The sequence below is a fragment of the Hemicordylus capensis genome, chromosome 4 (assembly GCF_027244095.1).
Source record: "Hemicordylus capensis ecotype Gifberg chromosome 4, rHemCap1.1.pri, whole genome shotgun sequence".
NCBI classification, from domain to species: Eukaryota; Metazoa; Chordata; class Lepidosauria; order Squamata; family Cordylidae; genus Hemicordylus; species Hemicordylus capensis.
Genome location: NC_069660.1, coordinates 85,479,276 through 85,689,640, shown reverse-complemented (window position 1 = coordinate 85,689,640; position 210,365 = coordinate 85,479,276). Strand labels below are relative to the sequence as shown.

At 43.7% G+C, this 210,365-nt stretch overlaps 1 protein-coding gene across 2 annotated transcripts; it reads left to right on the top strand.

Annotated features, from left to right (window-relative positions):
• The first annotated feature begins 22,994 nt into the window (after positions 1–22,994).
• Positions 22,995–197,152, top strand: EIF2B3 (eukaryotic translation initiation factor 2B subunit gamma). Of its 2 annotated transcripts, none has more exons than XR_008306119.1 (12): positions 22,995–23,150; positions 23,795–23,952; positions 24,541–24,680; positions 44,160–44,319; positions 45,750–45,861; positions 80,683–80,772; positions 124,977–125,107; positions 126,062–126,252; positions 130,161–130,238; positions 133,378–133,526; positions 181,176–181,295; positions 189,517–189,620. XR_008306119.1 is itself a non-coding variant. In XM_053245377.1 (12 exons), the coding sequence occupies exons 2-12, from the start codon at positions 23,805–23,807 to the stop codon at positions 197,002–197,004; spliced, it is 1,356 nt and encodes a 451-aa protein (XP_053101352.1). In that variant the 5' UTR covers positions 22,995–23,150; positions 23,795–23,804; the 3' UTR covers positions 197,005–197,152. The 2 variants fall into 2 exon arrangements, 1 of the variants encoding a protein (XP_053101352.1); XM_053245377.1 differs by lacking the exon at positions 181,176–181,295 and adding an exon at positions 196,952–197,152.
• The last annotated feature ends 13,213 nt before the right edge of the window (positions 197,153–210,365 follow it).

The following is a 210,365-nucleotide window of genomic DNA, read 5'->3' as shown; positions in this document are numbered from 1 at the left end:
TTAATAGTGAAGGCTGTGTGGAACTTCCATGTTCAGAGGCAGTACACCTAAATGCCAGTTGTGGGGGGTGGGCAACAGCAGGAAAGGGCTATTGCCTCCATGCCTTGCTTGTGGATGTTCCAGAGGCATCTGCTTGACTACTATGTGAAACAGATTGCTGGACTTGGTGGATTTCTGGTCTGTTCCAGGAAGGCTTTTTTAATGATCTTATGCAGCAGGCTGAACTAAATTACCTTTGTGATGCACACATATGCATGTGTGTGCATTAGCCTCAGAAGCCACATTGCACATTTACAGGTTCTGGCCAATGAAAGACAAACCGAGTAGCCAGTTTGCAATGGTCTGGACAGAAATACCATATTTGGACCTGCACTGAGGGGAGTCTAGATCTACCCTGTTATTTTTCAGGGGGTTCTCAAGCCCTAACACTCAGCACTGGGGATGACAGAAATGGGGACCTGTTCTTTGTTTTTTTACACCACAGTTACAAGAGCTAAAGACACTTCATGAAATAAACAGCGAACAAGTTTAAGCCAATTTGTTGACTTCATATTTGAAAAAATAAAAATGCACACTTGCACAATTGTTATGAAGATTCTTAGGTAAGTTGGGTGGGTGTTTTTTTTTAAAGGAAGGGCTAACAACACTCATTAAGAAAAGGAATATTAGCAGCCTTTATTTATATTTGAATTTATAGGCTGCTTTTCTGCCCAAAGGCCCCTGCAAAATGGCTTAAAATTACAACCAATTTTAAAAAAACATTTTGCATAATAAAACTCAGTACAATAAAGTTAAATACGCAATAAATAAAAACTTACCAAAAAATCCCTCAGATTAAAAACAAAAACAAAACACCACTATTCAAAGACAATAGCAAATATCTTGGCAGCAATTTAGCAAGGGAAAGGACAACTATTAAATCTCAAGGACCCATCAAAAATAACATACTCTTTACGAGATGATGAAAAGCTGATAGAGAAGTAGCCAGGGACTGCAGCCAGGGACAGCCATTTAAAAATGGAAGGCAGAGTTTACTCATATGTCACATATGCATTGTGACAGTTTTGGCAAAGCATGGAGGTCCACTGTTGGTGCCATCTATCTAGCTTCCTCTTGCTCTCCCTCCAGTCCTGCAATCTCTGCCCAATCCTTTGGCACCTCACTAAAGGTAAAAAGGTAAAGAGTGCCGTCAAGTCGATTTCGACTCCTGGCACCCACAGAGCCCTCTGGTTGTCTTTGGTAGAATACAGGAGGGGTTTAGCATTGCCTTCTCTCCCGCCCTTCCTATATCGTGCACCTCACTATGCAATTTTAATTGGTAAAGGCAGCCAGGAGCCACTGGTTCCCTCATTCTCTCTGCTGCCAGCATGTGCTTTACTAGCAACAGCCATAGAAACTTCTCACTGTAGTGTCCTGCAGTTACCTGCAGGTGGTGCTGCCTGGCCATGTTTTATGTCTGTATTGCTTTCTTTGCCTTGCTTTCTAGTCACATACAGTAGTCCCTCCCACCCCCACCCCGTGGCAGAAGATTAACACAGAAAACTGAACTCGCTCTTATTTGGAAGTTTTCTTAGCCTCATTGTATGCAGGAAATTCTGAATCAAAACTAGAAGGCCGGAGCTGGGAGTTGGCATAGCCCTGAAGGCAACCTGGACGATTATATCTCCCACTAGCTCTTCTTGTCCCATTTTCTTCATCTCCTATTCTTACCTCCTCTCAACAACCACAGGGAAACTATTTCACCTGTTAGAACAAAAAGTGATATAACAGAAAATCTAAGTGAGAACTGAAAGGGTCAATGCTAGATCCAGATTAATTTAGGGCTGTGTACAGGGACCAAGAGGTTGCTGGTATGAATCCCTGCTGGTATGTTTCCCAGACTATGGGAACCACCTATATCGGGCAGTAGCAATATAGGAAGATGCTGAAAGGCATCATCTCATACTGCACAGGAGGAGGCAATGGTAAACCCCTCCTGTAGTCTACCAAAGACAACCACAGGGCTCTGTGGTCGCCAGGAGTTGACACGGACTCAACGGCACAACTTTACCTTTTGCAGATGTGCATACCTTGAGGAGTGAGCCAGCTGTGGATCTCACCCCCTTTTGGCCAGATATAAAACCTTTCTAAAGCAATGAATGAAGCTCAGGATCAGCCAGTTCCTCCTGTTTTTAGCAGAAGCAGGCTCTGCAAAGTTCTGATTGATTGGCCGTTGTGACAATCACAATCACAAAGCCACTCTCCTCCAGCCACACAATTCTGAAGAGTGCTGATTGGCTGGTCCTTGTGGTAATCATGCAACCTCCTGCTCGGAGCAGTGTTCAAAGGAGATTATTAACACAACACTATTGAAAGACTTCTTTATTGTTTAAGAACAAGGCCATGCATACAATGCTTAAATTGATAAAAGATGCTAGGTGCCTGAATTTATTTTAAAGCCAAACACCTGCTCAGAGCATGAGGCATGGGCAAACATACATGCTGGATTTTGGAACTAGGTAGTTTGTGTATCAATAGTAGAACAAAGGTGGTGGAAAGCAGAGCAAACACACACACACACACACACACACACACACACACACGGGTTCCTCAAGGAAGGTACATCTGTATGCACACAGTCCCCAGCAGTGGGAAAACTCAAGGGTCATTTTCTCTTTCTCTTGGAACTGTGGGTTGAGACTGGGTTTACATCCTGATGTTAAAATTCTTCCTCACACCAATACAACTCACTGCACTGAAAGCAAGCATGCTGAATTGCAAACTCAGGTTTGAATTCAAACAGTTGACAAGTCTCAGTTTGGTGGCAAGTAGAACCAGACTTATTTTTCAGCCAACTTCAATTTTATGTAGTGGTTAGAGTGTTGGACTAAGACCAGGGAAACCTGAATTCAAATCCCCATTCAGCCATGGGTGACTCTGGGCCAGTCATGTATCTCTCAGCCTAACCCACCTCACAGGGTTGTTCTGAGGATAAAAATAAGCATGTATTTCTAAGCTGCTCGGAGGAAGAGTGAAAAATAAATTAAATTAAAAAAGTAAAATATTGTGTATAATTGTGCCCTGTCTTTCAGTCAACAGTCCATAACATGATGTTTGCTGGAAGCAGAGAATAATTTGCCACACACGTTTCAAAGTACCATAATTGGCAATTGCTTGTCCATATCATCCCAACCAGGTTCACCAATACTGTACAATAAGAGAGTACCTATTAACAATTTTTATGGGTGGAAGGACTAGAGCAGAGAAAGCACTAAGACTCTCTTCTCCTTCCTTTGCTCCCAAGTACACACACACATGCACGTGAGTACCTTTGCCAACTGATTATCTGAAGGCAGTTAGTGAAAGGAGCTAATGAATGCTACTTCCATTGATACTGTGCTGCCTGCAAATTCAGTCTAGGTACTCTTAGGCAAAGTGAGTAAGTACGGTGGCGGCAGCAGCAGCAGCTCTGCGGGCCATATTGAGAAATGCATTTGGAGTTTATCATTGTGGCTGTGGGCTTCTTCGAGCATTGTGAATAATGTGGCATTATTCACTCTTGTTCCAGATATTTTTACCCCTGCTAACTGGGCAAAGAAGCACCTTTTACCGTGGTGATTCTCTTTATTTAGCAGGGGTAGAGTAACTGGCCCTATCCACCCCCAGCACAGTACCTCCAGTGACTGTTGCTGGTGTCTGTCTTATGGTTCTTTTTAGAATGTGAGCCCTTTGGGGACAGGGTTCCATCTTATTAGTTTGTTATTTCTCTGTGTAAACCGCCCTGAGCCATTTTTGGAAAGGCGGTATAGAAATTATTATTATTATTATTATTATTATTATTATTATTATTATTTCTTGTTTACACAGTCAGACAGGTGTTATTGACTGGTTTGTTTTATCCAGACATCGAGTCCTTCCCTCGATAGCTGAATTTTATTGTCAATTGTTATAGATATCGTCGCAGAATATAGGCTGTTCCCAGTAAAGTTGCTTTTTGTAATTGGCTGGTGGTGATTTCTGTGGCCCCTATGGTGTTGAGGTGCTCTTCAAGGTCTTTTGGAACTGCACCCAGGGTGCCAATTACCACTGGGATTATTTTGGTCTTTTTCTGCCACAGCCTTTCCATTTCAATTTGTAGATCTTTGTATTTGTAGATCTTTGTGTTCTTCTATTCTGCTATCCCCTGGTATTGCTATGTCGATTATTTTGACTTGTTTTTCTTTCTTCTCGACTACAGTGATATCTGGTGTATTGTGTGGCAGATGTTTGTCTGTTTGTAGTCGAAAGTCCCATAACATTTTTACATCTTCATTTTTTTCAACTTTTTCAATTTTATGGTCCCACCAATGTTTGGCTACAGGTAGCTTGTATTTTTTGCAGATGTTCCACTGTATCATCCCTGCTACTTTGTCATGCCTTTGTTTGTAGTCAGTCTGTGCAATCTTTTTACAACAGCTGATTAGGTGGTCCACGGTTTCATCTGCTTCTTTACAAAGGCGGCACTTGCTGTTTGTGGTGGATTTTTCAACTTTTCCTCTTATTGCATTTGTTCTTAGTGCCTGTTCTTGTGCAGCCAGTATTAAACCCTCTGTTTCTTTCTTCAAGTTGCCATTCTTAAGCCATTGCCAGGTCTTGGTGATGTCTGATTTTCCACTTATATTGTGCAAATATTGACCATGCAGTGGCTTATTTTTCCATTTTTCTGCTCGGTTCTTGACTTGTTCTTTCTTGTAGGCCTGCTTTGTTTCATTGGTGTTGAATAGTTTCTCGTTATTATTATTATTATTATTTTACACAGTCAGACAGGTGTTATTGACTGGTTTGTTTTATCCAGACATCGAGTCCTTCCCAAGGACCTGGGATGCCAGAATTTTATTGTCAGTTGTTATAGATATCGTCGCAGAATATAGGCTGTTCCCAGTAAAGCTGCTTTTTGTAATTGGCTGATGGTGATTTCTGTGGCCCCTATGGTGTTGAGGTGCTATTATTATTATTATTATTATTATTAAAGCCTGGCCCTAGGGTTCTTGGCACCCTAGGGCACTTTCCAGATTACACGCTGCAACACTTTCACAACGTGTCCGCTAAGTGTGCTTCCTTATTGCCCGTGTTTTGTCATTGCGATCGCTGTGCTGCCAGCAAGGCGCAGTTCATATTTCCGAAGCCTTGTTTTGGGTTTTATTGCTGCCTTGTAGTCCTATAACATTGTATATGTGTTGCAGGTAAGTAGTTGGTTTTTTTCCATTTTAGGAGGCTTGCTCCATCTTTTACGTGTTGCAGTGTGGTGTGGTGTGGACGGTTCAAATTGCAGTGCAATAATTCAGCCCCTTCTCATCCCGTTCATGAAATTAAAAAAAAAATAAAAATCCCCACTTGGGAGGAAAATTCCCCTTCTTGCATGAAGGTGCAACCTGATTTTCACCTGCTTTTGGCTTTTGATTTCAGTCACATTTGCTTTTGTTTCATCAAACTTATTTTTCGGAAACATTTATGTTTTCATTCTAGTATGCTGTGGATTGGCTGGCTTATTTGGCAGATTGAGGATCTGTTCATATGTAAAGTCACAAATATCTCTCTCTCTCTCTCTCTCTCTCTCTCAAATATATCACTCTGTTTCTTGTGCAAGGCTCAGCTTTTGGCCCTAGTTGCACATCTCCCTGGTGGTGGCTTTGCGTAAAGGCAAAGAGAATTTTTTTTAAAAAAGAGCTTGTCACGTCAGCGGTTCCCGGCCCCCTCTACAACCCCATTGGCATGAAATGGAGGAGGAGGAGGAGGCAGTAAACGTGATCCAGGTGGAATATGGTCACCCCCTGCCTGGAAAGCCTGCTGCAGTGGTGGGCAATATGAACAGCCACAACCCTGTCACATTGCATTGAAAAACACATTTTAAAATGCTGTACTCGCGGTTTCAAGCCACTGCCTCATACCATTGCACTTTGCAACACTTTTACTGGCGCAAAGCTCCTAATCTGGAAAACGCCTAGATGAAGTTTGGCTTTGGCATCCCCTCAGCCAAGAAGTGCAGAGCCCAGTGTGGTGTTTTTGGTTAGCCCATTCCTTGATCCAGGCCAGCTTTTGAATTGTGCTTTAGTTACCTTTATTCCAGTCCTGGAGTAGAGGTGGGGCTAAGACAAACAGCCAGCAACAAGAGCACTGAAAGCAGACTGCACTTGCCTCTCTGTAAATAATATCTATTTCAATAAATCATTAATATTTTTAATTCTACTCCACCGCTTTGTCCTTGCATGGCACAACTCTTTCCTCTGGATTCTCCATCTGGCTTTAACTAAAGCCACACAGGCTGTTCATTCACCAGACTGAATGACTAGCCCACACAAATGACCAGCAGATGACTAGCCTGTGCTGGTTTGAGGGCACAGTGGGAGTTGAAGAGCTCAGAGCCTGCCCAATGCCCACCCTTCCTCTATTGCCACCACCTTTCTCTCCTCAGCAGTGCAGGTTCTGCAGTCCTCAGGCCAAACAAACTCATGGCCTCTCTGAGAGGCAGCTCTTAATGGCACTGCAAGGAGCTTCCCTGCACAACTAACCAGGCCTGATCGCAACCTAGCCAACCATCATGTGTACCACTCACTTTCTGTTTTGGGTCCAGACACTTGAGAAACCAGGGTGGAAGTTCCTGCCTGAGCAGCTGCAGCAGTAACAGAATGGGACAAGGCAGGGAGGGGTAGGGACAGAACATGCTGAGGAGGGGAGGAGGAAAGCAAGCCAGAGACAAGCTAGGAGGCAGGCCCTACCCCCTCAACTTCTGCCCAGGGAGCTGTGGCACACACACCCAACCCGCCCCACAGAATTGGTGCCCTAGGACCTGCCTAGGCCTGCTTAGTGGATAGGCTGGCCCTGGATCTTCTGTGAAAAAGGCTACAACATTTCTTACCAGGAAGCACGTCCTATTGAATTCAATGGGATTTACTTTCTTAATAAACCTGTTTAGGATTAGCCTATGTATTTAATAGTACCTGATCATATATAGATTCTCAACAGGAGGGGACACACGCTGTTCACTTAAATTGTGAAAACTGCCTGCTGATTCTTATCTTCTGATTCTTGTTTTTTAAGCCAGTTGCTATTTTATAAGGAAGGACAACTTTTCTCACATAACTGCTAAGTTTCTTAAGCAATTTTTGGTGTAGGGCTTTGGTAGTAAGCAGTCACAATTTTTGGTAATGTTCAGAAATACTTGAAAACATGATTTGGGCATATGTTCCTCACTTTAAGAGTACCTGCATACAGGGCAGTGTTGCTATTCTATAAGGAAGTGATGTGAATACCGGTTCGTCCCTGGGTCCGCCTTTTAGCCAATCAAACAGTGGGGATCAATTAGAGGCAATTTTATTTGCTGCTGCAGCCAGCAAGGTAAATCAATGGGCTATTGCTCTGCATTGAAATACAAATTGGTTATAGGTGCATCTTACATTTATACAGACAATCTGAATGATGTTGACACTCTAGACATAGTATACTTGGCAACAAAATGGTGGACTAAGAATCTAGTACGCATGCGAAAGATTCATTGTTCATCTGGTGATCACCCCTTATTTGGTTACATCCTGTTTTCCAAACTGTCAGCAAAGAACAGTGAGAATTCATCTGGTGAGAACCAAGTTTCTTTAGATACAATTTAGTGGAGAGAGATAATGATGTTGATCATGTGAGGCCGTGTCCTTGAGCTGGCCTGAGCTGGGCTGGGGTTACTTTAAGTTAGAGTGAGGTATTCTAAGTAAAATGGAGTTACTTTGGTTTTCTAAAACACATCAGAACAACAGCTTTTCTCACATAACTGCTAAGTTTCTTAAGCAGTTTTTGGTGCAGGGCTTTGGTAGTAAGCAGTCACAATAGCTGGTCATGTTCAGAAATACTTGAAAACATGTTTCGGGCATATGTTCCTCACTTTAAGAGTACCTGCATACAGGGCAGTGTTGCTATTCTTTCTAGAACTGCAGGTAATGCCAGGGCATAGAAAGAGATGAACAATGTTATCCATTCTCCACTCACTGACAAAAAAAAATGGTTATGAACAAGGAGCTACAATCCTTGGATTCTTGGTAGCAGTGATTACCAGCAGTGTGGATTGGTGATGGTAGGGTGAGGGCAGGGAATAGGTCACATACTGTCCAAGAAGGCTATTCTGTCTGGAAAAGAACTGCTTGAGCTAACATAGTAAAATAGAATAGAATGTATATAACTCTGTACATTGAGAGGTTTAGGAGATGGGTGCTACATATCCACCAAGTTTATCCACCAGCTATCACTACTTTGTGGCATGGTCCTAATACTCACTGTAAACCCCTATTCTTTCCCTGCAGTCATAGGCTCACATATAGCACAACATTCCATGCATGTTACAACAAATGTGCACTCAGTTGCACAATGGTGCTCTTTGTGCAGACATAAAGTTTTTACTAAAACGTTGTGCAACAGACAGCCATTATTTCCAATAGCTGTCTCAACTCCATCTGTGCACTTTCTGCATTTGTGCAAAGAGCACTACTGTGCAACTGTGTGCATGTTCAGTTGCAACATGCACAAAATGTCGAACCGTAGAAGAGCCTATGACATCCACCATGAGATCCACCATGCCTATCTATCTATCTATCTATCTATCTATCTATCTATCTATCTATCTATCATTCATTCACTACATTTTTATACTGCCCCAACTTAATTATCTCTAGGCAGTTCACAATTTAGCATTACATAAAAGGTATGTTTAGCTAATTGCCCATTCCCTTTTACATATCCAGCGGAATGTTTTTATCCTATTTACAGGGGATTTTTAAAATGTCATTGTGTAAATTTCTACCTTGTGGTGGAAATGTGATTAAAATATGAGCCATTTCAGGAAGGGTGGTAGATCAATCAATCAATCAATCAATCAATCAATCAAACAAACAAACAAACAAATAGCTTCTGAATTCTGAAATAAATAAATAAATAAATAAATAGCTTCTGAATCCTATTTCAACTACTGATAATAGCACCACACAACCTTTTTTGCAGTTTTGATCACTGCACTTCATGCTCCTCTGTTACAGTGGTTAAATAAAAATATTGGTCAAAGAGGGATTTGTGACAAATGATAGTCTTATTTAGCACAGCCTCCCAGGTTGTCAGTGAAAAGTTAATAACTACCATTTACCATCAACAAATTGTCGGTTGGTTTTGCGCCCACCTTAAAGTAATTTGGTCCTACACTTGGGCCACACATGTAGACAGAGCAGCCCTTCCCTGCTCCCCCATAGAGATCAAACAGCTGGCTGAGCCCAAGGATTGCCTGAAGAGACTTGGGGTGGAGTGTGGTGGGTGAGGGGAGTGCTCATCCCCAAGAAGCAGGAGACACAGCATTGTGGAAATCTTTCCTCAGTGCTTTTCCCAAGCTGTTTCTTTTCTCCTGGTCCATCAAGGAAGTGCAAATGTAGGAAGTGTCCTGGGAAAAAGGCAGACTCTTTTTCTTCCAGGTCATTCTCATGCAACTGCCGAAACCTCGTACTAAGTGCACCTAGTGAGCTTTGCAGACTGGTAAGGAAGCAACACAGGTAGAAGTACCTTTTGCAAAGGTGCTGAGAGTCAGAAGTCCATTCATCTGATTCTCTAAACAAGGGAATGTTTACACATGCTTACATGCTGGATCCCCTTGATACAAACTCTGTGCTCCAGAGTTCACGGATGCTGGTGCAATGATGATTCTATAGGAACCCAGGAATTATCAAGCAGGCCGAAACAACTCCATAACCGGGTTCGGACGAAATATGAAACTGGAGGTCCCTTCACCTCCAGTTTTGCTAACCAAACATCCAAACCCAGGGAACTACAGTTAAAGGGGGAAATAGACCTGCGGGTTCCCTCCCCAAACTCCATTTGTCACCTTCAGTTATCTTTAGGTTTTGTTGTTCCAACCTCTGGTTTGCCTGTGACAACTGTATGTTTGGATGCAGCACTGCTGTTAGTCTGCTCCCAAACTGGAGTTGAGGGAAGAAGTTCCTCCTTCGCTCCAGTTGCTATTGGTTGTGTGGGCTGTCCTTCAGGAAAGAAGGAAGCCCACACAGCCAGTTCCCCCACCTCTCCGCAGTCTCGCTGACTGTAAAGAGGCCCCTCTCCCCAATGTCCGAACATGGATGGGAGAGTGGAGGGGGATCCACTGTACCCACGGTTCTGTATGTATGTATGTATGTAATACACTTCTGTACCACCCAAAACGCAAGTTCCCTGGGCAGTTTATGTCTGAACTGAGCCAGTGATTCATTCAACCTACTTTCCTGTCTCAGACAGGGTCAGACACACCATGCCAGGAGGAAAGTGTCATATCCCACAATTGGCAGATAGCGGCATCTCAGTCCTGCACGGTCCAAAAGCCATGCAGGCTGTCCAGTCCAGGAAAGATTCTATTCCTCAACAATTTAGTTGTGTGAATATATGACATATTCTGTTTTATATCATAGAAAGAGTGGGCAACTAAATTTCTTTAGAGAACTAGAATTTTATTCACATGCTGTGCTATGTAACATAGCATTATAGTACTTACATAATGTTTTTCCTAGCAACTTGTATTAATATGTATACACATGAGACTCTCCAGTGATTTTTAGACTTGGGCCCTAAGAATGTTTTATCTGCCCTTTATCTGCCCATCATCCAGGTCCTTTGAATTTCACTAGGTTCTGTCGTTGTTCATGTGTGGGGCAGTGAGTTCCAAAGGCCCTCTAGTCTCAATGAGAAACTGTCTTTCTTTTAATTAGTTTGGAATATTATACCTGCCTTGTGTTTAGTTGGCCACCGAACAGGTAAACATCCATTGTTTACAGTATCCCAAACTATTAATTGCAATGACATGTCTCTTTTGTTCATCTTCATAAAAACGCAGTGTTTGGATTACTTTCTTTCTTCTTTTCTTCTTTTTCTTGTATGTTTATTTTTGTTCCAATCCTTCTCCCTTCTCTCTTTCTCCTCAGTCTTAAACATTTACTTAGGAGCACATCACATTCAACCTAATAGAACTGACTTCCAAAGAAGTGTGCTAAGTGTGCTTACAACCCCTTCGTGCTTCTCTCTCTCTTTCTCCCCAAGCCATTTTTGGTGTTAATTATGTTTTCATGTGAATCCAATAATCTTCTTGGCAAGAAGCAAGGTGGGGGTGGGAACTATACATTAAAGGATCCACAGATCTTGCCAAGACTGGCAAGATTTATAGAAAGTACGATTACGACTCCTGCATGTTGGGACTGCACCCTATTTTGGGTCTGGCTGAGAAATGAGACACACTGGGCATCACAACACACAAACACACAAATCAACGACCCACACACAAAGTCTCACCCAGCAATGGGAGAGAAAGCTATTGTTCTGGTACTTCCAGACAACCACACATAAGAAATCCAGTCTGTCACTGCACCGCTCTGTGCTACTTGGCACAACCAGACATGTCAGCTGCTGATCGGTGATTGATTGATGGCCCCTTGTAGCAATAATTGGGCCTGCTGGAGCAGGGGCAGGCACCAAGCAGCTGGGTGAGTCAGTATATCAGGACGCATCCCCCCCCCCGCCCCCGCCCCGTCATTCTGGAGCTGCTTTGAGAAAGCTGGCGATTATGAGTGCCTTTGGAATTGAATCTTCCTGTGAAGTCCCCCTCCCCACACCCCCACTTGTCTGCAACAGTGAGGCGTTCCCATGATAACCATCTGGCAGACTGGAGCGCTGCTGAGGAAGTCAGCTGGTTTATGGGTGAGGCACCCAGTGCTTCTGGCTCAGCTCACACTTCCAAGTCCTCTGAACAGACAGGGAGTGGTGAGTAAGCAACTACGGAGTGCAGTGTTGGAGGCGAGGTTTGAGGGGGCGGGGAGAACGTGCTCTCCTCTTCCAGGACAAAACCACCCACTGAGTGGCCCCAAGGACCTGTCTGTGTGTGCTGTTTCATGCTTGCATGTGTGCAAAACCACACACACACCCCAATCCAATTCGCACTGTAGGAGGCACACATATGACTATATCCATATTACTAGTACAATATACTCGACGCATGACTTTTCCTGGAGCTGTTTCTAAAGTAATGACTCTGCTGTAATTACAAATGCTCGCAGTGCCAAGGGTAAAACACACAGAATAATAATTAAATGCTTTGCATTAGCTGCTGCTTCTTCAAGGACAAGGGTGTAGCTTTTCTCTCTCATTAACCACACTTTCTTGCTAAGAATGTAGTAAAATCAAGTTAAGAGGATATTATCCTCAGTCTAACTTTTTATATCAATGTACACCTAGGAAGCAATGAGAAAATACATTACACAATACCCCAGTCTTCTCTTTGGGTGCCAGCAGGCTGCACTGAACCAGGGGAGAATAGCATTTGCATCAGCATTTTTAATACATTCATTTTTAATATACTCTTTCTGCTGCTGCTTGGTATTCTTCTTCTTCTTTTTGTCCAGATGCCTGCAAAGCTTCTTCCTCACAAGCAGGTGAGTAAGGGGTGGGGGTGGGAGTTGAAGCCATTCATGCCACTAATTAGCAGCCACTTTTCTTTAGAATGAGGGAAATAGGAATGTTTCCCCCAGCCAACCGGGCCCCAGGAATGAATTGGAGGCAAACAAGCCAAGGGATAAAGGGGTAGGCGGGTGTTTTCCTGCCTCAGTTGGCAACTGTTTCCCTAATAAAAAGAGAAACATACTTGAGGAGGGGGCTGAAGACCCTAATTAGGGGAAAGGGGATTAGAATAGTGAAAAGGGGGCTTCTTTCTCTCTTTGGCCTGTATACAGGATCTCTGAGTTAATGGGAAGAAAGGGCTTTGGGGGATGGAGTCAGCATGAAGGGGGGCGTGCAGCCCCCTTCATGGTGTAACTCAACTGCCACTGCTGCCACCACCACTTGGAGAGAGGATGGTCTCATGTAGGAAAGGGAATTGTCTAGGCCAGTAGAACTGCTTTTGACCCAGCAAAGCAGGAATCGAACGTCAATGATGAGCTTGTGCCTTCTGAAGGGGCCTCTACCTCCCTCACTTGGGGCATGCATTCTTTGATCCTTCAGAACAGAAATGTATGCAATGGAGATTGCAGTAAGTGGGAACCATTCTGGCCATGGAAGGGAGTGGAGAGGATCAAATGCAAGAAAGAAGTAGAACACACTGAACCTGTGAGGGACAACTGTGGACACAGAAATAAGAGATTTGTTAATGAAGCTTGAGGAAGTTCAAAGAGTACTGGAGTCTCAAAGATGAAATATAGTCATCGATCATTCACATATTCTTTAGCGTATAGATGCTGCTGAGGAAGAACAGCAGCTCAATGCTAATTTCTTTGGATCAGGAAAGAAGAACCAACCCGTTAATAAATCTTATTGGATCAATAGAACTCTCTCACATGTGCACTAAATCTCATAACTTTGTTAGCAGGTACAGGTTTGGGTAGCTCTGAAAATGGTAACATTTTTTGAATAAGTGGATGATGGTAATAATAACCTATTAGATCTTATATAGCCCAGGTTCTAAATTTGTATTTCTCTACCCCAAATCAGCACTAAAAGTCAGAGATGTGGCTATTATATACATTATCCCTGTTTCTAACAGCTGTATGTGGTATTGTGAATTTCAAAGAATGAGTCAATTAGTTTAACTTCTTGGTAATCAAGATCTCATATAAATAGCCAAATGTGGTCCCCCTGCCTCGAGAGGTTAAAAATAAACTTTATTTTTTGTCCTATAAAAACTCTTCCAGGGTTCTACCCATATGTCCATACTTATAATAATAAAGTTCTTCCAGAGTTCCACTCTTCTTTCCAGTCCATATACCAAAAGCTCTCTCTCTTCTTACTCTTTGATGTCAATTGGCATCAAGAGAGGAGAGGAAAGAAGAGAAGAGGAGGACGAGAGAGGAAAGCTTGTCTTGTGGTTGCAAGCATGACTCGTCCCCTTAACTAAGCAGGGTCTGCCTCTGCCCAGGTTGCATATGAATGGGAGACTAGTAGTGTGAGCACTGTAAAATATTCCCCTTAGTGGATGGGGCTGCTCTGGGAAGAGCAGAAGGTACCAAGTTTCCTCCCTGGCATCTCCAAGATAGGGCTGAGAGAGATTCCTGCCTGCAACCTTGGAGAAGCTGCTGGCAGTCTGTGTAGACAATACTGAGCTAGATGGACCTATGGTCTAACTAAGTATATGGCAGCTTCCTGTGTTGCTATGTGTTTCTTGATGAATTCTTTCTCAGGCAGCTGGTTAATATTTCGTAGTGTAGTGTCCTAGTGTCAAGACACTCTCCCTGTTGGAAGATGAGGGGATAAGACAGGGTGGGATGGAATACCCTACAGCCCAGACCCTGGGTGAACATGCACCACTGGGACTCTCTACACAAGAGAATCAGGGGAATCAGAGCCAGAACCCACACCATGACCTGAAGACACAGCTCTGCCTTCATCCTTTGAATCATAAAAGTTGCTTGAGAGACCTATCCACCTAAATGGAGTTCCACCAGCACGTAGGAATTGGGCAAGGAGGACTCTTTAAACAATTTAGTCTTCCCCAAGGAAGGGGTGCAGCCAATCTACTCTACTACCCGGGCAGCAGTAATAAAAACTGACAGTTGGCTCCAAGTGTGCATCTTACGCTGTTGTACCCAATCATCTTGCTTGGAGTTATCCAAGCCCTGACCCCTTTTCCTGGTGTGTATCCCACTTGGATCCATTCCTTGTGTCTGAACCAAGGCCACGTGTGCCAGTAGGAGCTCTTAATGGGAGCTGTTAAACAAGCAGGTGCGAACTCAGGGCTTATGTAGCTAGTAAGAGTTGTACCCTTTCCTGGATCTCTACTTCAGAGGAGGCATCTGAGCTGGCCTCCCCTCTCCTGAGTAGGCCAATTGGGAGGAAGGCTCTGAGTGGCCAGGCAAGCACTCTGCCTTTGCAGCTGAAACTCCACTGTGTTCATTTATTTATTTATTATTATTTACATTTTATATCCCGCTCTTCCTCCAAGGATCCCAGAGCGGTGTATTACATACTTGAGTTTCTCTTTCACAGCAACCCTGTGAAGTAGGTTAGGCTGAGAGAGAAGTGACTGGCCCAGAGTCACTTAGCAAGTCTCATGGTTGAATGAGGATTTGAACTCAGGTCTCCCCGGTCCTAGTCCAGCACTCTAGCCACTACACCATGCTAGCTCTGTGGTTACAGTGTTGCCTCTAATCTTGGAGACTTGAGGGCCATGGAGGGGGCTGCAGGTAGTGGCAGGACCCCTGCTGGAGGGCACTGGGTCTACAGTGCTCCAGGGTTGTTCTAAGGGCTTGTTCAGTTGCTCAAACCCTGAAGGATTTAGGGGGCAGTCATTGGGCCCAAGGATCCAGCCTAGGGAGGGCTCCTCCTCCCCTGATGGAGTCTCCTCTGTGTCTGGGCAAAAAGGGATTTACTAGAATTCAAGTAATTATGTTTGATATTAGGGGGCTAACATTTATATATTGAAGAACTGTTGTGTGGGGGAAAGCAGGTGTGATTCTGTGTTCCCCCTGCCCTCCCCAGCCACGCACACAGTGGTCATTTGTATGACCTCACTGTATCAACAAGAACCTGCAGACTCCCAGTTTTTCATTATATAAATATCAGCCCCCTAATATCAAACATAATTACTTGAATTCTAGTAAATCCCACCCCTTTTAAAGACAAGCAATAACTCATTGAATAATTCCAAGGTTACAGAACTACTGCTCTACATATTTGATTAAAACAAGAACTAGTTAGATACAGGACAGATATCTGTGCCACATTGGTAAACTACCGTTCCAAGTGAGATTCCAAGATGAGATTCTCCAAAACAAACTGTTTAGTACATTTTGAAATTCCCTTTTGTATTGTGTCAACAGCACCTTGAAATCTGTGGTAAGAATAGAATATTGAAGGATTTCTTGTGTGGAATTTTGAAAAACACAAGTTTTTCAAAAATGTGTATATTACAACATTTTGAGAGGTCAGATCTTACGTTTTGCAGTTTAGTTGCATTGCTCCACTGCCTTCTAGAATACGCAGGCCTGCAGAGCTGAGAGACCAAAAGGGAGATGGGAGAATAAAACTGAAGTAATCTGGAACTAAAGCTCCCAGAAGACTGTGATAATTCAGAGCAGAACAGAGGATTGGAAATCAAGATTCTGCATTTCTAAAAAAGCAACTTTTAGAAATGTATAAAACCCAAATATCTTTGGACTCAAAAAAGTGTTATGATTCAATATTTTTTCCATCCCATATAGAGATGAAAATGAATTTTGAAACATCAGACTCTCAAGTGGAATGGATATTCCGTCTTTGGCTGTACTCTAGCATAGACATGCTCAGGAGACTTACATTGTTCAGAGAGCTTCCAGATGTGGAGTTGTAGAAGAAGTCTTGAAGAAATGAAGCATTCAACAATAACAGAAAAAGCTCAATCAGGAGGAAAATTGGTTGTGGGCTGCCCTGCCCAACAGTCATTAATTCATCACATTAGAAAGTTCCTTAGTACTGATTTCTACCCAGATAAATAAAGGAGATTATCTTAAATTGCTGGATTTGCAATGAATACAGATCTTACAGTATGGGAAAACGTGTTTGCAAATGTTTGGATTTCTTTGTTTAAACATCCAACTCCATAGTGAAGCTCAAAAGCAATGCAAAAGTTCTCCCACTTTTTTAATTGGACCATTTTGTATAGTAAGACTCTTTTATATAGGCTGCATTCACACAAGCACAGAGATCCTAGTTAAAGAATTAACCAGGATCACTGAGCCCTGTGGAGCTGATTGTGAGACCCCAGAATTTCCAGGGTACCCTAGTTAAACTGTTTAGGTTAAATGCATTTAACCAAACAGATAATCATTTGCCATGATTGTGAGAATGCAGCCATTATGAATTTTGCATATTTTAAATGACTGTCATAGGGAATATATAAGCATTCTGCATTTCCCTCTAGAAGGCACATGATGACCACAGCTCGAAATGATATGGAGGTCGTCAAGGATTAGTCCAAAATGTGATTAAATACTGCATGAACCCATTTATAGCACCGCAGCGAGCCATATTAACAAAAGCCTATGGTGGTTGGAGGGTAAGGGAGGTCACCAGCCAAGATCAATGCCTGAGCTCTTGGCTCCTCCTCCCAGCCACTTCTAACAGCTGCACCAAGGCTTAGGAATGTGGCAAAAGTGGCAAGTCAGGAAGAGGAAAGGGCAGGAGCACCTCTGCCACGGTTTAAAGTTTCTTTACTCTGGGCATGCCAGCAGGAGAAGCAGGCCCAGGAGATGAACACAAGATGGTGGGTATATTGAAGGGGGCTTTATTGCCAAATAGAGAGCAAACTGCCAAAGAAAACATTACTGCACTTTAAAAATAGCTAAATGAACAACTCACCCTCTCTAAAGCCCTGCAGGTTAAAAGGTACTGGGACTATTTTAAAGGACACTTCAGCTATAGCAGAATCCACAATGAATCTATGCCTCATCCCACAAGTTGAAGTGAATTAGTTGCAAATAAACGAGGATGTTCTGTTCCTTAGGATCGTTGACTCGGAAGACAGATCGTGCCAAAATAACCCCAGATTTCATGGGTTAGAAGGATCAGCCCCTTAAAATCAAGTGGCTGGCACAGCTGATGTATTTAGAGGATGGAGTAGCCCAATGACACTGAGGAAGCTCATAGAATGGGACCTGCAACATGCAATCGTAGACCAAGAGACTTATATGCTAAGTTCTTGAATTACAAAACCAAGAAAAAGATCCTGAAAGAGTCTAGAATTTGGGGCACCCTGCCTTGTCAAGACAGCCACATCTACCAAGACAACTCATCAGATATTCTAGGTTATTGCCAGCAACTTAGATCTGTTACCAAAGACTTAATAAAATCAAATATCAAATAATGATAGAGCTTCTCTTTTAAATGAATTGTTTCGCCCAAATGAAATTTATTCACTACAGTTGACAATGCCATGTTTCCCCCATTTCATTTGCTGAGGGGAAAGGTGGGTGGGGCAGAAGCCTGCACCAAGTTTCTTAGCAGCAGCTGCTCCTCTCTTGGTCATCACATGGGTTCTGGCAGGAAGTCTCTTCACCAAGGAGAGGGGAGGATGCAGCAGTGAAAGAAGTATTTTGCACTGCCTCTGTGTTCCCCCACCTACTCCCCACCACCAACAAATGAGAACGTCCCTGGAGGGAGATCCTTGGAGGGAAATGGGAGAAGGCACAGGAGACTTGCAGAACCCCTGCCTCCTCCTGGCACCCTCCCATATGGGCCCTTGGGCCCAAGCTTTCAGCCAGGGCCAAACTTGGCCAACTCCTGATGCCTGTTCTTCTTCCTATGTAAATCTCTCTGAATATGAGATTGCCCCTCAAAATTAGTATCAGCACCAAACATGATCCTTAAAGTGATAGAAATATAGTTTCTCCAGGTAACAACACAGTGTGAAGACAGATACTTCATTAATTTCAAAATCCCCAGCTATAAAAACTTTTAAATTAAACAAGTAGTAGAAAGACAATTTTCTGTGGCACTCTAGAGACCAACTAGTTTAAAGAAGCTTGAGCTTTCTTAGGTTGGCTGGTTATGAGAAAGTTCTGGTGGCAGTGTCTTTTTGCTCTTCATCAGTCATTACTCTCTATATTACTCATCTCCCTTACATCCTATACATATACAAATAACCTTTGTGCATAGCTATACAGGCATAAGCTCCACTTTGTAGCATTTCTTGTTAAAACTCAGTGAGTTCCAAATTATTCTTTGATCTATAGATAATGCCTGTAGCTCTAATAGTGCAAGATTCCCACCCCCCAGTTGAGTACCTGGGGTGGGGGGTGGGGTTTCTATTCTGGCAAATGTTGCAAGCCTGCCTGTGGCTGGGGAGAGGGTCATCAGTGGTTTGGACCCAAAGGGAAATGAGTTGTCTTCTGACACAGAGGTCTTCTCAGTAAACCTAATGCAAACAATCAAAAAGGAATTTGAAAATCTAAGAAGTATTACATATGTAATATCAAAAGTAAATCTACAGCATCTGTGAGAGATCAGAGGAGAGTAACAAAGATAGTGAGGGATCTAGAAACCAAGTCCTATGAGGAATAGTTAAAGGAACAGGATGTGTTTAGCTTGGAGAAGACAGCTGTATGTGAGTCTATGATGCTGAGGGCATGTTGTGCAGCTCCCTTACTGAGGCGATGCATGTTTGGTCAGTGCCTGGATGGGAGATCACCTGGGAACTACATGTGTAACACCTTGGGTTCCACCATGGAAAGAAGGTGGAATATATATGTATTAAACAGATAAATTTAGAAATGTGGGCCACTCTTATTATGACAATATTACTTTAGATTAATTTCCAGCCTACCCTGTACTCGGGGTGGGTCAGGCAACAATCATTTTGAAATGCAAATATGAAATGTGCAACAATATAGATAAAACAATCTCAGCAACCATAAAAATCTCTAGCTATGTAATCTTGTTTCATTTATGGAAGTTTTGTATTATTTCCAGAAAATGTTTAGTAGACCTTCCACAACTGGGAATGAGTCACTGCATCCCTCCCAAGGTGATGTTGTTCTTATATTATGTATAAAGGATATTATTATTAACAGGGTTCCTTTGAATAGTTATAGTGATGTTGATGGTACTTTGGAACCATTCATGCTTCATAGCCGAAAACCAGCATCTTGACTATGTACAGAAAAAAACAACTAATAAAGGAGCTTTGACACCAAGTTGTGATGACAGTCTTCAAAGACAGTTCTACATATAGGATTTGCCTTTCCTACATGAATGGTGCAGTCCATATAGAATGGTTGTCTGATCTCCTACCTTCCAAAGATAACTTGTTGCAGTCCCTTAGATGCCTTGATTTTAATTTCCTCAAAACAAAAGTTGGTTTAACACACATATAAATAAATAATGACTTTCCCAAAGCACATTGCTTACTCTAACTCAGAACAAACTGCACAGCCAGGGCAAGAGTTCATGGTTTTAAAAGTGTCCTTGGAGTGAAATGGAAGGCCAGCAAAGGCCACCATCAGAACAGCACTTTTGTTTCAAGGAAATGTAAATAACACTCGGTCATTGGTTGATGAGAAAGAAGCACAGCTGGATCCTTTTATGAAGAAACAATTCTGCCAAGTCAAGGATATATGTCATTGACACAAAGTTTCAGAACACAGTCAATGTGTAGGCTACCAGAAACATTTATCTACTAGAACAGGCTACTTCCAGGTTTAGAGGTAGGATGCCTTCAAATACAACACCAGTTGTAGAGGAGCAATGGCAGGAGAAAGGGCATGCCCTTCATCTCCTAATAATCAATCACCAAGTGTCTATCCTCCTCCACTCAAAAAAATGTGTGAGGAGCTGCTTCGCAAGCTTTCTTCTGTCTGCACACCTCTGTAAATATCTCAAAATAAAAATATTGCTGAAGGGGTTGGTGGACCGAGGTTGAGACAGTGGCTTACTTAAGGCGATCTAGTAAATTGCGGTTGAGTTACAATTTGAACCAGGAACTTTCTTGTTCTCAGCTCACACTCATACAGTCCAATCTTACTCATAAGTATACCCCACTGTTTTCAATGGTTTTTATTTTCCAATATTAATAGGATTGCAGCCTAAGCCAAAGTAAAAAAAGATAAAGACCGCAGAAAGGAACTTAATAGGGAATTTCAGAAAGCTATTAGAAGAGACAAGGAGCAGTACTACAGTGACATCTGTAAAGACCTTGAGGATGGAAATAGACACAGAAAAACAAGGAATTTCCCCCCCAAAAGATCTCTGAACTCAGAAGGAGGTTCCAACCTCAAATTGGTATGTTAAGGGATGCCAAAGGACAGATAGTAACTGATTCAGAGAAGATCAAACAGAGATGGAAGGAGTATACTGAAAATTTGTACATGAGGGATGTCAACATCCAAGATACTCTAGAAGATATTCCCTACTTGCAAGAACCTCTAGTATGGGAAGATGAAATTAGATCAGCACTCCGGTCATTACTAAGTCAGAAGGCTACAGGAACTGATGGAATAGCTACAGAAATATGGCAGGCAACTGAAGAAGAATCAGTCAAAGCTCTAACCAAACTATGCCAGCAAATTTGGAGAATGACACAGTGGCCAACAGATTGAAAGAGGTCAGTCTACATACCCATGCCAAAGAAAGGAGACTTAACAGATTGCGTAGACCATCACACAATATCCTTAATTTCACAGGCTACCAAATAATGCTCAGGATCATCCAATGCAGATTAGAGCCCTACGTGGAAAGGGAAATGCCGGATGTTCAAGCTGGTTTCAGAAAAGGCTGAGGAACAAGAGACATCATTGCTGATGCACACTGGATAATTGAAAAAGCCAAAGAATACCCCAAAGAAGTCAATATGTGCTTTACTGAGTACAGAAAAGCCTTTGATTGCATCAACCATATCAAGTTGTGGAATATCCTTAGGAAAATGGGCATCCCAGAACATCTAAATGATCTCATGAGAAATCTAAACACAGGACAGAAAGCCACAGTCCAAACGGAACATGTTGAAACCTACTGGTTCCAGATTGGCAAAGGAGTAAGACAAGGCTGTATACTTTCTCCTTATTTATTCAACTCATATGCTGAACATATACTGAGGGAAGCTGGATTGGAAGAAGATGAGAGTGGTTTTAAAGTTGGAGGAAGAAACATCAATAACCTGCGCTATGTTGATGACACCACTCTGACAGCTGAGAATGTGGATGATCTGCAAGCTCTTGTAATGAAAGTAAAGGAGCACAGTGAAAAAATGGGACTACGACTAAATGTAAAGAAGACTAAACTAATGACAATGTGTACAGCAACTAGCCTCAGACAATGAAGACATTCACGTGGTGGATAGCTTCTGCCTTTTAGGATTGACCATCAATACTAAAGGATCCAGCAGTTAAGAAATATGCCACAAACTAGCACTCGGTAGGGTTGCAATGAAGGCCTTGGAAAGGATATTTAGATGCTGTGATGTGTCTGTACCTACAAAGATTAGAATTGTTCGGGCAATGGTTTTTCCTGTGACACTCTATGGATGCGAAAGCTGGACTTTGAAGAAGCAAGACAGAAAAAGTATTGACACTTTTGAACTTTGTGCTGGAGAACGCTTTTGAGGATACCATGGATACAATGGACAGCCGGGAAAACAAACAAGTGGATCACAGAACAAATTAATCCAGAATTTTCACTTGAGGCACAAATGACCAGACTCAAACTATCATACGTCAGACACATTATGCGAAAACCCAGCTCCCTTGAGAAGTCCATAATGCAGGGAAAAGTTGAATGAAAAAGAAGGACAACCAGCAGCAAGGTGGATGGACTTGATTTCGATAGCAATAAGTGCACCACTGAGAGACCTTAAAGGCCAAGTTGAAGACAGATCATGGAAAGAATCTATCTATGCAGTCGCTAAGAGTCGACACCAACTTGATGGCACTTAATCAATCAGTCAGTCAGCCTAAGCCACTATACCACACTATAGTCATTTGTGACAGAACATATATAATGCACCCGTAGTATTATAATTTATGTTCTGATTTTACTTTTTTTTAAAAACTCGAACATCCTGGTTAGTCACAACTTTTTCGGATGATAGGATTTCAGTGCCACCTACCGTTTTGAAATCCAGGTTTAACCAGTCTGTCTTAATTTTTTTAAAAGAAAAATTAAACAAATGATAAATGCCTAAGTTTTTACTCTTGGAAACATGACACAGAAGTACTGCATGCTTAGAAGTATCGCAGGGCATGGTAAGAGGGTAAGGTGCGGGCAATGAACCTCATATACGTCACACGAGTTCTATAGTGGAAGATAGACGGAATATGAAGTAGTAATCGGTAAGTCACTTTCCATCCGTTGCTTCCTTCGAGGGTGGAGAAGCCTCTCCCGACTTCGACGCAGCTTCAGTAACGCTCTAGGTCGATAGATCTAGGCTCAACCCTCTGTCCTGGTTGTGGGTAAATCGATAGCTCGATGTTCTTGCGCCGGCTTTTTCTTCCGAGCAAGTAGTAAGCGTGGATTGGTTGATCGGCGTTCTCAGTCTTTCTGGGGCTGCTCATCGATTCGCTCCGCGAGAAAGCACGCTTCACGGGCGCGCAGGCGTAGAAGCGCCGCTGAGGGATTTCCATCCTCACTGTTTGGTTCTTGTCGCTGTAAAAGGGGAGAAACTGGCAGCCTTTGGGTTTCAGGTAACGCGGCGGGGCCCAGGGGTAGGCGGCGGCGGTAGTAGTAGTAGTAAGATGCGCGTACGTATTGGGAGGCGAAGCCCCTCCCCTGCGTCCCTTCGATGTGTTTCTGCTATTATTGGGCAGAGGAGGAATCAGTCATATTCAGACGTCCAGCGTCATAAGGGGACTTCATCCCCTCCTTCTTTCTAGGTCAGGGGTTCCCAACCTTGGGTCCCCAAATATTGTTGGACTATCATTCCCATCACCCCCAGCCACAATGGTAAAAGCTGGGGATGATGAGAGTTGTAGTTCAACAGTAGCTGGGGACCCAAGATTGGGAATCCCTGCTGTAAAGCAGAGCTGCACAACTTCAATCCTCCAGCTGTTTTTGAACTACATCTCCCATCATCCTCAGCTACAGAGGCCATTAGTAATGGATGATGGAAGCTGTAGTTCAACATCTGCAGAAGGACTGAAGTTGTGTGACCCTGTGGTGTTAAGTAAGTATTATTATCTCCATATTGGAGCTGAGAGTAAGTGACTTGTCTAAGGCCACCTAGTGAGTTCATGGCAGAGTTGAGGTATGAACTGGAGAAGCCTTGATTCACAGCGTCCCTTAGTTTCTATATTACACCAGCTCTCTTTGATCTGTTTCATTTTTCTAGATCTTTTACTATGGAGTTCCAAGCAGTGGTGATGGCAGCTGGTGGTGGATCCCGCATGATGGATCTGACCTCAAGCATCCCTAAGGCTCTCCTGCCTATTGGCAATAAGCCCTTAATATGGTACCCACTCAATCTCTTGGAACAAGTTGGATTTGACGGTGAGCAAAATACATTGTAGAATGTGTATGGTGCAGTGACTCGCAGAGTGAAAAAAATGGTGCATAACACCAGGAAAAAGAGGTGCAAACTACATTGTTGTTTGCAGCAGGCTTAGGAATGAACCATTATTCAATGAATCCCGCAGATTTGGGTCCATAGATGGAGGCTGATCCCAACCAGATTGTCGCAACTGCCTTTTGACGTGTATTGGAGGAAGTGAAGCTGTTTATTTTATTGTTTGGCACCTCCTAAATTTAAGAAATGAATGTATTGCCAGAACTTAGTTTCTCAAAACAGAACATACAGAACTATCTCTTATGTATTATGGTTATGATCCAGAGGGATGCACATCTTTTACCCCCTTCTGTGTTCGGAGATTTGACATCTTCTTAGAAAGATGAAGTGAGGAAAATAACATACATCAATATTTCCTATTTAAAGAGAACGTTAGAAGCTTGAGGAACTTGGTCAAATTGCTGAATCATTCATAAGGGTCCTATTGGAAGTTGGGTGCTTTCGTTCAATGTACAAACAATAGGTTTTTTTGTATAGTTTTACTCATGTCACCTTTTCTTCTGCACCTTTAGAGGTCATTGTGATTACAACAAAAGAAGTTCAGAAAGTGCTAAACTTAGAGACAAAGCTGAAGCTGGATATTGTATGTATTGCTGATGATGCAGATATGGGAACTGCAGACTCATTGCGACATATTCATGAGAAAATAAAGGTATAACTTTATATTTATTGCTTTAAAATATTCATTTCCACAGTATTTTGATTATTGTAATATGAATCATGTGCATAACATTGTAAGAAGAATAAATAATACATTGTGTATAGATGAGTAACAAACCATAAATAACAAATCAAGTAAACAAACCCTAAATAAAAGATTTATATTTGAAATCCTTTAAAGGATTATAACATAGAAAAACAGATTGAAGATACCAGTACTGTCTCTAAAATTTTAGGGTGGACCTCTTTCACAAAATGAGAACCAGGGGTCACCCCATGAGACTGAAGGTCAGGAAATTTAGGACCGACAAGAGGAAGTACTTTTTCACACAGTTCATAATTAATCTATGGAATTCTTTGCCATGGGATGTGGTGATGTCCACCAGCTTGGATGGCTTTACAAGGGGCTTAGACAAATTCATGGAGGACAGATCTATCAATGGCTGGTGGTTGTGGCGCCAGACTATTGCAGCTGGCATTGAGGCTTGATGCCTCTCAATACCAGTTTCAGGGGAGCAACAGCAGAAGAGAGGGTATGCCCTTACCTCTTGCATGTGAGCTCCCCAGAGGCATCTGGTGGGCCACAGTGTAAAACAAGATTCTGGACTAGATAGACCTTGTGCCTGATCCAGCAGGGCTGTTCTTATGTACCTGGTGTGGTGAATGGGGGCTAAGTTTTATTTGCTAACTCTGCCCACCCCAGTCTCCCTCCATTCCTTTAGAACCCTCCATATCGCTGCTACCACTCTTCTATGACAGATACTTCGAAATTGTATCAAAAATTGCCTCAGAACCTCTTAAAGTAGCTTGGAGCCTGAGCAGGCAACATGGGAACACAAAACTCAGCATTTTCCAGCACAGACCACATATAAAGTAACCTAAAACCTACTTTATTCAATTAAGTATAAAAGGAGGGCAAAATAGTCAAAATATACAGTGGGATACCTTATTCTGCCTGCTTGGCCTTAGGCAGGAGGCTCTACAGATCTTAGTTGTTGTTACAGTTCCAAACTAAAAAGCTTGTATCATGGTGAACTCTACACACTCTTGAGAGCCATGCAGCAAGACTCAACTAGGAGTCCTAAACAAAGGTAAAAACTAAACTAATGAAGCAGACATCTCTCTTAAGCCGCAAACCCAAAGAAGAACAACAGATGAAAGTTGATCCTTGCTCTTATAGGAAAGAGTTTGCAAATTCCCAATCTAGCACGAGAAGAAAAGGTAGCTGGGTGAGAATTAAAAATCTTCCTCTTAAATCAAACAGATATCCTAGCAGGATGGGATTCAATGGCTCAGAGCACTAATTTCAAAGACTTAATGTCTTCCCTGATAGTGGTAGGTCCTTAGACAACTGGAAAATGTATTTGGATGATGGTTTGACACTTAGCAGTGGTTATGGGGGCTTCCTGGCACAAGGAAACAGGAAAGAGGCACCTGATTGATAACCATGTGAGACACAGAATATACATAGAGAGGAATGAAAACCACCTCAAAATAGAGTTTTAAACAAAGGAAGCTCTGGAATGTGACTTAAAGGAAGCTTTTCACTACGCCTGGTATGCCAGGCAGATAGCTGCTGCTAAGGCTCATTCTCCTCCTTCCCCTTGCTATTCTGGACCATCGTCCCTGCTTTTTAAAAGGCAGGGAGTAGGAAACAGAGTGACAGAGCAGAGTGTTAGCCTCTTCCTGTGATTTGTTGCCCTTTAGGGGTGTGCATGGAACTGGGTTTGATGGTTCAGTTCGAATTTGAACCAAATTCAAATTGAACTGCCAGTGCGTGGGCCAGTGTGGTCGAACCAACTGGCTTTTTGGTCGAAATGGGCCAACTAACCTGGTCCAGCTGGTCCCAGTCCAGCTTGAACTCGGACTGACCACCTTTTTTTGAGGCTGGTCTGGTTCGAGGTCATACCTTTTCAAAAGGCAGGGAGAGTAGTACCAGCTTAGGAGGAAGATGAGCTGGAGTACCGGCAGCAGCCACTGCCAAATCAGTTAGATGAAGGCCTGGTGAGGCAGCGATGGGATGCTACTGCCATCTCCACCAATCCACTGCCTGAGGCTGCCACCTAACCAGGACTCATTGGTCGAACAGATAGGAGGCCTTACTTCAGATAGCAACTGTGGTGGGGGCAAAGAGTTAAAGCCTTCTCTCCATGCATCATTATTATGGTCTGGATTATGGCCCTTTGCAGCTGCTGTTATCTTAAAAAAACAACAACCCTAAACTTGTTATTAACAAGTGAGTTTTGCCCTCATTCATGTGTTAGCAATGTCCCAGACCTTGTAAAACTGTTCATTTAGAACTGGATTCTTATTATTTCTCCAGTATCTTTCTTTTACAATTGTCACTGCTGTCATAAGAACATACTGTCAGTGGATTTGTTGTTAGTGCTTGTTAATCTCAGAGATAAAATCTTAACATAATCCAGTAAATGAACAAGTGGATTATGTGAGAGATTAATTCTGTTTTCTGATTTTTAAAATAAAACTTGCTCCAAAATCTTGTAATTTCTCTCTCTGTACCTCATTTCCTCTCCTCATTTCCTCTAAAGGTTGTGATTTTATTTTTTTTTGAAAAAACAGAGACAAAAGGTTTGTGTTTTTACAGATTTTTGTCGATTTTCCATAGTGTAAGCTACCAATGGAAACTGTATTGTAAAAAGGGTGCCTTTCAAACTTATACCAGTTGAAAAGCAGAGCCTGAAAGCCAAACTTCTTTTTCCATTTTCTCATAAAATATGTTTTGTTGTATTAAATGTATATTTAAAAAATCTTGTGAACACCCTTGTCATTTACTATCCAGTATTTTCTCAGACAGTTTAATATGTCATACATAATTTTCTAACTACAGGACATCAGCTGACATACCAAACAGAAAACCATAGACTGAAGAGCGAGTGCACATACTGCTGCAAGACACTCTAAAGCAGGGGTTCTCAGTGTTGGGTCCCCAGATGTTATTGGACTTCAACTTTGAGAATCCCTGTTCTAAAGCATGCCTACATTGTTGCATAGGTAGGGCTGCTCTGTACTTACTAAGTATAGCATAATCATAGTTGCAATGCTACTCGCAGTGGGAATGATGGGAGTAATGTCACAGCTGCAATTATGCAGTGCATAGTAGGCATGGAGTAGCCCTGACTCTGCAGCAGCATGGGTGTACTAGAGTGCCTCACAGCAGCACACGGGACTTACTTTTCAATCTGTAGTTCTCTGCGCAGTGTGTCAGCCTTTGGTTCCTGTACTGTTTACTATGAGAAATAAACAATAATTGTGCTGTCTGCCATATGCAGACCACAATTGTTGAGAGTCAGTATGAGGTAGTAATTGGACTCGAATTGGGAAAACCTGGTTTCAGATACAAAGCCTCCTGGGTGACCTTGGCCCAGTTGTTCTCTCTTAGCCTGACTTACCTCAAAGGACTGTCGTGAGGATAAAAGTGGGATGGTGTTGTGGTTCACCTGAACGCTGATTTGGAGGAGACTCAATCAAAGGAAGAGGAGTGGCCCACCCCATCCTGGATCCCTGGTCCCAATAACTGCCCCCCAGGGTCTTTGGAGCTCAAGCAGCCAGAGCTGATCACTCCTTCAGAAGACTCCTGAAGTGGTGCTGGCTTGATAGTGTTAGAGGTTGTTGATTTTTACCCACAATAGGTAAAACAGCAGAGCACTTAGGAATGAGCACGCACTCCAGTTACAGAGTAGGTAGCAGAGGATGGTTTGGATACTGCAGCTGTTTAGAGAAAACACATGGAGATCCTTGTAGAACTAAAATACTAAATATTTATTGGTTAAATACACTTGGATAGGAAAGACCTATATCTAATCTAAAGGACTACATAATGGATAGGTAAGGAGAGAGAGAGAGAGATGTTTCCATCTGCTCTCTAGGAGCAAAGGAAGGATTGTGACTCAGCACAGGAAGTGCTGCAGAGTCAGTTCAGGGGTCATAGAGTAGGGACAAATAGGGAGACGCTTACTCACTGTCTCTACTCTCAGTGCCCCTAGTGGTCATTAGGATAATTGGTTCAAAAGGTCGATGCACTGGAAGTTCATCTCCAACAGATAGCCCCCCACCCCCATTGGGTTCCTGCCTCAGAACTTCTTCCATTGTCCATTAGAAGCAAAGGCAACATCATGCCAGGGAGGAGCTCCAGCTCCAAAGGTGGAGTACTCTCTTGGCTGTTCAGAGCTTCCTAATGGGCCTACTCAAGAGGAGAGGGAGGCTTCCTTTGGAATAGGGTTGAATTGAGGGTCCAGGAAGGTCTGGGGCTCTCACTGGCAACATAAGTTCTCAGCTGGCCCAATCTTTTGCTGGTTTAACAGCTCTTGTTTAGAGCTCCTACCTTGCCTGAACTGGGTTTGGACAGGTGGGGACCATGTTTACCACCTTGAACTCTTTGGAAGAAGGATGGGATCAAAATGAAATAAATTATTGTACATTGCAATATTTGGTAAACTAAGGTTCATGCTGGATAAAATATATTAGCAATGCCATTATGGAGCTGTTTCCAGGTGCTTTGGTGATGGTGGGACCTATACATTATGGTTCTTATCACACACCTTTGGATATTATTCACAAACACATTCATGTAATAATTGATAATAGGAATTACCTTGGGATCCAGAGTTATGCACGATGAATTCAGAATCTACTATCAGAAAGCCCAGCTCTTTTGATTGCAGTCCTATATACATGTGTGCTTATAGAATGTGTACACTTTGTCTTGCTAGCATTATACATTTTTTAAATTTATTTAATTTTGACCAGGTGGTCATATAGAAAAAATAAACTGGAAATATTTCTGGGGATCATAAGGAGGGGCTGGAAGCTGTAGTAAATGCTAACTAGTAGCTGCCGAACTCTAGTTATCTGTCGCTTCAGTCTTCAATAGAAATTGTTTACCTGTTGAAAATGTTTGCTTGTTTTAAAGAATGTTTCTTTAAAATACAATAAAAAGTGAGTTTATGAACCTGTTGGATAGGGCCATCATATTATACTGTACAGGCTTTCTTCCCTGGAGTGCAGTCATGGCCATGCAAATTCCTGGAGTCCCTGACCATTTCGCTACCTCATTGCAAGCTGTTGCTTGCTGCCTCTTCTGTATGGCATATGTAATACAAGTGCAAGGCAGAGGAAGATATATAACTGGCAAGTGTTGTCTGATGCAGTCTGATACAAATAGAGTATAGAGGAGTTGGTGTGAAAAAGCTAAGGAAACAATTGACACTTGTTAGCATATTGGCATTCTGGTTCCAGCTATTGCCCAAACAGGAGAGAAATATCTACTGTATGTTGAAGCTACTTTTCATCACAAATTAATTAGTTGGAGACAAAATAACAAATCTATTACGTAAGGACAAAATACGTTAACTCTCTACTGTTTAAAGCAGTTGAGCTAATGCAACTTACATATCTCTTTACCATACATTTCACACAAAATTTGTTGTTGTTGGATCTTCCCATAGTTACCATGAGCAACACTGGTTATGTAACACTGTGGGGTTAAGATATTACTTCTCAATATGTCTGCGGAGTGCTCTTGAATAGGGAAAATCCCTTTACCATCTCTGTTTTTTGAGGGCATTGCACCATGCTTTCGCTCTGGTCAGGAAGCAGTATGTAAGGGTGTGCATGGACTGAGGCTTGAGCACTGGTTCGGTGCCGCTGGGAGGGGAGCAGGAGCTTTAAGAAATGCTGCTCCATGCAGCTTCCTGCTGGGGTGGCACACAGCGCCAGCACGCACATGGTGTCCATGCATGTGCAGGTGCCATTTGTGTATTCAGCAACACCATGCTGACAATGCAAATGGCACCCGTGCAGACACCATGCGCGTGCTGGCACCACATGCGGGTACTTGGGTTGGGCACCTTGCCAGCAGGAAGCTGCGCAGGGTGATGGAGAGCAGGTAAGGATCTGCTCTCCTCTTTCTTAAGGCTCTCACTCCCTCATGGCACCGAACCAGTGCTTGAACCTTGATTTGTGCACACACTTAGCAGTAGGCGAACCGAGGCAACATCTCATCAACTCACATTTTTCAAGTTTTACCCTTATTTAGGATAACAGGGCACTTCTTGCTCTGTTTCATTGTATTTCTGTTCCACCATTCTTCCATGGTGGAACTTAAGGTAGTATATGTGGGGTTCCCAGTTAATGCCTTATTCAGGCAAGGAACCCCTGCTTAGCTTCAGAAAGTTGGTTTCATCGTGTGCCCTCAGACTGTCCTGGACTTTTGCATTATCTTTGAACATGTACATACATATTTCATATTACATCTGAACACCACTTTTTCCGACCACATATCTGAAGTTTGGTGAAAATTCTACCTCCATGTAGTTTTTTCAGAGTGTATTATTATCTACACTGTATATATCACCGTGTACCTGTATTTACTCAAACAGAAGACAACAATGAATTTAAGACAACCCCTTTAAAAATACAGGTTAAATATAGGTTGTACAGAATTGATCAGAAAGGAAGAGGACTCTTAATTTAAGACGACTCCCTGATGTCTAACATAAAGGAACTTTGCGGGGAAACCTAGTCTTGGATTCAGGTGAATACTGCAATATCCTCAAAACAGGAACATGTCTCAGGCCTTTTGTATCAAAAAACTTAGATGTTTGGACTATTTTGTATGGTACAGGCAGGCTATGCTTTCCCTAGAGTCAACAATTTGAATGTTTGCTTTGGTTATCTGAATTGAGAACAGTAGATTTTCAAGTTCCACACTGAAAAAATGAAGCCATATTATTTCTATCTTTATAGAGTCTGGAGACTATTATTTCGCAATAGTCTTTGATAGCACTGGCAACATACTCCTTATAATGTCAAGCAGTATTCCCTGTAACAGAGTTTCTTACGTGTTATTGACTACACCTCTCACCATCCCCACCCAAAGACCATTGCAGATGGGGATGATGAGAGTTGTAGTTAGCAACATCTGGGAAGCCCTGTTACAGGGAGCATGGATGTCACATTCCCTTCTCTCCTCCCCACCCCTTTTCATTAGTAAGTATGAATATTTTCTAAATGACACATGAGTGGTAACAGCAAAGTAGAATTAAGTGCAGGTGTTGCTTTTGTGGTGTTGAAATTGTGGAATAAAGCACTAGCTAGAATTGGAAGCATTAGTTTTAATGTGACCTTGCTATTCCGGACATCATTATTCATTTGCCAAGTCTTGGCCATGAGATAAATATTGTTGATTTGGATAACTTGAAGAAATGGTGCCTGACAGAATCATGACTTACCCAAAGGGATACAACTCTAGTCTAGTTAGTAGTGGTAACAGTCTTAAGGAGAATTAAAACACCATTGCTTCAGGTGTTGCATGAATAGATGGTGGTGGTGGGAAGTTCCTGGGAAAACTGCAATTGTTGCAGCCTCCTGCAATTTCCCTTGTTGCCTTCATTTTTTAAAATTTCAAATTTCTTTATAGTATAAATAGCTTTTCTAAATAGCAAATAAAATAAATAGAAAATATATTATGCCTATGGGAGTTCTATAAACTCTAGGCATTTGATATAATATTAAATACACTTTTTCTGGTGTTCAGTAAATGAAGATACTTTTTGTACGCAATGTTAAAATTGTTCAAATACTCAGGAGAGGCAAATATTAACTTCCTGGCACATACATATGGCATATAGTCAATGTTGCTATTTCTCTGCCTTGTCTTCCCCCCCCTCCACCCCCCATTTTTTTTCCTTTTAAAAGACCTAAAATGCTTTTCAGGTGTCCACAAATGTTGGCTGGCCTTGGTAGTCAAAACTTGTGGTTTTGGACCCTGTCCTTCCCTCTGACCCTGACCTTGCACTGGCATCTAGTGCACGGGCACCTGAAAAATTAGAAGTTGTGTATGAAAACTATAGAAATATTCAAAATCTAACCTATTCATGAGATAGCAAGGAGTTTAAACTGTAGCTTCCCTATCCCACCCGATCCTTTTCCTGATTCAAAAGGTGAGATTTGTGTGCTTTTATTTTTGCTTCATTAAACTTTATCAAAATTTGCCAGATGGACCTCCATAGTTCTCATAGCAGATTTAAAGGGAAACTTTAAATTCTCATAGCAGATTTAAAGGGAAACTATGAGAACATAGAAAGATAGTGGAAATCAGAGAGCATCCACCCACACAACATCCCAGTTGCCCAAAGATAATCCATCACAGGATGGAAATTGTACTTCTGACATAGGAGCACTTAACATAAGAACAGCCCTGCTGGATCAGGCCCAAGGCCCATCTAGTCCAGCATCCTGTTTCACACAGTGGCCCACCAGATGCCCCTGGAAGCCTACAGGGAGGAATTGAGGGCATGCCCTCTCTCCTGTTGTTACTCCCCTGCAACTGGTACTCAGAGGCATCCTGCCTCTGAGGCTGGAGGTGGCCTATAGCCCTCTGACTAGTAGCCGTTGTTGATAGACTTTTCCTCCATTAAGTTATCCAAACCCTTGAAAAGAGCAAACCACTTGAAAGAGCAAACCACCATTCATAGATCTGACGCACCCTCTCCTTCCAGTGTTAGCTTTAATAGTGAGGGAGCTGTTAGTGTGGATCCTTCCCTTACCACTCAGTAATCTCAGTTCATGAGAGGAGACCATGGCACAGCTGCTCTCCATGTCAGCATTGATTCTCATTATGACAGGAAACTTGGTATGAGCTCCTCCCAGATGACCTCTGACTTCCGCCACACTAGAGTGACGTTCAGGCTACTTCGGGTGTCCTTGGAAGGGTCCTTTTGCTTCATATGATAGAAACGAATCCACAAAGAATGACCAGGAAATAAATTATCTTTGATAAACACAGGATGGCATTCAGTTTTCCTATTTTGTATTTCTTCAGTGACAGATTTAATTAGCTCTTGAAGCCATCCGTGCTCTATGTGCAACTATAATTTGATGGGTAGTTGTTGGACTATGAAGTTAGCACATTAGAGAGTGGTGTATATGTGCTCATACACTGTACTAAACTTTTGTTTTCCTTAAGTACTTTTCATGCTGTTCAGTTCTCCTCTGTCTTGTGTCGCTAGCTATACTCTGGCCAGCTATTAAAATGTAGTATTTTAGCAATGAAACAGCAATTGAACAATTTCACTTTTTCTTTTGACGAGCATTTGGTTGTGCTAATGGAACTCTGAGTAACATACGGTGAACCAATCTTCATGCTTAAGCTACAATTGTTATAACTTTGCATATGAAATAATTATACATCAGGTGATCCACATAGTTTCTCCGAATGCAAAATTCCAAGCAATATACTCTGGCTTCTTCCACAAACAGTGAAGAAAGAGAGAAAAATATAATTTTGCAGAACAGCTAAACAAAGACTGAGATGCCAGATCTTGTTTGGTATGTGCATCTTTTGGAGCCACATTGTGGAAAGTGTGATGTCACAGCGGTGGTCTGTATGCTGCTGAGGGTCACTGATCCGTGTAGTCTTGGACAGAGCGGCTTAGCGCTTCACTTCCTCTGTTGAAAAATCCCCTTTCCAAACACATGATGTAAGAAAGCTCACTGTAACGGCTGGTGGAATCTGAATCCTTTTCGTATGGTTTAAGAGAACTTTGTGACCATGGAAAGAAAACTTCAAGCTCATAATAGAGAGAATGTGAGATTTTTGGGGGGGGGGGGGGTGTGCGCGCGCGTGTTGTGAAATTAATCTACAGTGAGACAAATGGGACCCCTTTCCTTCCCTCACTTCATAGCTCATTTTGAAATAGGTAAACAGAGTGTTTAATTTTCTGTGAAAAGCATTTCACCAGGCTCCCTTAGTGAAGCTGAAATGAGAATATCTGGGTTCTAAGGCTGCAGTGCATTTCTCTCTCTCTCAGAAATACAAATACCCTACCTTTCTTGATGGCTCTAAGGAGACTCCTGTACTTTTGCATATGATGTTCACACACTGTACTGTGAAATAGCGGGGTGGGGGTTCATGCAATTGGCAACGGATTACATACAATTTTAGTTTCAGAAATACCCCAGTTTAAGGCTAGTTATAATAAAGGAACACTTGTAAAATCACACAAAATCATTACATTGGAATACTGTGAAAAAGCGGGATGGGGGTTCATGCAATTGGCAACGGATTACATACCATTTTAGTTTCAGAAATACCCCCATTTAAGGCTAGTTATAATAAAGGAACACTTGTAAAATCACACAAAATCATTACACTGGAATACAAAATCTGCATGCATTTTGCAGGAAATATGCATGATCACAAAGAGGCAGGAATTTAATGATCTCATTTGCATAAGTCACACATTAATTTCTTTTTAAATATTGTGCCCCCCCTTAAAAATAATAATAATTGGAATTGGTCCCTAGTGGTAACCTGTAACTTTCAGTAGCTTTAGAGCCATCTGATGGCTCAGCTGAATGTTGAGGACTAGCTAGCCAAACATTGGCTTGTAGGCTTCATATGGGATCTGTGTAACCTTTTTAAAAAATGTTCATATGTTTGACATTGACTTAAATATTTATATTGTACCTCCTAAATTTCAGATGCCATTCAAAGAACATAAGAAAAATCCCAGTATAAAATTGTAATTAAAAATCTCCATAACACATTAAACAACACAGTTGTAATTATCATCAAAATTGCAGCAACACCAACCTAAAACTATGGCTAATTTAAACAGGTGGGCCTTGTACTTTCCCCAAAAAATTAATAAGAAGCATACTGATGTACCTCTTCCAGCAACTTGTACTGCACCCTTGCAGCTAAGATGGAAAACAGAGCATTACTCCCAGCTGTCCTGATCTTTTTGCTGAAGAAATTCTAGGCAGTGCCCTGTTCATAGATCTTACCATAATAGACAGGATGAGTTTATACATAGAGGCACTCTGTGAGATGTGGAGGTCAGGTTCAAGTGCTGTTAATGCTAATTCAGTTTTCCTGCTTGAATATAACTTTTTATTATGAGCCAATGAAAATAATACAGAAATTCCCAGCTTTGTGCTGGGGGTTCTCAGTTGCTCATCTGTGTGTGGGTCAGTGTGCTTATTTTTGGCTCCTTTTTCTGAGCCACTGGAAGGGAACAGAAGAGGAGCAGAGTAGGGGTGTGTGAGCCAGCTCAGTTTGAGTCGGTCTTGACATTGAACCGGCCTGGTTCGAGTTTGAACTGAACTGAGTCGACTCGGAACTCTACTGGTAAAGGGGAATCCGGTGGCGGGGGGAGGAGGGGTGTGTAAGCCAGCTCAGTTCGAGCCGGGCTCAATGTCGAACCAGCCCAGTTTGACAGGTTTGGGGTCGAACTGGACCAGCCTTGACTGGTCCAAGTTTGAACTGAACTGGGCCCGGTTCAAAACGAGCCAGCTCAGAGCTCTACTGGTAAAGGGGAATCTGGTGAGGGGGCAGGAGTAGGGGTGTGCAAGCCAGCTTGGTTTGACCTGGGCTCAGTGTCAAACTGGTCTGGTTTGACAGGTTTGGGGTCGAACTGGAATGGCGTTCTCTGGTCTGAGTTTGAACTGAACTGGTCTCGGTTCAAACCGAGCCAACTTGGTGCTCTACTGTAAAGGGAGTCAAGGGGCAAGAGGACTTCCCTAAACCTAGAGGGAGCAGGAAGGGAGTAATATAGTAATTGAAAGTGCAGTCCGCAGTGGCGGTGGCTCCCCCCCCCCACCTCTCCCAGAGTAGCCAGGGCCAGTGACAGCCTGGTTTGGGCCTCTGTGCATGCACAGGAGCTATTTTAGTGACCTCTGCACATGTGCAGAGACCATTTGTGGTCATGCAAATGCCTCTGCGTATGCACAGAGCTAACTAAAATGGCCCCAACGTGTGCACAGAAGCCTGAGCTGAGCTGCTGGCCCTGGCTACTCTGGGGTAGGCTGGCAGAGGTGGGTGGGGGAGCTGCTGCCACCCCTGTTGCCCTCCTCGTGGCTGCGCTGCAGCTGCAACTTTCACTTGTAAGTACTAAATTACTCCCCTTCTGCCCCCTCTAGGTTTAGGGAAGCCCCCCTTCCCCTTTACTAGTAAAGGGGAATCTGCACTGGATTCCCCTTTACCAGAAGAGCTCAGAGCTGGTTCAAACCCATTCGGCAGTCAAACCAGACCAGGCCCAGTTCTACCAGTGCCAAAACTGGGGCAGGTTGGTTTTGTGCACATCCCTAGAGCAGAGGGACTGGATCACCCCCTCAGTGTTCTCTCTAATTCTTTCCATCTCTGTGTGGAATGAGTTTTGTTCTGGGCAGCAGTATCAAGGCAGTGTATGTGTATGTGCATTCATAATGGGGCCTTCCTGGTTCAGCCTGAAATTAACTGAGTGAACATCAAACAGTGTGTGAGCACACGCGCACTCCTTAGAGGGAACACTGCACCCCATCATGCCCCTTTATAGAACTGTTCTGTGTGTTTCATAAATATTTCATTGTAGAATTGCAATCATCTTAAGCAAGGAGGAGTGATTCAGGCCAGTCCTGTTTGAAGAGAAGCACAGCTCTTGTTGCTGCTATTGAAGAAGAGAAAGCTGGATGGTTGCTTCTCTTGTGGTTACATGCATTAAGTTTATCCTCAGGATTCCTTTAAAGTGGCATATTCATTTTATAGAATATGAAATTCTATAGTCCTAGCCTATTAAACTAGGTGGTGTGGCATAGATTACGCTGATCAAGACATTTTGCATAGATTCCCATGCATTTTGCATAGGGAAGTTCAAGATATGAAATATAGGTCATAGGATTTTTTATTAAGGTGCTTGCAAAAGGGAAGTAAAAGAACAGTTAAATTTGATTCTGAGAAAGATCTTCTGCTTCTCTTGGGCATGATGTTATTTGTGAATTATTGATCTGATTCTTGAGCATTAAAAATCAGTTGAGAAAAATAAAATAGGATCATTATAGTCAGCATTTGTGCTAAAAAATTAAAATACACACAAAAACCTATTTAAACATTTCAGTCAGCATATCACAGTGTAAAAATGCATTCAGCTAATTTAAGTGGCAGGATTTTTTATGCACAATTTGGTATCTGTGGGTAATTGCAAAGTATGACTTTATTTTGCACATACAAATCCACAAAATCTTCAGTATATATACTGTATAAGATAATAGATAGATTACTCTGTCACAGGACTTAGTTAAAGATCTGAAAGAGTTGAGCATTAAGGTTTTGAGACGAGTGACAACATTTCAGTGGCAAGGTATGTATGAGATGGGTAAGTTATCTCTGCAGAAGGCTGCAGATGGCCAAAAAAACCAGAGTAGCAGCCCACTTCCAGTTTTGTAGAGTAGCAGGACCTAATGTGTAAATTAAGGATGTGATCAAATTTGCACTTAAGGAAAATACATATATCTTGGTAGCAGTGGCTTTGAATATTAAGAGGAACCATATGGAGTTTGTCAAGTCTAGTGAAAAGGATGTTGTTATAACTGAAACATTTTTAATGAGGGTCTCAGTGAGAGTTTTACCTGTCCAGATAGTGTGCAGATTCCAGATCTGTAAGGTGTTTGATGTGGGGGGCGGGATTTATCAGTACCTGGATGGAGGATTTAGGGAAAACGCTGCATTTATGATTATGACGGGCAGTTAATTGGCCAGATTGACAGGGGCCTGTTGGCAGTGACTGAAGAAAGGAGGGAAGTAGAATGACCAAGGTCTTCATAATCTCAAATCTAGTTTTAGCTTTAAAGCTCTCTATAATGCCATCTTATTCTCTGCGCAATGTTTGCTGTACAGTATTTTTCAAGAAGTCCCAAGGAGAACTATATATGTGATTGTGGAGATCATGCATACCTTATTCTAGAGATCTAATTATGTACCATCGCTTCTCAGCCTTTTGGCTAAGATCATGTGTAGAGTGAGTGTGTGTGTGTGTGTGTGTGTGTATAGTTAAGTACCAAGATTACTCTGGATGTCGGCAACAAAAATGGCTTTTTATTCTTGCCCTACCCACCATGTTATAATATATAGCACTTAAGTTTGTGTGCGTATTGACCTAGATGTGAATCTGGACTTGTGTGAGCAGAACAACACATAGGGAGCTTCCCTGTCTTGTGTAAGTAGCCAATTCCAACCCTTCCACCTCCCCAACTGCAGACCTCTCCATGCCACATCCACACCATTTCAAAGGGTCCTGTGACCTGCAAGAACAACTTTGGGAGGGCACAGGTGCCAGCACTGGCAAGGAAAAGGTAGGGAACCTCTCTTGCATGAGAGCTGTTCTGCTTGTACATGTCTGAGTCCAAGCCCAAATTCTCACCCATAATTTCCTGGACCATATTAATACTGTAGAGAAACCTGAAGGGTTTGCACTTCATGTTGAATTATGATGTTTGTGGAGAAAGAAGTTCTGGTTTGAATGCTTAGTCTATTTACTCAAATTCTGACAGTCTTTCACTACTAGTTTTGAACCTCTTTCCTTTCCTCACAAGTTTTGTTAACATCAGGTATCCATCTGTAAACCATTGGATTGGACATAAAATGAAAGGCTTTGGTAATGGAAACGCCGTGTCCCTCCTAGTTATTACTGAAGTGCTGAGAAATAAATAAATAACCTTCATATATATGAGATTCATTTTTCATGAGCTTGAAGATTTTAAAGCCCTAGAATATTTTGAATCTATGCATATAGTCCTGACAACCAGCTAAACATTTTATAGTTGATAATTAAATGTAAATAGCTCTGCAAATTGCCCAAATCTTTTTGAGACTATTGAAGGAACAGTAGTATACTTTTAAGAGCATGAGATTATACCATACAATGAGTGATCAATTATAGCATTAATGTTTCAGCTTTTCATTCATTTAGGAATGTGGACTATACAGTGACTGACATGACTGGTAGCCTTTGTCAAGGTTAGAGACTGCTGTGCATCTTGAAAGGCAGCCACGGTGGGGTAGTACCACATGAGGCTGCTGCTGCAGAACTACTTAAAACTACTTTGGAGAAGTTGCACTTCAGGGCCTGTTGTGCTATACTACTAGGACTGCCTTTCAAGTTGTGCAGCTGCCCTTGCAGGTTCCTAACGTCAGTTAGGGTTGCCTATCATGTCGGCCACTATTGCCTGTTACAGAGCCAGAATGGCTGCAAAAGTAAACAAATATCATCTGTGCTTTGGATTATCTAGATTTAAAATATTAATGTACATTCATCTCAGCTAAGCGTTATCTCTGCAATTGCTCATGTTTCTTATTGCTTCTTTTACACATTCCAGACTGTTACATTTCCCAGTTTTACAACTGGTTGGCAAGCAAGCACAAGGGTTTTCAGTTGTCAACACCCCTCTTTTCCTTTCCTACTATTCTGGTTGTTTTATACTACTGCTACGAGCATGTCAGATTTAAATGGCCAGAGATTCTGGAGGAAAAAAGAGTCTAGTTAAAGATGGGGATTAAGTGCGGTAATCATTATTATTACATTTATATCCCGCTCTTCCTCCAAGGAGCCCAGAGCGGTGTACTACATACTTGAGTTTCTCTTTCACAACAACCCTGTGAAGTAGGTTAGGCTGAGAGAGAAGTGACTGGCCCAGAGTCACCCAGCTAGTATCATGGCTGAATGGGGATTTGAACTCGGGTCTCCCTGGTCCTAGTCCAGCACTCTAACCACTACACCACGCTGGCTCACTATAAACTCCATATAAACTGGAATGTGATTGCATCTCTCCTGTCCTTGCCCCAGCCACATCCCCATTTCAGCTCTCTGCAGACACAACTGTTAGTTTGAAATCCATGCCTTTGCTGGCATGAATAGGTAGGTTTTCCCATTTTGCGATGCATCCTGAACACTACATATTAAGGGTGAAAGGGATATGTATTCAGGGAGTGTTGCAAGTGTTCCCCCAATGTAGTATATACTATCTACAAATGACCAGTTTGGCTGTGGTCAATTTATAGCAAAGAGAATAAAGAGCCACATTGACAACCCAAGAAGGGAGGAGCTTGGGCTTGAAATCAAAGGTTTTAGAACAAGCCTTGATCTTTTACCTTAGGTGGGTGCTCGGAGGTCACTGTGATTGTGAAAGAGAGAGCCAAGCCTCCACAAACTGAGATGTCTAAAGATGTAGCACTTATCTTTACTAAGGCAATGTATAGGCTACATCACATTTATATATTATTTTATAGTGCAGCTGTTCTATTTTTCGCTCATCCTATTTATTCACCAGTTCTAAAATTTACTATTTGATTTGCTGTAATTAGATACAATGTGTTGTGTGTTTCAAGCTAACTAATGGTGCAGTGGGGAAGTAACTTGCCTAGGGAGCAAGAGGTTTCTGGTTTGAATCCCCGCTGGTATGTTTCCCAGATTATGGGAAACACCTATATTGGGCAGCAGCGATATAGGAAGATGCTGAAAGGCATCATCTCATACTGTGTGGGAGATGGCAGTGGTAAACCCCTCCTGTATTCTACCAAAGACAACCCAGGCTCTGTGGTCACCAGGAATCAACACCGACTCGAAAGCACACTTTACTTTATTACGTATTTCATGGGTGGGGGGACTTTATGGTACTCTGCTTTTACAGAGGCAGATGTCTCTCCCACCCCCCTAAAATTTAGTTTTTGTGTGTATCCTGAAGGGCCCTGGAATCAGGAAAGGCACTACTGAGGTTCCGAAGGAAGTAAATTTCCAGCAGTGGAGACCTCTGATGAGTTTGCTTGCATCTCACTGGGCTCAAAGGGCTGATTTGTAGAAGAGAACAAGAGAAAATTCACTCATGTTAAATACATTTGGAGATCTGTAGATCTGATTTGGAATAATGGAAGGTTAGGTGATACAAATGATTTCTGGGGGCTACATTAGCTACATTTGGCCCTTATATACTCATCTTTTTTTAGCTGTAGCTCAATTCAGAAAACAAGTCTTGCATATTCTCTGAATAGGGCTTTTGTCACTTGTTTATGTTTTCATCATGGTTCCCGAATAACCTTCCAGCCTCCTCCCCCTCTTTCCTTTCCTTCCCCCTCCCCTCTCTTTTTAGCCTACTTACCAGTAGGCTTATGAGATCACCCGGCATTCTGTCTGTGTGTCCGTGTGTCCCCTGCTATCAACTTCACAATGCCTGGACCAATATGAAACAAATTGGGTACAGTTGTAGAGACACATAGGGACACCTTAACGGCGTAGTCTGTGATGATGTCATCCACCCCTATTCAATATGGCAGATGTGTGCACTTTTGAGGCGCAAGTGGGCTAACTTGTGAACTGCCTAACCAATTTGAACCAAATTTGCTCTAGCTGTAGGGGTACCCTAACACTGCATGGTTTTTATCTCTGCCTGTGTTGATTAAACCTGTTATATATTTAATAAGCATAGCACATACTTTAAATCAGCTGATGTTGATTCTTACCATGTATCTTTTAAATAACTGTCAGTTGATCTAACTCGTGCAGCATATATGAAAGCAAAGATTTGCTTTTTTGGTATCTTTCAAAATGAATTAAGCAAATCAAGAAGGGCACATGTGGCACATTTTTGCCACATGGGCATGTGCTTTGTGTGTGGATCTGCCTCCTTATCAGAGGCTCATCGTGAAGGTGTACTAGATTTACATACAGACGGTACCATTTATATTCTTTCTACTACACCAGCCATTGAAAGTAAAGGAAAATACACCCTTCTGCAAGGGTGCTAGCCTGGTTTATTTTTTCATTCAGCCATTAGTTTATTCTTTCAGGGGTTCTACACTGGAAAAGGGGCATCCATCAGACAGTAAGAGCTTTATTTATGAGGGTGTTGGTGTTTCAAAGGGGAGGCTGTTGAATCCCAAAAGAGCCTTTCATGGTGTACTCTCAGCGTGCATCTGAGGCCACTGCTCTGCTCATCAGGAGAAGAGGCAGAAATGTGGGCTTTACTTAGCAACCGTATGTTTCACTGGTCCCTGTGCTCTCTGACATTTATTTATATATTGAGAGAGTAAATGGGTAGAACAGATGGCAACCAGACATTTGGTGATTCTGTTCCCTTGCGCTCCTCGGGGGTCTCGCATTCAGCTTTTGCCAAAGTTTGTCCTAAAACGAGAAGCCTGTTCGCAATTATGAAAGCCTTGTTGGCAGTTTACTAGGGTGACAGATTACAGTGCATAGTTAAATAATTACAAGATTGAGTTAACAACTCCAGAAAGTTATTTCTAAAGGTATGTCCATTGACCTGATGTGGTTTTCGTCATTGGTGTGAATGCTTCCCGATTTTGAAATAAAGAGGTTTCCTATGGAGGAGGGAAAGAATAGTCTAGTCTTATGCCATAGCCTTTGTGTCAATGCATCTTCAAGAAATTTTGTGCTGCAAATGAACTTCCCAGCTCCAACATTCACAGTTTTCAGTCTCACCATATGCATTTCACTTTTGTTTAAAACTAGTTTTACTAGACAACATCCATACTAAGTTAATCATGACTACATCCCATTGCAATGAATGGGGCAAGTTAGTCGTTACTGATTTGTCAAATTAATTTCAGTAGTGTTTAGCCATACTGACTAGTTTGAATGTTGCTCACTATTTATAACTGTCAAAATGTTAGTGGCACGTTTTTTGTTTTTTACTTTACGCAAGTTCACAGTTCTCCTTGAGGTATGGTTGTTCCTGAGTGGGCAAATGGTATTTTATCTGTTGGCATTTTTTCTTTAAGAAGAAAACATGGAATGTTGTTGTTTTTAAAGCAGTGTTAGAGGAGGGACATGGATGACATTTTCAACTTTGATAATGTTTCCTGTTTTATCAGTGATCTAATGCATTTTCATTAAAACATCTACCACTAGTTTACTGCTGAGTTGTGGACCATATCTGTGCAGGTTGCACTTTGCCAGTAGTAGTTGCATGTAGAATTATTCCTTTCCTACCCTTTCCCATGAGCTCTTTGAGAGAGATCACATGAATGGGTGATAGCTAAGAGAATGTCTGAACATGAACACTGGAAGGCTATAAACTTGCTTGTATACATTGCTAGTATTCTCCAGTCCTGTTAAGCGGTGGAGAGGAGATTATTAATTGTGCTGTTTCACTGTCCCTTTCTAGATTTTGGAGTTATAATAGAAACATGTTAAATGAAAACAATTATTTAAGCCAAGGTAGGCAATGTGTGGCTCTCTAGCTGTTGCTGAACTACAAGTCCCATCATCCCCAGCTGTAATAAATTGTGGCTGAGGGTGATGGGAATTGTAGTTTAGCAACATCTGAAGATCCACACATTGCCTACCCCTGATTTAAGCTAATGCTGCATGACTCTGGCCCTCCTGCAGATGTTGGATCATAACTCTCATTATCCCAGATTATTAGCCATTGTGGCAAGGGATGGTGGGAGTTGTAGTTGGACAATAGCCAGAGGGCTGAAGTTGTGCAGCCCTGATTTAAGATGTGTGTGTTAGAACAGTGTATATATCGCAGGCATGATGTCTTAGAGAAATGACCAATTGATACCATTGGAAGCTCTTTGATAAAACCACTTGGCAGTGTTTGGGATGTCCTCCCACTCTGGGTTATCATGGATAGTTTACATTTCTGAAGTGTGTATGGTTTTTCCTCTGTTTAATAGACAGATGTGTTGGTGCTGAGTTGCGATCTGATTACAGATGTTGCTCTTCATGAAGTAGTGGACTTATTCCGAGCTCACGATGCCACAGTCTCCATGTTGATGAAGAAAGCTTATGAACCCACCGAGCTTATACCAGGACAGAAAGGGAAGAAAAAACTAGGTAAGTGGATTCTTAAATTTTCACAAGCATGGGCAGTTGTTGCAGAACTTGACAACTGCATAACATTTGGGCAGAATTTATTAACTAGAATAGTATCCCAGATCTTCTCTACTTGTGTCTGCCAATGGGCTCGGTAGTGTCCTTCACTATCCTGATAATGTTCCATGTACAAAAAAAGATAGTTCAAGTTCCATGAACAGCTAAGGAAAATCCTGTACTTAGCCTTGGGTCAGCAACATACAATTCTCTTATTCTTGTACAATATTTTGGAAGCAGATTCTTGGATTTTTGTTGCAGAATGTTGAGGTTATTTTTAGAATCAGTTCAGATGGGTCTGATTTATAGTATTGGGAGAGATAAACTATCAAATGTCAGACTGTGTATGTGTTAGAAGACAAGAGCATCCAATATGGTGGCTTATTTATTAATGCTTATAGACTCAATTCTATTTGGGCTGAGAATAAATGTGGTCTCTCCTGAACTAAGTTGCTGCTGCCCTATTGCTTGTGCTTTCCGGTTTGCTCTCCATAGAGCAGATATGGTTTGCTCTCCATAGAGCAGATATGGTTTGCTCTCCATAGAGCAAATAAAGCCAGTGTGGTGCAGTGGGTAGAGTGGTGGACTAGGCCTGGGGAGACCCGAGTTCAAATCCGCATTCAGCCGTGAAACTCACTGGGTGACTTTGGGCCAGTCATATATCTCTCAGCCTAACGTAGCTCACAGGGTTTTTGTGAGGACAAACAACCATGTACTCTGGGCTCCTTGGAGTAAAAGCAGGATTTAAATATAATAAACAAATAAATAAACTACATATTAAGCTGTAGGGTAGAAGTAGTTGTATACAAGAAGGCTCCCTTTAACCATGATATTGTATTTTATAAAGATAAATGACTTAGTTCTGAAATTTCTTCTGGAAACCTGAGTTTTTGTCCTTATCATGTGCCCAGGATTCTAGCTGCTAATGACTGTTCTAGTATGAAATAGCAAATCTCTCCACATCAGATTATTTTTGGCACATCTATATTGGTTGTTTTTTTAATTGACAAATGAAGAGCAATTTGGTACATCCTCACTATTGCTGATGTTTAATAATGCAGACTTTAAGCAGTAATGCTGACACAGGATAAGAAATCCAAGATCAGTTAAGTTTGAAATTAATCCACTAATTCTAGGCCTTACATTCTTGGCATCTGTTTCTTGCAAATGTAGCTGCATAGTCCACGCACGAAACTTTTGAATGTTTCTTTGGTTCCTCCCTTGAATGGTGTGCGTGCTTGCAAATGTTTTGGAATTCATTCATCTTTGAGTGAACCTTGCTGATGTTTGTATAGATACTGTGTTTCAGGTAGAATATCTGACCAGTCCTATTGACATTCATTTGCATTAAAACAGGGTTGTAAAATGGTTGTGTTTATGATTTTATATTTCAGTGGAGCAACGTGACTTCATTGGAGTGGATGACACAGGAAAAAGGTTGCTCTTCATGGCCAATGAAGCAGATCTGGATGAAGACATTGTCATTAAGAGATCCATCCTTAAGAAGTAAGCATTGGGCTTTACTGCTCATTACACCTGAAGTGGGACATATAATCAAGGCTGCTTAAAACTTGTTACAAAAGTGAAAGGAAAGATCCAGTTGCAAAAAGTGAAGGGTAACCCATGTATATCATGACGGTGATGACGAGTGGAAAACTTTTAAAAACAAAACCTTTTCCACTGTATTTTTCCATGGGAAACTTTCCATTTCCAATAAAGAAATTACTTCTAGAATACAATGCAACTTGACAAATGGATGTCGATGGAGTAGATTAAACCAAATTACACATAATCTAAACCAAAAATCAAGTTTTAAATTTTTCTAATTGGTTTTGATTTGATTTGTATAGACAAAGCTAAAATTTTTATTCCATCTAGGATTGCAAGTGAAAGCAAAACTAAAAGTCTGATTAGTTTTGTTACTCTTTAAGCATGTTCATGTACAGAACAAGGACTCATTTATTTTGCTGTTCTAGGAAGTTTAGAAGTGTTTGTAGAAAACACTCTTGTGTATTGTCTTTAAACTTTAAAAAAAAATTCAGTAAAAATAATTCCCACATTAAACTTTGAATTTGTCAGAGTAGGACAAACTAGCACATTCGTGCTATAGATTCCCCCCACCCACCCATCAAATAAGCATACCAAATCATATTACAATCTGTTTAGGCCATCAGAAACTTTTCCATTAACAAACCTAAGTATGTAGCACACCGCTCTGGGCTCCTTGGAGGAAGAGCGGGATATAAAATGTAAATAAATAAATAAATAATAAAATTTCTGGAAATCATTCCAATTCATAATTTCCTGGGAGAAAGACCCAACATCTCTGGTTGTAGGCTGTGTGTTTACTCTGTGCTTAAAAAAAATAAAAAATTATGCACCCAGTCACCAAAATGCTATTTCACAATCTAAATTTTGTGACCTATATAAATTATGCAATTTGACCCAATTAATTTTGTTTCACTTATCTCCCTGGTTTCTAAGATCTTTGCAGGCAGCATATCTGGAATTTCAGGCCCATGGTTTTAGCCATACAGGCTAGAAACTTGCTTTTAAAAAATTAAATGACAGCTAAGATTCGTATGTGAATTTAGTGTCCATTGCCATACTTTGTACACCTGCAGAATCATATTATTATTATTATTATCTTGTTTACACAGTCAGACATGTATTATTGACTGGTTTGTTTTATCCAGACATCGAGTCCTTCCCTAGGACCTGGGATGGCTGAATTTTATCATCAGTACTGTTGGTTATTATAGATATCGTCGCAAAATATAGGCTGTTCCCAGTAAAGCTGCTTTTTGTAATTGGCTGATGGTGATTTCTGTGGCCCCTATGGTGTTGAGGTGCTCTTCAAGGTCTTTTGGAACTGCACCCAGGGCGCCAATGACCACTGGGATTATTTTGGTCTTTTTCTGCCACAGCCTTTCAATTTCAATTTGTAGATCTTTGTATTTTCTGATTTTTTCTATTTCTTTTTCTTCTATTCTGCTATCCCCTGGTATTGCTATGTCGATTATTTTGACTTGTTTTTCTTTCTTCTCAACTATAGTTATATCTGGTGTATTGTGTGGCAGATGTTTGTCTGTTTGTAGTCGGAAGTCCCATAATATTTTTACATCTTCATTTTTTTCAACTTTTTCAATTTTATGGTCCCACCAATGTTTGGCTACAGGTAGCTTGTATTTTGTGCAGATGTTCCAGTGTATCATCCCTGCTACCTTGTCATGCCTTTGTTTGTAGTCAGTCTGTGCGATCTTCTTACAACAGCTGATGAGGTGGTCCACGGTTTCATCTGCTTCTTTACAAAGGCGGCACTTGCTGTTTGTGGTTGACTTTTCTACTTTTGATCTTATTGCATTTGTTCTTAGTGCCTGTTCTTGTGCAGCCAGTATTAAACCCTCTATTTCTTTCTTCAAGTTGCCATTCTTAAGCCATTGCCAGGTCTTGGTGATGTCTGATTTTCCAGTTATATTGTGCAAATATTGACCATGCAGTGGCTTATTTTTCCATCTTTCTGCTCGGTTCTTGACTTGTTCTTTCTTGTAGGCCTGCTTTGTTTCATTGTCGTTGAATAGTTTCTCGTTCTTGACCATTTTAAGTGCATCTTCTTCACTGTCCTTGATATATTCTTCAAGGCCTCTTTTCTCCTCCTCTACTGTTTGATGGACTTGCAGCATTCCTCTTCCACCTGAGCTGCGAGGGAGGTAGAGCCTATCGACATCACTGCGGGGGTGCAGAGCATGATTGATGGTCATGATTTTCCTGGTCTTACTTCTTCTTATTATTATTATTATTACATTTTATATCCTGCTCTTCCTCCAAGGAGCCCAGAGCGGTGTACTACATACTTAGGTTTCTCCTCACAACAACCCTGTGATGTAGGTTAGGCTGAGAGATACGTGACTGGCCCAGAGTCACCCAGCAAGTATCATGGCTGAATAGGGATTTGAACTCAGGTCTCTCCGGTCCTAGTCCAGCACTCTAACCACTACACCATGCTAGTAGGCATACAGGGCCATAGGGGAGGAGATAATAACTCATTGATAGAGCATATGCTTTGCATGGATGAAGTTCCGGTTTCAATCCCTGAGATTTCCAAGTAGGGTTGGGAAAGAAAATTCCGGAGAGCCTCTGTCAATCAGTGCAGACAATACTGAGCTAGGTGGACCAATGTTCTAACCTGGTATAAGGCAGCAGCTTCATACATTCAGAACCCTAATATCTCCATGGCTGTTATCATGCAGTAATAATGGGATCTGGTGCTTTGAAACAAAGCAAATTTCTGTTTAGACTCATAAATTTACAGTTGAGAGGGGTTCCGTATTGGTGGGTATGAATGAAATGGCCTCAGTGAATGGAAAACCCCTTAAAACCCCTTTAAAAAGCACTCCATAGTCACTGTTTCCAGAGCCTCATTCAGACTTAAAATAATAAAGCACTGCTCATGGTGCCAAAAGTGGGTTGGAAGTCCCATCCCGGACCTGTCACTCAGCTCTTCTCTCTAGCCACTCACGGTTACATTGGTGTTTGTGTGCGCAGGGAAATGCCACAATAGAGATAGCGATCGGTATGATGATGGCCCTCTGCGATTGGTTGGCTGGATTGCACCACACTGAGGACTGCTGTAACTGTGAACAGCTAGAGAGAGGGACTGTGGCAGTGCCAGAGGAGGACTTTCGACCAACTTTTGGCACTGTAGCCATGAGTGGGGTTTATTTTAAAACATCTGAATGGGGGTCATACATCAAACTATTCCTGTATATCAAGTGACATTTCTGTGAAAGCCTGTTTTAGCAGCTTATGGAGAGCAACCATTATCCATGTAGCAAGCTGCTCCACATATGAATAGCATGTGAAGACTACCACTATGAGGAGTTATTTAAAGAAATTTCAATATGGCAATAGTTTTGTAGGCACTGACTTTTAGGGTCTTTCCAGACAGCAATAAACTGTATTGTTCCAAGTGCAAGCTCACTCTCCGTACACATATTTTTGCAGGCTTCTGCATGATTTCCTAGTGTGATTTTACCCTATGTGCACAAGCTGAGGAGGGAACTTGCATTATTTTCATGATCTTGCATTTGGAGAAGAACTCACCCTTTTTCATTACCACATTTGTGGTGACTGGGGAAAGGGTGTGTTCTTCTCAGACTGCAAGAGCTGGATAGTGGGGTGGCTCTGTGAACATTAGTGTGGCAGTACTAATGTTCTATTTCTCGGAATTTCTAGAAATGGTGCAGTTGCAGAATCTGTTTTTCCATTGCATAAGCTTTAACCCCTTTCACTAGGGATGGGTCCGGACCGGTCCAGAGGCCATTGTAAAGGCCTCTGGACTGGTCCGGACCTGGGTAGTCCGGTTCGGGTGGGGGGATAGCTTTAAGAGCGGCGGGAGGGTGCGCGCGCGCAAAGGACTCCTGGGAGTTTTTTAAAGGGACAGCAGGGAAGGGGCGGCAGGGAGGTATCCTGCCGCCCCAATTACTCCTACAATTACAGCACCAGAGCGGGAAAGCGGCGGGAGGGGTAAGTAAACCCTCCCGCCGCTCTTAAAGCTACCCCCCACCCCAGTGCCGGACCGCAATTTGGCGGTTCCGTGCATACCCCTACCTTTCACTATGTTTACAATCTTAGTTTGCATTGTTAAAGAGAAAATGTATAAAACAGAAGCTTGAAAATATGTAGGTAACTTCTGTTTAAAAACTGTTTTAAAGAGGGGTATGCAAGGGTGACTCTCCCATGAGGCCAGGTGAGACAACAGCCTCAGGCAGCGAGTGCACCACAGGGTGGTGAGTGTGGGCACCGTGCCCGCATGCTGCAGGTATCTCCTCACCTCTCTGCTACCCCACCTCAGCTATGTTGTCACCATTCATATACTACTAAGCCAGCAGCGTGTCTGTCTGTCTGTCCGTCTGTCTCTCTCGTGTCTGCCTCTAGCAACAAACTCCATGCTGTCTTGCATGTGCTGTGCAAACAGCCATGGCAAGAGGGGAAAGGGGTGGTGCCTGGTCTGAGAAGGCTGGGGGTGGGACCAGTGAAGCTTGGGGCAAGCAATGGGTGGGATGGTGTCAGCACTGGCTCCTGCCTGGGGTGGAGCCAGTGGGCAGGGGCAAGGTGGCTTGTTGCCATTCACCTTGAGCAGTGAATGACAAGCCAGCACTGGGTGTGTCTTGATGGAACTTCTAGAGGAGCAGTGTGTGAGGACAGCATGTATTTTTGCCATTCCTCTTCAGTGTTTTCTCTGATTTTTTTCAGCTGTGTGCAGAATGAGTTTTGTTCTGGGCGGCAGTATCAAGGCAGTGTGCACACACATGCATTCAAAGTATGACCCTCCCGATTAAACCTGAGCGGGATCTAAAATTAACTGAGCGGACATCAAAAAGAGGATGAGCGCGTGCATGCCTTAGAGGGATCATTGTTCCTCATCCATGCTGCTCTTCAGCTCGCTGCTTGGTAGCCAGTTCGCACAGTGGTGGTGGGCATTCTATGACTTCTCTCCTTGCTCAAATGAGGAGAGAAGACATAAAACCTCTTGGCGCTGGATAAACCAGTTAAGAAATGGAAGGCACACATGCACCCTGATCCTTAATCTGGGCACATGCATACACCCCATTTTGTAGCTGGCTGTACAGTGGTAAGGAGTTCTATAGCTTCTCTCCTTGTTCAAGCAAGGAGGGGACCCCTCCCACAAGGCTGCATGAACCAGTGGGGGGCAGGACATGGCAGGGGCGAGGAGTGGCTGTGGTAGCAGGAAGAGGAGGAGGGGCAGTGGCAGCAGTAGCTAAAAAAAAGTTTAAAGTGTTTGCGGTACAGGGGACCCCCTGTGTTTATTTATTGAACACAGGCCCCAGCTGATCTTACCATGTGCCTGTTGTGAAGCATCTATCTTCTGTCTCTCTCTCTATTTCTCTTAGGTATACCCGCTGCTAATCTCACATGTGGCAGCTCTCGCGAGAATTCGCGAGCAGCTGCCAGATAGTGACGGGGATGGGGGGGAGGGAAGAAAATGGCAGCGGCTGGGTCAAGGGGCCAGCGCGGGGGAAAGGTGGTGGCCAGAGAAAAAGGCAGGGGCGAGTAGAAGAAGATAGTGGAGGCTGGGTGGGAAGAAAACGGCGGTGGGCGGAGAGGGGGCCGGGGGAGGAACGGTGCAGGCAGTTGGAGTGGGTCTTAGGACAAAAAGTTAGGCCCCTCTCCTTCAGGGGCCCAGGGACATTTGTCTCCCACCCACCCCGGGCCGTACTTTGTTCAGTTGCAGCCGAGCCCCTGGTTATGTTAGAAAATTCAGAACCACTACCAATGGAGACTATTTTCAGTGATATTTCACCCACTGTGGAATCTAGAATACACTGCAGAGTGTTGTTGAGCCATGGGCATGTGTCAGCCTTCAATCTTGCAATCAGATCTCTACCTCTTGCAGCTGTTTGAGAAAACCCCAAGATTCATTCTGCCAGGCTACTTGAGCTGAGATCACATGGGTGTTCTCTTTTTTGCTCACCGTGGTGGCCTTCAGTGTTGTCTTTGTACTCATCTCTTTAGAGCCCAAATGATGACAAAATGTTTATCCTGATCATTGTAATGTGATGTGGATAGCAATAGCAATAGCAATAGCACTTACATTTATATACCACTCTATAGCTGGAAGCTCTCTAAGCGGTTTACAATGATTTAGCATATTGCCCCCCAACATTCTGGGTACTCATTTTACCAACCTCGGAAGGATGGAAGGCTGAGTCAACCTTGAGCCCCTGGTCAGGATCGAACTTGCAGCCTTCTGGTTATAGGGCGGCAGTTTTACTACTGCACCACAAGGGGCTCGGATACAGTTGTTTGCTAGATAGTATGCCAAAAGTCACTTCTTATCTAGCCATTCAGTTTGTTGCATTGCTTCTTTATTTGTCTGCCTTTTATCTATGGTGTGGACCTCCCTGCTACAAACATCTTTCTGATTTCTGGAGCAAATAACATCCATTTAAATATAAATATATGGTAATATAGCCAGCTTGTAAGTTTGGCTCAGCTCTAAGAATCAAACTGTTTCATACCTAATTGTCAACAAGGATGGTTCTTCATTTCAGTTTATGCTGCAGAAGGTTCTGTTCAATCTTTTAAAAAATTAATCCATCTTCCAATACACAATTCTCAGGACAGAAGAAGACAAGTAAAACACCATACAATCTAATACTACATTAAAACTATTAAGAGAAGCAGTAACCAACAGCCAATAAAACCAAATATATACATATTCATATTCAATTATTTATTTACCATATTTCTATACTTCCCAAAACTTGTTTTTCTGGGCGGTTTACAATAAAACAGCACAAATAACAGAACAAGTTAAAACGTTAAAACAATCTAAAATTTTAAAACCAATGTTTAAAACTATTAGCATATTATTTATTAAAAGCTTGGGTGAACGGATGCATCTCTAACGACTTTTAAAAAGTTTTCAGATGGGGTGTCTCTTATTTCAGTAGAGAGCGCATTCCAAAGCTTTGGGTCAGCCTGAAGAAGAAAAGAAGGCCCGTCCTTGTGTAGCCACCAGATGAACCGATGGCAGCTGCAGACAAACCTCTCCTGATGATCTCAATGGGTGGTGGGGTTCATAGCAAAGAAGATGTCCTCTTAAATACCCAGGGCCAAAGCCATTTAGGGCTTTATAGGTTATAACCAGCACTTTGTATTTTGCTCAGAAACATATTGGCAGCCAGTGTAGCTCTTTCAGTACAGGAGTCATATAATCTCTCCTTGATGACCCAGAGACCAACCTGGCTGCCTTATTCTGGACCAACTGCAGTTTCTGGACTATATACAAAGGCAGCCCCACATAGAGTGCATTGCAGTAGTCCAGCCTGGAGGTTACCAGCATATGTACCACTGTTCTGAGGTCATTTATCTCAAGAAACGGACGCAGCTGGCGTCTCAGCTGAAGCTGATAGAAGGCACTTCTGGCCATTGTGTCAACCTGAGACACAAGGGAGAGGCTTGGATCCAGAAACACCCCCAGACTGTATACCTATTCCTTCTGGGAAAATGTGACCCCATCCAGAACAGGCAGATTAAACCCATCTCCTGAGTCTCGACCCCGCACAGTGAGTACCTCCATCTAATCTGGATTCAGTCTCGGTATGTTATCCCTCATCCAGCCCATCACCACCTCCAGGAAGGCATTTAGAGAGGTTATGCCTTCTCCCGATGATGTTGGCATGGAGAAATAGATTTGGGTGTCATCAGCATACTGATAGCATCCTGCACCAAATCTCCTGATGATCTCTCCCAGCAGTTTCATGTAGATGTTAAAAAGCATTGGAGACAGTCTGGAGCCCTGAGTGGGACACTATACAAAACTTCAGATTTTGAAGAACAGTATCCAAGGCACAATATCTGGAACCTGCCTGAGAGGCAGTGCCTCCCACTCCCAACCCCCGCAGATGTCCCAGAAGGATACTATGGTCGAGAGTATCGAAAGGCCCAAAAGGACCAACAGAGTCACACTTCCTCTGTTAATTCACAACTGGAAATCATCCATCAGGCTGACCAAGGCAGTCTGATTTGGGACTAGATAATCAGTTTTCTCTAAGACTGTCTGGAGCTGGGAGGCCACCACCCTCTCATTATTATCTTGCCCATAATTATCTTGCCCAGCCATGGAAGGTTGGAGACAGGCCTGTAGTTGCTTAACTCTGAGGGATCCAATGCTGGCTTCTTCTGAAGTGGTCTAATAATTGCCTCCTTAAGGCAAGGGGGCATCCTATCCTTCCTCAGAGAAGCATGTATAATCTCTACCAGGCCTTCTACAACAATTCCCCTGCCAGATAGTATAAGCCATGTCGGGCAAGGGTCAAGAAAACAGGTGGTAGGCCACACCATTCCAAGCAGCTTGTCCACTTCCTCAGGAGTCACAAACTGGAACTGATCCAGCCTAACCACACAAGAGGAGCTGCTGGACACCTCCACATCAAGCACTACTGTAATTGTGGAGACTGAGTAAGACGGCCTGAATAAGAGAGATTTTTCCTGACCTGGCACATTTGGCACAAAAAACACCAAAGACCTGTCCATTTAAACAGGTCTTTAAAGTCTGTTTTAAAAGGACAAGGTCCTAGGTTCTGGTGGACCTCAACATGATTCCATAATCTGGGGGCTGCTGCCACCCTGAAAAGGGATGGAGACCCATCAAGAATCTCTGAACTGGATCTTAAGAAATAGGAAATCCACAATGTCTGAATTTAACTCTGTGCCACTCATGTAATTCAGGTTCTTAAAGCCCTTTCTCACTGAAGACATGACTTTTGCATTACCTCTGCCTCATATTCCCCAACCTTGTATTTCAATGAATCTCTTTTATATCTAGGTGGGAGTTGTTTGAATCCCTAACTATAAAAGGGGTGAAAAACAGCAAAGACTTGGGTCTTGCCCATAAAGATTTCCATTTTGACTCCAGATATGGTATCAGAAAAGACCACTTTACTACAACTGCACACACTTCAGTGTCATGCCTCTTAAAGGGGATATAAAAAAGAATGGGTTGAATTAACAAGAGAACTATGAGGGGCATGTTGCTCGCAAAATGGGGCTTCCTGCCCCTTCATCCTGCAGCCCCCAACCCCCTTCAAAAAGCAGATCCTGCGGGTTGTGGGACCCCCCAAGAATAGTGGGTTGGGGCTGGCAGTGGGGGAGGGTAGTCCATGGAAATCCTGCCCCCACCTTGTGTGAATGGGTGTCATTCACCTCATGCAAACACTTGTTAGGATCAAACCCACTGAGACATTTGTACATCTGAGGTAATGGCAGTTCAAGTATAGTGAACTGGCATTACCTCAGTTTTTACCATGAGTATTGCCTACAGGAACCCTTAGTTTGAAAGAGGAGTGTTTTTTTCTGAAGGACTCCTATTCCAGACTGAGGAATACTGTTGATGATACCCTGTATGTTTACACTGGACATGTTCATTTCCATACTAATTTGCCCCACTTTAAATGTATGCAAGTTCACTGAAATAAAATAGGTCAGTTTACGGACAAGGGATTCGAGTGTTGGGTAATCATGTAATTTGTGCCCAGATAAATATATTAAGGTAGCCTGACTTCGAATTTTTGGAATAAATATTGCAAGTTGGATGTTTGGATCTGAGCATTTGATATGGGCTTTGACTCCTCACTTCACCAAACGCCATCTCCCTAAGCATCTGGCAAGCCATAGAGTTGGAAAAATAATGAGAATTCCATTGGCCTTCCCTCACTCTTCACCCCACCCGCCTCAAAAGTGGGGGCTGATATATTTGTTTTCAAAGAGCAATTACTACGGGCAGGGAATTGTTTGCCTCACCTTTAGACATTTATGGTTGCACAAAGAGAGACAGTAAAAGACACCTGTTGGAGCAGGTCTAAATTTGGAGCATTTCCTTTTAAAATGCTGTGGGTTGTTTGAGGATGAGCCGTCCCTAATAAACCATCCGCCTTCGTGGGTGTTCCATCTGTGCAAATGCAGGTGCAGTGCTGCTTTGAGAGGATATGCTAATAAATCATGTTGACAAGCCGGTCTACTTATTACCTCATACAGAAAGGAATACCTTCTATATAAATGTATGGGGTAGTCTCAAGAATGACTTTGAAGTGGCAGTGCAGTCTTGTTTTGAAAGATCTTACTTTTTATATATATAAAGGGTCTTACTCTAAAGTGCAAATAAAAACTAGACAGGGGGAGTCGAAACATACTTGGTTGCCTAGATTAAGAGTACTTTTTGCTTCAAGCATCATTGAAATGCAAAGAAAATGCAATTTTCTTAAAATAGATTTTTAAAAAGAGTTTAGAAGGTGCTCTGTAGACACTTGCAGCTTTCATTTTTGTTGCCATGTTCTTCGCATGAAAGCTTGACTTCTGTTACACTTTAAAATAGAATTTCATAAGAGTGTAGGACCTTATAAAGTACATATTTCAGCTTAAATTGGGGTTTTATGTCAATGTTGAGGTTTTTATGGTTTCCTCTGAGGCATCATAAATCACCATGATTGGAAAAGGGATATCTAGTGAAAAGGACATGTTAAGCAGCTAAAACTAATTTTATCCTGAGGATATTCAGTTGCAGGTGGGTATTCTTTAGCAGAGTCTAGCTGATTGCCATAAGTGGTATGAGGAAGAAACACTTCTCCATGTCAGACTGGTTACTGATTATACTGGAATGTTTTGCTTTCTGATTTGCTCAGGACAGCTATGATTTCCATATCAACATCCCAGGGAAATAACTGAAACAGTTAAAAAAATTAAATCATTAAACTGTATTGCACACTTGCCTGCATGTGCCTGCTTGCCACTATATTGGAAGAGATAGGGTAGGCTTGGCATAATAGAGTGGGCACGAAGTTTGAAGTGAGCACCTCACCTCATCTAGCTAAGCCTCCCTTTCCTAACCAGGTAGGAATGGTGGTCTGAGGAAGGAGATTGGCTAGAAGAAGGGAGATCAGGGAAGAAGCTTCATTTGTATGCCCCAGGGTTCCTGCAGCATGGAGGTAGAGCACTAGATTTGGATCAATCCTGCATGCCTTGCTTTGGGCTAGGGTTAAAGCCTCTCAAAGGGCTACATTCTTGCCATATGACGAGAGAGAGGGTTGCGGCTACTGCTGACTTAGTTGGTTTATCTTCTCTCATTAATTCTTCTCGGACAAGCAGCCTGCCATGCATCCAGACCAACACACTTGACTTCTTCACAATGCAGTGCTTAATATTTACAGTGTGAGGTGCTGGGATTTAAGCCTGCTGGAAATCCTACTCTCTGTTGTGGCAGTTCTGAACTTATTTTGAACTCTTACTTGTGTGAGAACCAGTTGGTTGCTTGGTAATAAAAGGCACTATGCCTATGCTCTGGGTAACCATCTTTATTATTATTCCACATGTTCCCACTACTTTTTAAAAGTGCTGAATTTCTAACCTTAAAGGTGCCATGGCTCAAGTAATGCCCCTTTTCAGCTGTTCCTGGGGGTCTTTTGTGAGAGAGAGAGAGAGAGAGAGAGAGAGAGAGAGAGAGAGAGAGAGAGAGAGAGAGAGAGTGTGTGTGTGTGTGTGTAATCCTTAGTGGTAGTCAACTGAAATTGTGCAGCATCTCTCTTAGTGGACCATTCCCAAGTCATCTAGACATATAGAATCATTTACTGTTCTGTTGGGGTGGCACAGAAGGGTGAGTCAGAGGTCAGGAAAGTTATCCATGCCTGTTTGAACATGGTCTGAATCTTCCCTGCCACATGTTAGACATATGTTACTCATCAATGGGATACGGAACTCCATGACGCAAAGCAGACTGGAATGCAGAGTCAGTTAACACCCCTATCCTGGTTGGAAATGTATTGACAAATGTAAGGAAGCAGAATAGAGACAAAAATTACATAAAGCACCACAAGAGTTATGAGGCATATGCCTGTTTCTTCCGAAAAGTCTCAATCCTTGAGAGATGCAAGATCTGTAGTATCAAACTCAGTCCAAGCTTTTATTTTTTTTGCAGCTTACTTTACTGTTCCATAAATGTCTAATGTGTGTTAGCACAGCATATTTTGGCTGACTATGGGGAAATACCTATGGGATTTTTGCAAGCTACTATTGATTTGTGTCTCTCCCAGAGATATTGGCAAAGAGTTCTTTCTTAAGGCTTCATCACTTGGTTCACAAATATATTACAGTCTGAAAGAATACACAAACGTGATCTCATTGTTTTCAGAATTAGTGACATTTGGTATTGATTGAACTAACTGGAGTTACATAATGCCAATTTGCTACACTTACTGCACTGGCTGCTGAGTACATGGCCAAGACATTCATGGTGGCACGACACAGCACCAGTAGATTGAAAAAGAAATTTAAATATTGGTTTGAAATATGGTCTGCCATTAGCAGATTGCTTCTGAGGTCATCTAAGGCATTCTGTTGGTACAGATCTTTTCAAAAAACTTTATTTGGAAAAATGTCACTGGATGGTTTTCTGGTTTCTCTTTAGTAACTTTGTACCCACACAGAATTGCTCTGGCGATTTTAAAGTGTTGGAACGGAGGGAGAAAGCTATAATAAGCAGATATTCCTTCCTTCTGTTAAGTGCAATGACAAGCCAGATAGCTAATAAGCAAATGTTTGGAGGTAGACAAAAGGATAAATCATCTCTCTCCACCCTTCTGATGTTGGTTGGTGGTCACCATCTTCACCTCTCATGGAACTTAACTGTTAGAAGCCAAAAGCTACTTGTCTCTAGTTACTGAATACACTTCTGTAAAGTGGAAGTGTTCCACAGGAGTAAGAGGCTGGATATATCACATTAAAGTTCTGGTTTTAGCTAGTCCAGTGAGCATAAATGCTAGAATAAATTTTTTTTTTAAATCCAAGGTCTTTAAATATTAATAATGTATATAGGGAAAAGCATATGCAATCATGTGTACTACAGATTCGTGGCGGGGGGAAGCTAGTAGACACTTGAAGGAAGTTGCTGGTTCATGACCTCTACATGTTTAATCTTTTGGGGGGCAGATCATTTCAACCCCCAACTGCATAACAGGAATGCTAATGTCCATTCTCACAAGATAGTTGTGAGGATGAAACGAAGGAAGGGAAGGACATGTTGAAATAAGACAGAGGAATAAGACTTACTTGTCCCTGAAGAAGAAAAGTAGTTTAAAGTGCTGGGCATATTGAGTTGTGGGGGAATGGGCAAGAAAAAGATAGTAAAGCTTTGTATGTGCTTAAAATTGCTATAGAAATAATTAGTTAATATAATAGTAGCACAAAGACCATCAAATGCTTTGCATGGCATCTGCTCCGTAGGTGTTGCTTATTTTTTAAGTGTCAGAATACCATGCTCATTGGATGCTGCTCTTTGGTATGGTCAAATAATCTGGATATTGTTGAAAATCTTTGAGCTCTCCATTTGATATATTGTGTTTTGGCCAGATAGGACAGTAAAAACAGAACCCAGGCCAGCTGTGCTATAAATTTCAACTAGAACCTAGGTGAAAAATGTCAATTTCTATTTGCACTGTTATTAAAGCTATTTGTGCAGGGAAGGCCTTTCAGCAAGCTTGATTATTTTCGCAGGGGCCCCATTTTCAATTATTGCAATAGAATGGGTTAAGGCTGTGGTTGGAGAATTGCACCCAAAGAGCAGCCACCAGATAGAATGGTTAACCTCCCACCCGCTGAGAACTGGGCCTCTTCAGACTCCTTTTTTCCTGCAGTCTTTGCTTTTAAGAGCACTTGAAAATATTGTTCCTCAGGTAGTGTAGTACTCTGTGCTTGTTCTGTGTGTTAGCATTTCAGTGAACACCTCTTTCCCAGGCGAAGTAGCTATTGATTTTTTTTTTTAAGCTTTTCATGAAGGAAAGTATGTGAACACATATTTAACAGCACCAGACACTATTGAAAGAATAATGGATTCTTCCCACATCCAGCTCCATTCTTAACCTAATGACCACTACTGGAGCTGCAGTTGTGTCAAAATTATTTTTGCTCACTCCCTCAACTCCAAATGTTTCTAATGAGATGTTAACTTCTAGAATTTATATTTTTGTACTGGGCAAACACTTGCAAACTCTTTGGACTGGTCATCATGGTCATTTAAAAAAATTATTTTTCAGTATCTCTCCATGCAGCATCCCTTCAAGTACTGTTCTTGATCCCCTTCCCCATCATTTGTTCAATATACCATTTCCTAAATAATACCATATTTAACTGAATAGAAGATGACACTGAATTTAAGATGATCTTCTATGGAAATATACAGGTGAAATGCAGGTTATATCTATATTTACTCAAAAGAAAAAGGACTCTAAATTTAAGATGGCGCCTCAGTTTCTAACATCAAATAACTGATGAGGGAGAATAAACTGAAGCTGAATCCAGATAAGATGGAGGTATTTATTGTGTGGGGTCAGAACTCTGGAGACAATTTTGATCTACCTGTTCTAGATGGGGTCACACTTCCCCAAAAGGAACAGGTTTGCAGTCTGAGAGTACTTCTGGATCCACACCTCTCCGTGGTTTATCAGGTTGAGGCGATGGCCAGGGGTACTTTCTATCAGCTTTGGCTGATACGGCAGCTGCGCCTGTTTCTCGAGATCAATGACCTCAAAGCAGTGGTACATTTGTTGGTAACCTCCAGACTTTACTTTTGTAATATGCTCTATGTGGGGCTGCCTTTGTACATAGTCCAGAAACTTCAGTTGTTTCAGAATGCAGCAGCCAGGTTGGTCTCTGGGTCATCTCAGAGAGACTACATTACTCCTTTGCTGATGGAGCTTCACTGGCTGCCAATTGGTTTCCGGGCAAAATACAAAGTGCTAGTTATAACTTGATAAAGCCCTAAATGGCTTAGGCCCTGGGTATTTAAGAGAGCATCTTCTTCACTATGAGCCATACCTTGATGCCTCTTTGAATATGGAGGCTCAGATCATGGAGGTCGCTCGAAAGGCCTTTTTTCAGTTACGCCAAATATGGTGGCTAGCCCCTTATCTGTCCCCTCCGGATTTGGCCACTGTGATCCATGTGATGGTCACTTCTAGGTTAGATTATTGCAACTCGCTTTATGTGAGGTTGCCACTGCACCTAACTCGGAGATTGCAACTGGTGCAGAATGCAGCGGCCAAGGTCCTTACTAAGGCGCCTTGGCGCGCACATGTGACACCTTTGCTCTTTCAGCTGCATTGGTTGCTGGTTGAGTCCCGGGTTAGGTTTAAGGTATTAACTAACCTTTAAAGCCCTGCACGGTATGGGCCCACATAAGAACAGCCCTGCTGGATCAGGCCCAAGGCCCATCTAGTCCAGCATCCTGTTTCACACAGTGGCCCACCAGATGCCACTGGAAGCCACAGGCAGGAGTTGAGGGCATGCCCTCTCTCCTGCTGTTACTCCCCTGCAACTGGTACTCAGAGGCATCCTGCCTTTGAGGCTGGAGGTGGCCCACAGGAGGAGGTATGGAGGTGGCCCTCCATACCTCCAGGACCGCCTTGTTCGATATGTCCCTCGCCAGGTCTTATGGCCTGAGATCGGCCACAAGTAATACCTTGGTGATCCCGGGCCCTAGGGATATTAAACTACAATCAACGAGAGCCAGGGCCTTCTCAGTGGTGGCCCCGACTCTATGGAACGGTCTCCCGGATAATATCAGAGCTCTCCATGATCTGTTGGCTTTCCGTAAGGCATGTAAGTCTGAAATGTTCCATCGGGTGTTTGGTTGCTGAGATAGCTGGTTGTAGAGTGATCTTGTAATCCATGGTTACTATGTCATGTGGAATGAGTACTGTATGGGGTTGGAGTTATGATGTCATGTAAGATGTATTTTATAGAACTGTGTTGCTGTGTATGTTATTGCTTCTAAGCCGCCCTGAGTCCTATGGGAGTAGGGCGACATATAATCTAAATAAATAAATAAATACTGCCCATTGAGGTCATCTGAGGAGGTCCGTCTCCAGTTACCGCCAACTCATCTGGTGGCTACACAGAGACGGGCCTTCTCAGTTACTGCCCCGAGATTGTGGAATGCGCTCCCTGTTGAGATACAATCCTCCCTATCTCTGGCAATTAAAAAATAAATAAATCTGAAAACTCATCTTTTCACCCAAGCTTTCCCAGCTTTTAAAAATTGTCTGTTTTAATTTTATGGTTGATATTAAATTGTTGAATTGTTTTAACTTTTTATGTGTGTTTTAATTGTTTTATGTTAACCGCCCAGAGATGAAAGTTTGGGCAATATAGAAGTTTGATAGATAGATAGATAGATAGATCGATAGATAACTTGGGGAAAACCTAGTATTGGATTCAGGTAAATACAGTACCATCATAGGATTCAGCAGTTATTAAACTGCACTGATATATGTAGAATGAAACTGGAAACCTTTGCAGTTGGGGTATTCTTACAGTTGCATGGCTCCTGTTGCTGATAAGAGGTAACAGCGAAAACAAACTTTAAAAACCATGAGTTCTTAGAGTTGAGTATGAACTAAAGTAAAAGGACGGAGAAAACAATCCCTTAATTTGCTCCCTTGTAATCTGTACCTGCATGAAATATATGTCTCTGCTACCACTGAATATTTCAGTCAGGAATCCAGCTATATCCAACTTTTGAAAACCCATTCAATTTAAACATCCTTTCTTTGTTGGAGAAATAATTCCTCTGTAGAGTCATCAGGCTGAATGTGGGTTTTTTGCTTAGTTGCTCTTCCAACCAGTGCTGGATGCTTCACAAAACAAAGGCTAATTCAGATTGCTTGTGTTTGTATAGTCCTGTAGAGTTTGTTGGGATTATACAAGTAGGCCTGTTCTGTGAGCTTACTCCTTTCTAGTCCTGGTAACATTCTGAATTAATGTGGATAATTGAAAATCTTGGGTTCTTGTTAGAACTCCAAGAGTCATAGCTTTGTCTTCTGAAAAATACATTTGTTTCTTGTAGAAATTTAGAGGAATAATCTTGAAGACCCTACAGTTCTATGCTAAAGTCTTGGAAATTAGAGGAAAATTATGGAAAGTCTCTTAAACCATAAGACCTCAAATCCCATCTTACATTTTTTGCTAAGTTCAAGGACTTTTATATTCAGACCTAACAATTTCACGATCCACTAGCTTTAGCTTGTCATCTTCAGCATTCTTTTTTCTTTTAAAATAAGTTGTGTGCAACTACTGAGTGGACTATTTCCACTCAGTACTACTAAGTTCCAGTCAGTACTGAGTGCAACTATCTGGAGTGAGGAAGAAGAAAGTTGGCAAAAGCTCTCAAAGGAGGACTTTCACTTGTAATCTTGTTTCCTATGGCAGTTTCCTGACTTCAGTCACTGCACATCTCAAAGTATTTTTATGGCCGTGTGAGACAGAGATGAAAATAGTGTGGCCTAATCCTTGGATGCAAGATTATTTTTCTTATTCCATAATGATTTGCAATGCTGTGATGTATATGGAAATCTACTGCAAGGTGTCTGAATAAAACCATCTTGCAGTAGAAAGTGTTTTTCAAATTCACACAATTATAGGGCCAGTCTCTCTTCACCAAGGCCAGTTTTGCTTTCCTTATATTGTCAAGAACTGCCAAAAAGGAATGTGCAATAATATTTCACATCCTCTTTCTATGTATCCAAAGTAGTCTCCCACACAAGGACATGCATGAGGCATGTGCGAAGACATGGAAATGTCTGCTTTGATTGTTAATTTGGCAGTGTAGAAAGGATATCCTCTCTTCAGTGCTTTTGCGTGCTCTCTGAAGTTTTTACTCAAAGAGTGAATATCTAGCTGGTACTGCCAGAAGTCAGTTCTGCAAGTTTCTGTGGCCTACAGAATCCTCCATCCCTCTGTGTGTGTGTGTTGTGTTGTGTTGTGTTCACTCTTAATAGGAAACCCTACTACTCCCACCACTTTGGTGATGAAGTACTTATCTTGACCTGCACTTTGTAGGTTGATTAGTGAGAACAGATGTTTGTACTCTCTATATGAAGACAAGTGAGTGGGCTAGAAAGAAACCCTCTCTACATGCTGCTGTAGTCTGATGCAATACTTCTTTGTGTGACCCTATGTCTTGGAGACATATATGTCTCGTTGGTAAAGACCACATCTTTTTACTTTTAGATGTTTTACTTTTAGATTATTCTTAGATGTTCTTTAGATGTTTACTACATCTTTTCAGTCATCTGTCTCTGACTTTTATGAAACTTGAAAGCCTTTTGCGTAAGTAATAAGACTGAAAAGCATGAAGCTTTGGTCTCTTTTCCTGACTTGTAGGATCTTGCTCCCTATCACTTACTTAGCTTATGTGTCAATCCTGCCCCCCAACATCTAGTGATCATTGATGTGTGTTTTTTTCCAGAGATGTTTATGATGTCGAGAGATAAATGCCAAAAGTTTTATAATGCTGCTAAAAGGCTGTACGTTACCTTTAAAAAAAAACCCCAAAAACCAAGAAGCAGTTGCCACATTTCCATTTTTACTGTGTGCAGTGAAGTAAAGTTCCTGTTTTGAAAACCTGAATCTTCAGGCTTGGCTGTAGCAATTCTTTGTTTCTCAGAGCCTCCAGAACATTCAAAATTTTATTATTAACTGGTTTATTATCCACAATTATGTTCCATGCTAGTGTTAATATAATTAGTACAGTGTGTATAATCTCTTCTTGAATTACTTTTGCATGCTCTAAATGTTCACAATAAAACTTCAAAATGCTGAGTAAAAAACAACACTGTTTAACTATTGGTAGTGCTCATTATATGCCTTTCCAGCTCTTTATTTCACTTTAGTTGGAGCAGACTGCAAAGGGGACTTTCCACTCCAGTTTTTATACAAGTGTCTTTTGAACACCCACTAGGTCATTTTCCACATACTGCTTTGTAACTGATGTCTTCTATGAAAGTGTAGTTTTTCTTGAGTTAAACAACATTGCAAATCTTGGCAAAATCCTAGTGCCTTACTAATGGTGTATTCATATGCTGGTGTTCTTGGACTTTCACTCCTTCCACCACTTCTCTCCATTGTGGCTCAGGCCGCATTTGTAAATATGAAACTGGAGGATGATGAACCCATGGTTTCAATTTGAAACCGTGAATCACATTGCAGACGTTTGTCCAGCTGCGGTTAGGCAGACTCTGGTTTCAGGGCAGGGTGGCCTCTCCCTACTCTAGCCCACTAAGGCCATATCTCAGCAAGCTTCGTAGACAGACTGGGGCAAAGCATCAGCATGCCTCTACTTGGGAGGACCATTGGGTAGGAAACCCTAGGTCTCCCATCAGACTGTGCGCTCATGAGTTGGGCATACCCAACAAAGGGGCTTGTGTGGGGCCCCCACTCTCCCTGGCTAAAGATAGAACTTTTGCACTATAACCCCCTTCCTCCATGGGAAGCCTTACACAGATCCAAAGGAGATTGTGATGCTCCATGCATCAGAGCCTAGCCTTGTGTGCAGACAGAGGAGCGCACTGGGGTGTGGGGATGGATCTTTATTCCCTTTCAAAATTCCCTGGTGCGAGCCGGTGTTGCACCATATGCAGATCTGCTGCTGCAGGGAGTCATGGGAGAGGGAAGCCCCAATTTCCAGTGACCCTGGGGAAATAGGGTCACCATTTCCGGGTGCAAGCAAGGATGCACATGTCCAAGTGGGCAGATGGGCTGGCATGGGGCACACTTTGACAGTTACTTGCCAGCAGTCACCGAGACAGGGAGAGCAGTTATTGGGGTACCCGTCCCCACGGATTTTCTGTATAGAGCAACCTGACTTGATTATAGGGCCCCCATGGCCCGACATACGTGAGAGAGCTGTACGTGGTAGAATGAGTTGTTTTGTTGTCATGCATTATTAGCTATTCTGCCCAACACCCCAGTCCCCACAGATAGTTCTTTTGTGAGGGGTGTCCCCATGGCCTTACACCCTCATGAGTGAGCAGTCCACTTGGGACCAGTATCTGTCTTTATCACATAGGTCAAATCACTCCTTTCACTGGGGCAATGCTGATCCTGCTGCACAGCCCTTCTCATAAGTAAGCCTAGGGAGTGCACAGGTCCCCTAAGGCAAAGGGGCTGGGTTCCCCTTCCCCAACATATTCGTGGGGGGGGGGAATAATTGTCTGTTCAAGAATCCCTGGTTAGGACTGTCTTTTAAACCCAACCCCGGGGACCCCCCCACCATATGTTCCCATCACAGCACTGTAATGGGGTGCCCTGCTTATGTTGTCACCTGGAATGTTTGTGCTTGTGAATGTACATCATTGTCGTATTATTCTCATGGAGCCAAACATTTAGTGCTCATTCTGTCCCTTTCCCTCCTGCTTGCCGGGTGCAGGAGAACAGAGAGGAGAAACGGAATGCCCCGGTATGGCTTTGCCACTTGACAGGTTGACAAGCTTGGGAGGGGACGTGGCATTGTCTCTGTTGCCGGGCAAATGCATTGTTGCATCGGAGACAGGAGGGGCGGGGTTGGTACTCAGAGAGATGGCCAGTGAGAAGTGTCGCAGGCATGGAGTGGGTGTGATCCCGGGCAGGTCTGCGCTACCATCTCTATTATTGCGTTTTCAAAAACCTCAAGGAACCATGGTTATGGTGCCATCCATGTTTGAATATAACTCTTTGGCAGCCAAACCCTTGGTCTCAGCAGTGAACCTTACTGCAAACCGAAGGTTCAAATTGGAGTTTGGTGAGACAAACCACAGGTTGCTTTCATCATGAAACCATGGTTGTATGAATTTGGATGTAACAGAGTTCCGACGTCTGCCCTGTTTAACTCCAGTTTTGCATTGCGTCCAAATTCAGCCTCACTAGTTCAGCTCAATCCTCTGTAAAAGGGGTACTTGTTTCAACAGAAATAAAGCTATTAATAACAGATCTTCCATGTCCAAATGCACTGCGTGCTTAGAATCCATTAGTTAGAACATAACTTTTCATTTTGTCATAATGATCAACCCCTCCCGCAAAGCTTAAAAAAACCCCACAAGGTTTGAGCTTCCTTAATCAGAGCCATCTAATGGTGCAGCGGGGAAGCAACCTGCCTAGAGAGCAGGAGGCTGTTGGTTCGACTTCCCGCTGGTGTGTTTCCCAAACTATGGGAAACCTGTATTGGGCAGCAGCAATATAGGAAGGTGCTGAAAGGCATCATCTCATACTGGTCAGGAGAAGGCAATGGTAAACCCCTCCTGTATTCTATCAAGGAAACCACACGGCTCTGTGGTTGCCAGGAGTCGACACCGACTCGATGACACAACCTTTAATCATAATGAGACATTACAATAGACAGAACTCATTCATGCCCTAGGTCTGGGTCCGTTAGACCACTGGAGCTTGACATCCTCAGGTGTCTCAAGATGCAAACATGAGCATCGCATGGATCAGCAGAATGAGCAAATGCATGTCTTCATTACAGTGACTGGGATATGGGGGAGAGAGATCCATAGTTGACTCCTTGCTTAGTCGAGTGTGAAGGCAGAGATGAGCTGAAGTCTCCCCTCACATTTGTTTACAGCTCCATAGAGAGGTCTGCCTCACACTTTTGAGAAATCTGGGATTAAAATTGTTTAGCTGTGTCAGTAGAAGTTGTACACATGTTCAGTTATATTTAATGGCAGCTTACTTGTGCCAATTCTATTTGTGATGTCCTGCCACTAATTTCCCAATGGAAAAATGGTCCTCTTTCCTTGGAATTGTATGTTAAGGTTTTGAAAGTTGATTTATTACGCTAGTCGCGATAAAGTGAAATCTGAGATTAACCATATTTGCTTCTGCTATGGAGAAGTGTATGTCCAGACTATTCTGTGTGATATGTCCTATTAATATATTGAGTTTGATCCATACCTTAACTCCATAACCTGTTCTGAATACAATTCTACCTTCAAGGAAGGAGTTGGGTGCAGTAAAGTTAATACCTCCATTAAAAGTATGCAATAATCTTATCAATGTGTCCCTTATCAGTACATGGTAGTATGTAAATGTGTTTTGCAGTCCCCTTGATCTTGCACAATATCTCACCCTTCTTCCTACAAGATGGCCAATTATTTTTTTCCTTCTCCCACCCTTCTTTTTATAATCTGATACTGCCAGTGAAATTAGGAGCAGTTTGGGCACACAGTGACCTTTAAAAAATTAAATAAATCTCCCCCACCCGAAATTTCCAAAATCATGAGCGGTAGAAATGCAATGAAGTATAAGCAGTACTTCATGGGTACAAAAGAAGCCAGGAAACATTTAGTGCTATAGTGAGAACCTACCTCATACAGACATTCTCAGAGATAGTGCCTATTAATTAAGTTGAGTCCCTTTCTTGCTTTTTAAGGTGGATGTATACTTTTTAAATAGTCATTTTTTAGAGTGGGGAAATGGGGAAAATAGTTACTTTTGTAGGTATTCATGCAGGGGCATAACTATTGGTGTTCAGACACATTCGGAGAGTGTGAGCTATCTGCCTCCGGACTTACCAAGAACCCCTCACCTCTTGGCTTCCACCTCACCCTGCACTGCCACCACTGCCTCTTTTTCCTAAGTCCTACCCTGTCACTCCTACCAGCTCTTACAGGGAGAAAACAACTTGCTAGAACCCCCAGCATGCAATTCAAAAGCCAACCAGAAATGGCAGTGGATGCATGTGCACCCTGATGCAGCCATGCTGGCAAGTTGTTTGTTTACTCCTCGTAAGAGCCGGCAGGAGGAGTAGGACTGAGCAGGGGCGTAGCAAGGTTGGGGTGGGCTCAGAGACAAGATTTTAAAATGGTCCCCCCTCACTGAAGCTCAGCTCATGAAGTAAAGAAATCTTAAATGAGGCTGAATAGTGGTAACAAAAAGCATAGTGAAGTTTTATCTATCTATCTATCTATCTATCTATCTATCTATCTATCTATCTATCTATCTATCTATCTGTGTGCCACAATAGAACATCATCCTAAATGACTTTTTAAAAGGGTTTTGCAAATTGTGGATGATGCAAGTCATTTAATGGCACTAGAGAAAGACATGCTGTTCTGGTAGTTCTAGGTCTTAACACTCCCATCCATTTCGGAGGATGAATACAACTGAAGGAAGCCCGGGCGGGTGTGCAGCTGGGGGAGTCAGTCCTGTGACTTGCCTCTGGGGAGCCCCCCAAGGCAGAGGGCCCCCAGACAACTGTCTCCTCTTGCCCTATTATAGTTATGCCCCTGGGACTGAGGGAGGCAGAGACAGTGACAATGGTGGTAATAAAAGTTTTGGGGACACAGCTTTCTGTTGGTGGCAGTGGAGGCCACCTCCATGCCAAAAAAATTAAGGGGGGAAATGGGGGGTGGGGTCATTATTGAACACAGGAGACCCTCTGATCTTGTTACACTACTGTACTCAAGATTTAGTTTTATTGTATGGATCAAACAGAAGAGGACAACTGAAAATTTAAGCAGTAATTAAGGACCTGACTGTTGTCTAATATTTATTTGTTGGGTTGCAATGCATTTAATCCTAGATTCAGCCTCAAACTCCGAAGAACCATATTTGTTTGAACTCTACGAGACAATATTCTTTTAATCCTGCTGCTGCTAGATTTGTTTTAACATGGAAGTTTGTCTTCATTGCCAGGAACAGGGTTGCAGTGCTGCAGGGTTTGTACTTCCAGAAATTCTTTCATGACTTTAATTTGTATTTGATTGTTGGCAGCGTTGCAAGATTGTATGATCTGATTGACTGACTGGGTAATTTTTTTAATTAAATATAGTTTGAACGCACTTAGAACATGTAGAATTTGCTTGTAAAGAGGTTTGAAATGAGTTTGAAGTCTCTTCCCAACACTTGGTCATCTTTAAGTAGTTGAGCAGGCAGTTAACATTTATTACTCCATTTTAATAAATGTGTTGGAGGTCTTTTAACACAAACAAAATGTGCTATGCAGGCTAATTAAATCAATACTGCCATGTAGGAACTTGCAGTTTCTGGAGCTGCTCTCTTAAAGCTCAGATATAAACAAAAAACTCTTTATTTTTGTGGTATACTACTCTGAATGAGGGAGATGTTTACTGCTTGATGCTGTTAGTGGAATGCATATGGAATTTTTCATTGAAATGTGACTTGCAGCTGTATTGCACTTGAGCAGAGCTGTGTGGAGTGGCAACATATGAGAATTTCAGGTTCTTCATCTTATCTTCTTCAGTTTATAAGGACAAAGCAGTGAGTTACTTCAGTATGGGTTGTTCTGTCACACTTGGTTGAAACTTCTAGTACAGCCAGTGACTCAAATAGGAGGTGTATGATGGGTTCCTGCCCAGAAGTCAAATATAAATAACTCCAAATTCTCTAAGGAGAAAATGAAAACTCAACATTCTGGATAAAACCCAGAATTCCTCCTTTGGTCCATGCAGCCCGCCCACCCTGCAGCCTATTTGGAAGCAACATACAGGGATGCTTCTGCCATTGGTGAATGAAGCCCTTACTTGCACTGAAATTCCAGATTTGTATGGAAGCGTAGCCACCTAATGGCGCAGCGGGGAAATGACTTGATTAGCAAGACATATATACAAAGAGTCCCTGCTCTAGACTTATTGACTAAACCCTACAACTTTCTATACTCTTGCCTAGCAGAACTGGAACTACCCTCTTATCTGATTTAATAATACATATTACTATTATAATATTACTACTACTATTATTTATGTACTGCTCTTTTAAAAAAAGAAGCAGTTTGCATAAGAAAAGAAAATGGTTTCCTGTCCTCAAAGGTCTCACAATCTAAAAAGAAACACTTGGCAGATATCAGCAACAGCCATTGGAGAGATTCTGTGTTGGGGTTGAAAAGGGGTGGTTGCTCTTCAGCTGCTTAATAGAAACAGAATCACCACTTTGAAAGGTGCCTCTTTGCCCAGTTAGCAGGGGTTCTATTGGTGTAATGGTTTTCATTTTTCCCCTGTTACAACTCTTTTTCTACATTACTCTGTTGTATAATGCTAATATTCTAAAGTTATCTTTCCATTTTTTCCCTTTATATGCAAAAGACAGGACTGGTCATGAAACACTAAGGTCATTCACAGTACCAAAATCCCAGGTGGCTAGGGAGGGCTGGTGGGGAGGCAGAAGTATACCTACCTTCTCCCACATGAGTGCAGCAATCCTCTCGCAGCGCCACTCGGCTGTGCACATGATTGCTGCTGTGGCGAGCGGTGTGGTATTCTGGAGGCCGGGGAAATGCAGCCCAGACTCCAGAAGGAGCGTGGTGCATTGTGGGATTTCTCTACAGCCAGGCGCTTTAGCTGCCTGGCTCTGTGTCTGCTTAGACTGCAGGCAGCCTGAGCAGCCCTGGGACCTGGGTGGAAGGGCACACTCGCACCCTAATAGCCCAGGGTAAAACCTCGGGCGACCCGGCAGATCAGCGCCGGGATCTAGCACAATCCTGGAGCTCCACACTTGTGAACAGCCTCACTATGTAGTATTGTACTTTTGCTTTGTTTTCCTGTGCTTGTTTACTCTCAGTAATATATTATTATTTATTTACACAGTCAGACAGGTGTTATTGACTGGTTTGTTTTATCCAGACATTGAGTCCTTCCTAAGCAGGGGCGTAACGATAGGGGGGGCAGGCAGGGCACATGCCCAGGGCACCACCCTGGGGGGTCACGGGGAAAAAAAAGTGGCTCCCCCCACCCCCCCGGATCGCCTGCCGAGTGTGGTGGCGGGCGTGCGGGGGCGATTTGGCAGCGGTGGTGTCGGGTCGCCCGTGGCCTGCTGAGTGCGGCAGTGGCTGGTGGCTGGTGGCTGGCTTGAAGAAAGAAACAGAGGGTTTAATACTGGCTGCACAAGAACAGGCACTAAGAACAAATGCAATAAGAGCAAAAGTCAAAAAATCCACAACAAACAGCAAGTGCCACCTTTGTAAAGAAGCAGATGAAACCGTGGACCACCTAATCAGCTGTTGTAACAAGATCGCACAGACTGACTACAAACAAAGGCATGACAAGGTAGCAGGGATGATACACTGGGATGTCTGCAAAAATACAAGCTACCTGTAGCCAAGAATTGGTGGGACCATAAAATTGAAAAAGTTGAAGAAAATGAAGATATAAAAATATTATGGGACTTCTGACTACAAACAGACAAGCATCTGCCACACAATACACCAGATATAACTGTAGTCGAGAAGAAAGAAAAACAAGTTAAAATAATCGACATAGCAATACCAGGGGATAGCAGAATAGAAGAAAAAGAAATAGAAAAAAATCACCAAATACAAAGATCTACAAATTGAAATTGAAAGGCTGTGGCAGAAAAAGACCAAAATAATCCCAGTGGTAATTGGGGCCCTGGGTGCAGTTCCAAAAGACCTTGAGGAGCACCTCAACACCATAGGAGTCACAGAGATCACCATCAGCCAATTACAAAAAGCAGCTTTATTGGGAACAGCCTATATTCTGCGACGATATCTATAACAGCAACAACATTGACAATAAAATTCAGGCATCCCAGGTCCTTAGGAACAGTGGCGTATCGGGGGGAAACGGTGCCCAGGGCAAGCTCTGGCCCTGAAATGGCACCCCCCCACATACCTGTGAGGGCGCGGCGGCGCCCCCCAGGCGGCAGATCGCCGGCGGTGGCGGCGATTCGGCGGTGGCGGGTCGCCCGCCGCCGAGTGTGGCGGCGGGCATGCGGTGGCGATTTGGCGGCGGCAGGCCGCCCGTGACCCGCCGAGTGTGGCGGTGGCTGGCGGCTGGCGTGGCGGCGATGGGCTGTAGCGCGGCCCGAGCGGCGGTGGCGGATCGCCCGCTGAGGACGGAGTGCAGGCAGAGTGACGCCGCGTATGTGGTGGGCGGGGGGGTGCCATTTCAGGGCCAGAGCTTGCCCTGGGCGCCGTTTCCCCCCGATACGCCACTGTTCCTAAGGACCTGGGATGCCTGAATTTTATTGTCAATGTTGTTGCTGTTATAGATATCGTCGCAGAATATAGGTTGTTCCCAATAAAGCTGCTTTTTGTAATTGGCTGATGGTGATCTCTGTGACCCCTATGGTGTTGAGGTGCTCCTCAAGGTCTTTTGGAACTGCACCCAGGGCGCCAATTACCACTGGGATTATTTTGGTCTTCTTTTGCCACAGCCTTTCCATTTCAATTTGTGGATCTTTGTATTTGATGATTTTTTCTATTTCTTTTTCTTCTATTCTGCTATCCCCTGGTATTGCTATGTCGATTATTTTAACTTGTTTTTCTTTCTTCTCGACTACAGTTATATCTGGTGTATTGTGTGGCAGATGCTTGTCTGTTTGTAGTCGGAAGTCCCATAATATTTTTGCATCTTCATTTTCTTCAACTTTTTCAATTTTATGGTCCCACCAATTCTTGGCTACAGGTAGCTTGTATTTTTTGCAGACATTCCAGTGTATCATCCCTGCTACCTTGTCATGCCTTTGTTTGTAGTCAGTCTGTGCGATCTTTTTACAACAGCTGATTAGGTGGTCCACGGTTTCATCTGCTTCTTTACAAAGGTGGCACTTGCTGTTTGTTGTGGATTTTTTGACTTTTGCTCTTATTGCATTTGTTCTTAGTGCCTGTTCTTGTGCAGCCAGTATTAAACCCTCTGTTTCTTTCTTCAAGTTGCCATTCTTAAGCCATTGCCAGGTCTTGGTGATGTCTGATTTTCCACTTATATTGTGCAAGTATTGACCATGCAGGGGCTTATTTCTCAATTTTTCTGCTCGGTTCTTGACTTGTTCTTTCTTGTAGGCCTGCTGTGTTTCATTGGTGTTGAATAGTTTCTCATTCTTGACCATTTAAGTGCATCTTCTTCACTGTCCTTGATATATTCTTCAAGGCCTCTTTTCTCCTCCTCTACTGTTTGATGGACTTGCAGCATTCCTCTTCCACCTGAGCTGCGAGGGAGGTATAGCCTATCGACATCACTGCGGGGGTGTAGAGCATGATTGATGGTCATGATTTTCCTATTCTTACGATCTAGCGTCTCTAGCTCTGCCTGGTTCCAGTATATTATTCCTGTAGTGTATCTGATAACAGGTATAGCCCAGGTGTTTATGGCTCGTATGGTGTTCCCGCCATTGAGTTTGGACTTGAGGATTTTTCGAACTCTCCTGATGTATTCACTTCCAATTTTTCTTTTAACTTCAGTGTGTGCAATGTTATCAGCCTGGAGAATGCCCAAGTATTTGTAATGTTCTTTCTCTTCCAGGTTCTTGATGGTGCTTCCATTGGGTAGTTCTATTCCTTCTGTTTTTGTTATTTTCCCTCTTTTCATTATTAATGCAGCACACTTGTCTAGTCCAAACTCCATTGCTATATCGCTACCGAATATCGCATGCATTATTATTATTATTATTATTATTATTATTATTACTACTACTACTACTACATTTATATCCCACTCTTCCTCCAAGGAGCCCAAAGCGGTGTAGTACATTCTTGAGTTTCTCTTTCACAACAACTCTGTGAAGTAGGTTAGGCTGAGAGAGAAGTGACTGGCCCACAGTCACCCAGCTAGTTTTATGGCTGAATGGGGATTTGAACTTGGGTCTCCCCGGTCCTAGTCCAACACTCTAACCACTACACCACGCTGGCTCTATATAGTATAGTATAGATATAGTATCTGCAGGCAAGGAAACTTCTCCAGACATTGGGCTTATTTAATTGGTGCTAGTAAGCAAGCAGAGTTTAAATGTAATATCATCTTCTAAACTATTTCTACCGGTCGCAAACCATTTAAAGACTGCCATAGACCCAGCTGAGAATACTGTGGTAGGCCTCATATAGCGAACAGGGTTTGTTGTCTTTGAACCATTCAGAGAAATGGGGATTACTTTGCATTAATAATTTGAAATTGTCAGGGAAAATTTGAATTGCTAATAAGCAACAACAATCATCATCAACCACATGGATTCTTTAGTTATTGCAGCATGCATCTCAAGATGAGGGGTGTGTGTGTGTTTGTGTGTGTGTGTGTGTGTGTGTGTGTGTGTTTTCTGGGCTACTAATGAAGGTTTTGCATTAAAATAACTCACTCACAGATCCAGGTTTCTACACCCAACTGTAGTCGCTATGTTTTATGTAAAATTTCACAAGGTGACATCTCTAGCAGGCACGTTAGAAAAATTAGATTTAACATGTTTGTCATCTTCTTCTACATCTCATTGTCTGTAATTCACGCCAGGAAGCATAGGAGGACCCACCCAGCCCTTCTGACTGCCAGGCTTCACATTGCCTGTCCTCCTTTGAGCAGCCTGTCTAACTTCATATGGAATATATGAAGAGAAGGGGGGAAAGAAGATAAGAGGGGATCTTTTTTGACTGACAATCAGTGATTTGACTGTCAAAAGCTCTGCATAGAGTACATTTTGTACAGTGGTTCCTTTTGTTCAGATATGTCCTGAAGGACTCTTAAGGTTCTTCAGGAAGATAGTGAGCCCTTTCTCACGAGCAGTGAGAAAGGGCAAGAGGGCTAGCGAGGAGGAAGCCTTAAAAAGCTTACCTCCCTGCAGACAACCGAGGGCTCCCTCTTCGATGGGTGGATTACCCGCCAAGACGATTACCGGCTGCTGCCACTAGCTCGGAGGGTTGTGTCAGGATGTGTTGCCCTGTCCCTGGAGCTCCCATAATGCACCATGCAAGATTTATTATGGGGATCCCCCCACCAAGTTGGCTGGGAGCCCTGCAGTCTGCAAGCAGCCAGGGCTGGCAGACAATCACAAAAACGGGGTTAGAACACTTGTTCTCCTAACCTCATTTTAGAGAGTGGCTATGGAGGCGGGTTTGTTGCCGAGGCACTGCTGGGATCAGGTCCAATCCCGGTGGTACAGACACTCAGGCAAAACTGGGCTGGGCTTCCTTAGCCCAGTTTTGCCTGCACGTGTGAACAGTTTAATTCTGTTGCAATAAGATATGTCCTGTTCACAACTGGATCTGGAAAGAGAAGCTGTCTTAATAATGAAGGTACATTTGGAGTAAACCTGGAACATGTAGTGACCATACATGTAAAATGTAAAAATACTGAATGCAAAAATACTGTGCATTGTTTATACCAAGATAATGGAGTGGGGGAGTCGAAGCTACATTGAACATCTGAAATATTTTTCATTCAGTTAAGTGAAATCCATTTGGTGAATCAGTGGTTATTTTGTATCATTTCTGTTTTAAAATAGGAAAGGGGAAATAACCCCTTAGCCACCTAGGTGCATAAGATGTACATTTTGTCAAACTTCTCTTTGCAGCTGGGTGTGATTTCCCTCCCTGCCTCCTTGGGACTGTGTTGGAGAATATAAGAACAGCCCTGCTGGATCTGGCCCAAGGCCCATCTAGTCCAGCATCCTGTTTCACACAATGGCCCACCAGATGCCACTGGAAGCCTACAGCAGGAGTTGAGGGCATGCCCTCTCTCCTGCTGTTACTCCCCTGCAACTGGTACTCAGAGGCATCCTGCCTTTGAGGCTGGAGGTGGCCCTCCAACTAGTGGATAGACCTCTCCTCCGTGGAACTCCACAAAACCCTCTTAATGCCATCCAGGTTGTTGGCTGTCACCACATCTTGTGGCAGAGAATTCCACATGTTGATTATGTGTTGTGTGAAAAAATACTTGCGTTTGCTGATCCTAAATTTCCTGGCAATCAATTTCATGGAATGACCCCTGGTTCTAGTGTTATGTGAGAGGGAGAAGAATTTCTCTCTATCTACTTTCTCCACTCTATGCATGATTTTATAGACCTCTATCATGTCTCCCCGTAGTCGTCTTTTTTCTCAACTAAATAGCCCCAGGTGTTGTAGCCTTTCCTCATAAGAAAGGTGCTCTAGGCCCCTGATCATCTTGGTTGCCCTCTTCTGCACCTTTTCCAGTTCTACAATGTCCTTTTTTAGATGTGGTGACCAGAATTGTACACAGTACTCCAGGTGTGGCTGCACCATAGTTTTGTATAAGGGCATTACAATATTAGCAGTGTTATTTTCAATCCCCTTCCTAATGATCCCTAGCATGGAATTGGCCTTTTTCACAGCTGCCACACATTGAGTCGACACTTTCAACGAGCCGTCCACCACAACCCCAAGATCCCTGTCTTGATCAGTCACCAACCACTCAGATCCCATCAACGTATACTTGAAGTTGGGGGGTTTCGTCCAAACTCCAAAGGCAAACTCCATTTCATCTTTAGTCTTGGTGCTCTAAGTTTGCCACTGTGTGTGTCAGTGAAGCATGAAGGGATAAAATGAATGCCTGTAATATTCTATGCTTTCCAGGGAGTCTCTTTCTTTTTCTCAGTATTGTATATTTCCTGAAGATCTATTATTTTTTGACACCAGACTGGTATTGCTTCACTGTCAAGATGAATGGTGATGTATCTTGGCTCATATGATCTCTCTGTCATATCTCCTAATCATTTTACCATTGAAACAAGGATCCCTTTTGAAGGATAGTTTGGATTATCTATCATGACCTTCTGTGCAGAAGGAGGTTACATGGGAGAATTCTTGTTACTCCATTTACAAAATGTTGCAACTAGTTATGTACAAATAACCCTATTAGTCCTGATTAGAATCTTCCTCTTATCTTGGATAATAAAATGTCTTCTGCTGACTCTGTAGGCCACTGAGAAAACATTTAGCTTTTAAACATTGCATTGCAATGTATTTTCTTTTTGTTTCCAATCCTTTCTCAAAGAGCCCTCCTCATCAGCAAAATTGGTATTCATGCAATAAGTCTTTTAGAATCATCTCCTGTCCACAGATCTGGGTCAAGGATCAGAAGGAGCATTTAACTAGTAGGAGTGAAAGTCTACCTTCTTAGAACAACAAGCCCTCATTCATTCAACTGTGAGAACTTACGAAGGGAGAGTTTAATGAATTTCCCTCAGGTCAGACTGGCTACTCATAGAGTTTTCTTGCTTCTTTTTCCTGTGACCTGTTTTCCATGCTAGATATCTCTGGAGAATGGTATACCACCTTGGTCTGTCCTCTCTCTCTCTGTGCTATCATCTGGCCAGTCTGTGTAAGCGTGTTGGGAATAGTCAGTTGTGGCACAATGCAAGGGATTAGTCTAGCTGACCTTAAAAACCTTTCCAATTCTATAGTGCGATAATTCTCTAGCTTTACTCTAAATACTGTTAGTAGTATGCACTGCATTGACCAGTCGGCTGAATCAAACTTTTGGTTACCTTTTCAATCTAATGATACCATTCTGCCATAGATGTTCTTGGCATATACACCAAAGGACATATTTAGTCTTTGTTTACATAAATCAGATTTTTATTTCATCTTTCCACTCACAGGAGTGCCTAAGATGGCCAAACAGCCATAAAGTATCATTATCAATATTATTTATATACCATCTTTGAGAAGTAGGGCCATGATCTATTAGTAGGCAAATAATAACTCTTGTTAGCTCAGCTTCTGCTGATAAAATGAAATGCTTGGTTAGACTGAATCTGTTGCAGTCTGGCTATATTAAACAATTTAAGCATTGGGCATAAAAAGTCACTGTTTCTTTTTTTAAATTTTCCTTTTTGATATAATTTAAATGTTGCCGCCTTCTCCCTTTGGTTAATAAGCCTTCAGGCCAGTGGTGAAAAGTATACGCACTGTTGGCCACTCCTTGTCATACATTGTTTTATCTACTTTTACATATTTTCTATAAAGTGTTCATGTTAATATTACCTTATTTATTTATTTATTTATTTATTTATTTATTTCACTTTTATACCGCCCCACACTCGTGTCTCTGGGCGGTTCACAATGGTAAAACAGTTAAAAACACATATGAAAAGACATAAAAACAATTAAAAACTAACAATTTAAAAATCAATCACAGAATTAAAAACCTATACATTATTAAGAAGCTGAAAAGGCCTGAGTAAAAAGATGGGTTTTTAATTATTTTTATAATGAGACTTGCTTCGTAAGTTACTTAGGAGGAAAAGTGTTTTTAATGTAGAATGGTCAGTATAGAGTTCATGAATGTGTGTTGGCGTGTAAGAGGGTTTTTGTGTTTTTGTTTTTTGTGATCATGGATACACAGATCAGATAGATACACACTGCATGTATTTGCCTGACAGTGTCAGGCAAATACCTCAAGTGTCAGGCAAATACCTCTCCAAGACCCCTGGAGAGCTGGTCTTGTGGTAGCAAGCATGACTTGTCCCCTTAGCTAAGCAGGGTCCACCTTGGTTACAAATGAATGGGAGACTAGTAGTGTGAGCACTGTAAGATATTCCCCTTAGTGGATGGAGCCACTCTGGGAAGAGCATCAGAAGGTTCCAAGTTCCCTCCTAGCATCTCCAAGATAGGGCTGAGAGAGACTCCTGCCTGCAACCTTGGAGAAGCCGCTGCCAGTCTGTGAAGACAAAACTGAGCTAGATAGACCAATGGTCTGACTCAGTATATGGCAGCTTCCTATGTTCCTATGACATAACTTTGTCCCTGTAGAAGTCCCTGGCAATGAAAATTCCCCTAATACTGCCCATGGCAACACATGTATTTTGTCATGATCCCGGATCCAGGACCTCCTACTTGGGGAATGAGGTGGACAGTTCAGGGGATGAGGCAGGGTGGGTAGAACCTCTGGCCCAGTCCCCAAGTGACTTTGTTCTACCATCAGGAGCATCAGGGGAGCCCAAGCGAACACTTCCACTGTGACTGAGAACATAGAACTGCCTTCATCCTCCAACTCAGAAGAGTCCCCTGAAGGCCAATGAGTTTTATCAGAGACCTTCCAGCATCACCAGAGCCAGCACTTACAAAACCAGGCAGGTTTCTTTAAGAAATAGAGCCTTCCTAAAGGAAGGGGCAGAGCTAAGTCACTGAGCCTAGGCAACAGCCTTACCAGCTGGCAGAAGAAGCTGCTGGGGGTAACTTTCCATTAATGTAACCCAGATTCTGCAGTACTGCTCAGCACTAACCAAGGTTCTGGCCCTTGGAGCTGTCCAAGGTTGGTGGTGCTCCTGGATCCATACCCCGGCAGCCACCTCAGTTCCATCCAGAACAAGATCGTACTGTTATGAAATCATTCTATTTCAGCTAAAATCCCAGCCTATTGTAAGATGGTTTCTGATTTGTCCAAAGGAGGAATTTGGGATGGAGTTTGCTGTCCTACAAAGTGGTGTAATGAGTGAAGCAAGCATGAATACAAAAGCAACATGAAGCTGCGGTGAAAGCTTTATTAACAGAAATATATAAGTTAGAAATTGCCCACCCTAAAATAACACTGGTCTCTATTTGTAAACCCTCTTCCATGCTAGTCAGTCAGCTTTGGAACATTTTTTAACTTTTCAGACTTGACCTGCAGCCATTCAGTCTCCTTCTCTTGAGATCTGAGATAATCTCATGCTACAGCTACTGGATTCTTTAGTGGGTTCTTTAGGAGGAATTGTTGTGAAAGGCATTGTGTTTTATTGAGACTCAGTTTGAGAAGGGATAACAACTTAGCATTTTCTCTATATAGTATGCAGGGTCCACCTGCTTATGGTTTTCATGCATTAATTCTACTCACTTGGGATTGCCAAACTCATAATGACAGTAGGTAAACTGCTGCTGTCCACACACTCCTGTACCCTCTCTTACATCCAGCAGAGGTAGGAGGGGTTCCTGCATGATCTCTGTAGGTTTACCCAGATCAGGATTTATAGGGTGTGTATAAAATTATCCTGAGGACAAGCCATAGCTACAGGTAAGTAACCTTTGCTTGTCATTTGTAGAACAGGGTCAGTGGAAAACTGGATCAGCAGGTGGTTGTTTGTATTGACACATTCTATTCTTGAAAAGCCATCATGATTCACCATTCTCCAAACTCCCTAGCAAGGGTTTGGGAACACAGATGTCCCTTGTAAAGTTTTACCATCTAGTGATTTTAAAGTGGAGCTCTTAAAGTGGCTGTGGAATGCAGAGCTGAGTGACTTCACTCTCTTTTATTCCCCTTCCAGGCATTCTAGAATGCACATCAGGACAGGGCTGATGGATGCTCATCTGTACTGCTTGAAGAAATATGTGATAGACTTCCTTGTAGAGAACAGGTAAGCAAAGGGGCCTAAATCACATGTCCATTTTAAACTGCTTTAATTATTACACTGAAACCCGATGAAGTTATGTGAAAATGAGCAAACTAGGCAACTTTTTAAAAGTAGTGATACACTTTATGTAGAAGGGAGAGAGCAACTGGCCCTATCCATCCCCAGCACAGCATCCCTCCTGTTGTTAGTGTCTATCTTATGTTTCTTTTTTAGATTGTGAGCCTTTTGGGGACAGGGAGCCGTGTGTGTGTGTGTCCACACACATATGCGCGCACACACACACACACACACACTGCTTTGGGAACTTCTGTCGAAAAGTGGTATATAAATATGCGTCACATTTGTCGCATGCACAGCACTGCTATTCACAGCCAATGCTTTTCCTGCTTTAAAATGTCAGCTAAGTTGTACCTGCTGCAGTGTTTCCCATCTCCATTTACTACTACTCCAAGGTAGTATCTTCCAGTGCTGGTGCCTACTCTCTCTATGGACGTTCTAGCTGCAAACTAGCAAGTAACAGTGCACATATAAGGATCAGATAATACTGCCATTTGGAAGATTTGGTGCAGTTGCTGAACTGGGAAAGCAGAAACTTCTCAATGCAAAGTGGAAGGGGTTTCTCCAGTTGCTGCAGAGGAGGTGGGGAGAGCCTTGTCAATAATAGTATCATTGCTGCCAGGATCTTTTAAAATTACATATATTGTTGTGTTCACCGTTGTTCCAGCACCAGTGCACAAATGTGGCCTTATAAAAGCTCCCTTCCTTTCAAGCAACAGCACTCCACTGTTGAGGCAAAATCTTTAATTCTGGCCAGATGTTAGGTAGACTCTGTAGCATCCCTAGTTGGTTGATTAATTTTTCCTATGGAGGACTGGGGCGGAGAGAGTCAGCTGGCAGAGTCAAATTGCAAGAGGGGTGGATTGAAAGTGCAAGAACAAAAAGAGACATTTCCAAGGTGGTTCTGTCTGTTTACAACTAGGAAATACAGATCGTTTGGCCAGGAGAGATAGTACAGCTGCTGCCAGCACCCAGTGCATCTTAAAATTCTTTTTGCTGTTCCGCCTACATCCTCCACCCTGGCCAGAGAGGTGTTTGGCTGGGCAGGGAGGCAAGAGCCTCTTTAGAGCATCTGTTATTTATTATTTCTTTAAAATATGTATATATCAATATATAATCTGCTAGTAATCCATCCACTATGTATTTATTTCTTTTTACCATTCCCCCTGTTTTCACATAAGCCTCAAGCAGTTCACAATCAAATTGCGATAAACACAATTTAAAACCAGTGCAAGCTTACGTGATGTGCTAAAAACAGCAAAAAGAGCACCGATCAGAGAGGCAAAGGATACTTGAATATAATAAAACAAAATCCTAAAATAAAGTAGTATGTCAGGTTGCACTATTTGTACATCCTGGCCAGTTAGATTCTGGGGAAGGGAAAAATGAGGAGTGGCCAAGGATGAAGACCTCATCTTTGGTACATAGAGGCCAAAGTCAATTACTTCATCCAGTTCTCATCCAAAATGGGAGCAGAGTTAGCCCATGCAGATGGATGAAGGCAGCTTTATTTAGAGTTGTCTATCCCCCTTCCCTGGTACAAACTGAGGTGCCAAATGGCACACTGGCTCAGAAAGGAGGGGAAGAGATGGCAGTCCCTTATGATCCCATACAAGCAGGAAGGATGTCTGCCTGTTTGTTTTTTCTGCCAGCACTTTATACAACCTTTCTTCCTAAAATTATATCTGCTGTCCTGCCTGCATCCTTTACCTTGGCCGGATGGATGACTGGGAAGGGACATGAAGAATGGAGGTGGATATGCATGCCGAGCTCCTGGAGTGCTTAGCTCCCTTGTCTCGTCCAAATGTGATTTCAGGTGTGGATGCTTTCTTATGAAATGGTACATTTCATATACTGAAGTAAGAGAGTGTGTGTGTGTGTGTGTGTGTGTGTGTGTGTGTGTAAAGGACTGAAGAAAGTGTCCCTTCTTTACAGTGTTTACTTCTCAAGCACAGCTGTGTTTTATTGCACAAAGCAAGTAATTTTTTTTAAAAAAAGATGAAAATCCTCTCTGACCCTTTGTGCCTTGCTTCCTCCATCATTCATACAACTCCCCCACTTGAGTAGAAAGAAGTCCATTCCCTTCATTCTTTCTCCAAGCCCAGCAGATGCTGCACCTGGGCACTTCCGTTCAGAGAGGAGAGGTTAAAATGTGAAAACATCCCTTCCCAAATGTGTCGTCATATGGGGGGGAGGGAGTCAGTGGTAGACTGAAAATGCTTTTCAGATCAAATGTATTCCTTCCTTTCAATTAAAAATAATAATTCAAGGAGACATACTAAAAAAAACCCCTAATATTGTAAAAACATATTTCAGATATTCAGACATTTGAAGATACTTACTATATCTCCTCTTAGTCTCCCACTATGGGAGAGAGGCTCTAAAGCCATTTAAATGGCACATTTGGGCTTCAGTGCCCAGTTGGTTTTAAATGAGTGGTATCTGCAGGACTTCTGTTCTCTGGAACTTATCACATGAGAAAAACGTTTATTCACTGTGAATGCCAGGATATTCACTCTAATTGGCAAGATCAAAGCAAGTTGCTTAGACACTTTAAATTAAATCCAAACTTCCAAGTCCCTGTGTATGTGTTTTTAAATGCAACTGATAATTTCCCACCTAACAGCAGTAGCAGCAGCAGATGGAAGATTATCACACTGAATCAATAATGTTGCACCCTTTCTAGACTTCTCCATACCTTTCTGTGCTTTCTCCTCATTCATATCTACTGGGGTTTCCTCATTTGCTAATAATATTGAACACATTTTCATTTCTTTTTTGTTATTGTTGTTTTGTCCATCTGCAAGTCCTGCCACTCCCTGTATAACCTTGCAAGTGGACTATCTTTGGTACATCCTGTAGTCTTTACTATGGTGTTTCTACAATAACAAGACCGCCCACTGAGAGGAAGAAACACATCCATTTATGGAAAAAGAGAGTGATCCTGACTATAAAACTTTTCAGTGTATTTGCCTTAAACTGTGAGTAGTCCACAACTGGAAGCAAAGGACGTGGATTTCAGCACCACTTATGATAGTCACTGCAGTAACTGAAACAGTTGAGTTCAGTATCTCTCATCTGTTTTGAAATGGAAGCCAGCTCTGATTACTGGCTTTAGGAAATGTTAGGAGGCACAATCAAAAAGCTGACTTGAGAGGGATGGAACTAAAACCAATTAAGTTTATGGCCAACCAGCTTGTGTAGTGTTTTTGTTTTTTTTAACTGAATGGGTGAGATTTTGCAAAGCCAAGCAAGGAAGGCAGATTCAAAAATGCCTCTGCATACAGGATGAGAGCTAGTGTCAGCTTGTGGCACTCTTTTATAGCCGCCGAGGCCCAAGCACCCCAGGGGGCCCACCTCTGATGCCTGCCTGCTCTGGCACCCTGGGGAGGATTGGGCTCAGCCAACAATCAGCCCCCACTGGCTGGGTGAGCCCCCCTCCTTTTACTTTGGCAGCAGTTATGGTAGACATGGGTTTGTTTTTCTCACCAGCACTTCTAGCAACAGTGGGCCATCAGCAACAACAGTGTTCTAATTGGCTGCCATCTGCCATTTTTCCACCCTAGGTCATGCAATGTAGTGTTATGTGATCCCATGTGGGGCATTATAGTGGGGGGAAGGCAGCTGACAGCAGCCACCTAGAACACTGTTGTTGCTGTCTAAGAAATTTGTGTCCACCACCATACCCACTGCAGAGGTAAGGGCAAGGCAGGGGTTGTCACCAGAAGCCACGTTGCTAAGTGGCCACTCAGACCAGGAGCCAAACCCAAGCAAGGTATACTGTGTGCTCAGTACAACATACTTGAATGGTATTACTTCAGTTCATCTTCCCTTCATAAGTGTTAGACTGCTTTATTGTCCTCACTTGGCAGGTGGTTGCCAGTCATTTGGATTGGATCAGTCACAGCTGTGAGAAGGTAGGAATGTAGAAGGGGGCACAGGGCTTCCTCCTCTGTTGTTAGTATGAAACAGTTATTTTTCAAGTTTGAAGGCATTCACCAGCTCTTGAGGCAGAAATCAGGATGCTGATATTCTCAACCTCTAGCTCTAAAAAAAACCCCATGTGATAATATGAGCAACTTGACTTCTCTTTGTTATGCTATTTTTTTAAAAGTCAAAATTGATGAAACAGTTCAATAGCCCTTTACTTTCAACCATATTTTAAAAGCTCATCTTATTACTGTTTTGTACTACAAGGAACTACTTATACAGTATTCTTAGAGGGGCCTCATATCTTGTGCAAATAGGAGCTATCCAGGAGGCTTGAATCCATAATGTAGGATTGCCTTATATATGAAAATGACGAAAAATATTTTCCTACCTCACATTTATAGCTACTTTTTAAAATTAGCTCATCTTTTCTACATTGCTCCTATACAATTTTCTATATTCTTTTCTCAGTATGCAGCCACATCCCTTTAATGATCATCAAATTTCAGGAGTTCTTTTTTTGTACTCTGATTTAACCTTTTAAACATCATCATGCTATTTAATTATTTCTAAGGCTTGACAGGAAAATTTAATATGCCAACCACAAGCCACAAGGGAGCTAGGTCTCATTTTGATTTGTTGTTACCTGTCTGTTCATGTGCTCACATGCTCATGAAAACAAACACACAAACATACACACATACAAAATGGGGAGAGAGAGCACCAATCAGCACTTAGGAGATAGAGCCATATTCAATTGGAATATTTTTACCTCAAAAATATCCTAAGTTGGTTTACAAAAAATATAGTGTTTCATCCTGGAAATGTATTTGATGAAACTTTATTTCCTGCAGGAGGGCAAGAGAAGCTAAATTATCTCTTTGAGTGTGTATAAAATCAATTTAGCTGACTAAAGGGAACCCTGGCATGGTTATGCTATACCGAGAAGCAACTTTGCCTTTGTACATAGTCCGGAAACTGCAGTTAGTCCAGAATGCGGCAGCCAGATTGGTCCTATCTTAAAACATCTACACTGAGTGCCGGTAAGTTTCTGGGCAAAGTACAAGGTGTTGGTTATAACCTATAAAACCCTGAACGGCTAGGACCCTGGGTAGTTAAGAGAACGCCTTCTTTGCTATGAACAACACCACCCATTGAGATAATTTGGAGAGGTTCATCTGCAGTTGCCACCAGCTCGTCTGGTGGCTACTCGGGGACGGGCCTTCTCCATTGCTGCCCCAAGCCTTTGGAACACACTTCCTGCTGAAATAAGAGCCTCCCCATCTCTTACAACTTTTTAAAAGGCAGTCAAGACGCATTTGTTCACCCAGGCTTTTAATTAGACATTGTTTTTAACTGTTTTTTAATAGTTTTAACATTTTACATTTTAACTAGTGGGCCCGGGCACAGAGCATCTGTGCCTCTAGCTGGTCCGCCGCGGCCTGGCCCGTGGCCGGGCTGGGCCCGCCTCCGCGGACGGGCCTGCGGCCAGGCCCACCGCCTCGCCTCTGCGGCCAGGCCCTCCGCCAGCCCTCCACCTCGCCTCCGCGGCCGGGCCCAGCCAGGCCCGCCACCTCGCCTCCGTGGCCGGGCCCGCCTGGCTCCCTGGCTGTGGCCGCCGCCGCCGTTCTCCTGGGTGCACCAGCCAATCAGGCGCCCCCGCAGCCCAGCCAATCAGCTGGGCTGCTGGGACGCATTTTTGCCTGGCACACCCAGGAGAATTAAATATATAGATGTGTTAATCTTTTAATTGGTTTTTATTGTCTTGTAAACCTCCCAGAGAACTCATGTTTTGGGTGGTATAAAAATGTGATCAATAAATAAAATAATAAACTTATAGTTCATTGTGACATTGATATAAATACACGTGGACAAATGTGTTGGTACCCCTCCACGAAAAAAGAACAATCCACAATTGTCTCTGAAATAACTTGAAACTGACAAGAGTAATTGGCACCCATCATTGTTTATTCTGCATTTAACACAAATCAGACTTTGCTTTAGAGTTTTGATGCAACAGAATATTTCAAATAATAACACAAATGAAAATGGCATGGACAAAAATTTATTTATTTTTCTATCTATCAAATTTGTACACCACCCCAAACTTTCGTCTCTGATGATGGGACCCTGAACCTAATATCTTGTTGCACAACCTTTAGAGGCAATCACTGCAAACAAGCAATTCCTGTAGCTCTCAATGAGACTTCTGCACCTCTCAACAGGTAGTTTGGCCCACTCTTCCTGAGCAAACTGCTCCAGCTGTGTCAGGTTTGAAGGGTGCCTTCTGCAGACTGCATGTTTCAGTTCTTTCCATAGATGTTCAATAGGATTCCAGTCAGGGCTCATAGAAGGCGACTTCAGAATAGTCCAATGTTTTGTGCTTAGCCATTCTCGGGTGCTTTTAGCTGTGTGTTTTGGGTCATTGTCCTGTTGGAGGATCCATGACCTGTGACTGAGACAGAGCTTTCTGACACTGGGCAGTACGCTTTGCTCCAGAATGTCTTGATAGTCTTGAGATTTCATTGTTCCATGCACAGACTCAAGGCACCCCGTGCCAGACACAGCAAAGCAGCCCCAAAACATAACCGAGCCTCCTCCATGTTTCACAGTAGATATGGTGTTCTCTTCTTTGAAAGCTTCATTTTTCCGTCTGTGGGCATAGAGCTGATGTGACTTGCCCAAAAGCTCCAGTTTTGTCTCATTTGTCCAAAGGACATTCTCCCAGATGCATTGTGGCTTGTCAATATGCATTTTAGCACATTCCAGTCTGGCTTTTTAATGTGTTTCTTTCAGCAGTGGAGTCCTCCTGGGTCTTCTTCCATTGAGTCCACTGTCACTCAAAAAGCGATGGGTGGTGCGATCAGACACTGATGGACCTTGACCTTGGAGTTCAGCTTGTATCTCTTAGGAAGTTGTCCTTGGCTTTTTGTCTACCATTCTCACTATCCTTCTGCCCATTCTGGGGTCGATTTTCCTATTGTGGCCGCGTCCAGGGAGGTTGGCGACAATCCCATGGACCTTGAACTTCTTAATTATATTTGCAACTGTTGTCACAGGAACATCAAACTGCTTGGAGATGGTCTTATCGCCTTTGCCTTTAACATACTTGTCTATAATTTTCTTTGTGATCTCCTCAGACAACTCTCTCCTTTGCTTTCTCTGGTCCATCTTTGTAGAATAAGCAATACTTTATCTCTGTTCACACTTGCTTTGCTTTACTCGATGACATATCATAGGCATGCAGGTATACATGGGACAATTGCTTTTCATTTAATTGCTTTTCAGGAGGCATAAAACACTTTTTCAATTATCTGTAAGGGTATCAACAAATTTGTCCACGTGTGTATGCTGTACTAATATTTAAAGGTACAGGTTTTATGACACATTTTCTTTTCACTGTTTTGTATCTTTGTTAGAATGTTTTCATTTCTTTGTATTAATACCTGAAAACGAAAGACCCAGTCTTGGAGGACTCATGGCCTGCTACAGAAAGATGATGTTTCTATGCATTGTTAGTGAGTGCTGGCACTAAGACATTTGTCTAATATGCTCTTATACCTATTGGCAGATGAGCAGCCAATTTTTACATCAGCTGAAGCTTTGAAATATGTTGCATGGACAGCTTCATACAGAGCACATGGTAGCAGACAGATAATTCTGGAGGTATCAGAGGCATGATGAAATATGCCCTTTGTTGTCTGACATAGGTTTTCCTATCTTGGTGATTGCTGTGATGAGCTCCGTGTCTGGCCTTGAGACTAACTTATTTATTTATTTATTTATGCATTTATATACCGCCTTTCGTTAAAAAGATAACCCCAAGGCGGTTTACAAAAGTTAAAAACATACAATAAAAAGACAATAAAAACAGAATGTTAAAAGTATAAAAACATATAAAAACAGGCATAAAAACAATACAACAAATACAACAAATAAAAACACAGAGAAGCCGCAGTAGAAAACGATCATGTAAAAGCCTGGGTAAAAAGCCAAGTCTTTAAAAGCTTTCTAAAAGCCGTGATGGAGTCCGAGGAACGAATGGCCACCGGGAGAGCATTCCAGAGTCTGGGGGCAGCAACAGAGAAGGCCCTGTCCCGAGTGCACGACAGCCGGGCCTCCCTCATTGTCGGCACCCGGAGCAGGGCCCCCTCAGATGTCCTTGTCAAGCGGGCAGCAACCCTTGGGAGCAGGTGGTCCCTCAAATACCCCGGGCCCAAACCATTTAGGGCTTTAAAGGTCAAAACCAGCACCTTGAATTGGACCCGGAAACGAACTGGCAGCCAGTGCAGCTCGTTCAAAATGGGGGTGATATGTTCCCAACGGGCAGCTCCAGATAAAACCCTCGCTGCCGCGTTTTGCACTAGCTGCTGTTTCCGGATATTCTTCAAGGGCAGCCCCACGTAGAGCACGTTACAGTAATCCAGCCGCGACGTGACTAAGGCGTGGGTAACCGTGGCCAGATCTGCCTTCTCGAGAAAGGGACGCAGCTGGCGCACCAGCCGAAGCCGTGCAAAGGCACCCCGGCCACCGCCTCCACCTGAGCTTCCAAAAGCAGAGCCGGGTCTAGTAGTACCCCCAAGCTGCGTACTTGCTCCTTCAAGTGGAGTGCAACCCCATCCAGAACTGGTAAAATCTCCTCATCCCGATTGGCTCTCCTACTGACCAACAGTACCTCCGTCTTATCCTGATTCAATTTCAGTTTGTTAGCCCACATCCAACCCATCGCGGCCTCCAGCCCCCGATTCAGGACATCCACCGCCTCCCTAGGATCAGATGACAAGAAGAGATAGAGCTGAGTGTCATCCGCATATTGCTGACAACTCAGTCCAAATCTCCAGATGACCTCCCCCAGCGGCTTCATGTAGATGTTAAACAGCATGGGGGACAAGACCGATCCTTGCGGGACCCCACAGGCCAACGGCCACGGGGCCGAGCAGTAGTCCCCCAGCACCACCTTCTGAACCCTCCCCTCAAGAAAGGACCGAAACCACTGCAACGCAGTGCCTCCGATTCCCATACTCGAGAGGCGGCCCAGAAGGATACCATGGTCGATGGTATTGAATGCCGCCGAGAGGTCCAGCAGAACCAACAGGGACGCACTCCCCCTGTCTAGTTCCCGGCGTAGGTCATCCACTAGAGCGACCAAGGCAGTCTCAGTCCCATATCCAGGGCGGAAGCCAGATTGAAAAGGGTCCAGGTAATCCGTATCATCCAAGACCCTCTGCAGCTGGGACGCCACCACACGCTCTATCACCTTGCCCAAAAAGGGGAGATTAGACACAGGTCTATAGTTGTCCAGGTTGGAGGGATCAAGGGAGGGCTTTTTTAATAGAGGTCTTACCACCGCCTCCTTAAGACACGATGGCATCCTGCCCTCCCTTAATGAAGCATTAACGATCACCTCCAACCATCTACCTGTCCCCTCCCTGGCAGCTTTTATTAGCCATGAAGGGCAAGGGTCAAGAGCGCACGAAGTCGCCCGCACACTGCCCAGGATCTTGTCCACATCCTCAGGCCGCACCAACCGAAAAGAATCCAACACAACGGGACCAGATGGTACCAAAGGCACATCTGCCGGAACTGCCACAACTCTGGAGTCCAGGTCAGCACGGATGCAAGTGACTTTATCTGCAAAGCGACAGGCAAACAGATCACAAAGAGCTGTAGATGGCTCCTCCCCCATTGTCTGGGGGGATGTGTGGAGCAAGGTTTTCACCACACGAAACAGCTCTGTTTGTCTGCACTGAGCAGACGCAATGGAGGCGGAGAAAAAGCATTTCTTCGCTGCCCCCACCGCCACGGAGTAGTCCCTAAAATGGGCTCTAGCCCGTGTTCGGTCGGATTCGTGATGACTCTTCCTCCAGCGTCGTTCTAGCCATCGTCCGAGTTGCTTCATCGCCCTAAGCTCCGAGGAAAACCAAGGAGCAGAACGGGCTTCACCAAGCCGGAGAGGGCGCTTGGGGGCAACCATGTCAACAGCCCGGGCCATCTCTCCATTCCAGAGATCAACCAAGGCCTCGACAGGGTCACCAGCTCTGGACACTGGAAACTCCCCGAGGGCCATCTGAAATCCAAGCGGATCCATAAGCCTCCGGGGGCGGACCATCTTAATCGGCCCACCACCCCTGCAGAGGGCAGATGGAGCAGTCAAACTAAACCCCACCAGGTGATGATCTGTCCATGACAAGGGAGTGGTCTCAAATTCCCCCACCTCCAGATCATTTATTTCCCAGTCGGCAAAAACCAGATCCAGAGTGTGTCCCGCCACGTGGGTAGGGCCCGATACCAATTGAGACAGGCCCATGGTTGCCATGGAGGCCATGAAATCCTGAGCCGCACCCACTAGGGGGGCCTCAGCATAGTCACTGAAATCCCCCAAGACAATAAGCCTGGGGGAACCCAAGGCCACCTCCGAGACCACCCCTGCCAGCTCAGGTAGGGAGACTGAAGTGCAGCGGGGTGGTCGGTACACCAGCAGAATCCCCAGCCTATCTCGGAGGCCCACCCTCAAGGACAAACACTCAAAATTCTGAGATTGCCTGACCGGGCACCTGGAAACGGGGAGGGTCTCTCGAAAGATGACCGCAACGCCTCCTCCCCGACCCTCGAGGCGGGGCTGCTGCACGATCTGGAAACCTGGAGGACAAAGCTGAGAGAGACCAACCCCGCCCAGCGCATCCAACCAGGTCTCCGTCACACATACCAGGTCAGCACGCCCATTCAGAATCAAATCGTGGATGAGAGATGTTTTTGCATTAACTGACCTGGCATTCAGCAGCAGCACCCTAATCCTCGAAGGAGTGTTCACAGAGCTCCCTAGGGTCAGAGGGTTGGGAGAAGGGCCGGAAAAAGGAACAGGCCTCAATTGCCTGGACCGTTTTCCCCTGTAACGGCCTGCCCAACTCCCACCGCCATACCTCCCTCTGCCCGCTACCCGTGATATTGCTGCCCCCACTCCAGACCCACTTTTTTGCTCTCCCAGACACATCCCCCCAGACTAACCCACCACAGCTTCTTGGCTTAATTTAAAACCAAGACCAGACTTATACAGTCTCTGCTGACTTCTTGCTTGGAGGAAGACGGATCTTCAAGGCAGGAGAAAAAGGTCTTCAGGGCCCCAGGCAGCTCGCCCCACGGCTGAGAGCCACAAGGACGAGAGCCCTTGTGCCCTCGCCCTTCGGCTCACACCAAGAGGCTCACGCCCCTGGCCCAGCCCCAGCTTTAAAGCAGCAGAGGCTGAGGGTAGATGGCACACACCTGGAGAAGAGGTGGGGCAGAAGCCCAAACACAGTCACTGCCTTGCCCAAGATGTTCTCTCTTCCCTTCCTCAGTCCCTGGCCCAGCCCCAGCTTTAAAGCAGCAGAGGCTGAGGGTAGATGGCACACCCCTGGAGAAGAGGTGGGGCAGAAGTCCAAACACAGTCACTGCCTTGCCCAAGATGTTCCCTCTTCCCTTGTTTTTCACACACTGCTCTGGTCCGCTCTGCAATCTGCATTGCAAGGTGTACTCAGCCAAAATGTGGATGAAGTTGCTCTTGTTGAGCTTATGGCTATGTTTGCTGCTAAGGGTGCTGCTGTGACAGATTTTGCAATGCTAGGAAGTAAGGTTGGAGTCATAATTGTGTGAGAGAGAGCACAGGCACTATGGGTGGCAGTGGATTCTGGGTCAGTGATTCTTTTCTGGCCATTTTTGGACTGTGTTTGAAATATGTGTTTTGTGTTGGGAGGGACAGATTCCCTTTTACTGTGTGCTTCTGCAATGTTTTTCAAGGCAGGGTTGCAAAATCCATAGATCCTATAGGGGTTTTGGGGAAAGGTTAAAAATTTGTTTAAAAATGCCCAATTGCCCATTTCTTTTGTGGGTTGGGTGATAGGTAGCACCCATCATGCCCTACCACACAACTCACTTTGTTGTCCCTAGGAGCTACCCATAGGGAATAATGGGGCGTTGCAAGTTTCCCCATTGTTCCCTATGGCCGAAACACTCAGAACGTTTTGAGTTGTTTCGTAGAAACAGCCAGCTCAGCCACTGTTTTGACAAAATGTTTTGGCTGATTGGCATTTTCCCCCCAGCTCAAAATAGAACGCAATATCCGTTTTGTGCACATCCCTATTCCTCTCAGCAGCTGAGTGACCAAGTTGTCTGGACCCCACCTATAACAGAAAGTCCCATTCTTCCCTAAACCACCAGACCTTATTCCTATTATCTATCTTGATCCCAATACAACTTGTTTCTGGCTTGTTTTCAACCACACTGTAACTAAGGTGGTAAAGGTAAAGTGTGCCGTCAAGTCGATTTCAACTCCTGGCGCCCACAGAGCCCTGTGGTTTTCTTTGGTAGAATACAGGAGGGGTTTACCATTGCCTCCTCCTGTGCGGTATCTTTCAGCATCTTCCTATATCACTGCTGCCCAATATAGTACCAGCGGGGATTCAAACCAACAACCTTCTGCTTGTTAGTCAAGCATTTCCCCGCTGCGCCAACTAAGGTGGACCCCTTATTTATTAATGGAACATTTGGCCTGAGTCAGGAAGAAGACATGTATAAATGGACTTCACTAGCACTCTAGTCAGTCTCCTGCATGCATTCACTGAACAAGGGACATCTACCACAGATGAAAGGTCTGAAGAAGATTATTAACAGCTTTCCCATTGACAAGTCCTCCTGCATAACTCTAGAATTTAAGAGGATTAATTAGTTCTGTCACCTTTTTTCTGTTTTTCGGTTCTTAGCAGCCAGTTTCAACAGCCATGGAGCTGTTCCCTGAACAAAGAGGTTAATCTGCTTCGCAGAGAAGCTTGTAACACTTAAGCTAAAAGTCCTGGCTAGCTTGTGTTTGGAGCAGTTAAGTGTCACCTTTAGTGCTGCTGAAAAAAGTGGGAACAAACTGGGTGATTGAAAAATGTTGTGCTTGATAAGTCACTTCCTCTGCAATTCCCTTTCCCCTTACTTCAGCTACCTTCTAAAGATCTTCCATGTGAGATTTTTTGGGGAAACTGCTTCAGAAAAGGTAATTTATCCCACGCAAGCTATAGTTTTAAAAGTCTTCCCATGAACAAAAACCTGAAATGTGTCCTGTACCACCTATGAAGAATACCAAGATTACCAGAGGGTGAGAAGCTCTACTTCAGTTGATGAGGGTGTATTTTGTGCATAGGCTTCTGCCTGATTTGCTTTGTGGCATGTTGTACACAGAGGCCCCTGCAGGTTTACATTAAGATGCTGCCCAGACTAAACCAGTATGTAGTTTTGCTTTCCCCTCTCAATGCCTTTTTATCATTCACACTGTCACCTGTGTTTCCTGGCAGGGCCTACAGACTATGAGGGAGGTCTGGCAGAGCCAAACTCCTGGCTTAATGCATGCTTTCTCTCTCTCTCTCTTGCTCTCTCTTCCCGCCTGCTGAAAAGATGGCTGCAAAACAGAGCTTGCTCTGTGGACACTTAAGAGAGAACGCGGCAGCCATATGGCTGGAATGTATTTTTCTGTCCTGTAAAGATCAGGTCGTATGATGAATGCTTTCCTTGTGATTAAGCTGCATAAAGAAACAAATTTGCTTAGGAGAAACTGAACAAATTGCAGTCGTCCTACTAATCAAAATGTAGAAGCTTTGTGTGTGTAGTAAATTAAAATATGATATTTTGATGGTTGGGGAAATATTCAATTAAGGGTGAATTTTTAATCACTTTCCTCTTAATAGGCAGAACACTGCTTCAAATTTGTTAAACCGTGTTACTTGGTTTATCACAATAATTCTTAAGCAAGGAGGTTTAGGGCTGATTAAAATTTCAACAGTTATCACTTGGTGATGACAACTGGTGCAGTGACTTTATCAGCTACCACGGGGTTTTCTTGTGTATACACAGTACCTTTTTGAAGAGGCAAAATTACCAAACAGTGGAAGTGGTGTGATATCTGATTGTTGATTGCTTGTGTGAATTGGTTCTTACCAGTACATCCTAAAGGTTAGGCACCACAAATCAAAATATATCATTCTCTTCCTGTTTGGGAAGTACCTACAGTATCACATTGTCCTTGAGGCAATGAATACTTGGTTGACTTTGGAGTTTTAGAAATTGGTTGCATAAAGCAAGAAGAAAAGAGACATGTTAGCAAATCAATGTGAAATTGTATGTAGATTATATGTACACATTAGAGATGTGCAGAATGTTTCAAGCTCGAAACATTCCTACTTGAAACGGGCTGTGTCTAGTTTGAAACAGAATGCCCTTCAAATCAAGGGCCTGTTTCGAACTTGGAACGGAATGACCCTGTTCAAAGAACATTTTGAGGGTTCCAGCCCATGAGGATGGTGCCTGGGGGGAGGCGGCGAGGGGTGGCAGGAGGTACCCTTAAGAATCATTACCTGGTTACCACTCAGTCCCTGCGAGCTGCGGCGCCCCACTCGGCATCTTACACTGAAGGTGCCCTGCCTAGGGCACTCTTCTGGCCTCTGTGCACACATGGCAGCCATGTGAGATGCCTGGTGGGGCACTGCTGCTCCCGGGGGCTAAGTCGTAACCATGTAATAATTGTTACAGGTACCTCCCATCGCCCTTCACCACCCACCTGGCGCTGCCCTCATGGGCCAAACACTCAACATTTTAACTTGGAATGGGGTCATTCCATCGGAGCGTTCCGACGATATGTGCTCTGTTCTGAGCTCGGAATGGAACACAAATCCCATTCTGTGCACATCCTATGTACACATATGTACATATGGTGCTTGTTCTCTGTGCATCCATACTCAGTTGCAGTTTCACTGCATGTGAACATGCAGCAACAAATCTGTATAAGATTATGGTCCTGCTACAGTCTATATGTGGGTTCCCTGTACATTTGTATGCGCTCCTTTAGACCCATCATTGTGATTGTGCAGTAATGCAGTTCCACTGGAAGTGTTGCTTCTTATGACCAACTTGAAACTAATACAGCAGTTCACAACTGCAGCTATTTTTTCAATCACCCACAATGTTTTTCCCTTAGTGTGGACTAGATTCATCCAAAGATATGCAAAGATCAATTGCTGCCATCGTCTTTCGAGGCCCAAACTGCATTGCATTAATTAATTTTATTTATTTATTATATTTGTACACCATCCCAAACTTACAGCTCTGGGCAGTTTACAACAACATAAAACAAATTAAAATTAAAATTAAAACATTAATATAATTTAAAACTACAGGTCTAGTTAAAAAGCTTGAGTGAATAAATGCATCTTTAAAGACTTTTTAAAAGTTGTCAGAGATGGGGAGGTTCTTATTTCAGCAGGCAGCACATTCCAAAGTCTTGGGGTGGCAACAGAAAAGACCTGTTCCTAAGATGAGCTAGTGGCAACTACAGACAGACCACTCTGGATGATTTCAATGAATGATGTGGCTCATAGTGAAGAAGACATTCTTTCAGATATCCTGGGCCTAAGCTGTTTAGGGCTTTCTTGGTTATAACTGACACATTATAATTTGCCCAGAAACATATTGGTAGCCAGTGTAGTTCTTTTAATATAGGAGCAATGTGGTCTCTTTGAAATGGTCTGGAGACCAATCTGGTTGTTGCATTTTGTACCAATTGCAGTTTCTGGATTACTTACTGTTTTGAGGCCATTTATCTCAAGAAAGGGACGCAGCTGGCATAAAAGTCAAAGCTGATAGAAAGCACCTCTGGCCACTAGGGGTGTGCACCGGACCGCGGACCTGCGGTTCAGCACTGGGGTGGGGGGTTCCATTAAGGGCGGGGGGGGCTTTACTCACCCCTCCCGCGCTTTGCTGCTTTGGCGCCATAATTAGTTTAAAAAATGCGCCGCAGAATCGCTCGCCGCCCGCTCGCCGCTCCGGGGCTCCTTCTTGTCTTCAAAATCGGGCGGCAGGATACTTCCCTGCCGCCCCCGAAGCCCCCTCAAGCCATTTTAGCTCTTTAAATCTCGCCCCGGACCGAGTGCTATAGCGCTCGGGCGGGCGGCGGGGAGATGTCCGTCCGTCCGCCCGCCCCCTTCCCTGCCTTCTGCGAAGTGCAGGGAGCCTTCTGCATGCGCGTGCGCAGAAGGCTCCCTGCTTCTGCGCACGCGCGCGCAGAAGGCTCCCTGCACTTCGCAGAAGGCAGGGAAGGGGGCGGGGGACGGGCGGACATCTCCCCGCCGCCCGCCCGAGCGCTATAGCACTCGGTCCGGGGCGAGATTTAAAGAGCTAAAATGGCTTGAGGGGGCTTCGGGGGCGGCAGGGAAGTATCCTGCCGCCCGATTTTGAAGACAAGAAGGAGCCCCGGAGCGGCGAGCGGGCGGCGAGCGATTCTGCGGCGCATTTTTTAAACTAATTATGGTGCCAAAGCAGCAAAGCGCGGGAGGGGTGAGTAAAGCCCCCCCCCGCCCTTAATGGAACCCCCCACCCTAACCCTCCCGAACCAAAACCACCCCTTGTCCGGACCGGTTCGGAGGCCAGTAGAATGGCCTCCGAACCGATCCGTGCACACTACTACTGGCCACTGCCTCAACCAGAGACACTAGAGAGAGGTTTGGATCCTGAAGCACTCCCAGACTAAGAATCGGTTCCTTCTGGGGGAGTGTAACCCTGTCCAGAACTGGCAGATCAAAATTGTCTCCTGGGTTCCAACCCTGAGCAATAAGCACCTCTGTCTTATTTGGATTCACTCAGTTCGTTCTCTCTTATCCAGTCCATCACTGCCTCCAGACAGGCATTTAGAGAGGTTATGCCTTTTCCTGTTGACTCTGACATGGAGAAATAGATTTGTACCGGATCTCCCGATGATCTCTCCCAGCAGTTTAATGTAGACGTTAAAGAGCATTGGAGACAATATGGAGCTCTGGGGGAATCCCATATAAAAGTTCACGTTTTCAAAAGTTCACAGTCTCCAAGTTGATACCATCTGGAGTCTGCCTGAGAGGAGGAGCAGAACCACTGCAAAGCAGTGCCTCTCACTCCCAACCCTCTAAGATGGTCCAGAAGAATACTATGGTCGAGAGTATCGAAAGCCACTTAGATCCAAAAGGACCAACAGTCACATTCCCTCTGTCAATTCTTCATTGGAGATCATCCATCAGGCCGACCTAAACAGTCTCCAACCCATATTCCACCTGAAAACCAGTTTGAAAAGGCTCTTGGTAATCGGTTTCCTCTAAGACTGAAGCTGGAAGGTTGGAGACAGGCAGACATATAGTTGCTTAACAGTCAGGGATCTAATGCAGGCTTCTTCAGAAGAGGTCCCGTGTTTGCCTCCTTAAGATAGGAAGGCAATGTATCATCCAAACTGCATTAAATGTGTCATAACATAAGAACAGCCCTGCTGGATCAGGCCAAAGGCCCATCTAGTCCAGCATCCTGTTTCGCACAGTGGCCCACCAGATGCCGCTGGATGCCACAGACAGGAGTTGAGGGCGTGCCCTCTCTCCTGCCATTACTCCCCTGCAACTGGTACTCAGAGGCATCCTGCCTTTGAGGCTGGAGGTGGCCCACAGCCCTCCAACTAGTAGCCATTGATAGACCTCTCCTCCATGAAGTCATCCAAACCCCTCTTAAAGCCATCCAGGTTGTTGGCCGTCACCACATCCTGTGGCAGAGAGTTCCACAAGTGGATCACGCGTTGTGTGAAAAAGTACTTCCGTTTGTTGGTCCTAGACCTCCTGGCAATCAATTTCATGGAGTGTCCCCTGGTTCTAGTGTTGTGTGAGAGGGAAAAGAATTTCTCTCTCTCCACTTTCTCCAAACCATGCATGATTTTATAGACCTCTATCATGTCTCCCCGCAGTCGTCTTTTTTCTAAACTAAAAAGCCCCAGGTGTTGTAGTCTTGCCTCATAAGAAAGGTGCTCAAGGCCCCTGATCATCTTGGTTGCCCTCTTCTGTACCTTCTCCAGGTCAACAATGTCCTTTTTAAGATGTGGTGACCAGAATTGTACGCAGTACTCCAAGTGTGGTCACACCATAGTTTTGTATAAGGGCATTATAATGTTAACCGTTTTATTTTCAATCCCCTTTCTAATGATCCCTAGCATGGAATTTGCCTTTTTCACAGCTGCCGCACATTGAGTCGACACTTTCAACGAGCTGTCCACCACAACCCCAAGATCCCTCTCCTGGTCTGTCACCGACAGCTCGGATCCATCAGCATATACTTGAAGTTGGGGGTTTTCGTCCCAATATGCATCACTTTACACTTGCTAACATTGAACCGCATTTGCTATTTTGTCGCCCACTCCCCCAGTTTGGAGAGATCCTTTTGGAGCTGCTCACAATCCGTTTGGGATTTCACTACCCGGAAGAGTTTGGTATCATCTGCAAATTTGGCCACATCGCTGCTTACCCCTGCTTCTAGATCATTTATGAATAAATTAAAAAGCACCGGTCCCAGTACAGATCCCTGGGGGACCCCACTTCTTACTTCCCTCCATTGTGAAAACTCTCCATTTATACCTATCCTCTCTTCCCATCTTTCAACCAGTTAGCAATCAACACATGTACTTGTCCCCTTATCCCATGACCGCTAGGTTTCCTCAGGAGTCTTTGATGAGGAACTTTGTCAAAAGCTTTTTGGAAGTCCAGGTAGACTATGTCAACTGGATCACCTTGATCCACACATTCGTTGACACTCTCAAAGAAGTCCAAAAGGTTGGTGAGGCAAGATTTACCTTTGCGGAAGCCATGCTGGCTCACTCCCAGCAGGGCCTGTTCTTCTAGCTGCTTTACAATTTTATCCTTGAGGATGCTTTCCATCAATTTGCCTGGAACGGACGTTAGGCTAACCGGACTGTAATTTCCCGGATCGCCCCTGGATCCCTTTTTGAAAATTGGTGTTACATTTGCTACTCTCCAGTCCTTTGGTACAGAGCCCGATTTCAGGGATAAGTTAAACATTTTAGCAAGGAGGTCGGCAATTTGACATTTGAGTTCTTTGAGGACTCTTGGATGGGTGCCATCTGGCCCTGTGATTTGTTAGCTTTCAGTTTTTCCAGACAGTTTAGAACATCATCCCTTGTCACTTCTATCTGACTCAGCTCTCTAGCCTCCATCCCTAAAAAGCCTGGTTCAGGAACAGGTATATGCTCAGTATCCTCTGCCGTGAAGACAGATACAAAGAACTCATTCAGTTTCTCTGCAACCTCCATATCCTCCTTAATAATCCCTTTCACTTCCTCATTGTCTAATGGCCCAATGGCCTCCCGGGCAGGTTTCCTGCTTCTGATGTACTTAAAGAAGTTTTTGTTATTCCCCTTGATACTTTTGGCTAAATGTTCCTCAAACTATCTTTTTGCCTCCCTTATTGTCACCTTGCATTTCTTTTGCCAGAGTTTGTGTTCCTTTCTGTTCTCTTCGTTTGGATAGGCCTTCCAATTTCGGAAGGAAGTCTTCTTCCCTTTTATGGCTTCCTTGACGGTACCCGTTAGCCATGCTGGCATCCTCCTGGACTTAGTGGTACTAGGGATGTGCATGGTCCGGATGCACATCCCTAGAAGCCCAGTTAGACTGCATACCCAAAAGGAGGAAAGGTAAATTCTTCGCGGCCGCCCCTGCCCCCGTCGTCGCCCGGCAGTCTCCCTCAGAGTAGTATGCATGTGTGCACAGCGGCGCGCGCGCGCCCGTTACCTCCGTGCGCACCGCCTACGTCACACGCAGCGTGCGTGTGACATAGGCGGCGCGCGCGCACGGCGGCAACAGGCGCGTGCCGCTGCGCGCACATGCGTACTACTCTTAGGGAGACTGCTGGGCGACAACGGGGGCAGGGGCGGCCGTGAAGAATGCTGCCGTCCCAAAATCTTCGCTAAAAAAGACAGCGCCGGAGGGGGAAAAGCGGCGGGAGGGGTAAGTTCTACCCCCCCGCCCTTAAAGGGAGACCCCCCCGGTACCGGTCCGGACCGGTCCCGACCATGCACATCCCTAAGTGGTACCTTTCCTCCTTTTGGGTATACAGTCTAACTGGGCTTCTAGTATTGTGGTTTTGAGTAAACTCCATGCACTCTGGAGCGAAGTGACTCTCCTGATTTCCCCCCTCAGCTTTCTTTTCACCATACTCCTCATTTTGGAGGTTTCGTTTTCTGGAATTCAAAATGTCTGTGTTAGACATCCTTGGTGATTCTTTCCCTGCATGTATGCTGAATTTGATGGCACTGTGGTCACTGTTCCCTAAAGGGTCGATGACACTGACATCATGCACCAGGTCCTGGGTGTCACTCAGAATTAGATCCAAGGTCTCCTTCTCTCTGGTCGGTTCCATGACCAACTGTTCTAGGGCACAGTCATTTAGCGTATCTAGAAATTTGACCTCTTTGTCCTGACTTGAATGTGAATTTACCCAGTCTATGTGTGGGTAATTGAAATCACCCATAATTACAGCCCTGCCTCTCCTTGACGCCTTCTTGATTTCCTCCTGCAACTCCCAGTCACTGTCGGCATTATGATCTGGAGGGCGAGAGTACGTCCCCAGGAACACGTTCCCTTTTCGGCCTTGTATAGTCACCCACAGGGTTTCTGTGGAGGCATCCAGTCCACCTAGGTTTTCTAGCTTGTTAGATTCTATCCCTTCTTTAACATTCAGTGCTACCCCTCCTCCAAGGTGCCCCTCCCTGTCCTTTCTATAGAGTTTATACCCAGGGATAACAGTGTCCCACTGGTTCTCACTGTTCCATCATGTTTCTATTATGCCCACTATATCTATTTCTGCGTTAGCAACCAAGCACTCCAGCTCACCCATCTTGGCTAGGAGGCTTCTGGCATTGGCATATAAGCACCTATACACTGAATCTCTCCCCTGATGTATGCTATTCTTTTGACTCTTTGACCTGCTGGCACAGGCTCCCGTCTGCTCTTTATGCGGTTCTGCTCTGTCCCCTTCTGTTTTATCTGAATTCTTTGCAGCCTCACTCTTTAAAGGATGGCTTTTGCCAAATGGGACACTGCCCAGTTCCCATCGGCTGTTCCCCAGGTGTCATTTTAAAAGCTGCTCTGCAACCTTTTTGATTTTAAGCACCAGCAGTCTGGTTCCATCTTGGTTCAAGTGCAGCCCATCCCTTTTGTACTGGCCTTGCTTACCCCAAAATGTGTCCCAGTGCCTAACAAATCTAAACCCCTCCTCCCGGCACCAACGTCTCATCCACGCATTGAAACCCCTCAGCTCTGCCTGTCTCACTGTACTTGCGCATGGAACAGGTAGCATTTCTGAGAATGCTACCTTGGGGGTCCTGGACTTCAAAATGCTACCTATCAGCCTAAATTTGGCTTCCAGGACCTCCCGACTGCATTTCCCCACATCGTTGCTGCCGATGTGCACCACGACAGCTGTCTCCTCCCCAGCACTGCCTAGGAGCCTCTCTAGACGCTGCGTAATGTCCGCAACCTTCGCACCAGGCAGGCAAGTCACCGTGCGGTCAACACGCGGGTCACAAACCCATCTCTCTATCCCTCTAATGATCGAATCACCAACTACAAGGAGGCCCCCACCCCCCAGAGGAGTATCCCCTGTGCGAGAGGATATGGGCTCATCATCCATGGAAGGGGTCCCTTCTAAAGGAGCATTTCCCTCTTCCTCAGACCAATGTCCTCCTTGCCCAAGACCTTCATTCTCCCTGACAGCAGAGGAGCTACCAGCCCTGGAGTGGGATGCCTCTGTCACATCCCTGAAGGTCTCATCCACATGCCTCTCTGTCTCTCTGAGCTTCTCCAGATCCGCCAACTTGGTCTCAAGGGAACGGATTTGTTCCCTGAGAGCCAGGAACTCCTTGCACCGAGCACACACCCATGACTTCTGCCCATGGGGCAAATAGTCATACATGTGGCACTCTGTGCAATACACTGGGAAGTGCCCCTTCCCCTGCTGACCTTCTATCTTCATACTGTTTTGACCTTCTATCTTCATACTGTTTTTGTTGGCTGTTTACACTATTTAGGGAGCTTATTGTCCATTTATTAGATAGTTTATTAGGGTAGGTCTCTGCTGTAATGGTCAACTATTTAACGGTCCAAACAGCTTTCCCCAAGAATATGAGGAATACGAGGGAGGGATATGTACTTACGTTCTCTTCTCCACCAGGCTCCTTGTGATCCTTGTGATCCTTGTGATCGCAGAGGCTTGTTCCAGGCTCCCCCGCACACTTCCCGCTAAACTCCTGCAAAACTCCTACGTCCTGTTCGCTATGCTCTGTTTGCTCATTATGCTCATTCAAGCTTCTCTGCTTGAGTTTGCTTCTGTTTGTTTTTTCTTAAATAGGAGCTACTGAATTGGGACCTTGGCATGGAGGGATGGGGGCTTTAGCCATTTGCCCTCACCGTAGTGTTGATCTGGACAGACACCCTCACCCTCTGAAGCTGATATTTGCTCTAGGAAGAAATCTGGCATTGGCACCCAGTTTGTCTCCTAGGGCAAATACTAAGTTGAAGCTGTACCCTTTCATGCTGTGGTCCTGATCGGGATCAACCCTGGCTCCCAGCTACTATTTGGGAGAGCGGGGTGAACCACAAGTGCTTTTGTTCTAACAATATGCTTAGTGTAATGTGTAGTTTGGCCCTGTATTAAAGAGCAATAGATTTCTGTATTGAGTGGGCAGAAATCTAACTGGAATACCGAGTTACAGCTCTGCCCATTCAACCCCCCCCAGATGATTTGCACATTTTCTTGATAGCATGACTGAGCAAACCAAGACATTAACAGGGAACGGGTTGAGGTTAGTTTAAATCCTCTAATAATGCAAATTATTTTAAGACTGAACATAGAATTGAAGTAAAAGAAAAAATATTTGTTCTAACATCAATAAATACCATAGGTGTTAAGGTAACATAAGATAATATAGTATCAGAAGATCCCTGGTATCAACAATACGCTTGATTTAGGAATTAAAAGTCCTTTTTTAGAGGCATTGAACACACATTATGTGCAGTAGCCCAAATGTCCCTTCATAATTTGCAAAAGCAATGCCCCAGCAGGCTCTTAACAAAATGTGTGCAGCCCAGATATGCTTTGGGGTGGCAGGGGGGAATTTCTACAGAGAACCACATGTGGTGCAATAGCACTTAGCAATAGCAATAGCACTTACATTTATATACCGCTCTATAGCCAGAGCTCTCTAAGCGGTTTACAATGATTTTAGCATATTGCCCCCAACATTCTGGGTACTCATTTTACCGACCTCGGAAGGATGGAAGGCTGAGTCAACCTTGAGCCCCTGGTCAGGATCGAACTTGTAACCTTCTGGTTACAGGGCGGCAGTTTTTTACCACTGCACCACCAGTGCAGGTGGGATCAGTCTGGAAAGGAAGGGAAAAAGCAACCAGCCAGTGTGAGGAAAAGGAGGAGTTGACAGGGAGGCAGCCATATGAGAAGGTGGGTTGCTGTGTGCAAAAGGATGAGATTAATTCTGAGACCTTAACAGGGTCTGCCAAACTCCCTGGGTGGCCATTGAGATCTGTAGTGACTTGTGTCACTGAGGCAATTCTTAAACTGTTGACATGTCCACGTCAAAACTATTTTCAATTCAGGGTCATTTCGCTTTCCTGTACACAGGGTATCTCAACATAAAGGCACAGAAAAGGCATTTTGGATGACCTTTACTATGTATTTGGACACTTTGAATGGGTTAGTGTATACAAGAGGAAGCTTAATTTGGTTTATGTGGGGTTCTTTGTTTCTTTTTGGAAGTTGCTACCCAAAGCAATGGATATTTGGGAATAGGCATTTTAAATTGTAAATCAAGGGGTTATAAAGGACTATGGATCATAAGTGACTCAACATGACTATGACACAAATGATAATGATAATACTTCAAGCAATGCTTTCTAGTTTCATTTGAACTTTGTACCTTCCTAGTTCTACTTCATAGTACACCGTGGTACCAGTGGTGGTAGCACGTATCATGCAATCATAGGTGCTGCAAGGGGGCCCTGAATAATCAAACTGAACTCTCTGTTCCATGGAGGAGTAACTAGACAAATTCTAGTCAACAAACTCTAGTCACTAGCTAGACAATAGAACAATATATGGCTCATGCCGTCCTATATGCTCATGCCATCATATACACAAGGCACTTTGAATGGCAATAGATGTGCTAGCTGGGGTCTGAGGGAAATGTTCTTTCCCCACCACCCCACCAGTGACAAAAATATTTCTGTTTGCATCCTGAGAAACTGTGGCCTCCTCACAACAGATATACTAAATGAGGGGGAAGTTGCATTTCCTGCAACAACTGCACATTTATTGCACAATAAAGCAATTGTCTGGAAAGGCCTTTAGATATCATGTTTGAACTTCTGCATCACTGCTGGGCCTAAGAAATAAAGTGCTAACCCAGATTGTGAAGCTGGATCTCACAAGCTTCCTACCTTACAAACAGATGTGTATATAAAAACTCACTAACAGAATTTCATCTGCAAGTAAATTCCAAACAGCCTTCAAGCCTAGTTACAGAAAAGCAAAGAAAATAGTTTTGATATGTTTCTTGTATCTGGAATATTGAGGGAAACACATTTGGTGCCGAACAAGTAGTAGATGGGATTAGTAGCCTTACTGTCATCTGTGGGGAACCTTTAAGCAGTTTATGTTTGGATATAAGCAGCTGTGTGCATAGATGGTGTAAATGAAGTTTATTGTAGCTGCAAGCAGGCATGTCTCTAGATGAACAATGATAAATACTTCTGTTTTATGCAGTATGTTTTACTCCAAAAATAAACTGCAGATTGTCTTTCCTTTGTAACCAGAAGGCAGTGTAAAACTTGCTTTCTTTACAACATAAACTTCTGCAGCCAAATAGCAAGAAGGCAGGCATGTTAACTCAGTCATGATTAACATCATAAATTCAGTTAGGCATAAGGAACTGCTTAATTTATTAGTCACCTGGTTACTCTCAGCATTTCCGCTTCATAGGTTAAAATTAGGTTTTGCTTCCAGGAAAACAAACAGGCTGCTAGTGGAGAGAGATGTAGGGCAAAATGGTGTACCTGCAGTCCAGCCAACTTTTTTTTTTTTTAAATGCAGTGCTTTCTTCTCCACTGTTGCCTATAGCTCACATCTGCTGGCATCACATTCTTAGCGTGTCTCTAACATTCCAAAGTTTATAGCAGTGAATCAGTAAAGAGAAGGTTTTTTAAAAGCTCATAATGGCTTCTTCCATTGTGCTCACTAAAGCCATATTGTGGGAAATCAACCCAAACCCTGCCTTTTTAGGAGTGTTGAGTCTGAGGCAGGTGGTATTAACTGGGGGCTGCATTAACTCTTTTCAAATCTCTTTCCCCGTTTCCTTGAAGAGACATGCTTGGTGTGTGTATATGGTAGGGGCTGTTTGCCCGCCTCTTGCATTGACATTTTAATTTGGTCCATGATATAAATATCATTTCCCTAATCCCCCTGTTCTTGGTATTGTTTTGTCTTTTTTCTTCAAAGTGAGTTGACTTTTTTTCTTTAAAGCGGTGGGGTGCGAGGGGGGAGGAGAATGGTGACTGGTTGCTCTAGTTTGAAGCATTAGAGAGCTGGGAAAAACCTCCAAGTAACTGTTGTTTCATTATTTGTATTCACATGGAAATTTTTAATCTCCATCAAAGGATCAGGAGAAAATAATGTTGAGATCCAACAAGAGTGCGCCTGGCTTACACGGCATTTTTAAACGTTATTTGGCTTTATCCTTTAAAACGATGAGAACCATGAACTATGTACCTACAGGGTTCATAATTAACTTTTCTCTTCTTCTATCCCCTTTCCCCCTTCCTTTTTCTTCCCTTCCTTCCGTTTTCCCCCTTTCTTGCATCTTTGTTGTTTAGTGAACCTGCAAAACTCTATCAGTACTGAATCTGTGAGATTCACTTTTTGTTGTTCAATTAACAAGAATATCTCTGTTAAAAGTCCACACTACAATAGGTGTAAATTTAAACTATTCTTATTGGAAATTAATGACTTGCCCTGGAAAAAAGAGGAATGCAACTAAATCTTTGCCTTTTTTGTAGTCAGGCATTACCAGATGGTGCAATGAAGGACATACAGACCAGTGCAATGTCAAGTCACAGGTCTCTAAAATTTCAGATGAAGTTCCAAAAGGATGTGCACCTGACTGATCGGGAAGTAAAAGCAGAGGCTGTGAGATACTGGCAGAAACTAGGAAGAGTTAGAAAGGGGACAGGAAGGCAGCAGAGGAACAGAATAACCCTTTTGAAAAGTACAGAGAAAATAATTGAAAATTATTATTCCATTCCATTTAGTATGTTAAGAATCATACAAACTAATTAGTCTCAAAAAGCTTCAAATAAAGCAAATTGGGGAGATGGCGACTCTGAGATTTAGGAAAAGACTATTCTCTGTTGCTCTGGTTCATAACTGCTACTATACCTGAATAACTAAATGGTGGGGTTCTCTTAATTAGGAGGCAACCCTCCCACCCTGTAACTAGCTTTTAAGAAAGGATGGCAGATTTCACAGGTGGGGGCTGTCAACAATAGAAGAGTTCACGCTTCATCACAGATCAATAAAAAGGGGGGAGCTATTAAAATGCTAATACTCATTAATACTGTTTTCTGGTGTTTAACTTTAAACACAGAAAATAAAGATGAAGGACAACCAGTAAAATGGGAGTGACACTTGTAATAAAAACATCTCAAGCAAGCAAGAAACAGTGCAGGGAAGTATAAGCAAAGGCTGCTTCCATCCCTGCTGAGGGTCAGGACAAACAGAACCATCCAATCATCTACCCTTAATGTATTTTTAGGGCACGGAGGCAGGGGAGACCCAAGATTGCGCAATTTGGCTTCCAACTTTGGAGTCTCTGGCTATATTCTGTCTTTGGAGTGACAGAAGGTCAGGTTTGGTTACTAAAATACTTGTCTAATATTTGGCATGATTTAGGTTATGCCTTGCAAAACAGCAGCAGTGCTTGTGCTCTTGTTCTGTTCCTTTGTAAACACAGTGTGAGATATAGGTCAGCAGGTAGCTTTACATATTTTATTAGGGATGAAATTTCCATTGGCCAAATAAAATATGTAAAGCTACCTGCCGACCTATATCTCACACTGTGTTTACAAAGGAACAGAACAGAAGGCCAAGCACTGCTTTTTTTGCAAGGCATAACCTAAATCCTGCCAAATATTAGCCAAGGGATTTCATTAACGGGATTTCAGTGACAGGGATGAAATTTCCATTGGCCAGTCCTTGAAAGCTGATGTTCAGTTGCTGGATCTGTTTGCATAGTCCTTGTCCTATCCTAGAATTATTAATTCACAAAATGAGCAACCTTGAGTCAACCTTGAGTCAATGTCAGATTTGGTATAAAAATCATGAGATTTGAAGTACAATTGGTTTGCATTTATTTGCATCTTTTACTAGTGCAAGCACTTTTAAATGTTTGCACTTTGTTTTTCTTTAATATTTACTTATACTTCTTCCAGAACTCTCTGTTCTGATACCAATCCGTTAGCAGGCAAAAGTTTACATCTGTTGTCTCACACTTCTGTCCATTTTCTGGAGCAGCATATTCTCTTTGGAATGTATTGTTTCTAAATATTTGTACGATTCAGTTCCTCCCATTCTTTAAGAAACGCCTCAAGATACACATGTGCACAAATTTGTTGGTACCCTTACAGCTCATTGAAAAAGTGTTTTATGCCTCCTGAAAAGCGATTAAATGAAAAACAATTGTCCCATGTATACCTGCATGCCTTTTATATGTCATCAAGTAAAGCAAAGCAAGTGTGAAGAGAGATAAAGTATTGCTTATTCTACAAAGATATTCTAAAGTGGCCTGGACATATTTGTTGGTACCCCTAGAAAAGATCATGAATAATTGGATTAGAATGATGTTTCAAATTAGCAATTTTCTTTAATTAGTATCACACATGTCTCCAATCATGCAATCAGTCATTGAGCCTATTTAAATGGAGAAAAGTAATCACTCTGCTCTTTGGTATCATCATGTGTCCCACAATGAACATGGACCAGAGAAATCAAAGGAGAGAGTTGTCTGAGATCAGAATGAAAATTATAGAAAAGCATGTTAGAGGCAAAGGCTATAAGACCATCTCCAAGCAGTTTGATGTTCCTGTGACAACAGTTGCAAATATAATTAAGAAGTTCAAGGTCCATGGGATTGTCACCAACCTCCCTGGACGCGGCCACAAGAGGAAAATTGACCCCAGAATGGGCAAAAGGATAGTGAGAATGGTAGACAAAAAGCCAAGGACAACTTCCTAAGAGATACAAGCTGAACTCCAAGGTCAAGGTCCATCAGTGTCTGATCGCACCATCCGTCGCTTTTTGAGTGACAGTGGGCTCAATGGAAGAAGACCCAGGAGGACTCCACTGCTGAAAGAAACACATTAAAAAGCCAGACTGGAATGTGCTAAAATGCATATTGACAAGCCACAATGCATCTGGGAGAATGTCCTTTGGACAGATGAGACAAAACTGGAGCTTTTGGGCAAGTCACATCAGCTCTATGTCCACAGACGGAAAAATGAAGCTTTCGAAGAAGAGAACACCATATCTACTGTGAAACATGGAGGAGGCTTGGTTATGTTTTGGGGCTGCTTTGCTGTGTCTGGCACGGGGGCACGGGGTGCCTTGAGTCTGTGCATGGAACAATGAAATCTCAAGACTATCAAGACATTCTAGAGCAAAACGTACTGCCCAGTGTCCGAAAGCTCTGTCTCAGTCACAGGTCATGGATCCTCCAACAGGACAATGACCCAAAATACACACCTAAAAGCACCCGAGAATGGCTAAGCACAAAATATTGGACTATTCTGAAGTGGCCTTCTATGAGCCCTGATTGGAATCCTATCGAACATCTATGGAAAGAACTGAAACATGCAGTCTGCAGAAGGCACCCTTTAAACCTGACACAGCTGGAGCAGTTTGCTCAGGAAGAGTGGGCCAAACTACCTGTTGAGAGGTGCAGAAGTCTCATTGAGAGCTACAGGAATCGCTTGTTTGCAGTGATTGCCTCTAAAGGTTGTGCAACAAAATATTAGGTCCAGGGTCCCATCATTTTTGTCCATGCCATTTTCATTTTTGTTGTTATTTGAAATATTCTGTTGTATCAAAACTCTAAAGCAAAGTCTGATTTGTGTTAAATGCAGAATAAACAATTATGGGTGCCAATTACTCTTGTCAGTTTCAAGTTATTTCAGAGGCAATTGTAGGTTGTTCTTTTTTCGTGGAGGGGACCAACACATTTGTCCACGTGTGTATACCTGCTGACATCCATAGTGTTCAGTTAGAGAAGTTGCACACACTTAAGTTTGTAGAGTTGCAGTGCTATAGGAAGTTTCATAACTAGTAGCACCACAAGAACACTTCCACAAAAATTTCATGAAACAAGATTCTTGTATGAGTATAATACTAGTCTGGACAGAAGCTGGCAAATTACTGAGAAAATGGCAGACAAGTTCCTGCTCCTAAAATGGAGTCACTAATGCTAAAATAGAATCTCTAATACTAATTTACAGGTATCGGTTCCCCCACTTGAGACAAAGGTGTAAGAATTACCACCTTTAAGCCTCATTATCATATTCACGCATTGCAAGCCCCAATTCCGCGGTTCTTTCCTAATTCCTGTCCAGAGGAGGAGGGCTATTGTTTCCGAGCTTCACTAGCCTCGGCTCTGCCTGCCCAAGCAGCTCTGTCTGCCACTCCATTACCTTTATCTACCCAACCCCATCCAGGATATACGAGTACTCCTACATCGGCTTCAAGCCTACGGGAGGGAGCAGTGGAGGAAGCAATCTCCCCAGGGTCCCCAGTCCTCACTAGTTAAGCATTAGACAGCTCCTCCACCCTGCTTTCTTCCTCCCCTCTCCACACTACGTCCTCACCTGGAGTTGAGAGGCCCCTCTCCACAAATACATCACAGTCTATCTCTTCTAGTCCGTTGCAGCCCCTAATCCAATCTAAAGAGCAGAAGGTTAAACAGCTAACCGAGCAGGTTAAGGTCCTTCAGCAAGATCTTAACAAAGTCCTTTTCTCCAGTACTATAGAGTCCAATTTTAAAGGCTCCCCTAGCACTTTGGGGTCAGCCTCGACAGCCTCTATGTTCCCCCTCTGCTCGTTGGTGGTGGCGGCAGGAGGCATGGTGCTGGTGCATGTCCCATTTTTCACCAGTGATCTTTACAGTTGGAAAAACACTTTACCTCGTTACCGGGAGGACCCCAAACACACTCTAGATCTCATTTCCTCTATGCCTCCTCACTTTCTTTCCACAATTCCATAAACCTCTGAGCATACTGATGTCCAAAAAACTTTCCAGCATGAGAACAAAATATCAACAGTTGCATGATAGTATTATAATCAATAGATCCTGAGGGAGGCCAGCGTGCACCCCCTTCCAATGTACAGCAAGGCCAGTGCTCTTCACAAAACTCAATCAAACGTTTCTTTCTCAAGGAATCATCACCAAAATGCTTCCAGTCTCTCAAAATGCTATCCAATGGGGTACAGGCTTGCAAATCACATTTTGACACACAGCTACCCATATCGAGCGCCCCCTATTCCGTGGTCTGACGGTGTAACGGTATACTGCACACGGCCCCCAGTTCCCTGCAGAACACCCTTTTAATGGGCACCAGCTCATGACTAGACAGGAGCAGCCCTTCCCTCAACTAACATCTGACACCAGCTCCCCTATGAACAACACACCTCCCCTGGACACACGGCTCCCAGGAAGCTCCCCACTAGGCAGGAGACGACCTTTTATGGAGCAGTCCGCTTACCAGCAGCGGCCTTTGGCGTGGGAGCAGTCCTTGCTAGCGGCACTCTGGGGCGGCCACTGTCACCTGCCCTGGAAGTCACCGGGGGTCTTACCTCTCATCGTCCTGTCCCATGGAAGTACCCTGGAGTGGAAGACGGTCTCCTTTCGGGTGTCGTGCTGTTAGCTGGAGGGCACCTAAGGCAGTCTCCTCGAGACCTGAGCTTCGGACAAGAGGCCGGTCCACACAGCCCAAGGTGTCGATGAGCCCTCCTTGGGGCCGCTCACAGGCCAGGCAGGCAGGCAAGGCAGGCAGGCAAGGCAAGGGTTGCTCCAACCTTTTTAGACAGATGAGTCCCCAATTGATAAGCGTAAAGCCAGGATTTAGCCTGGTGCACAATGCCCAATTAATTTACACACCAAGGGAGACCATTTCAAAACCTGTATTTGTCTCTGCAGATCAAAGAAAAGCGCTAGTCCCTGGGAAATAGTTTTCCAGAAAAGCAGGGCAGCCAAAAATGGAGGATTCCCAGGGTTTATATAGCAAATGGATACAAAATGGACACGTGAGAGCAGTAACAAAAGACTTGCAGGGTAGTCTACAATACATCATCATATTAGTGCTTTGAAGAACACAACTCTCCATTGTTAGAGACTTAAATTGTTAGTTTTCTACTGAACTACCCTTATCAGAAATCATTCCCACTGTCTGATCACTGAGCATGGTAGGAAGGTGCCGCTCTTGGCTATTTGTTGCAAGTTTTCAAGGTTGTAAAGGGAGGAGGGTGTGAGAACAGAACAAATGCTGACCAAATGTTCTTTTACATCTAGCAAATTACTGAGAAAATGGCAGGCAAGTTCCTGCTCTAGGCAGGGACCTAAAATGGAGTCACTAATGCTAAAATAGAATCTCTAATACTAATTTACAGGTATCACCACTCTTACTCATAATGTTAAAGGTGTTGAAATTCAGACTTAAAGAGGTCACCTTCACTTCCTCTTGTTACCATGGCACAGATCACACACATACACCCTTTTAAAATTAATCTGTAGTTAATCCACACTTTCCCTCTCTTTTATAGCTACCTCAACAGAAATAGGTATAGCCAACAATTCAATATTTACACTTTCTATACCACAATGATTACTGAAGCTGTACATGTTGAATTATTGGGTGTAACTATTAATGCTGAGGCAAATGTGAAAGTGGAAGGCCAAATCTGACTGCATACAGGCACGAATATAATATATGAGAATATGTGAACTATGTCATTGTGATATGAAGCAGAAATTAAGGTGACCACATTCATTTTGAATTTCCGTACCTATGAGTAAAAGTGGATCCACCTTTAGTCCCATGTTAAACTGAAGTTTTATATAATTTTAATTTTTTTAAAAAAATTAATTTTAAATAATATTTTTTAAAAAAATATTGGAAGGATGAAAGTCTTGGGATACAGTATTAGATACAGTATTAGTCATGGTGTCTTTTTATTCTGTAAACTTAGTTATGAAAGTCATTTTTCTGGGTGGTGTGGCTAACTCCCCAGTACATTGGGAAAATGTTTGGCATTCTTGTTTATCCCTGCATATGTTTGCTTATAAATTGGCAGGACCTTTTAAATACACACATACATACATAGATAAATAATACTTTAGTGGTTTGCTTAGCTCTGGGAGGCATGCTGGTGGCAGATATTCTATTTGTGGAGTTATAGAGGTCGTGAGCCATCCATTGTACTGCTTCCTTTGTTCCCTTACTAGCATTTCAGTCAGAAGAGGGAAGAGATGAATTAAGATTGCAGTTTTTTCCACTGATAGTGATATTGTGCTCTTTTTTCCTTGGCTCCTAAGGGAGAGTCTTGAGAGTCACTTTCCCCATTAGTCTCTTGGACGCTATTTTATTCTAATCACTTCCTGGAGACAGTGATGAGCTGGATGAGAGGTAACAAGCTGAGACTGAATCCAGATAAGGAGGTACTTATTGTGCAAGGTCAGAACTCGGGAGATGATTTTGATCTGCCAATTTTGGATGGGGTCACACTTCCCCAGAAGGAACAGGTACGCAGTCTGCGGGTGCTTCTGGACACAAACCTCTCCCTGGTTGAGGCAGTGGCCAGAGGTGCCTTTTATCAGCTTCGGCTGATACACCAGCTGCGTTCATTTCTTTAGACAAATGACCTCAGAACAGTTGTACATTTGCTGGTCACCTCCAGACTTGATTACTGCAATGCGCTCTATGTGGGGTTGCCTTTGTGCATAGTCTAGAAACTGCTCATCTGGTTAGTCTCTGGCTCATCTCGGACAGACCATATCACTCCATCTTAAAAGATCTACACTGGTTGCCGATAAGTTTCCGGGCAAAATACAAAGTTTGGGTTATAGGCTATAAAGCCCTAAACAGCTTGGGCCCTGGCTATTTACGAGAATGCCTTCTTCACTATGAACCACACCGTCCATTGAGATCCTCTGGAGAGGTTCGTCTGCAGTTGCCACCAGCTTGTCTGGTGGCTACTCAGCGACAGGCCTTCTGTGTTGCGGCCCTGTGGCTTTGGAACATACTTCCTGCAAAAGTAAGAACCGCCCCATCTCTTACGACTTTTAAAAAGGCAGTCAAGACACATTTGTTCACCCAGACTTTTAATTAGATGTTATTTTAATTGTGTTTTTAATAGTTTTAACGTTTTAAATTTTAATTGTTGTAATGTTTTAATCTTTTTATCTGTTTTTATTGTTTTGTTGTACACCGCCCAGAGGCTTGTGTTTTGGGCAGAATATACATGTTTTAAATAAATAGAATAAATAAAAATTATTTAAAATAAGAGTTCACATCAGGAACTGCATTGGCAGTGCCATTTCTCTCTTTCCACTCACCTGTGGCACCTTGCCATTGGTCACACATGCCTGCCCTTCCTCCATGGAACCCCACGGAGGTGATTGGGTGTCAGCTAGTACACTCTCAATTTTTTGTGTCACTGCTGCCACCATTGAGAAGCTGCTACTCCCAGCTATAGGATGGAAGCTTATTGAAGGCGAAGAGAAACACTTCCTAATTGATATTGCTGACAACCAGTCAGTTCAAGACAGATGGTTTCTCCATCTTTGTTGTGGACAATATTATTATATGCCTATTTTATGTGGTATGATGTTGTTCCCTAACTTACCTAGGATCGTATAGCAGTGGCTTCAAAGGGTAAAACTGAAAAGAAAAAAGGGGGATATGTAAAGCTTGTGTGGTTTTTTTAATTACATAGGAAACATTTTAGTGCTATGTCTTTGGCATATTTAGGCAGATCTTCATCAAATTTGGTTACATGATAGTGACTTTTACCTACTTAATATATACCAATTTTGAAGCAAATTGAATTAGCAATGTACATATTATGAAAAAGTTGAAGGGAATTTAAATGGGAAAATGTACTGGAGATATGTGTGTTTTGTTTTTGTCCTCATCTTAAGTTTGGAGGCACTGCCATTCTACTGGAATTGTAAGCCTCCAGGCAAGATTTTGTCAATAAGTGAGATTTTGTCAATAATCAGTGAGACAAGTTAATGAGACAAGTCCCATTAATTTCAATGGGACTTGGTCATTACTAACTTTCTTTGGCTACTACACATTATTGATTTTATCTTTCATGTTTTATAGTGCCTTGTTTATATATTTAAGAAATGTTGTGCTTTTTGCATAATTTCTATTAGGCATTATGTCTACAGTCACAAGGCTAACACACTTCTCCTAAAACTGAGTTTTATATGCTTTTCAGGACCCACACAAATGTGCTTTGGGAGCTGTGTTGTAGCCAGCAGGCTGTAAGTTACCCATCCTGGTGTTCTCTTTCACATTTCTTCTGCAGATTCAAAGTTCTGCTGGTTTCATCTGTCATGGTTGCCAGTTACTGAACTTCTTTCTGCATGAGGAACAAAAAATTATAATTCAGTCACTTGGAGGCCTTTGGGGACATTATGAATTCCTGGGAAACTGTAAAGGTCTCTGGAATTTATTACCTTACATTTTCTCTTCTTATTTGTTGCAAGTAGCATCCTCTTCATATTCTTGTACCTTAATTTTAAAAAAACACATTTTGGCTCTTTCATTCCCTGCTAGGCTAGGGTATTCACTTCATCAGCCTGTGTTGGCCACTGCCAGACACTGAGATTTTATATGTAATGGATCCCATAAGTGCCCTGGCCAGTCTCTTAGAGAGCACAGGACTCTCGGTTTTGGATACAGCATAAAACCCAAGCAGGAAATCATTGTTGATGGCGCAGCTGCATGCAAACATTCTAAGCTAGTAAACTGCCCATTTGCACACCCACATGCATGGCAGAAGAGAAGGCTGCAGGGAGGAACCATGGTGCATTCAGACTGTAAAAAGCTGAGAGAGATTCTATAGCTCAGGAATGAAAAGTTTTCCTTTCGTTCTTGAATTATAGCTAATTTAAACTCTGTAATTATTTGAGACTTTAAGGACAGATTGCAAAATACAGTGCACAAAAGGAGGTTAAACTGATGACAAAATAATATTATTATGCTAGGATATTTTAGATTGCTCCATATGCAGTGCCTACTCATTTATAGGGTACAATTATGAAACTTTGGTTGCAAACCTCAGTGGTACTGATGCCAGAATAATGCTGGGCTTAATCTTTATATTAGACCTCAGGATCAAAGCTGAAATATCCCATGGAAGTCAGAGATGGAAAAAAAGTAACTTCGGCTTCAAATCTAATCCAGCTTCTTTCCTTCTAAAGACCTTTTTGCATATTACTTTTTAAAACACAATCTCTGAATAGGTAAAAGTATGTATCCTGTGATATGTGAAGGGTGCTACATACACATCAGGCACCAAATAGTCCTATGGTTTTCTGATAGACTAGTATTTTTAAGCACGTTAAAATAACGGGCACTAGTACCTTTGTGTGTGTGTGTGAGTGTGTGTGTCCTTTATTCCTTCTCCCTCTCTCTCGCCCTCCTTTCTTTTTCTTTTCTCTCTCTCTCTCTTTCTTTCCTTCCTTTTCTCTCCCTCTTCCTCTCTTTCCTTTCCTTCCTTTCCTCTCTCTCCCTCTCCCTCTCCCTCCTTTCCTTCCTTTCTTCCACCTCTTCTCACTTCCATCTTTCTGTTTTCTTTCTCTTTTCCTCTTTTCTTTCTTTAACGGGCTCGCTCTTTGGGGCTGGCTGCTCCTCCCTCCCTTCTGTCTTTTTTGTCCTTCTCCCTCACTCCTTTTTCTTTCTTCTTCCTTCCTTCTTTACTTCTCTCTTTCCTAATTTCCCTCCCTCCCTCCTTGTTTCTTTTGTCCTTTTCCTTCCCTTCTCTCTCTTTTCTCTCCTTCCTTCTTTCCTTCTTTCCATCTTTCTATTGTCCTGTCTCCCTCCCTCCCTCACTCCTTCCTTTCTCTCTCTCTCTCTTTGCCTTCCTCCCTTGTACATGGAATTGGGAGTGGTGGGGTGCAAGGAATAGAGTCCTAGGTTTGGGTGTGTGCTTGTTGAGTGGTCTTAGAGGAATTATTACTTGGGTTAAGTGAGGTTTGTTGTTTGCAGCAAAAAAGCCTATAGAAAATAACAACAATAAAAGAGCCCACCCTTCTCTGTTGCTCCATTGTATTGCACATAGTCTCTGCATTCTTCAATCAGCTACAAACATTTGCAGAAGCCACTTCTATGTGCATGTGTCTCCCCCCCCACCCCCGTCCCCAGCTGGAACAGGGTAAAAGTGTTCTTTTGTAAGAAAAGTAAGATCCATGGGAAAGTGGTCTTGCCACAGTCCCCCCCTCCCCCACAATTCCCGTTCCCTCCGTCTCTGGCGGGGCCGAGTGTGGCCGCCGCCGCCAGCGGGCCAGGCCCAGTCCTCTCCCTGCCGCCGCCCTAGCAGGGCGGCGCGCGTGCGCATGGGCTGAGGCAGGAGTTTTGCTTGGCGTTGCTCGCCACTGGGATGGGTGGGAGGGAAGCGAAGGCAGCGAGAGAGTTGCTCGAGCAAGCGCCCAGGCAGAGCGCGAGCGAGAGAGGACAGGTCCCCCTCATCTCGCTTCTTCCCGCCCTCCAGGCAATGGGGACTTCCTTGGGACTGGGAGACTACTGAAGCAAAGCGACAGTGCTGAGGCGCTGCAGTCTGCCGGCGGCTCGCCCGGACAGCGGCAGAGGCAGGCGGGAGCCCTTTCGCCACCCCGTCTAGGGTTAGGATGGGGCAGAGAGCAGTCAGCGTGGCAGGCTGAGCGCTGCTGCCCGACCTCCCGGCAATGCTTTGAGAGCGCCCCACCGCCCCTTCCCCTGCTCGACGTTGCAGTCTGCTCTTATGAGGGACTCGCCAGCACCCCGCCGCTGCTATGGGGGCAGCGGCCGGGCTGGACCCGCCGCCGCCTCTGCCCTCCCCGATCCCAGCTTCTCCCTCCCCGTACTTCCTTCTTGGCCCGCTGCTCCCTCAACATGGCCGCCGTGTCTCTGCAGCCGTATCTTTCTCGGGCGCAGAGACACGGGCACACACTTTAGCTCTTTATTATAGATGATATACCTGAGATGCAAAGACACTTCCACTGCATTTCACATTTTACAACATACATACTTTTGTCCAATGTGAAGACTGATCTCCATGTTTAAAAGGGTAATACACAGTATAGCCCTTGAAAAGGAACTGCTAGAGCAGAACCATTCTTATTGTTTCCCAGAGGCTTTCATTACATCCATTGTGAATCCATTGAACCATGTAAAAGAAATAACTGCCCATAATTTTTAGTGCATGTTTCAACCTTTTTAATATACAGAAATAGCCTTGTGTGGTGCAGTTTTAAAGAAGTAGTGTTACTCCAATAGGATATCGTTTTAACTTGTCATGTGTGCCTCATTCTGCAAGCCGAAGAAATCAGCACCACTGCAGATCCAAGGAGATACAAATCAATCCCGAATGTCCTAGTTACAAAAACAGGGGAGGGAAACCTGGAATGCCTCAAATATGGTTTTAATTATTTCAACCCATAATTGTATATCTGAAGACATGACAAGCTTCTAATACAAAAAGATAACATATGCTTAATGAAGACTGCTTGGTACCAACAGTCTTTTCTGTTCTTGTCTATTTAGATTCTATCTGATTATTTGTTTATTTATTTATTTATTCGCTTTATATTCTGCCCTTCCAAAATGGCTCAGGGCGGTTTACAACAGAATAAAAACAAGTAAAACGAGTTAACAATTAAAATTAAAACTATAAAAACAGAATAAAACATTCAAACAGCTAAAAACCCTGGAGAAGCAGGGCAAACATTAAAACAATTAAAACAAATTAAAAACCCTAAAAGGCCAGGCCAAACAGATGGGTTTTAAGAGCTCTCTTGAAGGACAGTAAGGAATTAAGATTACGAATTTCTGCTGGGAGTGTATTCCACAGCCCGGGAGCAGCTACAGAGAAGGCCCGCCTCTGAGTCGCCACCAAACGAACCAGTGGTAACTGGAGACGGACCACCTCAGATGACCTTAACATGTGGAGGGGATCATGTAAAAGAAGGAGCTCTCTGAGATATCTCGGGCCCAATCCATTCAGGGCTTTAAAGGTAATAACCAACACTTTGTATTTTGCCCGGAAACATATCAGCAGCCAGTGTAACTGTTGCAAAACAGGCATAATATGGTCTCTCCAGGATTCCACAGAGACCAATCTGGCTGCCGCATTCTGAACTAACTGAAGTTTCCGGACTATGTACAAAGGCAGCACCACGTAGAGCGCATTGCAATAGTCAAGCCGGGAGGTTACCAGCTGATGCACTACTGTTTTGAGGTCATCCTCTTCAAGGAATGGGTGCAGCTGTCGAATCAGCCGAAGTTGATAGAAAGCACTCCTGGCCATGGCCTCCACCTGAGATACCAGGGTGAGGCCTGGGTCCAGGAGTACTCCCAAGCTGCACACCTGCTCTTTCTGGGGGAGTCTAACCCCATCCAGCACAGGAAGATCTAACTCACCCCTCCTCCGTCTTGCTTGGATTCAGCTTCAGTTTGTTCTCCCTCATCCAGCCCATTACTGCCTTTAGGCAGGCATTTAGAGAATGAGTGCCATTTCCTGAAGATGAAAAGGAGAAGTAGATTTGGGTGTCATCAGCATACTGATAACACCCAGCACCAAACCTCCTGATGACCTCACCCAGAGGTTTCATGTAGATGTTAAAAAGCCCTGAGGGACTCCATATAACAGCTCCTGCTTTGAGGAGCAACTGTCACCAAGCTTCACCATCTGGAATCTACCCAAGAGATAGGAACGGAACCACTGCAAAGCAGTGCCCCCTATCCCCAACTCCCCCAGGCGATCCAGTAGGATACCATGGTCGATGGTATCGAACGCCGCTGAGAAATCCAGAAGAACCAGCAGAGTCGCAATCCCTCTGTTGATTCCCCGGTAAAAGTCATCCATCAGACCGACCAAGGCTGTCTCAAACCCATAGCCAGCTCTAAAGCCAGTTTGAAATGGGTCTAGATAATCAGTTTCCTCCAAGACTGCCTGGAGTTGGTCAGCCACCACCCTCCCAATCACCTTGCCCAACCAAGGGAGATTGGAGATTGGACTGTAACTGTCCATCGCTAAGGGGTCCGAGGAAGGCTTCTTTAAGAGTGGTCTAACCTTTGCCTCCTTCAGACGGGGGCACCCTACTCTCCCTCAGCGATGCATTTATGATATTAACTAGGCCACCTCCAACAATCTCCCTGCTAGATAGAAGCACCCAAGTCGGGCAAGGTTCCAGAGAACAGGTGGTAGGTCTCACCGCCCCAAGCAGCTTGTCCACATCCTCAGGAGTCACAGATTGAAACTGATCCAATCTAATACTGCAAGAGGGATTGCTTGACACCTTCTCTATAGACCTTGCAGAAATAGTGGAGTCCAAGTCAGCCCGATTGCCCGAATACAGGAGATCTTATTCGCAAAGAACCCATTAAAGGCATCACAGCAGAGCAACTCTGGGGACCATTTGGAAGTAGGAGGAGCAGAAACCAAACTCCTCACAATCCGGGATAGTTCCGCTGAGCATGAACCTGCAGCCGCAATGCGCGCAGACCAGAATCTCTTTTTCGCTGCGCGCACTGCCACCGCATAAGCCTTCAAGTGGGACACATTCTGAATCCTATCAGATTCGAACTGAGTTTTTCTCCACTTGCACTCTAGTCGCCTACCTAACCGCTTCAGCCCCCGCAGCTACTCAGTATACCAAGGGGCCATTTTTGCAGCAGGTCAGAAGGGACACTTAGGAGCAATCATGTCTACTGCCCTGTTGAGTTCCCTGTTCCAGGTTCCCACCAGGGCATCGACAGAATGTAGCCAGTAACTCCGGTTTTCAAAAAGGGATCCAGTGGGGATCTGGGAAACTACAGGCCAGTTAGTTTAACATCTGTGCCTGGTAAATTGATGGAAAGCATTCTGAAGGACAAAATAGTTAAACATATAGAAGAACAGGTTTTGCTGAAGAATCAGAAGAAGAATCAGCATGGATGTGAGTCTTGCCTCATGAACCTTTTGGAGTGTCAACAGGCATGTGGATAAAGGTGATCTGGTTGACATATTATACTTGGACTTCCAAAAATACTTTGTCAAAGTTCCCAATCAAAGTTTCTTGAGTAAACTTAGTCATGGGATAAGGGGACAGGTTCACATGTGGATTGGTAACTGGTTGAGGATAGGAAACAGAGGGTAGGAATAAATGGACAGTTTTCACAATAGAGGGAAGTAAAAAGTGGAGTCCCCCAATGATCTATACTGGGACTGTAGTGAATTACAGCCTTTGTCTCAAAACAAGCTCACGTGAGGGAAAGAAATTCAGAATCATCCCTGCTGAGTGGGCTGGCTAGGCTTCTCTTAAAACTATTCTGTATATCCAGTAGGTTTTAAATGCTAACACCACCACCTATCTTATCGACTGAGCTTGAAACTCCCTGGGCTTGGGGTGGAATCCCAGGGAAAACTTCCTTTTTCTGTTGGATAAGTACAAAAATCTTCCATGTGCAGACCCTCATGTGGTAAGAAAACTGACCGTTTCTGACCGTTCGAGGATGTTTTTACACCAGAGGAATCCCCCTTCACCCCCCACTCTTTTCCTGAGTTAAAAACCAACTCAAGGTTGTTGTGAAAGAGAAATTTAAGTATGTAGTACACTGCTCTGGGCTCCTTGGAGGAAGAGCGGGATATAAATGTAATAATAATAATAATAATAATAATAAATCAGCTGCCCTGGGTGCAGTTCCAAAAGACCTTGAAGAGCACCTCAACACCATAGGGGCCACAGAAATCACCACCAGCCAATTACAAAAAGCAGCTTTACTGGGAACAGCCTATATTCTGCGACGATATCTATAACCATTGAAAATAAAATTCTGGTATCCCAGGTCCTTGGGAAGGACTCGATGTCTGGATAAAACAAACCAGTCAATAACACCTGTCTGACTGTGTAAACAAGAAATAAAAAATTAATAAAATAACTCTGAGTGGCTTGTAAAAAGAAAAGAAATAAAAACACACAGTTTTATTTCATTACTACAGACTGCTTCTGTTTGAGGCTTTCTCAGCCTTAAATACAGTTAAGAATACTTAGTAGGATTACCAAAAATAGGTTGTCTTAATGCACACTTAAATGTTTATAGAGTCTTTTGCAACACTCTGGGCATAGGCTAGTATTTCTTATTTTAATTACATTACAGGTAAACAATAGAACAGTATCAGGGATATGCAAAAGCACACACATAAATGAAATAGAACATCCCTCATGCAAAGTCTGACAGCCTACTGTAATCCTGTCCTCCCAGGATTTACAGAGTTATTCTCCTGCAGCCAACCTCCATGGCCACATGTCCTCCTCAGCACCTCCAGCCTCTAACAAAGAACTCCCGTCTTCCTGGCAACAGCTCTCTAGGTCCCACCCACATGGTGTGCTGATTGGCTGAGCCCTGGAGTTCACCAGCCTGTTAGTCAAGACAAGGTTCACTTCCTGTTCACAGAGGGGAGGCTGATCACTACAGGGACTAATGCCCTTTAACTTGTTCATAAATAAACAAATGATCTAGAAGTTGGGGTAAGCTGCAGCCAAATTTGCAGATGTCATTAAACTATTTAGGGTAGTGAAATCCACAACAGATTGTGAGGACCTCCAAAAGGAACTCTCCAAACTGGGTGAGTGGGTGACAAAATGGCAAAAGTGGTTCAGTGTAAGAAAGTGTAAAGTGATGCATATTGGGGCAAAAAAAAAACCCCAACTTCTCATATACACTGATGGAGTCTGAGCTGATGACGATGGACCTGGAGAAAGATCTTGGGGTCATGGTGGACACCTCATTGAAAGTGTTGACTCTGTGTGCAGCAGCTGTGAAAAAGGCAAATTCCATGTTAGGGATCATTAGGAAGGGGATTGAAAATACAAATGCTAATCTATGTTGTGGCCACATTTGGAGTACTGCATACAGTTTCAGCCATCGTATCTTAAGAAGGACATTGTAGAACTGGAAAAGGTGTAGGAGAGGACAACCAAGATGATAGGTGCCTGGAAACCTTCCTTATGAGGCAATGCTACAGCATCTGGGGCTTTTTAGTTTGGAAAAGAGGCAACTACAGGGAGATATGCTAGAGATGTATAAAATTATGCATGGAGTAAAAAGAGTGGACAGAGAGACTTTTCTCCCTCTCTCACAACACTAGAACCAGAGGTCATCCGATGAAACTGAAGGTTGGGGAATTTAGGACCGACAAAAGAAAGTTCTTTTTCACACAATCCATAATTAATCTATGGGAATTGTCTGCCACAGGATATGGTGATGGCCACTAGCTTGGATGGTTTTAGAAAGGGTCTTAGACAAATTCATGGAGGACAGGTCTATCAATGGCTACTGGTTTGATGGCTATAGGCCACCTCCAGGCAAGATGCCTCTAAATACCAGTTGTAGGGGAGCAACAGAGCAGAGAGAGGGCATGCCCTCACCTCTTGCCTGCGGGCCTCTCAGAGGCTTCTGGTGGGCCACTGTGTGAAACAAGATGCTGTACTAGATAGACCTTGGGCCTGATCCAGCAGAGCTGTTCTTATGTTCTATACCTGGGCATCTCTGGTGCTCCTATCCCTCCTTTAGACAAAAGAGAATGGGCTATAATATGCATGTTCCAAAGGGCAGGGAGGATGTCTTCTGCTCAGTTTGCTTGTGACCAGATCAGCAGCATTAGTAAGAATGTTCTCTAAGGGTCCAGGTTCAGTAATTTTCCTTATGTTTCCTTCCTCTTCTTAGTGTTTCTAGTTAATTGGCTTAGCTTCCTTTTATTTTTAATTTTTTTGTGGGAACAATACTTTTCTTTCAGTTGCATATGTGCCAATGGCACTTTGGATCACATTTATTTTATTGTATTTTATGTGTGTCTGTATTTATTTGTTTTACATTTATATCCCACTTTCCCTCCGAGGAGCTCAGAGTGGTGTACATGGTTATGTTTATCCTCACAACAACCCTGTGAAGTAAGTTAGGCTGAGAGATACATGACTGACCCAGTGTCACCCAGTGATTTTCATGGATGAATGGGGATTTGAACTCTGGTCTTCCCGGTCCTAGTCCATCACTCTAACCACTATGCGATGCTGGCTCTCATGTGCCACAGTTGTGGGAGCAAAGTTCTCACACTGCACAAGCAGGACCATTATCTGATTGTTGTCTGGATGAGGAATACAAGGTTGAGTGCTATGATCACTGTTAGAAACTCACTTAACAAACTCAAAGAAGTCTTGTACTTTGCTTTCAGTCCTGGGCTTAGCAGCCATATCCTCTGCAATGGCCTCAATCATTGATCAGGGGACAGCATTCCATCGAGGCAATACGGTCAACTCCAAATGCAACACCTCTAAAGCCCAATGCCCATTTGGCTTCCGAATGCTCAGTCCCTCTTGTAAAAGCATACTATCAAATTTGTTTCCATGCACCCCAAGGGTGGCCTAAAGACTAATTATCAAGCACCCTCTCAGCTCTGCATGAGCAGCAGCATATTGGTGAGGAGGTTGTGATCACCAAGCCTCCCACCTCTCTTTAGCTCCTACTCCATCACTGATGTACAGTATGTGCCACAGGGGTCCTGTTACAGCTCATGACCTGCTGATAGGAACTAGCTACTTATTCGTCACCTAACTATGAGGCTGCACAGAGACTATGAAAAAGAAAGACAAGGTTCTTACTGGTGTTCTTCAAGTGGTTATCTGTACAGTTACACAACCCACTCTCCTCTGCTATTGGTGTGTGTGTTGATTAGTTGACATGTTGAGACTGATGGAAAGAACTGAGTGGGAAGGCATTCACCATACTCAGAGCATGTGTACAGAAGCCAGTTCTCTCTGCCTGAGGAGAGGGGCAGGAGAACAAATTCCATGGCTGCAGGAAGTTCTGGAGATGCTCTGCTCAAATGCAGAACCCAACCATGTAAATGTATAGAAAATAACTTTTTTTAATATGGCCATCCCATAACAAATTGTTTTCTGGGTGGCTCACAATAATAAACTACTTAAATGCCACTTAGTAAGCAACCTGTCTGACTCTCAGTTTTTCAAAATTTAATCTCTGTATGTGGTCTTTCCATAGGTCGTTCACATCAATCAGGAGTGAGCTGATTCCCTATTTGGTTAGGAAGCAATTCTCCTCTCCTGCACCATTGCAACAGGGGCAAAACAACAAAGAACAGGACCAAAAGAAAAAGGACCAGAAATCGTTAGGTTTGTGCAGGTTTGAGGGAGCTCTCAGCAAAGTGGCTTCCTGAGGACGTCCTCCTACGTGGGCTTCCCTCTCAAGGTTCCACTGATGGGGCTTACCTCGGTGTTGTTGGAGATGGACTTGTGGTTTTTCCCTGCTGGTACAGGTGGCAGTAGTAGCCAGGCTGCTCCTTCATGATCTGCCACTCTCTTATTTTTCTGTTCCCTTTAGTTTCCCCTTCCTTCCCCACTCTAAAACTGATAGGTCTCCAGGGAGCCCAAAAGAGTCGCATTCCATCTGCTACACGACCTCTCCTCTGAAAACAGGAGCATGACTCAGGAGCCCAGAGTGACTCTTGCTCCACTGCCACCTCTAGGTGGTCCTCCTGTCTGAAGATAGGAGCTTTCCCTGAAGACCCCTGCCTCTTCTCAGGGCCTTTGCATAGCCTTCCATGTCAGGAGGAGGCAACAGTGCCAAACAAAATATTTAGAAGGGAGGCCAGGGCAGGCTGCTGCAGCAGTGGCTCTTGCCAGAGTGCTGGGGCCCCAACAATTTCCTGATGGTGTTATATGCTGATGCTGGGCCTGAATTAGTGAAGAAACAGCAACTAGAAAGCCTTAGTTAGAAAGGGCCCTGGAGCTAAGTGTTGTTATATATGTTCTGATATAAACACAAAATCCATTTGGGCCTAAATGGCTCTGAAGATATGCTTCTGGTGTAGTGATTGTCTGCTGTTTTTAGAAAGAATACAGGGCTATGCTCATCTAACATAAGGACTCCTGAAGGCCTAGTCCCTGCATAGAGAAGCACTGCAATTTAGAGCCTCTCCTGCCTACCCCTGTCCTTTTCAGTCCAGTTCATTCTGTTCCACTCAAGAAATAGACATATGACAATGTGCTGAACTGTGTCAGCAGCAACATTTATAAAATGCCATATGTAGTGTTCAGTCTAACCTTGTGTGTGTGTGCATTTCACAGACATCTATAATTTCATGAAGGACGATAACCTATTTGAATTGTGTGCTGACAAACATTGTTGGAACAATCACAGAGGAGATGTGAATGAGGCATTTAACGGAGGGCAAGTTCGTTGCTATGTTCACATCATGCAAGAGGGGCTGTGCTACCGAGTAAACACTCTTGGGCTGTACATTGAAGCTAACAGACAGGTGAGACAAACACAGGACCAGAACATCTGCATGCTTGCTTGTTTACTGGGCCATTATTTAGATATTGCATGGCTTGAGGAAGTTGGAGGTATATGCACATTTTCATTGATTTCTTCTTTCTTCTGTGGGGGATACCATGCAATCTGTCCAAAAGTCAGAGACGCTCTTACCCCTGGACATCGGGGCTGAAGTCCCGGGCCTCCACCCCCTGGGGGCCTCCAAATCCTTTTTAGTCTGTCCCAGATGGTGTGGTCATGTTAAAAATGTGTTAAAAAATACTGGGTTGATTGGGTGGGTGCCTCCAAAAGCCTTTAGGTCCAGGCTGCAAGATTACCTAGGTGTACCTCTGCTGAAAGCTAAGGTCTACAGACCAAAATTGCTTCAAGTTGTGTGGCAAAAAGTACATTCCCCAAATAGTGAGAGGTGAGGTGGGATCCATTGGATTATAATATCTGCATCATGGCTACATCACATGATGAAGAAAGGGTTGAGTATCCAAAGTCTCCTCATACTTTTGAGAGGAGTCATTTAGTATTGACAAAAATGGGCATTGGTCAAAAAGTTCTGCTGTGTTCAGGGTCTGCGAAGCAGGGAAGTAACTAGCCTAGGGAGCAAAAAGTTGCTGGTTCAAATTCCTGCTGTTTCCCAGACTATGGGAAACACCTATATCGGGCAGCAGCGATATAGGAAGGTGCTGGAAGGTATCATCTCATACTGCGCAGGAGATGGCAGTGGTAAACCCCTCCTGTATTCTACCGAAGAAAACTACATGGCTCTGTGGTTACCAGGAGTCAACACTGACTTGACGGCACACTTTACGTTACCTTTTAGGACGGTAGGCAAAATGCCTTATTCTATGACAGGGATGAGAGAGAAAATGCACTAGTTTTGCATCATAAGGATTTAACGGGACCACTGCTTGCTTACTTGTACACAGACAAGTCTGTGTACTTGTTAACTTCTTTCAGAGGTTGCCAAGGCTGACCCAATCAAAGACTTGGTGGGTTGTCTTATCTTTTCCTTTTTCATAAAATACCTAAACAATTGAAGCATTTGGGGTCAGTGGTGCTAGAGATGTTTGCACCTGGGTGGTAATCCCAACTAATATGGTTATCCTCACAGGGTGGGGTTCGATGGTCAGATAAGAGTTTCCTTGGAATGTTTAACTTTCCAGTATGGTAACATTACTGAAACTATGCGGAGAGAAAACACCACAGCAAAAATCAGTGAGGAATCCTTAAAAGGGAGTGCTTATTTTCTGAGATTCTGACTTTTTAAAAAAACCTTTCAGTTCTTGTACAAGGCGTTCATTTTATTTTTATCTGTGTGGTTATTTCTTCTCTTCACAGCTCTTTTGCTGTTTTTAAAATGAGAAGTTTCATTCAGAATCCACCCATTCTAGTTATTCTTGAACGTTCTGTCACTGAATGTCACAGAAAACATGACAAAGTGAAAAAAGCAAAGTCCCTGCCCGTAGCATTATTATTTTACAGATTTTCCACATATTTACAGGTTTGGATGTACACCTTTAGTACACACGGGTTCGGTTCAGACAGTCACCTAAAGCATGGTTTAGATTATCATGAAAAAGCCTCAGGCTTGTGTGCACCCATCCCCTTCATGGGTGAGGGGAGGAAATTGAGGAGAGATGCATGTATCTACTTGCAATAGTGTGCACACGGTATAGAAGTCTTCATCAGTCACTTGTGAAGCAGCCTTTAATGCTTCAGCAGCAGAATCAGAACAGCAGTTTGCCTCCCTGACCTTGTAGTCAGGAAACATTGTTTCAATTGACCTTTAGGTTTGCTTCTGCCTTTGTGTGGGCAGGTGGGAACAGGAGGGAGTAGCTCTGAAAACAGGAAGCAGTTTCTTCAGAAAAACTAAAAGCTAAGCCAAACCTTCCCTTGACATTGACACTCCCTGAAAACCCTGCTCTATCTTTCATCTCTCCTTTTCTCTGTATAGTAGCCTAGCCGCATCTCTCTCTGATCACTTCTCATCCTGTAATATGCTCAGATAATTTAACTGAGAATTCTGCCTTGAGTGTGGCTGGAAACCATTATTTATATATCCTGCTAACTTTACTCAGGACTAAATATCATCATGGACTATAAACCACTTCTGTGCCATTATACATTTTATTAATGCTGAAGCATTAAAGGCTGCTTCACAAGTGACTGATGAAGACTTCTATACCGTGTGCACACTACTGAAAGAAGATCTGGAATTGAACTCCCATGCACATTTGGTTTGGCTGGTCTACCTTCCCACTGATCATGGCTTTTCTAAGCCTTAGAGTAGCATTTATAATAACAATTTGTATGCCAAGTTATAATCTCTAGCTCTGACAATGGCAAAGCAGGACTTCAGAATATGTAGGGGATAACAAATGAAGTGATGCCTTCCTGAGAATTCAGGCAGCACGACAGATTAATTTGGCAAATGTCTCTCTTACAATCTCTGTTTTTTTGTTTTGTTTTTGTTTTGCTTGTCCAGTCCTTGCCTTTGATTGATTTGATGCAGCAGAGTTTGGGTGGGGGGGCATCTAAGGTTGCCAAACTTGCAATGAAAAAGGTTACATTGGCAAGTCTGTCTTTCTCTTGAAATTGTTTAGAAAGTTTCCTCTTTTAGGCAGGTTGCTAATACTTAAGTGTGCACACAACGTTAAAGTTCTTACTGGGGAGGGCTGACTACCTGCCTCCATGCAGGCAATCCTGCAGCTCCCCATCCCTCTTCCACTTCCGCAAACACATGAGCACCAGGGCAGTGAGCAGCAAAACGGATTCAGAGGAGGAAGTCCTCCAGCATCCCACAATGCACTGAGCAAGGAGCTTGGTCCATTGGGGGATTTCTCCACTGCCGGGCACTCTTGCTGCCTGGCTCTGTGGACACTCAGGCTCCACCCAGCCCAAGCATCCACATGACCTAGGAGATGGGTTGAATGGTGCACTCGCACCCTTCTACCTCATTATTAACCAAGGTTAAAAGCCTGGGTTACCCCAGTGCAGAGCGCTGGGATCAGAACTAATCTTGGTGCTCCACACAACCAGCCCGTTGTGTGCATGATTTTGTTGTCTCTTAGATTGTTGATTTAATTCTTTCATACAGGTGCAAAATGGGGAAGGTATGATGTCTCTTTATGTGACTGTGTTACACTATTGAATGTGTACAAGTTTTAAAACTTCCCAGTTATCCAGTATATTTTTACCTATATCTAGGAAAGCTTGGAGTAAGGAAACTTAGAGCAGACTAATGACAAGAAGGGAAAGGGGTTGAGTCTGTTTGATCTATCTCATCTCATCTTTAGAGTCTCATAGTCTAGTTCCAACTTTCCTCAGTTGCTTTTCATTTGCTCACCTTTTTGCTTTTTGAAGCCTGAAAAAATAATTGTGGAACTGTTCATCACTTGTAATTTGGCCCTGAGCTAAGGTTCAAACCTTAGGTTGGATTTATCAACCACATAGGCTCTTGCTTATCGTATATGCTGCTGAGTGTGTGCTGGCTAAGCAGCATGCAGAATTTGAGTTCTTATTAACTAAATCCCTGCATTCTCCTTTTAGCCAGCACACTCTGGAAGGGGCTTATCGAATGTCTTGCAGAATCTCCTGGAACCTAGCTAATTGTTGTTGTGCCGTTGAGTCAGTGTCGACTTCCGGTGACCACAGAGCCATGTGGTTTTCTTTGACTACCTGTTAAAGGATAGTCCAACAAAGTGTTTGGAACACAGCAGATGTCCCATGTATTTATCAGTACTGGTAATCCCTCTGCCTCCCTCCGTGGGACACCTGCAGATGATAATTGACTGTAAATGTCTTGACTTGTAAACTGAGGATGATTGCAATTAAGAATAAAACAACAGAAAACATGTCTTTGCCTATGTATTCATGATTTGGGATTTGATCTTCCAGGTTCCTAAAATGCTGTCTATACTTTGTCCGGAAGAACCTCTGGTTCACAGCACTGCACAAATCATTGACAAATTCCTGGTGAGTGGCAACACTTACATAAGTGAGATAGCAGAACAAAGCAAGGTTGGGTACTTTGCATTTTGCTTTCATAATAAGTGTCTCCAATGAAAGCCCTCCGAATGTGTCCAGCTTGCAGTATCTTTAGTTAGACAAGTAAAGTTCCCTATCAAACTGCTTCTGATCCCTTATACTGCAATTGTTGAAATGCATCCATTTTTGTAGATTGTGGGGTGAGCATTTGCAACTGGCTACATCTGACTTCTTCTAATCTAGTATTACCTTTTATAAAAGATTGAACTAGGAACTACTGCCTACTACTACTACTATCATCTCTCAGATAACAGTAATATTCTGTCTCTTTTTCCCTCTTCCTCCCTCATGTCTTTCACTGATGTAGCCTGAAAGCCCCTCTCTATTTGGACACCATGGCTTCAGGATGGTAGCAGTAGCCCACCTACAGCTCTGCATGAGCAAAAGCAGTCCTCTTCAGTGCCTGAGAACCAACCCCACTGAGTGTGTGATATGTTTCTCCAGCACCAAATTGGGACAAGAGACCTTTGGAGTTATAAATAATGGTCTCATGTCATTGTCACAACTAAGGGGGAGGCATACAGCACATCTAGTTTTTCCAGAGCTCGAAGATCTGTCTGGGTTTACACACTCCTCCTCTCTTCCCTGCTGACTTTCATTTAAGTTTACCTTCCTCTATTTTGTTTGCTGCCAGCTCATTGGACCCTGTGAAAGAAAACAGGACAGCTTGTTCTTTACCGCTTATTCTCTGGACCCTTGCCTGACTTGGCTGCTTCTATCTAGCAGGGAGGTTGTTGGAGGTGGCCCAGTTAATATCATAAATGAATCACTGGGGCGGGGGGTAGGGTGCCTCCTTGTCTGAAGTAGGGAATGCTTAGACTGCTTCTTAAGAAGTCTTCCCTTGACCCCTTAGCAATGGATAATTGCAGGCTAATCTCAAATCCCCCATGGTTGGGCAAGGTGATTCAGAGGGTGGTGGCCAACCAGCTCCAGGCAGTTTTGGAGGAAACTGATTATAGCAATAGCAATAGCACTTACATTTATATACCGCTCTATAGCTGGAAGTTCTCTAAGCGGTTTATAATGATTTAGCATATTGCCCCCAAACATTCTGGGTACTCATTTTACCGACCTCGGAAGGATGGAAGGCTAAGTCAACCTTGAGCCCCTTGGTCAGGATCGATCTTGTAACCTTCTGGTTACAGGGCGGCAGTTCTACCACTGCGCCACCAGGGGCTCTAGACCAGGCCTGCTCAACTTAGGCCCCCCAGCTGTTTTTGGACTACAACTCCCATAATTCTCAGCCACAGCAGCCAATAGCCACAGCAGCCATGGGAATTGTAGGCCAACATCTGCAGGAGGGCTGAAGTTGAGCAGGCCTGATCTAGACCCATTTCAGACTGACTTTAGAGCTGGCTCTGGGGTTGAGTCTGCCTTGGTCAGCCTGATGGATGACCTTTACCAGAGAATTGACATAGGGAGTGTGACTCTGCTGGTTCTTTTGTATCTCTTGGCAGCATTCGATACCATTGACCATGGTATACTTCTGGATCACCTGGGGGAATTGGGAATAGGGGGCACTGCTTTGCAGTGGTTCCACTACTGTCTCTCTGGTAGATTCCAGATGGTGGAGCTTGGTGACAGCTGCTCCTCAAAACAGGAGTTGTTATATGGAGTCCCTCAGGGCTCCATTCTGTCACCAATGCTTTTTAATATCTACATGAAACCATTGGGTGAGGTCATTAGGAGGTTTGCTGCTAGGTGTTATCAGTATGCTGATGACACCCAAATCTAGTTCTCTTTTTCCTTTTCATTATCAGGAAATGGCATTCATTCTCTAAATGCATGCCTACAGGCAGTAATGGGCTGGATGAGGGATAAATTGAAGCTCAATCCAAGCAAGGCAGAGGTGCTCATTGTAGAGGCTCAGAACTTGAGAGATGAGTTAGATCTTCCTGGATGGGGTTACACTCCCCCGGAAGGAGCAGGTATGCAGCTTGGGGCTATTCCTGGACCCAGGCCTCACCCTGGTATCTCAGGTGGAGCCATGGCCAGGAGTGCTTTCTATTAGCTTCGGCTGATTTGACAGCTGCGCCCATTCCTTGAAGAGGATGACCTCAAAACAGTGGTGCATCAGCTGATAATCTCCAGGCTTGACTTTTGCAATGCACTCTATGTGGGGCTGCCTTTGTACATAGTTCAGAAACTTCAGTTAGTTCAAAATGCAGCAGCCAGACTGGTCTCTGTGGCAACCCAGAGAGACCATATTATGCCTGTTTTGAAACAGTTACACTGGTTGTTGATATATTTCCGGGCAAAATACAAAGTTAGCTTGTTCACTACCTTTAAAGCCCTGAATGGCTTAGGTCCGAGTTATCTTAGACAGTGCTGCCTTCTGCATGATCCCCACCACACGTTAGGGTCATCTGAGGTGGTCCATCTCCAGTTACCACCGGTTTGTCTGGTGGCAGCTCAAAGGCGGGGCCTTCTCTATAGCTGCTCCTGGGCTGTGGAATTCATTCATTCATTCAATTTCTATACCGCCCTTCCAAAAATGGCTCAGGGCGGTTTACACGGAGAAATAAACAAATAAATAAGATGGAACCCTGTCCCCGAAGGGCTCACAATCTAAAAAGAAACATAAGATAGACACCAGCAACTGTCACTGGAGGTACTGTGCTGGGGATGGACAGGCCCAGTTACTCTCCCTCTGCTAAATAAAGAGAATCACCATGTTAAAAGGTGCCTCTTTGCCAAGTTAGCAGGGGCAATGCACTCCTGGCAAAAATCCGTAATTTGAGCTCATTATTGGCCTTCAGGAGAACCCTTAAAACTACCTGTTTGGCCTGTTCTTCCAGGGTTTTTAAACTATTATAAATGTTCAGCCTGGTTCTCCAGGGTTTTTAACTGTTGAAATGTTTTAACTGTTAATTGTTTTTATGTTGTTTTTATAGTTTTGATTTTAATTGATTTTAATTGTTTTTATTTTGATGTAAACCGCCCTGAGCCATTTTTGGAAGGGTGGTATATAAATCAAATAAATGAACAAAATAAAATAAATAAGGTTACTTGAAGCCTGCTTAAAACTCTGGTAGTTTGACATTGCTTTTTTCCTGCTCCTCTTTAGGTTGGATCTGACAGCATTGTAGGTGCATCTACACAAGTAGGAGAGAAGACTGCCATTAAACATTCTGTCATTGGCACTGCGAGCATGATCAAAGACAAAGTAAAAATTACTAACTGCATCATCATGAACTCTGTCAGAATTGAGGAAGGGTAGGTGGTCTTTTCTCAAGATGTTTGTGGCTTACATATTTACATTTGGGGTGCTGCATCACCCTGGTCTACTGATGAATGTGTATCCCAGGTACACTACTTATTAGGTGAAAGCTGCCTCTTCATCTCCAAGATGGAAACCAGAGCAATCAATTGAAAATAAGCATTAAGGATGCTGCTATACAAATTAGATAAAATTGATACCAGTGAAGATTCCCATTTGGACACAATAATTGTGAAGCTAAGAAATAAGATATTTGAATCACATGAATGTAGTTTGGAATGACTTAATGATGTGTAACTAACCTGATTCTCTGAAACACAATCTATGCTTGGGAAGCAGAGCAAAGCCAATTGTTACCTATCCTTAGGAAACTCTTGCCCCTTTCTTACTTCCAATTATGGCCAACAGAACTTTGTACTTTGTGGGCCTATAGGCCACAAACCCCCTAGGTTTCTCTGCAAGAGGGCGGAAGAGGATCCTGCCCCCACACCAGAACATCTCTATGAACAAATAGTATTACTGCTGTTGTGGTACAATAGTCTTACAAATCATAGTTTTTGAAGTGCATTATATGTTTTATATATAAAACATATATAAATGTTTTAAGGATATTCTTAAAACATGTTGTAAGGATATTCTCTGCTGCTGGCATCCAAGGGCATCTCCTTGAGTGGGTTATGATTCTCCATATGACCCCTAAGGCAGGGCTGTGCAAATTAGTTGAGTCTTTAAAAGGTGGGGAAACATGTCCCCACCCAGTTCTTTTAGTCTGTGTGGCTCTAAGTCAGTTCTCCTTTGCTTCTGCTCAACTCTTCTTTCACTTTCATTTCTGGCTCATGCTTTTTGTTCATAGGTTCTATTTGCTTGCTATCTGATTGTTAGTCCTTCCTTTCTTTAAAAAACATTTTTTTTTTCTAAAGTTCTAAACCTTTTATCTATTTTCCCCCTCCCTCCACTCTTCCTCCTATGTCTGGACTGGGCTCCTAGCCCTCTTACTATCTCTACTTGTGTAAGGAGCACTCTAGGTGCGTGCTCCACATACAGATTAGAAAAGGGAAATTACAGTAAGGCCTTCTGAAGGCCCTCCAAGCAGCCGGCAAACCACTCCGAGGGCCACAGAGCCAAGTTTCGCTTTCGGAAGCAGAGGCCTCCCAGCAGGACACTCACTCCGCTGCTCAGCTGACAGGCAGCATTCCTAAACTACTGCCCACTGAACCAGGCATTTTCTCCTAACCAAAGGGTGGAACAGAGCTTGTGCCCTGCCAAACAGCTGACAGGCAGCACTCTGGAGTTTTTACCCGCTCAATCGGGCATTTAGGGGACAACAGAGGAAGGGGGCTTGGAACAGAGGACATGGCCCACCAAACAGCTTTCGGGCAGCACTCCAAAGCTTCCACCCACTCAATCAGGTGTTTTTCTTGGTGGGGAGGCGAACTGACCTCCAGTCTTGTTCATGCCTACCACTAGCACCCAGGGCCAAGGGCTTTGCTTTACTCAGTGCTGCGGCTTCCGCCCACTCCCCAAAGCCTTGTGGAGCATGCAGCTGCTGATATCTGCCCCCCACAAGTGATAGTGGCCTCCACCAATGGGCTACAGGGCACAGACCCAGAAATATGCAGGGAAGCCTCTCAGAAATCAATGGCCTATGGGAGCGCGGATCGAGCCAGGGGGCAGCAAAAACAGCATCTACCAGAACTGTGGTGACCAGGAGCACTACAGCTGGAACATGCACTCAGTTGGTGAGCTCGGCCCTTGTTGGGCCTTCTGATTCTTCCACCCCACCCCCGCACTCCCACCGGACCTTCAGTGGGATCTAGCCTTGCCCAACCCGCTCATACCCTGCAATCCCTTGATAAAATGCCCTCTGATATGCCGCCTACATGGCATTCATGGTTTAAGGATCTATTAGCACATTCCTTTGAGCACTGTGATCAATTAAAAATTAAAAACAAATGAAAAAACTCCCACCAACTCCCCCCGCCAACAAAACTCCACTAGCCTAGTTCCAAGAGGAGAAACTCCAGAAGACCCTGGGGACCCGTTGCGGGGAACAGACCCTGACCAACTGGATAAGGAGAAGAAGGAGTGGTCAAATGGTCAGGAACCAGAGGATGCTGAAGCCCCCAAGACACTTTTTTCCAGTCATTGGACTTTGCCTCATTAATTCATACTCTAGGTTTGACCCAGCCGAATCCACAGGAATCACAGCCTATGAGTGAAAGTGCGATGATTTTTCCTGGGCCCAAATAAAACACTATGACACTCCCTTTCCCAAGCATTTCATTGAATCTTCTGAGGGGGGATTGACTTTTTTCTGCATCTAATATGAAAAGGTCACATATGGATGGATGATCTAAACCAGGACAGTTTCTAACCTGGTAAGATTGCACTAAACCCTGTTAAAATTACACAAGGCACAGGCCTTCATCTCTGACTCCACCCTTTACTCCATGAGGTTTGCTTCAAGGGCAGGAGCTGCTTCAGTACTGGGCTGCCAGAACCTGTGCTTAAAATACTGGTGCGTAGGTGCTGCATCTAAGACCAATTTGGCCACAGTTCCCTTTGATGGAGGAAAAGTTCTTTGGAGATGCAGCCCTAAAAGACATCCTAGTGGAGTCAAAAGATGCAAAGAAGTCTATGCCCTTCTCATCGCGTAAACGTGTCTGCCAACAAAGGAAACTTTTTTCCACTCCTTTTGCCCCTTTCAGTTCCCCTTCGCTGTCAGGGAGTGGGGTTTCAGGTCCCAACGTTCCTTCTGGGGCAAATCCAGACCTTCAAGACAGGGGTTTGGGAACAGGGCCTTTTTCGCCGCTCAGGGCAAACAAGCCAAACAGCAATCCTGACTCGGGCGGGCTGCCCCTCAGTGTTCGCTTCTCCTCTTACTTACATGCTTGGGAAAGCTCCACCTCAGATCGTTGGGTTCTCGACTTAATAAAGAGGGGCTATTGCATAAAACTAACCAAAAAAACCCTCACTGCCTTCTGCCCACCTCAACCTCCTACCTACCCTCCAAACACAAGGGTCTCCAAGAGGCGATACAACACCTCCTATCAATCGGAGCGATAGATCTGGTGCCAGCAGACCAATAGGGAGTGTGTATCTACTCCATCATCTTTACCGTACCCAAAAAGGACGGCTCCCTCTGGGTGGTTCTGGACTTAAAATACCTCAACCGCTTTGTAAAAAAGAGGAAGTTCCACATGGAATCTCTCAGGTCGATTGCAGAGGCCCTACACCATCGGAACTTCCTATCCTCCATAGACCTGAAAAAGTTTTATCTACACATACTTGTACATCAAAGCAGCCACCCTCGACTATGATCCCTATACTCCAAAACACACAACCAATACAGAGTGCTCCCTTTTCAGCCTCTCCTCAGCTCCTTGCATATTCACAAAAGTCCTGGCACCAGTCATAGCACATCTCCGACTCCTGCGAGTCAGGATTTTGCCTTGCCTGCTCAAAATGCATCTTCAGTCTCCATCTCTACAGGCTGCCCAGAAGGACCTTGACACCACGCTACAGGTCGTCCAGGATCATGGCTTCCTGATCAACAGGGAGAAAAGCCAGCTACATTCTTCCTACCAACTGCTGTGCCTGGGGGTCGTGATAGACACGGTACAGAACAAGCTCTTCTTACCATCAGAGCGCAGAGCCACCCTGGAGACAGAAGTCCACCAGACCTTAGTACAGAAGTCCATGTCATTGCTCTCTCTCTCTCCAGGATCCTGGGGCTGATGGCAGCAACCTTGGAATCAGTACCTTGGGCACATTTCCTCCTGCGGCCCTCACAATGGTCTCTGCTACCCCACCACCTGGATATAGCCGTGAAATCCACCAAACAGGTGGACCTTTCACCCTACAATCTCTGAGATGATGGATTACACCCCCACACCTCTCTGTGGGGAATGAGTTTCTGGACCCTCCATGAGTCATCATCACCACGGACAAAAGCAAGCACGGTTGGGGCACCCACTGTCTCCACTGGTTGGTGCAAGGAAAGTGGGTGGCTGACGAAAAGCAACACAGCATAAACTGACTGAAGCTCCGAGTGATCCGACTAGTGCTTCTGGCATTCCACCACATGGTCCAGAATCAACACATACTGGTCCACACGAACAACACCACAGCGAAAGCGCATGTCAACCGCCGGGGGGCATCAGGTAGACATTTCTGCAGGTGGAAGCAGCTCTTCTGTTCCAGTGGGCTGAACAAAATGTGACTTCAATAACAGCACACTACGTACAAGGCAACCTAAACACGGTAGCAGACTGGCTCAGCAGGAAGGAAATTCTCCCAGGAGAATGGAGGTTGAACCCGAACACCTTCAGAGTCATATTGGACCACTTCGGCGACCCGTCCATGATTATGGTTTCGACTCCAGAGAATGCTCAGGTACTACGGTTCTTCATCAGGTTCCCCTCCCCACAAGCGGAATTGGTTGATGCGCTGTCATTTTCATGGCCAGAGGATCTCCTGTACACCTTTCCAGCAACGCCACTCCTCACCTGGCTTCTATGACAGGTGAAACTCCTCAAGGCCTAGGTCATACTGGTAGAAGACCCTGGTGTTCAGAAATCCAAAACTTACTATAGTAAAATGGGCTCAAGATGTGGGGTGCAATATAGAAATGGCAGCCTGGGAAAAATTATGGAAAACGGATTTAAAGTTCACTGCATGTTATGTTCTAAAAGAAAATTATTATAAAATGATGTATAGGTGGTATTTGACACCAAAAAAAACTGGCATTAATGTATAAAAATGTTTCAGACAAATGTTGGAAATGTGGACACTCTGAAGGAACCTTTTTTCATATGTGGTGGACGTGTAGGAAGGCTAAGGCCTTTTGGGACATGATACATAATGAGTTAAAGAAAATATTTAAAATGACATTTCCTAAGAAGCCAGAATCCTTCCTGCTGGAAATAACGTAAGGAGTGTTTTCTACAACTAATTTAACATTCTTTATGTACGCTACCACAGACGCTAGAATAATATATGCACAGAAATGGAAGAGTAATGAACTGCCTTCAAAAGAAGATTGGTTGATAACAATTTTGGAATATGTGGAGATGGCAAAACCTACAGTACTAATAAGAGACCAAAATTTAGAATGCTTTAAAGAAGATTGGAAACCATTCTTATTATATTTAAAGAACTATTTTCCTCATATTGATTTTACAACAGGGTTTGAAATCTAGTAATATTAGCAGGTTGGGTAGATCAAAATCGTGTTTGTAAGGTTTAGATCTATGTTTTGAATTATTATTATAGCAAGGGTTAATTTTATAGTTGGTGATTCACGAGGAGGTGTGAGCGGGAAGTCCATATTTGTTCAATATGTTGTCAATGTTAAGATATTGTTAAAATTAATAAAAATTCAATTTTAAAAAAACACAGAAATCCAAAACTTGGCAACAGCAGATCACCTGATACTTCCAGTCATGGCGGACCTACCCCAGCAGGGCCCAGTGCACCATCCAGATCCTAGCATGCAGACTGAACGGTGCTTCTTGAAACAGCATGCCTAATCTTCAAAGGTGCTTGACATGATGCTGGCCTCCAGACACCCTTCCACTAACAGAATCTGTCAATACACTTGGCAAGCGTTTCTCAAGTGGTCTGCAAGACATGGAATTCTAAAAGGAGCAGCTACAATGAAGCATTTACTGCAATTTCCTCAAAATGGTCTGAACCAAGGGCTCACCACAAACACACTAAAATGATAGGCTGCCGCCCTAGTAGATCCTATTTCTGGGGGATCAAGGTGCTCCAAGCTAAGACACCTGCATTTGAGATGCCTCCACAAAAGTGTAACTCTACTAGCTCCACCAGCAGTGCACTGTTTCCTTACATGGAACCTACACATGGTCTTAAAGGCTTTACAGAGCCCTCCCTTTGAGCCAATATAATCTATCCCCTAACACCTCTTAACCTTAAAGCTTGCCTTTTTTATTGCCATCAAATCAGCACGTAGTGTGTCTGAGCTCCGGGCACTTGCAGTTCACAGACACCTTTGCATTTTTTCAGAGAACTCAGTGAAGCTCATCCCTGACCCCTTTTTTCAACCCAAGGTGTCCTTGCCTTTTCATATGGCCTGCTAACTTGGCAAAGAGGCACCTTTTAACGTGGTGATTCTCTTTATTTAGCAGGGGGGAGAGTAACTGGCTCTGTCCGCCCCCAGCACAGTACCTCCAGTGACTGTTGCTGGTGTCTATCTTATATTTAGATTGTGAGCTCTTTGGGGACAGGGATCCATCTTATTTATTTGTTATTTCTCTGTGTAAACTGCCCTGAGCCATTTTTGGAAGGGTGGTATAGAAAATAAATAAGTAAGTAAGTAAGTCCCAGGGAGTGGTATTACCATCCTTTTGCCCAAAACCAATTCATCCAACAGAAAAGGCTTGGTACAAGCTGGATGTCCTAGGTGTCTGAAGACCGACATGAAGCGTACAAAGTCCATCCGGACTATGGAGTCATTGATTTCCTTTTAGTCTCGAAACATTGGTCAGGCCGCGACCTCTGCCACCATAGCGGTGGCTCAAAGCATGCATAACCCTAGCATATGAATCTCAGAATCTTAGGGCTACCGCTAAACTTCTGTTCATTCGACCAGGGCAGCCGTCACCTTGGCAGCATTTTTCTACTAATGCTCCAGTCCTAGACACTTGCAAGGTGGATACCTGAGGTGCCCCATCAACTTTTACCCGGTACTACAAAGTGGATACCTTTGCCTACTCAAGCAGCATTGGGGAGGCAGGTGCTCCAACAGGTCCTTCCCTTGGAGTAGGCGCAGGTGCTCCTCCAGTTGGGCCAAGGACTTTGGTGTGCCCCCATTCAAGGAGACACCCTTGGATGCCAGCAGCAGAGAATGGAGCATTGCTTCATTTACTGTAAAGGCTTATTCTTGCTGCTGCATCCAAGGGCGTCTCAGCCCACCCTTCTTAGCACTCATGCCTACTCAGTAGGGACCATCCCTTGCGGGGAGGTATCTCTAAATTATTTGTTTAAAAACAACAGAGACATTCATATGATCCACCATTTTGGTGGGCACAATCAGTTTTTCCAAATTGTTGGAAGTTTTTTTGGGTGGGTTGCTCCTAGTTTAATGTTTTTGTTATAGTTGCTTTCACTACGTGTTTCTCTCCTTCAGAGTACTCTTGGATTTCTTGTCCTAAAATAACTGGGTGGGGTCATGTTTCTCCACCTTTTAAGGACTCAACTAATTTGCATAGTCCTGCCTTAGGGGTCACATGGAGAATCATAACCCACTCAAGGAGACGCCCTTGGATGCAGCAGCAAGAAGAAGCCTTCACGCTAAGTGAACCAATGCTCCATTATGTTTGTTTCAGTGGGGCTTTCACAGAAGACATTCCAGGCTGATAGAAGCCTATGTTAAGAACATAAGAACAGCCCTGATGGATTAAGCCCATGGCCTATCTAGTCCAGCATCCTGTTCAGCATTAATTCTAACAGGGAATTCCAGAAGTTGTTGACTACAACTTAGGAATGTGCATGGTCCGGAGCAGTCCGGACCGGCACCAAAGGGGGGCCTTTCTTTTAGGGCGGGGAGGGCTTGCTTACCCCTCCCGCCTCTTTGCCCCCTCCAGCGCCCGTATATGACCAAGTAATTGGGGCGCTGGAAACCAGCCGCCCCCGTCGCCCCCCCGCAAGTGAATTATGGCCCTGGGCCAAGGCTACTGCTGCCCCCGTCGCCCACCCGTCCGCCCTCCCAGCAGCCCGCCCTCCCTCCCTCCCAGCTGCCCGGCCCGAGTCCTCACCAGAAGTTGAGTTTAAAATAGAGAGGAGCTCACGAACAGAGCTCCTCTCTCAGCAAAATCACAGATGCGACTGAGCCTTTGCGCGGCGTGCGCGTGCCGCAAAGGACGTCTGGGGAGTTCTGGCGGAGGCCCGGTCTACCCGCCGGGACAAGGCCGGGTAGACCGGGCCTCCGCCAGAACTCCCCAGACGTCCTTTGCAGCGCGCGCGCGCCACGCAAAGGCTCAGTCGCATCTGTGATTTTGCTGAGAGAGGAGCTCTGTTCGTGAGCTCCTCTCTATTTTAAACTCAACTTCTGGTGAGGACTCGGGCCGGGCAGCTGGGAGGGAGGGAGGGCGGGCTGTTGGGAGGGAGGGTGAACGGGCGGGCGACGGGGGCAGCAGTAGCCTTGGCCCAGGGCCATAATTCGCTTGCGGGGGGGCGGCGGGGGCGGCTGGTTTCCAGCACCCCAATTACTTGGTCATATACGGGCGCTGGAGGGGGCAAAGAGGCGGGTGGGGTAAGTAAGCCCTCCCCGCCCTTAAAGAAAGACCCCCCCACCCGGACCCGGACCAGCCACGTCCGAACCGGTCTGGAGAGTTCGGAGGCCTTTAGAATGGCCTCCAGACCGGTTCGGACACACCCCTACTACAACTCCCAGCATCCCCAGCTGTGATGGCCTTTCAGAATTATGGGAGTTGTAGTCAGCAACATCTGGAATTGCCTGTTAGAGGGAACACTGATCCTGTTGCACACAGTCGCTCACCAGATGCCTCTGGGAAGCCCACAGGCAAGAGATGAAGGTGTGCCCTCTCTCCCACTGTTGCTCCCCTGCAACTGGTATTCAGTTAGTAGTAGTAATTTTTGAGTGGGGTTCCCCCCTGTAGATATTGCTACATGACACCCTCTGTCCTACAGAGTAGTCGTATCACTTGATAAAGACAAATGGCTACCTAATTATTATTGCTGTGCAAGGGTCCAGCCTCTCTTTTACTGGGCAGCTAGCTTCCTGTGCATGTTACTGGATAGGAAACCCTACAGGTCTCTATTGACACCTGCCTCTGCAAGCCAGGAGGGTGGCTGGTCGCTCTTATGGGATTAATGAGGCCATTTAAAAATGTGAAGTTGGCTCATGCTTGGCTGGAGGAGAGGAAGCAAAAACATCTGGAGGATGGTACCCAATTGCCAAATTTTGAGTCATTTCAAGCACATTGTAAATCACAATCCTTTAGATTTGTAAATTGATCCTGTAGAATTTTGCTGTCACAGTGAAAATAAATTCTCAGTAAAAAGTCCTCCTTTTCTGCTAAGAGTTTTGCCTTGGAGGGGAGTAGCTCTTTGGTGAAAGTAGAAAGCTTAGGAGATGAGTATATTCAATGTATAAAGGGAACTATGATATTTTTGTCCAATTCTCTATCTGTTTCTCGCTTCTGACAGTTCTGGATGCTGTATATTAAGGATATTAATAGGACTCGTAGAGTCCTTAGTATCTCATTTCTTGAGGAACCCTTTGCAAGATGTCCTGACTGTGTGGTATCATAATTATCAGTGTCCCTATTATCATGAATTTGCTTTTTTGAAACCACTCATACCATATTTTGCAATGAAGGTCAGTTGTTCATTGAGTGGCAAAATATTCAGCATAATTTGTGTGTTAATTTAGCCCATGTCATTGAATATTGTGTTCAGCAATACTTTCCTATTCACATTACAGATTTTCAGTATTTTAAATTCCCGTTGACTGTTTGCTTTGCTGACTGCTAATTCATAAAATCGGCTTGTACTCTGTTAGACTAAATCTCCCTTCTAAGCTGGATATGAAATCTCACCAGCGAACCCCAAATAGATTTGTTCTGCTTGGTTTTCTCAGAGGTTAAAAGTCATTGGTTGTAAAAGGAATCATAAATCTCTTATCATGTGACGATGAGTATCTTCCCACTAGAGCTGTGGCTAGCTCACTTCTCAAACCCTGTGTTTTCACCTGGTTGAATGTGCTCAGTCAACAATAGCATTTATGTGAATAGAGAAATGTGGAGGCATTTTGAACTTTGCTTCACAGCAGCACCTTATATTTTAAAAAATTTAGGGTGCATATTTTCATCAGTGTTGCTGTGTTGGAGATGATGATTTTGTATTTCTTTGTAATCAATATAAAACAGTTGTCTTTTACTTAGCCTAGTTTACAGATTTGAATGGAGGTGGCCCTTAACCAAATAATTAAATAAGCTAATGTAGCTAAACCAGATCAGCAGTTCTCTCCTTTAATGCATTTCCCATTTCACTGCTTGTTCTTCCGTTTCAGAAGGCAATAAACTAACGCGTGTTCCACATGTGTTGAATGACAGGCATGCTTGACTGGGTTTGGGGGGAGTGTGTTGAGCAGCTAAAAGCTGTAAGAGGAAGTAATTTATAGAACAGTACAAGTGCTGAGAGATGCTGGCTCGTCAGGTGACAGGCTGGAGCATGGAAAATGTTTGTGTTTCCCTATAGACATTCCCAAGGGCTCAGTGACAAACGGCCACATTTTGTTGAGCTGTCAGGAAGAAACTACTAACTAAGCGGCAGCAATGGCTCAGTTGCCAGCTGGATTTATCTGTCTATATTGCACAGTAGCTATGTGGACTCCTACAGGCTGTGTAACAGCTTGGAATGAGCATTGGTTCTGTTACTTTGGTTAAGGTGTGGCAAGAAGAGGTCATGCTGTTTATGTCCCTCTGATACTAAGGTTTTCTATTTTTAGGCTACTTATTGTGCAAACATCTATGACTTCTGCCAGTGGGTCCAGAGCTCAGTGGTAGAACATCTGCGTTGCATGCAGAAGGTACTAGGTACAATCCTTGGCATCTCCTGGTGGAGCTGGAAAAGACCTCTGTCTGAAACTGCTGCCAGTCAGTGCAAACAATATTGTGCTAGATGGACCAATGGTCTAACGTGGTATAAGGCAGTTATCTATGTTATGAAGGATGGGGTTTACTGAAGGAGGATGCTAGCTTGTATCTCTCTCCTATAGCTGGCTCTGTTCTGTTGCTTCTGATGACGTTGTGACAAAATGAGGGGTGTGGGTTACACTGAGCAGTGATTGCTAAAAAAAAAAATTCACTGTGGCTTGTTAAGTAGGCTGGTATTTTAACAAGACTATCTACAGGTGAAACTCGGAAAGTGTGTGTCTTGCTCGTAACATTAAAGTGTATCTGGAGAACAAGAATAGTCCACTACTGAAGCACAACAAGAAGCACACTGGGCCAAGCTAGACATTATGATAGCAGATCTGTGTGTTTACACCTGGATCCGCCACAGTCACGTAGACAGCAAGGAGTCCAGTGTCCAATTTAAGGAGCAAATGGAGTGCATGGATAAGGAGAACTAAAAGCTCCTTCATCACACACAGCCTTTTGTTCTGCAGCCCCTTCACCCAAAGACTTTTGTTTTAGTTGGACCCTTTTCCCAGGTTGAGCCCCAGGTCAGATAAAAATGCCTGGGGAGAGGGGCTCTGGGGAGATAAGCCATGGAAGAGGGATGGTTCTTCACTCTTTATCTGCACACCCTTTTTGCGCCATCAGTTGGATGCACACATACATACACACTTTCTACATTTGCAGCAGAGCTTAAACATATTTCTACTGTCATGTCTACTTTGGCCCTCAGTCACAAAATGCAGACCCTTTCCTTATAAATAAAAGATATCCCTTCAAAGTATCTGGTCCTTCATCCATGTTCTTATTGTAGGTAGGGGAAACCTCTCAAGTTATACAGGATAGTATTGCACATATTCTGCACAGTCAAGTAACCATGAAGGAAAGCATGGGGAGATGAGCCACAGTAAAGAAGCTACTGCTTCAGAGTGGTAGGACATTAACAACAGCATATTTGAAATATTGAAATGGTAACTGACCCATTTGGGTCTTTGACTTGGTCTAGACTCACCATGACAAATTCTCCAGCCCCACATCTAGGTCAATACTTAAAAAAAAAAACCAGCTTTGGATGGTAGATGGTGAGGCAATAGTGATATAGCAACTTTGGAGCAAAGCTGAGCAGGGGGTAGCTCCAGTGTTCAGTGGGGGGAGGGGCCAAGATGCTGACTAGCTAGGAGCACTATTCACGAGCTTCTGCCTTTAAACAAGACTTCTCATTGGAGCTGAAATTCTCTAGCAAAAACTACGCAAACCTCAACCTTGACCAATAAAAGCAATTAAAGAAAAAATAGGAACAGCCCTAACAACCTATCAGCTAAGACAGGAAAGCAGATGAGGATTGACTCCTACCTTCCCCACCAACACAGCCGTGAGTACAGCCTTCACACTTTCAAGAACAGATTTATGGCCCTGGGCATGGAGAACCTTCCCTAACCCCCACAAGGAGTCTGTTACAAGGGAGACTGCATTCCATCTCCTTCACTGTCTAAGAACACCAGCTCAGAAAACCCCCTAGAGTAGAGACACAGGGGACCTAGGAGAGCCAGACGTCCTTGTGGCCACTCCTATGGACCCCTACCAATATATTTAGGAGACACATGTTTACTTAGAGTGCAAACGGTCATACAAATTTTAGGGCATTTAAGCACAATCTCAACGAAAGTAGATATGCTCAGGCATGCATTTGTGCTACACAAATATACAATTAAACCTCCAATTACAGCCCCCAGCAATGTCCAGGCTGCTCCCTGCCCAGTTCCAGGTGAGACCTCTGCCAAAATCACATGCAGGATACACGCTGGACTGCAAAAAACAAACAAACAAAAAACCGCCCATTAATCTAAATCAATATGTGTGCTTCAAACCTCCCAGGTGCTACTACAAATAGAAATGAATTTTATTAAGATGGGCTTATTAAGATGGGCTCATCGTAAAGTGATTACTAAGTCTGAGCCAACTTTTAAACTGCTACTCCAGATCAGTAGACCTGGATTCAATCCAATTTTTGCCAAGCTGCCCAGGTTTAAAGAGAATTCTGCTCACCTTCAGTCATCCCAACCATGCCAATTCCTTCGGGGGGGGGGGAGGCACCTTATCCATAACTTTAACATTAGACCCAATAGAGTATTTAAAGACAGTGTCATTCAGGCTCTAACTGAGTGAACACCGAGCCAAAACATTCCTGCTGAAAGTGACCTTGATGATAAAGTTGCTAAGGAAATAACTCAGGCCTTAGGAAACAGCCTGCAAATAACCCTGATGAATCTTGGCTACCTCCACAATCTAACCCTTTATGGCATGGAGAATGTGTCACAGAGCTATAGGCCTAGAGTTTGCAGATCTGGGGAATTTACTCGCAGTGGTTAAAAAACAGGCACAGCCACTGACACGCCTTCTCTCACCCTCAGAATCTGAACCAAGTCAGGAACAGTGACATAGACCAGGCATTCTCAACCTTGGGTCCCCAGATGTTATTGGACTTCAACTCCCATAATCCCCAACCAAAGGCCGCTGGGGCTGGGGATTATGGGAGTTGAAGTCCAATAACATCTGGATACCCAACGTTGAGAATCCCTGACATAGACACCCTCTACCATCAGTCCACACCTGAGGGCCACATTAGTGCAGCTGCCAGAAGCATAATAAATCCCCTGGAGCATGATCTGATGACCTTCTTGTTGGGCACCAACCCAAGTAAGACTGTAACCCCTCCCAGACCCAGGAGGAAACTCTCAGTTAATTTATCTGATTTTGACACAAAGCTTGAAGACAGCGATTTGGACATCATTGCAGCCCCCACCCCCATGTTGGCTAATTCAAAGAGTGGGAATACCCCAGAGCTTGCCCAGCCCCAACCCAAGACAGCTTTATCTATGCTCTCTCGTGGTGTTGAAGAGCCTCAGACACTCCTCATAGACACAGAAACCCAAAAGAAAGGAGCTCCTGAGCTAATCCAGCCCCAACACATAACATCACTATGCAAACCTCCTACTGCTTCTGAAGAGCTTCAGACCCTACGTACAGATACTGCTGCCCCAGAGGAAAGGGCCTCTACATCTCATTCATCGCCCCAAAAGCAGCAGTCACCACACACAACCCCCAGGGACACCATCTTGTTGGCTATGGGCCCTGGAATGTTGTTTGCCAATGACCCTCATTTTGACAGCATCACTGCTCTAATCTCCTCAGTTTGTTTGCCTGAAATGTGGGAGCTGCCTGCTTCCTCGGTGGAGTCTGTATGCTCAGAGAGAGATTTGGCAGACCCTGAGCTGAGAGCTCAAGATTCCATGCTTCCACTGTCTTCATGCCAGAATCAGGATTATAACAATCTTCAGTCTCTGCCTATTGTGTCATCTGAAGTACAGCTGGAACTAGCTGCAGCAGAACCTACCCAAGAGACTACCTCCCTGGAATGGTTGGCTCCCTGCACCCAACCCATCACTACCCCACTGGGAAGCTGACCCATGGTGGCTATGTTGCCCCAAACACTCAGAGAAACTGCAGTCCTAAAATTGTTCCAATTAAAATGGGGGACAGTATATACCCACATATATATATACAAATAGCCTTAAGCTATTTGAAGCTAAGTCAATTGCACAACTTCTGCATGGTGCCCAGCTTGGCCCCTTTTCCAAGTTCGCCCCTCTAGAGCTCGTCCAGTCCAAATTCCTAAGAGCAATATTTCAAGTCACCCATTGTGTCTCTAATGCCACCCTACGGTTGGAAGCAGGTCTGGTGAAAGTGGAGGCCAGAGCCTGGCTGTCCATACTCAACTACTGGCTGAGATTTTTCCTCCTCCCAATGGGTCTAGCCCCCTCAACATTGATGGATGGCTTCCAATCCACATGGAAACAATCTCTATCTGTGAAACTATCCTTACTTGGACTCTCCTCCCCACCTGCTCTCCTCGGGTTACAAACAGGACAGAACACTTCAGCACATAATGGATGCAAAACACCAAACAAACCTAGATAGGTCCCCAAACTCTTTCTGAAAGTCTAAGGTACATAACAACACCTGAAGTGGATACCTTACACAGTTAGAAGTACCTAACCACAGAAGGGTCTTTATGCTGGCTCACCGTGATGCCCTTCCCTTGCCTGTCCTTGAAGGAAGATACAGGAAGATCTCTTTCTGGGAACGTCTGTGGCCCTGCGACTCAGGCAAGTTGAAACTATTGAGCATGTCCACTGCCTGTTCTATAGAAATGTACGAAATGCCCTTACTATCCCACTACTTGATAGGTCACCAGGACACTCAGGCCAATACTACGTCTCCCTATACTCTCAGACTGTAATCCATACATAGCATACAATGTTGCCATGTGGCAGCATACAGAATTCGCTGACTACCAGCAAGAACTAACGTCTTCAAATAATTCAGCCCTGCTGCTTTTAAAGTCTCAGTTTATCTTTTACTGATTTTAGCATTGTTGCAATTTATATAGCTTATAGCATGTAACTTTCAACAGCATCTCATATATTTTAGCCCTACCTTTCCATAGTCACATACAGACATTCATAGTTTTCACTCTTATAGTAATTTCATGGCAACCTTACAGTCTTTGTTAATAGGCATAGATTCTATTGCTTTTAACTGCTTTTAATATCACCTGTAACATGCTCCTTTTACCTTGTGCTGGTCTGAGACTGTAATGATGATTGATTGATTGATTGATCAGTGTGATGCATGTTCCAAAGCTTGTTGTTTTATGTTTAGGCAGTATGTTATAATTAAAGTATTCTGTTTGGTACTGTAAGGTGGGCAAAAGACTGACATTTTATTCAGAATTTATAGCCCAGTTCTCATAGCACTGAGCTGCTTGTGGCATGCACAGCACATTTGGGAAGCTGGTTTCCAAGATGACAATTTTTAAAGTAGCAGTGGATGTCATCGGTGCAAAACTGATGTCATTGGTAACAAAAAGACGTTTGGCAAGATCCTTGCTTTTATTGTATGATTTAGTCAGCTTTATTTTGAGTATATTACTCAAATTCTAGATGTGCTCATACATTCCCAGACACCATGGGTTTAAGTCGGTTACATTTGCATACAAAATGTTTGCCTTGTTACTACATGGCTAATCTATCAGATTAGATATATTTAAAAGACAGTTGGCTGGGTCAGTTTTTGACAAATGAAGACCTGGATCTTTTGCCTAGAACCATGAAAACAATTGTTTATTTTTTATACCACCTCACTCAGAAGGCTCTAGGTGGTTTACAAATATAAAAACAGATTAAAAAAACAAATAACTCATTAAAACAAAATTAGAACCAGTTTAAAATCATTTCAGTTCTCACTAAAGGCCAGGCTAAAAAGATAGGTTTTTAGGGCTCTTTTAAAGGCTACTAAAACTCTTCAGCCTCTAATATCAGTGCAAAACTTATGTCATTACTCAACCTTTCCAGCTTAGCCTTTTTACCCAAGCTTTTGAATTTAACCTTGCTGGATTCCCCTTTACAAGTGTACCTGTTGAACTGGCTTGCAAAGCGGTTTGATGGCCAGACCGGACCAGGCTCAGCTTGATCAAGCCCAAGCCTCCCAGGGCAGCTCAAATCTGGCCCATATTCGAGCCGAACTGAGAAAACCGGTTCCGTGCACATCTCTCCTTTTATCTCATGCCCTCCTCTCTAAGGAAGAGTGTGTGCTCCAGGCACTCCATGATAACTCTTGTCACTTGGATTGCATTCATGAAATTCTACACACCCACCCTAAGGGAAATCTCATGACTGGGGCCTCCACGTGAACAGGTATCATTGTAGAGAAGTACTCAACTCAAGTGTTCTTCGGGGAGGCAGAGCGAAGGATGCAGGGTGGTGTGGCTTTATTCACCAGTGTATGAACCAAGAGTTACTTTTTCCTTCCCTGCCCTCTGATGTACAGTACACGCTGTGACAAGGTTGCCCTACCACAAGCACTGTGCAGTTTAAAACTGGTTGATCAGTAATAGTATACTTTTGTTATTGTCACTACTGAATCAGCTGAATTACAGGTCATTCTAGGGAACAAGAGAGGGGTAAGATCATGTACAAGGGCTGGAGCAGAGCTTTGAAGGTCCTAGTGACTTAGAAACTTGGTCTCCTGTGGTGAAATAGAAGACACTGAGGTGTGGAAGCTTCTATAGTGCAAAACTTTGCTTGGAATAAAAACAAGGAAGATCATTTGTGGGATGCTAGTGTGGAGGCCTAAGAAGTATGAACAGAGACTTGAGTGCCTAATACAGAAAACTGGCATCCCTCCTAGCACAGAGCACAGTCCATGAGGAAGCTCTGTTCAAGCCACATTCAAGAAAACAAGACTTTCAAAAGCAGCTGCAACCCTGTTGTGCTGCCCTCATTCAATTCAAGCGTGCTTGCCAAGAGAGCTTCCAGGGAATTGTGCCCCAAAGATAGAGTCCGTCTTTCACTCTGCTGCCCTCTGTGGTGCCCAGAATCTACTGTTGTAGTGGCTGCCTCACCTTGCTTCATGGTAGGACTCTGCTTCTTCTGTACAAATGCTCAGTGATCAATGTGGTGGAAGACAGGAGTCGGACAAGGAGATTGAAAGGGCCAAGGGAGAATAAGCCACAAGGTTTGCATGTAGCCTAGAGGAGATATTATTTGAAAAAAGCATCTGCCAAACCTGTATAGAATAGGACCTTCCCCAGTCAGTCCTATGGAGAAAGTAAGTTGCTGTGTGGGGTTTTGTGTTTTTCTAAAGCACATTCCAAGTTACCTGTCTCAGTGGATGATGCAGATATACTCACTGTTCTTATTCAGGCAGCAGGCTTATGGGAGGGAGAGCACATGTGTCTAGTTAAGCTCTGCTGCTGCCTACCACATGTCTCCAATTTAATGCTACTTTCTATGAGAACATGTACAAGGGGGTGGGGGGTGGAAGCAAAACAAAAAACCAACCAGCAAGGCAAGAGGAGCTGGCTGCTAACTGCAGATTGATTGTGAAGTTTATGGGTTGTTTCCGCGATAGTGCCAAATCAGCACCTGATGTACAAAGTTGTGAGTGATCTGAAGAAAGTTCTAATTAAGCCCAGGGTGATATTAGGGATTTATAGGGGTACAGCACAGAAGCTTTCTCCCACCCCCCACCTTGTATAACACATACAGCAGAACAAGCCTGCTGCCAAGGCAATATTTGTGTGGCATCATAAAACATATTTTACAACACAATCCCTCATGAGAAAGAATGAGAAAATGAAGTAGTTTCCAACCTCATAGTTTGCAAAGCTGCAAATAATGTGGAGCTCATATGGTGATGATCAAACATTTTATATTGTGGTGGTCTAGCTGAATGGTAATACAGTGTACACTATTCAGCTATACTCATAGGAGCCCTATTTACACTCATGCAAGTATACAGTGGTACAGCTCCTCACATGTTGAACACAAGTACAGCAGTACACTTCCTATCTGTATCTTGCATTTGAGGGCCCTGTACCCATGTTCACTTTCAAAATGAATATAAACAAAAACCTTATACGGGTTCCAAAAAGAAGGCAATGATATGTAAAGAACCCCAAATGGGAATCTAAAACCGAAAGTACAAATCCTTATTTTATGCAGCATACAGCATATATTATAAAACCTTTCTTATAAATCAGATATTGAATATATTTCATATTTCATAACCCTTCAGGGCTTAGCACCTGTTTACCTTCAGGACTGCCTCTCCTGGCCAGTCCTGTCCCTCCATATGAGATCTTCTCAGGTTGCCCTTCTTTCAGTCCCTGGTCTTAGAGAGGTCCATAGTACTAGGGCCTGTGGAAGGGCTTTCTCTGTTTCCACCACCCCCCCCCCCACACACACTCTGGAACTCTCTTCTCCCCCAGATTCAGTCTGCCTCCTCCCTTTCAGCCTTTAAATCCTTATTGAAGACATTTCTTTTCCTCCAGGCATTTGCCCTTTAATTTAAGTTTGTTTTTGTTAAATCTCGGATGCTGTTCTTACCTTGTACACCGCCGTGAGTCTGTGGATTGGGCAGTATATTAAATCTTTTAATTAATTAATTAATTAATTAATATAATAAAACCTTCACGTATAATAAAAGATGATAAAATCAACTGTAAACTATACATAAGCAACTCATACAATAAGCCTCATATTTATAGAAGTCCAGCCAATTGACTATAATGCTTGAGAAGGGTTCCAGTAAAAGCTTCCTGTGGCGCTCTGGATGAATGAAGTTTGGTCCAAAGAAGTGTCCCATATGCCATACACGTTTCAGCTATCAATCAGCCTTCCATGGCAATGAGAGAAAACGCAGACTCCTTACTAAATCATTCTATAAGATATAGAAATTCATACAACTATAAAATCCAAAAATAGAGCTATCACACACATATAGTCAACACAAAAACAGTGTATAAATTTTAGCCAATATCCAGATACAAACTATTAATAACAAAATAATAATACAGATGCAAACTGTAGTTCCAAAGTCAACTAAATCCCTCCCCAAATATATCTCTCATAAATCAAAACTGCAGCACAAAAATATAAACCTCAATCATGCATATGTCCAAAGCATTTCCCAAAGGTACAGGCATCTATCTCAAACAAAATCATACTCACTTAGTACATATAATATATTTCTATATAGTACTAGGTAGAGCAATCCTCCTTCTTCTGTTCTGACTCTGCTACTACTCAATACGTATACAGGTGAAACTCAAAAAATTAGAATATAGTGCAAAAGTTCATTAATTTCAGTAATGCAAATTAAAAGGTGAAACTGATATATGAGATAGACGCATTACATGCAAAGCGAGATAAGTCAAGCCTTAATTTGTTATAATTGTGATGATCATGGCGTACAGCTCATGAGAACCCCAAATCCACAATCCCAGAAAATTAGAATATTACATGAAACCAATAAAACAAGGATTGTAAATAGAACAATATCAGACCTCTGAAAAGTATAAGCATGCATATGTATTCAGTACTTGGTTTGGGCCCCTTTTGCAGCAATTACTGCCTCAATGTGGCATGGCATGGATGCTATCAGCCTGTGGCACTGCTGAGGTGTTATGGACGACCAGGATGCTTCAATAGCGGCCTTCAGCTCTTCTGCATTGTTTGGTCTCATGTCTCTCATCCTTCTCTTGGCAATGCCCCATAGATTCTCTATGGGGTTCAGGTCAGGCGAGTTTGCTGGCCAATCAAGCACAGTAATCCCATGGTCATGGAACCAGGTTTTGGTACTTTTGGCAGTGTGGGCAGGTGCCAAGTCCTGCTGGAAAATGAAGTCAGCATCCCCATACAGCTTGTCTGCGGAAGGAAGCATGAAGTGCTCCAAAATCTCCTGATAGACGGCTGCGTTGACCCTGGACTTAATGAAGCACAGTGGACCAATACCAGCAGATGACATGGCTCCCCAAATCAACACAGACTGTGGAAACTTCACACTGGACTTCAAGCATCTTGCATTGTGTGCCTCTCCATTCTTCCTCCAGACTCTGGGTCCTTGGTTTCCAAATGAGATGCAAAAGTTGCTCTCATCAGAAAAGAGGACTTTGGACCACTGAGCAACAGACCAGTTCTTTTTTTCTTGAGCCCAGGTAAGACGCTTCTGACGTTGTTTGTTGTTCAGGAGCTGCTTGACAAGAGGAATACAACATTTGAAGCCCATGTCCAGGATCCGTCTGTGTGTGGTGGCTCTTGATGCACTAACTCCAGCCTCAGTCCACTCCTTGTGAAAGTCCCCAACACTTTTGAATGGCCTTTTCCTGACAATCCTCTCCAGGCTGCGGTCATCCCTGCTGCTTGTGCACCTTTTTCTTCCACACTTTTCCCTTCCACATAACTTTCTATTAATGTGCTTTGATACAGCACTTTGGGAACATCCAACTTCTTTTGCAATTACCTTTTGAGGCTTTCCCTCCTTATGGAGGGTGTCAATGATGGTTTTCTGCACAACTGTCAAGGCAGCAGTCTTTCCCATGATTGTGATTCCTAATGAACCAGACTGAGAGACCATTTAAAGGCTCAGGAACCCTTTGCAGGTGTTATGGATTGATTAGCTGATTGGAGTGGGACACCTGGAGCCTAGACTGTTGAACCTTTTCACAATATTCTAATTTTCTGGGATTGTGGATTTGGGGTTCTCATGAGCTGTACGCCATGATCGTCACAATTATAACAAATTAAGGCTTGACTTATCTCGCTTTGCATGTAATGCGTCTATCTCATATATCAGTTTCACCTTTTAATTTGCATTACTGAAATTAATGAACTTTTGCACGATATTCTAATTTTTTGAGTTTCACCTGTACTCTCGTATAGCAGATTCTATTCATTAAGGCAATCAAAGCAGCTACAAGCCATAGAATAGAGCATAGTAATCCTGAAACTACTTACCCTGAATTTCATGATATAGATGCCTCACTTTCCTTTCATGTTAATATCTTAAAGGGTAGTATTTTAAAGGGTAATATTTATTAACAATAAACCCCTGCTAACTGGGCAAAGAGGCACTCTTTATTTAGGCACTCTTTATTTAGCAGGGGGAGAGTAACTGGCCCTATCCACCCCCAGCACAGTACTTCCAGTGACTGTTGCTGGTGTCTATATTATGTTTCTTTTTAGATTGTGAGCTCTTTGGGGACAGGGATCCATCTTATTTGTTTGTTATTTCTCTGTGTAAACTGCCCTGAGCCATTTTTGGAAGGGCGGTATAGAAATAGAATTAATAATAGTAATTAATATAATATAATATAATATAATATAATATAATATAATATAATATAATATTGTGGAATCCAAAAACCATAGGCCAATATCATAATAGTCCCCAATCTTTCCCCATATCTTTTAACATGGAGGTATAATGTATCCAATCAATATTATATGGAACATTTATAAATAGATTTCATAGTTCACAATGAAATATCTGAACTCAATAGGTATAGATACATTACTGAAACAGACATGTACCCCCCAAAAAGTATCAACCCAATACTAATAACAATGGCCAGAAAGATAAATCAACATGCAGAGAGCCAGTTTACTTCCTCATTTAATCCTAATGTGAACCATGTTTTCAGTGTGTGGAACCAATAAAGGTCACAACATAATAGTAGTTTGTTTATGTTTCCATTGCTCTTTCTAACCTTTTCCACACATCAATATCTTAGTTCCTCCACTTTGATTCAGTTCAATAAAATGTTTGACAAGAGGTGCCTGTGTTCTTTTTTTTTAATGCAACTTCTGTGTTCAACGATTCTGGTTTTAATGTTCTTAGAACTAATTCCTACATATAACAGTGCACAGGGGCATCAAATAACATAACTCACCCTCTTAAAATTACAATTGATGAAATCTTCAATGAAATATTCCTTAGAATTCAAAGGGTTATTGAATCTTTGGATCTTTTCGTAATTACAGCAAACTCAGCAATTCCTACAAGGGAGTTGTCCAGTGGGTACACGCCCATCCAAAGTATTCCTCCCCACTGTATGTACATCTCGCATACTGCTATGTACCAACATGTCCCTTAGATTCGAACTTTGCTTGTGGGCAAACATTGGCTATTTTTCGCATCTCAATATGACCTGCAACAAATGTCAGTGATTCCTAATGATCCATTCAGCAGCATATGAATGGGTGTCATACATAATAGGGATGATCATCCTACCTGTAGTCTTGTTTGTTTTATTGGGAAATAACAGCTCTTTTTCTGTAGCGTTATAGAAAGCACCTTTTGATTATATGATGTGGATAGCCTTTTTCTTGAAGATGTATTTTAAGGATATTTGCTTCCTTACAGAAAGAGGTAAGATCACTGTAGTTCCTTCACAGTCATAACATTTGGGAGTAAGGGAGGTCCTTTTTTATGGGACCAGGATGATAACTGTCATATTTAAACAATGAATTGTTGTTAGTTTTCATTCATTCATTCATTCGAACTAGTTATGCCCTGCCACTCCAGTACACTCTTGCTTGGGGCACCTCACAACATTAATAAAATAGATATAATGTAAAATAGGACATATTTATACAGGTTAAAAGACCAGGCTTAAAACCACATTTAAAATTACAATTTTAAAAAATGTTTCAAATTAAAAGATACTATAAAAACCTACCAAATATAAGCAGCAGATAAAACATTTAAAAGCCTCTTGAAAAAGGTATCTGTTTAATTGTTGTTTTAAAAACACTGAGGGAGGGAGCATGGTGAAGCTCTTCAGGGAGCACATTCTAAAGCTGAAAGGCCACCACCGAAAAGGTCCCCTGTCTCTAGTCCCCGTCAACCGGATCTCTGTTGGCAGGATAGATCCATGACTAGAGTGCCTCCCCTATTACTAATCTCCACATCCAAAAAAAATTATGTATCCCATAAGTTACCTGAAATTTAATAGTTGGATGAATAGTATTTTTAAAAGCCTTATAAATAATCCATGTACAGGTTAACCAACTCGGCTGCAAAATGGCACCCCTGAGCTCTACCAAAAATATTCATTAGAAAACTGAAGGAAAAAAATGTAAAGAGCTATTTCAGCTAAATCTCTAAGAAATTAAGTAGGGGGTTCTAAAAGAGGTTTCTGATTCAAAATCATTTCTATGGTATGCAGTGCCTCATCCTGAGAAGTGTTTGTATATAGGGAAACAACATCACCAGAATGATATTTAGTTTTAAATATTTAAAACTAAATACCCTAAATATTTAATGATATTTAGTCTTAATGTTATCTAGTATTAATTGTAATTTTATTGTTGTAGTGGATTACAGCCTTTGTCTCAGAGCAAGCTCACATGAGGGATAGAAATGTTGAATCATCCCTGCTTGAGCTGCCAGGCTAGGCTTCTCCTAAAACTATTCTGTATTCCCGGTAGGTTTAGATTGCTGCCACCACTACTCCTCTTATCGACAGAGCTTGAACCTCCCTGGGCTTGGGATGAATTCCAGGGAAATCACTCTTTATTTTGCTCTTGGGCAAGTACAAAAATTTTCCACGTGCAGGCCTGACCATGGTGAGAAAACTGATAGCTTCTGACCCTTTGAGGATGTAATTGCACCAGAGGAATTCCCCTTCAGCCCCCCATTTTCCTGAGTTAAAAATCAACTTAGAGAGGCTTGTAAAAAGAAAAGAAAACTAAAAAAAGCAGTTTTATTCCATTATTACAGACTGCTTCCCTCTGAGGCTTTCTCAGCTTTTAAATAGTTAAAAATACTTAGTAGGTTATAAAAATAGGTTGTCTTAATGCACGCTTAAATGTTTTTATAGAGTCTTTTGCAATGCCCTAGGTAGGATGGGTGTACGCTAGTGTTTCTTATTTTAATTACGTTACAGGTAAACAATAATAGAACAGTATCAGGAATATGCAAGAGCACGCATATCAAAGAAATATAAGTTTCTAAAGCAAAGTTTGACTAAACAAACTGCCCCCTAAGTTAATCTTCCTGAAGCCAAAGCCCAGGCTTCCTTACGAACACAGACCCAAATAATGACAGGACATGCGTAGTTGGAAGAAACTAGGGCCACTAGTTTCGGGTATCCCCTCTGTGGGTCAATCTCATAGGAGGTGTGACCACAGGAGGGTGAAGGACTAGGCTTTGATTCGGCTCGGAACTAGTCCAAACCTTATCTCGACCATAAGGTTACCTCAGGCGAGGGGATGCATGCCAACCGACCTCAACCCAGGTCGCAAGGCACTGAGCAGCGTTCGCTGGCATATATCTGAGTGAGAGTGGATCCAGCCCGAGAGTCGCGAAATCACCAAGCCTTCCTCTGTATTCCCACTCACCATAACGGCCCTCCAGCCCAACACCATTGCAATTAACCTACCCCGATCCGCACTCAGCTGCAAAGTGACCAAATAACCCAGTGAAAACCTCAACAAAGTCAGTGAGAAGTAGCCCCCCCAAAAAAGGCCTCAACCATAGCCAATTGGCTGAGACCCAAACAATTCCTACTTTGCCCCAAAAGGTGACCAGAATATTCCACACTGAGTTAAGGGACAGGCGGGAGGGTGCCTGCCCGCAGAGCAACTGAGAGGAAAAGAAATGGAGCCGGCAGCTTATGCCGATGCTCCAGCAAGCTGATTGGTCCACATGCATCACATGATGGGGAACCAAAATGGCGGCCCACATGCCTGCCTCTCAGGCCGGGCCCGCAACTATGCCTCCCACTCTCTCAGTATTGCCACTGATGCAGTGAAGGGGGCGGGGAGCGGCTTTTCCTTTAACTCACCAAGCCCCAGATGAGAATTCAAGCTTCTTGCCCTCCTATCTTTCAAGGATCTGCAGAGTCATTCTCCTGCAACCATCTTCCATGGCCACATATACTCATCAGCACCTCCAGCATAGCTTCTTCCTCTAACAAAAACCTTTCCTGTCAACAGCTCTCTAGGTCCTACACACCTGGTGTGCTGACTGGCTGAACCCTGAAGTTCACCAGCCAGCCAGTCAAGTCAGGGTTCACTTCTGGTTAACTCTTCAGAGTGTGGGGAGTCTGATCACTACAGATGTGATTTGAATTGGTATAAATCATCACCACCACCATCATCCTTCAGAAAAAGATGAGATCAGACCCAGATTCATTGTCAGTCCTCCAACAAACAATATATACATCAAGGTGTTCCAGGAGGTAGTCACCAGGGAGGTGTCACAAATAGAGGAGCACAACTGCAAAGTATTACTTCATTAGGGAGGAAAGGAGAGTGCTAGAGCATTTTAAGAAACAGGAAGACATTATTTTAAAGCTAGCAGACAAGGGAAGTGCATTAGCGATCTTAGATAAGAGAGATTATGTAGAAACTAGCTTAACTTGCGCAGAGCATCTGTGTGCTAGTACTTGATTGCTCCCCCCTGCCACAGCCCCCCTCACCTTAGAGATCTCCCCACCCTTACCTGAGCGGCACTCCTCCTCCATCCCGTTGCTTCTATCCCCCTCACCCCTCTTGGTCACTACTCCATCCCTTTACTCCATCCCCCTCACCTCTCTTGGTCATGGCTACAGAGTTGCTGGCGCCTATTGGCCAATCTGCAGCCTTCTATTTATTTATTTATTTATTTAAAATATTTGTGTCCCGCCCCTCCAGTGCAATACTGCTTGGGGCGGCTTACAACAATAACATAGACACAGATACAAGTAATAAAATTACTTTTTTTAAAAAAGTCAGATTAAAAACAATTGTTAGGTTCAAATTAAAACTGAAAATTATAAAAAGCTAAAGAACCTACCAGATAGAACAAAATAATATTTAAAAGCCTCCTTAAAAATGTGTGTTTTAAGATTTTTTTAAAAAACATGGGGGGGTATGGTGAAGTTCTTCAGGGAGGGAGTTCCAAAGCCGAGGGGCCACAACCGAAAAGGCCCTGTCTCTAGTCCCCGCCAACCGGATCTCTGTTAGTGGAGGGGTCATGAGCAGGGCCTGAGATGATGATTGGAGGGCCCTGGCAGATTCATATGATTCATATTCATCTAGCCTTTTCTCCTTCAAACAAAATAACAGGAAGAGGGGAATTTTGCAGGGGCTGTTTCTCTTTAAGGGGTAGGTCTTAATCTGTGTGTGTGTGTGTGTGTGTGTGTGTGTGTGTGTGTGTGTGTGTGACTTGTTAGGGTTACTTGTTAGGGTTAAGATATCACAGGGCTAGGAGTTCTTAGGGTTACCTAACTGCAGTGTTTACTTAGTGGCTGCTTGGAGGGGGTGGAGTCAGCTAGGGCTGGGAGAGGCCCCACATTCCTTTCCTTTGACTCACATCCTGTGTGACAGTTGGAAGGCTACTCTACATATGAGGTGAAGGCCCGAGAGCATAGCGAACAGGGATAGCAAACAGGATGTAGGAGTTTTGCAGGAGTTTAGCAGGTAGTGTGCGGGGGAGCCTGGAACAAGCCCCTGCGATCACAAGGATCATAAGGAGCCTGGTGGAGAAGAGAACGTAAGTATATATCCATCCCTCATGTCCCTCATATTCTTGGGAAAGACTGTTTGGACAGTTAAATAGTTGACCATTACAGCTGAGACCTATCCTAATAAACTATCTAATAAACGGACAATAAGCTCCTTAAATACTGTATACAGCCAACAAAAACAGTATGAAGATAGAAAGTCAGCAGGGGAAGGGGCACTTCCCAGTGTATTGCACAGAGCGCCACATGTATGACTATTTGCCCCATGGGCAGACATCATGGGTGTGTGCTCGGTGAAAGCAGCTCTTGGCTCTCAGGGAACAAATCCGTTCCCTTGAGACTAAGGTGGCGGATCTGGAGAAGCTCAGAGAGACAGAGAGGCATGTGGATGAGACCTTCAGGGATGTGATAGAGGCATCCCACTCCAGGGCTGGTAGCTCCTCTGCTGTCAGGGAGAATGCAGGTCTTGGGCAAGGAGGACATCGGTCTGAGGAAGAGGGAAATGCTCCTTTAGAAGGGACCCCTTCCGTGGATAATGAGCCCATATCCTCTCGCATAGGGGATACTCGTCTGGGGGTTGGGGGCCTCCTTGTGGTTGGTGATTCGATCATTAGAGGGATAGAGAGATGGGTTTGTGACCCGCGTGTTGACCGCACGGTGACTTGCCTGCCTGGTGCGAAGGTTGCGGACATTATGCAGCGTCTAGACAGGCTCCTAGGCAGTGCTGGGGAGGAGACAGCTGTCGTGGTGCACGTCAGCACCAACGATGTGGGGAAATGCAGTCGGGAGGTCCTGGAAGCCAAATTTAGGCTGATAGGTAGCATTTTGAAGTCCAGGACCCCCAAGGTAGCATTCTCAGAAATGCTACCTGTTCCACGCACAAGTACAGTGAGACAGGCAGAGCTGAGGGGTTTCAATGCGTGGATGAGACGTTGGTGCCGGGAGGAGGGGTTTAAATTTGTTAGGCACTGGGACACATTTTGGGGCAAGCAAGGCCTGTACAAAAGGGACGGGCTGCACTTGAACCAAGATGGAACCAGACTGCTGGTGCTTAAAATCAAAAAGGTTACAGAGCAGCTTTTAAAATGACACCTGGGGAGCAGCCGATGGGAGCTGGGCAGTATCCTGTTTGGCAAAATCCATCCTTTAAAGTGTGAGGCTGCAAAGAATTCAAATAAAACAGAAGGGGACAGAGCAGAACCGCATAAAGAGCAGACGGGAGCCTGTGCCAGCAGGTCAATGAGTCAAAAGAATAGCATACATCAGGGGAGAGATTCAGTGTATAGGTGCTTTTATGCCAATGCCAGAAGCCTCCAAGCCAAGATGGGTGAGCTGGAGTGCTTGGTTGCTAATGCAGAAATAGATATAGTGGGCATAAGAGAAACATGGTGGAACAGTGAAAACCAGTGGGACACTGTTATCCCTGGGTATAAACTCTATAGAAAGGACAGGGAGGGGCACCTTGGAGGAGGGGTAGCACTGAATGTTAAAGAAGGGATAGAATCTAACAAGCTAGAAAACCTAGGTGGACTGGAGTCCTCCACAGAAACCCTGTGGGTGACTATACAAGGCCGGAAAGGGAACGTGCTCCTGGGGACGTGCTATCGCCCTCCTGATCATAATGCCGACAGTGACTGGGAGTTGCAGGAGGAAATCAGGGAGGCGTCAAGGAGAGGCAGGGCTGTAATTATGGGTTATTTCAACTACCCACACATAGACTGGGTAAATTCACATTCAAGTCAGGACAAAGAGGTCAAATTTCTAGATACGCTAAATGACTGTGCCTTAGAACAGTTGGTCATGGAACCGACCAGAGAGAAGGCGACCTTGGATCTAATTCTGAGTGACACCCAGGACCTGGTGCGTGATGTCAGTGTCATCAACCCTTTAGGGAACAGTGACCACAGTGCCATCAAATTCAGCATACATGCGGGAAGAGAATCACCAAGGATGTCTAACACAGACATTTTGAATTCCAGAAGAGGAAACCTCTCCAAAATGAGGAGTATGGTGAAAAGAAAGCTGAGGGGGGAAATCAGGAGAGTCACTTCGCTCCAGAGTGCATGGAGTTTACTCAAAACCACAATACTAGAAACCCAGTTATATTGTATACCCAAAAGGAGGAAAGGTACCACTAAGTCCAGGAGGATGCCAGCATGGCTAACGGGTACTGTCAAGGAAGCCATAAAAGGGAAGAAGACTTCCTTCCAAAATTGGAAGGCCTGTCCAAACGAAGAGAACAGAAAGGAACACAACTCTGGCAAAAGAAATGCAAGGTGAGAATAAGGGAGGCAAAAAGAGAGTTTGAGGAACATTTGGCCAAATGTATCAAGGGGAATAACAAAAACTTCTTTAAGTACATCAGAAGCAGGAAACCTGCCAGGGAGGCAGTTGGACCATTAGACAGTGAGGGAGTGAAAGGGATTATTAAGGAGGATATGGAGGTTGCAGAGAAGCTGAATGAGTTCTTTGCGTCTGTCTTCATTGCAGAGGATACTGAGCATATACCTGTTCCTGAACCAGGCTTTTTAGGGATGGAGGCTAGAGAGCTGAGTCAGATAGAAGTGACAAGGGATGATGTTCTAAACTGTCTGGAAAAACTGAAAGCTAACAAATCACAGGGCCGGATGGCATCCATCCAAGAGTCCTCAAAGAACTCAAATGTGAAATTGCCGACCTCCTTGCTAAAATATTTAACTTATCCCTGAAATTGGGCTCTGTACCAGAGGACTGGAGAGTAGCAAATGTAACACCGATTTTCAAAAAGGGATCCAGGGGTGATCTGGGAAATTACAGGCCAGTTAGCCTAACGTCCGTTCCAGGCAAATTGATGGAAAACATCCTCAAGGATAAAATTGTAAAGCAGCTAGAAGAACAGGCCCTGCTGGGAGTGAGCCAGCATGGCTTCCACAAAGGTAAATCTTGCCTCACCAACCTTTTGGACTTCTTTGAGAGTGTCAATGAGTGTGTGGATCAAGGTGATCCAGTTGACATAGTCTACCTGGACTTCCAAAAAGCTTTTGACAAAGTCCCTCATCAAAGACTCCTGAGGAAACTTAGCTGTCATGGGATAAAGGGACAAGTACATGTGTGGATTGCTAACTGGTTGAAAGACAGGAAAGAGAGGGTAGGTATAAATGGAGAGTTTTCACAATGGAGGGAAGTAAGAAGTGGGGTCCCCCAGGGATCTGTACTGGGGCCGGTGCTTTTTAATTTATTCATAAATGATCTAGAAGCAGGGGTAAGCAGCGATGTGGCCAGATATGCAGATGATACCAAACTCTTCCGGGTAGTGAAATCCCTAACGGATTGTGAGCAGCTCCAAAAGGAACTCTCCAAACTGGGGGGTGGGTGACAAAATGGCAAATGCGGTTCAGTGTTAGCAAGTGTAAAGTGATGCACATTTGGATGAAAAACCCCAACTTCAAGTATATGCTGATGGGATCCGAGCTGTCGGTGACAGACCAGGAGAGGGATCTTGGGGTTGGGGTTGACAGCTCGTTGAAAGAGTCGACTCAATGTGCAGCAGCTGTGAAAAAGGCCAATTCCATGCTAGGGATCATTAGAAAGGGAACTGAAAATAAAACGGCTAACATTATAATGCCCTTATACAAAACTATGGTGCGACCACACTTGGAGTACTGCGTACAATTCTGATCATCACATCTTAAAAAGGACATTGTTGAATTGAAGAAGGTACAGAAGAGGGCAACCAAGATGATCAGTGGCCTAGAGCACCTTTCTTATGAGGCAAGACTACAACACCTGGGGCTTTTTAGTTTAGAAAAAAGACAACTGCGGGGAGACATGATAGAGGTCTATAAAATCAAGCATGGTGTGGAGAAAGTGGAGAGAGAGAAATTCTTTTCCCTCTCACACAACACTAGAGCCAGGGGTCATTCCATTAAATTGATTTCCAGGAGGTCTAGGACCAACAAACGGAAGTACTTTTTCACACAACGCGTGATCCACTTGTGGAACTCTCTGCCACAGGATGTGGTGACAGCCAACAACCTGGATGGCTTTAAGAGGGGTTTGGATGACTTCATGGAGGAGAGGTCTATCAACGGCTACTAGTCAGAGGGCTGTGGGCCACCTCCAGCCTCAAAGGCAGGATGCCTCTGAGTACCAGTTGCAGGGGAGTAATGGCAGGAGAGAGGGCACACCCTCAACTCCTTTCTGTGGCTTCCAGCAGCACCTGGTGGGCCACTGTGCGAAACAGGATGCTGGACTAGATGGGTCTTGGGCCTGATCCAGCAGGGCTGTTCTTATATTCTTATGTTCATATGGGTGAATGTGGTCCGACAGGTACCCTGGCCCCCAGCTGTCCTATTACCATAGACCTCCCCACCCGAGCCCCACTCCTGCTCCTCCCCGCAGCAGCAGCAGCAGTGGTTGACCGGGCCCTTCCTCACTGCCGCCACCACCATGGCTGCCCATTCCCCTCAGGTCTCTGACAGACCCGGGCCCGTCCGTTGCCTGCCTGCCTCCCTCTGACAATTTATTTATTGTTAAATTTATACCCCGCCTTTCATTAAGAAAATCCCAAGGAGGTGCACAATAAAATTTAAAAACAAGATTATAAAAAAGACACCTTAAAATGTTAAGCTAAAAAATATAAAAACAAATCTGATTTAAAAAAAATTAAATTAAAACACTAGCATAAAACAGTACAAAATACAAGAAGCAACAATGGTCTCAGTAGCCCCAAACAGCAGCAGTGTTTGATTGGACCCTTCCTGCTGCCGGTGCCACCATGGCCACTCATTCCCCTCAGGCTGCTGATGGACTTTGTCCCGCCCCTCGCCCTTCCTTCTGTCTCTCGTCCCCTCCCTTCTTTTTCTCTCTTTCTCTCTCCTCCACTCGCTCTTCCCCACTCTTTTTTGCCCCTCCCTTCTTGTTCGTTCTCTCCCTCCCTCCCTCCCTCCCTGAGTTAACAGATCTTGTTCATCTTATTTCCTCATCTAATTCATACAACGGCAGCCTCCTTCTCCCTAAGGGGCTCTTTCCTCCCTCATGACCCCTCTCTTCGCAGACCCCTCAATTTGTTATCCCTCATCCACCCCATCACCACCTCCAGGCAGGCATTTAGAGAGGTTATGCCCTCTCCCCATGATGTTGACACAGAGAAATAGATTTGGGTGTCATCAGCATAGTGATAATACTCTGCACCAAATCACCTGATGATCTCTCCCAGCGGTTTCATGTAGATGTTAAACAACATCGGAGACAATACAGAGCTCTGAGGGACACCATAGAAAAGTTCAGATTTTGAAAAGCAGCAGTCTCCAAGGGACACCATCTGGAACCTGCTCGAAAGGTAGGAGCGGAACCACTGCAAAGCAGTCCCCACCCCCACACACACTCCCAATCCTCTCAGACGCTCCAGAAGGATACTATGGTCAATAGTATAGAAAGCTGCTGAGAGATCCAAAAGGACCAACGGAGTCACACTTCCTCTGTCACTTCCCAATTGGAGATCATCCATCAGGGCAACCAAGTCAGTCTCCACCACATAGCCTGCCCAAAGCCAGTCTGAAATGGGTATAGATAATCGATTTCCTCCAAGACTGGAGCTGGGAAGCCACAATCCTTTCAATTATCTTGCTCAGCCACAGAAGGTTGGAGACAGGCCTGTAGTTACTCAACTCTGAGTGATCCAAGGCAGGCTTCTTCAGAAGTGGTCTCATAATTGCATCCTCAAGACAAGGAGGCATCCTGCCCTCCTTCAGAGAAGCATTTATGTTCTCTACCAGGCCTTCTACAACAACCCTCCTGCCATATAGTATAAGCCATGTTGGGCAAGGGTCAAGAGAGCAGGTGGTAGGCCGCACCGCTCCAAGCAGCTCATCCATGTCCTCAAGAGTCACAAACTGAAACTGATCCCTCCTAACCACACAAGAGGAGTCACTGGACATGTCTGATTCACATACTGCAGTAACTGTGGGATCTAAATCCAAGTCGGCCCTAATTCGAGAGATTTTATTCACACAAAAACTCATTAAACACGTCACAGCTGGTAATAGATGGTTCCGGATTCTGATTCAAAGGAGGAGGGGCACATATTATCCCTCTCACAACCCTGAACAACTCATCCAGATGTGAACTTGCAGGTGCAATAACAGGCAGAAAAGAATCGGGGGTTTGCAATATGTATTGCCTGAGCATAGATCTTCAAATGTACTTTATGTTGCAATCTGTCAGATTCGAGTCGAGTCATAAGAACATAAGAACAGCCCTGCTAGATCAGGCCCAAGGCCCATCTAGTCCAGCATTCTGTTTCGCACAGTGGCCCACCAGATGCTGCTGGAAGCCACAGACAGGAGTTGAGGGCGTGCCCTCTCTCCTGCCATTACTCCCCCGCAACTGGTACTCAGAGGCACCCTGCCTTTGAGGCTGGAGGTGGCCCACAGCCCTCTGACTAGTAGCCATTGATAGACCTCTCCTCCATGAAGTCATCCAAACCCCTCTTAAAGCCATCCAGGTTGTTGGCTGTCACCACATCCTGTGGCAGAGAGTTCCACAAGTGGATCACGTCTTCCTCCACTTGCTCTCCAGTCATCTACCTTGCCGCTTCAGCCCCCATAGTTCTTCTGTATACCAAGGGGCCAATTTTGCAGTAGGCCAGAGAGGAGGACACTTAGGAGCAATCATGTCTACTGCCCCAGTGAGTTTGCTGTTCCAGTTCTCCATCAGAGCATCAACAGGATTGCCGGCAGAGCCAACACTAAATCATAACCTTCTTAGGTGGACCATCCTAATAGGCCCTTCAGCCCTGCGAAGGTGGGAAGTAATTGGGAGTCCAACCTTAACCAGATGGTGGTCCATCCATGACAATGGGGAAATCTCAGGAGTTCCCACCCATGGAACACCACCCTGATCAGAGTGAAAGAGCAAATCATGTGACCACCAGTGTACATCAGTCCTGAGACAACTTGGGATAGGCCCATAGTTGTCATGGCTGCTATGAACTCCTTGAGCCGCCCCAGACAAATTGGTCCTGAAATGAACATTGAAGTCTGTCAGCTCAGTTAGGGACTCCATTGAGCAGCAGGGCGATCGGTACACCAACAGAATCCCAGTCTATCCCTGGTCCCCAAACCTAGGTATACACATTTGATATGGTCCAGCACTTCAACAAAGATCCTGGTAAGGGAGATGTTATTCTTATAGACCACAACCACTCCACACACCCCCACCCACGGTCCTTCACCCGCTCCTCAACAGAGTACCCTGGAGGGAGAAGCTGGGACCAGACCAGGCCACCAGCCTTCCCCAACCAGGTCTCCATATTATCTATATTTTTAATTCTCTTAGGGCCGACTGAGAAGAGAACTGCGTGGGGATGTTGGGCAAGCCTCACCCCCACTGCAGCCACAACCAATGAAAAGGCGGGGATGGAGCTGCTGCTCAGCACCGGGACAGACAACGGGTTTAGGAGGTGAAACGACAGCAGCACGGCCACCCAAAAATGGCTGGCTGGCAGGGAGGGAGGGAGGGAGCCAGGTGGCAGGCAAAGCCCTGCCGCCCGGAAGAGGCTGCTGGCGGGCTTAGGAGGAGGCGCTGTGGCTGCGGGGAGAGAAGCGGCATGGCGAGGAGTAGGGGAGAAGCCGGGCAAAGCCCCACCGGCCTCAGGAGGGAGGAGGCGACTGCGGGCCCGGCTTGAGGAGGCGGCTGTTGCTGGGCCGGCCAGCAGCCCGAGAAGAGGGCACAGGTTGAGAAGGCAGCTGTTGCCAGGTTGGCCGGCGGCCTGAGAAGTGGCTGCTGTCAGGCCGGCCAGTGGGCCAAGGGGGAGTGGTCACTGGCAGGCTGAAGGGGAGCAGCTGCCGGCCGGCCGGCCAAGGAGGAGGACTGAGTTGTGGGTGGGGGAGCAGCTGCCAGGGGGCCGAAGGAAAGCGGCTGCCGGCAGGCCAAGGATGAGGGCTGGGTTGTGGAGGGCAAGAGCGCCCGAGCAAGTGGGTTGTGGGGAAGAGAGTTGTGGGGAGAGACAGAGAGCAAGTTGTGGGGGCGGGGGAAAGAGTGAGTTGTGGAAGGAGGCGGGGGAATGCCACAGGATCAGTATACTACCACACAGACGCTCTGTGCAGGTTCAGCTAGTACATGTTATTGCTTTCTATGCCAGCATTCCTCAACAAGAGGCATTACAGATTATTGAATCTACATTGGACAAGAGGCCTGTTCTGGATCCCCCTACAACTTTTTAATGCAACCTAGCTGACATTACTTTGACCAAGAATTATTTTTCATTCATACAGGAGTTCTGTTGGCAAATTTCAGGGATAGTCATGGGGTGCAGATTTGCCCCTAAACTGGCTAATCTCTTCATGGCAATACATATAGATATGTATAAAAAAATATCACGTGTGTTGAAATTTGATAGTTATCATCCAGTCTTAAAATAAGACTCCCTCAAGGGTTAGGGTGCTGCTGCTGAATGCCAGGTCAGTCAATGCTAAAACATCTCTCATCCACGATTTGATTGTGGATGAGCATGCTGACCTGGTATGTGTGATGGAGACCTGGTTGGATGAGCTGGGCGGGGTTAGTCTTTCTCAGTTCTGTTCTCCAGGTTTCCTGATCATGCAGCAGCCCTGCCTGGAAGGTCGGGGAGGGGGTGTTGCGGTCATCTGTCTAGAGACCTTTCCCTTTCCAGGTGCCTGGTCAGGCTCAGAATTTTGAGTGTTTGTCCTTGAGCATGGGCCTCCGAGATAGGCTGGGGATTCTGCTGGTGTACCGACCACCCCTCTGCACTTCAGTCTCCCTACCTGAGCTAGTGGGGGTGGTCTTGGAGGTGGCCTTGGGTTTCCCCAAGCTTATTGTTTTGGGGGATTTCAATGTCCACGCTGAGGCCCCCCTAGTAGGTGCAGCTCAGGATTTCATGGCCTCCATGGCAACCATGGACCTGTCTCAGTTGGTATCGGGCCCTACCCATGTGGCAGGACATACTCTGGATCTGGTTTTTGCTGACCGGGGAATAAATGATCTGGAAGTGGGGGAGTTTGAGATAACTCCCTTGTCATGGACAGAGCATCATCTGGTGGGGTTTAGTTTAACTGCTCCGTCTGCAGGTGTGGTGGACCGATTAGAATGGTCCGCCCCCGGAGGTTTATGGATCCACTTGGATTCCAGCCAGCCCTTGGGGAGTTTCCAGTGTCCAGAGCTGGTGACCCTGACAAGGCTCTGGTTGATCTCTGGAATGGAGAGACGACCCGGGTTGTTGACATGGTTGCTCCTAAATGCCCTTTCTGGCTTGGTGGAGCCTGTTTGGCTCCTTGGTTTTCCTCAGAGCTTATGGCGATGAAACAACTCGGGCGACAGCTGAAATGATGCTGAAGGAGTGACGAATCCGACAGAACACAGGCTAGAGCCCATTTTAGGAACTACTCCATGGTGGGGGGGGCGACGACAAAGAAATGCTTTTTCTCTGCCTCCATTGCATTTGCTCAGTGCATACCAGCGGAGCTGTTTCGTGTAGCATTGCTGCACGCATTGCTGCACGCATCCCCCCAGGTAATAGGGGAGGAATCATCTACAGCCCGCTGTGATCAGTTTGCATGCCACTTTGCAGATAAAGTCGCTCGCATCCGTGCCAATTTGGACTCCAGAGTTTTGGCAGTTCCGGCAGACGTGCCTCTGGTACCATCTGGTCCTATTGTGTTGGATTATTTTCAGTTGGTACAGCCTGAGGATGTGGACAAGATCCTGAGCAGTGTACGTACGAGATCGTGTGCTCTTGACCCTTGCCCTTCATGGCTAATAAAAGCTGCCAGGGAGGGAACAGGTAGATGGAGGTGATTATTAATGCCTCATTAAGGGAGGGTAGGATGCCATCTTGCCTCAAGGAGGGAATGGTAAGACCATTATTAAAAAAGCCCTCCCTTGATCCCTCCAACCCGGACAACTATAGACCGGTCTCTAACCTGCCCTTTTTGGGCAAGGTGACAGAGCATGTGGTGGCGTCCCAGCTGCAGAGGGTCTTGGTTGATATGGATTATCTGGACCCTTTCCAATCTGGCTTCCGCCCTGGATATGGGACTGAGACTGCCTTGGTCGCTCTAGTGGGTGACCTACGCTGGGAACTCAACAGGGGGAGTGCGTCCCTGTTGGTTCTGCTGGACCTCTCAGCGGCTTTCAATACCATCGACCATGGTATCCTTCTGGACTGCCTCTTGAGAATGGGAATCGGAGGCACTGCATTGCAGTGGTTCCAGTCCTTTCTTGTGGGGAGGGTCCAGAAGGTGGTGCTGGGAGACTTCTGCTCAGCTCCGTGGCCTTTGGCCTGTGGGGTCCCGCAGGGTTTGGTCTTGTCCCCCATGCTGTTTAATATCTACATGAAACCGCTGGGAGAGGTCATCCGTTGACTTGGACTGAGTTGTCAGCAATATGCCGATGACACTCGGCTCTATCTCTCCTTGTCACCTGATCCTTGGGAGGTGGTGGATGTCCTGAATCGCGGGCTGGAGGCCATGATGGGTTGGATGTGGACTAATAAACTGAAATTGAATCTGCACGACGGAGGTAATGTTGGTCAGTAGGAGAGCCAATCGGGATGAGGAGATTTTACCGGTTCTGGATGGGGTTGCACTCCCCATGAAGGAGCAAGTATGCAGCATGGGGGTATTACTGGACCCAGCTCTGCTTTTGGAAGCTCAGGTGGAGGCGGTGGCCAGGGGTGCCTTTGCACGGCTTCATCTAGTGGGCCAGCTGCGTCCCTTTCTTGAGAAGACAGATCTGGCCACAATTACCCATGCCTTAGTCACGTCACGGCTGGATTACTGTAACGCGCTCTACGTGGGGCTGCCCTTGAAGAATATCTGGAAACTGCAGCTAGTGCAAAATGCGGCAGCTAGGATTTTATCTGGAGCTGCCCGATGGAAGCACATCACACCCATTTTGAAAGAGCTGCACTGGCTACCAGCTTGTTTCCGGGTCCAATTCAAGGTGCTGGTTTTGACCTTTAAAGCCCTTAATGGTTTGGGCCTGGGATACCTGAGGGACCGCCTGCTCCCAAGGGTTGCTGCCTGCTTGACGAGGTCATCTGAGGGGGCTCTGCCCCGGGTGCCAACAATGAGGGAAGCTTGGTTGTCATCCACGCGGGACACAACCTTCTCTGTTGCTGCCCCCAGACTCTGGGATGCTCTCCTGGTGGTTATTCACTCCTCAGTCTCCATCACAGTTCTTAGAAAGCTTGTTAAATCTTGGCTTGTTACCCAGGCTTTTATATGATTGTCTCTGCTGTTGCTCTTTGTACTTTGTATTTTGTATTGTTTTTATGCTTGTGTTTTAAATTTTTTAATCAGATTTGTTTCATATTTTAGCTTAATATATTAATTGTAATTTAAATATAATTTAAATTTATATAAATTTAACAATATAAATGGATGAATGAAGGAAATCTTCCATATTCTCTAATGTTGAGACTATGTAGAAATTGTGGAGACCTGACCGCTTTTTATAAACAAGCAAATATTTTGAAAGCACAACTTTTGGAAAGAGGTTACTCTATGCAAATAACCAAAAAAGCCTTTTATACAGCTAAGGCTTTGGATCAAGGAGGATTACTTATTTCTCAAAGCAAGAAGGAAACCCCTAATAGGATGATCATTCCAGTCACCTATAACACACATTCTCGGGATATAAAGCAGATAATTTGAAGACATTGGCATTTGTTATAAGATATCCCAGGATGTGAGGAACAAACCATATTTGCCAATAAAAAGAGTGCAAGCTTGAGAGGAATGCTAGTACGTAACAACTTGATGAACAGTTCCACCAGAAGAGTCACCTCTATAGATGAAACCATACCTAAGGGACAATTTAGATGTGGCCATTGTTCAGTATGCAGCAGTTGTGAAAAGACTGTGACATTTAGAAATCTCCAGAAACACAAGGAATATCACATCAGAGATTTTTTCAACTGCAGCAGCAAGGGGTCGGTCATTTATAACATACAATGTCCTTGTGGACTATTGTATGTTGGAATGACTGCAAGACAGAAAAAAGTGAGAATAATATAACATAAAAGCTGCATTAGAAATTTTAAAAATGCAAGCTCCTTTGGTAAAACATGTTGTTGAATTCAAACACCAGGTACAGAGCCTGAGGTTTTGGAGCTTAGAACTGGTTCAAAATAGGAAAACAGATATGCATATTTGATTCATACATTGAGAACGTGGCCCCATTTGGTTTGAATGAGAAAGTTAATTGGTTTTCATGTTAAGATATAGTGAACTGTTGGCCATTGTTTTAGATTTCACAAATGGATACTTGTAACATATGAATAAATTTTTGATATACTGATAGTTTTACTTATAGTAATCTTACATATTCAGCAAGTTTATACATATGCATACATATTATTGTTAAATATCTTTATGTAAGATATTTACATAAAAATATCTTTTTATGTAATCTTTTAATGCCATTTTAACTTATTCACTATATACGTTTATATTGAAGCTTTTCACACAATCCGTATGAAGAGCTTCGGGTGAGTCTGCGGGGAGAGCTAGTTTGCCTGACCAGATCGACCAGTTTGCCGACGGATCGCCCACCCAGACAAGCGGTGGCTCTCCTGCGGGCCTCATGCAGCTCGCCGTGCCTTGCCTGGCCACTCTGAGGGTCAGGTGTAGGGAAAAGCCACTGCACAGCACCCAGCTCCAGTAATGCATTGTGTAAGTGCGTGGGGCATTATTGGGAGCCCCCCTCCCCCTTAGTGTGCCCACCATGGCTTGACACACAATCAAATAAAAAAGGGTAAGGGAGCACTCACTCCCTTAACCTCATTTAACAAGAAGGCTACGTAGGCGGGTTTGCCGCCGTATGGCCACCGGGATAAGCCACAATCCCGCTGGTTCTCATGAGCGTGCAAAACTGAGCTGGGCTCCCTTAGCCCGGTTTTGCACGCTTGTGTGAATAGCTTCATTGTATTTCACTTCATGGGAGTAAGTTGTTTCTAATGCCCCAATGGAGGAGGACAAACAGAATCTATTTAAGGCATTATCATTCAGTTAATAAAGGAAGCTGAAGGGAGAAGCTATTGCCAGTTTAATTCCCATGATGGGAGTAGAGACTACTAGTGAAAGTGAGAATTCTTCGATAGTAAGTACAACAGGTTATCTTCAGGAGAATTTATATTTTTATAGAGTTGTAGACTGCAGTGTTATGAGAATTGGAAATGCACATAAACATTACATTATGTGGGATATTAGCTTTCATTAATATTTATTATGTAGATTTTGGCTAGATTTGGATAGATTAATAATTTCATTTGATATTTGTCTGTACTTCTCCCATCCATTGACAGCATGGTACTTTGGAAATGTATCATCGGATCTAATACTTTTAATAGGACATACTGATTAATGAGTGAGTGAGTGCCATCAAGTCAGTGTCAACTCTTAGCTACCACATAGATAGATTCTCTCCTGGATGATCTGTCTTCATCTTGGCCTTTAAGGTCTTGCAGTGGTGCATCCATTGCTGTTGTAATCAAATCCATCCACCTTGCTGCTGGTCAACCCCTTCTTCTCTTTCCTTCAACTTTTCCCAACATTATGGACTTCTCAAGGGAGCTAGGTCTTTGCATAATATGTCCGAGGTATGATAGTTTGAGCTTGGTCATTTGTACCTTGAGTGAAAATTCTGGATTGATTTGTTCTATGATCCATTTTTTTTTTTTTTTTGTTTTCCTGGCTGTCCATGGTATCCTCAAAAGTCTTCTCCAATACCAAAGTTCAAAAGCATCAATACTTTTTCTGTTTTGCTGCTTTAAAGTCCAGCTTTCGCATCCATAGAGTGTCACAGGAAAAACCATTGTCTGAACGATTCTAATCTTTGTAGGTATATATATACATGCCACAGCATCTAAATATCCTTTCCAAGGTCTTCATTGCAACCCTACCAAGTGCTAGTCAGCGGTGTATTTCTTGACTGCTGGATCCTTTACTGTCTGTTTGCACAGTCTGTTAAGTCTCCTTTCTTTGGTATGAGTATGTAGACTGACCTCTTCCAATCTGTTGGCCACTGTGGTGTTCTCCAAATATGCTGGCATAGTTTGGTTAGAACCTTGACTGATTCTTCTTAAATTGCCTGCCATATTTCTGTAGTTATTCAATCAATTCCTGTAGCATTCTGACTTGGTAATGACCGGAGTTCTGATCTAACTCAATTTTCTTGTACTAGAGGTTCTTGCAAGTAGGGAATATCTTCTAGAGTATCTTGGACGTTGATGTCCCTGCTGTACAGATTTTCAGTATACTCCTATCTCTGATCTTCTCTGAATCAGTTACTATCTGTCCTTTGGTATCCCTTAACATACCAATTCGAGGTTGGAACCTCCCTCTGAGTTCAGAGATCTTTTGGAAAACTTCCCTTGTTTTTCTGTGTCTATTTCCATCCTCAAGGTCTTTACAGATGTCATTGTAGTACTGCTCCTTGTCTCTTCTAACAGCTTTCTGAAATTCCCCATTAAGTTCCTTCCCAAGGTCTTTATCTTTCTTGACTTTGGCTTCTCTCCTCTTCTTGGCAATTTCCACTGCCTGTTCTGACATCCATTTTGCTTTGTTCTGTTTCTTGGTCTTTGGCAGTCTCTTTTCACATTCATCCTTAACAACTTCTTTGATTTCATTCCACAGTTCCTCTGGTTCCCTATCAATGAGGTTCAGAACTTCAAAGTGGTTCCTGATGTTCTCCTTGAAAATGATGGGTACATTCTCAAGATCATATCGTGGAAACTGGATAACTTTGTGTTTCCACTTTAGCTTGACTTAAAACTTGCACATGAGCAGTTCATGATCTGTTCCACAATTGTCCCCCAGCCACGTCTTTGCTATTATAACTGAGCTCTTCCACCTCCTTGCACCAATAATGTAATCATTTTGATTTTTGTGTACTCCATCTGGTGATGTCCATGTTTATAAGCGCCGCTTTGGTTGTTTGAAGAATGTCATACTATGAAAAGATCATTGGCTTGGCAGAAACTAATAAGTCATTCTCTTGCTTCATTTCTGTTTCCTAGGCCATACAGTCTGACTGTTTTTTCCTCCTTACCATTTCCAACTTTGGCATTCCAGTCTCCAACCATCAGCATGACATCTTGCTTGCATGTTCTGTCAATTTCAGACAGGACTTGAGCATAAAACTCATCAACTTCCTCTTCTGCATCCGTCGTTGGGGCATAGACTTGAAGAACTGTCATGTTAAAGGGTTGTTGGTGAAATCTAAGTGATATTTAGTCGGTCACTGACCGCATTGTACTCAAGTACTGTCATTGCTATATGACAGTATACACCAAAAGCAACACCATTCCATCTTTGGTTTTTGTGTCCTGAGTAGTAAACGGTATGATTTTCTGACTGAAAGTGTCCTATTCCAGTCCATTTTAATTCACTGATGTCCAAGATGTCAATCTGTAGTCGATTCATTTCATCTTTCACTGTGTAGAGCTTTCCCATATTCATGCTTCTTACGTTCCACATTCCCATTGTAATTCTGTCTTTGCAGCTTCGGATTTTCTTTTCCCACATGACAACATCAGCTGCTAGATGTCCAAAAGGCTTTAATCTAACCGCGTCATAAACACCATTGGTACTCTGAGAGATCCTCAGCTCTTCCTCAGTAGCATGTTGATACCATCCGACCTGAGGGGCCCATCATCCAGTACTACATCGATAGTCATTCTATTTTGTCTATCCATGTTGTTTTCTTGGTAAAATACAGGAGTGGTTTACCATTGCCTTCTCCTGTGCAGTATGAAATTATGCCTTTGCCGTTGTCACTGAAGTGATCATCCACCTCCAGCACCTTCCTATATCACTGCTGCCTAATATAGCTGCCTGCTTGCTTTCGCTGGGCAGCTGGGATGACCTTTGTGCTTTGGGTGACCCTACTGGGAGTATACCTCCCAGCGTACTTCGCTCATCCATCCCAGGAACACACACACCCTGCCACAATGAGGCAGCATAGCAGGACATGGGGGTGGGGGAGGGGGATGGACATATAGTGATCACTATTATGAGGTCTTATTCATCTTTCATGGATCTTGCAATATATCAATATATTTTATTGATTTTGATAAATTATATTTTTGTTAGCTAGAATAGCTTTCAACTATATAGTTTCATTATTAGTATTATATTAAAACATTAACATATAGTACTTGGATTCTCTATTGACATGCGGTATGCTAGATTAAATAAGGATTTGTACTTGAGGTTTTAGATTCAATTCGGAGTTCTTTCATATTGTTGCACTTTTTAAATTAACAAACGTACAGTCATTCACACAAGAATGTGAATGAGTGTACAAACATTTACAAACCTTTACAACATAATATCTTAATAGGATTTCTGACACAAATGGCACAGGGCACTTTTGTTCATGGGTAATTGGTGGATGATAAAAGCAGGGCAGTTTACAAGCAGCACAGCCTAAACCAAGTGCTCAGGCATTCATATTTGCTGGTGTTCTGCATTGCCCCCACACAAATACAGAAGCACAATTTTGGAGGCACCTGTTTGTATTTCCTGGGCTTTGTGGTGGGTGTCCATCATTAAAAAGGACCAAAATACAGAAACATTATACATGCAAGAGTTACATTTAAATTGAAAGTAACTCTTGCCAAAGAAAGACAAGAAACAGCCAGCAAGATGCTTGGTTTGGCATTGCTCCTGGCCAACTCTGCCTCTGGAGCTCTAGGATGAGCTCTGCACTGCATTAGCCTAATAGAGAATGTTGCTTATTGACACCTTACACGCCCTTTGCCATTATGGAAGATCCAAGTCAGCAGACCACCCAGAAAAGTTGCCTGGAGACCCATAAGCTCATGGGAATGCCCATGGGAAGTGTTGTTTTTGGGGACACTTTCTCTTCCTGTAGTACTGCCAGAAGACCAAATCCTAGGTTGATGAATAGAGTCATTTGTACCAATTACTCCTCTCTCTCTCCTTATTTTGCATAACATACTTTACACCAAAGGGCGCTACCCTTTGTTGTGATAGTCACATGGTCAAACTCATGGTATTTTCTCCTCACACATATACCATGAAGCTTTATGGGCTAGTCCCACACACTTCAAAGATGCAAAGTGACACTTGAGTTGGAAAAGATGTACAGACCACCTCCCCAAATGGGTTATCCCCCAAATTGGGCAGTGTTTGACTTTTGAACCTGAAGGAACTTTCTAAATATGGGAATGGAGATTGAGTGTTTAATGTTGCTACATAAGCAAGTCTGTTAGCTGGCTCACGCCACTGCTGCAAAGGGTTGGCGTCTGTGGGTCCTTGGGCCCGTGCCTGACCTGGCCCACCCATGATGCCAGCATTGCACAGTAATCCCACTTCCCTGGCAGTATTACTCAGGCTGGTGTTCCACCACATACCCAGACAAATCATTTGGACCAGACACCCACTCACCAACCCCTGCAAAGTCCAGCCACAGGCTTGTTGATACATGCCAAATTGGAAAGTTCACCTCTTACCAAATACTGGGTGGCTGCTGTTTCAGTAGCAACTGACCTGCCATTTAAAAGCACTAGATAAAAGAATGAATGTCTTGTGCTTATCCATGTCTGCAGACTGGCTGCAAGGCAAGTGTGTGTTGTTATCCATACCTTTCTGGGCTGGTGAGTCTAGGTCCAGGGCTCTGCTTGAGGTCTTGACCTCTGTCATCCAAGCTCCCTTTCCTCCATGACTGTTCATTATTTTACTTTAATCACTGAGTCCTAAATAATTGGCGGGTAGCCTGTAATTATGGGCTGTGTTTTGGATTTCTGCAGACTTTGCCTTATGTGCTGAACACTGCAGATTTTGGTCTCCCTTCCTCATCATTCCTCCACAGCATGTTTGATTTCACCCATTTGTGTTTTTGGAGGCTAAAGAGAATAGAAGACCACAATTCCTTGGCACTCTCGCTACCTTAGGTGGTGGAGGCTTTTCTTTCTTTTTTCTTTTTAAGTATAGGGTTAACTTCCCTCGACACACTTGATTTATAGACAGATAGCAAGCTTTGAAAGTCAGCAGTCCTGGCACTGTGTAAATCAGCCTTCCTTATTTGTAGTTTCAACAGGAAAAGGAATTATTTCCCAATTCTTTACATTTCTTTCCTAAGCAATCGACCACCCTGCCCTTTGGTTTAAAGCAGTGTAACTTTTACCACAAAATTGGGGTGGGGGGAGAATGAGGCCTGGGATTGCTCTGCTATAAAAACTCCAGATTGTGTGTTCTTGGACATCTCTTTTAAAACAGCTTCCTTTAAGCCCACACAAGAGATGGCCTGTGTCTTTGGCTCCCCCCCCCCCCCGCTCCAAACAATCTCTGACCTCTTAGAAAAATAAATAAAAGATAAAGCAAGTCCTGGAATGCTGCAGAATGAGTGTACATTTTACTCTCTGTTGTTTTCTTCTGGGATTAGTTGTTTACAATGGAGACATGGGGGAGGGGAGGGGGTTGCGGCACTACTGAAATTAGTAGCATTTCAGAGTCATCTTGTTAGGTGGTCTGTGCTTTAAAGACTTAAATCCTTGTAATCTAGCCCCCTGCCACCTTTTTGGTCATCACTCTTCTCCTTGGTCATCGCTCTTTTAAGGGGGAAAGTATATTAAACCCTCTTTCTCTTGATCACACCTGGACAATAAATTAATGTCTTTGCATCTAATGGCTGAGCCTGTGTTTGTATCACAAAGCTGGGTTTGTAAAATCTCTCCACTCCTTAAAATGCAGAAGTATACCCATTTAGCTTCAGGAAAGCTCAGATTGAAATTTCAGTCCTTAATCGGACCCTTCTGGGTTTGAAAGTGCTTTGCAATTTTGGTGGTTGTTGGAATTTTTCTTTATTATGAAAAATTAAAGGCACTGGGGGAAAATCTGCTTCACAAACAAAAAAGAATGCAAACTGTACTACTGAGCTGAAAAACAATTATAAACATATACCTCAATATTTATACTTAGACTTCCAAAGTTCAGTAAGTGGATGCCATGCTTTCATGAAAGTTTTTATACTTTGGCTTCCTTTCCTAAGTTTCACAATCTCTGTAGATGTAGTCATGTGTGCTATATGCCAGCTCCTCTATTGTTGGAATATTTGTACAATGCTAATTTTAAAGTAACTACAATCTTAATTTCTGTTAATAAATGGAAGATTCATAAATAACACTCATTTATTTATTTTATTTATCATATTTATATACCAGTTCTCACCAGTTCATCCAGTAAGCCCACTATTTTATACAGTCAGGATACTTACTAAACATATAAAAAGATCAGCATATATAATCTCTCCAGCATTTATGAAAGAAAAGCATTATCATATATGTTGTTCAGTTCATTGGAGTCAATTATTCTTTCATTTTAATGCTAACTGAATTATCAGAACCTTTTGTAAAGATTGTTATACCTATCAGAGTCTGTAACAGTTTTGCCAGGCATGTTTTCCCATCTCAGTTTAAAATTAATTTAATAGCAGATAACAACTGACAATAGATGTTTAAGTAATACATCTTTATAATATTTGCAATTAACAACTAATTTTTAAAAGTTAATTAAAATGACACTCCTGTGCCATTTCTTAATGCCTTATTTAGATAATCTCTAAATTGAGAATATTGGAATGTTTTCTCCATTCGTTTTTGCTTAGTCATTTGATAAATTAGAAAGTGGTTATAGGAAAGTAAATCATTAACTCACAGCATGGTGTAGTGGTTAGAGTGCTGGACTAGGACCGGGGAGACCCGAGTTCAAATCCCCATTCAGCCATAATACTTGATGGGTGACTCTGGACCAGTCACTTCTCTCTCAGCCCAACCTATTTCACAGGGTTGTTGTGAGGAGAAACTCAAGTATGTAGTACACTGCTCTGGGCTCCTTGGAGGAAGAGTGGGATATACATTTAGTAATAATAATAATAATAATAATAATTAATAATTAATAATAATAATAAATTTCATGTTTTGCCCATATAGAACATCTAGATATAATTTTACTATTGATTTGAAACAAAATTGCTCCATACAGCTGTGTGGACTAAAAAATACTTAATCTTGTCCCACACTTCCAGTATTGAAACTATGCATGTATTAAAATTAGACATAGGGAAAGTTTTCATGATCCAAATGAGGCTTCCCGCCCGATAATCAGGAGATTTGCGAGCCATACATGTTACCAATTTCCAGTTGTAAGAACCCAGAAATTTTGGGCAATGATGGCTGATCCCAATTAAATGTCACATTGTCAGAGTGCTGAAAAATTTCCAGGTTCTTACAACTGGAAATTGGGATTGAATGGTTCGTGAATCTCATGACACAGGTCATGAGAACCCATCCATAAGGTAGAATCTAGACAGCCTCATGCATGAGCAGAAGGCATGTCCATTCTCACAAATTCCTCTTTGCACATCGTGATCACTATACTGTTCCAGAGGGGGCCCCAAACTTCAGAAGCAGATTTTCAGAGTCCACAAGGACCTGCAGCAATAAAGCAGAGATGGGAAAGTCTCACTGCATGAGCAGGCCTCCACTTACACATCTATGGATCCAACCACTTTATCTCTGCCATTTTATATTAATCTGGTTAAAACCAGAGTAAATAAGACAATGAGATCTTACAACTGGCTTGTTTGAAAACGTACCATGGGGATTGTCCATCTGAACGGATATGTTCAGTGACATAGCAGAATTGTTACAGGAGTGGGTTTGGACAAGCTGTGCAGTTTTTCTCTTTTGTATTCCACAGATTTGTTAATAAACTCATGATTGACTACCCTCCTAGCTAGAATTCAATGACACTTCCTGCCAAAATGTCAGCATTTGTACAGATACCATAATTGGCACATGTTCAAAGACCAAAAGAAACCTCAGGAGTAAATTTATTTCAATAGAGGCAACTCTGCCCAACCATTATATTATCAAGCATCCATTTATCTAGATTTTTTTTTTCATCTTTTAAAGCAATCAACAAGGAAACCATCACTGATTATTTCCTTGGTATTAATTGTTCAGGATTGTTTTATATAAAGACACTTTACAAGTTCTTCTGTCCAAGAAATATGGTGTCTTGCAACCTCTTTCTTGATTTCTAGGTTTATGCTCAGACCCAGTAACTCTTGTTTTTTGTTGTTTGTTTCTACAGCACCACCTTTGTACATGGTGCTTTACAAAGAATGAGAAGACAGGTTTCTGCTGTGAGGGACTTATAGTCTAGGTATTGATACAAGAGAAACAGAAGAAGGGGACGGAATTTGAGACAGTGGTAAGCATAGGAAGAATATGTAAATATTTCAGATACACTGACTTGAGCTTAGTGGTATTGGAGACCAAGGCATTGTACCAAAGGCTTTGTGAAAAATGCAGAGTTTTTAGCAGAGATTTGTAGAAAGTAAGAGAGGAGGCATCATGTAGGAGTTCCGAGCTTAAGGGGCAGCAAAAGAGAAGGGCATCATCATCTGAGGAAAGGGAAGACTAAGATAGTTGAAGGTGGTGAAACTGGAGAAGTGAAGGTAACAGGCAAGAGTGTAACAGCATATGAGAGCTTCATTTAGAGGTAGTGTGGGGTAAAACCATGGAGAGCTTCTAAGGTAAGGGCAAGGAGCTTGTGCTGCATTTTAAATTGGGCAGAAAGCCAGTTAAAAGATTATAAAGAGATGCATGTCATGTCTGATGAAATAAAAGAGGTGAATTATTTTGGCAGCTGAGTGCTTGATGGAGGTGAAAGGCCCAAGATTTATTTATTTAGTTAATTAATACACCACTCTTCCTAAAGTGGCTCAGGGTGATTTACATTAAAATAAAAAACACATAAAACCAAACATTTCAACCAGATTAAAATTTAAAATTAAAACTAGATATTAAAAGCCAAGCTAAAAAGATGGGCCAACAGAAGACCAGAAAGGAGAAAGTTGCAGTAGTTAAGGTAAGAGATGAACAGAACATAAACTAGAGTTTTTGTTGAGGGCGGAGGAGAAGGGCCATATTCTTGCAATATTGTTAAGGAAGAAGCTACATGATTTGGCAACAGACTGAATATAAGAAATAGAGGACAGGAATGAGTCAAAGATAAAGCCAAGGCTTCATGCCTATTCAACAAAATGGATAAGAAGAGTACAGTATAAGGAAAGGAGGACTTCGGATGAAAGATAAGAAGTTTGGTCTTAGACATGTTGAGCTTCAGACAGCAATTAAGCACCCAGGCTGAAATGTCAGATAGACAGTTTGAGCTGTAGAATGGATAAAGGAAGAAAGTTCTTTGGTGGAGAGGTAGAGCTGTATATTGGCAGCATATAGATAGTACTGAACGTCATGGAATATGATGGTGTCACTCAGGGACAGTGTGAATAGCAATTGGAAGAGTAGGAATAACTTTCCCCTGTGGAAACGTTGAGAGAATGATCAGACAGCTAGGAAGAGAAACATTTGAGGACAGAATTGCTAAGACGATAATTGTTCCGCTGCCAAAAGCAGAAGAGAGTTCAAAAAGAATGAGAATAAAGAGTTTTTGATACTGCAATGAAGAGATCATTGATGACTTCTGTGAGGCCCATTTTAGTGGAGTGCAGGCTGCAAAAGCCAGGTTGGAAGGGGTTGAGAGTGGAGTTGAAGGAGAGAATGTTGAGGCATTCCAAAAGTCTAGAGGCAAAAGGTAGAAGAGGGACTGGGCAGTAGCTGGAGGATTGGTCAGGTATGCGTTTTTAAGAACAGAGGAGATGGTGGCATGTTTGAATTCAGTAAGGAAGGAGCCAGAGGATAGCAATGTTTTGCTGTGGTGGTGAGGAGGGAAAATAGCATGGGAGATGACTTCGGGGAGTCAGGATTGGAGAGCATCATTTATAAGTATTGATATTGCATGCTTGTAATATGAAAGCTTTTTAAAAAAAACACAATCTGTTGGATATGAGTTAAAATAATATTTATTTATTTATTTATTTATGAATTTATTTATTTCTTCCATTTCTATACTACCCCATACAAAAAAAGTCCCTGGACAGTTCACAATCTAAAAACCATTAAAACATTGACACAATTCAAACAGTTTTAAAAATCGTTTATTATTTATCAGCATAGAAGCTAATTTGGTATCCACATCAGCCTATTTACATAGCCTTAATCTTTTGCAATTTTTTAATGGCTTGCTCTTCAGATTTTAAGGCCAAGAGATATCTCCTGATAACAGTTTTCACACTGCCAAAACATTTGAAACTACAGGTGAAACTCGGAAAATTAGAATATCGTGCAAAAGTCCATTAATTTCAGTAATGCAAATTAAAAGGTGAAACTGATATATGAGACAGACGCATTACATGCAAAGCGAGATAAGTCAAGCCTTAATTTGTTATAATTGTGATGATCATGGCGTACAGCTCATGAAAACCCCAAATCCACAATCTCAGAAAATTAGAATATTACATGGAACCAAGAAGACAAGGATTGTAGAATAGAACAATATCGGACCTCTGAAAAGTATACAGTGTACTGTGCTTGATTGGCCAGCAAACTCGCCTGACCTGACCCCATAGAGAATCTATGGGGCATTGCCAAGAGAAGGATGAGAGACATGAGACCAACAATGCAGAAGAGCTGAAGGCCGCTAATGAAGCATCCTGGTCTTCCATAACACCTCATCAGTGCCACAGACTGATAGCATCCATGCCACGCCGCATTGAGGCAGTAATTGCTGCAAAAGGGGCCCAAACCAAGTACTGAATACATATGCATGCTTATACTTTTCAGAGGTCCAATATTGTTCTATTCTTCAATCCTTGTCTTATTGGTTCCATGTAATATTCTAATTTTCTGAGATTGTGGATTTGGGGTTTTCATGAGCTGTACGCCATGATCATCACAATTATAACAAATTAAGGCTTGACTTATCTCGCTTTGCATGTAATGCGTCTGTCTCATATATCAGTTTCACCTTTTAATTTGCATTACTGAAATTAATGGACTTTTGCACAATATTCTAATTTTCTGAGTTTCACCTGTAGCTTTCATTTCTGAACAATAATGCATTTCCCCATAGAAACCTCAAATATACACTTGCATAGGTGACTGCTATCAGTAGCTAATAGAATGTAATTTTTTTTCATAAGGATGTATTACTTGAAACTGGAAAACACATTGCCATGAAATGAGACATGCTTACCCTGTAAGAAAATTCTAACTCACACTGAATTGTGGGGTGGGGTATAAAAAAAAGACTGAACTTACACAAACAAAAGTCTTTTGTTGGCAGCCTTTGTGGTTTCATTTTTAAAATGTACACAAAAAAGCATTTGCAAGTAATTTTGAAATTGGTGTATTACATCTGTCAGTGAATGGAAGGAACACCACAAAATGTGTTTTACGACTTCAATTTGTTTTCCACTCCTGTGGTAAATGTTAGCCAAACTGTTCCATTGGGTGGCAGGGCCATAGCTCAGAATTATCAATGTGTTTAAAATCCTGCATATATAGATTTAATTCTAAAATGTTTCCAACCCTGGTATGCTTTTGTCATGTTGGAGCCAAATAATGAATTTCCCTAATTTTGCCATTATTTGGTATCCAGACTAAAACTTCTCTTCTGATTCGGTTTCAAACAGGATTTGATGGGTTCAAATAATTTCTTATACAAATAAGTCCAAACAGGTCATAGTATGTTTTATTAGAGCAACTAAATATCCCAAAGCAGTAAGTTAGCTTTGAGGTTTTACAAAACATTTCTTCTTGATATTAAAGCTGTTGTAAGCTGTCCAGAGATGCAAGTTTGGAGTGGTATACAAATATACTAAAGAAATCAATAAAAAGCAAAACCAAAAAACCCACAACCTGGAAGGGGAAAGAGGGCATGGACTAGCAACCCTGTTTGTAGTATGTGAAGATGGTGATTCAGGATTAGATATTGTCCAGTGTAAAATGATAATAGGTTATTATTATTATTATTATTATTATTACATTTATATCCCGCTCTTCCTCCAAGGAGCCCAGAGCGGTGTACTACATACTTAGGTTTCTCTTTCACAACAACCCTGTGAAGTAGGTTAGGCTGAGAGAGAAGTGACTGGCCCAGAGTCACCCAGCTAGTATCATGGCTGAATGGGGATTTGAACTCGGGTCTCCCAAGTCCTAGTCCAGCACTCTAACCACCACACCACGCTGGCTGCACCAGAGCATCCATCTATACAAGATAAAGAAGCAATGGCCACTCAGCTTTTGGAAATAGACATCCAGCATAGATGTTCTCTAAAATCTGAGCCCTATTATCAAAGAAGAAATGTATTGTATTTATTTAAAATATTTATACCCCACTCCTCCAGTCCACTACTGGTCGGGGCGGCTCACAACAAAAGAAAGCCAGCTTTAGAGGCTTACAACCAATGTGATTACTTCCATGACATTTGTATTGGAGCCAAGATGCTGAGAATCTTTCAAGATAAGTCCCTTATAAGGTTTGGAAAGTTTATAGTTTGCAGTTCCCTATTATGGCAAACACCTTAAGTGGCGCAGCTGGGAAGTGCTTGACTAACAAGCAGAAGGTTGCCAGTTCGAATCCTCGCTGCTACGATATCCGGCAGCAGTTATATAGGAAGATGCTGAAAGGCATCTGTGTGGGAGGAGGCAATGGTAAAACCCTCCTGTATTCTACCAAAGAAAACAACAGGGTTCTGTGGGCGCCAGTAGTTGGAATTGACTTGATGACACACTTTACCTTTATGATGGCAACACAGGGATGTCCTGGAAGGGTCATCCCACCTAGAAATGTGCAGCCGGTGGTGGTGGGGCGCAGGATTATTTCAATGGAAGCCACTAGAGTGGGGGTGGGGTGGGGAATCCACCAGCACCACTGCTATGTGGATTATTCTAGACGCTTTTTAAAATCCTGCCGTTTATGGCAGAGGGAAACCAGTCTTCATGCTGTTTCTGCTACATAGTAAATGGAGCTGTTGGAAAGGAAGCAGCTGTGTCAGTGCAGCAGGAATGGGCAGCAAAGAGAAAGAGCTGTCTATACAGCATTTCCCCTTATTAACATCTCAATAAGAGGCCTTGCCAAGGCAACCTGAGCTAGATGACTCCATCATACATAACCCTGCAGCCTTCCTGTGTTAGAGGGGAAGCAGTTAGGCTTACAGCAAGGAGAGTCTTGCCTGTTCAAAATCGCTCCCTTTTCATACCATAGGCCTGCTTCTCTCTGAACCTTGTGAGGTGAGAGAGGGAGTTAAATTCTTTTCAACAAGAAGATTGTCAACTCAGCTTTGACTGCAAAAGCTCTGTTTCTGATTGTGTGACTGAGATTGGAGTCTGTCTCCTTAGCAACCCAGGGCAGTCTAATTGTATCCCTGTGAATTTTCATTAAGTCCAGTCAAGGTCTCTGTCTTGAGATTTGAAGGCCTCTCTATGCCATTCGCTCAGCAATGATGACATGCCTGCCTGCCTTGACAGCAGTATTTTCCTGGAACAATGACCATGGCAACCAATAGGGGGAGGACTTTGCCAGGATCTCAATCTACCCTGGGCAAAAACTTTTAGTGTGAAGAAAAATCTAGCTCTCTAGCTTCCTGCAGCTACAATTTGGAAAAGAAAAATTAAAAATGTGAAATTTAGATTTCAGGTTATATGGGCAGCCATAAACCACAAAATACCTTACATTTGTTTTTCTTACCTTTTTCAGTTGCAAATCTGAGCTTTTACATAATTTTTTAAATTTATTATTTTTATTTTTATTTATTAAAACATTTTTATACCGCCCAAAACTTACGTCTCTGGGCGGTTTACAACAGAATAAAAACAAAGTAAAACATTCGTTAAGACAACACACACATTACAACAATTTAAAAATTTTTAAATAATATTTTAAAACAGCATTAAAACCATTAAAACAACATTAATTAAAAGCCTGGGTGAAGAAATGTGTTTTTAAATACTTTTTTAAAGCTGTCAGAGATGGGGAGGCTCTTATTTCACTAGGGAGCTCATTCCAAAGCCTTGGGGCAGCAGCAGAGAAGTCCCGTCCCTGAGCGGCCACCAGACGAGCCGGTGGCAGCTGTAGACGGACCTCTCCAGCAGATCTCAGTGGGCAGTGGGGTTCATGCAGAAGAAGGCGTTCCCTTAAATACCCAGGGCCCAAACTGTTTAGGGCTTTATAGCAATAGCAATAGCACTTACATTTATACACCGCTCTATAGCCGGAGCTCTCTAAGTGGCTTACAATGATTTAGCATATTGCCCCCAACATTCTGGGTACTCATTTTACCGACCTCGGAAGGATGGAAGGCTGAGTCAACCTTGAGCCCCTGGTCAGGATCGAACTTGTAACCTTCTGGTTACAGGGCGGCAGTTTTACCACTGCGCCACCAGGGGCTCCTTAGGTTATATATGTATGGGTTATAACCAGCACCTTGTATTTTGCCCGGAAACATATCGGCAGCCAGTGTAGCTCCTTCAATACAGGAGTTATATGGTCTCTCCGAGATGACCCAGAGACCAGCCTGGCTGCAGCATTCTGGACCAACTGTAGTTTCCGGACTACGTAGAAGGGCAGCCCCAAATAGAGCGCATTACAGGTTACCAGCAGATGTACCACTGTTTTGAGGTCATCCATCTCAAGAAATGGACACAGCTGATGTATCAGCCGAAGCTGATAGAAGGCACCTCTGGCCACCGCCTCAACCTGGGACACCAGGGAGAGGCTCGGATCCAGAAGCACCCCTAGACTGCGTACCTGTTCCTTCCGGGGAAGTGTGACCCCATCCAGAACAGGCAGATCAAAATCATCTCTCGAGTTCTGACCCCGGACAATGAGTACCTCCGTCTTAACCGGATTCAGTCTCAGTTTGTTATCCCTCATCTAGCCCATCACTGACTCCAGGCAGGCATTTAAGGAGGTTATGCCCTTTCCCAATGATGCTGACATGGAGAAATAGATTTGGGTGTCATCAGCATACTGGTAGCACCCTGCACCATATCTCCTGATGATCTCTCCTGGCGGTTTCATGTAGATATTAAACAACATTGGAGATGATATGGAGCCCTGGGGAACACCATACAAAAGTTCATATTTTGAAGAACAGCAATCTCCAAGGGACACCATCTGGAACCTGTCCGAGAAGTAGGAGCGGAACCACTGCAAAGCAATGTCTCCAACTCCCAACCCCCTCAGACACTCCAGAAGGATACTATGGTTGATAGTATCGAAAGCTGCCGAGAGGTCCAGAAGGACCAACAGAATCACACTTCCTCTGTCAATTGCCAATTGGAGATCATCCATCAGGCCGACCAAGGTAGTCTCAACCCCATAGCCAGCCCGAAAGCCAGTTTGAAATGGGTCAAGATAATCAGTTTCATCCAAGTCTGTCTGGAGCTGTGAGGTTTTGAGCTTGTTGCCAAAAACTGGGTGATAAAAAGATAGTATTTTGGCTTATAAAAGTGCCAGAGCCCATGGAGAGGACTGGTACACTGCATAGAAGTGTTGACAGTTTGGAACCATCCATAAATACCTTTATGGTTTCTGAATTGCACAAGTATTCTGTGTCCATGAGAACTAGAAACTGTACTCTAGACTGATAAATAACATAGATAGATACTACTACTGCTACTGATATATACTGTATTTCAACAATGCTTTAGGTGGTGGTAGTAGTTGTGGTTGTTTCTGCACTTGTTCACACACAAGCAAAAAGCTTAGCCTGTCATCTGACCATATATATGTGTGGGAAGGAAATCACATTCCATGCCTTTTAATGTTTTGAGTGATGTATTGTCATGATCCTTATTTTGTCTAAGAGTGGATTCTCAGGGGACAAAGATTTAAAGGAGCACTGCAGATCATGTATATGATTTTTAAGAGAGCTGCCATTAGGGACCTAGGTTTTGTTTGATTCTTTGTTGGTTTAGGTGGGCTTGTTTTTGTTTTGGTCCTCTAGCACTTTAAAGACTGTAACTTTTAAATTTATCTTTTTGCAAAGACTGAGGGCAGGAGAATGTACCTTTCCCATTTTGGCTGCATTCTTGCAGTTCTACCAAATAGTGTGGAAGATTGCTCCAATTGGGAATCCATGAACCAGAGAGCATTCCAGGCTTTATTTCTTTGGCTTTTGTTGGTTTAACATAGCAGGGTATTTGTGTGTGCATGAATACAAAGTCAGTGGCAATATTTACCCTAATACAAAAGGGTGGGGGGAACACTGCAAGGCTGTAGAAACTGCAAATAAAAAAGCATCCTGGATGTGAAAGGTGGCAACTGTTTTTGTCTTTGTCCTTTTGTGTGCATCTGTCTCTTTGTGACATCTGGCAGTAGAACTCTGTCATAGCAACTAAGCACCAGATTGGGAAAGGAGAGGGCTGGAATGTGAAGGAAGGCAGGTTTTATATCCTAGGTTTGCCCTCCTATCACATCACCCCTTGATGTCCTTGGCTTATTGGGATTGCATCAGGTAGTTGCTACGGTGCTTGATCTGATCTCCAGCTGTATTTTAAATCCCCCATTTATGTTTATATTGCAGGTGCAGCCTACAGAATTGTGTTGTGTGCCATAATGCAGTGATAGATAAAGGAGCTGACATCAAGGACTGTCTGATTGGAAACAGCCAGCACCTGGAACCAAAATGTAAGCAAAACAAATGTTGTTGTTGTTGTTGTTGTTGTTGTTAAAAGGGCTGATATCCTGAACCAGTTGTCTCTTACAGGATTTATTTTGTCTCAACTAGAGGAATATGTAAGTGAGCAGGCACCTGGAGAGCCAGTAGACTTGATAAAACACAGTAGCAGTAAAAGAAACTTCTAGAAATGGGGCTTGTTTAGGGAGGAATACAGCCCCAAATGATGACAGCAGCAAAATTTCCATTGGCCTGATTGTGGATAAAATGCGTGCATATACAATGAAGTCCTCTTAGCAGCCCCCAGCCTTCCTGGTCTTTGAAAGTGCCGCCAATAGAGCCTGCAGGGACCAATGTGCTGCTTTGTGTCTGGATCCAAAAGCACACGTTGGAATCAAGCTCCTGTCAGTCTCATTTTTAGCACAAGGTGCTGTAGAAGCTGTAATTCAGGGAGTTAGTCCTACAGTCTTGGCAACTGCCCCATCTCAATTGGTGAGACCAAGCTCAGGGGCAGTTCAGCCATGAGGCCATGTGAGGCAATGACCTCAGGCAAAGTGTATGCCACAGGGCTGTGGGTGCAGGCAGCTCCCTCCACCACGGGCATCACCCCACCTGCCTGCTGCTGTCCCTGCCTTCTCTATGCTGCTGCCACCCCTGCCTCTGTGCTTTTCCCCTCCTTGCCAGGCCTCCCTCCCCCATCTCACCAGCCCAGACACCGACCTCTTCTCCCTTGCGGCTGAATGGGTTATGCTGCCACTGCTTGCACACGACAAGGCAGTGGTTAGCGTACATCCAAGCACTGGCAGCTTCTTGTGCCGGCCTTTCTTCTTTCTTGCTGTGGTAGCGCCAGCACATGCACTCTCGCTCTCTTTCTCCCACTGCTTCTCCCATTGAGCACAAAGCTTGTCCGCTCTGTCTCCGAACAGGTTTACTACTGGAGGGGAGAGACAGTGGCAGAAAGAGTGAACTGGTGCTAGTGCAGCAAAGAAGCTGTCAGGCCAGTGTGCAAAGCGGCCAGTGCCTCGTGCCATGCAAGCACTGGCAGTGCATCCTATCCGACAGAGAGGGGGAAGAGGGGAGGATCTGAGCCAGTGATGGACATGGGGGTGGGGCCAGCAAGACGGTGGAGTGCTGTCTGCTCCAGCCCAGGGGGCAGGGCCAGCAATGGGGGCAGGACGACTCCTGGTCATTTGCCACAAGTGGCCACAAGTCAGCCCTGACCAAGTTTGACGAAGAGCAGGCTGTCTAAATGATCTGCTCTTAACTCGGGACTTTAAAATGAATCTCTGTTGTGGGGGTGGGGGGCAGACTTGGCAGCTCTGTGCTTTGGGTGTAGAGCTATGATGAAAGCACTGCCTTAAGTGGTTCATCTGTGGTGGAAATGGCTGGCTGGCTTCTTCTTCTTCTTCTCAAGCTGTGTGATTTTTAACTGTCTCTAATGGAAAGGCTGGCTGGGTTTGTATACAGGGTGTTATGACCCTAGTTGCAGAAGTGTTTACATGGTATTTTGTCTTTTAGTTTGGACATAAATTCACTTAGTACTCATGGGGGTAAACAGGCACCATGCAGGCTTTCTGATCATGACTGTTTCTTCATTCTTCGATTTGGATGTTTAACCCATTTCATCCCCAAAGGTTTGGAGCAGCTAACATTTTAAAACAACAATAAATACTGTCTTCTGAATTCTGTCATTAAAAGAATCCCATGCTCATCCTTAGCCACAAAATGTTTGCTCAGACTTTGATTCATTTGAGGCACTGGGGTGTGGGACTTTCAAAATCCTGTATGCCCCTCTATGTTCTTGCACTGTTGGAACTTTAATATTCCTTTACTTACTTCTGTTCAGTCAGATGCTGCATTTGCTGCTGCTGTCACCTGGAGCTATTTTTACATTCTTCACATTAAAGCTGGAAGGAACTCAAGAGTAATATATTCTCACCTAATCTGTTTATGCTAGCTAAATCCTCGAGATATTCCTGAAATACTTATTTTCAACCTTATCTTCAGAATCTCCAGGAAAGGACATTGCAAGCATCCCTGAGTAACTTGATCTGTCACTTCACTGTTTTTACAGTTGGCAGCACTTTCTACTAATCCCATTTTCTGTTCTGCTGTAAACTGAACCCACTTTTTAAACTATTACTATTAGAAAACAAACATAAACCATTTTTAAAATGAACTACTGTGGGTTGGTTTTTTAATCTCTGAGTTGTGCTAGCAGGTAGTTTGTCTGACCCTTAATGTTTGCATCCAGTCTGCCTGCCTGACCGGCACCTGCTACCGTCTTCCCCCTTCATCATTGTCTCGGGAGCAGTGGTTCTCAAATAGCAAGGTCTGGTGGCATCAGCAGTTCTTTGCAGAGAGTCAAGCTCTTCCCTGACTCCACTCACACGCTAAATTGTATCTTAATTTGGTCAGCAATGAGAATTCCAATTCCTGTGTTCATTTTCAGTGCTGGAGATCAGTTGGACAACCTTCTGTCTCTACCTCTCTTCACAGGTTTTTCCTCTGACACTCTCACAATACGCTCCACAGGAGCATGCACAATGCCAGGATCTCCAGTTTTTGTTTAACTGGCATGAGACCAATCTTAAGAAGCAGCCCTTAAAATCTGATGACCAAAACCAAGCACGGTACTCCCATGAAGCTTAGCTAGTTTCTAGTAGAACAATACAGTTGCTTCTGTGTCTTGCATTCAATGCTTCTGTAAATTCAACTCAATTTGGCATTTTTTTATTTATTTATTGTTGTTGTCGTCGTCAGCGGGGCCAGACCAGCAGCCACCACCGCAGCCCCGCTCTCCCCGCTCCCTATCTCTGATGTCAGACTCTCATGGCCACACTGGCCATCTAACTCTCGAACAGGGCCGCGTGGCTCCGTTCGGGAGCTAGATCGAGGCCAGCGCTGCATTCGCAGCACAGCCAGAAGCTGCGCTCCGCTCCTGCCATGCTCTAAACACAGCGCTGGCCTGAATCTAATTCCCGAATGAGGCCTCGTAGACCCACTCAGGATCTAAACCAGCACAACCCCCGCATCTGACGTCAGACGCAGGGGGGGGTTCGGGGCTGCAAGGCACGGCCCCTGCAGGGCAGCGGCCTGGGTTCTTTGAACCCAGTCGCCTAATGGTGGCTACGCCCCTGGTTGTTGTTGTTGCTGCTGCTGCTGGTAATAGTAGTAGCAGCAGCAGTAGTATTACAACTGAACTCTTCAGCAACATGGTGCTACAGCACTTCATTGACAAGGCTGTCTTGAGTACAGAGCACCTTGTTACTTTGAACTATGAATCTGAATATTGTTTTCAATTTTTTCAAATGTATTTACTAATAGTATTAGAAAGTGAGGAGTTCTGGCCTTTCAAGAAGAACAATAAAATACATTGCTGCCCATTTCGGCATGGTATATGTTATGGATTTATGAGTTTTAAACCATTTGTGGTAATTGGAATGTTGGGCAGATGATGTTCAAGAATGATGTTCTATTTCCCCATGCCCATAAAATATGAAGTCTGCTTTACAGTCTGCCTAGAGGCTAGCTATAGCCAATAGCTGTAGCTATTGCCTCGTGATTCTCTCACCGCACCCATGTTAAGAGGCTGCTTTTCACGTAGGGATTTGAGATGTCTCTCTGTTCTTCTGAAGTCTGTAAAATGTTGTTGTTTTTAATGTGGAGCAGTCAAAAGACAGAGCATTTGAATATAAAGGTCTATCCTGGACTGTAATCCACCACAACAGGAAATGGCTTTGTGTGGCCTGAGGTTCTCTGTAAACAGCCCATGCAAGTCAGAGATCTTGTTTGCTGACCAGATCATCACATGGCATTTGTATAATAGCAGCTGTGTGTTTGGAAAGCTATGAAAATTCGACTTTAGGTGCAGTGTACATTGAACCTAATGGAAAGAGAGCTGGTCTTGTGGTAGCAGGCATGAATTGTCCCCTTTGCTAAGCAGGGTCTGCCCTTGTTTTCATTCAAATGGGAGACATGTGTAAGATATTCCCCTTAAGGGATGGGGCTGCTCTGGGAAGAGCGTCTGTATGCTTGCATGCAGAAGGTTCCAAGTTCCCTCCGTGGCATCTCCAAGATAGGGCTGAGAGACACTCTTGCCTACCACATGGAAGGAAAGCTGGAAATGGGCTGCAAATAGCAGAGTCCGGTTGCCATTTAGTCATCTAGTAGGAGGGGAGGAGGAAGGAGCTTGCTGCTCCCCGCACAGCTGGCTTAGAGGTTAAAAAGGGGGCACACTGTGACTCTTCCCTCCTCCCCCCCCCGCAGTCCGCCGCTGCTGTGCCCCATTTTGCCACCAGTGATCTTTAGGGGGCAAAAGGGGGAACCTTCCCCTTGCCCGATTGCCCCCCCCCCCCGAAGCTACTGCCGCTGCCGTGGCTTTTTTAAAAATGTAAGTAAAAGGGGGAACTTTCCCCTTGCCCCCACTCCCTGGAGCTGCTGCTGCCGCCGCCGCTCCTCAGATTTTGCCGTCGTAGGCTGACACCTCCTCTAAAGTATAGTGTGTCATCTAGTCAGTGTTGACTCCTGGCTACCACAGAGCCCTGTGGTTCTTTGGTAAAATACAGGAGGGGTTTACTATTGCCATCTCCTTTTCAGCATCTTCCTATACTGCTACTGCCCGATATAGATGTTTCCCATAGTCTGGGAAACATACCAGCCGGGATTCAAACGAGCAATCTCTGGCTTGCTAGTCAAGTCATTTCCCCGCTGTGTCATTAGGTGACTGTTCTGCCTCTGCATTAATCCGCACCTGCCCATGTTTGTTCTGGAATGGGGTTACATCACATCAGCATTCCTTCTCTCTTTCCTCTGTCCTGACTTGCAGCCTCCATTTCTCTTAGCATCTGTTGGTGGAACTCCCAGCCTAACAAGAGAAGGGACATGATGACCCTTTTGAAGGTGGAAAGACCTTCCTTTCCTTCCTTGCATGCCTCCTAGACATCCTCTGCTAGCACTGCTCCTGGGAGGAGGCAGCTGGGCCAAGCTAGCAATTCTCTCCTCAAGGACAATGGGCATGGTCACTGTAGCTGTTCCTGAGATTTTGAGATGGAGCTGGTGGTTTCTTGCCATAATCAGATCCACAGAGGCTCCAGAGATACCTGCGGAAACTGTCTCCTGCCCAGCACCTCACTGTTTTGTTTGTGCTTCTCTGGAAGGTATTTTGTCTCCTCTCCCAGCCCCCAAGTATAAGAAAATATCAATATGGATTTAGCGACCAGATTCTGGTTCAGCAAACCTCTCTCTGGAGTAGGGATAGCCTTCTAGTGCTTGTCCACAACATAATTTTTGTTGTCCAGCAGGAGGGACTTGGAAATTATTGTTTTGGTGAAATTATTGTTTTCCTGTGCTGACGGAGAGCTCGACCTTTTATCAGACTGGTAAATGCAACAATATGGCTTAGCTTAAGAGGCCTGTTAAGTACTATCTTTTCCCCATTTATCACACCTGGAAGATTCTAAGGCACCTGGCCAACTGACAAGCCCTATCACAGATAATGCATCTGCCAGCTAACACCTCATATCTAAGTGAAGCATTGCATTTTGGGAGTTGCAGTTGCAGTCCGTTTAGTGTTGATGACTGAACTGTACATTTCCATTATCCACATTAGGCCCTTAATGCTGCACTGGAGCCACTCCCTAATTGTCTACATAAAGCCAGAAAGGAAGAGAGCAAGCATTCACTGGAAGCTCTCACTTGTCCTACCAACACAAACAAACCAGCTTCACCACCTGTTTCCCTTCTCTCTCACCACATGGAACTTCCAGAGCTACTCCGCCTCCTGACCTCTTGCTGCAGCTGCTCCCCATGTCCCAAAGCCCTTGTGGGTACCCCCTCTATTCCAGCTAATATCCGTTAGACCAATAAGGAGCTGCTTTTTGTCTCCCAGAGAAGCACCCACCAGAACCACCCACAGAGTACGTGTTCATGTGTTACTGTTTGGTTTCACCCTCCCCTTTCTTTCTCTCTCTCTCTCTCTCTCTTTTATTATTAGTAATAGTAGTATTAAACTATCTCTGCTTTTAAAGAGTGCACGTACAGAGCAGACACTTTCATCACCAACGTATAAAAGAGCAGCAATTCAGTGCCAGTGACTGTTTTCTATTTTATTTTAAAGGGTTTATAAAACGGTGTATGTAATTGAGTGAGTAAGCTGAATGTTTTCTAGAGTCCCTGAGGGTTGGAACTTCGTGGTGGTCTTGCGTTTTGGCCCTAACCCCTTCTCTTCCCCCACACCCACTCCTCCTCCTCCTTTCCAGCTTAGCATTACCACCACCAGCAATCTGTCTGGGGCTAATTGAACAAACAAGAAGGAGATGCTTTCATATTTTCCCTGAAGGCAGGACTCTTTAGGAGGGATGCTGCCAGCAAATGTCTGCTGTCCTGCAGAGGAAAGCACTATGTCATTAATGCCCAGTGCCATGATAGAGTTTTGTGGGGGCTGACTCATTTTGGTCCCCATGTTGATTAAAATTAGTTTGTTTGCAACCGAAGCTCAGCAACCTTCTAGATCCCAAGCTCTCTGCAAAGCAAAGTGCTCACTGCCTGCATTTTCCAAGGAGCCTGCTTATTGCAGTACTCATTTGTTTGCAGCAGAAGTTTCTGTTTAATGAGTGACTACATTCTCCAAGTCATTTAGGTTGGAGCACCCAGAACAGATGGGCCAGGTAATTTGTCCCCTGACCAAGCGCTAATCAGATGTAGCTCTGGATGTGTTTGGCTGAGATGCTCTCCCAGCTTGAAACAGTTATGCCAAGCAGAGTCTAAATTCTGGAACGCTTTTGAAAGTACCTTATTTAATCCCTCTCTGTTCTTTGTGCCTGCCAATGGCAAATAAGACAGCCGGATAAGAAATGTCTGAGAAGGTGCAGATTTGCAAACACCTATCTGGATTTGAGAATGGGGTGAGGCCTGCTGAAAATAACTACCACATAGCCCTTTATTTCTGATGATTCCTAGTTCCATAGAGAGTTCAACTCCTTGCCAGTGTGAGATTTGTGGAGGTGGGTGGGCATGCATTGCCTTGCAGAGTGCTCTAATTTCCACAGTGCTACCATTTTTGGAGCCTGTTTGATTTCTTGCTAGTTCTCAGATATTCACCTGTCACAACTGCTGGTCCCTCTATACTTTTGTTTGGTGGCAATAGCACACACTTGTAAGCAATCTCATTAGAGTCTCTTTCTGCTGTTTGGTAGTTATCTTTGGCTGGAACTGATTGTTTTTGGTTTAAGTGCAGCAATTTGTTTTTGATATTTCCTCGCCTAGATCTGATTGGAAAAGACATAGATTTTTGAACTCTTCTTGCCTTAAATCTACAGATTTTTCTCTCTTTCTCTTTCAGCTAAACACATTAATGAAGTTATTATGGGTACTGACCAGCTGATGGAAATCTAAGTTGGGCAGATTTGAAGGATGGCTTGCTGACTGCCCAAACCAGCTAGAGATTCTGCTCCATGAGTTTGGTCCTGACAGCATTCACATGGGCACCCTCCCCTGTGTCAGCTTCCTGTTTACCTCTTAATAAAGAAGCATTTACAGTGTTGTCTGTTTGCATCTTTTGTCTCTTCCCCCACTCCCTCTCCTCATTGGCATGCATGTTGCCTTGCAGAGGGAGATATTGGTTCCTGTAAATCCAGTGAATGCACTGTGTTGCCAAACTAAGAACAGGGACCACACAGATTGTGCTCAATCAAAAGAACAGCTTAGCTGATCTCACTATGATGAAAGTGCCAGCTTTCCAGGTTCCAGTACTATAAAAAAGCAAGATAGTACAAGATAATTCAGTCAAAGGCTGACTGTAAGGTGTTACAAAACAATCGCGTAACACTGGGAGGAGAAACAGTGAAATGGCAGGGGAAGTGCAAGGTGTTGCATGTTAGGAAAATTACTCTTCTGAATTAGCTACTCCCTCAAGAAAGACATCTCATCATATCGTTTGTATTCCCTAAAATAATTAATATAATGCTCTGTAGTTCTTAAAAGGCAAAGAAAACATCAGAGCGCTAGGGTGAAGATAGCTAGAGTGCTGGACTAGGACCAGGGAGACCCGAGTTCAAATCCCCATTCAGCCATGAAACTAGCTAGGTGACTCTGTGCCAGTCACTTCTCTCTCAGCCTAACCTACTTCACAGGGTTGTTGGGAGGAGAAACCTAAGTATGTAGTACACCGCTCTGGGCTCTTTGGAGGACGAGTGGGATATAAAATGTAAAATAAATAAATAAATAAATAAAATAATTAATATATAAGCCAGTATATTGGGAATTGTTTCGATGTCTGCTCACTTCATCACTAAATCAATAAAAAATATAACAGATCCAAAAGTAGTATAGAAAGGGCTAAAGGACTATTATGTACATACAGATCATTAATGCCTTTTGAAAAGCAAAATGGGAAAATGACATCTTTCACAAGATTGTTTAGGATGAGCTGTAAATGTAGTATTAATGCAGCAAAAGACATATTTTCTCACACAGCATACATTTGAGCTTTGGCATTCACTGCAGTAGGATATGATTGTTTACTATAGGCAGTGATAGAATGTATGTAATTTGCACATCCTATGTGCTTTTTAGTGAGAAACATCCAATAGCTGAATGGCACCATAAGACTTCTTGCTTGGGAAATATAAACATGCTAGGCTTTAGAATTGGCACCACACCATGACAACATAATTCAGTGAGTGGGTCAATGCAATCACTTGATCAAGGTTTATAACAAAGTGTCAGAATTTTGCACATTTGTGAGAAATAAGGTCTCCCTCTCCCCCCCACCAACCTGCTACTTTTCACAAGGATTAAACCACAAATGGTTGCACTGGAATTATATCCTCTTTAATAAGCTCATCTGTACATTCAATAATATTGCATGGGAGAGAACTTGTTGGGGTAAGGGGTGGGAATTGCATGTTTTAATGATTGACTGTGCACATGCCATCATATAGAGCATTTAATCTGGACAGATGCAAATCTCTTCAGATGAGAGATGGGCAGTGCTTCCATATGTCTTGGTTGATATCAAAAGACTAATGAGCCATTGTGAAAAGACCCATGGAGAAGTCATTAAGCAATCTATTGCCTGTTTTTAATTCAAATATTTTGGCAAGCCATGGAACATATAACAACACTGGCTAAAAATCCTTACTTGGAGTGTGTCCTGACCACTAGTTTTCCTGCAGTCTGCTGCTGCTACTGCATTTGGCTGGTACAAGAAGCTAAAAACCTGACTTGTTCCTTGTCTCAAAGTGCCACCCCTACCAACCTGGTTTTGGTACACTACATTAGGTGTAATGGGGGTGAGTATGACTGTATGGATGCAGTTTGCACAATTCATCTTTTACTAAGAAAAAGGTTTGAAACCCTGCATCTGCAATCCCAGGAGTAGGAAGTGTATGAACCCAGGCTTTTTCACACCTGATAGCATCCAGAATGTGCAGCTGGCACAATGTGCTCCAGTGCAAGGTACCTCCCCCATCCCTCCTCAAAACTCCTTGGGGCTATTCTTACGATCACAAAAATCGGGCTAGGAAAATCCTAGCCCGATTTTTGTGATCGTTAGAACCACCGGGCTCGCAGCCAAGCCCGGTGGTTCCGGAGCGGCTAACCCACTCCTGTAGCCCACCTCTTAGCCCGGGTTTGCAGGGCGAGCGCTCCACAAACCCGGGCTAACTGCTTGTGAGTAGCCCCCCGGCCGGGAGGCTTAAAAGCAGCCTCCCGGCTCGGGGGTCTCCCCAGTATGCCCTGCACGCTTGCACAGGGCATACTAGGGCTTCTGGGGGCTGCACGGCCCCCGAGCTCCCCAGCCCCCACCGGCTCCGTCTCGGAGCCAGCCATTGTGTGGGCGGCCGATCTGGCCTCCCAGGGCTCCCTTCCCGCTCACCAAATGAAACCGGGTCTGACGGATCGTGAGACCCAGCTCCTTGAGTCCCCTGAAAAGCCATTGTTGATGGCTGGAGGACCCATGGCAAGAGCACTGGATGCTATGCGGGTGGTCGCAGATACCCCAAAACCAGTATGAGAAGCATATTCCCCTCTTCCTGCCTCATATCCTATGCTGTTGCTGAAGATCCCCTGACCCGCGCAATGGCTTTTCTGGGGTCTCGGGAAGCTTCAGTAGGGAAGACTGAGTGGGGAAGCTGACTTCTGCTGGCACATCTTGCTCCAGCAGTACTCTAGATGCTACCCACCAAGTTTAATTATGAGGGCAAAAGTAAAATAGATTGTGACAAAAGTGATGGTGCAGAAGCAACCTTTGTTAAAGGCTAGTTAAAGGCTTTAACTAGCCTTGGCAATAGATGGCTCTTGCTGTCCTGAACTCTGCTATAAACTGTACTCCAGTGATTGTGGTTTCCATGAAAGCTTGCTATTTTTAAAATTGAACCTGAGACCTCAGTTTTCTCTCTTTTTGCTGTTGGGTGTGGGGGGCCAAGAGAAAACTTGAATTCAAATAAAAGTATCTAATCTTCTTGAAGGTCAAGTATCTTACATCTGGGAAAACTACATGGTGTGTTTAAACAATAGTGGTATAGCCATGGTAAAATAAACTCCAGTGCAATAGTACTGCATGCACCAAACTCAGTTTTCACCCACATTTGCAAAAAGCTTGGATCATCATGTAAAATATAACTTCTTGGAATCTTGCATGTTGGAAAGAAACACTTCTTGCATGTTGCTCTCTTCCCTGCAAACCAAACATTTATTAGGCTATAGTAGGGGTTTTTCAAGATGCACATCTGAACCTGGCTGATTGGTGCCTAGAAGTGTTTCCAGGTATTGGCCCAGAGGAATATTGGTTCATTTTCATTAGACAAGATGATAAACATGTTCCTGATCTTTTGTCTCCCTGAGGGGCATAGCAGTTTTTCTCATTTTACACAGGAGAATCAACATTATAATCCAGCCCTGCCCAATCTTTCATAAATGAAAAATAAACCACATTAAAGATCTGGCTCAGAAGAGGAAAATGTGAAGGAGCAGCTGCCTCAGATGAAAGGTTGCTTACCTTTCTGCAAGCATCCCTCCCTGTGCTCCCACATGGCCCAGATTAACCCCAGATCTGGCCCATTTGGGCTGCTTCTGTGCTCAATTTTATGCTGCTTTATTTGTTAAATGTGAAAAAATGACAATGCATGGTGGTGGGTAATTATGCTTCCCAGATAACTTTAACACCTAATTTATTATACTGTATTGCCATGCAGCAGCGATATAGAAAGATGCTGAAAGGCATCCTCTCGTACTGTGAGAGAGATGGCAATGGTAAACCCCTCCTGTATTCTACCAAAGACAACCACAGAGCTCTGTGGTCGCCAGGAGTCGACACCGACTTGACAGCACAATGGCATTTAACATTTTTTACGTATTGCAAGGGCCATCAGAACTTGCCAAGAGCCCCTTGTATTGGACTACTCTGAGGTGTGTAATTTGCAAGCAGTTGTATATTCAAGGGATCTATGGGCCATGATGGCCCCACAAATTGTGGGATCTGCCTTAAGTTCAGAATCTAATGTTTTGGGCAGAACTCAGCACATCTCAGTTTTAAATAGCCAGAATCTCATTCATCTTCCTTTTACTGTATCAATCTTGAGTCCTAGCCTTGCTTGGCTCCACATTTGGCCAGATGCCTTGGATCTTATCCTGATACTGTGGGCGGATTCACATGATTACGCTAAAGTCAATTTGACAGAAACTGTCTTATGTGCGCTCCTAACAACAACAACAAATATTTATATACCACTTTTCAACAAAAGTTTCCAAAGCAGTTTACAGAGAGGAATAATAAATAAATAAGATGGCTCCCTGTCCCCAAAGGACTCACAATCTAAAAAGAGACATAAGACAGACACCAGCAACAGTTACTGGCGGTACTGTGCTGGGGGGTGGATAGGGCCAGTTACTCTCCCCCTGCTAAATAAAGAGAATCATTACGTTAAAAAGGTGCCTCTTTGCCCAGTTAGCTCCCACAGAGTGTGTTGTGTGAACCCAGGTTTCTTTCTTTCTTTCTTTCTTTCTTTCTTTCTTTCTTTCTTTCTTTCTTTCTTTCTTTCTTTCTTTCTTATGATCTCCTCTTGGCAACATGCCAACCTTACATGAAGCTGAGATCAGTAATCTGGTCTCTGAAGTCAATCTCAGTGTCATGGCAAGTTGAGGCATTGCCAAGTGATCACCAAAAAAGTCTGCGTTCACATGACATACTCCACAGGAGTGGGTACTCTAAGAGAATCTCCTATTCCCATCAAACTAACTTTAGATTAATCATATGAACCTGCCCCTTATGTCCTTTGATTTAGGGATACTGTCACCTGAGTACTTCACACTTGCTGAAAGTGTGAGGCACACATTTAAATCACTGCTTTTCTTGGTGAAATACATGGAAGCCACCATGAGGAAAGGATCAGACACCTGGAAGTTTTGGTGAAGTGTATCCTTCTCAACTGAGACTGGGAAGGGGGCACAACATAAAGGTAGAGAATATGCTTTGCATGCAGAAGGTTCCAGGTTCAACTCCCTACCTAGCATCTCCAGTTAGGACTGGGAAATATTCCTCTCTGAAACTTTGGAAGGCTACTACCAGTCAATACAGACACTCCTGAGCTAGATGGACCAATGGTCTGACTCAGTATGAGGCAGCTTTTCATGTTCATTTCCCCGCTGTGCCATTTTGTACTCAGGCATAAATACCCTAGTACAACATGAAGGTGCTGAAGACAACATAAAGTCACCTTTATGTTGTACTAGGATATTTATGCCTGAGTACAAAATGGCGCAGCAGGGAAATGACTTGACTACCAAGCCACAGGTAGCCAGTTCGAATCCCTGCTGATATGTTTCCCAGACTATGGGAAACACCTACATTGAGCAGCAGCGATACAGGAAGATGCTGAAAGGCATCATCTCATACTGCATGGGAGGAAGCAATCCTGTATTCTACCAAAGACTACCACAGGACCTTCTGGTCACCAGGAATCAACTCCAACTTGAGGGCACACTTTACTTTACAAAATGTGAATTGAGAAGCAATCTAAGTAGTCCAGCATCACAGTTCCTGAAAAGCTCTTGTTTGCTCCTATGACAACACTCCACATCTGCGACATTAACATCCTGTCTTCATACTTTGATTAATGAGATGAGAGTGGACAGGAAGCCTTGGTGTGCAAAGTAGAAATGGGGCCCTTAATTCTCTCCCTCTTGCAAGTGGTGTTGCCTTTTAGAGGAATAGACTTTGCCTTTTATGACCCGCAGGTGTTTGGGGCAAGATAAAAGTAGATTATCAAAGCAAAGATTTGCTCTTGATGTAGTCATCGTGTGTGGCAGTACTGCAATTATGAAGAATATTTCCTATGAATGGTTCCTTCAGAAATCACAAGGTAGTTGCTAGGGATTTAACCCTTTAGTGATCTGACAATGAAGTTCTGGAGAACCTCATTGCCACCTTCTATGCTGAGGAATAGAAGAAGGCTATTTTCTCTGTGCATTGAGAAAACCAGAGTGGCTCATCACACACTGTTACCAAACCATCCAAGCAGCAGCAGGCAAGTGAAGCTGAGGCAGTGGTAGTGGGCAGGGACGCAGGCAGCCCACCTATTTATAACTTGTTCACCACTTTAAAATCAAAGATACCCAAATTAGCACAATTTTTTTTTAAATTAAATACGTTTGGTGCGCATCAGCCAAGGTACTGAAAATATCAGCCAGACAGACACATCTCCAAAAGGTATAAAATATCAGCCAGACACATCTCCAAAAGCATGGCAGAGATCCTTAACGTCATAGTTGTCCAAAACTATGGAGAGATATGGCCAGGCTGCTGGCCTCTCTGGGACTCAAATGTCCACCTTCCATACCTGGGCACATTATGTGCTAGTTAGAAAGGAAGGAATTCTGGAAAGAACCTACGTGCTTTCTTTGGGAAACTTGCTCCATGACCCATTTCCATCAATCATAAGCCGTGGTAAGATTTAGTTGACTGTGCTATCTTCATAAGTCCTGCAAGTTGAGGTTCAAGCAGGAATCTAATGGTAAGGATAGCTTGAATCCTCACCATTATTTTCCAATGAAGGCCATACCTGTTTTGCATGTTTGTCACACCTCAGTTCTTCTGAAGTAGGAGGAACTGTAGTTCAATTAAAAAAGATTCCATTTAAACAAGAAAGGAATGACAAAGGTCAACCCACAATACTCTTGAGAGGTTACACGGTCCAGACGGCAGAGAACCTTGGTGCAGATGAATGGGGATCAGAAGCAGGTAATCATAGCACAGACCTCTTAAGCTTTCTCCTCCCATTCTCATGTACTGAATCTACATTAACACACATTAGAAAGCATATCTATATTAACCTCACAAACACCCTTAGAGGAAATGGGATGGGGAAGGCCAACAGTATCAGAAAGAAGGGATTTTCCAGCCAGTTTACACAGCTGGCTAGAACATTTCTAAATGTATCATGTACTATCTAGCACAGCAACCTGCAATATGGTAAAATTAGCCTGACTCAAACTGACATTGGCACAGACATGTTTCCCAGCCATTTCTAACAACCATGAGAAGTGCCAGTAAAGCTGCTTCCACTGGCTAACTACTCTTTACAGCACCTTTCCCCCTAATATCTGATATTAAGTCCTCTTCTATAGAGATTTTTTTGTGGCCATATGCCCTATTTATTTAACCATTCTTACAGAACCGGAACCTTTATCACTTGTCCTCTAATTTCTGTCCTGTTATGTGACATTTGTCTCAAAATGTGATTATCAGATTTGGAGTCTGAACATCCAATTTGCCCTGTCTTACTTGACAGGTACAGTCGTTTTCAGGTAAGTATTTTTTCATAGGAGCCCATCCTGTATTTGCTGTAGCTCGGTGGTAAGGCACCTGCTTTGCATGCAGAAGGTCTCAGGTTCAATCCCTGGCATCTTCAGGTAGGACTGGGAAAGACTCCTGCCTGAAACCTTGGAGAGCCGCTGCCAGTCAGTGTAGACAATACTGAGCTAGATGGACCAGTGGTCTGATTCAGTATAAGGCAGCTTCCTATGTTCCTAGAATGCTTCCTATGTATAGAATAATTGCCTACCAAATGCTGCAATGCCCAAGAGATGCTGGGCTGGTTCAGACATCAAGAAAACCACATATAGAGCTGGTATTCATGTATTGTCCTGGAGCCTGTTGGGTAGGGTTAGAGTCCATCCTGGCGGGATTGTCATCATCCTACCTAGGTTAAAATAAGACGAGACTGGTTGTGTCATCCAAACCCACCAATCTCAGCGTATTCTAATCAACTTGCTTAAAATTATCCAAGATTTGTAACTCACAACAGACCTTGGGTTATAGAAATCTTAGGTTATTTGAAGCAAGTAGATTAGAATAAGACGAGAATGGTGGGTTGGAACAACACAACCAATCTTGGCTCATTTATGTACCTAGATAGGAAAAAGATGCTTGTGTGATAATGAGAGAGGAGCACATATTCCTGAGGTTCAGGGACACCACATGCAGCCGGCTCTAACTGAGGTTCTGTGTGATGTCTAAACCAGCCCACTGTTTCTACAATTAGAAATGAAGAATATCTTGGATCTTGCATCTTGCAGCCAGTGTGTTCCAATAAAAACCAGGCTTATCTTATGGCAGGGAGACTTGTCTAGAGTCTCATTTCTGGCAGTTATCAGCATGCTGTCTGCAATCCATGTTCGAAATCATGGAGAAAATAAGATCCATGATTCTCTCTCACGGTGAGGATGCAGTTTGTGGATTAATCAGTGTGTCACTAGAGCTGTCCCTTACTGAAAAATTATATGATGTACAGCATCCAGAACATATTCTGCCTTCAAAAACATAGCAATGATTTTTCTCAATTCCCCTCTTCCATCTGCTATCCCCAGTGCCCCCTGAAATATGCCCCTGAGGGCTGGAGGACCCTCAGAGACATATTGTGGAGATGTGACTCCATAGGCATCAACTTTTAAAACCCATAACTTCTATTGACCACTAGGGACATTAGGAGTACAGGTCTCCTAATGTCCCTTTTGTCTCGCTTATTTCTATCTCTGCGCTGTCTCTAGTGATTAGTAGACTGATATTCTTAGGACGCTCCCTTCTCTGTGTTTTCTCTATTCTTTCTTCTTCCTTCCACCATAAGCTAGTTAGAACAGGGTGCAGTCTTTCTATCTAAGTTTGTAACTTATTTAATAAACTACTTGTTTTAGCCCTTAAACAATTGCCTCCAGATCTCCTCTGTGAGTTTTGTTCTCATCAAACTGGGTTTCTCTGCTAAATGTGGGGTTGATTCAAATTGTCCCCTACACATATATCAGGGACAGCAAAGGAAAAGGTGAGATTGGAAAAAATAGTTATGCATGCAGCCATGTTAATCTGGATACTGCTTGATTATTACTTTTTAAATTATGCTTAAACATGCTTGAACACAATACTACATTTTTAGATTTCATTTACTGATTTAAACTAAGACAAATCCTACCAGTGTGCTTTCGGCCACACTGAGTGTGTGGCCAAAAGCAGCGGCATTACCTATTAATTGTTGTAATTTTACCATGTTTAAATAGTGTTTTCCTAAACACACTAATTGCTGGAGAGATGTGATGTTATTCGTTTCGTCATTTTAATGACATAAAAAGTGGTTGTAGCTGGAGGCCTAGTTCTGCTTTGCTTCAGTCACACCACAAGGAATCTAGCTATCTAGCATATTATCTAGTATGTTTTATGCACATTATGTACATCTAAGCAAAACTGCAGCCTTAAATGTAGAATTCACACATTCTGTTTCAGAGCTTGAGGGTAAAGATTTAGAGCAGATATATCTACCTGCACATAGTAGCAGTAGCCTCCTGAGAGAGTGGTAGCTTTAAGAATGAGGCACACAGGTCCTTACCTGCTCCTCCACTGCTCCGCCATTGTTCCGGTCGTGGCACTGTCCTTCCCAAAAGGCCATGTGTGGCTGCATCGCGGCAGTGATGTGCACATGGTCCCCACACATGTGTTGGCCATGTGCATGCCTCCACCGCGACACAGCCATGCGCATCCTTTTGGGAAGGACAGCACTGTGACCAAAACAGCAGCAGGTGGCAGAGGAGCAGGTAAGCACCTACGTGCCTCATTCTTAAAGCTACCGCTTGCCCCCCACCAAAATGTTTTGGCACCTTGCTAATGGGGCACCTACATGATTCGGGCACATCCCTACTTGCTATAGCTCTGTCTCTGAAGTTTGGAGGGAGGGCAGATGCAGTATCTGTGCAGTGCTCAACATCTCTTGGGAGATCTTGGGCAGCAGACCTTGTGGACTGTATTCTATCCTTGTTCTCTCACTGGAAGCATAGGAAAGTCATCCTGGAAAAATGGCTCTGGTGTACACACACATGTACAACTCCATTGCCCTTGCTCTTATTTAGAGCTCACAACATAGCTGCCAAACCAAAGTTCAAGTGGAGGCTTCCTCAGCAATTGTCAGGCTCTCCAGAGAGGAAGCACCTGTATGCACTTTATAAGGGATCTCATCCCCCTTGGTGCTAGTAACTCAGATTAGGAATATGGCTAACGCTGAAGTAAGAGCTTTGCCTGAACTCCCAGTCCTGAACAGCTGTTCCCATATGAGAGACAAATGTTATATATATTAGCAGATAATACACATAGACGTCTGGTACCAATTTGGTAGACACAACTTGAGGAAATTATACCCTTCAAGACACTAGCCAACATCCAGACTAACGAAACAGTGGTGGTGATAATGCTGTAGGGGTGCTACAAGGGAGGTGTTTGTTTATTTTCCCTTCCCTTTGAAACTGACTGTGGCTCTTGAGAAAATGTCCTTGAGGGTTTTGTGTCTCTCAGGGATATATATTTGGGACTCATTGTTGCTTCAGAGGGAAGGGAGCAAAATTAAACTCCCCCCATAGCACCAGCACAGCATTAGCAACACCATTGCTTTGTTGGTCTGATGTCAGCTACTGTCTCTTATGTCTTCTCTGCTCTGAAATAGTAATTGCATTTGGAGATAGATGTTAGCTCTAGATAAAGAAGATGCCTATGATGGATGAATGATGCTGAGCTGGTGATGAGGGTATGTGTGTGTGTGTGGGTAGTAAAACAACTTTTTGCAAATACTTGTAACTACCATAGTGCAGTAGATACATGAAGTACTGTTACCTCAAAGACTCATACACATTGATAGGGTACCCGGATTTCGGGATGTCGCATAAACTAGGATGATTAAGGTTGTTTCATCGAGGACCATAAAGATAAGAAAGCAATGAGCTTGTGAGGCCTAAACTTGAGGACAGCTGAGGAGCCTGCAGTTGGGCCTTTATCATTCAAGGAAAACCAGAGGGTTTAGGGGATTTTCTTGGCTTTTGTTTTTTAGTGGAAAGTAAAAGATCTGCCCCCTGGTTCCTTGCCCCCATCCCCCCTTCCGTCCCCCAACCAAAGGGACTAGAGTCTGGCCTTGTATGCATAAGCTAATCCTTTGTGCAACATCTAAATGGTTAATTGTGTTTGAGGAAGAAGTACAGGCAAATGGGGGTGGGGGGGAGAGACCACCCAGCATGAAACAGACAAGAAAGAGCAATCTTTGCAATGTTTAACCAGGGAGAGAGCAAAGTTGTTTAAAAATATTTAATTTACAACATTCCACTCTGCTGATTATAAGCCAGGCAGCCAAGAAAACGCCACTGCGTGTGGGGAACCATCCAGGAAGTTTGCAACAAATTCCTTGGATTGTTTTTAATCTTCTTCTGTTAGGCACTTTTTAACCCAACCACTGCTACACTTAAGTTGCCAGAGGCCAGTAAAACAGAGTCCATGCCTTCCTTTTGAAAAAGTGCATTTTTAAAAAGGTGGTGGAATGGGGAGACAGGAGTAGAACAATCAAACAGGAAACAGTCTAGGTTTCTTACTTGCCGGCTGGTCATCTTGGAATCCAGGGGACAACCCAAGTCTTATTGCTTTTGGCCAGAGAAGCTTGCTACCATTTATTATTTGGCTGAAGATCTTTTGCATTTTTGGCCCTAAAGTACCTGTGCTGTTACTTTTGCAGTACAAAAATGTGGTAGTATATGCCAACCTCCAGTGCTGTGATGGTGTTACAAAAAGAGGGATGCTGCATTGCCTTTCCACCCATCCTACATCACTCCACACGCAGCTTTTTTAACTTTTAGTATGGATAGATGCTGTTTTTCTCACATGATGGATAAGGTCCATCAGCTATTTTCATAAAAAGAGCACCATGCAGAGGTATGTTTGTAAGGCCATGGTGTTCACACATTATGCTTTAGTAGAAGTAAAAGAATGTTCCTATCTCTTGCGGATGATAATGCTGGGGACAAGATAGATGATCACATGGAAAGTGACTAGACAGCTGTTTTCACATTCAGACAAGCCAAAGCAAGGTCTAATTGGCATGGTATGAGGAGCAAGTGGCATACCAGGTTTTTCTGTCTGAACATGGACTGGGCCCATGCCTTATTTTTAGTTGCTACTCTTTAAAGATGTGTCCCTCATCTGAGTAGAGGATTGTGAGAGAGCCCCAGTCTGTCTACTTTCAGAATGAGTACAACCAGGAATAGCTGACTTAGAAGTAGATGGACTGATGCGCGGTGGAATCCAGACATCTAGATACTGTATGCAATCCTGCCTAAGAAACATAGTTTGCCCACATAAACTATTGAGGTTGAAGATTTCATATGCCTGCCTCCTCACAGAGTTACCTTAACTTATGCTGTGATGTTAGATTGTTTAAAAGGGTTGCAATACTTAAAAAAAAAAAGTATGGATGTAATTTAATTGGTGGTAATAATAGGTTTATTTTTAAGTAATTATAAGAACAGCCTGCTAGATCAGGCCCAAGGCCTATCTAGTCCAGCATCCTGTGGAACAGATGCCTCTGAGAAGCCTACAGGCAAGAGCTGAGGACATGAACCCTCTCTTGCTATTGCTCACCTACAACTGGTACCTAGAGGCATCTTGCATCTTAGGCTGGAGGTGGCCTAAATCCCTCAGACTAGTAGCCATTGATAGACCTGTCCTCCATGAATTAGTCTAAGCCTAGGGTTGCCATATTCTGGCTCTCAAAATCCAGGTGCCTAATTTGCATATTATGTAAATTGGTTTGCAAATTTGCATGTGCAAATTAGCAGCTGCACTTTCCAGTTGACTTGTATTTGCTCTGGATATCTACCAACAATAGTTGGGGAAAATATCTGCCTGACCATTTTCCTTGACATATTAAGAGCAGCAATAGAACCAAAAAATGCACAGATTTTTAATCAAGGCTGCAATTCTGTACGTACTTATTTGAGAGAAGATCTGATTGAAACCCACAGTGCTTACGTCTAAGTAGGCAAGCATTGGATGTAAAGCCAAGAAAGTCCTTAAACATTACAATACACAGCCTGGTAGGCAGGTAGTAATTCACATCAAAAGCACACTATCCTCTCAACTGCCCAAAAGAGATCCCCTGCTGAGAACAAACAAGGCAATATTCCTCAGGGGATTACTGTACTTGTGAAAGTGAAACCCTCCCAGCTAGGATCCTGTGCTTTTCTTCTGTTAATCCAAGTCCAGTGGTTGAACAGACTAGTGACTGCACATTTTGTTCCATAACTCTGCTTCTACAAGGACTTGAGCTTAGCTGCTTTCTTTTTTTAAATGAAAGCTGAAATCCAGGTGAATCCAGGTGGGGTAAGCAATTCAGATGAGATGCTTAAAATCCGGGTTATACCCAGAATTCTGGGGGGCATGGCAATGCTATCTAAGCCACTTT

What these genes read in the sequence shown, in the direction of transcription:
- EIF2B3 (XM_053245377.1), top strand. Translation starts at nt 23,805, where the DNA reads ATGGAGTTCCAAGCAGTGGTGATGGCAGCTGGTGGTGGATCCCGCATG. An exon ending in ATATTCATGAGAAAATAAAG is followed by an intron (nt 24,681 to 44,159) that starts GTATAACTTTAT and finishes TCTGTTTAATAG; the next exon opens with ACAGATGTGTTGGTGCTGAG. An exon ending in CCAGCACCTGGAACCAAAAT is followed by an intron (nt 189,621 to 196,951) that starts GTAAGCAAAACA and finishes TTTCTCTTTCAG; the next exon opens with CTAAACACATTAATGAAGTT.